We start from the raw sequence: 288358 nt of genomic DNA, 5'->3' as shown, positions 1-288358 counted from the left end.
TAGTTCCCAGTACTTTATTTCAAAAGGGGAAATAATCCAGATACTGGAGTGTTATTTGATCATCATTAAAACTTAACCATTGAATTTTAGTCTCAGGACCTCTGAAATTTGCCAGGTCCACCCACCCTGTTTGAGCAGGGTCATGTAGAGTAGGTTGCCTAGGACCGTATCCAGAAAGCTTTTGAGTATTTCTAAGGATGGAGACTACCACTTCTCTGGGCAAACAACATAACAAATAAATGCCTGCTAGGTATTCCTTTGCAGAACAAGTGCTGGAAGGCACACAGTTGTGGAGATTATATCTGTAAGTTGCATAGAAAAGCATTTTATTAAAGATTCTAGCTGCTCAGCAACACCCCCTGGCTTGTATCAATTCAAAGAGGATCTTTTGTGTATTCCTATATTGTTTCCTTAACCTGGCTCTGCTTTACAGTATATTGTAGAATTATTCCCTGGGATAAGCCCCTCTCTAAAGGATATATAAGCAATGAAACAAAATGAAGGAAGCTGTCTCTCTCAAGATATAAAGTGCCTCAGTTTACCTTAGGACACAAAAGACCGAGTTCAACTTATAAGATCTACTAAATTTACTTTTTTAATCACTATTTGATTTCTTCATGTGAATAGATCATCAAGTAACTGCTGAAAATATCAAGTTCTTCTCCAGCTTTATTTCTTCCCCTCCTCCAGCAGATATTGAAAAATACACTGTGAAAACAGATACATCAAGGAAGCAGGAATATACTGAACATCAAACAGTACTAAGGACTGAAATAATTACTTAGAACTCTGTCCAAAGAAGAGAATTGTCTCCAAGAGATAATCGAAATATGATTTTTTTCCTTTGAAGTTAACAAGTGAATACATCCTTTAAATTAATTAAATTTTCTGTTACAATGAGCAGCTTTCTAAACAAACTTATTTTAAGGTTGCCAAGTAACTTTTTGCTAAACTTGATTCTGTGCCCTCAAACTTTTTTTTTTTTTTTCCCCCCAGTTTCTGGATATAGAGTATCTAAGATGCACATAAAAATACCTTTTAGAGAGTTTTATTTTTTTAAGTTGCATTTTGTGTTTTGTTGTATTTATATTTTGATCTTGCACATTCAAGAAAGCAACAGGCTTGTATACAGTGGCATGAATCTTGTCATACTGACACTATTGATGCTCATCTTTGAGGGGGAAAAAAAAATCTTTAACAAAATATCATTGAAAATATCATAGAGCATGCTATTGCACCACTGTGGAGTTGTTAATTTTAAAATCACCTGGCATAGCTGCTAGTTAAACAATCATCAAACACTGAATTCTTGAAAGGTGAAGGTCTATAATCACAAATATTATCTGAGTTCTGGAAGAAAGTCTTTTTAATTGAATAGCTACTCTACCTTTTTCCTTTCCATGAGTGCAAAATGGAATGGCTGCTTCTGTGTTCATGGACTCTCAAGAAAATGTTAAATACTTGAATATCCCTATACTCCTTTTTTTTTTTAATATATACTTTGTTCTTGCCCGTTTTTCTTTAGTCTCTTCTTTAGTGTGTTGGTGTTTTCCCTACAACCTTCTGTCTACCCTACAGCACTTCTAGTAGCAGATCTCTTTTCATAAATCACTTTGAGAGAAGCCAACACTCATAAAGAAAATATATGTTGATTTCTGCACTGTCCTGACATCTAACGGAAAGTTAAAATAAAGGCCACAATAAAACTCCACTGCAGCTCATAGGAGGCTTGCTTTGTGTTCTGTGGATGTGCGGTTTTTCCTTTAGACCAGAATATCATTCTGATTTTAATGGGTTTTTCGTTTGTGAAGTAAGATGGTAATGAAATGAAACACAACTAGGTTTCAGTCCTGGAATCCATTCTCACTTTTTCATAAAGGCAAAGCTTTCACTGACGTCAATGACAGTTTTGCCCGAGTCAGAATTGTAGAATTGGGCTGATAGTGTCTGACTTAATGAATTTCAAAGAGATTTCATTTCATGACCAGACAGTTCATTTTGGAGTGTCTTTCACAGCCAGTGGAAATGCTTCTTGCGATCATGTTTTTGTTTTCTATTTGTTTTCATGCTTCTTTAAAGCCTCTTCTTTTTTTTTTCCCCTTGGAGATTAACAAATGAACAGAGTGTTTTAATTGAAAGGGTAGTAATGAGATTAATGTAAGAGCATTTTAAAATCCTACTGAAAGATACATACTGTTTTGTTTTTTTCTTGTTTGCTTGTTGATTATTATTGTAGCAGGTCTGAAAAAGGTTTTGCTGCAACTTTCTTTTGGTTGGTAACTAAGAGGCAAGGCTTATTTAATTAAAAAGAAGAAAAAAACCTACACATTTGAAACTTCTTAAGCTTCATTCAGAGAGACCAAACAAGGTGAAGGCACTGAAGAAAGAAGAGGGAATTTCAGAGTCCATACTAAAAAGAATATAAAATGGAAGAAAAGGAAAGTGTGTAGGGAGAGTTTGCTTGCATTTTGGTATGGTGTTGGGGTTGTGGTGGTATTGTTTGGGGTTTTTTTGGTTGGCTTGTTTGAAGGTTTGGTTTTGGTGATGGTGTTTGGTGTTGGTGGTGTTGTTTGTTTTATTTGTTTTGTTTCATTGTGAGGTTTTGTTTGGTTTTCGTATTGTTGTTGGTTTGGATGATTTTTTTGGTTGCTTTTTTGTGCGTGTGTGAGTGGGTGGTTTTCTTCGCTATTCAGCCTGATCTGCACTACCCTGCAACTGTGGTCATTTTAGGAAACAATAAATGCAACCAGTTCTAACCTGAAATCAGGCCTTACCCTGTGGGAGTTGATGAAGGGAAAGTACTTATTTTCAGTAGATCTGCTACATAGAACTTGTTACGACACTTCTGTGTGTAGTCTGGGGACTTGACAAGCAGTCTTTGTGTATGAATCTCTGTACCAAGCTTTGCAAATGACCTTAACCTAAGGTTGACTTTTGCTGAAATGAGGCAACTGAATGTAATATTTCAGCTGCAGGCGCTTTTCGTAGATCATACTGTCTACTAGTATGCAATCTATATCTCATCATGGTACTAAGGCTTGAATTGTAATGACCAGTATTACCTCTTGGCCACACACAGAACTATGTGAACACCACAATGCAAAACAGACTATAGTTCTTATTCACATTGGTATCTTTCTTAATTGCCATGGAAGCTGTGCTCCGTATTGGAAAATTACACTGTTTCTGTGATGGCACCAGTGAAATATACCAGGTCGATAGTGGTTTCCCTTTGCAGCAGTTATTCCTAGCTAGCTGAAACCCTTTCTATTGCTGCTGTTATACTGTTCCAGACTCCTGAGTCATTTAAGTGCACAATAGCAAATAAATTACCCAATTTGGGTATATTAAGAACTTAACTCATTAACTTTTTTATGCAACTGTCCTTCTGTATTATATTTTCATTACTCCATAAGGAATCCCCAGGAAGTCAACTGTGCATATCAGCTGTGGTCTTCAGTTAATATTCCTCAGTGAATGTTCACTTTATTCTGAGTACTCTGCCCTGGAGTAATTCTTGAATTGCATCTTAATTTGCAAATGCATAGGTCGTCTTTGATAGCCTTATTTGTCAATGTTGTTGGCATCTCTACTGCCAGGTAAATGTGACTCAGCTACTCTATCCAGAATTGAGTTAACAGGTACACTTGAACATTTGATGTTGGTAGTAGGTAAGGCTCAAAACCTGAAAAAACCAAAAGTTATTCCAACTGAGGATTTTAATACCTGTCTTGGCTACAGGAGTTTACACACACATAAAAAGTAAACTGTGTTAATTTTCAAATAAAAACTTGGTTTATGTGCTCTGGAAGCAGGTAGAGACTGAGATAAGGGTTTAGATGATCTAAAAATCTTTCAAACTTGTTATTCTGGGATACTGCTATATCATGTTGGTATCTGAGAGATTTAGATTTAGACCAGCAAGTATATCTGCAAGTTGACATGACATGGAACACTCTTACAATGGTGATATTTAGGATCTTCCAAATGGTTCCTCCTACAAACAATAATTTATAACAGCCTGGGTTTTCATTACACATTAAGTGTCTTTGGATTTGTGAAAAGCAAAATGTTTGTATAATAATTAATACATTTCTACAGTTACTTCTCATGCTGGTGGAAATTCTTGCATTGAACAGAAGTGATAGGAATAATAGGATTGTGCACAATGATAGGGGGAAAAATTTTCTTTCATTTCTTCCCCTTTAAGCTGATGGAGGAAAAGCAACTTAATTTTCACTATCTTTTTATGGCCCTCTGTTGTCTCACTAGAATACAAGTATTTTGCTTAAAGGAAGCTTTGAAATGGGAGAAAGTTGTGCACACTGCTTTTTTTGAAATTATTCCTCATTCCAGGCTTTCGTACAGATTCTACTTTATTTGCACTTTCATATAAATGCTGTGATTGATATTTAAACTTACTCTCCTGAGTACTTCTGTACATTATCTTTTTTCCCAAGATACTTCTGGTCATAGATAGGTCTGCAAGGTAGTGCTTTACCAAGCAAAATCTAGAATACCTTTAACCACCTATTGTATGTTCTTCTGTGTAGTAGAACAGACAATATTTGTTAATGAATGGGTTTTTTTCCCCAACAGAGCCCTCAGGCATGCTCTTTAGGAACTGGAAATACTATAAAAACTTTTGGCAAAAAAACTTTTTTCCACTGTTACATGGTTTTGGGGTTGCCAGTAATTCCTTGTAGTAAATGGTGATTGCTGGCCCCAGAATTATTTATGAAATGAGCAATCTATGCCTTGTAGTAAAGGAGGGGATCTATGAGTTTATTCGTATTTACTTTTATCCAGATTTACCAAAGTAATCTGAAGTGCTTAACAACAGCTCAGTGAACTTCACAGTGCTATAGGTTATTAAATGCACTTGTGTGTCAATCTGACACCCTCATGTTCTTTCTGTGTTCTCTCTGACCTGATTTTGCTAGGTCAAATCCCTTACTAGGGGAAAATAAAGAGTTTCATAGCTTGCTCCAGAGCAGATTAAAATGGAAATGTTTGCTGCTAGGACTTCCTCCAACTTGTTGCCGTAGCTCTATAGTTACCAAAACAAGTGATATACAACTAGCTGTTGAAAAATATCCCTTACTATTAATCAAAATCCAGAAAGTTTTTCAAGGCTGCTAGAAAGTCAGTGTATAACCATATTGAAACCCTTCTATGCTATATAGTCCAGCAGAATAAATGAAGATGTATATAAAACATCACATAGCTGACTCTTGGCCACATGCAGAATCTACTAAATCATGTTTTGCATCAGAAAACCAGACTTCCTCCCCCTTTACTTTGTGAAACCTCATGTAATCTCTAAGATATATTTTGTGGCAAGTCCTTGTTGAGCTTGGTCTTGCTTCTGACAAGTTTCAGTATGGCACAACTATAAGATAAAGATGTATTCCAGCAAGCTATTTCTGGATTTGACCCCTGAATCTTAACATCATGTATACAATCTTATAGCAATACAAAGCTCTGTACTGAGCAGCTGTGCCAGGTTGGAAGGCTGATCCTCTCTTGCCTCCTACCAGGGAATTAAAAATGAGACTCATACAAATGGATTACAGAAGTGATGGAAAATTTAAATGGAAAAGCAGTGAATGTTTTACAGAGAGCTGTAAGCACAGTGACAAAAGAGATCCCAAAGCATACAGAGTCCCTTACAGCACACCCAGAAACATCCCAGTATTTCCCTTCTCCTTATCTGAGGGTACACCCAAAACCCCTGGGGCTCTTTCTTCCTCCCCTCCACTGTTAGGCTAGTCTCATCTGGCCAGATCTGATATTGCCCTTCCCCCTCCTTTTCCTGGCTTTAGGCCTAGCCAGGCCCAAGAGTCCTTGAGATAACTCCCCTTCCATTACCAGGTAGGGAGCATCTCCCATGGGAACAGCGAGGGAAGAAAGAGGAAATGTAAGACCTTGCTGATAGATTTATAGGGAGCAGGACATTATGGGAATGAAATACGCAGCTTCCTGTGTCCACCCACTGGGCTGGACACCCAGGGCACCAGAGGTGCACCCCGTGTGGCAGCAGCAGGAAGCACCCAGCCCAAACTGCCACAGTAGCAAAATTTTGAAAGTAAATAAATTCTTAAACTTTTTTTTCTTTTTTATATATGAAGAATGAAACCTTGTCCAGTTGTTTGGCTTAGATTTGCTTCTAGTGCATTTCAAATATCATGTAATATATTTTTTTTTAATAAATGTTGGAATAGATGAATGATTAATGAGCCAGATTTTGCACTCCATTGCAAGGGCCAGGATCACAAACAGGCAAGATACAAAAAGAAAATTATTACTGCTCAGTAGGCAAAAGGCAGGCACAACAAGAAATGAGGGTAGGTCAGACTTGTTTATTGTTGCAATGATTCATGGCTTAATCACATCTTATTAGCTGATGCTAAATCAGTTGTCATTTATTTCAGTGAAATTTTAAAACTTTGTTATGAAAAATTGAGGCTTAATATTTTTGTGCAGTCAGTTCTGTGTTGGCCTTCTGAGTGCTCAGGGACTAGTGAACCATTTGAGAAGCTTCAGTTTAGTTGGAAGTATAAGAATTTTAAGAGAGATTGTTCATGAGTGGTCTTAATATTAGCCATGGAAAAAATTCTATGTATAGACTTTGAGCAGGAAGGAAATTTTCTCCAGGCTAACATTTCTACCAATGGTATTATTTGGGTGTTATTAGCTCAAAGTAAAGCTGGAAACAAGCAAAGAAACTCTCCCCCTGACACACCAAGGATTTGAAGAAGAAATACTGAAGTTGCTGCTTAGTGATAATTACAACCATAGGAATTTGTATTCGAGGTGATGAATATTTGGCTTTCTAAAGGGCACTCAGAGCTGAAGACTGGAACATCTAGGACATCAGAAATCAAATTTCCTTTTCAAAAAAATGCAGAACATAAGAAGGTTAACTACAGTGGCCTAAATCTGGTTTTCCAGGCTAATAGTACATAGAAGTATCTAATAAGGCATACCCACATAAACCCTTTGTAAAACAACTGTCAGGGGAAAAAACAATGAAGTGATAAGACCATAACTTTCTTTTGTGAAGCTGTTTCATAGCTTAGTAGGATGAATATCATCTTATTTCTTACTTACATTTTCACACATCTATTTATGAATATATTTCTTATCCACCTTCCCAAGTTGTTACAGTCTTTTTCTTCTCCTCTTCCTTAGATAGAGGCATCTGCATTTTGTACAAACACAGATGTTTTTGCTGACATAACTACTGCTTTCTATTATGAAGCATAGTCTTTTGCTTGGCTATTAGCAGCCTGCTACTTTCTGCTACTGAAATGTGGGTTTGAATATATTCCCAGTGCTAGGGATTACTAGCATTAAAAAGAGGCTGGTATTATGTACACTGAGAATAGGCTGGAAAAACTTTTTGAAAAAACAACCAGTGTCAGTTTGGTAGTGTGAAGGTTTAATCCTCCCACCACATAAAAGGCACAACCTTAAACTGTCACAGTCTGGCTCCTGCACCTCTTGGAAGAGCAGAGAGCAGCCTCCCTGATGACACACATGCAAACTCATATTTTCTCATGGCTTGCCATTCATGTTTAGCCTTTTTCCCCTTAATCTCTTCTCACCTCCACACCAAGTGTGTTCATCCTCTGTGTAAGAGATATCTGTTACTAAAGTCTCTAACCTGAAATCTTTTATTTGATTTCTATCCATAATTTAACAGTCATGGGGAAAAATGTCTGCTAGCTGGCCCCTGTGGCATATTACTGACTTTTAAGGAGGCTGTAAGGGACTAAATCTTGTCTCTCTTGATGTGAATCAACAAAGATAAAAGCACCTTTGCTCCTCACCCAGACAATAGTTGATGTGTAGTGGGCTGATGCCACTGGATAGAGACTCTCTGGAATGTGCATAGACAAAATAATCTCTACCCATCAGCTACCCCAGAAAGGGAGGATGGTGAAAGGGACAATGGACCTGGCATGATAAGCCCTTGATGTGTATTGTGTGTATGGGCAGGTAAAAGGTGGAGGACTAAACAAGTGTATAAAAGACCTGAGCAATGCCTGGTCTGGAGAAGAAAAATGGAGAAGATACCTTGCAGCCTGGAAACAGTTCAGGAACCCACTCTTCACCACCACCAGCAAAGCCATGCTCTAAGTTCTGTCTGCTGTAACTCATGGAGAAGGGAAAAGACATCTTCACTGAAGAGACTATATGTTGGAGGCTGCTCTGAGAAGGACTTGGACTTTGGGATCTCTCCCTCCCCTCCTCCAGGGGAGACAGCACAAAGCCAACAAGGATGACATCTCCTCCAAGTCAAAGCAGCAGCACCCTTCCTCCAGAAACCCAAATCATCTTGGGTCTGTGCGGGAGGTGGTGGGGTGGTGGTATAATTCCTTTCCTATACTCTGTCTCTGTTTCCCCCTTTCTCCCTTCTTCTGTTCCACCCACTTTACTCTGTTAATAAACAGCCTCACTGTTGATATTTTGGGCTCGTTTGTGCCTCTAATTTCATAACACGGGAATGTTCAAAAAGAACTGAGTCTCTTTCCCTCTTTGGACTGAGACAGAGGCCCAACATATATCAGTGGGATTTGATTTGAGATTCCTCATAATATTAAATGTAATTTGAAGAACTCATATGTTACATAAATTGAAAAGATTTCTGGGGTTTGTTATGCTGGACAAGTGTTGAGTGTGTTATGTAAGAGAAAACAAAGTTGGATTCCAATATCTGTACTTCAGTGTATGGGAAGGGTAACACCTGTTGTACTAGTAAAGCTGTGTTTGTGAGTCTCTGTTTTGTGTGATTTATATCTTGTTTTGTTATTGTGTGTTTGTTTGTTTTTTTCTTTTATTGAGCTTGCTCAAATAAAACAATTTGCCATTTTAGGGCAATGCAATGCATGTGTCCTCCTAATGAAAAATATTTTCAGCTGGCTGTAGATATTATACAATTATACTGCAATGTATTGATGCAACTTAATTGCACAGATCTGAGGATCTTAAATATTTGTCTCTGTTAGCTCCCAAATCACAAAAATATATGTCAAAGCTTAGGTTTGGGCCAGCCACTAGAGAAATGACAGATGCTCTCTATTAACCCCTCTCCCTTTGAAAAGGGAAATAGGGAGAAAAATTTATGGACTGGAAAAAGAAAGCTAAATGAGCTTTAATGAAAAGAACAGCAATGAAATACATACCAAATTAATATCAACCCAAATCACTCAATGGAGATTACATCACTGTCACTACTTATCCAGGTAGAGTTTCACCAGAGCAGAGCATCAGAATTGCCTCTGTTAGCCAGCTGGCCTCAGTTCTTTTGGTGCAGCACATGATATGGATGGCCTTTTGGGCTGTAAGCACACATTGCCAGCTCATGTCCACCTGCTCATCCCCCAGTACTCCCACATCCTCTACAGTCTGAAACCTACTCTACAAGTCAGGAGTGGGCCCAGAGGAGGGCCACAGAAATTACTGAAGGGATGACACAGCTCTCCTACAGAGAAAGGATGGGAAAGTTAGGATTGTTCATCCTGGGGAAGGCTCTGAGAAGACCTTAATGAGGCCTTCAGCACTTCAAGATGGAGACAATCTTTTTGCAGGGCCTGTAATATTTTTAAATTAAAGAAGTGTAGACTTAAACTAGATACAAGGAAGACATTTTTTTACAGTGAGGTTGGCAAAACACTGAAACATGTTGCTCACAGAGGTGGTAGAAACTTCAAATACCTGGAAACATTCAAGGTCAAGCTGGATGGGGCTCTGATCAACCTGATCTAGTTAAAGATGTCCCTGCTCACTGTGAGGGTGTTGGACCACATTACCTTTTGAAGGAAGCTGATGGGAGATCTCATTGCTCTCTAAAACTACCAGAAAGGAGGTTGTAGTGAGGTGGGGCCAACCGCTTCTCCCAGGTAACAAGTGATAGAATGAGAGGCAATTAATGCAAATTGCATCCAGGGAGGTTTAGTCTGAATAGTAGGAAAAATTTCTTCACCAAAAGGGGCATTAGATCCTGGAACAAGCTGCCCAGGATAGTGGTGGACTCATCCCTGGAGGTGTATTAAAAGACATTTGGATGAGGAGCTTTTGGACATAGTCTTACAGTCATGTACAGGGAGATGTTTGGTTATGGCTGCATTGGATGATCTTTAGGTCTTTTCCAACCAGGCAATTCCATGATTCTGTATGATTTTATGAACAATTTGAGATTTTAAAACTGATTTTTTATTAGTCTTATAAACTTGATTTTGGGGGATGGTGTTTGAAGTAAATTATGTCTGATTTCCTAGCATAAAATGTTATCACAATGAAAAATATTGCACTCACAGTGCAGAACAAAAGTGTATTTAATATCTGATGTATGCTATGTGTGTGCCTATTATATATTAAAACATAAGCAATAGTAGAAGGAAAAGAACCTGTATAGGAGGTGTGGTCTTGCTGTTGCTAATCCTTCCACCTGGCAGTAATTTAGCGTAAGCTTTTCCAAAATTTCTCTTCCACTGACACTTTGGGACTTTCATGGCAGGCTGATGTGTATCATCTTAGGTGCAGGTTTTGTTTTTCTTTTTCCCATGAGATTTCCTAAGACTTCTGCGCTGATTTTGCTACAGGTTTCCCTCCCCCCCCCCCCCTTTTTTTTTTTTTCCATGTATAGAATGTTTTAGGAATGGGATGACTGCATGTGACTGATGCCGAATTTTGCCCCAAAAGGCAAGAATAACTGCCTAAGAGACTCAGTTTAAGTCAGATAGACAGGAGGTATTTTATTAGCAACGCGTTGGAGAAATCACTAAATGGATTTCTCCCTTTCCCGTAACAAAAGCATGTCTTTTATACAGTTTTGGATGTAGTATTGCATCAGATCACATACATAATCGTATCTTTGCATACATATTCATAAGAGGCATGGTGTAGGCGGAGCGTGGGCGGGGACATCTCTTTTGAGGATCCTCTTGGTGGTCATTCCGGTGGCCTTCATCATGGACAAGGCTGTTAGGGTCAGTTTGACCTTTCTGGTTCTGAATCATGCTTACTTCGTCATTCCTTATCACTTATCTGTCACAGTGTCCCAGGCCTCAGCTGATTTATTACTCTATGTGGTTTGTGCTCCCTTCCATTGCTTCACATTCTCGAAAGCTATCTGTTTTGGGGCTTCATGACAACAATATTAATAACCTGAAATAAAGTTCATGAGAGGCCTTGTATCCTGGCAGCATATTAATACAAAATTATTAACATTTTTATTGATATGGGAATAGAAGGAATTTGGGAAAATATCAGTAATAATGGTGAATAATTTGGCAGTCTTGGTGGTACCCTTTTTTTCTACGTGCAAACGCTATGAAACAGTGAGTCCTAAGATGAGTGTAGCATGGAGAAAATGCTTCTCTTTGGGTAAGCTGAAACTGTAGGCAAATGCATTTTTGGTATCTTTCTGTAGATCTTGAGGAACAAATTGGATATTGTGAGGAGAAATCTCACTCCACTCTGTACTCTCAAAGGAGCTGCTGGTACAATTAGCAGCATACTTGTTTTTAGTGTGTCCTGAAAATTGTGAAGATGATGATGGTATGAAATGGAAAGAAAAAAAGTATGAAGATGTGAGAAGTGTTAACAAGGAGCAGCTGTAGGACTAAGAAACCATCAGCAAAAAACAGCTGCAAGACCCAGAGGTTATGAGAAGGAGAATAACCTTGAAGAAACTTGTGGGCTTGCAAAATGTTACAGTTATTGCAAACAGACATGGGTGCTGGCAGTTAAGGTAAGGAGGAACACCCAAAGGGTGTTGCCAGAGGATACTGCAAGGATGACAGCGGCAGGAGGCAAAAGGAATTCTGCACACAGGCATTTGTTTTGTGCCCAGTTCCTGTCACACAACCATTAAAATGTGTTTTATTTTGCTAACCTGCTCCAATCAATGCCTAGGTTTTTGTCAGGAAAACACAGTAAGTGGTTCTCAAATGTTTTGCTTCAGCTCTGTAGCTTTCTGGCTGTAGTGTCAGCAACACAGCCCCAGTTAGGGACAGATGTAAATTTTAGTAAGTCTTTGACTGTATCTATATTGGTTTAATTGGTGCCTTAGATGTAATATTAATAAACAATGTTAATACACAAGAATCAAATTTTGTAAGTTCCTTGGTTGCAGAATAGTATCATGTGAACTAATACAATCTTCTCAGGATCTCAGGTAGTGCTAGGACTAGGGGGAATGGAATGAAGCTGGAGGTGGGGAGATTCAGGCTAGATGTGAGGAGGAGGTTCTTCACCATGAGAGTGGTGAGACCCTGGAATGCGTTGTCTAGGGAGGTGGTCGAGGCCCCGTCCCTGGGGGTGTTTAAGAGCAGGCTGGATGAGGCTCTGTCCAGCCTGATCTAGTGTGGGGTGTCCCTGCCCATGGCAGGGGGGTTGGAACTAGATGATCCTTGTGGTCCCTTCCAACCCTGAATGAAACTATGAAACTATGAAACAATATATCTGACAATTTCACTAAATGATTTTCATCAGTGTCCCTAGAAATTGTTAGAAAACAGAATGAATTATTGACTTTTTTTTTTTTTTTCAAGCCTTCTGCAACATGAGGCTAGTGAATAAAAGTGGTATGACAGCAATGTTATTGAATTAGGTGGCTACTTTTTTCACTTGAGTCCACATGAATAGAATCTAATTTTATTTAATAGGACAAACTGAATGTAAAAATCATTAGCAATGATCTGAACTGGCATAGATGCATAGCGTGACGAATGCAGATCCTGAGAAGTTGGTGGGGTAACGTGACCTGGAGAGATAGCACAGACCTGTAGTATTTGCATGAGTGCTCAGGGCCTCAGTGGAGCAGAGGAAGCACTCTTGCTCTGTTGTCTGGGAAATTCATGCACATTATGAAGCTTTAAGAGAGAAATCTGGGCTCTTTGGACCATTTCAGACCTCGAGTCATTCATCATTAGTGGCATCACGAATGCCTCCATGCCTGTGTTTACAGTATTCAGGGGCTGCTATTTTTGCTTTCCCAAAGCAAGCAGCAATTTTTTTCCTAAAGTCAAGATACCTGTGAGAAATGTGAAGTCCTCTGTATTACAGTATCTGGTAGAAATGGTCTCTGCTTATGCTTCTCCATTTGGTAACACACATGAAAGATTTTCTATAAAATTTTTTTTCATGAAGACTTCTGGGTTTATTCAGGATTTAATGAGTTTTACTGTCTCTAAAGAACTTATTACTTGTATACCTTTCTTTCCTCTGCCCTTTTTTTTCCTTCCCCCCTCAAACCCAACCTATTTAGCTCTTTTCTTTGACTTTCCATGTAATTCCTTCTAGACTGCTGCAGGTCCTGAACTTGTCAAAGCAAATGGCTTGCAGCTCTTGTTTATACAGTCTCATTGCAAAGAGTATTGCTCAAAAAGGTGTCATACGTTTATCGTAATGCTACCACAAGATAATATTACCTTAGGCAAGTATAGTCTTGCTCTATGTCATTTCAAGTGGAAATAATGTTTTAAAATAGGTTGATGTGATAAAAGGAGAGTGTCCTAACATATTACAGCAGCTATTAAAGGAACATAGTGTTACCTAATGTATATGTCACTGAGTCTTTTGATGAAGCAGATCAGCCAGCCAAGCACCACCAGAATACTGCTCAGACAATCCCACATAGGTTGTGTTTGAGGCAAGGTGACACTGATATTCATAGTCCTAACCTGAGGTCTGATAATGAAAACCCTCACATTTGGAAGAGGTCAGATTAAAATAGCTCTGTCTCATCTAGGATAGCCTTTACAAGTAAGGAACTACCTATTTTTACTGCCCATCACAAAGTCTGAGATTTTAGCCATAAAGAAAGGGAGCTCTACTATAATATCAGCTAGAGGTAAATCAGTATGATTGGGACCACAGGCATGTAGTTAAATGGCAGTGCAGACGCATTATATAATCAGGACAGTCTAACACATATCCAAGGCAAGCTCTGGTGCATTTTGAACCATATATCTGCAATTTCTAGTGTAGCTGAATGAAAGCTACCTTACAGGGACAAATGTCCAATAAATATTCCAGTATCTGAAGAATAGAATTGCTTTTTCCTCCTGCAGCTTCTGATGCATAAAGCACTATTCACAAAAAGCTAAATGACTCAAATGTGGGTAGTGAATAAAAATGGCACTTTCATGCAGTATGGTTTTGTGTGGTGCAAAATTGATAAAGCTGCCTTTTACAAAGGAAAGGAGAGATTTTAACCTGGTGGTGCTGGTGTCTCTGATGAGTTTTCAGCTAGTTGCCAACTCTGGTGTGTGTAGATTCAGTTTTGTCCTTTTTGTGATGTTACAAAAGCAGTCACAATATCTGGATAAAAGCTAAAGATACAGTTTTAGTCATATTAGTGTCTGAAATGTATCAGATTTGTGGTAGTGTAAAGGTTCATTTTTGCAGATACTGGCAGCAGGGGAGAAGAATGGCTACAAGATGGAAAAATTGGGAGGTTTAGTTTTGTGGGATTTTATTTGAGTCGTTTCTTTCAATAGAAGTGCATCTCCTATGAATATAGGTGTCATCACATTGATTGATCTTCTAACCAAACTAAGTATATGGTTATATTGAACAACAGTAATCAGTTTACCCTTACCTCAAGGCACACAAAAGAGTTGTTTTTTCACCTTTTTTTTTTCTTGTGGTTGTTATCAGTTTTATTTTTTGTTTTGTTTTTATCCTTTTATGCAGCCCAGCTAAATAAAAACTTCAATCTTATGAATCATTGTTGGTAGAAGCTCTACCACTGCTAGAAAGGCTTTTCTTTTAAGACCTGCACTTAGGAAATCTAAAGGGAGCCAACTGCTGTTAAACTAAAAGAAATCTAATGTTATTTTTCCTTGGTAATCACTGCTTTTGAAGGTTGCTAAAGGACCTTTAGTCTCTTTTTCCCATTGTAGCATTCTACTATTTTGGTTTGTTCTACTGATAAAGCTTTATAAGAAATATTCTTGAAGCTAAGAAGATAAAAAGCCCAATTTATTGGTTCAATTGTTAATTTCACACCTCAGTGATTATGTCAAAAAATACACTGACTGAGCTACATCTGTAGACAAATAGTGATTTGTATCAGTTTTGTAGTGTTTTGGGTGTTGGGTTTTTTTAATGCAAAGAATTAATTCATCTAATTCTCTGATTTTCTTGTATGTGTGCATATATATGTGTGGGTTTGTATATTTGTAATTAAAAACCCAACAAAATTATCTGCTTTAATTAATTAGATGGGCTATGTGAAACTTAGTATTACTAAGGAGACAGTGAAGGCAGTTTTAGTTTTATAAAATAGTCTGTTTGCAAAACTTCTTCCTGGAACTGGGGAATCAAAAGCTCTTTCTGTTTAAACCAGAGGAGGCCTCTAGGTTTAAAAAGATGCTGTTGGTATCTGCCAATAGCTGTTGCTAGTTCCTTGAGCCTCTGTTTAATGTCTCCATTCAACAAAGCCATAATTTTCAAACACAACACAATGTTTTTGACTTCAGTGGGAATAGCCTACAATATAGACATAATGATGACTGTCCATTATGCTTCACTAGTGAAAACAATTTATGGAGTTAAAAGTCACACAAACTCCAAACACCACAGTTCAGAAAAGTTAAAAGCACCACAAAATCTGTGGTGAAAAAAACCTTTTTAGCCGATAATGTGAGAAGAACATTCTTTGTTGTCCTAAAACCAGATGTGCTCTGTAAGCCTTTAGGGAATATTTGTATTGTTTAATTTACAGACTTTTTGTGCTTAGCATTGATTCTACATACAAATTTGTGGTGTAGATGAATAAATGGAATCTTACAGAGAGCTAAAATGACAGCATAAAAATGATCTGACTTACCTATACAATAATCCTATGTTTGAATAACTTCAATAGTCCACTTTGTAGATGTTTGTAAGGTCTCTTTTGGTATTGCTTTCAGATACTATGTGTCTGAAAAGTCAGTTTCTTAAAATTTTCTTTTATTTCTACTTCGTCAGAAAAGCTTATTCTAAGCACTTATCAGTACAGAGTGTAAGCAGTAAAATAGCACATCAATGCGTCTGCAGTGGCTTTTTCATATTGTATGGCTTAAGCTAAAGTTATGCCAACTTTGGGAGATGCTTTTTAACCCACTACTGAACTTGCAATTGGTTTTCAAAGACAGTCTCTGTTCCTGGAGTAACTTCTGCTGATGAAGTTGAACCAATTAAGTTTTCTGGAATTTAGCTGGTTCAGTGAGGACCACAGACCCCTTTATGTATCCTGCTTAAGTGAGGTTGATGCAAAAAAAAAAAAGTATTTGTAAAATATGTCCCTTGCCTGCAGACCGTAGGTGAATGTATGCAGTAAAGAAAAACCCACTGATAATTGTAGAGGTTCTTAGACACACCGGTCATCTGTTTTTCCAGCTGAAACAAATTCAGTAAAATTACATACTGCATAAAGTACAGAAAACAGATATACTATGTCTGTAAAGATGTCTGTTTCAGCTAATTATGTAGGTTGTAGGTCTAAGATATAATGATGTGAAGAGAGAAAAAAGGGTAAAGGAGTGAAAATATATCTCTAAAGGCCAGTAATACTTGTAATGGTACTTAGCTCTGCTTGAGGAAAATTGAGTGCCTTCCGTATTGCCATCACATTAAAAATACCCCTCCAGGTACTCATGGATCCTGATGTCGTGGTATTTAATAATCTAAAATTAGTATTGAAATCCATGGTTCTCTTTTCTGAGTATATTGAAATAATAAGTGTAAAATTTAATATTATTTAAATAGTTTGAATATGAACTTGTTAACACAACACAAACATAAAGCGAGATTTTTACTGCAGCATTAACGTGAATGTAAACTAGAAGCTTTCTCTTTCAAAGGTTCCATTGTGAAAATAAAGCCATCATTGATCTTTCAAGACAATTTTTGGGTTAACAGAATGTTTCTCTCAATTCACAAATGCTCTCAATTTTAATTAACTCACTCTTGTTCTATCTCAAACTCCTAGTGTTGAAGTCTTTTAAACAAAGTGCTTGGTAAATGCAACCTGTTAGTTCCTGCTAAACTTAGTGACCCCAACACATAAATGAGGCTCTGGGTACTGCTGTTAGAAAAGCATTTTCTTTACAGGCTTTAAAAGTGGGAACTTCATAGCCTAATGTTTGAAAGTCTGACTACCATGAAAAATCTGATTCTTCTGAAAAGCTTCTGGAGTTATAAATTGAAGAAGAAAGTAATCTTGTTTCTCCAAGCTCATATTTTAACAAAGCAACATGTGTGAGTATATATGTGTGTGTATATATATATATATATTTTTTTTTTTAAAGCATTGCTCTCAGAAAGTAACTTTTAATATGGTTTTGGGGGAAAAAAATTCAGATTTCTGATATCAGAAAGTAAAGCTTGCTAACAGATGTATTTTCTGCATCACTTTTCCCCATTTACTATATATCAGAATATCAGAGGTTAGAAGCAACATCAAACATCCTGTCAGGAAGAAAGTCACTATTCAGAAAAATCCTGAATGGTGTAGAGCTGTTGTCTTTTAATTTCTTCCTTCACAGCTGGTGATGATACCAAACAGTGCTAAGATTCGCAACTGACAAATAATGAAAGCTGAACAAAAATCCACTTGTGTTCTGTTTACAAAAGAATTATCCACAACAGCGTGAGCTATCTAGTCTCATGTTCTCAAAGCTTCTAAGCATTTTCAGTAGTAAATAGCCTGTATCAGGCTAGATACTTGAAAGCTATTTCAGGTAGAATAACTTGGAGCAACTGAGTAATATTTGGACTCAATTCTATATCAGAAGGTAGGGCATTATTTTGCCTTTGATTAAACAACCCATAAAATAATGCTATTTAGAATCTATCCTTACAAGTGACTATGCTATTTTAAAACAGACAATGAACTCCTGTCCATTCTTTGCTCTTGCTTTTGGCAAAGTCAGCTTGCTTCACCAAATAGGCCTCCTTTTATTTGACAGTTGAATCAACAGTGACAACTGAACCTTATTTGGTTAAACCCTCTATAGTTCAGTTGTAGATAAAATGTCTTAGGGGTTTTTCCTCAATTTGACTTTGCTTATCTGGTATCACAGAAGAGTAGCAATGAGGAACTGCAAGCGTGTCAGTGAGGAACTGCCAATGTGTATGTACAAAAGCGCATGCTGGGAGAGAGTCAGTCTGTGTGTGTCACACACAGCATACAGGCTTCTCTTGAGGAAAACTGTTTTCAGAGATTCAAAATACATCCTCTGTATTTTCCCCACCTTACTTGACAAGTGAGAGTCAATCTCTGTGTCATCTGCTCTACCTACTTTATTTCATTAAGATGACAAAATCTTTTTATTTACACAACCAGTTCTGGTTGTGCTGCTATTCCATAACACTTAGGCTGGAGAGTTGGTGGGGAGAGATTTAATCAAATTCAACAAGGGCAAGTGTAGAGTCTTGCACCTGGGAAAGAACAATCCCATGGAGCAGTATAGGTTGGGGATTGACCTGTTGGAGAGCAGTGAACCAAAAAGGACATGGGGGTCCTAGTGGATGGAAGGTTGACCATGATCCAGCAACGTGCTCTTGTGGCCATGAAGGGCAATGCCATTCTGGGGCGTATTAGAAGGGCTGTGGTTAGTAGGTCAAGAGAGGTTCTCGTCCCCCTCTGCTTTGCCCTGATGAGGCTGCATCTGGAATATTGTGTCCAGTTCTGGGCCACTCAGCTCAAGAAGGACAGGAAACTGCTTGAAAGAGTCCAGAGCAGAGCCATAAAAATGCTTAAGGGAGTGGAACCAAACCTGAAAAACAAACAAACAAAAGTAATGTTCTCTAAATTAATACAAAACTAGTGTCCAGAATATAAATAGTACAATGAAGAATAAACTACAGGAAATATAATGAATTATTTCTTCTAGCATCACAGAGGCTAGTGTTCTGTTTGTTTGTGTTTGGTGTGTAGTTTTTTTTTTCTTATCATCGTAAGATAACACAACTCTGGAATCAAAATAACTTTTTATAGGAAAAAATAATTTCCTTTGTGAAGACTGGTTTTAAGTCTGCAGGCTTAGCATTGTATGATTTATTTGCCAATTTTTATCTTTTCCAATATATTTTCAGCATGATAATAGACTGCAAGTGGTTGAGGTGATACAGAGCACCTAATGACTCTTCTTCAGGAAGAAGATATTTATAAATGAGATTTATAATTAACTGATAGGAAATCATGAACTGTGCAGTGTATTCCTTAGTGGCCCACTTGTGACAGTTGTTTTCTAATGCAAACAAGTGAAGATAACAGTTCTTGTGCTTTCTGATGTCTCTGGTTCCCTTCAGTGGCTACCAGGAACTGTAAAAAAGTAAAATAAAGGCTTTTGGTCTGTTTCTTTGTGTGGAGAGACTTATCTTTGGGAGGAAATGTTACCAAAGCTCACAAATAGATTCAGGGCAGTGAAAGAAATAAAGTTCTGTTAGCTTGGTTTTTTTTTCTTTTAATTTCTCATCCTTTGGGCCAAAGTGCCATAGTAGTGTAAAGATGTAATTTAAAAAAAAAATGATACATCAACAAATTGGGCATTATAGATAGATCTTCAGAGACTCTATGACCTTGGAACTGTTCTCTTTAGTGTTGCCATCTAACCCTAGCACGGTGTGAGAGACTAAAAGCTTGTCTCTCCTGGTGTGATTCAACAAAGATATAATCACTTGCTGCTTGCCCAGACAATAGCTGATGTGTGTTGGGCAGAGCCACTGGAAGGACTCTTGGAAGGTGCAAAGATAACATTTCTCACTGAACCACAGCTGGCCTCACAACAATGGATGGATGCCACCTTCAGGAATATGCATAAAACAAGAAAATCTCCACCCATCAAGTACCCTGGAAAGGGAGGATGGTGAGACAATGGATTCACCACCTGTTTCCTGATGTGTAATGAGTGTGTGGGCAGGTAGATGGAGAAGGAGGAGGCGGAGGCCCACTCCCACCCCACCCCCCCCCTCCATCCAGACCCCTGCCCAAACACACAGGATTATACAGAAAGATTTCCTGGGGAATGATACCTGGATACTTAACTAAGGATGATTTCCTGGCGCCTGAATTCCTGAGGGACAATACTTGGACACATACCTAAGGACTAAAAAACTGTATAAAAGACTTGAGCAACTACTGGCTCAGAAGAAGAAAAATTGGAGATGAAAGAAAACACAGAAGAAGGAACCATGCCGCAGAGAAGGAAAGCAGGAGAGAAGGAAAAGCCCAGGACAATGCTGCTCTGAAGAAAAGAGGCCATGGAGCCGGGAAGAAGCAGACCAAACCCTCTCTCCGTGTCATAAGATCTGTCTGCTGCAACTCATGGAGCTGAAGAGGCTGCCCAGAGGACAACATCCCTTCTACAGCCAAAGCCTCAGCACCACTTCTCTACAGACCCAATATCCCCTGCAGCACCTTTCCTCCACAGACTCAAACTGTCTTGGGGGGCTGAGGGGTGTGGTAATGTAATTCCTCTTCTCTCTCTCTCTTCTCTCTCTCTCTTCTCTCTCTCTCTTCTCTCTCTCTCTTCTCTCTCTCTCTTCTCTCTCTCTCTTCTCTCTCTCTCTTCTCTCTCTCTCTTCTCTCTCTCTCTTCTCTCTCTCTCTCTCTCTCTCTCTCTTCTCTCTCTCTCTCTTCTCTCTCTCTCTTCTCTCTCTCTCTTCTCTCTCTCTCTTCTCTCTCTCTCCCCTTCTGATCCACCCAGTTTATTTATGTAATAAATAGTCTAGCTGTGGATATTTTGACCTTGTTTGTGCCTCTAATTTCACAACACGGGAATATTCAAATGAACTTGATTCTCTTTCCCTCTCCGGACCGAGACACATGGCAATAACAACTTGCAGAATAAAGCATTTATGTTTTCTGTCCTCACATACTTGTCCCAAATTATCTCATTCAACAAAATGAATACTTATGTATTTTATTTTTTAAAATGAAGGTTTTTAAGCAGGTTATAGAGAACACTTTATTTTGGTATTTAAAATTTTGATACTGGGACTGAAAGTGAAGCTTTCTTGCAATAGAATAATTAATAGTGCTTTAGGCAATTGTCAGATTTCTGTGGTACTATATTTAAATTGTCAAATTCATGCTCATAAGTATGGACTACAATCTTGGAGAAACAAGCATCTTAAACCTAACATTACTGATCAATGTGAATAACTTGATCCACCTGGGCTTGGGTAGGCTATTCAAATATCTCAAATTATTTCATTTCTCTCTGCAGTTTTCAGGAAAAGGGTGGTAGCCAGTGGTAGCCATTGCTAGCTATAATTACTATAGATAGCAATTGTGTTTCTCTATATAGGAAGATTGGTTGGTACTAAAACCGTAGCAGCTGCCAAACTCTAAATATCACTTTGTAAAGAAATAGTTTTCATGAGATAGGCATATTAAAGATTGGTGTTGGTAGTGCCAGCTGTGAACACTTCCCTGTATGGGACTCTCATCAGAGAGTCCAAGTTGTCTTGGTTTCATATAAAAGTACTTGTAAGATGGTACCTATGTGCGTAATTTCTGCATTTGTGCCAAGTGACCAGGCAGTGTACAGTTTACTTTGCAGTACCCAAAACCATTGTTGCATCAGAGCAAGTAAAGGGCTTTACATTTTTTGTTTTTGTGTTTGCTGTTAGTTTTTCTCAAGTTTTGTTAGTATGTAGCCTTCATCCTCACACTAAAACAGAGTTGAGAACCTATTCTGACTCATTGGTTTTCCTCTTGCACCCAAATTTGCCTAACTGTCTTTGCATAGTTTTCTTCTGCCAGGGCCCATTTATCATGCTAAAAGTCCTTCCTGGTTTGTTCTGAGTCATGAGGATTTCAGCTGTTGTCTTTGCTCTCTGTTAGGGCCCATGAATAATCCAGATAGGAACAGTACAAAATTGTGGACACAACTGAAGACTGGCTTGCTTCAAGGATGTAGGGAACTACATTTGGCAGCTAGAATCTGGGAAGCATCCTGCCTATAGATGGTTGATGAGGTAATAAGACTTTTTATACTTTATGCAAGATAAGATTTTTTTGTATAACTTTTGTCACTTAGTGGCTTGTTTGACCTTGTACTTGTTGTGTCCTGAAAAATGCACTCATTTGCAATCAATGTGGATAATAGGAAATTTTACCTTTGTGGATAAGTGTGATTGTGTGCTTAACGTAGGACCTAAAAATACCTAATGACTGAGATAGTGAAGACTCTTAAAAAAATAATTCTAAAATTATTCATGCTACCCATTAAAAAAAATTAAAATGTGATTTACCTATGATAACTGCTCAAGGGGTAGTAACTAATTAACCTAATTGCAGTACTTTAGATTACATTAAAAGGAAACAGAAGTGTGTAGGTCTGCATAGCAAATCAGTTGTTGAAATCACTGGGAAAGCATGCTGTAGCATTTGAAATAAGCTGCAGCTACTGAGAGCTGCTGAGCTGTAAACCTTGTGAAGTGGGAGTTTGTTGCCCATTTTGACCACATGAGCACATACTGCCGTTGATAGATTGTTGCAGGATGAGGATAGATATTGTGTCTGCACAAGGGGACAAAATGTTTTCATAGTGTGTCAGACATGTGAAGACCACGACACCAACACACAGAGATTTATTAGCAGTGATGAGCATGAGTTGGGACTGTCCACCCAACAAGCAACTGCTCTGAGGCCCAGAATTAATGACAAAGTCGTACACATATCCTGTAGAAAGGCAGCTACGTCTTTTAGTGGGTAATAGGATACCAAGACAAATTATGATGTAAACCTTAAACATGTTTCTAGGGAGGACTTAATTTTTCCCAAACATTTGTTTTGTACCATGCCAGAAATGTGTGTTCTCTGTTCATGGTACAGGCAACAGCATTTACTTCTTTAGAAAGTGTCCCTTCACTTAGGTGCAAGAGATAAATATAACTAAAAGAGGCAGATGGTTAAAAATCAGAGTGATATACCTTAAACCTGTAAGCATAGTCATCAGAGCTGTTGTCACTGCAGCATTTCTTCAGTTCTATGCCCTTACAAGTGATAGAATGAAAGCAAACAGCCTCAGATTGTGCCAAGGCTTGTTTAGATTGGATATTGGGAAAAGTTACTGAAATAGTGGTCAGCCATTGGAATAGGTTGCTCAGGGAGATGATAGAGTTGCCATCCCTGGAGGTGTTAAAAAAAATGTGTAGACATGGTACTTAAGGACATGGTTTAATGGCCATGGTGGTCCTAGAGGTCTTTTGCAATTGAAGCAGTTCCATGCTTCTATAACCTATCACAGAACTATATAGAAGGGTATTGCTCTGAGGCAGCAAGTTCAGTGTGATATTGAGAACAGTGGCTGTTCAGGAATGCCTGTGGTGTTCTCACCAATGTAAATGGCACTTTTGGGCTAGTTTCCTTTAATTAACCATTTAAAACAAGGTTGCTGGAAATGATGTATATACTGTACATCCAATATTCAACACTGGAAATTTAAAAATGATGTTTCCCTAAGAAGCTGATGTGTTCTAGTGGGAAACACCAAATCTAAACAACTAAATAAGAGTTGGAGTTTTTAAATATATTATATGTTTACTTAGATTTTCTTTGATGGCCAAAAATCCTTGTGTTTGGGTATTTACTATAGGAAAAAGCAATTACTATATTAATTACACTTGTTTGCTTAGATTTGTTTCCACACATCTGTTATTGCTCCAAACATCTATGTCATCTTGAAAATGTCACTTTTTCCACTCAATAAAATATTGATGTGAATAGTTGCTGTAAGTACTGTACATAAGAATTATCTTCACTGACATAAAATGCTTAACATTTTTGCTAGTTTACCAAATCTCGTGATTTAGGCTGTAATTGTGGAAGGAGGGAAAAGCACCTTCATAAAGTTAACTTACCATAGAGAATATATGCCTGTGAAAAATCAATGAACTGAGAAATTCCAGTCTTTTTCCACTATTTGACTAACTTACAGGGGGCACTCTATTTTTAAATCATTAAATTTTGATGAGATGTATCCAGTACATAAAGTTCAGTAACAGCAGACACTTAACATGATTTTCTGCTCAGTTAAGGGGATTCAATTGAAATAGATGTATTCCAGCACAGAAGAGAATAATTCAGAGATTCAAAAGGGGGAGTTTTAGAAAAAACATAGGTTCCTAGTCTTCAGAATAAAAAACTTTAAGCTGTGCTTAAGCTATGCTGTTATTAGCTGTTGATTCTGATGTAAACTCTTAAGGCTGATGTTGAGTACAAGACATATAAAGCAGCTAGTTGTGTGCCTCTTGTAGAAAGTGTATTATGAGCAATTAAGCAAGTCTGTAGACAACTACTTGAAAAGTCTTCTGCAATATCAGTCACAAAGTAATATGGGACACAGAACCTTGCAATGGAGACATCTTGTTACTTGATTTGACTTACATTTCCTGGATCTTGACTAAGATTTGGATACTACATGGGACATGTTTTTATTCAACATGATCTTTCATGTTCCTTTTTCCATTTATGGGCATCCACCTCATTTTGACTCCAAGTGTGTCCAAAGCCTCTATACTATTCAGTGTAGCAAAAACTATGGGTATTCATGATGAAGTCTACTGGCTGATACTCATGACTTTAGCAACTTAGTGTTAACAATTGGTTTTTTTTGTGACAGTGTCATTTCATTCCTCCAACAACATTATTTGGGAACAGAATGAAAAAGACTGAATAAATTATTCTATGTTAGTTATAGTCATGGTGCTAAGCCCTGGTGCTTATGGGTTCAGATTTTTGGTCACTGAAAGCAGTTTGAACAGCAACAGCAATGAAATAAAGCAGCCAACCAACCAAACCAAACCAAAAAACTTGTTTCCAGAATAGTTAGATAAGATACCTGCTTCCTTCTATAGAAGTAATGTTATGGAGCAGGAAGTGATGTATTGGTTGGGGTAAACGGGATTCTAATTTTCAGGTACTGCTAAACCTTAAGTGTGTTCATCTGTACAGAATTACAGAATACAGGATTAACCAGGTTGGAAAAGACCGTTGAGGTCATCAAATCCAACCTATCATCCAACACTACCTATTCAACTAAACCATGGCACCAAACACCCCAACCAATCTCTTCCTAAACACTTCCAGTGATGGTGACTCCACCACCTCCCCAGGCAGCCCATTCCAATGGCAAATCACTCTTTCTGTGAAGAATTTCTTCCTAACATTCAGCCTAAGCCTCCCCTGGCACAGCTTGAGACTATGTCTTCTTGTTCTGGTGCTGGTTGCCTGGGATAAGACACTAACCTCCACCTGGCTACAACCTCTCTTCAGGTAGTTTAGACAGCAATAAGGTCTCCCCTGAGCCTCCTCTTCTCCAGACTATGTATTGTCATGCATTGTCAGTTGAAAGCTTTGTTTTTGTTTAATTTGATGTTTTGGTTCTTTTTGGTTGTTTGATTTGGTTTGTTTGTTTATTTTGGTTGCTTTGAGTTTATTTTTAAAAATGTTCTGTTTTGTTTTATTTGTAGGCTTTGTTTGGTGGGTTTTTGTGGTTGTGTTTTTGCGTGTGTGGTTTTTCATTGTTTAAAATCATTCCTCCAGGACTGTACAGCAACAGGTTGTACCTGTTGTGTTTGTATTGAGGTTTGGTGGTGTTGATTTGTTGTGGGGTTCTGCTGGTTTTTAAATTTAGTTGTCAGAACTGATGGTCTGGCATATGATTTTTAAATAGCTCAGCAAGACATGATTACATTTCTTCAGTCAATCTTTTATATTGATTTCTCTTTGTGTACTTGCTCTTAGTGAATGCTGGTAAGAAACTGAATTCATAATTGTTTTTCCTACTCCTTTCTGTCTATGTACTGAATAATATTTATTATGATTTAAGTTGCTTGCCCTGAGTCAATATTTTATCCCTATGAAACATATTCAGAACTCTATTAAAGCTCAATAAATTCCATCTAACCCTACTGCTCTCCTTTGTCGATTACTTTAGTGGTTGCTAAGGTGTTTTTACTTTTGCTGTATAGCTTCACAATGAAGCTTCATAATCAAAGAATGCGTTTGACTAATAGTAAGTGCAAATTTATAACAAAGGGTGAAATCCATTCTGTTGGTATCTCGCTTCTGTAAGGGAATATTAACTGTCTGTAGACCACCCATCTCACATTTTTTGTTGTTGTTATTTTTTCCCCCCCAAGAGCTTTCTCTTGCACCAAACTGTCAATTTAGATTATATAACTTGAAATTTATTTTATTATTCATAAGCAATAGAAATTTAATGTTAATTTCTGACACATGAACAAGTAGAGAATTAAAAGGCTGAAATGTAGGTATTCAACCTCAGCAAGCTAGGCAAGAGGTATTAATGGGTGTTGATGGACATTGACATAGAAAATAATGACGATGAGGGGTGGAAGGATAGCTTTTTTTCCCTAAAAGAATAAGTTTAAGGAGAGATGTTGAGGAGGGCATGGAAGTTCTTGATTTTCAAGTTATTCTTGGGGGAAAAAAAAAGTAGAAATCATGGTCTTACGTATGACACAAACAACTAATTATACCACTGTACGGCCCCACTCAAAAGTAAATTTTGCTTTTTGGATTAACAGAAGCTTAATATCCCACTCTAAAACTCCAGTTTGCTTCATTTCTATTACATGAATTTGCTGAATTTATATGTGTATGTATGGACTCTGCCTTTTCTGTCTATTGCTACATTGCACGTATAAGTAGTACATTCAAAAGCTCTTCCCACAAAATATCTGTAGCAATTAATTAGTGCAGCAAGTTTATTGCTTTTTCTATTCTATTTATAAATATCTCTTTTTCTTAGATATTGAGCTACTCTCTGTCCCAGAATCTGCCACTTTCATTTTTCTGGGCATCCCACTTGCTCAGTGATTTTTATCAGTTAAGCACAGATTCAATTCATATTTACAAATGGCAAATAATGATTCTGTGTGCTTCACCAGTCTTGGACAATTTCTTTTTCATTTGTTTGTTTGTTAGCTCTTTACTTCATGAATTTTTATTGACAGTTCATTTACTTCTCAGTTATATTCCTTCTTCCTGTGTTTATTCTACTTTCTGACCCATGTTATTTACATCTAGTATGCTTTTAAGCTTTAGCTGGTTTTATAAAGACTGATAAGTTGGTTATTGTTCAGGTTGTCACAGGTTTTCCTACCTTGTCTTAGCTGTTTGCAGCACTGTTGAAATAGGTGTGATTCACACCTTGCTCAGTGCCTGTATCTATGAAAAAAACTCAATAGCTGTCTGGAGACACCAGAGAGCTGAAGCATACATGCCTGGTCATTTTTGTTTATTTGTACAGATATTGAAGATTTTGCTTAGAATGTTGTTTTCCATTGAGATGTGTGGTAATGATCATTGCAGACAGGGTCATGCTAGAAGTAAAATATTTGCTTTTTTTTTCAATCTTGTTTTATATGGCTATCACTGAATAAGGCGTGAAAAAGCAGGCAAATTCTGACTGGCTAGTTCTCACAATTGCTTCCAGCTGTGGCTGCTTGCAACTTCCAATAAATCAGCTTTAAGTTGTGATATTGTGCTGCAGGTGATTACAGTGGCTTCCACATGCACTGTTGTTTTAAAAGAAGCATGCATTTATGAATATATCCTGATGGGAATTTGTAATGTCATTAGTCAGCTTCTCAGCATTTCACTGTATAAATGAGTAGCCTGTTGAGATTAAAGCCGAGTATGTAGCTAGGTTTTTAAGACAAATTCATTGGTGATTTATTTGTTTGTTTGGTTTTTTTGTACCAGGACCTAACCATTTTAGGCCATTGGTCCTATTTCTCAGTAAGATATGTCTTCATGAACACTTAGCAGGCAATTTGCTCTACGAAAAACAGCAGGAAATGTGGACCAAGAAGTGTTGTTCCCCTTTATGTTGTGTATAATAATAGCTTCCTTTGTTGATTAGTTTAGGTCAAGCAAGACTACATACTTGCAAGAGTTTGTGTGTTGAGGCAGCCATAGGAAGGAAAAGTCACTTTGCAAACTGTTTGTTATAATCTGTTTGTGAAAGATGTTTATATTCTGGAAAATGTGTACAACTAAACAGAATTTGTATTTGTACCTGAGCATATGTGGTATATGGTGTCTGCCATTACTTTTCAACTTGCATGTGTATGCATAACTATGTATCTGAGTGCATCTTATTTGTAGTAATCAAATGCAAGTAAAATACTTTTGGTTTGGGGTTGGGTTTTTTTGGTTGGTTTGGGTTTTTTGCTTGTTTGTTTGTTTTTTGTTGCATTTGTTTGTTTGATTGTTTTAAATAGAGATATCTGGTCAGAGGAAGTTCAGGCCAGATATTAGGTAAAGGCTCATCACTGAGATGATCATTCACTAGAACAGGCTCCCCAGGGACATGATTACAGCACTATCAACTTCTGCAAAGCCTCTGACATGGTCCCCCACAACATCCTACTCACCAAGTTGGAGAGATATGGATTTATGAGAGAGATGGAGATATCTATGATTCTATAATCTTGTCAGAGTTCAACCAGTGTCTGGATGATGCTTAGTCATGTGAGAGAAACCTCTTTACTTTGATGACAGAGTGCTGGACCAGGCTGCCCTGGGAGGCTGTGGAGTCTTCTACAGAGACTTTCAAAACCTGCCTGGATACATTCCTGTGCAGCCTGATCTAGTCCAGAGGTCACTTCCAACCCCTACCATTCTTTGATTCTGTGACTTAAATGCCTTTTGAGAAGCAGAAAGGGATTGATTTACAATAGAGTAACATGTTCAATTTTTAATACTTGTAATTTTTTAATCTCAGTTCTCAGCTTCTCAAAGACCCCAAATTTGGCTTCTACTCTAGAATAAATGACAATTATTTATACTGAATCTTTTCAGCTATCTTTTCATCTCTGCCTGATTGTTGTCTAAAGAACAGAAGCATGAGTAGGTAGAAGAAAGAAACACTGGCTTCATGCATTAGAAGGCAGTTCTAATGCTGATTGTGAGACAAACCACTGAACGTTGACACAACAGCTTCAATACCTGCTTCTGGGCTTGACTCTCGAAGATCTTACTGCATTTCTGGTGAGAATCCAATTTATTGGACTTCTGTGTATGGAATAGTGAATTTCAGTCTTTATGATGAAATACATATGTTTTAATTTATCCTATGGACCAAAATACTGGCCTTGGAATGATTATTTAACTCAAATCCTGTTAGATAACAGCATCTTTTCAATATTTTTTTCACTTGCTGGAGATAAATGTTTTAGAGATAGCTTCCTATGAAAGGACTATTCAGAAGCTTATAAATTATATTTAAATTTAGTAACTTAAACTATATATACCATTAAATTTCAATGAAAAACATAAAATTAACTGAGGTCATATCTTGGATTTTTTATTTTTTTTTCCTTCAGATAGCTGAAGGTTTCTTTGAAATGTATGATTCAGCATGGAGTTCTGCTGACACAAAGATAAAAATGGAAATATATTTATGCAAAATCATGTAGGCATAACTTTTAAAATGTTTCGCACAAAATATCTCCTTAGAGTTTTTACCATCGTGGTAGACTAAACAGTCTGAAACCTTGAGGCTCTGAAGAAGCAGCTTTTGCTCTTCTGTGACAGTTATTCAAAACATAGCTTGAGGAGGCCAGCTTTTGCAATTGGACATGTAGACCATGACAGTTCTTCCCTGAGGTTTAAATATGCCGTACTGACAGGAATACAAAATCCATTGTTATTGCTGACCTACTCTTATCTCTTAGATTAATAAACATCATCACAGCACTTATTTTATACCTGAAGTAATGATCTCTGGGGGCCAAGTGCTGTACATGTAAAACTACTATTGACCTGAATGGGAAGGAACGATGTGTACTTTTTACAAGGCAGAAGAGGTAATTAAAAAACAAGAGCAGTTAACTGAGACAAGGGCACCTAAATTTAATCTTGATCAGTACACCATCCTTTTCCATGTTGTTCTTTCCTTGATTGCCTTTCCAGCAAAGATTGTTAGAGGAAAAACTTAATGACAGTTGGAGTTCATTGTGCTTTCCTAAGCTAGCTAACAAGGTTAGCCTTAATTACTACTGCTGGTGGTAGAGAGAGTAGTCAAGTCTTGTTCAGATCCAATGCTTTTGAGGGTTGATGCTTCCTGTGTAATATTTACAGCACAATGGTTCTCAAAAAATACAGAAGGATTTGAGTCACTAGGGGAATTTTTAAATAGTGTCTAGTCTTTGCAATGGTTTGGGACATTTAATACTGTGGTGTTTAAATATTGCAATAGCATGCAGTTTATGCAATTTCCCCCCAATATTTTATCATGATTTTCATCGATTGGTTATATTTGAAGTCATATCAAGGATATATGGCTTCACTAACATGGAAATGCAATTGTTTAAAGTATTTTTTAAAAAGAGGTAAAATTACACTCCCTATTTCTGAAAATGTGTATAGACTCTGAAGGATTCTTTACAGGCTTGTCAACCAGTTTCTGGCTGGACACTGACAGAACTGAGATGCATTCTGCAAAAAATATCTAGAAAAATTTTCCAAAGGTAGACAACAAGATTTGAACTATTCTACTGGCCATACTGGCTCAATTCTTTTGATGGGATGGATTTTTTGACCACTCAGTCAGACTCACTCACACTTGAAGTTCCCCTTAGCACATGAAATGCTACAGTCTCACTTGAAATATGTTCCTTGTTCATCAGATTTGCTGATGTGTATTCATATCTCTCCCACTTAGTCACAGAGGCACTTGTATATTGCAGCCTGTGGGACCATAGTTGGCAAAGGAATTATGTTTTGTGCACTAAAATACAAATACCTCTCCTTAGCATGGGATTTCATGTTTTTATTGCTGCTTCTGGCTGCCATCATGAGCTCCTAGCTTGCTTTCCTAAGTGGGTGATGCGTATTTAGTTTGGTACTACGCTATCTGCACAAACCCAGTCAATTCATCCCAAAAAACTTAGTACTTTTACAAACTGTATTGAAAAATCAGGAAAACCCTGCAACTGTTTGATGTATGATGATTTTAAATATTTCAGTATTTCATAAACATTACTTTTCTATATTTAGTTGTGAAGGTTTAGGCTTACTGTGCCAATTCATTAGTGGCAACCTACTTGAAACTGATTGCCATCTTCTCAGTGTTCCAGAATTGGTCCTCAGGCTGGCTTGATTCTAAGATTTGGGTAAGCAAAAGGAAATGTGGCAGAGTTTTAATGGACAATGAAAAATTCTGAACTCATTGACAATAATAATAATAATTTTAAAAAATATTCAAAACTGTTCTAATTACTTGACATGATATTTTTACTAATAGGATTTTTCATGAAAAAGTGCATAACTTTTATGGTCTTATGTTAATCTCTTAAATTGTCTGTGAAGATCCTTAATATGTTGGTTTATCCTAGTGGGGGAAAAATGTAGCTGTCTTTATTATACAGGAATAGAGTAGAGTAGAGTAGAATAGAATAGACCAGACCAGACCAGACCAGACCAGACCAGGCTGGAAGAGGGTTTTTATGAGTTACAGTCCCCTTCACAAAATCAAATACTCTGATAACAAACATTGATATACTATGCTATGAAAAGAAATAACATTTCTAAGGTATATTAAAATTCCTATTTTGACACAGCAGCTTGATCATAGAATCATAAAGTTGTTGAGGTTGGAAGAGACCTTGCAATCCCACCACTACTGCTAAGACACTTAGCCATGTCATGAAGTACCATATCCATATGTCTTTTAAATACCTCCAGAGATAGTGACTCCACTACTTCCCTGGGCAGCCTGTTCCAATGCTTGATAACCCTTCCTGTGAAGAATTTTTTTCCTAATATCCAACCTGAACATTGCCTGGTGCAATTTGAGGCCATACTAGAACCCCTTGTTTGAATTTTGCCTTAATCTAGAAATTTTATATTTCTCTGAACAGATTTCGTAAAAAAATGTTTATCTATTTGAGAAAAAGCATTTTACTTTATGCAAAAAGTTCAGCTACAGATGTCTAAATTGTTTATGTCAAATATTCACAAAAGGATGCAAGTGAATATGCCTTGATATTAAGCAGTGCCTTGATTTATTTGTTTATTTAGATAAATGCCAAGATTCTTTCAATCTTCATTGATGAGCTTCATTGTTCTGTCTGTGGGTGGTTAGGGTTTTTGTTTGCTTTTTACACTTTATTCTAAATTTAGCTCCAGATTGCCTGTGCTATGAATTGACTTTTCTCAACAGAGCTTAATGGCTTCACAGGGAACTCAGTCATGTGGGAGCATCCCTCTTGTGACTGATTAATGCAAGCTGATGTTATTTTCATGTTACTATATCTGATTTTTGTCATGGTGATATATGTAATGTATTTAACTGTTCCATCTGTACAGAGACTAGAATAAATGAATATGCCTGTTTAGGGCTGACAAATATTTAGACAGTCTTTCTTACTTACTTAGCTTGCCAAACTAAGCTTAGAAAATAATTTGATGTTGCCCTTTAAAAGTAATACAAACATTGAACAAATCAGAACTAATTATATACATATATAATTTATACACTTTATTAATAATTGGTAATAATGGCATATTTAATAGCAGTTTTGTGATGTTGAAAAGCAAGGACAGTAACAGCATGTCCCTTTATTTTTATAAATGTTTAGGCCTGGGATGCCTGAACGCATTGTTTAAAGAGCACTGATATATCTTGCTGTTTGACACCTACTCAAAATGAGTATAGATGATGCAGTACAGCATGGAAATAGGTGACTTTTAAATAGGTGATACTTATCCAGGTCTCAGATTGTTTTCAATAGTAGTATTCAAGTTTTAATTCTCTGGCGCTCTGTCTGACCGTATTACAGAATTTCAAAATAGGTGAGGTAGGAAGGGGTGTCTGAAAATAGTAGTCCTGTTCCACCACTGTGCCCAAAGGCACCAGGAGAGGTTTGTTCAGGACCATGCCCATCTGGCTTTTGAATATTTCCAAAGATTCTATAATCTCTATGGACAACCTGTATCTGTTTCATCACCCTCACAGTAAGAAAGGTGTGGGAGGTTTTCCTGGTGTTTAGGTAGAATTTGCTGAATTCCATTTTATACCAGTTGTCTATTTTCATTCTTGGGAACCACTAAGAAGAGTCTGACATTTTTGCCTTTATACATACCAATGCAATTCCACCTGAGCTTTCTCTTCTCCATGCTGAACAGTCTCAGCTCTCTCAGCCTCTCATATCAAAGTTACATGAGCTGCTTAATCAACTTCTTGGCTCTTCATAGCACATATTCTAGTATATTTTTTTCTGTTGCACTGAGGAGCCCAGAACTGGAACTAGTGTAGTGAATGCATCTCATCACAACTGAGCAGTGGGGAAGGATCATGTCCTGAAGATGCTCTGCCTAATGCATCCCAGGATTATGCTGGCTTTTTTCACCACAAGATCACATTGCTGGCTCATGTTAATTTTGCTGTCTGTGAGGACACTCAGGTATTCTGCTGCAGCAATGCTGACTCATTGTCAGTCCCTAGATAGACATAGCTTTTTTGCTGCTCTTCCGTGCTCAGGGAAATTCCCCTTCTTAGCTCTCCCAGTCTGTCCTCCCCAAAGAACTGGTATCCATCCTTGACAGCACCCTATGTTGGTGAGCCCACCATGTCTCTGCAATCCATATGAGATTGGTAGCCCAGCAGCTCAAGAATCTGGAATAGTCTAAATTTGGCAGAATAACGAAAGTCAAAATTCATAGGAATGTCCAGATATGAATAAATGTGTGTGGTAAGGGTCAGGTAGTGGTAGTAATTTCAAGAAGGAAAACCAAAAAAAGTAATTGAAGAAACATATCATTAAGGAAACTAATAAATGCCTTTTTGCAGTGCTATTGGCTTAGCAGATCTTTCTCATGTGTAGGTAGAGTTTTCACTTTGGGACTTCAGAGCCTAAACACAGCAATGAAGTCAACAGTATCTCATTGTGCTGATTACAATGTTTGTTTAAATATTTTTTTTTAAGATATGGGGAAAATTTATTATGTATTGCCTACATGTTTCCATGTACAATGAAAGAAAGGGGCAGAGAGGGGAAGGAGGGGAGTATTCCATACCCTCTGTGTACTGTAGATTTGTGCAAAACAGTCTTATTTGATGGTAAAATTGTGTCAGTCACACCCACATATTTCAGATATATTTTAAAACAATTGTTTGTGTTCAGATTTTTAGTGGTTGTATGATACCATCTTTACCTTCTATTTGTGTGAATATTTAGGGTGGGAATTTGATATAGGGAAACAAAATGGATTTTGTTTTTATTTTTAGCTTCTTAAATTGAAAACTTCTATACTGGTACTGGCTATTTTGGACAATTTCTGCCTACCTAAGCATGTTAAATTGCAATCTGTTTGATACAGTTGGCAATGTGAATTAAAAACTATGAGTTAATTGTTATTCATGAATTATATGACTTTAGAATTTTGGAATTAGTGAAAAGCAAGAGCCCATTCATGTTGTCATTCTATCCAGAAAGACACTATTTTACTAAAAGTAATTTTTTTCAGAACTTAACTCTTAAATTTTTAAGTTCAATCTGGTATTTGACTGAAGAATTGTTTGGCTATAACTTTTCTGGCATAATAGTCATAATAGTTTTCTTTAGACTTTTTTTGGCATTTAGTGATGACCAAAAAATGCTAGAAATAACACAGTTTGCCCAATAATGTGGTTTGCTTCTTTAAATGGAAATAATTAACGTTAATATTTCAGACTGTTTGCCATTATTTAGTTGGAAACTTGTGTTAAGAAGTTACTAGTCATATTTGCAATAAGGTAATAGAATGAAAAATTGTAGAGGTTGCTTTTGCTATTACTTCCCCCATAATAATAGATGACTCTGTGTGAGTTCTCTAAAAGTAGAAGATGGAAGATGGGAAGTAACTGGAAATACTTAATACTTTTGGAGTACAATATGACAGTAAAATTTTATGTCCTTGTACGCAAAATTTAATTTGAAGATGTGGCCTTGAAAGGTCTCAAAGTGCATCCAATGTGACATGTTTTCTGAAGATTTTGTGTGGATTTACAGCCAGTCCTCCCAATCAATATGGCCTTTAGATGTGAGAAAGGAGATTAGTCTAACACTGGCAGCAGATTTTGCCTCCAGACATCTTAGAAATCACTTGAAAGAGAGTAACAATGGTAGTGAATTTTATACTCTATGAAGCTGGTAACAAACTCTGGAAGTTAAAAAAAATCCCCAAAAACCCAAACACCAAAACCAACCAGAAAACCAGACTGGAAACAGGCTGGTCCCCTACTATACATAAGGATATCACTAACACTTCAAGATTGAAGAGGCAAGCCAGCAGTGTCCAGCCTCCCAAACCTTTCTGTTGTTTTAGAGTAGGCAAAGGAGCTAGAACTGAATTCCAACCTAGATGCTTATTTCTGAAAAAATAGTTGGCATCAGGCAAAAATAGTTCTGCCTCTCAAAGTTAATCTGACACTTGTTACTCGAAGTCAAGAATCAAGTCCAAAAGTCATTAATTACTTTGATGACTTTGCAGAATGATTAATCTGTTACTTGAATTTTTAATAGCTCTCTATTACTCAAGATCATTGTATTCACTTTTGTTCTATATTCCTAAGTGCTAAATTAGAATATGAATTTCACAGTCATACATTATTGTGGTATGTAATGAAACAACCTGAGCCTAATCTAAATGTTATTTGGCAACATCTAAGCTGAAACAAATTCCTTGGAGGAAAAATTGTGTGTTGAGTTTGTTCAGGACTTTTTCCCCTCTCTGCCACCTGATTTCTTTGGGCTTCTCTTAATTTTTCTTTCCTGGGTTTGGCTTTGGTTTTTTTGGTGGGTTTTATTTTCTTTGGATGGTTTGGTTTCTTTGTTTGTTTTTTTGGGGGGTGGTTGCTGTGTTTAACTTTCATGTTCTTTGTGGATTTTACATATTGCATGGTATTCTGTAATTATTATTTTAGGAATAGTTCAGCATTTGTGTGAGTACAATTTAATAACAAAATTTAAGAGTACTCCATAATTTATCCTCATCATATATTATTCATATGATAAACTTTTTTAATAGAGCTACCATAAATCACACCATATTAGCCGACTACATTTTTCACTGAAGACATTATTGATCATAGTGTCTGAGCAACAAGTTCTAGGATTAAGAATCTCATCCCATGTTTCAGCTTCTTTTCTATGGGACTTGCCCTTTCATGCTGTTTCAACTAGCACAAATTGTTCTGGGGACTTTTCTTTGATTTTTGAGCACTTGAGATACTTTTAAACCAGTAGAATTGTCTTTCTACATCTTTATATCTTCTAGCTCTTGAGGGGAGATAAGTACAGATATTTTAGCTTTTAGTTATGAATGTAGGTTCATTTTTCAGACTGCATCCAAATCCATGTTAAAGCATGTTTGAATAAAACCCTAAGCAGCACAGTTTTAGAAGATGATGGCTCTGCTGTCATGGCCTTGGTCTCTGCTTCAACAGCAGTGAGGCAGAATATGCCAGCTGAACAGTTATCTGCAAAGAAGCTTGAAAATCCCTCCTAGCATAAACATCTCATTTGTGTATCCAGCTGGACAGAGCCTGGATTGACCAGGTTGTGCACCACCTGGAATGGTTCTGCAGACTGGGGTATGGCAGATGGCTTGGCAGCAGCAAGGGAAACTTTATCTCTGCTTTCAGCACAGCCCTGGCTCTTTGATTTCAAAGTTGTTCTGTGGGAGTCAAGAAACCAAGAATACCTGTGTTTTACCAAGCTCTCCTCCTGCTTCATCTTCAGATTATTGGATAGCAAGGTCCAACCTAAGGATAGAGTGGATAAAATTTTTTTAAAAGAACCAAATAAGGCCAACAAAACAACAACACAAACAACAAAAAATAAAAGGAAGATGCAATGTTTACTGTACAGAAAATTGTCACATGTATTCCTTCTGTTGTGAACTTCCTGGTGAACCTATAAGGCTTTCCACTCTTTGCTTTTCTTTGGTGTTCGGTATTATTTTTTTCTTTCCATTTGTGACTTGTAAGATTTATTTATAACTTTAATTCTTTTACTTTTTTTTTTCTTTTTAGGATCTGTATTTCTCTAGAGACTATCTTATGAAGTTTTTCTTCTCCCTCACACTAGGAATCTTCTTTCAAGTTTTGACTTCACTTACTTCTTATAGTTTTACTTTCTGCTATAAGAATTCTATTCTGTTCATCTCAATCTTCCTCATCTTTTTCTTTTTCTTTTTCCTATCTTACTTCCCCTCATTAAATTCAAAATATCATAAAGCATGTCGATGCCTTATGAGAATCACAATAAACCGTTGTGTCTCTGAAATCAAGAGGCATGTCCTTATAATTGAAGTCAATTTAATGTAAAAACATTGAATGACAGAACAGATACCATTTATGTCCTTTTACTGTGATGCTCCTGAAATCTGGAGTGATTGATTAATGAGCTGTACATAGACAGTAAAGTTGTTTGATGTTAGCATGATGGATGTTCCTTGATTTTTAGAGCAGTTGAAGCTGTGGAAGAATGGGAGTGTGGCTGAATGTTATTAGCAAGGCAATACTTCCTGTAAAAATTAGCATCATCATAATTCCTATCTGTGCTGTCCACAACATGACACCAGCACAACATGACACCAGCACAGAAGGCAATGAGGTAACACAATAAATCCAATAGGAAGGTTGTTCCCTTTGGAGTAGGTGATCATTGATGAGTACAGAAGGGTTGTCCTTATGTGCAAATGCCTCAGTCCACAACAGAAAGTGAAATCTCTGAAACTTATCCATTCATCTTGAGTAATTTCTAATGCTGGCTGACCACAACTCTTGCTCAACCTTCAGGGAAACAAACCATGCATATTAAATCTCTCCTGATTATTCTGATGTTCAAGCACCATAGGCGCAGGTTACAAATAATACTTTTAGATGCTTAATTCATATTGATTTAAGTAGGGCTATGTATCTAAGTGACTTTGACATTAAAAACATTCCCTTCTGCTGCTTATTGTAAACAAAATGACTAATGTCTTGTATTCTAAGTGAGGTTGTATGAAGTAAGACATGAATCTCTGCTATTTTATTTCCTGCCTCTTACAGAAGAATCATGTGCTATTCTATATATTTTTCCCCTTGTCCTTTTTGAGGAATTACTTTGGGTTCAATCACATTTATATACCGTAATAATACTTCTGTTTCCAAAGGATGTGTGATGAGACTCTGGTTTCCTATAAATGGCTAAATGTCTGTCTGCTGATGGGAAGTAGTGAATTATTTTCTGACTTTGATGGAGGGTACAGCTTCTGTTTTACTTATTGAACCCTCTTTTTCATAACCCACAAGCTTTCTCACTTTTACGCTTTTCATTTTCTCCCCTATCCTTCCAAAGGGGTGGGGTTGAGCTGCCTGTGGGGATTAAATCACAAATGACTGTGTATGACTGTGTGTAGTGTAAAGACTTTAGGAACAGAAGAATATGGTAGCAATTTTGAAAGAGTGAGGAAACCATTACTTATTTTTTCTCTTTGATTTTTAAAAGAAAAGTTTATGAAAAATGTTATTGAAGAGTACTCAGCACTTTCAGTCATGATTATACCTGCTTTTATTTTTTTCATGTTCTTGTCCAATGCACTTCAAACTTTTTTGTTTTGCATAGATTTCTCATTACGGTCCAAAACACGTTGACTGATTCATCCTGCCGTAATACCTTCTGATTTAAAGCATCAACTTAATCTTGGAAAGAAAATAAAATTCAAAATATGGAGGCATGAAATCAGGAAAGATCCATCAGATACTTATGTGAAATATCGCTAATAGTCAGGAGAACAAGAAGCAAAGCTAATTGCAAATGGGGAAAACACACAACAGGCCAGTGAAAATGGAAACTATCTGGTCTTAACCCTTAGAAAAAGCCAAAGTGAATTCCAAGTTTGAAGTGGATCCTGAAACCATATTATGGAGTTTTATACTGAATGTTCAACAGAACTTGTTTTTCACTTTTTGCCAGTCTGCTCTGTGCCAAAGAGGACTATACACCTTTTCTCCTGAGCTTTCACAACATAGATTCAAAGAATGGTTTGAGTTTGAAGTGATCTTAAAGATCATCTAGTTCCAATCCCCCTGCCATCCTCAGAGACACCTTCCACTAGACCAGGTTGCTCAAGACCTCAACCATCCACAGCCTCCCTGTGCAATCTGTTCCAGTGTCTCACCACCCTCACTGGTACGTCATAGGTAATACTGTAGTGTATAAAATCCTGGGCATGCAATTGATTCCCACTTCTTGTTTTAATGACAAAAGTACTTTGTTTCAATTCTGAATTTTGTTTTTTAATCAAGAAAAAGAAAGACAAAAACATATTTGCTGTTAGAATTATGGGAATGAACAGGTCTTAAATAAGGTCAGAAAAGCTACAATCAGATCAAAGTTCCAAAAAGCTATGTGAACTGAATTTTTATCTTCCTGTGATTTGTTGGTTTGCTTTTTCCAGTGCACACACGTTTCTATATGTGGCAACAGTAGTAACCCAGGGAAAGAACAGAGGAAGGAAAAGGGAAAAATGGCAGTGGGGAGATAAGGCTAAAAGTGCAAGCTGCCTATGAAAAATAGACACACTCCTAATATCTTAAAGAAAAGATCATCTTCATAACATTGCTGTTGTTCCAAGATCTATAAGCATGGGATGGGTTTGACATGGAAAAGAATTATGTTTTCTTTTAGAGCTGTAGTTCCTGTAGTGCTGGTGGATTTTTCTTTTCTCAAAAGGCTTGTTCAGTCTCAGCTAATTCCTTGTTTTACCTTCCAGATGGGTTGGAAGGCACACTCAGGCTAGGGGGCATGGGACAGGGGTGGTCTTGTTCCTGTGTTTCACAGAAACAGGTTTATGGATGTCACTGGAAAGTATTTGCCTGTTTGTGGTAGTGTTCGTATTGCATAGAAGGAAAAACTGAACACTTCAGTTTGTACTTTGAAACAGAATAGATGCTTTTTTATGTTTAAGGTATTTGCATTTCAAATGCCACAGTGGTTGGAAAGAGGATAAACATTCATGATCTGTAAAAAAAAAATGTGCTAAGTTTTGATGCACAAAGTTACGACATGCTTCGTGCAGAGAGAGAAAATTGGACACACTTGGTTTTGATGAGGCTCAGCAAGACTTTCAGGCACACAGTACCAACTGCCAGATGTGCTTTATCTGTGCAAGATGGAAGAAGAATATAAATGAGGTCAAACACTTGTGTATATAACCCGGCATTTCAGACAGTTTTTTCACACTCTCTGTGTTTGTAGCATTTAGAAGTGCCACACATCATTAAAGAATGAGTTTGGGCCTAGGGAGTTTTGATTAATTATGCCACTTGTAAAATATCCTAAATTGTACATCCTAGAACAAAGTATAGGATTTGTAGGACTTGACAGCTGAAAGATTACTTCTGTTTCATGAATGTTGACGACAGCCGTAACAATGAATTTTGGTAGAACACACTCAGGCCTGCTTGTCCTCATTAAAAGCTATATCATTTCCAGCCCCCAAGCAAATGATCCATTATTTCTGCTTCATAGGAAGAGGTACTATGGATTCCTTTGTGATTGATTAAAGAAAATATGGCATATGTTGGAAAAGTGAAAAGAATCCCAGTAATTACTCTTTAAAACCTTGTCTCCTATTACAGAGAGTATTTCTATATTTTTCTTTAGATAATGATTTTATTTAATTTATGAAGTATCAACCTTTATAGACATAAGAATTTTTAAATTCCCATAAGTTACAATGAAATAAAAGTAAAGGCAGAAGAAAAGAAACTAAAACCTGCCACTGAGAAGTAGCTTTTCCTGTTTTCACTGATATCAGTAACATTTGGCAAGACTCGTGACAGAGAGCAAATACTTACAGATTTTTGGACAATATTTTGCATATGTATGGGTATAGAAATATGCTCCTGGGAAATATATGTGTGTGTATATATATATATATAATCACAGAATACATCTGGTTGGAAGAGACCTCAAAGATCATCCAGTCCGACCCTTGACCCAGCACCGAAGGGTCAACACTAAACCATGTACTTAAGCATCAGATCCACTTGCTGCTTAAACACCTCCAGGGATGATGACACCACCAGTGCCCTGGTCAGACCATTCCAATGTTTGGTAACTCTCTCTGTAAAGAAATATTTCCTGTATTCAGTGGTTGCAAAGCATAAGGTAAAATGGCTATTGAGTTGATAAAGCTTTTCACTCATTTAGGAATTTACCATACAGGAATAATGGAATTTTTCTTTTTTTTTTTTTAAAAGACATGTTGGTTTAGTTTTGAGTTTTTCAGCTAAGTGATAAAAACAACATTTGAAAATGGTGATCAATAAACTGTACACCAGGCAGAGCCGAATCAGTAACTTCTACAAGGAGGAATGTTGATCTGCATATGTGACCTCATGAAGCCCGGCAATATTGTGCTTCTAGTAATAAAGCCAACTACTGTCATTTTAACTTTAACATATCTTACAAGACAATACCTTCTTGCAGGAAATACTGTAAAATTGCATTCTATGGGTGTAGGCAGAATACCACTACAAAATACCAGAAACCAGTAGAGTGTTCTTGGTGGCTGCTTTAGGTCAGAATCCATGTGGTACTGCCCCTTAAAGCCTCTTGCGCTGCACAAGGGGATACAGGTCACCTCAAGGTTGAACTTTGAGGAAGTGTATTTCTATTAAGTCTATACTAGTGTAAATCAATTCTTCTATTGAAAAAGGAAGCATCTTCTGCCTCCTAAATGCAGCTTCTCTTTCTTAAAATAATATTTTTTGTTCATTTAGTGTACTATGGATCTTTTTCTACCTGTCTCATTTGTGCAGGTGCAGGGTTTTCCTTTTCTCCCAGCTATTCCTCCTTTTGATGAAACTTGATTTACTGAGATAAAGTGGGGGCAGGTGCAGAGAATTTGATAAAGGTTTCCATGGGTACATAGATTTGTCCTTATTCTTAGAAAAAAATAATCTTAAAGGATGTGCCTTTACTGATAACATTCTTACATTTCTTACATTCTCTTTAAAAGTGGGCTATCAAAGTACAGAGTTTAGAAATAATCCACATTTTGTTTTCTTGCATGAGTAAGGGATTCCTCAGAATAGACAGATTGTTGCATACAGTTTGTATGGCTTATTAAAGTTCTCTTCTATCATCATTGCAGGGATAGGCCCAGACTTGCCATATTTAAACTCTTCAGGGCCTGATTTTCGTGTGGAGATCACTTGCATTTACAGACATTTGATCAAGTAGCAAACTCCTTGGTTCTGTGAATGAGCTGGGGTTGGAGTGTGAATTCATGGTGTTTGCTATGATGTCACTGAAAAGACAGTATTCTCAAAAGAGATCTATTTGTACATTGTTAAAGCTGCACAAAGGTCAATTTGCTACTTTTGGCCCTAGAAACTGCCTCTAAAGCTCATTCAAGATTTTTTCCTTTTTTCTCTTTATTTTTTTCCTCCTATAAACCCTTTGAATTGTGTAGGTACATTGATAGATATTAAATAGTTATTAAAGATAGATATTAAAGATATTAAAGATTTCTATAGATATTAAAAATAGATAGATATTAAAGACCTTATTCTCATGAGCAACTTCAACTTGCCTGATATCTGCTGGGATCTTAACATAGCAGAGAAGAGGCAATCTAGGAGGTTCTTAGAATGCATGGAGGACAGCTTCTTATCCCAGGTGCTGCGTGAGCCTACCAGGGGTAAGGTTATGCTTGACCTCCTTCTCACCAATAGGGAAGGGCTGGTGGGTGATGTGGTGGTTGGAGGGTGCTTAGGGGCCAGTGACCACGAGATAATTGAATTCTCATTATTTGGTCAAGCTAAGAGGGGTAGCAAGAAGACCTCCACTCTGGATTTCTGGAGGGCAGACTTCAGGCTACTCAAGGAACTAATTCAGAGGGTTCCTTGGGATAAAGCCCTTAAAAACAAAGGGGTCCAGGAGAGCTGGACCTACTTCAAGGAAGAATTATTGAAGGTGCAGGGACAGGCTGTGCCAATGTGCCGGAAGATGAGCTGCTGGGGCAGACAGTTAATGAACTTTTAATAGAGCTAAGGGAAAAAAAGAGGGTGTATCACCTTTGGAAGAAAGGTGAGGCAACCCATGAAAAATTTAAGGATGTTGCTAGGTCTTGTAGGAAGAAAATTAGGGAGGCAAAAGCACATTTGGAGCTTAGCCTGGCCTCTGCTGTGAAGGACAACAAAAAGTCCTTCTATAAATACATTAATAGCAAGAGGAAGGGCAGAGACAACCTCCACTCCTTGGTGGACATGGAGGGGAACGTTGTGATAAGGGATGAGGAAAAGGCAGAGATACTTAACACCTTCTTTGCCTCAATTTTTACTATCAGGACAGAATGTCTTCCAGACAGCTGGCCTGCAGAGCTGGCAGAAGGAACCAGGGAGCAGCATAGTTTTCCACTGTTCCAGAATGGGGTAGTTGGTGATCTGCTCAGCTGCTTGGATCCCCACAAGTCCATGGGACCAGATGGGATCCATCCTAGGGTGCTGAGAGAGCTGGCAGAGGAGCTGGCCAAGCCGCTCTCCATCATTTTCCAGCAGTCCTGGCTCACTGGAGATGTCCCAGAGGACTGGAAGCTGGCCAACGTGGTGCCCATCCACAAGAAGGGCCGGTTGGATGAGCCAGGGAATTATAGGCCTGTCAGCCTGACCTCAGTGCCAGGCAAGATCATGGAACAGGTCATCCTGAGTGCAATCACACAGCACCTAGAGGATGGCCAAGGGATCAGGCTCAGCCAGCATGGATTTAAGAAGGGCAGGTCCTGCCTGACCAACCTGATCTCCTTCTATGAGCAGGTGACCCACCTGGTGGATGTGGGGAGGCCTGTGGATGTAGTCTACCTGGACCTCAGCAAGGTCTTTGACACCATCCCCCATAGCAAACTCCTGGCCAAGCTGTCAGCCCATGGCTTGGACAGCAGCACTCTGAGCTGGGTTAGGAACTGGCTGGATGGCCGAGCCCAGAGAGTGGTGGTGAATGGTGCCACATCCAGCTGGCGGCCAGTCACTAGTGGAGTGCCCCAGGGATCAGTGCTGGGCCCTATCCTCCTTAACATCTTTATTGATGATCTGGATGAGGGCACTGAGTCTATCATCAGTAAATTTGCTGATGACACCAAGCTGTGCAGTGCTACAGGCTGGGGTCAGAGTGGCTGAAGGGCGGCCAGGCAGAGAGGGATTTGGGGGTGCTGGTTGATGGTAGGATGAACATGAGCCTGCAGTGTGCCCAGGCGGCCAGGAGGGCCAATGGCATCCTGGCCTGCATTAAGAACAGTGTGGCCAGCAGGAGCAGGGAGGTCATTCTGCTCCTGTACACAGCACTGGTTAGGCCACACCTCGAGTACTGTGTCCAGTTCTGGGCCCCTCAGTTTAGGAAGGATGTTGACTTGCTGGAACGAGTCCAGAGAAGGGCAACGAAGTTGGTGAGGGGCTTGGAACACAAGCCCTATGAGGAGAGGCTGAGGGAGCTGGGGCTGCTTAGCCTGGAGAAGAGGAGACTCAGGGGTGACCTTATCGCTCTCTACAATTATCTGAACGGGGATTGTAGACAGGCAGAGGTTGGTCTCTTCTCCCAGGCAGCCAGCACCAGAACAAGAAGACACAGTCTCAGGCTGTGCCAGGGGAGGTTCAGGCTGGAGGTCAGGAGGAAGTTTTACACAGAGAGAGTGATTGCCCATTGGAATGGGCTGCCCGGGGAGGTGGTGGAGTCGCCATCACTGGAGGTGTTCAGGAGGAGACTTGACAGGGTGCTTGGTTGCATGGTTTAGTTGATTAGGTGGTGCTGGATGATAGGTTGGACGCGATGATCTTGAAGGTCTCTTCCAACCTGGTTTATTCTATTCTATAAATTAATTGTGATAACATAGAAAGGCATTTCCAACACTGATAATTTAATGGGGTCTTTTAAATACTTCCAGGGATGGTGATGTCACCACTTCCCTGTATACCCTGTTCCACTGCTTTACATTCTTTTCAGTGAAGAAAATAACCTGTCAGAGATGAGCTAGTTACTAAGCAAAAAGAATATGAAAATATGATTTAATATTGACCAGTGTTATAAAATGTACTCACGAAGGTTGAAGGCTTTTCCTGACCTATCACAGTGGTGCCTTTCCATGTGCACCTTCTTGGGTCTTCGTTGCTATCAGCCTTAATGGTCAGACGTATTTAGCATTGGTTTCATGGCATTTTTGGTATGCAGGTTTAAGAATTTCCTAGTTGGAGGTTCTGCCTCACTCAAAACAGTTCTTGCTGAGAGAGGAAAAATGTGGGTCGGAGGTTATAAACAGTTATCTGAACCTTTGGTAAAGAGTAACCTTCCAATTGAGTAGTATCACATGTGTCTTGAATGTACTCTTTAAACACAAGTGTATTCTGAATGAAACAATTATGCTAGTCTAATTTTGTAGTTTCAGTTAGAGAAAATAGTTTCCTTATGAAACTACAGACCATCATTCTCATGTGCTCCATCATAGAGGAAATGATACATGACTGTGTGAAATTTCAGGAGCAAACATTAATTTATATCAAAATATGGGTTTCAGATATTGTCCGAGTGCATCCAGCTCATGCTGTCTTATTCAGCAAATGAAAGACTTAAAGGTTGCCCTTTAAGTGTCTCTGCTACTTACTGTAGCTGCTAATGTTCTTCTACTGTTATTTTTAGACATGTTGTCATTATTCCAAACCTTGAAAAATCACAACCAATAAGACAAAAGGCTCCCCTGTAGCAATAAAAACAGAACACGTCAATGAAAATCTACTTCTTGACAAGACCCAATTACTACTGAATAGATAAACACCAGTAAAACTAGACAAAAATATAATGTTCATTATACTCTAGGTTGTGACTGCTCAAAGTAGCCTAAAATTACAATATAAATTATTTTATTAATACATAACTGTTATTTAAGAAATTTATTGATGTAGACATTTAAATAATTTTTTTTTTAACATAGTAAAACATTTCACAATATTGGTATCATAGAAAAGTAATCTTCAAAGCTGCACAATCAATGCCTACAGACTTGTGAATCAATGTGCTTTTATATTTTTGTTCTGAAGGAGCACTTGAATTATGTCTTAAACAGCCTGAAGCTTTTGACTGGTATAATATCATGCTATACTTCCAGAGCTGAAAAAAAACATGACTCTTAAAGCAGTAGTGATGGAGACTGGGTTTTATTTCTCACACTATGTCAATATCAAGGGAATTTTTTCTAATCTGTGACATGAAAAGGTATTTCAAAAGCTGATAAAATCACTGTGAGGTATTTCAAGTGTGACATTTGCTGCCAATTATTCCACTACTTCTGACACCTGAGAGGGATCACTGCTGACTCTTTCTACAAATATTCCGTCTAGTTAGATCATTGGCAAAAATGATCACCAAATTTGGTTTTATAACTAATGCTGTTGTTCAATCTAGACAGGTATGCTATTGAAAATATTTTGATTGTAATTACTTGCCTAGCCAAAAAGACATACACTGTGAACAGCTGAGTATGTCTTTTCAGTGTTGGTGAGATGATGAATTATCTATACCATTTGGGAAGAAAACCTAACAAAACAACAAAATCAAAAGTACTCACTGTATCCAAAAGGTCGTTAACTTCAAAACAAATTGATATAAAGAATGTTGGCAAAGAGACAAACACAATGAAATTGTACCCTGGTTACAGCAGTCATTGGAAATCAAGCTTGAAAAATCCATATCATATAATTTCTTTATTATTCAAAATAAAGACATAGCAGGATGATCTTGGATTAGGGCAATAGACCAGAAAATAGACAATTCTAAGTTTAATCATTGACTCTGCCTTGCCCTCCATGTGGGATATAGACAAAATGAGTTCTCTTTTTTTTCTCAGCTACATAAAATCACAATTTATAATAAGCTCTAAGTCTTTCATGAACATAAGGTGCAACCAACTGATTTCAAATGTAAGTTTTGACTAAGTAATAATAATAAGTTGAATTTTGATTGCCAGTTAAGGTACCATTAAGGTACCAAATAAGGTATCATGTAATTTTTTAGTATCATGGCCATCCCTATAGATGGCCTTCTCTGTTTTGGTAACCAAAGGATTTTTTTAAAAAGAAAATATTTACTGATAAAAAAAATGTACATTTTAAAGATATTATCTTTGTACTGAATAGATTACTAGGTGGAGTATATATACAGGAAGTCAAATAATATTGCTAACTCTAATTAAAAATCTGAAAAGTTAATCAAAACAAAACAATATTATTATTATTTTTTAAAATCTGCTTACAATGGTGGTAATAGTCACTCTCCAAATTACATAATTAACACAAAGCAAAACTTAGTACAATTATATATCATTATTGAGAAGCTCTGTCTGGTGTCATGTTCTTCCTCCTTCTGATTCTCCAGATTAGCCATTGGAACAGGCTGCCCAGGGAGGTGGTGGAGTCACCATCCCTGGAGGTGTTGAAGAGGGGATTGGATGTGGCACTTTGTGCCATGGTTTAATCATGAGGTCTGTGCTGACAGGTTGGACTTGATGAACTTTGCGGTCTCTTCCAACCTTGGTGATTCTGTGTGATTCTGTGATCATGCCTGGTCATGTTGTCAGCATGTGTCTCCTCAAGAAGGCATCATAGAATTGGTAGTGAGTAGTCTGCATCTCTAATTCTTTGCTAAATGCTTTGTAATCTTGATGGAAAGAGGATATGATTGTGTTTCATGCTCTTTACCAAGAGTGACCAGCCTTATTTGTATCTGACTTGACAAGTCTGACAGGTATAATCCGAATGCATGAAACATAAAACTTTTGTGCTATGTGCTCAGAGTAAACCAGAATTGATCTAATGTATTTTCAATTTATAGATCCTTAGCATTTTACAAGGTTATTTCCAATTTAAGAGTTTCATGGGTAGAATTTTATACTAGCACCTGAATCAAAATCTTACCTGTGTTCAGTCTTCTTGAATGTAAATTTTACCTGTATTTGGAATAGAGAGTTTCGTGTTTGTAATGAGAGTTTCCAGTGTCCTTCTCAGAGGTTAGGAGAGGTAGGGTCCAAACATACAGCTGTCTCTATGAATAAGATGATGTAGGTACAGATTTTTCTAACATGTCTAATTCCAATCCTCTGAGCTCACATTCCTCTGCCACACCCAGAAATCACTTTAAAAGCATATGTACCTATTAGCGCTTACACATTATTGTTCAGTTTCTGCAGTCATTGTGCAAAAGGCTGAACGACTCATCAATAATGCGGAAAGCAGGCTAGAATGTTTGAGATACTTCACTAAAGAATTGTATGTATGGTATTTGAAAGAGATGCTCCAAAGCTGGACAATATTGTTCCCTCACTTCAGTAGGTCATTTCATATTTAAAAGAAAAATCTAAGAAGCTCCAACTTTTGTTCATTAACTCAGAGACTTGGAGTTAAGAGGATATTGAAACTGATTGTCACCTTGCATGCATAAAACGCATGATGATTATTAACCTTTGGATATGTATTAGTTTTGCAGGACTGCAAACCAGCATGTTTTTGAAATAAAATTTGTTTCTTTTGAAAGTTTATTTTCTATGCATCTGCAGAGACAGAGCTGGCATCTGGGTTCCTAATAATATGGTCATGTTATAAATAATGTTTTTGAGCTAAACATGACACAAATCTAAATCCTCTAAAGCAGTGTGGGAGCACGAAATCAATAAAACTCATCCACAGAACATAAATATTTTAAATTTATAATGCACTTTGATGTTATTGGAAATGGTGGCTGCTAAAGGTAGCAACCTGCCCACAACAATAATAGCACCATGTCAGGTGCCCATTTACCAGATGCTTTAACCCAGAAAGCTGTGCTCTCTGCTTCAGTTGTGTGGGAAATGATATAGCCTAATGACAGAAAATGGTACTAGTAAATAAGTTTTCATAGAAGACTCAGGAGGTAGGACAGAGTTAGCTAGTCACTAGAAAGTATCTTGACAAGACTTGATACACTTTAGGCAGTTCATAAGTGCTATGAAACTTCTTCTTTTAATTTATTATCCCATAATGTACAGTAGTGTGAATTCTTAGCAAATTCAGCTATTGCTTTTGTAATTACTGTGGCTGTTGGTGGTTCTGTTTGTCAGTTGTTATTTATAGCAGCTTCAGCTTTTGTTCTGTTTTATATTCTATATGCATACACAGTTGCTTTGTGACTGAAGGACTGGCTGGAAGATGAATAAAAGTTTTGATGTAGATAAAGCACCTCAAAGTTCAGTAACTGGGATGACAAGCTTTCTTCTGTCTTAATGTTTTTTTTAATATTAAAATAAATGTTGAAGGTATGTTGGCATTTAGGTTTACAATGAAGCATACTTGCTGGTTTTTATTCTTACGCTTTGAAAGTTGAGTGGGAAGAATGCTTGGATTTTCTTCTTAAATTCATAGGTTAGGTGGCTAGGTGAAAGATAACAATGTTTTCTCACTATTTGTGGTAATAGATCTACCATATACATCCCATTTAATGAGTTCCTAGTTCTTTACAATAGATATACTTTTAAATAGATTTAGGAAATTGTTATGCAGCTTTCTACTTTGCCAGGTGATTTCCAGTATGACTGAAAAAAAAAAAAAAAAGAAAAAAGAAAAATGTGACAAACAAGAAAATCTTGAGATAATCCTCCACAGAAATGTCTAAAAGAAAATGAAATTGTCTAATGAAGAATACATTTTAAAAAACAGGGTCAAGATTTCAAACACACTGAGGATAGATTTGTCCAAGGCAGGAAAAGGATCACAGGCTACATGTGTGGACAAAGTTTCTGATACATGTGCTAGTGCTTAAATGCAGATGAAAATTTGGCTGTTGTGATCAGTCTGGATTTTGTTCTGTTAATCACAAGAACTTCTATATTTAACCACTACACCTCGCTGTCACTGCCTAACATGTTGAAACTCCTTCTAAACTCTCTTACAAGACTTTTGTGAAACATTGCTCTGTGAAAAATGGCTGGAAATAAAACTAAGATTTATTGCAGACATAGATTTAAAACTTGAAAATACTACATGCTGATACCTCTGTCTAGACCATGCTTCCTTCTGTGCAAACAAACTGTCTGTAACTCCCAAGCCTCATGTGGTTCATGCTTATTCTTTTGTGAAGTAGACAGAGAAGTTTTAAAGGAAGAGAATAGGCCTTTCACTGAGGAATAATTTTTATGGGAGGAATCATGTATCGAGATACAAAAAACGTAGTAACCACGAGAGTTTGCAGTAAACTGTTTTGTAAATGGTTGTTTTGTTGTGAGAGGTTGCAGAAGTTTAGTGAGGTTAATGCATTTCTAACAAATTAGTTTGTTTGGAGGGAATGGGATTTTTTGATAGAAAATACATATACTCCTAAATTAATATTAAGAGAAATATCTAAAGTAGGAAAATGTCATATGCATGACATAATTATTGTGGGTTTTTCTAAATCACATTTTCTTAATTACGAATTTCACATTTTCATAAGCTAAGAAGCAGCAATATTTTTAGAATAGAATAGAATTAACCAGGTCGGAAAAGACCTTTGAGATCATCAAGTCCAACCTATCATCCAACACTATCTAACCAACTAAACCATGGCACCAAGTGCCTCATCCTGTCTCTTTCTAAACATCTCCAGTGATGGTGACTCCACCACCTCCCTGGGCAGCTCATTCCAGTGTGGGGCACTGTATCAAAGGCCTTGCTGAAGGCCAGGTAGACTACATCCACAGCCTTCCCCACATCCAACAGGTGGGTCACCTGATCATATAAGGAGATCAGGTTGGAGAGGCAGGATCTGCCCTTCCTAAATCCTTTTAGACTTGAGGGATTTTGTTTGTTTGTTTGCTAAGTGTCCTAGACAACAAATTCATTTGTGTTACAATTACACAGATTTAAACTATCTTAAATGATCACAGTTGGAGATATTTGTCACATTCTGTACAATCGGTAATTAAGTTATAAATATTACAAAATAGAGTGTGATAAAATTATTTGCACAGTGTGGGACACTATGAATTTATTTTTTCATTCATAATAAAATTTCATATGAAAAATTATTATTTAGGTGCACAACCAATAGGTGCTAAGGAGGGATGAGGATGCAGGAGAAGCTGTCTTGTGTGAAAAGCTTTCATGTGTGTTACTAGAAAAGACAGGAGGTTTTGAGCATGCCAGTGCTACAGTGGCACCTTCCTGGAACACGGGGGTTCAAAGTTTACCTAGAGGCACAGATTTCATTGTTTCTGAAAGCATGCCACAAAGCAATTTCTGTTCTGGAATAAGAAATAACAGGTCTGATATTACTATGCATCTACTCATCCCTGTACCTCCACACTGTATTTTTCATCTGAATCAAGAAAACTGTTTATTGAAGTCCATCTGTGGAAACATGTTGTAAGAGTTATCATATAATCATCTCCTGATAATCAACCTATTGCTTTCTCTTTCTAGAAAGTAAGGACCCATGTAAATCTAGTTATATCATGCTACAGAAAGCTGACAAAGTAGAAGCACTGCTGTTTAAAAATGAAACACATTTCATTACAGTGAGTGCCTGGCAACCACTCTACAGATGACACAATGCATGATAAGCCACAATTGTGGTGTGAAGCAAGAAAATAACATATGCTAGTGGATAAAGCATAAGGTAGTCATCACATTACAAGTAGGCCTGGTGTCACTGATGGCTGTATTAAACTTGGCTGTGTCTAATGGAAAGTGAAATAACACATAATCATAAAAAAATAATCATGTTTGACCAAATGACTGCATTTGCAGATGTATCCTTTGCTTTCTTCCTCAGAATTCTATTCCTATGTATTGCAGACCTATACATTTTTTCTGTACTCATCATAATTATGATATGAAAAAAAAACCAAACCCAATAAGTTGTTTCCCTCTGAAGTCCTCTTTTCTGATATAAGGCAAATTTATTTATTTGTCTAATCTATTTCTGTTCTAATTTGTTTATTTTATTTCAATGACTCAGTAGGAACTGTTAGATAACAAATAATATATTTGGCAGTTGCTGCTGAATACAACAACTATTTTAATCTCATTTGTCAGAGAACCCACCAAACCTGTGATCACAACTCTTGCTGTCTTTTGAAGGAAAAGGATGATGCAGAGAAACAGCAACATGGATAAATATACTGAAATAGATTTTCTTCCTTTGTTCCCCCCCCCCCCCCCCATTGAATATAAATAGGCACAGAATATCTGCTTATCAACTTTGCAAAGCACTAAAAACTTCTGAGAGAATCTTATAAATTTAGATTAATTGTAGTTGGCTGATGTAATTTGTTTAAACATGCTTTCATCTATTTTGGTACAGCAACAAATGATCTTTCAATATATTTTGTTTCTTTTTAAAAATGATACTATGCATAAGACTCCAGTTGAACACCTTCTTATTAAAAGTATGTTCTGGTTTGATGAATTTCTCATTAATTTTATTTAATGGTGTATTGGTTTAGGACTGCTGAGGTTTGCAGGATTTTGAAGTGCACCCATTGTTTAATGAATAGATAGCACCCTCATTGTTTGTGTGTGAAAATCATATACAGAAAATATGTGGAAAGTTCCATTTTCCTTAAGCACAGAGGCTAGTCTGGAATAATTCCACAAATTATGATAATTTAATTACTAATATTTAAAGAAATTGTTGTCAGAAAAGGCTGGTTTTATTCAGCAAAACACAGTTTTGTCCTCCTTTGAATTACAGGGTCTGTAAATAACATAAAACAGACAAACTCTAATGGCTTCATAAGAATTTACAGAACAGCATTGCTGATTTCTCTGTGTGCCTTATGCACTTAGAGAATTACATATGGCACTTACTTCTTTTAGAAATAAGTTTGGTATCACTTAAAGTCCATTTATGAGAAAGATGAGGACAGTCTTAGCAGGGCCTGTTGCAACAGGACAAGGGGTAATGGTTTTAAACTAAAGGAGGGGAGATTTAGACTAGATATATGTATCGGTCCGGAGACACAGTTCTTTTAAATATTCCTGTGTTGTGAAATTAGAGGCACAAACGAGGCCAAAATATCAACAGCTCGACTATTTATTACATAAATTACATAAATAAAGTGGACATAAGAAGGGGAGAGGGAGAAAATAGAGAGGGAGAGAGAAAAGAGAGAGAGAAGAGGAAAGGAATTATATTACCACACCCCTCACCCCCCCCAAGACAGTTTGAGTCTGTGGAGGAAAGGTTCTGCAGGAGATGTTGGGTTGGTACGGGAATGGTGCTGAGGCTCTGGTTGGAGAAGAGCTGTGGTCCTCTGGGGACATGTTGGGTTGGTACAGGAACAGTGCTGAGGCTCTGGCTGGAGAAGAGCTGTGGTCCTCTGGGCAGCCTGGGTCTGTAGAGCAGCATTGTCCCGGGTTTTCCCTTCTCAGCGGCATGGTTCATCTCCTGTGTTTTCCTTCATCTCCGTTTTCCGTCTCCCTAACAAGCCAGTAGTTGCTCAAGTCTTTCATACAGTTTTTAGTCCTTAGGTATGTATCCAAGTATTGTCCCTCAGGAATTCCAGGGGCCAGGAAATCATCCTTAGGTAAAATGTCCAGGCATCGTTCCCCCGGAAATCTTTCTGTGTATTTCTGTGTGTTAGGGCAAGGTTCTGGATGGGGGGTGGAGGGGGGCCCTCCGCCTCCTCCATCTCCCTCCAGACAAACCCCCACACTCATTACACATCAGGAAACAGGTGGTGAACTCATTGTCTACCCTTTCCAGGGTACTTGATGGGTGGAGATTATCTTGTCCTGAAGGCGTGAATGGCTGGGTCATTGTTGCAGGCCAGCTGTGGCCCAGTGAGCAATGTTATCTTTGCACCTTCCAAGAGTCCTTCTAGTGGCTCTGCCCAACACATATTGTCTGGGCAAACAGCAAGTGATTTTATCTTTGTTGAGTCACACCAAGACAGACAAACTTTTATATAAAAAAGACATTTTTTTACAATGAGGGTGGTCAAACACTGGAACAGGCTGCCCAGAGATGTGGCAGGTGCTCAGTCCCTGGAAATGTTCATGGTCAGATTGGATGGGGCTCTGAACAACCTGATCTAGTTTAAGATGTCTCTGTTCACTGCATGGAGGGTTGGACTGGATGACCTTCAAATGTTCCTTCTAACCCAAATCATTCTATGATTCTAAATGCCCAGCTTTTCATGTTCAGCTTTGGACAGACACAAAATTTAAACATGAAACTTTTTTGTATCTCTTACTGCCTCTGATTTTCCCACATGGTATTAAAGGAAACATCTTTATTTTGCATATTTTAAAACTTTAGAGCTATTACTGTATACAGTTATTCAGAAAATAGCTACTATATTCTGATATTTCCATCTTCATGAATCTTATTCTTTTCCTATTATTTTGTGAGGGACACATATGGTAAAAGAAATGCATTTAAGGTATTGGGATTGCAAACATTTCCTCTTTTGCTTTTTAATGTCTACATTACTTTTGTCAGTTACTTTTTTTTTTTTTTTTTTTACAAAGGATCATTATCTGTTTTCCCTTGAAATTATTTTTCCCATTGACTTGATGTCTTGGTTGGCTGGAGACAGCAAAATGAACTTTTCAAAAATGTGCATGAACTTGGTTTCTGAACTGACTCCACTAGAGTCAACAGAAAAACTATTCCTTAATTTGATAGATCAGGTATTAAGGGATAAATTTATAGAACTGTTATTCTCAGACCCCATGACACTAGCTGTTTTGATGCCCACAGCAGGGTAGTAGCTGGGGGCACCACAGCTGTTTCCAGAGGCAGGTGCTGCAGTAGGTGCTGACCTCATCCTCTTATCTGTCTTTCCCTCCATTGATGCTGTTGTCTTTGCCCTGGTGAATCAGGCAGGTTTCTTGTCCAGCCTCTCATGAAGAATCAGGTACCTATAAAGGAAGTAAATTTCTTAACAGTACGCTGGGGAAAAAATGCAACCATGGAATTGAAGACTAGAAGTGGAAAGAATGAAGTGGGATTTTTTTTCTTTTTTTTATGAAGAAGGTGCAGAATCATCTACTTTAGGCTGGAAGATGATTTCCATCTACATTCCAAGTTTTCACCTGGCATCCTTATACACTTCTTCAGTATTTTACTAGCTTAAGGACAGAAATACACAATCCCATTCCACTAAATAAGACTGTGAATGAAAGTGTCACTTCAACACAAAATTTTGATAGAATGTGAATCCTTGAAGAGTCACATGTGAGATCTAAGTGTCTGCTGGAGTTCAAGTTGTTATGCTGAATAACCTGTAAAGTGCCCTTAATTTTTATATTGTATTTTAAAGAATCTACCTCTACAGATATTCTGGGCTCCATTTTATTTTCTGGACATATAATGAGGGAGTTTTACCCAGTTTGACATAAACATGAAAATTTGTATAGCTCAGCTTTATTTTTAAGAGAGTTCTCACAGAATAGAACATTTCAGTTGGAAGAGGCCTAAAATGATTATCTAGTCCAGCTGCTAATACAGTCTGAGATCATACTCTCAGTGTACAAACTGTGACTTCCTTTGGAGAACACCAAAGTGGTAGGTAATTTACAGGTGTCAGATTATAATTTTCCAGGCAGTGGTTCTATTAGCTTTCAGTTTTTTCATGGGTGAAATTAAAATCCTCAAAGGCTCACTAGTCATATATATTTTGGACTTAAACCAAGAAGTTGTCTAAGGCAACTCATGCTGTCTTTAGTAGCCATATTGCCCTTGGGGAAGGCAGATGCTTCCTAGACATTAAAAACCTGTTGGGATGAGAAACAATCTGAGCATCTTTGAATTGTTCAATATTCATTTCTGTGTCTGTGTGCAAAGGAAAGGTGCTGAAATGCTGTAATGTTCTAGCATTTTGCACTCTTCTTTCAGCCTTTCCAGGGACAAGTGCTTATACAGGGCTCAAAACAGTATTTCCTGATGGGATGAGCGCACCAGCATCTGAGAGACATCATGAGAGCTCTTGCCTGCATTTTCAAACACTAGGAGTTCATACACTTCTGCTAAGTTACATATAAGCATACTTAGTTTATGAGGCACTTCTGAGTCCAACACAAGTTCTGAACTATTTAGAGATGTTGTTCACTTTCATTTCTTGTTTCCTCTTTTTGGTCAGAGATAGAATAGAGTATTTGATGAAAAGAAGCATCGACATTTGCATAGAGGCAACAGTTGTTTTGCACTGCTGAGAAAAAATAGCATCTAAGAAAATGAAAGCAAGGAATCAATTTTACAAAGTTAAATGGTTTTGCTTTATTTCAGCTTTCCATCTTTATTTATAATAATATTATTTGCATTGTATGAGCATGTCTAGATAGAGAAAGTATTCTGATATTCAGCTAATTAGAAATCATCAGAGTATGTAGGAAGTTTCTGTTTAACAAATTGGTATTTCTTCATCACTTTATGTTCTTTCTCTGATTCACAGAGCAACTTCTCATGCTATTTATTAACTAAATAAGCATCCACTTTCCTAGAACTACAACAATGGATAATTCTATTTATGAAATTTTGTACCTTTTTGTATCCTTTCCTTCTTGTTTTTTTTAAGCATTCCTACCTGCTGCATGCTAACTCAAAGTTTTGGTTTTTCCTCCTCCCCCCATATGTTCCCCATTTTTACCATGTTTAGATGTTTTTAAGCCCTTAGGCCTTTAATTTGAAATACAGAAACTGTAATCTCTGGACTGCCTCTCTTATTTTTACAGGCTCTTCTGTCTTCTTCTATATTGACATATTTTTCATACTACATAAGAGTTTTCACTGAGATCATAATGCATTTGATCACATCCATGAGGTCAGTGCTATCATAAAAAAACAATGACAAAATAATGAAAATCTACAATTCTACTTTTCTCAATTTTGGTTGAAGCTAATTAGATGTAGGTAATAATCTGTCCTACTGGGTAGAACAAGTACACTTGGTGTTTACCCTGCCAGGTAATCCCTAACAGCCAATCTGTATGTTCTGTAACAGACATTTAGCTGTTACCTGTATTAAAAATATAAAGGTTAGTCATGTAATGATCTTAATAATTTTCTTTCTGTTACTGTCACTTGTTTTACCACCAGTGTGGCACATTATACCTGACCCAGGGCACTAATTTTTTCAACCACCAGTTATTCAAGTGCATGCTCTGCTAGCAGTCTTGGTCTGCTGTTACATGGGTTGCCCATTTTTCTACTTACCTCGTGTTTTGTAATGGATATTGCTTGCTTTAAAAATGTTCTGTAATTGTGTTGTTTATGCTGGCAGGAGTCATATCTTCTAGCTGCATCAATTCGTGTTAAAAACAAAAGCAACTAATTTTAAGAGCCTGTGTGAAACTGTTACACATCACACAGAGAAATGTGTACTGTCTGGTTTTATTTTCTATGCCATTTGCACATAAAGATCCTAAGGAAATGAATGTGAGGTTTTTTTCTCTCTCTTCAGTTTATGCCTAGCAGACTTTTTATATTTATTCCAATGAGATTCTATAGCTCAACCTATTGCTAAAACATACATATAATATTATTAGGAACTGGTAGGACAACACCTGTAATTGATACAAGTCTATTTCTTTCTTCACTTATATAGTTGAACATGTGAGAAGGACATACTGAAAATACCTTCAGATAAGTCTATAAACTGATTTCTGATTACCAGAAAAGGTCTAATTTTCTTGACAGGAAAGGCTGCTAAGAGACTGAAGACGGTCTGCTCATCTTAATGCCTGACTTAATGAATTATTTTAGCTATGTTCTCTTTAACCAAATTGTGTTGTCTAAAATATGTTCAGCTTATAAATGATTATATTCAGTATTTGCACATGGCCTGGAACAAAAGAAGTTAATTTTTATGGAAATGGCAACAGTAAGGCTTACTTCTACAATATATTGAGCCAATACTTTTCATGTTTAATTCAAGTTTAATTAAAAAATTCCAGGGAAATCATTTAGTTGGGAACATCAGAATAAAAGATTCATATAATCCCTGAAAGGTCTCCTGCTGTGCCATCTTTTGAGTTTATGGGGGACAAAATGAGGGGAAGACCAAATCAACTAGTACATGTTATACTTCATATGAGGTAATAAGGTTTTGGATTAGATTATTTAATTTTAAAAATAGAAAAAAAAAATATAGTTCATAAATCTGTTTTCTGATGTAAATTCTGAATACTGCATCCTCTGACTTTCCTAACTCATACATTATTTTCTAATGACACTGAAAATCCTATGTTGTTTGTTTGTTTGTTTCCAAAATTACAAAATTCAGTGCTGTAATTATGGAGAAAGTGTTTGCCATTGAGCAAGTAACTGAAAGGAGGTGAAGCAATACCATACCCAATTTGGGAATGTAGAGGTATGGGCAGAGAAATTAGTTTTAAAAACCTGTAAAAACTGTTGAAGTTCATAGTAAAATGTCTAGCATGTGTCAGATTAAAATTAAATATGAGGCAGATAATTGGACAGCATAAATATTAATGGTTTGAGAAAGGAATCAGCAACAAAGAATTGACATGCAACTGAACAAATTTAATGAATGTATGTGAGGACATCTGAGAAAGCCGTTATGTCTCCAAGGTGTGTACATGTGTTCTGGCATGAGATACTAATGATGCTGAACTAGAATTTCATTTTCAGAAGCATTTCTCTCCATCACAGCAAGTAACTGAAAATGACTTTTCCAGGTTATACTTTCCACATTTCTCTGTCCTGAGATGAGGATTGGCTATTATTGGCATTGCTTGTAAGCCTACACCAAAAGTACTACAGTTGCTTGTCATTACAGAGTTTCGTCATTGCAGAGTTTCATCCTTGCCCTTTAAAAATCTGCTCAGTCATTCTTACTCTAAGACACAAAACTTCCTGCAGGTAGTGTTTATGCTAAACACAGATAGAATAGGCTGTAGTAAAGTAATGTTTTAATAATGTTTACATTTTACACTGATGCCAGTAGAAAGGAAGGGAATATCCTGCCTGTGTCCATGCAGCAGCAGCCCTCTTATACTTATTCTACATTATGCTGTACAACTCTTAGGTTTTTTGAGCCATGCTATGGTAATACAAATGAGAAAGATCTTACAGTACAATACATTTTTTAAAATGTTTAATTTACATGTATTTTCAAGACCCTACTTACATCTCTCCATTATGTAATTTATTATGGGAAAAATTGCCTCACTTTCTGGAAAATTACTGTCAGACTTCTCCAGGACATATTTTCAAAAGACATCAGGGTATGCTTGCATAAAAATCATGCTGTTCTCAATGACCACCCAGTATCCCTTATGATTACAGTAACTGACATGTTGATTGAAAAAAACTTTCTTAATGAACTATTGGTGGAAAAACTATAGCGAGTAAGGTAAGCAATAAGCAAAAGATCTGATATGGATAAATAAGGGAAGAATAAAAATGCAGTCAAAAAATAAATGAGACACAAATTATTGCAAATAAAATATCAGAACAAGAATATAGTAATATTTTCTGGTAATTCAACAACTGTTAGTTGGGTTACTGCTGCCCTGGGGTAAGCTGACATTTTCATATGCACTAATTAGCAAAGAGGTCAAATAAAGTTTCAAATAAATAGTTCACTTGTGATGGTTTGCCTTTATGGAGGAGCTAATCTTAAATAAACTCTGGAATAACTGGCAAAGTAAACACTAGGTGTTCCTGTTCTGTCTGCCAGGGCTGAGTATTATCTGCATCTAATAAACTGCAAATGAAATTGACAAAAATGCTATGTAGATTTTTTAAAATATTATTTTTATTTTCTAGTGAAGGCTGAAAAGTAGCTGTATGCTAAAGCATGCAATGCTGTTGCCATGCATACATGCACACACTTGCTTTTGGGTGTAATCAAATGTGAAGCATGTAACAGCAAAGCCAAGGCTGCCCTGGTGAACTAATAAATAGAATAGCATCTCTTCCACTCGTTAGATGTCTCTGCAACACTCTGTACTGGGGCTGATAACAGCAGTGAGCTCTTCTGCTAATTGGTGCATGTAGAAATACCCAATTATACAAGGAGCACTAGTAACTTGACAAGAGACAGCTGAAGTACCAGAAGAAATTATAGTATTTCCAAGACAGCCACAAACTCAAATCTTGTTTTAATCACATAATTCCTCAGTTGAAATTCCCAGCTGCTGCAATCATAGTTTTATCTTTGTGAAAAAATATAGAATAAATGACTAAACATTTAGCAAAAGCATTGTTCATGCTCAGTGTCTACAGCATGAGTACTTACAGGATTATTTGATACTGCTATCTAAACCAGAAAAACTGTTCTGTTTTACTTTCACAAAAAGCCAAATGGCTGGCTGAATTCCAATGCTGTATCTCAGTTTGCTGGTTTATGTCGCTCACCTCTCTTATCGATGAGTTGCCATGCACCCCTCATACTGTGGGCACACTGCAGATTTTTGTTCCTTGCTCCTCTTACATATCTACTTTACCTGAACAGGAATGTGACAAGAAGGGGTTTTTAAGCCTCTCTATGAATATCTTTATCACAGAAGTGTGGTCGCGGATCACTGTAGTACAGCAAGCACAAATGCAAGCCGTCCCACTCAGCTGAAAAGAACAGATGCAAGAGTCTGAGTGAGAATGCTTATTATCTGCTCTAGCATTCAAACATATCTATCTAAATACAGTCCCACACCTTCCAAATATGACAATAAATCTGAATAAAAAGCATTTAATATATTCATATAACAGTTTGGGTTGGAAGGCACCTTTAAAGGTCACCTAGTCCAATTCTCCTGCAGTGAGCAGGGACATCTTTAACTAGATCAGATTACTCAGTGCTTCTACGACAAATTCTTTCAAGATCATCAGCTTTTATACATGTAAGTAGTGCTACATTATTGCAACAGATCTAAATCCCAAAGATGCTGTTAATATTAGCAAAGCTACTATTCAGTAAATGACAAATGTCAGTGGAATTAGTTTTGAAAAATAACATCTGCATCTCCTCAAAATACTTTAAAAAGGTACATTTCAAGTGCTCTGTTAACAATTAGCTTTGGTTTTTAGTGAAATAAAATCATATACCCATATTGGCTCTATGATTTTCAATTTGGCTATATTGTTTGCAAATTCACCTATGTGTAGAGTTAGGATTTACAAATTAAGTGCCTTTTTTCCTCATTACTTCTTAGTACTTAATTAATTCCCTTTATTTTTAGCAGAAGGATTTGTTTGCTACCGCATAATGATGCATTGTTATATATTTATGCATCATGTATTATTACAGTGCACTGTTCCAAAGTATTAAGGTTTCATGAGGATGAACTTGGCAGGATCATTTTCCACATAAAACTTAAAAGAGTTAGTTTTAAGTCTAAAGTCAGAAAGATATTTGTCAGTAAGAACTATTAAAATGTTTTATATAGAGAGGTAGAGAAAATATTTTTTTTAATGCATAAATTTAAAATTATTGTATTGTTATTTTTCATTTTATTCTCAATGAAGAATTAATCTCCAGTAAAAATCAGTAATAAACATTAAAGTGTCACTTGATACTTTTTGGAATACCCTGAAAATAAAGGCAAATCTTAGCTCCCTATTCGAAGCTCCATGAAAATGAAACAACATTCATCTTCTCCCCTTATGAATTTAGATGGTACTTCCTTAATAGGTTGATGCAAATATGAGTTATTGAGCAGCATGAAGATGAATGAAACCTGATAATTACAATTTCTCCATCATTGGTGCCATGTGTTTATGGGCATGTGCTTATGACCTCTTTGTTTCAAAGCATATATAAGTATCTAATTTTTCAGTAGGCAAAATATCAGAGATCTGTAACAATCTGTATAGTATGTATGGTGCTGACAATGCACCCGTTTTTCGTTGATTTCTTTGGAGTGTTTTATCTCTTTCTGAAATCACAGAAAATATTTTCTCAGTGTTAAAAGTTGAAGTATAAATGTACTTTGAAAATTCTGAGGTATTAGACAAATTGTTTAAGCCAAGTCTATTTTAACTCTATTCGAATTTATTAGAAGCAAGAATGAATCCTTAAATGCCATGCTGTACAATGTGCATGGGAAAAGAGTGACTTACTGTCCCTCAAATTTGTTCTTGCTTTCAACTCCTGTTGCTTTCTTTTAAGTTCATTAATGCTTTATTAAGGATACACAAGACACTCTATATATAATTCATGCCCTTGTTTTTGGTTTGTGCCTTCCAGAAGTTGGGAATTTTTTTTTTAATGAAAAAAAAAGGAAAGAAATAGCATTTAGTTTGTGTGTTACATAGAGGGCAAAGTTCACTGAAGTCTATAGAGAAATATCTGCTGGAACCAAGATTTCCTCAGAGAATCTTAAAAAGGACTGCTCTGAACACTTTCACAGTCATTTTTTTCTACAATGACCTACATATATTTGCCAGGGAAAACACAAACAAATCAGTCCTCTTTACATATTTTCAATTACACCTTCAAGTCTGTTTTTTTTGGGGGGTGAGGGGAGTTGGCTCTGTTTGTGTTTTGGGCTTTTGTTGTTGTTATTTGGATTAGTAGTTCCAAATGAATTTTTGACAGCTGAGTTTTTTTGTATTTGCCATTTCCCACTATTACACTCACAGGTCTGCATTCAGGTTTCAAAATATAAAATTGCAATATGGATGGTAAACAGCTAATTCTTATCATTTGTTTGTTAATGGCTGTGCTGACATTCATAGGTAAAAAGTTTGTGATGATGATACTTACATTGACATACCTCACGTTTTTAGCAAGTCAATTAAAAAGAAAAAAGCAAAAATTTACCTCAGGAACTCCTAATGTACAGTCAAATATTTATTGTAAGACATGTTGAAACAATGAACTATGGATAAGTTTATTTTGCAGACCTGTAATATCTCCTGGGTACATTGAAAGCAAGATCATAGAGGCAGTATTTGTTAACTGCAGTGTTACCAGCCCTTGTAATTTGTTTAACAACGCTTTCAACTTGCCTGATATTGCCAGTCTTACACTAACTGGCAGACAACTGGCAGGTGGGACAGCAATAGAAAATCATCATTTAAGAAAAATGAAATCTAGGCTGTGCAATGAGCAGGACTGTAACGTGGCAAAAGGCAGTGTCTTGCAAACAAGTATTTAGGCAAAATTGATCTTGGGGAGGCACATCAACTTACAATCTTGCTCCTCTGGGATGTTACTTGTGTCACCACTGTTTTTCAAGTGTCTTCTATTTGCTGTAGTCTCTGAAAATCAACAGTACAAAAAGAAAACCTCAAATCCCAGGAACAAAACAAAAACTTGTTTACTGATTCTTTCAATTGAAAGTGATAGAACAGTTGTGACAGTAAGTGGGTGGGGAATAGGTTTCAGGAGGAATAAGTTGGTAATATTGAAATCATTGACATAACATGTCTTTCCTAGGGTTGTCTGAAATATTTGATAAATCATATTGCAAAGTTACACATATATGTAAAGAAATTGCACATGTAAGCTTTTCAGATTTTTGTCAATCATTGGTAGACTACTACACTATAGGACTCATAATAAATATCTAAACGCCATGAATATATGTAATCTAATTGGCAGTTAAGTAAATTGAATCAAAATGTAAATATTATGTTGGAGAGCTGATTAAAAAAATATAAGCATTGGTTTCACACTGCAAGTTATGAAAAATCAAGTGCAATTATGAGAAAAAACTATGATACTGTTCAATAGTTGCCACCGAAGCTGGAAATTGTTGTAAATATTGGTTTGATATCTGCAAATGGAAAAGTTGCTGTATGGAAGGAAGAATACCTGACAATCCAGTCAAAGTTAATAGAAAACTGTGTTGTTTTCATGTAATATTGAAAATCAGCTCTCATGCACCCATACAGGAGGGCAGAAGATGTGTTATTTCCATAGTTTAGCCTTTGTGTTTCTGTAAGCTCACCATAAAAAAATGTTTTGTTGGTTGGTTTTGTTTGGGATTTTTTTTCCTGCATGCTTTACACAGATTACTCAGTCCTCTGATCCTTAGAGGCAAGCATGTATATTTATTAATGTGAAATGTAATAGTGTAAGACAAATTGCATGTGTCATCTCAGCTGAACTTGTTGAATGCAGTGGAAGATGTAGAAATTGCATACAAAGTTGGTTTTGCTAATCACAGGGGGAGTTAAATCTTCTGGGGGGTAGCCTGATTTGAGGATGGTACACACTTCACAACTCAAATACTGTTACTTTGCCTTTACAGAGTGGGGACCTAAACAACTTTGTGAGCTGTGTGCATGTTTTCATACAGGGAATTCAGAACAAGAAAAGAGGAAAGAATAATTTCTTCCTCATCCAGTCTAAGTATGAACAATGCTGTACTGTCTCTCACACCGAAAGAGGAGTTGTTCTGAGAAAATGGGGTAAGAATGCACAATTACAGTATCACAGTATAACTTAGGTTGGAAAGGACCTCGAGGATCATTGAGTCCAACCTATCAACACAGACCCCATGACTAGACCATGGCACCAAGTGCCACATCCAATCCCCTCCTGAACGCCTCCAGGGATGGTGACTCAACCACCTCCCTGGGCAGCACATTCCAACGATGAATGACTCGCTCAGTGAAGAACTTCCTCCTCACCTCGAGTCTAAACCTCCCCTGGTGCAGCTTGAGACTGTGTCCCCTCGTTCTGGTGCTGGTTGCCTGGGAGAAGAGACCAACCCCTTCCTGGCTACAACCACCTTTCAGGTAGTTGTAGAGGGCAATGAGGTCACCCCTGAGCCTCCTCTTCTCCAGGCTAAACAATCCCAGCTCCCTCAGCCTCTCCTCATAGGGCTTGTGTTCAAGGCCTCTCACCAGCCTTGTTGCACTTCTCTGGACATGTTCAAGAGTCTCAATGTCCTTCTTAAACTGAGGGGCCCAGAACTGGACACAGTACTCAAGGTGCGGCCTAACCAAAGCAGAGTACAGGGGCACTATGACCTCCCTGCTCCTGCTGGCCACACTATTCCTAATGCAGGCCAGGATGCCATTGGCCCTCTTGGCCACCTGGGCACACTGCTGGCTCATATTCAGGTGGCTGTCGATCAGCACCCCCAGGTCCCTCTCTGTTTGGCAGCTCTCCAGCCACTCCGACCCCAGCCTGTAGCTCTGCATGGGATTGCTGTAGCCAAAGTGCAGCACTCAGCACTTCAACTTGTTAAATGCCATCCCATTGGATTCTGCCCATCTTTCCAGTCAGTCGAGGTCCCTCTGCAGAGCCTTTCCACCCTCTAACTGACTAACATCTGCTCCTAACTTGGTGTCATCTGCAAACTTGCTGATGACTGACTCGAGCCCCTCATCCAGATCATCAATGAAGATGTTGAAGAGGACGGGGCCCAGCACTGATCCCTGGGGGATGCCACTGGTACCCAATTACCCAATCTTGAAAGCATTCCTGGAGCATAATGCTGTGTGAGTGAAAACTGGTGGCACTCTAAGTACAAGGACAACTTAAATGTGCATATATGACACAGAGTAGGCATGTTCAGGATGTTCCTTAGTAGTGAGCTGTGAAAGCAACTTTGCTTTTGCTCATCTGAGCAGATGGGACTGGACTGTTCAGCTGACTGCAGGTGACAGCAGCATTCAATGGGCCCTACACAGAACTGAACGCTCTTTACAGACCAAAATTAATAGAAAGTGATTTAGTTAGTCATGAGGTGTTGTGTGATAGGTTGGACTTGATTCTATTGATTCTATGATAATAAGGTTGCCATTCAATACAAATATGCAGTCAATAACTTGAACAGAAAAGGGAAATAAGCCAGATCTCTGTATGACTCTATGCTTAAATTGTGCTACTGAACACCATGTTCTATAAAATGGTGTTTAGTCTTTAATTATGACAAAAAATGTCTTTAAAATTCACAACTAGTTTTCTTTTTAAATGAAGTAATTGACACTTTAAAAAAAAAGAAATCCCTTACCTAGTTGTCTAGTATTTTTATGAAGAAACTTGAAACAACTTTTCATTGCTCATGTCACAGATTACCACTGAATGTTTCAATAGGTAACCCAATTTCAAATCAGAGAATCTCACACTAAAAGAAAATACAACTTACCTTTATTTAAAAAAGAAAAAAAAAATAAAAATACTTTGTTTTCTTGTGTCAACCATTAAAAATGAGAATATTGCATATGAACTTGGCCATCTATATAATAGTTTCTAGATAAAATACTGAAGTTTTATTACTTAGACAACAATTACTCCTCATCTGAAATCACATAACTATGAAAGGGTTAAAAGAAATCCTCCACTGTAGAGAAAAGATGTAAAAAATGTACTAAAAATAAACCCTGTTTCAGCTTGTTGAGAGGGCAAGAAGAGCAGAAGACAGAGTTAGTCAATCCAAAAATAGTCTCCTTATATCTACAAATTTGCAGAAAAAGCATACTTCTTTTTAAGTGAAAATAAAATGTTCAAAGCAAAATGAAGACAGAATTATCTATAACAACAGCAAATTTTCTCCAAAAATATTTGGCTGTCAGAGGATCGTATGAACAGTAAAAAGCTGCTTTTCAATGCGTAGATATTTCTAAAATAGCCACAGGAGATTCTTCCTTTTTGCTATAATTTTACTGATAGTCTGTTTTCTGACAGAATTTGTATTGCAGATAACCTCCTGCTGTCCTAGAAAATTGCATTTAAGTGGTGTTACCTTCCAGAGTTTGGGGCACGTGTATGCCAGCAGAATGTGTGGGTACAAAAACTATTTCATGATATTTTCATCTGCAAGATATTGGTGCTCGCAGTTATGTAGAATGTTTCCACTGTTACTGTGCAGTGACACATTAGGCTAGGCATGTAAACTAATGCAGTGTGACTGATACAAGCTGATGTTACACTTCACAGCACAATGCTTCATAATGTGTCATGTCAATGAGAGCATTAAAAAAGAAAAAAAAAGAAACAATTCTCCAGAAAAAAACTATTAAAAGAATCCAAGAATAACTTTCTGCCTCTCTTCCTGCCATGTCTCTCAAAACACAAAATATACTGAGTGCAGAAGGCAATTTGTATTTGACACGCAAAAATAACTTTTGGAGGATCCATAGCAGTAGGTTGTTGTATAACAGAGAGAATTAAGATGGACAAATAATCATTATTTTCAAAATCTGGTTGTATTTCTACACAGTGAAAATCATTTCACAGTTGTGATCTTCAAGGTCTTAAAAATCATACATTTTTATAGGAATAAGAGTAGGATATTTCAAAGTACTTTGTCTACATAATGTTATAAACATTTTCAGCTTGTAAGGCAATATGCTGTTTCAGTTACAAGCAAAAATAATGTTTTTACTGAATTTTCTTACATTTCAATCAATTGTATACTCCTTTTATGCATTTTGATTTAGAACTTTTATGTCTGAAGGTGCAAATTTAATTTGGTTTTAAACTTCATGCTTTTTTTGAAGATGACATGACGGTGCAGAAATCAGTGTGGTGTTCTCCTCATGTTATTGTAGGGCTTCTTGCAATTACTATTTTTCTTGTTCTGTGAGCTCTCCTACAATTCAGAAATCTTTCTGTCTTGTTCTCAAAACTGGTCCTAATACCATTTGGTCTGACTCCTCATATTATTGAGACTAGCTTAGAATTTAGGCGCCATTTGCTGCTGGTAGTTGTTGTTTGTGGTTTTTTTCCTGACAGTTGTTAAAGAGTTTTGCAATCCATCATCAAAGAAAAAGTACTGTCCTGTAGCTGCTGGAGTACACAGAGAAGTTGATGGATACTTTGGACTTCTCTGTACTGGTGCACTCTGCATTTCAATGTGTCTTCTCAGCACTTACAAACTGCATGTATATTTAGTTATATTGTATTCAGGCCAGGAAAACTCCAGCTTTGATGGTGCATTACAGTAAACAGCAAGTTCTTTTTTAAAGATACCCACATCAGCTTCTTGTAGGCAACTTGGTGCTAAGGACAGACTGAAGCTGTTCAGACTTGTGAAGTTAGGGCCGGACCTGACTAAAGTTGAGGCTGGGCAGCATTGTGAGGAAGGCTAGAGCCAGTAATGGCTCCAGTCTGACACACTATGGTGTGCCTAGGGAAATACAACAGGGTTTGGGCTACCCTCTCTACAAATGAAAAGCAAAGGAACATAATTGACTTTTGTGTGAGGGAGGTGGAGAGTTATAAGGGTGGAGAGAGTTCGTGCCTTCGGTTACCTGGCAGACCCAGGAGGAGTTTCTTAAGGTCTCTCAGTACAGAAACTAATAATTCTTGCTGATACTAGCTGATTGAGAGGCTGAAATATTAGTCATACAGTGAGAAAAATTCTACAGGTGAATCCTATATTAATCATGTCAATGCTGATGTACCTCTACTCTATCATATAGTCTCTCTTTCTGTGCTATTTACATATACTCGCTTTACTTCCTGCTTGGAGACTCTACCCAGAGATTATACTGACTGCTCAGAGAAGGCATCATGAACAAATTTCTATATGTCTAAAATTTAACGTTAGCTCCTTATTTTAGCACCTGCTCTCTTAGTCTCTGCTACGCCTTTTTGCAGCACCCCAGAGGAACTCCAATTCCTGTCACTTCTTTTATAATGCAAAGAAACTGTTTTCTTGCCTTAACTTGCTTTGTTTGGAGGGAAGAGAGCAACAGTCTGTGCTGCTATGCTGCAGGTGATGGAATGTTCTCTAGCATCCTGTAGGATTCTGCTGACTAAAGTTCTAAGTTTGACCTCAGAGAGATCCAGACCAGGGAGAACTATGAATACATAGATGCCAAAAATGGCTGTCAGCATGCAGCCTCCATTCACTATGGAAGGGGTTTGTAGGGGGAGATTTGCCTTTGCTTAAATTAGAGAAGGTCATGTCTGGTCTCTGACTTAGAAAAGAATGTAAACCTCTTGTAACTGAAGGGAGAAATTTGGCAGAATTTGGTAGGATGTATTGGAATATTGTTTTGTTATTTTAACCTATTGAATGCCTTAATTACAAGCATGCCGGTAGAAAATTACCAATTAAGATGTGACACATATGCTTTCTAAAAGAGTATATAAACTTGCTGTAAAACATAATAAACGTCTTTGCCTGCTAACATTGTGGCCTGGTAGCTGTGTTTGTAGTACCTTCAAGGTGATCAAACACCTATACCCATATTACAACAGGGGTTAGTTTTTGCAATTAGATATCTGAACTGAACTGTTCACTGAAAAAATTATTTTTTCTTTTTTTTTTTTCTTTATGCACAATTTAAAAAGTTAAGAGGAAAAGGTGCTGTCCCTTTGACTATGTGCACTAAAATGGGATTAAAATATTTCCTGCTTACTACTCTACTGAATATGCTTCAGAAAAGGCAAGGGAAAGTTAAACATAGTTTAATTAAATGTGGCAAAACAACTACTAGCTTTAATTAACTTGTTTGAATTTAAGTATAGTTTTCTTTGTTGCTGTAGGCCATCAAATCCACTGTTGCTGTGGGCCAGCCGCTATGACAGGGCCTCACACTGTCTAATTGCAGCTGGAGAGCTGCTGGGAATGGGAACATGCTGTGTTGCATGTGCCAGCTCAAACAGTTACATGCTGTAGTACAGAATGGTTCTTAGGCAAGTGATTTTGTGCAGAACATTTCACAGGAAATGTAGTTATTACTAGATGGTTACATTGAAACCAACATGAAAACTGACTAAAGGTTACATACAGCGTTTGAATTTACAAATCTTTTACAGTTAGCGTGTATTCCTCTTGGGGTGAGGGTGATGGAAGTAGGAGCAAGTGTTGTAACACGAAATTTGACATCACTTGATTTATTCATGTGCTTGAACAGTAGGTTATGTTATCTACTTGATTCATCATTTAAAAAAGAAATTATTATAACTGAATTTTAGCCACAGCTATGAAAAAGAAGGATTCAGCTATGACTGGACTAGAGAAACAGCTCACTGGTATTTGAGTTTGTGTTGTGAAATCAGTTCTTTGGTTTTTGCATGTGGATGAATGTAATAAACTATAATTATGTGAAAATAACTGAAGATCTCAGCTTTCTTTTCATGGAAGCAGAAGAGAAGGCAAAATTTATCTTGAGAAGATATGGAGTATATGGAAGGAAGTTTAAGACTTCATTGTAATCCTTTCAGAGCTGGAAGGGGCATGTCCCACCAAGAAGCTGCTTCATCATCATAGCTTATTTTTATATCAAAACCCCCAAATATTTAAGATTATTTAAACCTCCAGTGATTTAAGACTGTGTCATTGGGAGACTACAGAGAGACTGTAGAAAACTGGGCTTTGAAAAATGAGGGTACTGTCCTATTCTGAAGTCACTGAAGAGATAATATCTATATTTCCAAGCATTGAAGAATAGCAGTGTCATCCACTGTTCTTCATTTTAAAATTATAAGGCGTTCACAATTTACCCTTAGAGACAGGTGGTATTAAATGCTCCTAGGTATGGTCCTGAAGAATGACTCAAGCACCATGTCTAGGTCAAATAGCAAGCTTATATATGTGTGTATGTGTGTGTATATGTATAATATATATAAATATATTAACTGTGTAAAAATAATTTTATGTCATTTTAATCCTTGTTTACCTAAATTAATTTATCTGAGTATCTTTTCAGTAAACTAACTGACATAGGCTGGAATATCTGTGTAATCCATCCTTTCCAGATGATATTTCTCTGGTAGGGAAACCAATCACTTATCCATACAATCCTATTGGTGACCTTATTTTGAGAAATTTTTGAAAGCCAGAATAATGCAGTTGGAGATTTTTCTCTGCTTGTCTGCTTGTAGTAAAAAAATGCTTTTGGGGTGGGAGGAGAGGTACCTATTATTGTATTTTCCATTTTAGAAAATGGGATTGCATTCAGAGTTTATTCATAGCCAGTCTGTAATAAACAAAATAGTAACAGTTTTAATTAGAACAATATCCTTGCTGGTTAGAAAATTGAACAATAATTCATAAAAAGTTCATAATCTATTTCTCTACTTACATATATCTAGTCTATAATTTTGCTATTACTCTTTCTGTTGTTTTCTTTTGGTTTTCTTCCCACCCAACTTCGCCCCCCCCTTCCCCCCCCCCCCCCCCCCCCCCCCCCGATCCTTCTTCCCTCCCCCTGTAAGATTTAATTAAAAAACTTGTGCTGGCAGTAGGACAAACTGAAATGTATTGGAATTTATATGAAATCAAGAGTCTTTGTTTCTTAGGAAAATTATTCTGAGTTGTTTTTTGTTTTGTTTTTATAGGATATTTCAATATTTTGGAAAAGTATATGAAAATGGATAGAGAGAGAGCAAAAACTTGAGAAATAGGAACAGAGACTAATAATGCTAATTTTCTGGCACTAACGTAGCCTCAAATACTTTGCTTAAGGTAGTCTTCTAATTAGATTTTGGGGTTTATGGAAAACTAATGTCATGATTTTGGCTGAAGGACTTCAAAAAAGTATCTTCTAAGGACATGAGGGATGTCAGCAATGAAGTGAAAGATTAAAGGAAAAGGTTATCTGTGCAACTGCAACTATGTATGATGTGCAAAACTAATTAGTAATGACCACAGAAAAAGACTTGGTAATTCACCACCACCATCATCACACCCCTAGCATATTCCCTTCTCAGAACTCTTCTCTTGTCTGTGTTGTAAGCTGCAATGTGTAAGTTCAGTGAGGTCTTCTGGCAAGTTTTAGCATATGAAGGAAGGCTGATGAAAAACCAAGTTCAGTGGTACCAAGGCTCAGGAAGTTGCCTGAGGCTATGCAACAGCAACAGCAGTGGGCCAGAATGCTTCAAGTGTGTTGTTACAGGAAGGTCAAGGAGCTACCTTGATCTTGAAAGAAAAGGAATGAAAAATACCTGTGATGGGAGGAACGGAAAAATGTTTTCTAACAGTGAATGTGGAGAGTGTTGTCAGTCTGTCTGTTTTCAAGCTAACCATAAAAATATGCTGGAGGAACTTTGTAATTTGTATTTTTATCTATATTATGATTTGAATTTGTACCTATAGACCCTCATAGAGAGCTAGAACTAGGTGCTTGCTAAGCCAGGAGCTTCAACTTTTATTTGCAGCACACACAGCAAGGCTTCAGAAAGGATTCTTGTACTCAGGAAGAATAAGGAGAGGGCTCATGATATAGGAGGAGGGACACAGATATCTGTTGCACTTTACAGACACTTTGTTCCTGCTTTGCCAGTTCCAGAATTATCTGTGGCAGGAAAGTAAGGACAGAGTAAAATCTCCCTTAAACCTCTTTATGCAGTGACACTGGGAGCAACCCTGCCCTCTCACAGCAGCCCATAGATACTCCAGACCTCATGTTAGTCTTTCAGTATCTTTACATGCACTTTTGGGGAAGAAGGAAGCACAAAATGCAGCTTCGTCCACTGGCTTTCTTGCTGAAAGAAAGCACTTTTTCTGAGTTTTGAACGTGCTTTCAAAAATTAACGACAGTAGATATTTAAGTATGTGTTTGTAAGTGAACAAAAGTCCTCCTTGATCTGTTATCCTTCCAAGCAACTATTCTGGAGCTGCAGATTACAACTGCACATGAAAATCAGTACAGTTTCCAGCCCCTACATCATGGGAGTGAAAAAAGTCTCAGCAGTAGCTCCTAATTACACAGATGTGTGGAATAGTAACTACTTTGTTCTACATTATCATTGTGTAGCAGAGTACAAATCATTAATGAGTATGGTGAAGGAAGGAGTGTGTACTCTACTGGTGAAATAAAGTCTGAGAAGTACTCTAAAATAAAGTCATCCTAGTGTAGATAATGCTCTCAAATATAACAGAAAATAGAAGTAAGGAAGTGAATATTTTTTGTATATCCAACAACACCAGCATTCTGTTGCACAATAACTGTTTTAGTCTTTGTTATGCTATGACTTGGCTATATATAGAACCAGCAAGAAGATATAGAACAGAACAACCTCCGAGTCTTTTGAAGATGTGGTACTAGAGTTGTATGCATCCAGAAGAATCCATTGTTCCAGAACTCTATCAAGACCACCTTATGTAGATGAACCTCCCTTGACCTGCTGTCCACACTCTTCTTAACACACCCCAGAACTTCATAGGCCTTTTTGGCCATGAGAGCGCATTGCTAGCTCATGGTGAACTTACTGCCCACCAGAACTCCCAGTCTTTCTCCACAGAGCTGCTTTCCATTGGGTCTCCCCAACTGCAGCACTCTACACTTGTTCCTGTTGAACTTTGTGTCTCTGCCCAACTCTCCAGCCTGTCCAGGTTGCTCTGGCTGGCAGCACAGCCTTTTGGTGTGTCAGCCACTCCTCCCAGTTTTGTATCATCAGCAACCTTGATACAGTACACTCTGTTCTCTTATCCAGGTCGCTGATGAATATGCTGAACAAGACTGGACCGAGTACTGACCCCTGGGGCCAAACTCTTTTGCTGGAGTAAGAGATTCAGTTTACTCATCAGCTGCAGCCCTTAAAATATTGGAGGAAGACATGGAACAATGTCACAAGTAAATAAAACCAAACAGGGCAACCAAAACTTAGAACATGGCAAAGGCATTAGAGTGAGCAGATGTTAGTCAAAAATGTGGTTGCAGAGAAGTAAAACGCAGACAAAATATAACCCTCCAATTAATAGTGCCAACTTTTGTGTTGAGCTGATAAAATAACTGGCATCTTCAGGCTAGCCTGTTAACATCCAGTATGCATAATCACAGAGGTAAGTAGATACATGTAATCAAGAGTTGCAGCTACAGTAATTATTTTAGGAACTCTTTCACAGAAAATATGTATTTATGCTTAAGAATTAGGTTTTGAAAGATGTTCTACATGTTTTTAATCATCTTTTGCAAACAGGAAGGTCTAAAATCCTATAAAAAATTATTAAATGTCAAAGGTCTAGTCCAAATATTGTTTGTCTAATATGTTTTGTCACAGTACAACACCAGAGGGCTAGTTCATATCAGAGCCATTGAATTAAAAACAACCAACCAACCAAACAAACAACAAAACAAAACAAAATCCCAAAACCACATGCACAAAAAACCCCACCAACAATAAAGACTCTCAATTTCTGTAAGAAAAGTTTTAAATGAGCAGGAAATATTCTCCCATAACAAGGACCCATATTAAAATATTTCATTAGTTAGATGCTGCACTTTTACAGATTTTCATTTGAAGACTTTTAACCTTGCAATAGGTTATAAATCTATTTCCTGGTGAACTGGTAAGCAAGAAATACTAAGGCACAAAAATGAATTACTAGTGTATACACCATTGTATTTCCTGTATAGGCTGTAGATTGTTAGGATAACTGTTTCATTTTGTTTCATAAATCCAAAGAATTCAAATAAATATTTCAACATATCGTACACATCAGAACATATTAAGTCTATTTAACAGTCCATCAATGTCTTTTATGATTCAGTTTAAAATTGCTCTGTATCACATTATTCAACATGGAACAGTGTCAGCTGTGTTTTAAAAATAGGTTCATCATTTTACACTATGAACTTAAAAAAGCTGGGAAATAACTAAAATTATTTGAGGAAATGTCTTGGTTTGAATTAGAACAGAACCAATTGTGTTCAGTGAATCTGCTTTTCAGCTCAGTCTCCTTTGAGTAACTGCACTTTCTGAAGTTCACTACATATTTTCACAGTGTCTGCTTCTAGTAGTGATAACACTCAATGTTTGTAGTTAGTACCAAGGATTGCTATGCTATCACAAGTCAGTATTCCCCTCCATAATCCACCATATACAAGTAAGCTGAAGGATCACAAGGGTCAAGCTTTCTTCCTCAATGGCTGGTGTCCAAGGAGGGCTCTGTCCATTTTGCCTTTAATCCCAGCTTGTGTGTTCCTGAATATAGTTCCCACCCACCATTGAATCCAGTCTGCAATTTATCTGGTGCATGCCCACAGCACAAGTGGTGAAGGTGATGTAACTGCCATGAAGGGCATTTCGTTTGGTATTGGTATTGTATATATTTGTAACTATTTCATTTTATTGTTATTATTTTTATTGAAGTTGTTTAAGTTTTATTTTCCAATCCATAAGTCTCTCTATTCTCTTTCCCTTTTCATTTGGGAAAGGAGAGGGGTTAATAGGAAGCATCTGCCACGCTAGTGGCTGACACAGCCTTAACCCTCAACAGGGAAAGAAAAAGGTAGAGTTGTTTTTAATTGTCTTTTTATGCTTGTTATGTTAAAATACTTCCTGGAAAATGTGTTTTGTATGTATTTCTGTGAGGAAGAAATGGAAATGTGTATTCTGAGTGAAGTCAAACAGAGGAGTGACATTTAATGATGGGTTTTAAAAGAAGGTGGACAAGTGTTGAGCCAGAGTTTCCAAATACATAAGTAGTTCTAGCAGTTGAAAGCAGAGCATTTAAATCCTTTTGACATTCTTAATTGGATGTTCCCTCACTCTCTCGCCTGTCTTGCTGTTTGAATTTATTTCTCTCTAAATTTTTCAGAATATTCAGAATGTTCACAACCTTGCAAAAATAATGCACTCAAGTATTTCTGATGTATATGAGGCCAAATTGTGTGCACAGCCCAGAACCATTAAAGTCAGTGGAGTTATACCTTGTGATATTTTACCCCCAACACACCACATTTAGCAGTCAAGAAAGATAAACTGATGTGTTCCCTTCTTTAAAATCTTATTTTTGCCACAGGTTAGATATGTGAGGAATCAAACTGATAGAAATGGAAGTTTGGTACAGAACGGGAATAATATGAGCTCTGCAATCATACCTATGTGTATGTGTTGGAAAGCATGCACGGACTCCTGAGTTGTTGAAGCAGGAATCATTGAAGGGTATTGAACAAGCAGTTTATATAGGAACAATTGAGCAGGCTAAACAATTAACTCTATTCCAGCCAAAACCACCACAGGCATTTGTAAAAGTTCACTGTGTATCATGTAGTTCTATGCTTTGTTTTCAAATCATTAATTTTAGCAGGGCAAAAATGAATACAACAGGAGCATTCTTAAGGCCAGAATCTGAGAGGTATGCAATGCAATTTGACTGACTTAGTACAAAGTTCAAGCTATCACAAAGTAGCTATTTCCAGCATAAAGAAAACAGCAGGTGGGGTTTTTGAAATTTGTATCTTTTTTCAACTGCCTCTACTTTTCATATTCTTCTGAACAATTAAGTAGATCTTTTTTTCAGCTTCTCTTGGGCTCATACTTTTTAAACTTCTGAAGACACAGTCACTGACCTTTCAAGTAAAGTGCGCATGTCTTCACCCTTATTTCTTTATTACATGATGATTCAAACATTTCTGTTGTGTTGATAGCTCAGCATTAAAAGAGATCAATATAACTGAACGCTATGTTTTCAGGATTTTGTATTTTATTTTCTTTCCCCACCCCCTCAGTTATGTAACTGTATTGTGGGCTTGAGTTTTTTTCCAAACTGCTTGATTCAAAACCTTTTTATCTATTTAGTGTAGTACATATCAGCAAAGACAAAATGTGGCAGCCATAGCCTCAGGTAACTCACAAATGGGTTGTGTTCGCAACTGAGAGAGTGTAGGGAAAAGCACAGCTTGCTTTGTTCAGTGGTAACTGAGTTAATTTTTTGCTGACATTGATATTCCATGATAATTGCTATATTTTATGGGATCCCACAGAAATTCATGTTACCAGGTTTCAAATGTGACAACCACCACATCCTGGGCTGCATCAAAAGAAGTATAGCCAGCAGGTTGAGTGAGGTGATTCTTCCCCTCTACTCCACTCTGGTGAGACCCCACCTGGAGTATTGTGTCCAGTTCTGGAGGCCCTATTACAGGAAGGATCTGGACATGCTGGAACATGTCCAGAGAAGGGCCACGAGGATGATTAGAGGGATGGAGCACCTCTCCTATGAGAACAGACTGAGCGAGTTGGAGCTATTCAGTCTGGAGAAGAGAAGGCTCTGAGGAGACCTAATTGTGGCCTTCCAGTGTCTGAAGGGGGCCTACAAGAAAGCTGGTGAGGGACCTTTTAAGGTGTCAGTTAATGATAGGACTAGGGGGAATGGAAAAAATCCTAGAAATGGTTAGATTCAGATTGGATGTTAGGAAGAAGTTCTTTACCATGAGGGTGGTGAGACACTGGAACAGGTTGCCCAAGGAGGTGGTGGGAAGCCCCAGCCCTGGAGGTTTTTAAGGCCAGGCTGGATGTGGCTCTGAGGAAGCTGATCTTATGGAAGGTGTCCCTGCCCATGGCAGGGGGGTTGGAACTGGATGATCCTGGAGGTCCCTTCCAACCCTAACAATTCTCTGATTCTATAATTAAACTAAAAGAAGAACATCATGAAATGCTGATTGCTGGAAACAGTATGGCAGGAAGTACATCACTGCAAGATCGTGCTCCTCTTACAGGTACCTGAGGTACCTGATACTGACCTCAGATAGAGATGAGCAGTAGGCTTGGTATGACTTTTTGGCCATCCACAGTGAATCTCAAACATAACTGTAACACTTTCACAATCTACTGTGAAAGCAATGCATAGATGACTGTTGAGAACACAGTTAACTCACAGAGTGGGACTTTTTTATGGTTGTTAGTCTGGCTGAGATTCTGACCACCTGGAAATACTGGACTGATAAATAGCAAAAATCCCTTTTATTTCCAGGAAAGAAGAGAGAAAGAGAAGTTCATCTGCCAAAGACTGGATGTGTTAGGAACTGAGCATCTTTGGTCAGCCACAGGTAGAGGACAACAGTCACTAAGGGCTGTGAGAAGCCAGGTTTTCAGAGTTAAATGAGCAGATGGCTTATATACAGAAGGAATGGCAGCTGCTGGAAAACAGGTAATGTAATAAGTTATTGACTCTGTGGAGGGCGAGACAACTACAGCTGTGATACATGAAGTCAAGATGCCTTTGCAAGGCACAGAACAGAAATTAAATTATCTATGAGAGTGCTGAAATAGATCTGAGAAGCAAGGAAGTGCACTACTAGTAAAAGAAAGATGGTGAACATCTGCCTGGAACTGTGCACAGTCTGATCCAAAATCCTTATTTAGGAAAGTATAAGGATATTACCACAGAGACAGAAGCCAAAGTAGGTGAAAGAAGTCTCTTACACTCCTATTAATACACATTCATAATCAGTATTGTGACATCAGAGTTTTCATTAGAAATACAGATTTTTTTTTTTCATGTTTACTATCCACAGTTAAATATTTCAAAGCTTCCATGAGTGGGCTATATTATAGCTGTAGCCCTGCAAGCCATTACCCCACTGACTATTTTGTCTGACTTTCTCTTTGGCAGAAGAGTAGACAAGCAACAGGCATCCACTGCTTTGTGGCATAATGGGATATTATAGCACAATCTTGGTGTTGCTCCTTTTGATACAGCAAATATACACTTCTCTGTTTCTACAGCAGAGCTGTGGGGAGGGGGGAAAAAAGTAGCATTACAATTATGCACATAAATGCTTCTAAGATCTGAAAATTTTGTGATGGCTGCTTTTAGCCATAAGAAAGCTAGGGCTATTTTGAGGATTCTTGTATTCTCCATAGCATAGATGCAGGAGAATAAATGGACTGGCTAATAGCTGCAAAATACCTTTATCTATGCCACAGAATTCTGATGATCTCAGGCAATTGTTGGAAATGAGGAGAAACAGAGTCTTTTAAGGCACAGCTGACTATGAGTGAAGCAGGTTAAAAACCATGATATGTGCAAAGCATGTTTTGTGCTTGAGGGCCTTTGTGTCTTGTCTTTTACCCTTTGGGTAAAACCGCTTTTTTTTTGTTTGTTTGGTATTTTTTGTTCATTTCCTTTTTGAAACAAGCAAATTGGAGGAAGTGTGTTAAACATCATTTTAGTGTCTAAGCTGAAAACCTCCATCTCTCTGCACTGACTCAAAACAGGGTCAAGCATAATGACCTTTATTATTATTATTATTACTTCAGGATAGAAGTGAATTGTTTTCCAGAGCTCCTGAATGCTGAACAGATTAATGAAGAAGAGATAATTATTCAAAGGGCAGAATCTGGGGAGAGATAATGGACAAGGAGATGAGGGTGGACATGGACAGGACTTCTACACTGTTAGTCGCAATCTTTGTTGGTAGAGGGTAAGAGTATTAAGTAAGAAAGATTTTTGCTCAGCATGGTTTATAACCCGCAAGGTGAAAACAGCTTTCTGAATTTGAGTGTATGGATGCCCAGGCTGCTTTCATGCCCACAGAAAAAAAGAAAGAAGCCTTTAATTTTGACTGTGCTGTTGAGAGAACACTTGACAGCCCTCTCCTTGTAAGTGTCTGTGAGTAATTTCATTATTAATGCTTGCTGTGCAATACTTCAGGGATTGGGGAAAGAAGGGGCTCAAGCACTGTTTTTCAGTTTCTCACAGCTTTCTCCTCTGCCTTTAGTTACATCTCATTAGTGCCAATATTCTTCAGTACTGTATTTTAAGCCTTTCCTTGCACAAAAATACAATAATAAAAAACCAAAGAAACAAACACACACCCCCAAATTCCCACCTGAATAAAACCTCCAATCTGGTGTTGAGCACTTACTGTTAAATTGTGACATCCCCCTGGAAATTAACTTGTTGCAGCTTTTCTTTTCATTAAATATTAAATAATCTTATAATAAAAATAATATAACATCATTTGCATAGATGAGTACAGAAAGACTATGTGCTCCCCTTAGGATCCATAATCAAATATTTTTCTACATATTCAAGAGTGGTTAAACAGATTAAAATCCTAAAGAAACAGGAGGAATTTTAAGATGCAAAGAAATATAATTTGCACCAGTTTCTAAAAACAAGTATGTATGATTTTCTTTAATGTTAATAGATAGTCATACAGGGAAAGTAAGAATGAAATGTGATTCTGGACATGAGAAAATTCAGAAGCTGTATATGTTATGTGTGAGGTGCATGCTTTTCAGCTATGAACACAAATCTCATAAGATAATTGTGTTCTTCCTTTGTATTAATCACAGTGAAAGCAAAGATTGCCCAGTGCTGAGAGGATTTCACTCTCTGAAGAAACTACGTTATAAAGGAGGCTGGCATGAAGATGAATGTAAAGAGAATTAGGAGAAATATCATGTGATGGGTAAGTTTTATGTATTGGAAACACCCTGGTTATTCAGTAATTAGCACACAGTTTGATTCCAATCTGGTGTAATGCTGCAGAGTGCCATTAGAAACAGCAGATGTTCACTCTAGGGATGGTTGATCTTCATTTGTGAGTAAAGTGATTCCCATGTATATTATGAGAATAGAATAGAATAAACCAGGTTCGAAGAGATGTTTGAGATCATCATGTCCAACCTATCGTCCAACATCACCTAATCAACTAAACCGTGCAACCAAGCACCCTATCAAGTCTCCTCCTAAACACCTGGAATGATGGTGACTCCACCACCTCCCCAGGCAGCCCACTCCAATGGGCAATCACTCTCTCTGTGTAGAATTTCCCCCTAACCTCCAGCATAAACTTCCCCTGGCGCAGCTTGTACGTTCTCTGTCATATCCTGAAACTCAAGCAAGTACAACCAATGTAATACTGACTTGAGCTAATGAAACAGAGTTTGACCTATATGTTCTCACTATTAAGCTTTATAAAGCATTTATGATCCATACGGATGAAGACAACTGGTGTACATTAATGCAATGTTATTATTCTAATTATCTTTGCATATGGCAGAGTAAATATTGATACTACTAATAAAGTCAAAGCAAGATGGAATTGAATATTCATATTTTAATTCACAGTACATTACAGATGTTTTATGCTGAGAATTAATGCTGTGTGAAGTTATATATAGCTTGTTAGGCTTTAATTTCACTGGTTGCATTATCTGCCATATGTCTGTTCTGTCCTTAATTATAACCCTCTGGTACAAAAAATAATTGTCATCTATTATGTTTTCAGTTACAAAGAAAAGCAACAAGGAATAATAAATAAATAAGGAAAATTTAAATTAGTCTGATTCTGAAGAGCTACCACATCAATCTCAAAGGCTTTTTGACTGTCTCATCACTAGAATTAGAGAAAAAAAAGGGGGGTGTACATGTGGGTTTCTCCATCCCTATTACAGTTGATTTTTCTTCCTCCATTAATGTAGTATTAATTGAACATTGCAACTTGCTTGTGATACTTCATATTCTTCTCCTCTCTATCTTGAGACTTCCTGATTTCTAGAATTTCAACTGAAAATTCCTGTTTAGAATGCCAAAGATTTGTTTCTACTCTAGTCCTTGTCAATTCAACATATATCTCTCAAATCCTGCTGGCATATGAGATTTAGTCTCTTAAATTAGAACGTTGAACTGCCTTCTTTCAAATTTCTCTTTACTGTCTTGATTCTTGAATTCTTGTAATTCCCAGGCTTGCATGTAAACTTCTGATCTATTTTGCCTCTCATCTTCACTCTGACAATTTAGATCTTGTCATCTTCATTTCAGCACGTTGTCATTACTCTCCCTAATGCTTCTCTTTCCTGAGCTAGTGAAAGATAAATCTATGATTTGAAAATACTTCCAGAAAGAGAATTCACTTGTCTTAAAACTAAGTGTTCCAGAGAACACAAGCAAGAAAGTCTGAGAAGGGTCCATGGGCCCCATTTTTTCCTTGAGTGGCCACATGCATTTATCACCAGGTTAGCAGTCATTTTGTGTTCCCTTGAAGAAGTAGTTTTATATAGAAAAAACAATATCTTAGCATAATCTGTTCTCTAGCTATAAATGGCCTGTTGTAGGGTTGTTGTTTTTTTCCTTCTTGGTATTTATTTGTTTTCTTCCTGCACTAGACCAGACATCCTTGGAGACTTGCATATGGACTTTCAGTTCTTTTAAGTGCCTATCTAATTAATTGTGCTTTCAAGAGCAACTACTAGCTGGTTTATATATTGCAAATATTGAAATATGTGCATTAAAATTATATGCATTTAAAATTGTATATATATGTATAAATGTAAACTAAGTCAACGAAAAAATTGCTATTTGATTGTAAACGCTTTTCATTCCTCAGGCAGAGCTACCCTTCCACCAAATGAAGAATGGCAAGAGATTAAAATAGAAATTAAGAATTAAAAAGAATCTTTATGGAAATTCTAAAGTATCCCTTAAATGACATTGATTTAGACATATTTCATCAGATGCTTGAGATAAATAAATTAAAAATAAGTCTTAATTTAGCAGGGTATAAAGCTCATAGATATATGCTAAGAGTACATTTAACTAAAGCTGATCTCTAAGTGCTCTTCAGCATTGCACATCAGGCCCCTAGGATCATATTTTCTGGATGCCTGGTTGCATTATTTGTGCCTAGCACAAAAGTACTGACCTGAAAGTCTTGTTTAAGTGACCATCTAAGAATTCCTTCTTAAAAATGAGTCACAAGCATAGATAGGATCCTTTTCTCTAGAGCAACAGAAATTATGCTGCCTTAATTACAAAACCTTAATTTTGAAACAGTTTCCTGCCACATATAGAACATATATTTAATGAAATAATATAAAAATTCAACCAATTAATGCATAGATGTCCTTGAATCATCTGATGCAAAGGTACTCTGAACTGAATAAGACAATGGTAAGGAGGACATAGAGGGAAGAGGGCTAACCCTAGCAACTATTTTCTTAAAGGCAATAATTTCTAATGTTTGTTTTTCTAATTCATCCAGTATAACCATAAAATCTTTTATTTAGTGAATTGAGGCCTAACACTTTCTTAAAAAATATTCACTAATGTTCTCCCACTGCATCTGGCACTAACTAAAATATTTTTAAAACAACAACAAAATTAAAATAAAACAAACCAACCAAAGAACCCCACACAAACAAACCAACCAAACCCAGGACTCCAACAATAAATTTTCAAAATCAACATTAACAGCTGGATAGCATTGAGTTTAGAAAATATTGTAATCAGACTATCAAACACATGATGTGGATAGTACATTAATATTGACAGCTCTCTCAGAAATGTTATTTGAACTATCAGCCGTGATAGTGTTACGAGATAGTAAATCCATTTTTCTGGTAAGCATTTGTTCTCGAACTCCACAGTGCTGTAGCTGAACTAGGAGAACCTTATCTGCTCACTCCAGGGGGTTTGGACAAGATAGCCATTGGAGGACCCAAGTCATTCTGCTATTCTATGATTCTTGAGGCATTTCCACTACCCAGGATGCTGATGATAGGCAATCCATGTATAATGTACAGTTTCTCTAAACATCTCAGATCACTAGATGTGATCTAAGATGGCTTATGGTACTCAAATATTCTTGAAAGCAAAATGTGTGGAATTCTCAAGCTTCATTGGAATTATTTGCTTGCCTCTAATTAGAATCTGATTCCAGTTCCAGCCACGGTCTCATCTCTTCAAGGACTGCGACTGCCCACTGACTTGGATTTGAAATGAAACATTTTGGATAATTTTTCATTTGTGTTCTGAATTTTAATTATTATTAATTTTTTTTATTTATTTCTAAACAACAAGTTTATTCTCTGCTAAATATTTTTGCTGCAAACTGAATCAACTATAAGGATCATTTAATATGAAGTCCTTCAAAAGAAACTATCTTTCAGTGAGAAAAATGTTTTCTTTGGCAACAAATGCCTACATTTATGACAGGGTTCTAGGCTGTGAATCTCTAGTGGAGAGAAAATTTTTTTCTCTATGGTTAATTTTGGCTAGATTAACCAGGCCTTAATCTTTCCTGTGATAGCTCCTGACTACAAACACATATTCTATTCTACTTCCTTTTTCTTTCCTTTCAAACATATGAGGGACTGTGCGCACATTATTCACGCTACTCACACTACCTCACTCCCTGCCAGCTGCTAATATAAAATCCTACTGCTCTCTAGGGAGACTTGTTTTACATGTGTTTTTCTAAAGATCAGTATGAAATCTTCCTCTCTCTAGTCTCACACTTGTTCTGTATGCTAAACCACATTTTAGATTTACTTAGTTTATTCTGCCCTTCATGCATTCACTTCTTTCAAAGTGGGCAACATAGAGACCTCCCAGCACCACCTTAATTGTTTGAATTTGAATGAACTATTTCTCATAAGGCTGCAGAACAGTTCTCCCTCAATACCCTTAATTTACATACAAAAGTTGATCAGCCCTGCTGCAGAATACCCAAATGGTAGGAGCAGCCTTCTTTGCTGTTTAGTCACAGTTCCCTTGTAAAACCCCTTTACAGTGTAATTATTCTCCTTCCCCCTACTAAAACAGGGCATGTACTGGTGAGATTATAAAATGATACAATAATGCAACACTAAACTGGATTCCACAATGAAAATATCTGGAAAATTCTTTTCATTCTAGTACTTTTTACTTCCTTTCTTTTAAGTAAAGTGATTTTTCTCCAGCCTCCTCTCTGTATATATGTATATATGTGAGTGCCATATACACACAGTAATGTAAGGAAGCTTTGCAAACAGGCAGATCCAAATCTGGCTCTTAAATTTATTGTATTTTGTACAACTATTTTGTACAAAGAAGGTTACTCACAACAGAGTAACACAGGAGAATGAAGATAAATTTCCTGTTTCAAACTGGGAAACCAGACTTGAGATCCTGTTTTTAATGCTTCCCACTCAAAGATTTGGGGCTACAGGTTATTCTGTGATGTTTTATGTAAAGGCCTTTCTATTTTGTTTGGTTTTCTTTACTACTGTGCATGCAATAAAATCTGAGGGAGAAAGCAGAAGCATAATATTGCAGAAAAAAAAATAAAAGAAAACTAAAAATCTAAATACATATACACATACATACACACATATATATGTGTGTGTGTGTGCAATCTGTTGGGATTTACTCATGAATGCAATTATAGCCTGGAAGTGGCAGAAAAGAAATAATGTAGCTAGCATTTGAAAAACTATATGCACTTCCAAAAAGATCTATGTGGAGAAAGAAAAAAATTAAATTGAAACAGTTAAATTTTTGTTTGAAATTAATTGGATTACCTGATTGAAAAATTATAATCGGGTTATCAAGTATTTCAATCTCACTGAATCACATTTCCTTCTTTGGGGTGATAGGGAAAGTTCACCTTGAAAACCAGAGAATTTTACAGCTCTTCCTTGCTGATAAGACAGCAGAGAGAACTGATGTGACAGGTCAGTCTAAAAGAAGCAAAATAGTTTATTCTCCTCTGTAACAGCTAGTAGGATGTCACGCAGTGTTGACTGATGAACTGAATCATTTTATCATGGTTCTTACATACTCTGCTTAATAAGCAGCATGCACTGGATATCAACTCTTCTCTGTGTTATAATATACAAAAAAGGGAAGTAAAATGAAACTTACTGTTGCATTCTTGCCTTACAAATATTTGCTAGCCAGCAAAATGATCCACAAGTGCTTTTCTGGGTTTCATCCATCATATATCAAGTCAGCACATTCAGCCCTTCATCATAATATGCATAACTAACACAATTACTTCTTCACCAAAATTTAAATCTGCAGTTCTTACTCATAGTTTCATAGTTTCATAGTTTCATTCAGGGTTGGAAGGGACCACAAGGATCATCTAGTTCCAACACCCCTGCCACGGGCAGGGACACCCCACACTAGATCACACTGGCCAGAGCCTCATCCAGCCTGCTCTTAAACACCCCCAGGGACGGGGCTTCGACCACCTCCCTGGACAACCCATTCCAGGGTTTCACCACTCTCATGGTGAAGAACCTCCTCCTCACATCTAGCCTGAATCTCCCCACCTCCAGCTTCATTCCATTCCCCCTAGTCCTATCACTACCTGAGGTCTTGAGAAGTCCTTCCCCAGCCTTCCTGTAGGCCCCCTTCAGATACTGGAAGGCCACAATTAGGTCACCTCGGAGCCTTCTCTTCTGCCGACTGAACAGTCCCAACTCCTTCAGTCTGTCCTCATAGGAGAGGTGCTCCAGCCCTCTGATCATCCTCGTGGCCCTTCTCTGGACACGTTCCAGCACCTCCACATCCCTCTTGTAATAGGGGCTCCAGAACTGGACACAGTACTCCAGGTGGGGTCTCACCAGGGCTGAGTAGAGGGGGAGGATCACCTCCCTCGACCTGCTAGCCACACTTCTCCTGATGCAGCCCAGGATCTGATTGGCTTTGCGGGCTGCAAGTACTCCCATTTTTATTGAAAGGATAATCTTGAAAATAAACATCACCCACAACAATGCAATACTTGTCATAAATGATTCTTTACTATGCTTCAATGGCAGTGACCCTAGCTAAGTTGTGGAAAGAAAAGAGGGGCATTTAGATAGATTTTTTAATACCATAGGTACTATTGCAACATAGAATTAAAATTGTGAATAACAGCATCGTATTAAATAACAGTAACCAACAGAGGCTGGTGAATTCATGGAGCTACAATTAGAGTGCTTTTCAAAATACACAATATAAAGGTGCACTTTCTCCCAGTAAAAATGACTCATTATTATCCAAGTTGTGAATGTTACTTGATTTTAATTTCAGAAGATGCCAGTGACTATCTCTTCTGACCTCCCAGCTTTTTGATGTTGATTCTACAAAGCTTTTCCAGTTATAAATTTGATACTGATGCTGCATAAAACACAAGTGCATTTGTTTCACTTCTCCTATCCTTGAGAACACTTTAGAAGTAGTTTTCCTTTATTTAGTTATGTATTAAAATACTTGATTTGCTCAAATGTATTCTCTTCTATACAAGCTGCCTTGTACACTGATGAAATTTATTTTATCCAGTCCCATGGGCACTTTCAGAATAATTCAATTAGAGAATGTAAATGAGGTCACTGTCTCTGAAGGGTTTCTATATAGGGAAGGGAGAAAAAATTGTGGTATTACTGGAACAATATAAGTTGACTAATTGAGCTTAGGAATGGATACTTCTACAAGGCCTTAAAACAAACAAGTTTTCTAGTAATAGCTTCATTATGTCTCAATCCTAAAAGTGAAGATGTTTTATGCTATTGTTAATTTTAAATGCAGTTCACATATTTGTTATGGCACTGTCCAAATGATGAGACCAACCTGATTAGATAAAACTATAGCAAGAATTGTTGGGAATTTTGAAGCTACTGTATAGTTATATGGAGTACTTATATCCTGGACCTCAAACTCATTCTCAGTTTACTAGCAGTTTCCTTCACATTTTACACCAAATTGAAAAAATGTATTCGCCTACAATTTCCAAATTCTCTATAGTCCAGCACAGAGAAGTGCTGCTTATCTCATTAAGATCTGAGAGAGCCCAGTGTGGCTCTCATTCTGCAGATTATTTTGCTTTTGACACACAGGGTACATTTTTGTGTTTGAGTTTCGTCAACGTCAGGTGGTATTACTACAAATTGGCAGGCTGCTGTGGGAGAGTGGTTACTGATGGGGATCCAAAATATATTACACAATGCAACAATGTTGCTCTTGAAGTAACATTTAGAAGACTAATTTAATTCTTGCTACAATTAACAATATGTTATCCCTCTCCTCCCCCTGGCGGGAGGCAGCATCCATGAAAATGTCTATGGATCTATCACACAAGTCATCCGTGACTGTGACATTTGTGCTGCTATTAAGCAGGCAAAATGACTTAAGCCCTTGTGGTATGGTGACAGATGGTCCAAGTACAAGTATGGTGAAGCTTGGCAGATTGACTACATCACTCTACCACGTTCTCGTTCTGGTAAGCAATACGTGCTTTCTATGGTAGAGGCAAACACTGGGTGGTTGGAAACTTATCCAGTTCCACATGCAACTGCACGCAACACCATTCTCAGTCTGGAGAGACAGATCCTGTGGAGACACAGAACTCCAGAGAGGATTGAGTCAGACAACAGAACTCATTTCAAGAACACCCTTGTAAAGAACTGGGCAAAAGAGCACGGTATCAAGTGGATATTCCATATTCCCTACTATGCACCAGCTTCAGGGAAGATTGAATGCTACAATGGTTTGTTAAAGACCATGGGAGGTGGATCTTTGAAAAACTGGGAAAAACATTTAGCACAAGCAACCTGGCTGGTAAATAGTAGAGGTTCAGTGAACTGAGCTGGACCTGCACATTCAGACCTGCTACAGAAAGTAGAAGGTGATAGAGTTCCTGTTAGAGGAAAAAATCTGTTAGGTAAAACTGTTTGGGTATTTTCTCCCTCAGGAGAGGCTAAACCTGTCTGAGGGGTGGTTTCAGCTGAAGGTCCGGGTCACACTTATTGGGTAATGCAAGAGAATGGTGAAAATCTGTCTGGAAAAATTGAGAGTTGCATGAAGGATCTGAAAGATTCCCGAGCCCATTGGTATGTTGCATCTCTTCATTGATGTCCTGACGAATCATGAGCCCACTGAGCTAAGAATATCTCACCTCTATGTTTCCAGTCGAGATCAAAATTAGAGTCCATGTCTACTTGAGAAACTCTTGCAGCTAGATCTGCCTGATGGTTGTGTTGCTGTTGCTCAGTAGCTTTGCTCTTAGGAATGTGAGCATCAATGTACCTCACTTTCACTGGAATTCTCTCGATGCAATCAGCAATGTCCCACCCCACATTGGGCACCAAGAAAAAAAAAATGTCAAGGGTTGAAGGGGAAGGCCACAAAGTCTCCCCCCCCCCCCCCCCCCCCCCCCGTAAGTAAAGGGAAGAAAATTGAAAGGGAAAAAAAACAAAAAAAAAAAAAAAAAAAAAACCAAAACAAAACCCAACCACAGCCAGATTAGCAAAGGAATGTGGTATATTTACAAAGCAGTTTAGGGAATGCAGGTTTATATACAGAATTTACAATATTTACAATATATACAGACATATACAACAAATGGACACAGAAATGAGATTCCCTTCCCCCCGTCTGGAGGAAGGGTTTCCCCCCGTACCCCCTTCTCTCCCCTTTTTCCCCAAAGAGGGTTAGAAAGAGAGAAAAAGGAGCAACTGTTAATTAAAAGCAGCTATATGGTTAGAGCAAGTGTGTTAGCAGAGGCCTTATCTTTTTCCAAGGTCAGTCTGGCTGAAAGCCCAGAAAGCTGTGAGCTGCGCAAGGAAGGGGAGAAAATGCAAGACTGCCCACAAGTCTCTGCTGAACTCCAAGTTCAAAGGTGCTTTCTACCAATCTACCAATGAAATTAGTTTAGATCTGTCTTTCGTTTATAAACATTCAGCCACAATGTCCCCTTTCTTAGAGGGACAGCCTCAAACAGTCACACAGTATAAGAGAAATTATTCCTTTGAATAGTTATGTTCTATGCTCCTTGTGGTTTGTAGGGTACTGAGTTTCAAATCAGCATATTTGGTGTATATTTTATACCCCAAAAATTCAGAAATTCAACAACCTATTCAGTTCACAAATCACAGGAATTAGGTCTTTCAAAGTATGCATTTGCTACCAAGGTCACTCAGATGTTTTTCATAAACTGTTATTGCTTGCTCTGTACCTCTGAATTTTTTAGGTTGGCCTTTGCCAACCTAAAACTGACAATCAAGGAAAAGGAAAGGATCCCCTAAGTGCAGAAAGGAAAAAATAAATTTTCTGATAAAAAGGAGTCTGGTTTTAAAAATGAGTATATTGGATGGGGAAACAAATTTAGGATTAACACTATTACCATATCCCACCAAGATTGTTTCTCAAAAGCTGCACAAACAGAGAAACGATTGGTTAATATGAATGTCTGCAGAACTACCAGCCTGCATGGCATTAGTCAAGTGGCAACTGGTCTAGAATCATGTTCCTTTAAAAAGAAAAAAAAAAATGGAAGAGATGGGAAGAGTCCAAAAAAGAGCTAGATGAGATAAATGACAGAAAATATGGCATATTCACAAATTTGGATAATCCCTATTGGGGAAAATGGAAAGAGGTGGTAGACACACTTTCATTGTAAGTGCTAAAGAAAGGTAAACTTCTGTTCCTGCACCAATTGTCTGTGGTGACATCATTCAACTTCACAACTAGGGAAGACTTTATTCTCCCTTCTAGTTCTGTTTTGTACTATTCTTCTCTTATGAAACTATGTGTACATCCCAGCTGGGATCTCTGGATTCTATTCCCATGTAATTTAACATAAAACTCTTTTTCTTAATTCAGTACAATGTATGATAAATTAATTTAACATCCTGTGCTGCTGGAACAAAAAAAGTGAGAGCATAAGAGATAATAATTATGCAAGAACCTAAAAGGAAATGTGTAGCATCATGTACCAATAAAGCTTAGAAAGTCAAAGCAACTGTTCTGGGAAATTGCATTTCTAGTCTTTTCACAACCATGCATATATTTCTCAAAGTTTCAACATCAGCATATGCAATAAGTTTCACAACAATTTGCATTTATTTAAATGGAAATTAACAAATAAAGCTATTTGACATCTGATAGAATAAAACCTCATCCATCTGCTAAGTAAACAATAACAAGGGTTTTGGGTTTATTTTAAATCTAAGCTTTACAAAAGGTGAAAAACTGTTTTCTGGAGGTCAAAATTTTCTTGATACTGCAAGATACAGTCATGTTCAGAATTCTAGACACTGGAGGAATACATATGAAATAAGTAAATCTACTGCTTGGGATAAATTGGATCTGATTTTGGGTTTTTTTTGAAGGTCAGTAGCTTTTGAACCTATGGGCAACATCAAATTCACAAACTCCTTTCCAGACAAATTTAGAATGGCTTAACACAGCTGAAATGGCTTAATAGGGATGAATATGTACTTTGTTCCAGAAGAAAGTGCCTTTGAATGATGAAAGCTGCTCATAAAATAGATGGGTCGTGGGATGTCAAAAGGAATACTTGCAATCTATCCAGCCTTATAACTTCTTATCCTGTTGAGTGCTAGTCCATGAGACAGACCCACAGGAGTTGAACACTTTTAAAATACTTATATAAAGGCTTCGAACATGAGCTGGGAGGAAACTAGGAAGGCAGTGAATGAAAAATCAGCTTTTATGTAGCCAGCATTAAAGTCAGAAAACCATAACACCTGTGTCCTAAAGACCAAATACAGACAAATATCAAGCTTTTCTTTACTCACCATGCCATCTGTAACTGTTGTAGAAGAAAGGCTACCAATATGACACACGAACAAATGAGTTTCTGTTATGTTACCTACTACATACTATCTGACAGACATAAGACACTGATGTCAAAAGGACTACAAAGGGATCTCAGAAGATCACATGAAATTAAATTCAGAACACAGTTAATGCCACATAATACATCAATATCTCAATATATTACAAAGATAAAATGTTTGTATTTTTTTTCCCCAGTTCTAAACAAGCTTTATTTATTTTTTGCAGTGGAATTATTTCTCTTCAACTTTTCATGTGGGCATGTTTGATTTCATACACGTTGCATCCTTTATGATCATTTTATCTGTCATCTCTCCAAAGTTTTTGTGAGTTTTGTGAGAGACATTTGTGAGCCTACAATGTATCAATTCCTTTGCTATTGACATCAGTTAGGCTGGAACTTTAAAAATGTGCAATAAGGGAAGGAAAGGGAAAGGATGAGACTATTTCATTTGGAAGGGACCTATAACAATCATGTAGTCCAGCTGGCTGACCACTTCAAGATTGACCATAAGTTAAAGCATGCTATTATGGGCATTGTCCAAACGTCTCTTAAATACTGACAGACTTAGGGCATCTACCACCTCTCTAGGAAGTCTATTTTGGTGTTTGATCACCTTCTCGGTAAAGAAATGCTTCCCAATATGCAGCCTCCATCTCTCCTGATATAGCTTTGAACCATTCCCACTTGTCCTATCACCAGATCCCAAAGAGTAGAGATCAGTATCTCCTTCTCCACTTCACCTCCTCAGAAAGATGTAGAGAGCAATGATATCACCTTTCAGCCTCCCTTTCTCCAAATTACAAGTAGAAACAGCAGCAGGGGTGGGCAGGAGAAACAACAAGAAAAAATATGTAAGGTCTGAATTTGCTTTTAATAGTGCTTCCTTTCCCTTCCTCCTTCCCCCCTCCCCTTCTCCCCTCCCTCAGTCACAACTTTTTCACATCAAAATTCATCAACAAATGTTTTCAGTACATAGACAAAAAGCTGTTATCTTTGCAGACATTTTTGTTGTCATTCCATTTTTTGGTTTGGGTTTTGTTTTTTGGTGTTTTGTTTGTTTGTTTGTTTAACCAGAATATATACACTTACACATTCCTCTACCTTTGCTTTCTTTTGATTCCAAAGATACATCTTTACCTCCATTTTCAATTAAAATAATTTAAATGGTCTGATACACCACATAGGTTAAATTGTCCAGCTACATACAAGTCATTAGTAATGCCTACTGTCTTGTAGAACTTGAAACATATTTGCTGCTATTAGACATTTCCTTTTTCAAAGTAAGATGTTGAGGTAAATGGCAATCCTCCGTACTGTTTTGGCTTCAGGGAAGCATTTATGAAACTTTCAAATTTGTAAGGAAAATAACAAATCTACCTCTTTACTCATGTGACTAACAGCTTTTAAAATACAGATTGTTTAAATTTATCACTATGGAATACTTTGAAATTGTACCTAGAAAGAACAATATAAACAAATTCATCATTTTATAAGCATTTTTATAGCATATATTCTTTTGTAATGTTCAGTTTTGAAAAGTGAAACTTTGAATCCAGTTTGTTCTAGTTATTAGAACCCTTAAAGAGCACCAAGAACACAATCGTAACACTTTGCTATTTTTCTGAACAATTTTTTAATTAACATGATGGTCAAAGTAAATAAATTGAACTATTCAGAGGCAATACTCCAAGTCAAAAATCTGAAAACCTGAAATTATCTGATTCCTTAGGGCAAATATAGATATTTTTCTATCACAGTACAGTTGAGTCTGGAAGAAACATCTGGACACAATCTTGTCTACCTTTTCCCACCAAGGCATCAGACTTTATTAATTACTGGAAATACCTCAGCTCTACATAGACAATGATGCAAATTTCAAATAAGCTCTGCTTACATAAGCATTAAGTAGGTTGGTGGGGGGAAAAAAAAAACCAGCCAACACAACACCAACACCACTAAACAAATTAAAAGAAAACCAACAAACCAAACAAAACACAACCAACAAAGCAAAACCAGAATTTAAAAGGCCATGCAGTCACATCTGCTATTCAATCAAGCTGACAATTGAACCACTGGCTATTTCTCCACAGCACATGTCTTTGGAAAACATTTCTGCTCCTTCCTCCAGGCTAACTGGGGCCTCTCATGTCTAAGATATTCCTGAAAGTTTCTCCTGTGAGTCATCTTTCCTGTTCAAACTTTCTGTTGTGCACCTGTCTCTGTACTGCGTGGCTGAGATCTGGATATGATATTTCCCACTGTAATACTTCTATCCTCTGTAACAAAGCTATTCATGTGGTAAAGAAATGCACATACTTCTTTTACTTGCTGTTAGGAAGATTACAGAGAGCCATGTAATGAAGGCATACTTCAGCTTAACCATGCAAGGATTCAGGCTACTTTTGAAGTACTCATGTATACAGGTCACTAGAAACTAAATGGAATCACCAGGTCTCAAGTAATCAATAGTCTCCAAGGATGTAATGTTAAAATATAACTTAGTATACAGAACAAGGAAAGGGTGAGAAGGAAACTTTCCAAGTAAATGTCATAAAAAAATTCAAAACCATAGGCACTTAGAAGTTTTAAGAAATTGAAAGCCAAGAAGATAATCTTCCTATTACTGTTCATGAGAAACCCACTGTACAGTTCTATTCAGTGTACAGTTACTACTAACATTATGAATTAATCTGGAATTTGAAGGAGTTAAAAGGCAGAACTTTAGAGTGAACCCACTCTAAACAACAAGGTTTCTATCTGTCAAAATATTCAAAACAGAAAAGTCAGTTCCTTTGTAACTGGTTGTCTAAAATTTTCCACTTATCCTTGTTTAGATTCTGTACTTGAGAAAAATATTCTGAATTTTCAGGGGTACTATCTTGTAAGAAATAAAATAAGCAATGTTTTTTATTTGCACAATATGAATAATGAAATACATCTTTTAAGAGTTGGACACTGAAGTTTTCCTTGTTATTAAAAGATAAATAAAATATGACATCTGGCATGGCTTGACTGTGTCTTTAAGAAATAGTTTATTGTAATTTAATTTTCTATATGGTTTTTTGCATGCATCAATTTTACCAATTTCCCATCAATATAAAAAGAGACTAAATGAAGTATCAAGTAAAAGCCAAGTGCAAAAGTACAAGAATACAATGTGGTTTTTCTCTCAAAAAGCATAGCTTTACATTCTTTCATCTCCCATGTTACAAATAAGACTTCCCTTCTTTTGCTATCTCTGTTTAGGGATATTTGGTCATTGGGGAATGAAAACACATCATTATTTTACCTATTCTATTCACCTAATCACATAATTATTTTACCAATTACAAATCTCACTTTTAAAATAGAAGTAGTATTGTTAATTTTCATAAACAGACTCTTTGGAGTGGATGCCAACATACATCCCATGTCTTTGAAAACCAAGTAGCAATTGAAACAATTTACAGTTGCTGTAAAATGCTGCTCTTAGTTATTTGATGAACTATCTATATAACAGAACAACCACTGACACATTAATTAGCTCAAAAGTCCACATCAATATATTTGCTGTTTTGTTAAGTTTCAGCTGTACAAAAATGCATACAAAAAAGGACTACAAGTGGGATTTCCTATCCACTTTTTGATAATAATTATGTCTTGCTCCATACATTTATGCTTCTGATTCATTTAGAGTCAGTCTATATCAGTTCAATTCAGTTTTGATTTCATTAGGGATGAACATACGTCAAACATTGTTGCCTGAGTTGAGACTCAGATTTTCAAAGATCCAAAAAATCTAAACTACAGTGACCTGAAGTAACACTGATGCTTGTCACCTCAAATGAAGATCAGCAAAGGCATTGGTATGGCAGAGTTTATAAGGAAAGCAAAAAGTCTGTTGTTATGACTAGAGAAACCCAGAGGCATCCTGTTCTGGATTGGATACAGGCTTTCTTTAGACTGCTAATATTTAGCGAGGTGACTTCTGAATTTCCGCTTGGATCATGAATGGCTCAGTCTTGACTACATTTTGACTTACTGATGTTTCATGCTACATATTCACTGTCTGTCTCAGTGATTCCACGGTCAGTGTAACGCTGTGTGAAAATTCAGAGTGCACAGCATGTGCTTTATAAAGCCACAGCCATCTTTCACTATATATTGTTAAATAAAGGCAATTCAACTTGATGATCAGTGTTTAATTTTTTTGTTGATGCTCAGGATATTCTTTCTCAGACCTAGTTTCACATACCTCTCTAACTATCCTCCCCCTCACTCTCCAGAGACCATTCTGGTTTTCCTGACCTGAGGTAGCTCTCCCATTCAAAACTGTTCATCATCATTGACTTCTCTCCTAAAGACCTTCTCTCTCCACCATCTTTCTCTCCTCAATACATCTTTCTATACCTATATTACTTTGTTCATAAAGTCTCTTTTGGAAAACAGTTAACTACCCTGTGAAACTGATGATTTATTTTTTTTTTTAATTAAACCTAGCCAAGACAGTAATCAAAAGGCCACAGAAGCCATCCTACAGATGAGATTAAAAACATATTACTTTGATTAATTTAGATTACACTAGCATTACTTCGCAGAAATCTCTTTTCATGACTTCTAGTTATACAGGCTGGGGTATGTATGTCTGTATCTGTGTAATTCCATTCTCTAGCCAGCAGCACTGGCTCAGCAGAATAGTGTTAGAATTCCAGCCACAGGTGTTAGAATTTAAATACTGTATGGAAATCTTAAATAAAGAAATGTATGCTTGTACTTTGTTCCTGAGAAGACAGAAAAGCCAATCATTACGTACCTTAATAACTTCTCAGTCCATTAATAACAATATTCAGCCACAAATCCTGTATTAAGAAGGAGCAAATTTCAAGGTAACCTGAAAAAAAAAATTTAAGAAACAAAGTGTTTAAACTAGAAACAGTGAGAGCTCAACCAATGAAGGAATTTTGTCCATAAAACATGCTGTTTCCTGATAGTATCACTATATTGCAGAATGATTTTTTTCAGTAAATTTTTCATTTATTATGCTGTGTAAACATTCCTGTTCCAACATAAAGAGGAGTTGCTGGGAGTTTTGCCAACTCATGTCTGAACACAGTGTAAAGACTCTCCTCCTCTGGATGTAAGCTGTGGCAGCAGTTAGAGATATGATAGCTCCTTCACAGATGACTTCATCCAAATTTTTTAACAGAAGACCCAGAACACATTGCTTTTTTTTTGCTTTGGTTTTAAACTGAGGGATTAGGGCAAACAAGACGTTCTAGTTTCTTCACTAGGACATCAGGCCTGTGCATATTTCAGTAAGTTTAGTGAGAAGAAATGCTGTCAGGCTATGAGATGTACAGTAAATTTTTCTTTGTTTCCTGACAAACACAACAACAAGATGTACCACTGTATAAGTAAATGAATGTGCTTATGAAACTTTAACAACTAACTTGTGGACACCAGAGTAAAAGCAGGAGACATATGCCTGTGTCAGCTAAGATTTAGTTGACATCCTGTATAAAACATATTTATAGACCAGGCATTTTTTCCTCATGTTATCACTGAAAGCTAGGATAGATCTTTAAGACAGACTTTGAAACCAAAGGACACCACTGGAGTGACTTTAATGGAATAAAATAATCCAAGATGAAGGGCAAACTGACTAAACTTCTTGACAGTGTCTTGGTTACCAGCTGTAAGGCTGCAGTAACTTCACCTTGATCTATCACAGAATCACCAAGGTCGGAAGAGACCTCAAAGATCATCAAGGAGACTGAGAACAGTCAGGCTTCCAAACAATGCAAATTTTTCTGCACCAAGTACTGAAATGAACCTCTAAACCTAATCCTAACACTAACAATAATCCTAACTCAAACTGTAACACAAAACCAAAAGGTTTCACCCTTACTCTAACACCAACCCCAATGGCCTAAACCTAATCTTACAGGCCTGAATCTAGTCCTAAACCTGATGGTGTAATGCTAACCCAGTGTCCTGACCCTAAAACTAATGGCCTAACTCTAACAATAACCCTAAACTTAATGGTGTAACCCTACCCCTAACAGTCTAAAACTAACCCTCACCCAAGTGGCCTAACCCTAACCATCACACTAATGGCAAGGCAAACCCTGAAAAAAATAGAATTTAACATAAAAGTAGACATCAAAACTATACTCAGTCACTACAAGTTTAGAGTTTTCCAAAGGTGGGTTTCACTGAGATCAACCAAGAAATACAAACTACCTAAGGTAATAAATACTTATTTGTATTAAAAATAATATTGAACATAATTGAAGATTCATAGCAAAATAGAGGACTTTTTCACAGTACTTTTGAAATAAATGCACAGTTAGGCTATCATTTCTCTTACAGGTAAAGCTAGCGGTATGATTTTATTTCAACCATCATTTCTGAAATATGAATATGTGTTACAGACACCTCTGCAATCAGACAGGTTAAAAGATTTGGGGTACAGTCCTGGTAACTTCATATATTGTGGCATTGTTCCCCTTTCTGAGACTGAAGGAGGGACACTGAAACTGAGAAAATTTAGGACATGAAGAATATATGAAATTATGAGCTGCTACTTCTTTTGCTGATTACTTGTCTCTTTTCTAAAGCAAGCAAGCGCTAAATCCAGCAACTCATTGTCACCTGATGAGGATGCCCCAGCAGGCAGTCAAGATCCACAAACATGCTTTCTCACTCTCATCTATGGGATAGGGAGAGAATTGGAAGAACAAAAGTGTGAAAAATCATAAGGTGAATAAAGACAGTTTAATAGGTAAAGCAAAAGCTGTGCTCAAACAAAGCAAAATGAGGAACTCATTCACCACTTTCCATCAGCAGGCAGGTGTTTAGTCATCCACAGAAAAGCAGGGCTCCATCACACACAATGGTTGCTTGGGAAAACAGATGCCATAACCCCAAATGCCCCTCATTCTTCCCCACAGATTTTATTGCTGAGCACAGTGTCATATGGTGTGGCACATCTCTTTGGTCAGTCAAGGTCAGCTGTTCCAACTGTGTCCCCTCCTAACTTCTCCTGCACCCCCAGACTGCTCACTCTGTAAGCACTGCTTGGCAACAGCTAAAACATTGGTGTGTTATCATCACTCTTTTGGTTACAAATCCAAAATATAGAACCAGACCAGTTACAATGAAGAAAATTAACTCCACCCATTCCAAACCAATACATTGGAACAGCTACATTTTTATTAGGAGAGGAAATGTTTTTGTGGTTTGCTTTGGTTTGGTTTAAAATCATGGAAAGAATCTTTATGTAACTTTCAACTCAAAATATTTCAATAGCTGTTTCAGTAAAGATCTATCTGTGATATGAAAGCTTCAGAGAGGCAGTGGAGAGAGACACAGAAAACACCTGCTCCCTATCCTAGTAATGTATCACATGAAAATGCTATAAAAATACATTTCTTAACATATTCAGATTCTTAGACTTTCTTAAATAAAACTGCAATATGTGGGACAAAAATCCCAAAGTGAGAATATTCACAACACCAAGAAGTAAATTGTCAGAAAAGAGGAAAGATAATCTAATTGCTCAAGAGATTCCCTTCCCTAATACAAGGAGTCTTTCCCACAAGGACTGAGTTTCTTTCCAGATTGGAGAGAGCCTTGAAAAGTGGTGCCTAGCACATTCATGTATAAATGCAGGTAGCATGGCAGATATTAAATATAGTAATGAAAAACTGTGGAAAAGGCCCTCTTGGTGAGGCATTTTAGAAAGTGCCACCATTAACCTGTGGCCCTTCCATAAGACGCAACCCTGAAGACACTGACCAACTACTAATGGCAAGTGTTTTAGATCCTCAGCGAAAATACTTCCCTTTTGATCTGTTTCCTGGGAAAGACTGCTGCCTGTTAGGAGGCAAACAGTGGACAACGTAAGAAATCCCAAAGTATTTGAAGAAACACAATGTATTATAGGCAACTGTTCAATTTCAACAATGAAGGATTTAATTAACCATGAAAATAAGAAATAGAAATACGAAGTATTATTTTAATATAGCCTTTCTAATAATTTGTGTTTAGCAGTCCCAAACAATGCAGGCATTTCATAGGAATTGGATTGATTGAAAAGTGTAAGAGTAGAAAAAAAAGCTGTCATTGGTACTGGTACAACAAAGTGAGACCACTTGTATTTTAAATATGTGGGTGTCAGTAGTTCCACTGGTAGATTTAATTTCCTCTGCTTCAAAATAACAACAAAACAGCTCTTGTCACTGTGAGAAGAGGAGATTGCTTTAGAGACACCATTGACAATAGATACCAAAATCAGCAATTTAATAATAAAGTGCAATGATTCTGTGGCTAGATGGAAAATTTAGATGTTAATTCGATGCTATGGATTTGCAAAGGGAGCAATAATGTATGTGTACGTACAATTTGCATCTTTGCAGATAAATTCTTATCTTGTTAATTTTGCTTAATTTTACCATAAAAAATATCCTGAGATATGTAATCAAAACTAAAAAACATAACCTGTATATATATATATATTACACAAAAAAGATAATGTATAAGGATGACCCTTCTGTGCTTCCAGTAAAGTCTGCACTGAAGATAGGAGAATGGAGATTTGAGTGTCAAAAAGGAATTCCTTTCCCTCCTCAATAAAGGATTAATCTGATGCTAAGGTTCATTTAAAAGTCTGTAACTGGGAGCAATGTATGACATCAGATAATATAAAACCAAGTGCCTATTTAAAGATTAAGAAAAGAATAAAAAACATGAGGCAGTAGACTGGGAATGAGACTGTGTCATGTTTTTTTCACAAGCAGCTACCTAGCAGTTACACTGTGTGAAAATTCATTCACAGATTCTAACCAGACTCAAATACTATTTGCTCTAGCTAAGCACACTTTTCGAAGAAGTATTACTGAGCAATCATTGCAAACAAGATGCCTTTGGAGATGCTGAAAAGGTGCTAAAGCAAATTTTCTGCTACATCAGATACAGCGGAGGAATAGACCATGAATAGAATGGTATCAAAGTATGAATTTATGGCCCTTATATAGAATGACTGTGGAAAAATTCACCATTCTTAATTTCACTGTTTAGCAAGTACCAAGATTAAGAAAGTATATACCTTACACTTGCCTTCCAAGATCTTTTTTTTTTTTTTTTTTTCCTTTCCCCTTCCTTGCCTTCTGCTTCAGGTTGATTTTTGTCTCTGCTTTGTCTTTCCAGCTACATAAAACCCATCCCACATTATTTTGACTAATTATCATATTGCATGAATTTTCCCTATCTTGTGACATGTTTAGCCAGTCTGTTGTACTCTTAGGGCTACCCACCTTCTAATTTCAGAAATATTCATGTCAGAGTTATGAGTGTACATTCATATAACTTAATTGTAGACAGTACTTTAAATATCCCAGAAATTCAGTATTTATCATCTAGTCCCCTAAGAAAGTACATTTGTTTTTTTTCTGTTTCATGGTCTATTTCACAGATATGCCCATGTGTTATACTTATGGGTATATCTGTCAGTAATTAATTTCTGACTGAACACTGAAATAGTGATGCTGTTCAAAAATATGTGAACAGATTTTGTCTGGCTCATTTGGGCTTTGCTGTAATTGAATGTGATCCAAGTAAACTATTTGGATGGGATCCAGCAGATTCTAATGGCATACTTCCATGCTGCTTTTAAGCTTGGACTTTTTGAAATGTGGAGAGGAACCAGAGTTTCATAGAGATTCCCTAAGCTTAATCATATTGGTTATTCTTTTAGCACAAGTAGCAAAAGTTACAGTATACTCTAATAATTCCTCAGTCATCAGTAGCCAGCCTCTACCACCCATTCCTTTAGTGCTGACTTCAAGAGAGAAGACACTACAGTAGATCTAAACAACTCCCATTTAAGACCTTGCACACAAGATATGTTTGTTTCTACAACATCAGATTTTTTCCCCAATTAATTTATCACTGATACATTCCAAAACTTAACTGTCATGATTTTCAACATGGTACATGAATAATAATGCATCTTTTATTTTACATATATACTACTACAGGCTTTACAAATAGCATTACACTCCAAGAGTGACTGACCATTCACTGCATCTGCTTATAAGTAGTTATATGTTTTGAATATAATAAAATAATTATAGTAATAAAATATACACCAAACCATTGTAAAAATAAAATCAAGGATTGCCTTGATTACATCTAGTTTATTATGTAAAGAAATTAAATAGACAACACTGAAAGTTACAAACAATTACTCCATACCTTAATTAGGCAAATTCCCAAACTTAAAGAAAAACCTTCCTTGAATACTTGTATTTTCATCACTTCAGGGGCTGCAGTGAATCTTATTTCTGTAGATAAAGATCAAATATTTTTGCACACTGCAGATGGTGTTTTGCTGCTTTCATTGGCAGGTCACTAAATAAATTCTGTTTGTGTTTGCACAGGCACAATAGTTGCCAGATGTTATATTGATTTCTACAACTTTAAAAATATTTCTTTGTTAAAAAAAAAAAGGAAACTAGAAAGATCTAATCACATCAACTTTGGTATCACAGAAAACACAACACTGCTTTAACTAGGTTAAGAAATACACACAAACCATGAGAATGCTTAAACCCAACATAAACTTAGACATAATATACTTAAACACAAAGTTTAAGTACTTAAGTACATAAACATAAAGTACTTGAAAAATATTTTCTATGCTAGAGTAGGGCAATAATTCTTGGAAACAACTTAACGTGTGAATTTTATTTCATTTCCAACTGTCAAATTTGGGGTTGATAAATTTAGTGTATTTGTACATCAAATACAAAAACGGAACCACAAACTTCCTGTACAAAATATGATAACTCTATTGCAAAAGATACCTACTGATCCATCATTCACCTGCAAATATATCTACAAGTTCAAGTAAGTTGCTGACAGATAGGATTATAACTCAGTGTTGAGGTTGGTTTGTTTTCTTAACAAACCCATGATCACTTCCTTTTTATAGCAATTTAGAAATATAATAGCAACTTGAACAACACTTTGATACCCTCATGGAAAATATGAACGAAAAATCAAAATTTCACCTGCTCCTGACAAAAGAAAAGAGTGTAATGAGGAAATTCACAGACTTTTCTTGGTGCAATCAAGCACTGGCACATTTTATGAAGCTGTTAATCAACATATATCCCACTGGACGCTCAGAAAATATGAACTTAGGAACTTTAAATTATGAGCTGGGAATGTACGGAGGATAGCTTATAATGGTCAGAAAATGAAAGCACTTGTGAGCAATATTTACAATATCAATTTAGTAAAATAGTATATATTAAGAAAAATTGATGTCTGTTTCTCATTCTCTACTGCTTTAGTTAATAGGGCTGTACAAATCTTTCATACTTATCTTGATCTTGTAAAATATACTGAGTTCACCACAATTCAGTACTGTTTCAGCAGATGAGTTGGAGACCTGAATAGGCAGGTGCCCATCACCAAAACTGCATTCCTGGGTCATCTAAAAATAGCACCCTCTTACTGAAATGCTCTTATCTTTGTCAATATGGTGAGTCATGGATGGTTACCTAAAAGAACACTTCTAAATGTTTTAGTACTTTTCAAAGTATCAAAACATGAACAAATGGTTGAAAGGTCCCTAAATGCTTTTTGATCTTAAGCACTGCAGCAGATTTTCAATTTTGAGCCTAATTTGAGAGCCTGTTATACTCAGTGGTTGAAAGTAAAAGTAAGGCTGAAACCAGCATTGAGCAGCATATATCTTCCTCAAAAGAGATGTAAGAGAAAAAGAGATGTTCAATACAGAATTGTATCTTGTTTCCAATTTATGCATAAAATTTCATAATATTGATACTACACTATTCCATTACACATTATGAAAGCAGAACAGCAAATAACTGACAAGATTCTAACCTTCTGTCAGAAAAACTAATACTTTCTTTCTTGTACACTAAGACTTAACAGTCTTAACTGTTAAGCTGACAAATAAGGAAAGAAAAATTACTTCTTTACTTGTTTTTTTTCCTGTCCTAACTTCAGAGTTGCCAATGAGTAGTAACAAATACCAAAATTTACAGATTTGTCTCCCTCAGCAAGAGCATAAATTATTTTTATACTCTACTACTTGTATTCAAGCGGTAGTTTCCAAAGCTTTCTTATTATAAATCAAATTGTAGTAATGGAATTTGGTGTGAGATCTGCCACACTACTTGGAGCACATCTAAAATATCAGGATTCATGACTAACTGCAGTTTGCAACATTATGCTAGACCTCAGAGAATTCTAAAACCAGTTCCAGCTTTGATGCACATAGGACCATAAAAAAACCCAACCAAACAAAAAATCGTAGACATCTTCAGTGAGTTTGTAAGCTACTATTCTAAAGTACATTTTAAGACTGAATGTCCTGCCAAGATCCTTTTAATCTCCTTGGAATGAGTTATCTACAGAAATGCAAAAATATTTAATCCCAGTTTGTCTTTTGAAGTAGGCCTCAAAACAATTAGTAATATTTGTGATTATTTTTCTTTTTTCCAGAATGGACATACTACATTTGCAAACACCTGAAAAGTTAGTCATGCAAGATAAAACCAAACCAAAAACAAAACAAGAAAAAATAAAAACACACCCCCCACACAAAAACACCCCAAGAAAACTCCAAACATTTAACTTTGGTTTTCAGGAATGAAAACTTTAAAAAATATTCTTCATTCTAGGAGTTTAATATTGTTCTGCTAAAGTTAGGAAGAATTTAGTCTTCCTTTCTTACTTCACAGGTAATAGACTTCTGAGATTTTTGTCACCATAATCAATCTGAAATATAACGTCTGTATGTCATTGGGAATAGATTTATTATAAAAGGTTCTTAAATAAAGAAATGATTGCCATTGGTCTATGTTAGTCCAGAATTTATTCCTAATAGTTTCCAGGATGAATACTGAAAGTTAGAAATAAATAAAACTCTTCCATATTTTTTTGGAGGGTATGAGCCAGCCAGTTCAGCTTGCCATTCACTGAAAAATTGAATTCTATTATACCTGGTCAGTGAAAACCTTGGTGTGTTTTGTCTTATCTACAAATATACCTACGTATGTTTTGTGACTAATCAGCAGCATTTTCTAAAACATGACTCTAATTTAAAGTAGTCCTAACAAACCCAGGATGATTTCCACTCCTAAGCTGCTTTATGCACTTTCCTACTTCAAGCATTTAGAAAAATTATGTAAACTGGGTATTCTTCTAAAAAAAAAAAAAAAATCTATTTCATTTGTCTTAAATAAAATTTCTTTAATCATACAATGGGTTTCAGTGCTTTAACTAATTTTCTCCAAAGGTAAAACATCTTTCATTTTAAATTATTGGAGTGGAAAATTGAACATGTTTAAAAATTTATGGAAAAAAAAATATGTAAGGGCTTGCGGTCTCATAAAATATGTATCGTATAGCACCATATTTATTCTCTCTACTTGTTAAATTTGCTTAAAGTGCCCACTGTGATTTGTTTGGCAGAACACACATCTTTTTTCTTTTTTTTTTTCCATAAAAGTCTTTTCAGTCTCTTATGCAGTGTTATCTATTGTTTGAACTGTGCCAGGGAAAGAGAAAGTATAATATTTCTGGTTATTTTTCCCTGTCCTTGTTGATAGAGTTTATGTGCTAGTGTGAATTTAAGACAGCACTTTTATGAAATCATTGAGGACAATGTAAAACTGAAGACGATCTGTTAAAGAATATAGCAATAAACAATATCATTTTTGCTTTCAAATGAAATTTTGCTTCTGTGATCCTGCAAGGAAAATATTAATTCTTTTTAGTAATGATGTTATTTTCAACAGCCTTCATTCAATAGCAAGGTTAAATATCAGATGCCTGACTTGTAGAAGAAAGTATCTAACTTGTGAATGAAATATCAATATCAAAGTTATGGAAGGGAAAAATGTTACTTTTCACCCTTGAACAAATCAGGGATTTTCTTCTCATGTTGCTTTAATAATTTCTAATCATTTCCTAATTAATTTGTTCAGTACTTGTCAGACTAAAACCAATATTAATATCCATTGCTAAGAGCCTAAGAACAGTTAAACAAAGGTAAAGAAATTTAAAAAATAAAACTAACAAACTAACTCATTAGATGAAATTGCATCTACTTTCTAAATATTGCAGTAATCATTGGTTTTAGCTTACCATGTGTCCACTCCCATGTATAGCACAATACAATGGAATAAATACAGTGAATGAGCTGCTGAAATACACATTTTTCTGTAAGGTGATATAATTAATTTCCTGAACATTGCAGGTAAACTACAGGAGGAGAGTAAACATTTGATATCCTATTAAAAGGATCCTTGTTTCTGAAAGCAGAAGAGATTAACATTTGTGCATTCAAGAAGCCATAAATAATAAACACATTGTATTTCAAACATTTACATCCCTCTAGGATAATGCTACAATAATTCTTTGCTTGTTTAGAACTTCATGTATTTGGCCTTTCCTCTATAGTTTAGAGATTTATTCACAACTCATCTTGTCTGCACTGCTGCAATTAGTGCTGCAACACTAACAGTTCAAACTCAAACTGAAAAAAGGGTGTGGCTGCTCAACTGGAGAGATTTATGGATGGAGAAGAAGATTTTATATCACAAATCCACTTGGGACAATCTAAGCCCTTGAAAAATCCTAAGGAAGAACTTTTGCTCTCTACTCAGGATTTTCTAAAATTAAAACCAGTTAAAAGTAGCGGAGAGTTTTTTTCTACAGCTTTGTTTTGCTTTTACCTGGGTCTTGGAGAAATTACATGTAAAATGTCACAGGGAAGAAAGAGAGGATTATTCCTTCAAATTTGAAGCCACCAGTGTCTTGGGGACAAAATATCTCATTTTCCTAATATCCTTCTAATATACTAAACCATGATACAGGACATAGATATGAAATCCTATTATAAACTCTGCTATCAGAGATTACATTCAATCATATTTCAGAATCTGTGGAGGATATTTTAAAAGATCTCCAGACAAGCTGTTTGTTAATAACATGCGTGTCTAGCACAGTAAAAAATCTGTATTGAATACCAACAGCTTAGCTTCAAGACAAGATTTCTTTGGCAACATTTTCTTCAGAAAAAAATGAATTTATTTATTCTAATAAATTGTAGTTCATAATTCTAGTTTATAAGTGTACCTGTAATTTTTCCTGCATTTAAAACTCCACTGAATTTGCAAAGTTCAAGTTTCTCTCTGATTTTGAAATGTCACCACATCACCTGATCTTGTAATTTTCTCTTTCTCATCCTGTGACAAAAACAAAAATAATTTTATAGCAAGTCTTCAGGAGAGTTTCTTTTCATATAAGTTTTTATTATTTATTTTATATATATTTATCAGGAGACAATACAGTGTACATGTGCATAGGAACTTGTCAGCCTGGACCTCAAAGCCTTTGATTTAACATTCAGTACTACTGTCAAGCATATAGTTAACTTACAAAAAACCCTAGTAGTTACAGAATAGAATAGAATAGAATAGAATAGAATAGAATAGAATAGAATAGAATAGAATAGAATAGAATAGAATAGAATAGACCAGACCAGGTTGGAAGAGACCTTCAAGATCATTGCATCCAACCCATCATCCAACAGCATCTAATCAACTAAACCATGGCACCAAGCACCCCATCAAGTCTCCTCCTAAACACCTCCAATGGTGGCGACTCCACCACCTCCCCAGGCAGCCCATCCAATGAGCAACCACTCTCTCTATGAAGAATTTCTTCCTAACATCCAGTTTAAACCTCCCCTGGCGCAGCTTGAGACTGTGTCCTCTTGTAAAGCAGAGATATTAATTGATATGAATAAGAATGCCTACCTTAGAAAAATATGTATCCTTAAGTGTGTTCACATTACACCCTTTGAATAAATCCATAAGTAGCTCAGAAATTGTATAGGTAACTTTTTGTGGCCTTCACAGAAATAAATTATTTCAGAATTAATAAAATATTTATGTAGCTATACCACCATGCACATAACAGATGCTATTTGCTCCCTTTTCTTGTCAAATAAATACAGAAATCCAGTGCCCACATCTCCCAGAACACACGGATCTACCTGGCTGTACAACTCCATTCATGGACTGGGCTTCTTTCCACAGACTATTTATACAGCTTTAAACTGTCTCATTCCACATCTTTTGCCTAGCATGAACAACTTTCCTGGTTTCTGCCCATTAACATGATTGCTAGAGGCTAAGGTTGGTTTCCTGCAGTGTTTTTCCCCAGGCAATCCCCCAAAGCTTCCCCAAAGCTTTTTCAAATCTCTTTAGGTCCAAAGGGTAGTTTACAGTCCCTGATGCTACAGAGTTCTTAAAAGGGTCTTTAAAAAATAATGCTTCCAAAATGTCTGTTTTCTTCCCACACCACGAAGGACTGCAGGACAGTATGCATATAGGCCTGTACTCCAAAAGAAAGATCTCTCTCTATGCATCCAGTCTGTTTTTCAGTAAAAAGCACTTTCATACAAATCCAAAACTGTAGCAGATTAAGCTCTGATTAACTAACAGTTTGGTGTGTTTTTTTAAACACTAACAATGTAATTTCCTGTCTTTTGATGATTTAATTGTTCCACTGATTAGGCAGATTGATTATGTTGACTTTAACTATAGAGATACTAAAATATTAGAAAACTAAAGGTAACATTAGTCTTTTAGAATTTGCTGATTATTTCACCTGTAGTTTTGAAGTCTAGCCAGGCTTCAGTAGATTTGCAGAAAAAAATAGTAACTAATGAATCTTAATGAAGAGTATTCCACTTAGAGTACAATTTTATACTAAAAATTCACATCCTATATGTCCAAGAAAGTCAAAATGTTCTTAATTACTACCAAGCACCTCAGTAACAAATTCAAAGGGTAAGGTTAGCGAAACTCCGTAGAGTTCTAAAGAAAGGATATTCTCTTTTGACATGTTGCTCTGGAAACAGAAAAAAAACCCCAACACTATTTCATCCCTGTATTTTTTTTTATTTGGAAGTATATAGGCGGTATCTATCTATCTCCTTAGGCTGCTATTCTTTCCTGACATTAGAGATAAACAAGAAAAAAAGGGTAGATTACATAAAACTGAGTCCTTCCAGAAAAACAGACAGGCCAGCTAACTGTGACACAGAAGACATATCCTTTTCTCCTCAGAGACATACTTCCCTATTTTTTTTTCCTTTTCCAACAAAAAATAAATAAAATTTAAAATCTTGTTACCTTGAAAATTTCTTCACATCTTCTAGCCTAAGTACAGAACCTGCTTGCATCTCCTTAAACATGGTGGTTGAACTCAAACATATGCACATCAGAGGAACAACAGGAGAAAAAACTAATGGACAGACAAGCAGGTTTTAAAATGTTTTTCCATGTGCACATGTTCCCCTGGTTCTCTCTCACTGATTTCTATATCAATGCTTTTATCATCCCACTGCAGAAACCATCAACTCACAGCTGAATGGCATTTAAATCACTGACTTTAATAACTAACTCTCAAGGTACATTAGGTTCACTATGGTTGATCATTTCAACTAGAAGCAATTTTCCTCTGGTGAAGAGCCAGGAAGTCACATATGTCAGAATCAGCAAACTGCAATACCTAAAATGTAATACTTTTTTTTTGTTTCCCCTCCTGTGGAAAACAATGAAATCATACATCCTAATCACATTTTCTTCCCTGGCACAAGATTTCACACTGCAATAAAGGAGGAACAATAAAGATGTAAAGATTTAAAACAATATATCTTCAGAAAATGTTAGCAGCATTCTTGTTTACTCCTGTTTATAGGTGAGAACCTACTTTAACAATGTGGACTGTAGTAGAAATATTTTTAGTTCTATCTGAATATAGATGTAGTAACAATTCCTGCAGTTATTTCACCTGGTCTCTTTCGTATATATTCGACTGTTTATCATTGAACAATGACTTTTTTTTTTTTTTTTTTTTAAATATATGCTTCTATACCATTATGTTCTTGTAGAACAACTAAAAATTTCACAGATTACTGTAAAGCACCATTAGTTAAGGTCTGAATAGACAGGGGGGTGGTTTTGATGGCCCTAATAGCCCTGGAGATGCTGCTAGTTGGGCAGAGGGCTTAACAATGCAAAGGGATAATTCCTTTGGAGGTGGGAATTCCTTCTTTAAAACCACTTCAAAAGCGCCAATGAAAGGCAAATGGCACTCCTCTGTGCACACCTCACTCATGAACATCTCCCTTTATGACTTGGAGAGACCACTTCCTCCTGCCAAAAGGTTATAAAAGGATTATTAACTTCCCGAGTCTGCATGTTGCTTTTACCACAGAAGACCCTGTTGGAATGTACACCCACCACCAAGAAACTGGACTATTTCTGTGAAATCGTCACTAGAACCAAGCAGGGAGTTGGTTGAGGCCCCATCCCTGGAAATGTTTAAGAGCAGGCTGGATGAGGCTCTGGCCAGCCTGATGTAGTGTGAGGTGTCCCTGCCCATAGCAGGGGGATTGGAACTAAATGATCCTTGTGGTCCCTTCCAACCCTGACTGATTCTATGATTCTACAACTCTCTCTTTCTCCCTCCTTTTTCTTCCCATTGTCCTTCTGCTCCAGTCCATTACTGAGAGTTTTCACTGGTTTGCAGTAAAAACTGCCTTTAGCATATTCAAGAAATCAACATTTTAGAGAGGTGTAAAAGTCCTACCTTGTAAGATGCTTATAGCATAGATTAGTCTGCAGATGCTACACCATATACTTTGTCACACAAATAAATTACCTTTAAAATTGATACATAATCTACACAGTAAGGGTTATGTGCATGAAAATGTAGCAGGGTGATGATCAGTATGTCTAAGAAAGTAGGATATAGCTTTTATTTCCCTTATTTTGGAAAGAATTGCAGACAGAATTTCAAAATTAAAATCACACACCCCTGTACAAGAATTCCTCAGGACTTGGTCAGTAACAAATTTTTTTGGTTAATTAAAATTAAATTAGCTAGACTGCTGCTGGTCTGGATGCCTCATGTTTACAATGAAGAGTTGGCTGTAAAATGGATGCAGTGAGATTCCTTTTTCTTTCACAGTATCACAGTATCAGTATCACAGTATCACTTAGGTTGGAAAGGACCTCGAGGATCATCGAGTCCAACCTGACACCGCAGACCCCATGACTAGACCATGGCACCAAGTGCCACGTCCAATCTCCCCTTGAACACCTCCAGGGTCGATGACCCAACCACCTCCCTGGGCAACCCATTCCAATGCCGAATGACTCGCTCGGTGAAGAACTTCCTCCTCACCTCGAGTCTGAACCTCCCCTGGCGCAGCTTGAGACTGTGTCCCCTCGTTCTGGTGCTGGTTGCCTGGGAGAAGAGGCCAACTCCCTCCTGGCTACAACCACCCTTCAGGTAGTTGTAGAGGGCAATAAGGTCACCCCTGAGCCTCCTCTTCTCCAGGCTAAACAATCCCAGCTCCCTCAGCCTCTCCTCATAGGGCTTGTGTTCAAGGCCTCTCACCAGCCTTGTTGCCCTTCTCTGGACACGCTCAAGTGTCTCAATGTCCTTCTTAAACTGAGGAGCCCAGAACTGGACACAGTACTCAAGGTGCGGCCTAACCAGAGCAGAGTACAGGGGCACTATGACCTCCCTGCTCCTGCTGGCCACACTATTCCTAATGCAGGCCAGAATGCTATTGGCCCTCCTGGCCACCTGGGCACACTGCTGGCTCATATTCAGGTGGCTGTCGATCAGCACCCCCAGGTCCCTCTCTGTCTGGGAGCTCTCCAGCCACTCCGACCCCAGCCTATAGCTCTGCATGGGATTGCCATAGCCAAAGTGCAGCACTCGGCACTTGGACTTGTTGAAAGCCATCCCATTGGACTCTGCCCATCTGTCCAGTCGGTCGAGGTCCCTCTGCAGAGCCTTTCTACCCTCTAACTGACTAACATCTGCCCCTAACTTTGTGTCATCTGCAAACTTGCTGATGACTGACTCGACCCCCTCATCCAGATCATCAACGAATATGTTGAAGAGGACAGGGCCCAGCACTGATCCCTGGGGGACACCACTGGTGACTGGCCTCCAGCTGGATGCGGCACCGTTCACGACCACTCTCTGGGCCCGGCCCTCCAGCCAGTTCCTAACCCAGCACAGAGTGTAGTGGTCCAATCCACAGGCTGACAGCTTAGTCAGCAGTTTGCTGTGGGGGACGGTGTCAAAGGCCTTGCTGAAGTCTAGGTAGACCACATCCACAGGCCTCCCCACATCCACCAGGCGGGTCACCTGATCATAGAAAGAGATCAGGTTGGAGAGGCAGGATCTGCCCTTCCTGAATCCATGTTGGCTGGACCTGAGCCCTTGGCCATCCTTCAGGTGCGCAGTTATTGCTGCCAGGATAATCTGCTCCATCACTTTCCCTGGCACTGAGGTCAGGCTGACCGGCCTGTAGTTTCCAGGTTCCTCCATCCGACCCTTCTTGTGGATGGGGACCACGTTGGCCAGTTTCCAGTCATCTGGGACCTCACCAGTGAGCCAGGACTGGAGGAAAATGATGGAGAGTGGCCTAGCTAGCACATCCGCCAGCTCTCTCAGCACCCTAGGATGGATCCCATCTGGTCCCATGGACTTGTGGATATCCAAGTGGCTCAGCAGGTCCCGAACTAACTCCTCATGGATTTCCAGGGTATTACTCTGCTCCCCGACCCCAACGCCCAGCTCCGGAGACCACTCGTCCTGAACTCCTGCCTTGCTGTTAAACACTGAGGCAAAGAAGGTGTTCAGGACCTCAGCTTTATCCTCATCCTCAGTAACTGTGTTCCCCTCCAGGTCCACTAGGGAGTTCAGGTTCTTCCTGCCCTTCTTCTTATTGTTAATATATTTATAAAAATGCTTTTTATTATCTTTGACTGAGGTGGCCAGCTTCAGTTCCAGCTGGGCCTTAGCCTCCCTAATTTTATTCCTACATAATCTAACAGCTTCCTTGAACATACCTCGAGAAGCCTTCCCCTCCTTCCAAAGGTGATACAGCCTCCTCTTCCCCCTTAAATCCTCCAGGAGCTGCTTGCTCATCCAGGCTGGTCGCCTTCCCCGCCGGCTTGCCTTCCAGCACATGGGAACCGCCAATTCCTGTGCCTTCAAGAGCTCCTGTTTGAAGTAGGTCCAATCCTCCTGAACCCCTTGGTTCATGAGGGCTGGTACCCAGGGGACTTTGCAGACAAGTTTTTTAAATAGGCTGAAGTTCGCCCTTCGGAAGTCCAAGGTGGAGGTTCTGTTGGTGCTCCTCCCAATCTCCCTGCATATTGAAAACTTCACTATCTCGTGGTCACTGCACCCTAGGCAGCCTCCCACGATCACATCTCCCACCAGCCCTTCCCTATTGCAGAACAGCAGGTCAAGCAGAGCCTGTCCCCTGGTAGGCTCGCTTAACAGCTGTGTCAGGAAGCAGTCCTCCATTCGCTCCAGGAATCTTCTGGACTGCCTCCTCCCTGCTGAATTAAGTTCCCAGCAGATATCTGGGAGGTTGAAGTCACCAACAAGGACAAGATCAGATGATCTTGAGACAGCCTCCAGTTGCTTGTAGAACAACTCATCAGCCGCCTCATCCTGGTTGGGTGGTCTGTAACAGATTCCAATCAGGATGTCAGACTTGTTAGGTTGTCCTCTGATTTTGACCCACAGGCTCTCAACTCCCTCATCTTCCACCACAAGTTGTGTGGCAGAGATTGACTCTCTAATATACAGAGCCACCCCTCCTCCTCTTCTCCCTTGCCTGTCCCTCCTAAAGAGCCTGTAACCCCCCATTGTAGCACTCCAATCGTGGGTGCTGTCCCACCAAGTTTCTGAGATGGCGACTACATCATAGTCGCCCTGATGGATTAGGACCTCCAACTCCTCTTGCTTGTTGCCCAGGCTGCGTGCATTGGTGTACATGCATCGCAGCTGGGTTCCTGACTTCTCAACTGACCCTACCTTGCGCCCTACTCTTACCTCTGCAGAGGGACCGATTGCCTCACCCACCCCCTTCAGACCTAGTTTAAAGCCCTCCTAATGAGCCCTGCCAACTCCAGTGCCAGGACTCTTTTACCCCTTCTAGATAGATGCACCCCATCAGGACCCAGCAGGTCAGGTGCAGTGAAAGTTGCCCCGTGGTCATAGAACCCAAAGTTCTGCCGCTGGCACCATCCCCTGAGCCAATTGTTGATGGTGTGGGTTCTCCCATTCCTCTCAGTGTACACCCCTGACACTGAAGGAATTGAGCAGAACACCACTTGAGCTCCTGCCCCATCAATCAATTGTCCAAGGGCCCTGAATTCCTTCTTAATTGTCCTAGTGCCCTTCCTGCCTTCCTGTTCTTATCACAGCATAGGAACAGGAATACAGAAAAACTTAGAGGAGTATATAGGATATATAAGAAAGTAAAAGAAGGGGAAAATATTTCAGTAAGGAGGAAACCTAAGCAATTCAGACAAGACATTCAGTGCTAATAACATTGAATGACTGAAGAATTGCTATGAAACAAATGAAATAAGAGCACAGCTACTGCTCCACAACCACCAGGACCTGAGGACAAAGCAAAACAAAACAAAACCAAACCAAACCCAAACCAATAAAAACTATACTAGGAGCTGGAAGCACTATGAAATTACGCATTCCCAGAAGTTCTTTGCAATATCACAGACACAGACTACCTCTGCCTCCTAGGGAAAGCATGTCCTAAATTTTATTGTGTTGTTTTGTATTTTGCAGCTGAGAGAAGTTCACTGGCTTTTCCAACAGCAAGAGGGGTGATATTAGTGCATCTAAATGGTATGCTTGTAGAAAGATTAAATCGTGACTAATGACCATGGGAGATTGGCATATATAAAAGCATGAAATACTTAGTTCTTAGTAGTTTGAAATAAGTTTAAAAGTGCTTTTCATGTGTCTAATCATTCTAATTACATCCCTGAAACGTAAATAATTAAACAAATATAATATTATGTTCAGATAGAAACAAAAGTGTCCCTTTGGTATGATTTATTGTAAAACTTTCTCATGAGCTTCTCAAAAGAAAGGGACAATGACATAGAGAGTAGGCAATTTTTACCTTTTTTTTTTTTCTTAAATTAAGCCAAAGTTTTCTTTGTCATAAAATAATCTGTTTCACTAGTTTAAAAAAAAAATGGGAAAAAAAACCACAGCAAATTAAGACCTATAAATATATCTTTTTAATGAATTCCCTTTTTTTAGTGTTGAAAATTCTCATCAAGATCTCATCATTCTGGAGCCACCTTTTTGCATTAAATAGCAGTTTCTGAAATACCATTTGAAAGCAATCTCCTCATACTTGTTGCAAAGTGGTAATTGAGATATTTAGTTAAAACAGCCGCTCTGCACTAGAATATCTGAGGCAACTAATGATTTCAATTTTGAATCTTTCTGCTCATGATAAATTGATTAATTTTTGAACATGGATTTCTGTCAGTTATTGAAAGGAAAATTCTTCTCCATGAAAAATACCTGTACAATTCTGGAGATACATTACATTTACCTACAGGTAATGTTAGTTTTATATTCTTTTGGTGAAAAGGAAGAGCAAATCTGGTTCAGCAACTCTCAGTTGACATAAGGTAACAAATGAAATATAAATTTTAACAATCCTGTTAATGGTCATTCATTCCCATACTCAATTAGATGCACATTTCTAAAAAATCACCTCTGCTGTAGATAAAACTGGTTCAATAACAGAATTCACCCACTGGCTCAGCTGCACACCCTCAAGCTCAACTTCTTATCTCCTGTCTGTTAACATGAATAGATAGAAATGGGTGATTAAATGATCATGCATAAAATTATCCCAGAAGGAAGATTTTGCAACAATATAAAAAAACCCCAAGTTGCACATACATCCTTAGGGAAGGAGTTTCTTCAGTCTAAATTCAGCTTAATCTGGACTAGATGCTGGAAGGTCAAAGAAGATCATCCAAAGTCCTCTCAATTGGTTTCACTGAATCATATTTGAAAAACAGTTCGTTAGACAAAAAGTTCCTGATTTCCAATCTCTCTATCAAACCTAAGAGTAAGAAGTCCAGAAACCGCAGAGTTATTACTCCTCAGACGTCATCATTGGGTTTCACAGGAATATTCTCTCATTCAAGTCATAAGAATCTTCATTTCATGGTGTTATTTTCTTGACAGTCTCACAATGACATGATTATTATAATATGAAATGAAAGCAAAACAATGGAGCCTACGCACCTTGCTTTGCTACTCTTTTAGATATAACTTGCTAACTAGGATAGTTTTAAGAGAAGAGGTATGGTTTTACCTCCATCACAGTGAGAAACATGTATCTCACTTTGTGTATCAATGTTCTAACCAATGTTCTGGATGTTCACAGAAAAGAACCATGTATGTTCAGTTCAAAGAAGATTGCTTCTTAGTAACTGTATTCAGAGTACTTCTTCCAAATAGATGGAAATACTACTCTTTGGTCTCAAGTCAAAACTGTGATACTGTGAATTTCTATTCTTGATAAGATTTAATTTATTATTTGCTTAGCCAGCCTATTCCTTTATTTGAATTTTCTTCATCCCAAATTATTCTTTTTTCTGCAGTACACCACAGACAAAAATTTCTCTAAGTTGAAACATATAGCTTTATTTACAGAAACCACACTTGGCTACCAAAGCAAAACAAAACAAAACAAACAAAACCTCCACAACCCAAAACAAACAAACAAAAAAATAAAATCATTCACCAGATGCTCTTTATTTCTGGTCCACATTTCAAAAGATAAATTCTAACATATTTTAACATCTGTCTTAACCATTCAAACTGAATACCATTAGCAGATAGCAGCAGCCCTTAATATCATGATATGTTTTTGCTGGACTTTGGCCAACAAGCTGAGCAAATTCAGTCAGAAATCCCAGTTTTGCTACTTTGTCATATAATACTACACCAGCAATTTTATGTCATCTTCTAACTCCTCAGTCTTTTATACCCTCACATCATCACTACTCCAAAAAACTAATCAGAAGCAGATTTTGAAGTCTGTAGCATCAGACTTACGTACAGGAACCAGGTATGTACTTCAAAGGCTTCAAATTCAGGAGCTATAATCATTAAAAGTAGAGGTGGCAAATAATTTCAATGAATGGTGAAAATGAACATTTTTCTTCCTATTTACTGCTCAGTTCTGGGTTAGGATTTCATTGCAAGATATAATCGGATTACAAGATTCATTTGTGCCTAAGTAATAACAAAACATGTATATTCTAAGAATGCAGCCGATATGATAATGTGCAGCATTCAGATTTAAGCACAACATAAAATTGCAGTAGAATTTAAAATTATTTCTAACAGTTAAAAATAAGGAAAAGAACAATCAAAACAAATCAGGTTTATTTCACTGAAAGTACCAACATCCAAAAGCTTTGCTTACTGAAATGTTAATATTTTTTTTAACCTGAAAATATTCCTAAATTATGAAACAGCGTCTTTCCAATGAAAAATAATTTTGACTGAAAAGCAGAGAGAAGTTCTACCACTTTTGATAGCAAGAGAAATACTAATCAATATAACAAAAGTAGTTCAGCTGTAACACAATGAAAGATGATTATGAAAGAGGAAATGTATGCAAGCTATAAGGAAAAACTTCCTGATACTAATATACATTATTCATAGCACTGATAAGAGCATTCAATCTAGCTTCACTTTTTGTATGATTCAGAATATTGATTTTCCACTAGTTATCTCATTATTGATCCCCATAACTTTTGTTTGCTTGAAACACATCTTTGAAAACCCAGAATCATCTACCCTTGTTAACAACAGAAAATCTTAATTTTCTTTTGTTGTTTTCCCAATAACTCACTGTTAAAATATATGCTTAATATATTGTAATATAGATGTTCTATTCACCCTGAGCACAGCTTGCAGGATAAGATGTAAGCAGGTGAAGACCTTTATTATGTTATACAGTAAAGATATATAGTATATTAGAAGGCACATGTGTCACATCTCAATTGGTCATTTTCTACTGACATTCATGTAATTAATACAGTAGGTCAAAATAACAGAGCAATATTTTAACGCATCCAACCAAATTCTGCCTAGTTTCTCTCCTTCAGTTCCAAAGTGTTTACATTACTCTCAGAGTCAAAGACAAAACATAGCTTTCTCTAATTCGAGCAAAGGCAAACCTTCCCTATAGCCTACCAAAGCTCTCCGTAAAAAACCTCTTCCTACACTAATTTATACCTAAGGTTTAGGAGACTGCCTCTGTAGCACATAACATTTTTCCCCTAATAAAAAGTATTCATTTAAGTTATCTTTTAGTTTTATTCTAACTAAACAACACCATGAATGTCTTTAAGAGCAAAATTTTATCACTTGTTAAGACACAGTAACAAACGTACTGGAAAGCCAAAACTCCTCCACCTTCACCCAGCTCTCCAGCCTGTGCAGATCTCATTGGATGGCAGCAGAGCTTAACAGGGTGTCGGCCACCTCCCCCAGTCTTGTATCATCAGCAAACTTGTTGAGGGTACTCTCAATCCCTTCAACCAGGGCATTAATAAAGATATTGAACAAAACTGGACCCAGTACTGATCCCTGGGGAGCACCACTGGCCACAGGCCTCCAAATTGACTCTGTGCCACTGATTGCAACCCTGTGAACCATGTTGTTGAGCCAGTTTTCAATCCACCCCATGGACCAATCATTTATGCCACATTTCCTGAGCTTATCTATGAGGATGTTATGGGAGACAGTATCAAAAGCCTAACTGAAGTCAAGGTATATGACATCCACTGCTCTTTCGTCTATCCATTTGGTCAGTTTCATAGAAGGCTATCAGATTAGTCAAGCAAGATCTCCCCTTGGTAAATCCATGTTGGCTACTACTGATAACCTTCTTGTCTTCCATGTGGTTAGAGAATGACCTCCAGGATGAGCTGCTCCATCATCTTTCCAGGGATGGAGGTGAGGCTGACTGGCCTGTGTCTTCCTCCTTGCCTGTTTTGAAGACTGGAGTAACATTTGCTTTCTTCCAGTTGTCAGGCACCTCTCCTTTCTCCATGACTTTTCAAAAATGATGGAGAGGTTCAGCAACAGTATCAGTCAGCTCCGTCAAAACACATGGATGCACCCCACAGGGGCCCATGGATTTATCTCTCTTCAATTGGTACAAGACATCTCTAACCTAGTCCTGACTGACCAGTGGTGTGTCCTCCTCCCTCCAGTTCTGCTCCCTTGCTTCCAGAGACAGGGGTTCCTAAGGGCTGGTCTTAAGAGTAAAGACTGAGGCAAAGAAGGCATTCAGCACCTCTGCCATCTCTGCATCCTCTGTTACCATATCTCCCATATCAATCAATAGTGGATCCACCTTTTCCCTACTCTTCCTTTTGTCATTGATATGTTTGAAAGGACTCTTCTTGTTTTCTTTCACCTCCCCGGCAAGACTTAGCTCCAAGAGGGCCTTGGCCTTTCTTGTCACATCTCTACCTTCTCTGGCAATATGTCTATAATCCTCCCAAGTTACCAGACCTTTTATCCACATATTGTAAACCTTTTTATTTTCTATTTTTTATTTTTTTTCCGAGACTTTCCTGCTTATCCATTTAGGTCTCCTGCCTCCTTGACTTGATTTTTTTTTGTGTTTTAAAGAAATGCATTTTCTCTGAGCCTGAAGATGGTAATGTTTGCATTGGGCGGCCCTTCCTTCTAGAGCCCTAACCCACTGGATACCTCTAAGTAGAGTTTTGAAGAGGGCAAAGTTATCCCTCTTCAAGACCAGGGTTGAGATTTTACTTATCAGCCTGCTTCTTTGTCTAGTGATATTAAATTCTAATGTGTTGTGGTCATTACAGCCAAGATTGCATCTACAACCAGTCCTTTGTTTGTTAATACCAGGTCCAGCATTACACTCCTCCTTGTTGGATCTTCAACCACCTGCAGCAGAAAGTTGTCATTAATACACTGCAGGAACCTTTTGGAGTGTTTATGCTTGACTGTGTGATCTTTCCAACTATCAGAGAGATTGAAGTCAGCCATGAACACCAGGGCACTTGATCTTGAGGCTACTTCCAGCTGCCTGTAGAAGGCCTCATTGGCAGCTTCTTTCTGGTTTGGTGGCCTCTAGTAAACACCCACAACCGTATCACCCATGTTTGCATGTTCCTTGACTCTCACCCATAATCTTTTATCTTCTCCACCAGGTTAGGCTTAATGCATTCTAGTTGCTTACTCACATAGAGAGCAACTCCACCATCTCGCCTTGTCAGACTGTCCTTCCTGAAAACTACATAGCTGTCCATTACCACATTACAGTCATGGGAGCTGTCCCACCATGCCTCTGTAATTGTGGCAAGATCATAGCCCTGTGACTGCACCCAGATCACTGCTTATTTCCCATGCTTCTCGTGTTGATATACAGACACTTCAGAGACTTAGCAAAGGAGCTTCTGTTGCCATTGTGGGTGACACATAATCCACCAAGCCCTACAGCCCTTGGGATAGGAGTGGAGTCGCTACCCTACCTCACAATTCTCCCAGGTTTGTCTCTAAGTGAGCCTGTTTATCTCTTTCCCCTTTGAAATTAATTTAAAGACCTATCAACCAGCCCTGCTAGTTGTTGCCCCAGGATTCCTTTTCTGCTTTGAGACAAGCATTTCCTATCTATAGTCAGCAGGCCTGGGGTCTTATAGAGTGGCCTGTGATCAAAGAATGCAAAGTCCTGCCATTGGCACCAGTCCCCTAGCCAGAAATTAATCTGCTGACTTTTCATGTTCATGCCCTCATCAGACATAGCTAATGGTGAGACAGAATCAAATACCAGTCACCAGTTTTACTGCTGAGGCTGAAAAAAATATCGAAAGTACTTATTCATGTGAACTGAAAAATCTGTGAAGAAGGAAACAGATTTAGGCATCAGAGAAGATAGGATTTTCTTAAGATTGTCTTAAATTCTTAACCCAGAAATGCACTTGTCCAGGATGTTCTGAGCTAAAGAATACCTGGGTAAAGAAAAAACAGGCAAATACCGTCATGCTGTGATGATGGGCAGTCACCAAACCGTATTAGGTAGAGCCTATACTTTTGATAGATGAGTCTGAACAACACACTTTAAATCATAATTGAAGCCATTGAAGAGTTTAAAGTCTGAGTACATGCTCCAAATAGGACCTGCACATTTCATTATGGTAGGTAAAACTACCTTTAGGTTATGATATTTGTGCATTGTTTGGGTTGTCAGTCATTTGTGAGTAACACTCACTTCCATACATTCTTAGACAATGCATGGTCTCTTACATTCAGAGGAAAAGTGGAGTTAATTCATCTAAATATAGATGCATCAAATTTAATATCCATCAAAGAAGAATGAGTCAGTTTTGAAAAGGACATGAACCACTGTCATTTGGTGGGTCACCATCAGAATGCACATAAAACTGAGAAATATGCTGAGAAATTTGTGGTTGTCAAGTATGAACCAGTCTTGGTTTGTATTTTGAATATACTAAAGTCCCTCTTGAAGACTGGCTTTTTTATTTCTGTTCTACTCTCTGTACTACAAGTGCTGTTGTCCTGGAGATATTTCAAAATAGAAATTTATAACTATTAACTGTGTTCTTTGGGTGACAGAGCAGTTACATGAAGTCATGATTGTATTGAATAACTATAAAACTTGTAAGAGAACTGCCAACAATTCATGGAGTCATGGAGATGACTGCTTTTAGCAAAGTATCAGTAGGTTTCATTTGTTTCTGGCCCACAGAGACATTCACCTTAAGGCACTGTCTCAGGCTTTTGGATTTCTTGAGTCTACCTCCCTGAGATTATTTACACTGCCTTTTACTTCCCACTAAGTAAATCTATTTTAACAATACTTCAAGACTGAAGTGCAGTTCTGTGTTTTAAGTTCAGTAAATATGTTTCTAGAAATAAAATTTATAGGAAAAAGCAGTAGTAGTTTCCCATTTTTGAACCATACTGAGAGAAAATAATAAAAGAAAAGGTTAGCGATCAGTTATGTTTCTACACATCTCTTTACGAACAAAAATAAAGTCTATTCTAGTTAGAACAAAGGCATTAGTTACTTTACAAAGCTCTGCTCACAGGAATACCTTTGCACCTTTCTGGTGTAACAATCGTCAGTATTGTGGTTTTAACAGTCCTATGGGCAAAGTAGTTTCTTGCTGACTAATTTTATGCTATCAAAGCAGAAAGAATTCCATCAGCAAATACAGTGTTTTTACAAAGGGGCCTTGCCACTACAAAGAGAGTAGCAGTAGTCTGAAGTGTCATAGACAGGAATCTTCAGGTAAAGAGCAATTTATTTTAAAGCTACAGGCCTCTTACACTGATTTATCTCCGGTCTTACTTCTACTACTTTGACACATGCTAGTTCTACATGCAAGAATTCAGATTTAAAAATACTCTAACACCTACAAAAAATACATAATTTTGGCTGACAAATGTTAATCTGAACTAACATCAATGATGGATTGAGAAATGTAGGGAGAAAAAAGTAGAGATGATTAAAAACAACAACAACAACCACCAGACCAACCAACCTACAAACCCACAAAATAAAAACCCCCAAGGGCCAAAAGGTAAATGGAGTTGCAGTCAAAGTTCCAGAAAGCTAGTCCTTATACAATGCTTCTCAGTGTGGTCCTTTTTTCTTTTTTTTTTTTTAATCTTTTATTTTAGATTAATGAAGTCCCTGAATGTTACCTGTCTCACTTAAGTTCTTAGAGTTCTCTCCCACTGTAGAACCTTTCCAATGTGATGGTTCTTAATTCTTATTTTTACTCCCCATTTGCACAGAAATCTCCATCATAAACAGTGAAAGCCACTGAAAAAAAAATAATTGTTTAAACATATTACTAACACAATGCAAAGAGTCTTCACCTACAAGTTGAATTCCTGGTTACTCCTACCACTCCAAACCTCTACTCCTTCCAGTCCTTAAGCTAAATTCTAAATAATATTTAAAATCGGAACATAGAATTTTTCTTTAAGCAAGTAAATGCCACCAAATATAAATCTTAGTGCTGTAATTTCAGGAATATATTTGCCTCAAGAGCTTTAAAGATCCACTGAACCCATAGGGTTGTTTTTTTTAAATTGTTCTGGTAGCACAACACTTTATTGTTAGTGTAATGAACCAGGATATTAAATGAACAGAATGACAATACAATTCGCACTTGGGAATCTAATGAGGAGCACTAACTCACAGCTGCTATGACACTGCAGAAGAGAAAGCTCTAGTTCACTATACACATTTGATGTGCTACTCACAAAACACAGTAAAAAATATAAGAGCTCTATGACTGTCCAAAAAATAGTATTTGACTACCAAACTTTTAATCCCAGAGCACATTTTGAGGCATCCTGTCTGTGACCCAGGTAGGCAAACTTGTGACAAGAAACCCTTAAATCCATCTGAGTGTTTCAAAGCCTTTCATTCTTGTGCTCTTGTCAGCAGACCTCACTCCTCCAACATGAACCTATGACCAGCATGATAAAAGCCAACACTAAAATACCTTGAGGACAAGCACCTCTATTGTTAGGAATGTCAGGACAAACAGAGCCAGTCCTCCATTTATACATCCTTTTCACAGAAGTTCTAGATTATACTATCACTTGATAAAAGACTAGCCTGTCTCCCCAGCCAAAACCAGAACACATGTTTTCCTTTCAAAGATAAACAGAAGTACCAGTTGAAATTGAATATCTAGCGCAGCTGTTTTTGTCACCTCGATGACACTGAAAGACACAATGCTCCCTCTTGTGGACTGTATTCCAACATGACCTTCGAGACAGCCGAGATTTATGTTCTTTTCACAGAATCACAATATTGTCAGGGTTGGAAAGGACCTCAAGAACCATCTAGTTCCCACCCCCCCTGACATGGGCAGGGACACTTTCCACTAGATCAGATCACTGTTGTATGTCAGGAGTCAAACAAGCCAGAAATGAGCTCCAGTTTTCTTGGCAACCATTCAAATGGCATTGCAAATATTCCAGTCCATGGTTTGTAAGAACAATTGACAAAGTATTTACATACCAGTTTTCCACCCTATCCCTAATAATACACAGTAAAAAGTATGGCAGAGGGAGGCAGCCTAGAAGATACAGTTCTTCCTGGGTGAGAACCAGCAGCTAGAAAATACTTTCATCTAGATCTTTCACTACATACATTGAACAAGGCAAGACAGGAATCCCTTTTCATGAAGAAATAATAGAACAATATACCCTTTCACTGGCTGCAGGGACTATAAAAAGACATGTTCATATTCAATATCTAGATATATTTTCCACTGTAAAGCCTGTGTTCACCATTCCTATCCTTACTTCTGCTATATGAAAACTTTTTCATACCAAGTGGATTTACAGACTAAGCACATCACAGATAATTTTTTTTATCTTCTTCTTGGGAAAAAAACAGAGGCAGTTTCAATTGTTAAGAAATTTTTCTGAATTAAAAAAAAAAAAAAAAAAAAAGAGAGAAAGAGAGAACTTACTTTACTACCAATTCTATTACAATTAATCATGCAAGACATTCTGCTGGCAACTTGATACATTTTAATAGCTAATGCACCTGAGAATATAACACTGTTAAGATTTTTAAAGCTCATTTGGTGCCTGGTTTTCTAGTTATTGTAATTCCGTACCATACTCAGTGAAATTTTTAACATAACCTAAGTGAAGCCAGTCTGTATTCTCCTGATACCTCTAGCTTGACTCAATTAGTTTGCAAAGCTTGGCCAAAACACATCCCTTGACATTCTAGAATCAAAATCTGCCTCTGACATCACTGTGTACATACTCAAGAAAGGCTGTTTTAAAAGACTCCAAACTGCTATGATTAGAAGTTGTCTGCCCAATTTTCCCTCCATTAAGGAAAACAAAGACAACAAAGAGTTCAGTCAATGCAATTAATTTGTGATTACCTTGCTAGATTATGGGTCTAGGGCTTGTATAGATAAAACACAGCTCTATAAATCCTTAATATTTTCATTTAACAGCCATTGAAAATTTTTGCATATTTAAAGGAAAAATACAGCTGTCCATCCAGTCTCAAATAGTAGAGAAATGGGATGACAGTTGTAAGAAAACAAACAAAAATTACAGCAGACCAGAATAAGAATTTGTGCAGAACAAGATCTCATTTTCTGGAAGTATTAATGAAACAGAGCAAGACTGCAAGCAAACATACCATGTAAACACTATTCTCTTTTTACCACTACTTCATAAAGAAATTAATTCCCACTTATGTCTTTCCTGCTATGTTCCATCTTTCTCCTAAAGCTTCCTATGATTTATATTATAGGAATTGTATTTTGTCAGAAGGTAGAAATACTGACATTACAGGTGTTAGAGTTTTCTTCTTCAATGTCACAGAACACTGACAGAAAATATTTATAGTAGACAGAAAAACTCTCCCCACATGTTCTGTTGTAGTTATTTTCAGCTACAGAATTTACCGTTTAGGAAAGGGTCTTGAAGGAAATGACAGATAGTCTGGATAGACCTTGTCTCTAATATTTGATGGTTTTCACAGAATCACACTAAGTTAGGGGTTGGAAGGGACCTCAGAAGATCTAGTCCAACCTCCCACCAGAGCAGGATCACATAGAGTAGATCAGACAGGAACGTGTCCAGGCAGGTTTTGAACATCTCCAGGGAAGGAGACTCCACAACCCGCCCAACCCGCATTCATGGGCTCTCCCTTCTCCCTCTCCCCCCACTTTTTGAAGGTACATAGACATCTTATCAATAAGCAACAGCAGTTAAGAAATTGCTCAATGCATCCACCAATAAGAATTATATTTCTCACATTTCACAGAACTTTGTATTATCAGCTGCTATTAAATTTTCAGTAAGCAATTTTAGAACTGTGCCAGGTTCTAAATACTACAGTAAATTGAACATTTTACCTTTCCAGTGCATGAAGAGAGCAGAAATTTCCTCAGTTCTGCTTGGCACAGACAGAAGAGAATCTATTAAGTCAACCTAAACAAAGTCTGTTTAAAACAATCAAGAGGTACCTCATATCAGTTAACTCTTATACAGAATCACAGAATGGTAGGGTTCAGAAGGGACCACTGGAGATCATCTAGTTCAACTCCCCTGCTAGCACAGATATACCTACATCAGGTTGCATAGGAATGCATCCAGGAAGGTTTTGAGTATCTCCAGAGAAGGAGACTCCATAATCTCTCTTGCCAGCCTGTCCCGGTATTCTGTCACCCTCAAAGTAAAGATGGTTTTTTTTTTTTGCTTACATTTAAGTGAAATCTCCTGTATTCATAAAATGAGGACAAAGATTGTTAAACACACTGGAAACCAACAAGACATTTCCACATAATTTGAAAGAGGTCAGAATCAGTCCTCCCAAAGAAAATCCTAAACACATCAGGGAGGAATCTGCTGAGATGCCAGACAAATAAATCATCTCTCTCTTCTCAGTAAATACAAGGGAAAATCCACAGCAATAAAGATTGCAGAGGAACATTTTTATAAACTATGTCAAACAGTACAACTGCAAGTAACAGAATTAAACTCTGATTCTCCCCTGGGGTACCCACTTAAGTCATGCTCACATTACTAAGAATGATATATGATTAGTCAGAAAAAGAACCCTGGGGTACACAACTCCTGAAAAGCATTAACTTGGGAGATAAAACACATATTATTAATAGGAGAAGAGCCTTTTACTAAATGGTTTATGCCTGAGAATAACTGATTAGCAGGATTTCTTTTCTAAATATTACCCTGAGTTACAGGAGAAGCACTGCCTCTGCTTATCTGATATAGAATTATGCAAGATCATATCCTGAAAACAGGCAACAAGAACTCGTTAGTTCTGAATGAACCACCAGTCTTCAGTGATGCTCAAAACAAAACACATCCTTTCCTCACTCTTTAAGACTGAGAGTTTGTTTGAGCTCGACTGGGATGGTGCTTTGCTTTTGTACATTCCATAACATGGGAATGCAGTTTTTACCAGCATCTAAGTCCTAAAACCACATCTCTCTGCTAATACTTAGACAGGACCGGTTGGGATTTGCATAGCTTTCAGGGTCAAAGGGAGAATATAATTTAAAGACACTAGAGGTCACCCTGCAATAATCTCCCTCTCCATGTTATTTAAAGGCTTGTCACAATTTTCATAGAAGCATTTCTAATTTCCAAGCAACCAGGGCTGTGGAAGCAAAATAGTAGAGATATTTGCTCTTGTGTTATTTTAGATAACATCAATGATTGTAAATAAATGATGACACCTCCCACTAAAATTGTGAATCTCCTTAAATCCAGTTTAAGGTTAAAATCCCAGCAATCCACTTCATTGAGCTCAATGACTACAACAAAATTATCATTACAAATTTGCTCTCCTCCAGGTCTCTCTTTCTCTGAGTGCAGACTTGCTAAAAGGGTTTTAAAAAATGAAGCTGATGTTTTGATGCAGATGTTGTAAATGTACCTAAGTATAGATGCTGCCCAAGTCTGAGAGCTTAGTATTCCTGATCTGAGTTAGAACAAAACTAACTCTGTTCAGTGATTTTACTTTTCAGTGAAGTCTCATCTAAGTAACTGCACTTCCCATAGTTAACCACATGTATTTGCAGACAGTGTCTGCTTCTAGCAGTGATAACACTCAATGCTTACAGTCAATACCAAGGATTGCTATGCAAACCAATGCCACTGTTAAGTCTTGTGCACTGCATAGGGGTGCAGAAAGCAAGAGGTTGCTCTTGTGTGGAGAAGTAGACAGGACAGGTGATCATAAACCGACGAGTTCCATTCAGTATAAAGCTTCAGGCTTTATACAAACAGACGCTATTGCTCTTAGATCATTCATTCATATATTCCTTCAAATCCCATAGAATCATATTAAATCACTGCTCTCCTTTTACTGGAAAAAGAGGAGAAGAGTTAAAACTCCTAAAAGGCATTTCCTTCCACTCACATCTTCCCAGCCATCTCTGAAGTCAGGTATAAAAGTGTCTAGCAGTTTTGAAAGAAAATAAATACAAATGGTTTCCTTGCAACAAAATTAGTGACATTGGTCTCTGAGTAATCTCTCTTTGGTGTTTTCAAGGCTTTGCCCATTTACTAATATTAAAATAAAAGTACTCACATCATATTAGTGTGATTTGTCTAAACAAGCCTAAGCCTATATTGCTTATATTGCCACTGCAGATGTGGCAGTACATGGTGTTAAAAAACTTCACATTCCTGAAAAAAACCCCGACATTTCAAGACCGTAAAGCAAACACCCACCATACCTTCAGCATGTGCAAATAGCTTTATTTCATTCAATCATACTCCATCTGCAAACCTACCAGGCTCTATTTCAAAACACAAACCTAGCAGTATCTTGAGACTACATTGCAGAAGTATCAAAGCAGGCATAACATTTGAGTTATTTGGCAAAAAAGGGGCTGTCAGACTTTAAATGTCTGATGGCTGATAATATCTAAAGTGAGAGAAGGGAAATGAATTAAATACTAGTATCTGACTTGTCTGAGATGCTTTACAATGATCTTCTAAATACAACAAATCTAAACAGATTAGGGGGATATGTAATTCTTATTTTTGGAGAATAGTACTTTGTTAAGGAATTAACTAGAAGGAGATACAACCAAAATTTAGTGCTTACTAATAGTAAAATAATAAGATGAGAACATGTACAGTTTTATTAACAAAAGTAATAAAAAGTGATATAGCCCTCGGTCACTTTTCATAATAGGCTGCAAAGGACATTTCAGAAATGGCCACTGCAAGACTTGGCTGCACATCCTACTGAAAAGCCTGTCAATTGTAGGAGCAGGTTAACAAACAATAGTGACCATTAATTTGCTCCACTGTAGAAATAGCTGTGGATTTATTTACAAGAACTAACTTACAGACTGAGAATAGCTGTATTATTTTGGGAAAGTAATTTGTTTGATTCTGGTTTTACTCTGAGAATGGCTTTTAATGTTTTCAAAAGAGTCACAAGGAAATGTAGTATGTAAACAAATAAAATATGCATCTACATTTTGAAGCTGTCTTTTTTCCTCTGGGTTTGGATTATTTAATATCAAGACAAAGCAAACAAGTGCATAGCCTTCATATATGGGAGGCAACTGCTTTTATGATAATAACATTTCTGTTGGCTCTATGTGCAAAAAAAGACAAGCACAAACCCTTTAAAAGTGACCTGTAAGAAAATGCATTACCAAAGTAAAACAATTGTGCAAGCAAGTATGGCAGAGAAGAAGGAAAAGGAGATGCATGCTTCCTGATAGTGCAAATTAGTCTTAAGATAGTTGAAAATTAAATTGTGCAGGGATTAAATAACAAAATGCAAATGGGGCAGATGGAGAAACCATAACAGCCTGTCTGCTCCACCCCCGTTCCGGAAGCTGCTGTTCTGGCTCATGTTAGAACAAAGGTTGGCCTGGCTATGTTAGCAGAGCAGGTGAAACTTTGAAGAGAGGGAAGAGTTTGCTTTTCCCTGTCCCCTCAGTGTGGAGGGTGGGGGATCTAGTGAACTCAAAGGCACACTTACAAAAGGTGTGAGAACAAGGAACAGATACTGCTTGCTGCCAAATATATTTTTACTGTGATATTTTGTATAAGATACTAACCTATTTAGGAGAGATGGCCAAAAAAATCTGAATTCCATTTTTCTTCAAACAAGCACATCTACCAACCATCTTGAGCACCTTTGCACATGGCAATAAAAGTATTCCAAGGAGACACAAACTCCTGAGTTTTGCCCAAACCAAAATGATACAAATCTGCCCCTGTTACACACACAAAAGGGCAACAAAGCACTATATGGTACATCTATTTTGAGGAAAAGAGTTTAAAATTTCCTTTCAAAACCTGCCTAGATTTATATAAAGCCATTACTCTTAGTAGTAAAAGTGAAATGATGTATCAAAAAAGGATAGAGATACTACTTAGAAGGGTGATTGAATCTTTCTTGATTCTACTTTTTCAAAGAGAAAGGAAAAAAAAAAAATTGAAAAAGTATTCTGCTTTACCCAGATATAGTGCAAGCTGGAGACCTTGAGCACCCAAACTCTTCTCCTTAGACCCATAGCTAAATGTGAAGCTGAATAAACTGTTAGAGGCATTTCCTTCTGAAATTACAGGAGCTGATGGATGCAGGTGGATAATGCAGTGCATGTGCTGGATATTGGTGTCTTGAGTTAAAGGCATAATAGAAAAACTAAAAAGAAAAAAGATCAAGAAACAATAGGGGGAAAAATGTTTTGCTATAGAAAGATAGTAGTTGCCCAGTTTGATCACTTATTGTTGCCAAGAGCTCTAAGTAGAAGAAAATATGTGATATATGAAGAGCGTAATGAGACCAAAAACCAACTACAGTTCCAAAATGGACAATATGCAGTTGTGACTTATATGAAAGAAGTAATTCTGCACTAATGTAGATGCAGTGCTGCTGATGGGATTCTAGTTAAAGCATCATTGACATAGTAAAAAGAAGAGGGAAAAAGAATATATACTTACACAACTAGGAGACGCTGATGGAAAACCACGCACATGTTTAGCATTCTAATAGGAAATACTAGATCATATTTAATCATTTAACAGTCTGTAACTTTCTGAGGGCATGCATCAGTCCTGAGCTCCTATAAAACCACTTACACCATATGCAGTCCTGACACAGTTACAACTGCAGTTGTAGCTAAAAGAAAAGCCCTTTGAAATCCAGAGCCAGGCAAATATGCTGCATAAGTGTTATATGTACTTCTATCAGTGATGAGAGAGAGAGACATTCAGTAGTACCACTGATATTTTTTTTTTCCACCCACAGAAGCTGTTATATTACAGCTTTTTTTTTTTTTTTTTAAGAGTCTGCTTGCCTTTTGCAGTATCTGACTCTGAGCCCAATATCGTGGATTCAACACTACTGTGATACTCTGCACATGTAGAAATTTTTTGTGATGCAGAAGTGTGTTACATTACCCACAACACTGCTTAATTTAACAAAAAAGTCCAAATCCTAAAATTCTTTTAAGGATTAGAAAATACTGCAAAAAGTCTTAATATTTTGCTTGAAAACCTCCTGTAGTAACAAACTATGCAACAAACCATTTCTATTCTACAGCACCAGGAAATCTTGTGGGAATAAGATAATGTGACATAATAGCTTCTTCTTATATAAACAAATAAACTGAAAAGGAATGCTTTCTGGTCTATGTGCACCATTGAAAAGGTCCAATGATTTTGGATTTTATAAGTAATACAAATAATTCAACTAAAAACAGTAGTTGTTAGTAACAAACTCCTATTATATTACTTGTTATTAGTAAAAATGTCAACAGGAGCATAGAATTTGATTTAAAATAGCCAATAACCATGATGCTAACTATAAAATATGTTACTACTAACAGCAAGTAAGGTTTACCTTCCAACACAAACCACTTTAAGAAGACTATAGGGAAATGACAGGCTGTGTATTCTACATGACAAGTTGGAAAGACTAGGTTATCCCTCACATTAAAACTGAGGGCTGCAAAAGTGTTTTTCATAGCTCTTATCATTCACACCGGCTGGAAGGCTGTCCTGGGTACTCAGATGAAACCAAGCTACCAAGAGGCTCTGCTCACCTTATAAAATATGATCATCTGAGACCCTTCTTCTCTGGACCAGTCTCTGAGTCATCCGTTAATCTTTCTTGACTTGCTCTACAACTGCCCTGCATATCAGACAGCAGAATGTTGCGGAGTTTTACAATCTCAGTTAAAGTAGTTATGACCGTGCTGAGATATCCCAAGCTAGTTTCAATTAGGTGTTGTCAATTAGGAAGTCATTTAACCCAAATAAGCAGTGCCAGAAGTACTTATCAACCAGCTGTAGCTGAATGTAATAACAAATCTGGAAAGGAAGAAATCTGAAAGTACGATGCTTAGCCATTCTCACAATCAACTGATCTAGAGAAATATAGAATAGAATAGAATAGAATAGAATAGAATAGAACAGAACAGAACAGAATTAACCAGGTTGGAAGAGACCTTTGAGATCATCGAGTTCAACCTATCACCCAACACTATCTAATCAATTAAACCATGGCACCAAGCACCCCATCAAGTCTCTTCCTAAACTATTGATATAGTTTTGCATATAACTTTGCTACAGCTTTAATTACCCTTATCCAGCACACAAAATGCTTTGCAACTAATATGCAGATCACAACTGCTTGGTAACTTATCAATTAATTAGTAAACTATAAGTGGGAGGGAGGTCCCAGAGTTTCTGTCTTTGTTTTATGACTAAGGAACATGCCTGGCAAAGTCTAGTGTTTTGTAAGACTGAGCCTGATCCAACAACTAAAAGCTTATTAGATAAAATTAAAAGGGGTTGTCACTGTTAGCTACACCAGTCTGGCTGCTTTTCTTGAAAATCACAGTACCATAAGCTGCCTTTAATTAGGTATTCACACTTCTTACCATTTCTTATACAGGGAAGAGCAGTTTCTTGTTGACCACAGCTGAAATGGCCATACATTTTTACTCATGAGTCATAGAAATAAACAAAATTTTATCTAAAATGTTGCACATTAAGAATTCATGATGCAAATATGGCACATTTGTACAGTTAGCTATGTCCCTGTTCAGTCATTCTGCCGTATTTTTTCAGTCAACAGCCAATTTCAGTTCCCATCATTACAACTCACTGGCTCAGCTGTCAGCAATGAAACAAAACCAGCTTTGTTTAAACAGTATTTAGTACCACACTGGCAAATTGACACCTGGCACGAAGGGTGCTATGCAAAAAGCTGAGTGTTCATTTCACTGATCAAGTAGAAAATTGGCTCAAAATTAAGATAATTGCTTTTTGACGTAAACAACAACAAAAAAAGTCTTTATATTACACATAGATTGATTTCATATTTTTAAATTCATAACAGAAAACAGATATATTTCATTTTTTAAATGTAAAATTGTTTCCTGAAGGGAGGGAGGAAAAGCTCACCCAAAAAACCCTCAGCAATTTCAAATCAAATTTGCCAATATTTGACTGACATGAAAACAGAGGGTTTGGCTAATGTTTTGAACAAAATCATTTTACATCGTGTTGGTCATCACTGTGGCAAATTCTTAGACCATGTCTGTTGGTTGTGTGACTGATGTTTTCTGAATTTGCAGCGAAGAGCACCATTTGAGCACCATCATTCATAATTTCTGAACTTTAAAATAGTCTGATGTCATTTTCATGAAATAAGGAAATAGACTTATTTCTGAAAAAGTCAAGACTATTTTCTTTTCTTACTGTAACACATAGATACCCATGTGAAAATGGAGCCTGGTTAAGTCAGATGCAAGAGAGATAAACAAGAGCAAATCTAAACAGGAAATACAGAAAATGGTTAAATAAGAAAGGCCATACATCATCATTTTACAGAGAGTAAGCTGCACCCCATAAGTTGAAAGACTTGAGACTCTGTGTCTGAGCTCTTGGATGAATAAAATGCATGCAATAAAGGTCCAGACAGGTAAAATATCTTATGGCATTCTGAAAGCACGACTAGTGATCTAGAATTATAAACCTTATGTTGTGTTGTTATGCATATTTTATACTTGCAATTTGATTGTTTAAAGCGCTGCAGTGCACTGTTTTTCAATATCTTTTCCAAGAGCAGCAATCATTAATATTTCTTCAGAACACTATACATCAACAATATTGCTGTCTCTGGAGTCCTGAGTATTTGGTTTGCTTTCTAAATGGAATTTTTTAACTCAGAGGAGCATGATGTGAATGCTGATAGTAGTTCAGCTAATCAGTAGAAAAGAGTTGCTTCCACTCATACAAACTCCTGTAAATCTCTGCTGTATTTGACTTGAAAAAATATTTGCTACAGGTCCAAATGGTTGCATTACAACTACTTTTATAATTACTGCTGTGAGAACAGCAGTCTGACACTATGGTTAGAGCTGCTCTATTCAAGACCAGGCTTAAACTGGTAGACATTTTCAGATTTCTTATTGTACATTAATCAACATGTCATGAAAAGGCCATAGAAAGCTAGGAAAAATCCACAGTTGTTCTTAAACAAGAAACACCACAAATTGTTGTAAATCATGATGTTAAAACAGCAAGAACATCAAATTACTCACTATAAATTTTGAAATTACCATTTTGAGTGGTTTAAGAAGTAGACAAAAATGCATTCATTCCAGTATAAAAATTTCTGTAATGTATATTTTCTGATAATACATTGTGTTTAGATTTTTAGGAATAGATAAAAGCTGAAAGAAGTAAACAGTAAAAAAATATATTTTTAAACTATAGCACTTGGCATGGAACCTACTTCCCACTATACCTTATTCTTTGGCACTGAAAGATAAAACATTTCAATGGACTTCAAAACAAAACAGTTTGAAAGAAACTCTGGAGAAGTATTTACACTGCTGAAAAAGCTGGCAACTGTTAAAGATGTGGGGGGTTATTATAATGGTTTTTATTATTTATCTTTACAAATTAATAATTATTTATATATCATAGAATCAATAAGGTTGGAAAAAACCTCAGAGATCATCAAGTCCAACCTGTCACCCAAGACCTCATGACTACTAAACCATGGCTCCAAGTGCCACGTCCAATGCCCTTTTGAACTCCTCCAGGGATGGTGACTCCACCACCTCCCTGGGCAGTGCATTCCAATGGCCAATCTCTCTTGCTGGGAAGAACTTTCTCCTCACCTCCAGTCTAAACCTCCCCTGGCGCAGTTTGAAACTGTGTCCTCTTGTTCTGGTGCTGGTTGCCTGCCTGGGAGAAGAGACCAACCCCCACCTGGCTACAACCTCCCTTCAGGTAGTTGTAGACAGCAATAAGGATTGTTGAGAGCAATAGGGATTGTTAAGGACAGGATAAAAAGTCTGGCAAATAGAATACAGAATTAAGCAGGTTGGAAAAGACCTCAGAGACCATCGAGTCCAACCTATCACCCAACACCATCTAATCAACTCAACCATGGCACCAAGTGCTTCATTCAGGCCACTTTTTAAACACCTCCAGTCGTGGCGACTCCACCACCTCCCTGGGCAGCACATTCAAATGGCCAATCTCTCTTTCTAGGAAGAACTTCCTCCTCACATCCAGCCCAAACCTCCCCTGGCACAGCTAGAGACTGTGTCCTCTTGTTCTGGTGCTGCTTGCCTGGGAGAAGAGACCACCCCCCACCCGGCTACAACCTCCCCTCAGGGAGCTATAGACAGCACGAAGGTCTCCCCTGAGCCTCCTCCTCTCCAGGCCAAGCAACCCCAACTCCCTCAGCCTCCCCCCACAGGGCTGTGCTCCAGACCCTTCCCCAGCCTCTCTGCCCTTCTCTGGACATCTTCCAGCATCTCAACATACCTCATGAGGTACTGCGATACCATTCGGGCTGCAGGCATTGATAAGACTAAAACCTATTGTATGCCTTATAAGGAACCATAATACACACTATATGCCCATTAATAAACTGCATATTTATCTAAGAATATTAATTTGTTTACATCAGTTATAGCTTATTGTCACTGATCACCTAAAATGATTCAACATTTATAAACGGGTTGCCTTGCTGTAAGTCCCAGCAGTAATGTTCCCACTCACAGTATTTGGAACAAAGTAACTGCATAACAGCAGCCTACACATTGTATGAGCAAATCTCCAGATCAATACTGCAGACAAATAGCTCTTTAATATCTTTATATACATTAAAGATGGCTGCAAAACAGCTTCACAATTATTTATTTTGTTTCTGTACCTCATGGCTTTCCAGGATAATGAGTGCATAGTCCTTGCTAAAAAGGCTGAAAGAAAAGAGTAAGAGATCTTTCTATGACACTGATTACTGTATGTAGCCTCATAATAAATATTAGTTAAAGTATTTATCAAAGCAGTTCCCATAGGAGTAAGGATTTATAAACCAATTTTTTGTAGAAGATGGACTAAGAGTAAAAAGGATGATACAGGATGGATAGCCCTGCAGCAGTAAGAAGGAGAAGACTGTTGGCTGTAAGGTAGCCCAGCCTAATGTGGCAACTATAAAATGTGAACATCAAATCGGGGATGTAAGTATGATTTACTATATCATTATTTTTCATTCCCATTTAAAAGGTGAGACAGAAACCATAAAAAGTACCCCCATGGACATGATTTTGTGCTAGCACCTTGCTAGAGACACCCACTTATAGCTTATCAAAAGAAGTACCTTATCAAGTCTTCGTCATGAACAAAGACTGTGATTATGCTTCATAAGGTGCAATTACTGCCAAAGCCTGGCAAGCTCCAAGTTATCTGACATTACATCATTAATAACACTAATGGGTTTACTCTAATTTTAGAGAGAATTAAAATCTATCATCAGTTTCAGTGACCATTGAGAACAAGATTGAGCACCTCTGGGAAGCCTACCAACTCTTGGGGCAGATAATTTCAAAACACCACCTTTCCTGCCCTTTTATTTAGCATGGCTTAAGAGTAAATACATAGTTGTTAGCCTGTATTGTACATCACATTGCCACAGTGTGGTGGGTTGAAAATTTCCCCCAAAATTAAGTTTGCAAGACCAGCCCAGGTGGAAGCAAATGAAGCTGTATTTACAAGCAAAACTACAATCTACAATGGAATGCAATGAATATGTACAAAATGTACTGTATTTACAATATTTACAGGTATTTATGATTAATAAACAGCACAAGAACCTCCTTGGCTAAAACCCAGGGGAGTTGCTACAGGTTCTCCCCCACCTTACCCACCTTGGACACAAAAGGGTCAAGAGAAAGAAGTTGTTAATACCAATCACTACAAAAGCAATGCAGTCAAGGTCAGTAAAGCCAGGAGAAGCATCATCCAGAGCCAAAGTGAAAAAAGACATTGTTTTGTACAACTAGTTTATGTCCATTATCTCTCCAATGTTTAGAGTTAGACATTCAGAGTTATTTTCCTTTTTACACCCAATAGTGATTTGTTTTCATTTTACCACTTTCTGTTCAAGATTTGTGAAAAATTTTTAAGGGCATAGCCTAAAACTACCACACACAGTCAGTAATTCAACTTGAAATTACACCTCTGGGTGTACCCATTTTAGAGATGACTAAGCTATACTTACAAGAAAAGGGTTATGTGAACTAAGTAACACATAATGATATAAGAGCAGGCCTGCTGAAATACCCCTACTACAGACACAATACCATGACAGTGAACAGTTCTGACTTTTGTATAGTAGCCTGTCTGAAGAAAACAAATAAAATCAAACAAAAAAGTGCAAGTTGAGGGCAAATATTAATACATCTGGTAAAAATTAGTTACTCTTTATAAGCTACATTTTTCTAAATCATTCTTATTGTATAGCTTTGATCTTGTGAATATTTAACTGCCCCCTAAGAAGGACGTTCACAGACTTAAGAGCTGTTACCAGTTCATTTCAGAATTGCTGTATGCAACTTAAAACTGCTTTTGCCTATATAAATCTTTAGAATTGGTATTTGTTTACATGAGCATTTAAAATGTATTCCTTTAGTGACTATTTGCAGTCTTTCAGAGAACAAGATTTCAGAGAATAACAATTTACCTCCAATGTTGTATATCTTTTTGCAATAAATATATTTGAGTTATATTGTGATGCTTTTCTTTATGTTGTTGAGAATAATCACTTAATGAAGAGTTAATACATTCATGCACAGGAATGTGTACAGATATATATGTAGATATACATCTGTAATAAAAGTGTTTATTTTTATATATTTTATAATTAATATTTCCTGGCAGTGGTATCTTCAAACACCACTGTGACTCATGTACAAAATGTATTCACAGGTTCAATTATTTGGTTGTGGGTTTTACACTGCCGATACAAAGACAGTTAAATGATTTAAGCACAGGTCTAACATTTCCAAAACAGCAATTCAAATTGGAAATACAGGTACTGTGATCTGTGGTTTTCCCACAAATGGGATTCTGTGGCAGATTGGTTGGGTACCCATGACTTGCTCCTCTGTCCGGTGTCTTCCCAGATGCTGTGGCTATGATTCAAGCAGTCCTTGGATCAGAGAGGGCTATGGGGCATCTCTCTCGTCGAGTCCAGTACATGGTCTGGAGCTTGCCCTTGGCTCAGAGAGGGCTACAGGGTCTCTCTCTTGTGTGCTCTGTTGCTGGGCTGCAGCCTTTTCTGGGATTCAATTCCCTTGGAGCTCTTCCCCTTTCTGCCTTGGTCCAGGTGCAAGGCCTGGGTGAAGTCGTTGGTCTGCTAGAGCAGGTTCTCCAGCTGCTACTCAGGAAGCATTTGGCTCTTGTCTCTTCATGGTAAGTGGGTCCTCAGCTGCTACTCTGGCAGCCCTAGTTGCTTGCTGGGTCAGAAAAAGGCAAGTTGCCTGACTTCTTGACTCGTTTAAATACTGTCCCAAGACAATTAACACCCTTTGGTAACACAGAACCCTGATAACTGGATGTATGGGATGAGGCATATCCAAACACGGCCAGGGGCACACACACTTCACAGCTGTGTTACAAGGACTTCTGGACCCCAGGAAGTGTCCAGTTTTGCACACTCACAGGCGCTTACAATGCTAATCACATTTACCTTGACCATCTGGACTCCAGGAGCTGTTCAGGTTAGCACATTTGCAGGTGCTTAGCCCATTGCCTGGCCTAGGACATGTTTGGGGGTTTAACCCTTCAGAACAACCTCTAAGTCATTATTTCATACATAGTCCATACAAATCACTTACGTAATCATAATAGTTTTGATGTTGTTATAATAGTTTTGATGTTGTTATAGAAAGTTTATTATACGATTTATAGTAATATAATAGCAAAATTACATATGTTCAACTAACTTTAAGCTACTCATGAAATTTTCCTATGTCTTCTGTTGATTAATTAATCACTTACTAGACAACCACTTAGTTTTTTATGGCACATAATTTTCTTTAAGGAACTGTAGTTTAAATGTTATTCATGAAAAGAACACTTAATCAATTTCATCATGCAAGGAGAAAATATAGGAAGCCAATGTATTACAAAGTGCTGTGACTTAACTTCAGACATATTCCTGCTCTATAAGCAGATAAAATTAACAGGTTATTCAGCTATAAAGAAGACTATGTATGTCTCCAAATGCTAGTTGAAATGTTCTTCCTTTGGCTATTTTCCAGTAAGTACAGGAAAATAAATATTTCATTTTAATCCCTATATATACACAAATGGAGTAAATATGGTATCTCTATACTGCACACACAAAGAAATGTAAATGCCAAATGACTGTTTTAGCATTTTCTAAATGATAACTACAGCTTCAAGAGCTCCTACTGAAGAGAAATTAATTTGCTCTTTCTTGATAAAAGACAGGTAAAACTGAATTAAGGTAACCATTTCTGAAAGCCCTGAATATTTCTGGAGCAATGTGAACCACTTCCAACCACTTCCAGCATACATAGAAACTGGTGCTTGAGTATTTCATTTTACTTTGTCTCCTGTCCCTTCCTCCACCGCATTGAAGTGTAGAGATGAAGACAAATGATTATAACTTCTAAGTCCTGCTTTTCCTTTGATCATCATTTTCAGTACTCAGTACTTTGTGCAACAGATTAAGAAACTATACTTCATATACTAGGTTAAGAAAATCAGTTACAGAATAGTTGTTTGGTTTTTTTTTTTTTTAATAAGGAGCAAAAGGGTAGTTTTCAAATTAAAAACTAGCAAACTTATTTGAATACCTCTGCAATTGGAAGAGCAGATTCTGCCTGAAGCTGTTACTGAAGACTATAGATACATGCTGGAAGAGTCCTTTAATGTCATGGCAATAGAATCCTACAATTAATAAAATATGTCTTTGCTATCTGTTAATACACGTGGCTACTGTTTGCTGGTTTTTGTCCTTTTTTTTTCATATTGAACTGAATAATTATGTTGAATTAAAAATCGTGGGTTTTTTAAATGATCATTTGAAAAATGCATTCCAACATTTGCTATTGTTTTTCTGTACTTAAATTGTACTTAATTAAATGCAATTAAGGAAAGATGGTAAGGCTGACTTTTGCACAATTAAACTACATTTCACATAGAAATGATGATCAAGGAAATGCATCTTTGTAAAGTAAGCAACAGATCTACTTGCCTGAATCCAAGATTCTGCAATAATATCATAACCCCATATATTATACAGCTTCAAGGCTGACAAGCACTTGAAGTTGTGTAAGAACTGGACTTCATAGGCATTTTAGCACAGCCATTACTGTGGGCAGAATATTCTGTGTGTTGACAAATCAAGCAATTACCAAATAGCATCAAATTAATACCTTTATAAAATGTGCAGACCTGGAGTGCAGGGACTGAGTTACAAAGCAATGATTACTTTTTAAACCTTTGGAGATGAAAGAGTGCTTCACAATGAAATAATCAGCATTTTTTTTTTCCTGTCTCTTCATTCAAGTATTACAGATCTGACTCTAAGCTCATCCCCAACAATATCAGTGGATTTATTTGTGCTGGACCTTTATCCAACTGCTAAGAGAATCTGATCACTCACAACAAGAAAAAGGACATAAAATATGGCTTTTGTTTATACAATGGTTTTGGTTTATCACTTATTTTGCTTAGATTTCTGATATCATTCCAAGGCACTGCATGTTTGCTTCTTCTCACATAAGCAACAAAATCAAAACAAGACATAAAGTTCTGCTAATTCACTCAGCATCAGTATTTGTGCTGATCCCACACCAGGAGTCTCTTTTCTAGACCATTCAGTAATTATGCTATTTTCAGAAATCTTTACAGAATGATTGTTATTATTGATTGCCTTCCCTTCTGTACTGCTATATGGCACAAATATGCCACGAAGTCACTGAAGAGCCTTCAGCTCTTTACAAATGACTAAAACTCACATTAAACTCAAACATATTGAAACAAAACATATTGATTCTTCTTAATTCTATTTTCCTGGCACTGTTGGTTTGCCAGGAACATATGCTATTCATGAATTGTAGACAAAATTGCAGGTGTCAAATGCAACAGTAGATAGACTCAAGAAGTCTCCCCTGACTTGAAAGTTAATGAAGAAAAAGAATACACAGAAATAAAATGCACAAAATAAATATACTGTCCTCTTGTATTAATGGTGGGTGACATACTGAAAATAACTTTTAGTAGCCTATTATGACATCTTGTCATTCATCTTTTTACTTTAATATAGAAAGAAAAAAGACATTGACCTAGTGAGGTGCAAACTGCTTTAATTTTGTCATAGGAAGTGTCGTATTTTTAATGCAGCATCTTCAGAAAGGAAATGTGTTAAAATAAGTGGAAACTAATAATCTGCTTTTTACTTTTGCTAGGGTTGATACTGTTTTGTTCCACAATAACATATCAAACATTTTTTTTCTCTTCTTCGTTCAGACAGGTAAATTGTAACTCCCTTAAAAGTTTTCATTAGCCTATTACTCCCTTGAAAGAAATCATACTCTATCCATTATTCATTAGGGAGAGCAAATCTTCACAGCAGCCACATAGGCTGTAGTATCACAAAACTACTTAAAATTCTATGACTTCTTTCTCCATTTCTGCTGAATTCAGTTCTGGTCTAATCTCCATGTATAATGTAATATCTCTGGCTAATTCAAATATTGCAATACTGGAGGAAATATTCTTTACTATCTTAGTGCTGACTAAAACACCCTCACTTTTATTTATCAAATGCTTGTAGTTCATTCTCTGCATGATAGCTTTGTTTCTTTGTTTGTTTATACATATACATAATCATATGCAGTGGAACACTGTATAGAATATTTTATTGATACTCTTCACCTGTTTGCCTTCTCATTTTTTCCCCCACACGTCTGCTTTATATGCACCTTAATAGCTCTCTCTCTCTCATGAAAACTATTACTTTGCTATTTACTACTGCTTTCTTCAGTATTCCACCAGCTGATGTATTATATTTTATCAGGGAAAATGACCAATCCTTCTTTCATATGCATCAGGTGATGCCCCTTTGACAAGTTGTATTGAAAAAGAGTATAGGTAGTGAGCCAATAATTCAACTAGTTTCTTGAGTCTCTGATTTTCTCTCTCTATCCTTTACATGTTTCTTCTAAACAAGCTAATATAAGACAATACAAACTGTGCCACTCAACAGAATGGCCTCCTCATAGAAACACAGAACTTCATCTCAGTCATGACTGGGCTACTGACCTTCTATGCTTTCTGCTTTATTTTCCCCCCCTTCACTCAGTGCTTTTGCTTGTCATTTCTGCTTAGTACATAACTAAGAACACTCAGGACGTCATTTGCTATGTACATATTGATACACTAGCAAAATTGTCATCACACTAGGGAAATCCAGAGACTATGGATTTTGTTTTTAAGAAAACAAGATAGGCTTTTTGAGTTAGTGATTTTTACCTCCTGTCAGTTACCTCCTATCAGCTTAGTTACTGGTTTTGTTTGTGCTGGTACAACACAGCCTGCTTACCCCCAACAAAGAAGCGAGAGAAAGTAACAAACAAAAGAAACCCCTCTGCATTGAGATAAAGAGTTGGATAAAAAGGGTTTACTATAAATGACTTAAGATAATGCACAATTACATTGGCCTATTTGCAGAGAAGGGCAGCAAAATGCAGAAGCAGCAGCAGAGGACAGCAGTCTCCCCTCCGGGTCCCACAGCCAAGCCCAGCAGAATGCAACCACACCCCAAAAGGCAGAAACTGGAAGCAGCAACGGGACCAGGAAGCCTCTCAGGTTACAATCTGAGCTCCAAGCCACATGATGCTTTGCTCCAGCCGGCGCTTTCATTTTGAAGCTGGCGTGACAGAGGCATAGTATTCAATATCAGCACCAGAGTCAACTCAACCCGTGACAATTTCTTCTCATGTTTTCTGTGACTGTGTTTTTTTCTGACTATTTTTACTTCAGATCTTTTTAAGTGTAGAGCATTAGGAAAGAATTAGGCAGGGATTCTTGGTGCTACAGTCCTAACTTTGCTAATTTGCACTATTTCCACCTTTCAAATTATCTTTTCCACCTTCATTGCCGCTGGAGTACTGTGCATTCTTCCTGCCACTTATATTAAAACCTCTCTTAAATTCTACAATATTAATTCCATACACATATTTTCCACAGTTCTTATAAATATGATGTTTCTACTTCACACAATGAGATTTAACACAAGGTGTCTATGCTTTTTATGTAAATATGAATGCTATATGAACAGTGCAGGTTAAGTTTACAAAAATGACTCATAGAGGAGACAATCCCTGAAGTTCTCTCCCAGAGGAGAGTGTTCAGGAAGATGCTTTGACTTTGATAGAAACTACAAAGAACAGTGACAAGGTTTCTTTTGTAAGAAATGGGGTTTCTTTTGGAAAGATTTTTCCACAGAGCACACCTGGCATTGCTTGCATATTTTTTAAAAAGTCTACCAGGCTGAAAATTTTGGGTTGAGCCAGTTATCATTCTTATTACAAAAGGACATTTATATGAGAAAAGCTGACTGATCAGTTTAATACAGGAGGGAAAACAAAAGTAACAAAGCAAGCTAAGGAACTAGTACAGAAACTGACTGATCTTTATTAAGTGGCTTCAAGGTGAAAAATCCTGGTTGAGCTTGAACTCAATTATGTGACTCAAATTTTATCATACAGAAAAAAAATTGTCTTTATACTGCTCTGACCTCGTAGCTGAAAACAGTTGAAGGAGAAGGGAGAACAAGTACCACACAAGCTAAAACACAGACAATAACAATTTCATTATTTTGCTATGTAACACATATGCATATATATAAAAAATTATATCACTATAGATATTTTTCTTGGATAAAGTTATTAGCTCATACAGGAAGGAAGGAAGGGAAGAAGGGAGGCAGGAAGGAAGGGAAGGAGAGGGAGGGAGGGATGGAGGGAGGAAGGGAAGAAGAGAGGAAGGAAGGATTGAAGCAAGGAAGGAAGCAAGGAAGGAAGCAAGGAAGGAAGGAAGGGAGAAAGGAAGGGAGAAAGGAAGGGAGAAAGGAAGGGAGAAAGGAAGGGAGAAAGGAAGAGAGAAAGAGAGAGAGAAAGAAAGAAAGAAAGAAAGAAGAAGAAATAAACAAAGAGAGAAAAAAAGAAAGGCAGGCAGGCACTCTTTCTGTATAAAAGAAAGAAGAGGAAACGTACTAGGTTGAAATTAATTTCAGATGCATGTAATTAACTTAAATAATTACAAAGAAAACCAAAACATGATGATTTCACTATCAGCAGTACCCATGATAGTACAATACTTAATACTTTGATTCCACATGTAGGTCCCATATACTCCCAACCCTATACAGGCTTTTGTGTCAGATCATATCGAATCAAATCAGAAAAAGGATGAACAGAAACATTTTTAAAAAATCATTCCCTCAAATTCTGTGAGCAATTCATTGACAGAGATTTAAATTGTTTTGCAAGTTCACTGCACTATAACATACCCAAACTGGCCTTCCTTGCTCATGCAGCAGTTTGTGATTAGAGCTGGCAGAATACCAGAATTTCCATTTTGTAGGAACTTGGTGGGAAGGGGAGAGGGAAAAGTGTCCAATTTTGTAGCAGAAAAACTGGACTACTCCTTACCATCAGGAATATAATTTTATATAACTGAGACCCATTTAAAATTTTTTCAAGTAAAATTGACCTTGAGTATCCCTGGCCTCCTAGTTCCTTATATATCCATCAGACATGAGAAGCCAGAAGTCTAGCAGACAGAGCTTCCAAACTCCCTGGTCTGCAACAAGAAGTGTAAGGAGGATAACTGATCCAGGCAGTCAGTGCAAATATGTGTTATGGAAATGTCTATCAAGGAACAGAAAATATCTTATTACCACGAGAAGGTTATTAAACACTTGCAATGAATCAATGTTTTGTGTATAATCACAAGCTTGGTCATGCCATGTCAGGTAATGATTTTTCTACCCTCTAGCTTTCTGTTTGCTGGTTATATTTATCATTTCATGAAGACCTTGCCTGGCAATTCCCTTTCCCCATTCCTTTATATGAATTATTAGTAAACAATCACTAGTTTTATACATATTGTCTTCGCATTGAAATATAGTTCAAAAAACACTAGCTGCCTTTTTCATTCACAGCATGTTTTTGCTAGTGGAGAGGATTATAGTGAGACAGTTTTTCATCACAACAATTTTCTCAACACTGTTGCTTTAAACTTCACAACTGGCACAAACAACATCAGTGTCTGCCACTATCCCATGTCTCATCATCTTAGCCACAGGAGTTCCTGCCACAGCACCAGACCCTTTGAAGCTGTTATTTGAACATTCCTCCCCCTACAGTTTCCTCAGATATCTTTACTGAACAGTTTCTGATACTGACTTCATTATTCTTATATCTATTACATTCTGAGCCTTCATAGGTTTACAAATTCTTATCATCTAGCCCAAAACTTAACAAGGATTTGGCTAGAGACCCCAGCTGTGCTCCACTGAAGTACAAACTTGCTGACAAATTTAGAAATAGACATAATAATAAAATAAAAGAACAAAAGAACTAAATTATTGGTTTCCTCTGGAGACAAAAAGATGTCTAGGTAAGAATTAATAAAAATATCCAATAGCTACTTTCTGTTCCACATATCACAATAAAAATATAAATGCATTTTCCAGTCTAACTCTATGGCTATACCTTTCATCTACATCCTTCCTTTTTTCTTCTCGCAAGAAAAGTCAGAAGTGCCATAATTCAGAATCTTTAGCTGTTACAAAATATTTGTCCAAAATGTATAAACCAACTTTTATATTGAAAGCAGAGATAGGTATTGCTTATAATAATAATAAAATCCATTGTTACTCTCTGTGTATCATTTCTACGTCCAGGAAGGAACAATAACCATATCTTAATCCTATCAATGCCAAGAGAATAATGTTAGTGCAAATAAGAAAAACATCATTTGTGTTTTTCCTTTCACAGATCCTGGGCTGCATCAGGAGAAGTGTGGCTAGCAGGTCGAGGGAGCTGATCCTCCCCCTCTACTCAGCCCTGGTGAGACCCCACCTGGAGTACTGTGTCCAGTTCTGGAGCCCCTATTACAAGAGGGATGTGGAGGTGCTGGAACGTGTCCAGAGAAGGGCCACAAGGATGATCAGAGGGCTGGAGCACCTCTCCTATGAGGACAGACTGAAGGAGTTGGGGCTGTTCAGTCTGCAGAGGAGAAGGCTCTGAGGTGACCTAATTGTCGCCTTCCAGTATCTGAAGGGGGCCTACAGGAAGGCTGGGGAAGGACTTCTCAGGATCTCAGGTAGTGATAGGACTAGCGGGAATGGAATGAAGCTGGAGGTGGGGAGATTCAGGCTAGATGTGAGGAGGAGGTTCTTCACCATGAGAGTGGTGAAACCCTGGAATGTGTTGTCCAGGGAGGTGGTCAAGGCCCTGTCCCTGGAGGTGTTTAAGAGCAGGCTGGATGAGGCTCTGTCCAGCCTGATCTAGTGTGGGGTGTCCCTGCCCATGGCAGGGGGGTTGGAATTAGATGATCCTTGTGGTCCCTTCCAACCCTGAATGATACTATGATGATACTATGATAATATTTCTTTTTTCACATGGCCACATAATTCTGTTTAAAGTTCATAAAATATTTGAGGCAAGCTGAATAAAAGTGTAATTGCTTAATGGGGAAAAAAATAAAGGCTTATGTTTAATAATATAATAAGGATCCTCTGATTTTTTTCTTAATTATTGTACTGGGAATCGGATCACAGAATCTAAGGATTATTCAATTATTGCAAATATCTGTAAGACATAATGGAAGCCCCAGTCATTAATTAACAGAGCTTAGGCTAAATTAGGAAAAACACCCAGGTCATGAAGAGTAATTAGATCAAAAATGTCTGTGATACCAGAACAAAAAGACAATCTAACACTGCATTTATTTTTTTCAGTGGAAAAGGTTGTATTTTAATTTTTGAGTGGAAAATTCTGATAGGTAATTTCTTAAAGAATCAAAATTCTCAGAAGAGCAATGCTGCAACCTTGTCAAAGAGCTGCTGTTTCCTCTCTTGACCCCAGCTGTGAATTTTGGGCACCGATCATTGCTGGTTCCTTTTCTAAATAAATATACCGACTCAGATGTATTTCTGCCCCACCCCCCCAGCATTAACTACTTTGTACTTTTTAATAGCAAACATCTTTATAATACCTTGGAGAATACTAACCCACACTGTGGGTTTGTGTGAGTTTAATGAGAATGAAGATACTTTTATGAGTCATGGGATTGGGCACTTCATTCTCTGCAACATACAGGATTAAGTCAGACTTTCTTATTGACATTTCATGCATTTCAGTGATTCATAATTTTGTGAGAATCCCTGCATCCCTTCAGTGATTCATCATTTAGTGAGAATCCCTGAATCCCTTCGTGAGAAACTGGTTATAATATTTGGCTTTCGCAAGGGGAATTACTGGGGACCGTGGGGCTCGATCTTTGGCCTGGATCGTTGGGCTGATGGTCTGTATTGTGTGGGGTATTGGGAGAGAAAGGGGAGGTGCCAACAGGTCAAAAGACTGGCCAGGTCAAAAGTGCAGGTTTTGTCTGTCCTGATGGAGAGGGGTGGGAGCGAGTTGGGGAATATACGAATATGTACATTTTAATATATTAATATGTATGTTTGCCATCTATATAAGTTCACCTCATGTTGTTGGGGTGCGCCTCTAGCAAACTCGCTATGAGCCCAGCACTGTGTTGCCTTTATTTTATAATAAACTGGTTATAAATTTTCAGCAGTGAGTTCGTTTCTCACACCTTCATACCTCATATTCCCAAACACTGTATGAGGTCCTTGGGAATTTTCTAACTGACAAGACATCTAAATGTTAAATTCATATATTGTAACATCTAAATCATATAATGAGCTATTCAGTATCCATCAAAGAATCTAAGCTTCACTGCCAGTCTTTTGACTCATGATTAATGATCTTAGGAACTACACTAAAAGCAATGAGGTCTGAAAATTTTATTGTGGCAAAAGTAATTTTCATTATAGTTTGTTTTCTGGGAGAATATCATAAACCAGTCATAAAAAAAACATGTTTTTATTATATTCTGAGCTTCATGAGGAACTCACAAGGAATGTAAATCTCTGCTTTCAAGAACTGTGTACAATATAAAACATATCCTAATTTTCTACTTGTGACAGTCATTCCAGAAGAAGTAAATTCAAGACTGCATGAAAACAGTATTTAAAAACTCCTAGGCATTCATAACATTTATTCCATTTTCTTATTCTTTTTTTTTTTCAAGTAAAACACGTATGTTTCTTCTCATCTAAAATAACTAGCAGTGAATGTCTTCCAAAAGACTGGCAGTGTTGAAGTGCTGATATAAAGAACCTGTGTATTTAAATTTTCTGTATTCCAAAGTGACCAGGTAAAAACTAGGGAAAGTGTTAAAAATATTTAAATATAATATAAAATAGTTCTTCGTATTTTTATCTCAGATTAACTGATGAAATAGAAAATAAGCTGTGGTTTCTAATTTAAGTTATTTATTTATATTTTTACTGCCTGAACAGTGGTGATCTTGGTAGGCCCACAATGACATCTTGTGGCTACTCTGGGCGGAAAATCACTGATAGTTCAATGATTAACATGACGAAAATTTCTACTGAGTTTCTTGGAAATCATTCTTGCATGAACAGAAAAGCTAGCTTTGATGAAGAGTTTGTATAAGACAACTGCCTGTGACTGTGGTGCCTGGTCTTTTTAACTCACAAACAATCCTTCTAGCAGTTCCACATTTCTGTCAATGGAAGATTAACTGATTAAATTTTCATACAAGCCATCTCCTGTCAAAGTGGCTACACTACATTGTAAGAGTGACAGCTGAAAGACTTGAAGCTTTCAAAACATGATAGATGAGTTTAAATTTTCCATATTAGGGAGACAGAAACTAAACCTAAGAGAGTAATTTACAAAGGTCCAGATTAAAACCTTTTGCACAATCTCCAGAAAGTTCTTATTCTGTTTTGTTCTTCTGTTGTTTGGGATTGATGGTTGTTATTTTCTCTGGTACCTGCACTTTTTTGTTTTCCATTTCAAATCCTCAAAAATTCTGAGCAAGTATCCATTCTAATTCACTTCCCTTTCTGCAAATATAAATTGCAACAAAATTTTGGGGGTCCATGTTTGAGCTAGAACAGAAACAATTCTGTTCAGTGATTTGACCTTTTTTTTTTTTTTTGGCCAGGTCTCTTCTAAGTAACTCCACCTTCTGAAGTTGATAGAATAATTAGCTTCTAGAAGTGTTAAAGATGCTTACAGTTACCACCAAGGATAGGTATGCAGAAAGGTTCATGTTTATATTTGTTCCTATGGAGACCAAGGCAAAACTGCTAAATCCTATTGAATACTTTGGGGTCCAGTAAGCAAGAGGCTGTTCTTGCTGGGAGAAGCAGACAGGACAGGTCACCCTAAACTGACCAATGTCAGTAGCTGAGTTTCCCCCAAAAAATATTGTGAGAGATTCATGCTTTAGTTCTAAGATGGAATTTAACATCATTCATGGTAGGAAGTTACAATTTTTCTGCTATTACTAGCATGCAGTTGATTGACTAGAAATTGACAGTGTCAAGAATGTCTACTGCCATCATTGCGGTATACCAGTAGGCAGTGCAAGGTATAAAGTACAGGCTTGAGAACCCTTGGAAATAAAACAACTTTCTGGGTTTGTTATGAATAATCTAATTTCTATTAGCTGCTTACTTGAGCTGATCAAGTAGCACACACATTGTGGTAGTTTTCAACCCACCACACACATGTACTAGCAACTTACCACGAATCATAGAAACAGAATCAAACATGTTGGAATGGATCTCTGGAGGTCTTCTAGTTCAAGCTTCTGCTCAAAGAAGGTAAAGTTGAAGCAGGTTGCTCAGAATATCTCCAATGATGAAGATTCTACAGCCTCTCTGGACCATCTGTTTTGGGTTGTCTTTACACTGTTTTCTCAGTACAAAAGAAACAGAAAAAAAATCTTACTGTGGAATTTAGCTTAAGTTTCTCCATTTATTCTATTTCTGCTAAAATTTAGAAGTTCACAAGTTCATGAATGAAAAGTCGTATATGCTTTTCACCAACTTATGGCTACACTAGTTTTTGTTAATTTCCTTTAAACAGCATCCAAATGCAAATGAATATAGAGCAAATTTTGTCTAACTACATTTGGAGATGCCTCAGAAATCTGCTGGCAATATTCACAAAGGTATATGCCAGAAGGTGCCTCTCCTGGCAGAGGTATGAAACCAATCACCTCAGGCACTTCAAAATTCAGAAAATTAACACTGTTGCATCTTGGTTCCCTAGGGACACCAATCTGATATGCAGCAGCAGATAAAAGGAATTAATTTGGAACTGCCTGATAAGGCAGAAAAAGGCCACCTTTAGCAGAACAGCCTTATGCAGGGATTTTTCAAACCGCCCGCATGTAGCCATCCTCTTGACATACACAAACAGGCACAAGCACAGCAAAGTCTTGTTTGATGGTAATTGTGCATATGTTGTTTTGGTTTTCCAGACAATAGATTGCTACTGCCAGCTGACTGCCAGATGACATCAATCAATTTTTCACAGGCTCCTGGCTTTCCCAAGTAAGCTACTCACAAGGTCTGGTCAAATAACACAGGCAGTCCTGGACCTGCATTCCCCTCACAATACCAGAATGAGACCAAAGGAGTACCTTGTTGGTAAAGTGTTAGAAGTAAGATTTAGATGAAAGTATGGTATCAGGTCCCATTGCAGTCATGAATAACAGGAGTAAGGAGGCAGGAAAGAGTAAGGAACTAGACTACTCTTCCTCTGAAAGAAGAGAAATAGCAGCATGCACAGAAACTTCAAGGTAAACCGCATTTGAGTAAACCTCATCCAGTCTTCTCCTCACTAATGAGTGAGTGACAGGGTTAAATTCACTGACAACACATAGTAAGAAAAAAGAATAAGGGAGAAAAAAAGGAGGAAAAATAAAGGAAGAATTAAAATCAAAAGGGAGTGGGGAAAAGGGAAGCATGGGATTTTCCCTAACACTAGGTAATTTCATAGCTTTCTACAGAGTAATACATTCTCCCTGTGCTTCCTGTTGAATCTAGCCAAGAGTGTAGCCAAGATTATGAGCATTGTAGGCTTAGACACGATGCTATAAACTGCTACAGCACGAAGCTGAAAAGATAGAACCCATTTCTCACATTTGTTGGTTGTGGATGGATTTTTAGTTTTGTTTACTAGTTAGTTAAATTAAAAAGGTATAATCTCAAGATTACAGAGTACAACTTCAAACCACCTCAATTTCTTCCCCAACCCTTGAGGAGGTGTTTTACAAAACACAAAACTTTTAAGAGATTAAAAAAATTACTACACCCTCCCCAGGAGGCCTTTCTATATTCTAGAATTTAAAGCTTCTCTTGAACCTTAAAACTGACAAGTCCTTGGAAAACAGTCCTGTATAGATTCACTGTAATGAAGGCCTTTACAATGACCTGCACTCTAATATTTTCTGAGATCTTATTCATCACACGAATTTCCATAAGGACTGCAATGGCTGGGTGCAAAGCTGATGGGAACAGTGGGATTTTACAACCTCACTAGACTTTCTTGTGATAAGGGAATCTGTGCCAAGCCTAATACTAATGCACACTGAGGGAAGGCAAAGCTGACTGCCCATCTCAGATAAATCCACAATTTCTTTTTTCTGGCCCTTCTTCAGATAAAAACCTAGCAGTGGGATCTCATGCTATAACAACAGTCGAAGTAAAACCTAGCTGAGGTTATTTTGGCTGATTCACAATCATGCTGAAGAATAGGTGTCATGGGCTGAGTTTAAATCTCCTGCTATTCATACCATGCTGCTGTCATGCTAGCTTCAAAATGAAAGTGCTAGCTGGAGCTAAGTATTGTAGAGCTTGAAGTTCAGACTGTAACATGAGAGACTGCCTGTATTGGTTGGGGCTTTGGGGTTCCAGGTTTTGCGTATTAGCTCTTTTCTGCAGGGATGGTGGTGTGAGGGGGAGGGATCTAAGGATTTAGCTTACTGGCTTCTGCTTGTTGCTGCTTTCTGCTATGCTCTTTTGCAAATAGGCTAAGGTAATTTTGCATTATGCTATCTCTTTTATATTGATCTCTGTTTATTTCAACTCTTTTTCTCAACACAGAGGGGTTTTCTTGTGTGTGTTACTTTTCCCTCACTTATGTATTGGGGAGGGGAGAGTTAGGGGGGAGGAAACAAGCAATGTGCTACAATGTGTTAACCTGCTACAATAGGTTACCTCTGAGACTCAAAACACTATCATCACAGAATCACATCTACATTACTCATGGGAATCTGCTTATTTTCTACACCTTCATTCTAATCTCTTAAGTGCAAACTGTAAATACTATATTAGGACAGAATGCCCCTTTCCTTATCTGCTTACTTCCCAGATGTTTGATATCATAATCTAAACTCAACCTTTGAAAGAAAAGATTGAACAATAGAATTCACTAGACTTTATTGCTATTGTAAATTTTCCTGTGGTGCACAAACTATCCTTTTATTACTTTCTTGATTACAACAAAATTGCACTTGTCTGTTGTAGCAAAGTTAATGACCCAATACTGTTAATGGAATTGCTAACAGCTAATAAAAGTGTTAAGTAATGTTTGCAATTAAATAGCTTCAGTTAATGTATTTATGTCTCACTGATAATAAAAGTATTCTACCATCTAGAATGAAGTAAGAATTGCAGAAATTGTATACTAATGCAATTTTTTAGTAATAGAATTTTCCAGTATAGATCATGACTCAGACGTTCAAGAGCAATGCTTTAAAAATCAAACATGTAAGATAAAGTAATGATCTCCAGGCCTGAAAAATGTGAACAATAGCTACTAGAGACACATTATGGATTCAGTATTGGACAAACAATTTAAAAGCAGCTTCAGAACAGAACACTGAAAAAGACATTTATGGGCTTGAAAATCCAATTAAAAGCATGCAGCAGGCATGTGTAGTGTTGCAAGGAAAAGAATATGAAAACAAATTGATGTATAATTCTATATGGCCTGAATTAAACATGTGGTGCTGCTTATGGATGGAACTTGAGCATGTCCCTAGTAGCTAGGTAAAAGAATAAAGTCAAGAGAAATGGAATGATAAGGATGTAATATGTAATTAATATATGGAGGACAGATGAGAAATCACTGATTCAGGATCCACAGCTCATATCCAGACTGCTGTAACTCATTGTCACTTAATTGGTCACATGTACATATGGCCTACTCTATTATTCTAGTGCAAAATAGTGGCTGGTAATTCTGGTGTCAAGTAGAGTTTTGTTGAGGAACCACTGTAGAGATGTGAATGTCTTCCTGAGCTAGCCATACCCTCAGGAGCAACTGTATGGTGGCTCATCCTAACATAGAGTATAAAATCTGAGCAATTCTGTGTGGAGCCAAACATCTTCCAATAAATAAATTTTACATTAAAACATTACATTCTTCCTGTGTAGAATATCTAAAAGAATCTGTTTAGAGAGTATTGGACCCTGGTCTAACATGTCACAGCTATGTACAGTCAACCTAATCTTGAAATTTGTGTGCACAGTTTGCAAACAGGCAAATGTGTGCAAGCCTCTTCTTCATTTGATTGTGGCATAGGTTTCTTCCTGATTTCAGACATTGTCTGCAGTATTTCTTCCATTTCTAGACAGGGTGTTACAGAACACACATGATTGATCAGTGCACTGGTACCAATGTCATGAGTTCTCTGCTTCCTGTAGCTCTTGATTATGCCAATACTTAACTTTCTCAAAATGACTAAAAGCATTTAAAATCTTTCAAACAAGTGAGCAAGCTCTGAAATAATGAATGTCTCTTCTGCAGTAGGAGTACTAGCCAAATTAGGAAAAAATTCCAATATAAAAAATCGTTAATGCCATGAAGGTATAAATCCTTTTATTTCTATTATACTTAGTTCATTATTTTCTGATCTGGTCTGTGTACTATAATTTTTTTTGCATAATATTTTCTCATATTCTGCTGTGGCAGCCCTTCTTGTTTGGATTTAGTGTTACAAGGTAAACTTCTACTTTCATAAACCATCATATGTTTCAATAATTATAAAGCTACTTGAAATTTAAATATAGGATAATACAACAGTGGGTAAATGAAGCATAAGTTTAATTTTAAATCAAAGAAAATGAAAAATATTAAATTAAACTTTCTCAGGACCAGTGCTTAATATCCCCTAGGGTTATACTGCCTATGTTATTAAAACAAGCATCTATGCTATTGTACATTATTCTGTGAAAAGCTTTTGTGGTTTTGTGAATATTTTATTTGAAACCTTGCTTGTAAGATGAAATTTTGCTTCCATAAGCTTTGTAAAGGACTACAAACTATAAACCAAGTCGGTACTTAGCAAACCTCTTGATATGAAGCATGACTTCATCCCCACCTTGTGGAAATTATCTGCATACACAGTTACTTATTTACAAAAAGTGAATTTGTTTGTATGATCTGAACAATTCCCATAATATAGCTGTAGTATATAATGTACCTGAAGAGAGCCTTTTAAATTTACTTTGTCATAGAGTTTATAGCCCAAAATTCAGGTTTTCATTTAGATGAGCCTGAGATGAATTTATCAGAAAAAAACAGAAGAAAGAATGAGAGGGGAAAAGAGGAAATCACAGTAGCAGAGCAGGTAAAAATCCAGATTCAGGGGGTGTTTGAAAGGCTGTGAAATCCAAATTTGAATCTGATACAAAAATTAATCTGACGAAGGCCTGAGCTGAACAGTTATTGCATGATATTGTAGAATACTACTATATTTCTGAGCTGTATTTCCTGCCAATCCTCAAAACAACTCACTGATGCATTGTATATTTCATTTATATAAAAAGAAATCAGACATGGGAAAAAATTATAAAAAAAGAAATTATTACCTTGATCTGGTGGTAAGAATTCTACAACCCAAAACTTGTTTAACTGACAGCTCCCCTTCTTCCAGTTTTCTTCGGGCACTAAAACCCCATTTTCCTCTGGCATGTAATGGTTTTGAAATTCAGGCAGAAATGCAGACCTGGGATCATTGCCTTTGGTTCTTTGCCATTACTAAATAAACAAACAAAAAACAAACAAAAAAACCTTACCCCACCCTGTAGTATTATTTCATTATCACTACTAGGGGCTGTTTAAAAAAATATGTTAATATTTTGCTTCTATTTGTCCATTAAAAGGTTGTTAAAGAAAATATTTACGTTCAAAGTTTGGAATATGCATATATATATATATATATATATATATATATATATTTTAATATAATTTCCAGCCTAAACCCATGACAGTTAGCCAACACTGGTAAAAGAATAAATAGGTAAAAGTTAATAGATTGGATAACTATTTTCTCCTTCCCTAGTGTTCACTATTATACAAGTCTTTTGTTATAGACAAACTGTGTCCAGTTCTGGAGCCCCTATTACAAGAGGGATGTGGAGGTGCTGGAGCGTGTCCAGAGAAGGGCCACAAGGATGATCGGAGGGCTGGAGCACCTCTCCTATGAGGACAGACTGAAGGAGTTGGGGCTGTTCAGTCTGCAGAAGAGAAGGCTCCGAGGTGACCTAATTGTGGCCTTCCAGTATCTGAAGGGGGCCTACAGGAAGGCTGTGGAAGGACTTCTCAGGATCTCAGGTAGTGACAGGACTAGGGAGAATGGAATGAAGCTGGAGGTGGGGAGATTCAGGCTAGATGTGAGGAGGAGGTTCTTCACCATGAGAGTGGTGAAACCCTGGAATGTGTTGTCCAGGGAGGTGGTCGAGGCCCCGTCCCTGGAGGTGTTTAAGTTCAGGCTGGATGAGGCTCTGTCCAGCCTGATCTAGTGTGGGGTGTCCCTGCCCATGGCAGGGGGGTTGGAACTAGATGATCCATGTGGTCCCTTCCAACCCTGAATGAAACTATGAAACTATGAAACTATAAGAACCATATCCGTACAGTTTTTCCTTTGCTTGGCTGAATATGTCAGCCTCTTCATGCCCTCTTTTCCATTTATCTGGTCATCTTTGAAACATTTCCATGCATTTGTATTATGGTCAGTTTCTTTGAACTACATGCTGAGACCTTGCACAAGGTGCTTTTGACATCATATTAAAGATTTAATCTCAGCTAGCATAACAGTACCACGTTTCATCAGAAACTCTGTCCGCTCTGCTGCCTGCATTTGATGTGTTCAGAAAAGATGTTTTTTTCTTGAATTCTTTTGTATTCCTTCACTCTGTTGGCAAACTGGTGTTTTGGTTTTTGTTTTGTTTTGGTTGGTTTGGTTGTGTTTTTTAAGGGGACAGAAGAGAAACCAGCAGTAGAATAAAAGAAGGGGATTTCCTATTAATTTTCAGCTAATAAAATACCATAATTTTTTTTCCTAATCTCTGTTTAGCATTGTTTCAAAATACAATATATGTAGTAAATATGGTGTTTGTCAGTCTACAAAAGTGGAGCAATTTTGTTAAAAACTGAAAAAAAAAACCAACAACCTAGACTGAAATATTAGTCTTAATACTTTTGTAACCACTATATTTCTTTCTGCTATTCTTTACATGCTATTTTTCATTTCAGCTTAGGAACAAATTAAAACCCAACCACTCACACAAACAAGCAAACAAAAAGGTGTTTATTTTCCTGACTTTAGTGGGAGACATCATTTTAGTTCTTACATAAATCTTTTCAGAAGATTTTAAAGCACCTGCTCCGAGCTGTATCTTTATGGAATAATGTCAAACCTTTCCAAAGCACTGTTTGGACTACTGAAACTGGTATTGACACCATAAATGGTAACAAATAGAAGATTATGCGAACAAATAAACAAATAGAACAAGGCAAGGAGCCATTATCTCAGTGTGAACCTAAGTGGCATGGGCTGGCATGTCCATACTGCATAGCTCTTCACTGTGTCTCTCATCCACCCTGCACAGGATATCTTTAAAGCTCTGTAACATAATTCTCTATAAATAACTGAGGGGCGGGTATCAAGATGAAGGTGACAATCTCTTTTTGGTAGTGCTCAGTAACAGGGCAAGGCGCAAAGGGTATAAGCTGGAACACAGGAAGTCCTTACCTCAACATGAGGAGAAACTTCTTTATTCTTCAGGGTGATGGACCACTGGAACAGGCTGACCAGAGAGATTGTGGAGTCTCCTCTGGAGAACTTCAGAATCCACCTGGATATGTTCCTCTGTATCCCATGCTAGGTGATCCTGCTTTATCAGGGAGGTTGGACTAGATGATCTCTGGAGCTATGATCCTATGGTAATTGTGTTCTTTAATTATTCAGAGTGAAAGAAGAATATATTTTAATCCATCATAACATGTTTATATAGGAAATGAGGATAGGTGCTATAGACTTTTTATGTAAGCAAGGGAAAATAATGCCAACAACTTACTAGGTTATAGGTAGGGGACTTTCTAAGGTGACAGTCAAAACCTGGCACAATCCTATCCATCTTTCAAAAATATATGATGACAAAATGAATTAGCAATTAAGAAAATTAATAACAAGACATTCAGTGTTTAAGTTCAGCTTTCACCTTAGTCAGAATGTAACCTTAAGGGCAAAACACATAAACTGGTTTCCTGTGGGGTATTTTAATTCTATTTTTGTTGAAGCACTGCTATGAGCTTGACAAAACACCTGGTTGCAGTGAAGAGCCGATGGCAGACAATATTAGAGGCTTGGGGCTCAGACTCTGATGCAACGGAGTATCAGAGTATCAGTTTTTCTTCTCTCTTTTCTGTGATAAACTTCTAAATACATATCTGCCTAAATCTGCAGAAAATCTGAAAAGAGCTCTGAAAAGCCTTTCTCACACTACATATAACCACCAGGACAAGCAATCTGGAGGAATTAATATTTCAGTCACCAAGTAGTTGTTGCTTGGCAGACAAGAAAATGCTGTTGCTGGTCTTCTCTCTCTTGCAAAATTAAACAGAAGCCTCTTGTTTTTATTCCTCAGTTACTAATTTTCCATTTATCTTGTGAGGAATTTGCAGCCTTCTGGAATCCTGCTAAGGAGAGGAAGAGATCTCAACTTTCATCTCTTCTTGTCTGAGGAAGCATGCCACCTTCAGTCTGGTTAAAGAAGCATTTTGTCAGATGTCTTCTTTAATAGCACAGCTGTGTGCATGCTTTTATATGGGTACGTAAGCAAGAGATTTGGACACTGGCAGATATGCAAGTATTATGTAGAACAGAGACCTAAACAGAGCTCCAGCTGACATTCTGTCATAGCATCTAAGCCTCTATTTTGATTTTTTTTTTTCTCATATGTGTATTTGCACAAGTAAAAGGACAATGCAATTAGCATATCATTTCCATTTTCCATATCACTATTAAATGAGTCATAAAGCTAGGGTTTGGCACCCTCGTTTAATCTCACAAACAAAATTTCCTGTACTTGGAAACTGTGTCAGATACTAAGGACATTCTCCTTGTTTAAAAACTGTATAAAATACAGTCTTACAAAACTAACACAATACTGTTACTAACTATTCCTCTCACTCTGTGTGACAACAGGAGGTGGCAGCAAGAGATATGATTTTAGAAATAGACGGTAGTTGCAAGCATGAAAATAACTTCTTCCTATCCAAACTATTATTCAGGAAAATGTTCCCAAAATGTTGATTGAAATTGAAATAAAATAGCTTGGTTTGGTGTAGTGCTACCTACCTGACATTTTTCATTTCATACTGATTTTATAAATCCTGTGATGTGAAGCTGTTTCATGAAGCTGTTTCCTTAGGGTAGCACTTTGGGGAGGTGGTAAAATGTGACTTCATAGTCTCAGCTCTGAAAGCCGTGTGAATATCCATGTTATGGGCCTAACCATCTTCGACGTCTCAGTCAGCATTGCACCATCCCAATCCTTCAAGCTGATCCTGGAAGGTTGGATTACAATTCATATGAGGAAAAGCAAAATAAATTGATGGCCAAATAAAATATTTCCATTTCAGAAATTCTGAAATAGACTGCAATAAAGGTACAGGAGGCCATGTTCACACAATACAGAGGTCTATGCATTTTTAGAGTTTTCTCTTTTTGTAATTATTACTAGATAAACATAGGGCAAAAAAAGATATTCCTGAGAGCTGGAAAACCATATAGAAATGAAGATGCAGCAGGTAATAAAAGTAGGAGCTAACCTAGCAAATATGAAAGGCTCTGTGCACATCATCATCTATCAGGAGCCAGACACCCCTCCTTTGAAAGAAACAGTCTACAGACAAGTAACACAGCAGACCATTCTAATTGTTCAAAGCAGAAGGGCAAAACAGAGAGGCTGATAAGGACAGCTGGGATGATTGCATAATGAAATGAATAGATATTAGAAGCAGCCTATTGTTGGTGCTTTGTCCTTCATGTCATATCAGAAAGACTGCAAAGATGGATCTAGGAGGCCTCAGCATGAGCGTCTACATCAGTTCCAGCTGAAAGCTGGAGAAGCTATGTACCTCCTTGGAGAACAATACTTTCCTCCTGCCTGGGCAGCAGTGTAGATAGATTTCCTTAGAGATTATGTCATGCCACAAATATGAAGGTGTAGCACCTTCTGAATCTATAAGTAAATCTTTGCACGATATTTAATTGCCTTTGTTTTGTTAGGTTTATCTGTTTCATTACTATTGTTATCTTCATAATCTTTAAAAAAATCCCATGAGTTACTTGCAAGTGGTACCAGCCTAAATACAGGCTAGAAAAACCTTTGTGGCTTTCAGTGGTACATTAACAGGTTTTGGAAATGTGAATACTTGGTCTCAATATAGTTAGACTTCTCCATTTCCAAAACCATGAAGTAGAAAATAGAAAAACAAACTACCTAAGACAGGCTAAACAGCAGAATACAATACATCTACATTTTTATCACCAAAGTTTGCCATCTGTCAGATGTTTAAAATTATTTTGCTGATTGCATTAATTTTGATGGTACAAATAGATTCAAAAGGAAGTACTCCTATTTCATTCTGCTCTTTGCTCTCATGTGATCTTCTTCCTTGGTCTCAATGACTCACAAAATTACAGAGGAAGATTTTCCATCTATCTTTTTCCTTTGTATTTCATTGTTATTACGGGTGTTCCCAGATGTCTCACTATCAAGAGCATCTTACTATATGAGTGTCTCTTGACAGCTCTTCTTAATTATTATTATTATTTCAAGGCCCCACTGAATTTGTAAATTGTACACAATTACTTTCTCTTTGTGATCATGTCCAGCATCTCTATAAATACTGCTAAGGAGTTGTACTCTTTTGTCCTAACACCTATTTGCCCTTTCCCACCCCCCCACGCCCCCCCCAGTTTTTTTTCTGCTCATCCAAATCTGAACCCTAGTCTCGTGTCATATTGATGGCTATCTGCCCCATTCAGTGGGTTTCCCATACTGTGGGCATGACTGTTCCCTGTTCTGTTCCAAGTCTGAAGGTTCCCTGCTCCATCACATCAAGTGCTGATTCACTCCCATCTCCTTCAGACTCTCAGCAGTTGTTACTCACTTGTCTCTCATTCTGTCTTGTCTCTTCTTTTTCTATCACATCCTCCTTACCTTTATAGTAAGACCTATTTGGCCATTTCCCGATCAATTACTTTACATGTCCATTCATTTCACTGCTCTCACCAGTTCCTCAGGATAGTTTGGTCTCCTCTCTCAGTACCAGCTCTGAGGCAAGCACACACAAATTCGCAAAATTTTCAACAGTGGATGTGTATTGCAGGTGGTTATGAGGTGGTTCACGAGAGATGCTCTCATCATAAGTGTTAGTACTAATGTGTGGAAAATGTCATTCATCAAATAAAATAAGCAGATAAGCATATTTTAAAACTATGTCCTGCCAGTGTTTAGCGCCAGAAGCCAAGTTCTAAGACTCTGTCCAGGCTGCAGAGACTGCAGAAGGACAAAAGGAATGCAGGAAGATATTTCACACATTTGGGAGATGACATGGGGGAGTGACAGTGAAGTCAGGCTTTGGCAGCTAACATGTTTTTAAACTAAAACTCATAGAGAAGAAAGCTAAAGAGTATTATAGGACACTTCCTTAAAGACAAAAGTAGAGTATTCTAGATTCAAATAAAATTAGTCTGGATATCTATAAAGTCGTAATGCAGTGGGCTCCAGAAATGATAAATACATATTTATAACCAACAAGAAAGGTCTTAATATTTAGTGTTTTGGGGAGAAAACAAGTTTTTCTGAAGAATTTCTCCAATTTGTCTTAACAATTGGTTCAATCAAACAAGAACTCAACATGATAATGTGCCAGCTATTGTCACCTAGACAATATCTATATACAAATAAACTAAAGTGTCTCCTAAAATTATGCAGTGGCAAAAGCATGTTTAAACATATCACAATACTTTTTGACAGTCTTATTTAGAACATTGTTTTTGTGCTAGCCTGGAAATTTCTTCCTGGGAAAGGACTATTCATTGCTAAACTAAAGAAAGGAAGAACTAAAAAGATTACATTTGGCAAAGCATTTAGATTTTTTTTTCCCAAATAAAATCTTGTTTTGATAATGACTTAATTCCTGATAAGCTTCCTCTCATTTGAAAAAAAATTGCAGCTGAGTTGAATTAATGAATTAAAAAAAAAAAAAAAAAAAAGAGTTCTTAACATTAAATAAAATTATTATTTTCCATTTCAGTCACCAACTAAGTCTGCTCTATGAAGGCACCAGAACATGGAAGATTAAGGTTCTCATCTGCCCTAAGTTGCAATCCTTCCTATTTTTCTTATGAAATCAGATCTATATTTTAATTATCTGGTTTGGGGAAATGCTACATCAAGAGCAGACTATATGTGATGTTATGTACACGTCGTTCCTCCTGTGAGAGCCAGAAAAGCCACAGATGGATTTGCCTGTGTTATCTTCTTGCCAAGGAGCTCAGACTGGAGGGCTGAGAGAGAGACAGCAGCTCCAGGATTGTCTCTTGTGACATCCCTGTGCTGAAAAGCCCCTGACACACCACTGGGTAGGGTTGTAAGACATCAAGGGGTATGAGACTCATTTACCCCAGTCTGGTACCTTAGTGTCATTTTGCATGTTTTAGCTTGTTCGATGCCCTTCACAAGGATAGCAGATGCAAGATATGTTGTGTTTGACATCCCTTCCAGACTACTAGGTGAAGACCAGGAGAACCTAAGGTGTCTAAAATGGTCATAAGTGTCATCCAGCCTATCCCTCTTTAAGTTTTAGGCTATAGTGATAACACAAGTTGTTTGTGTTTGTGACCAGCTGCTTGGCTAGCTTAATATCAAGGCAGCTTAACAAGCAACTTCTATGTCTACATAGGTAATACCACTTACCGCAATCCTTCCCAAGTTGTCTCACGGTTGTCTCATGATCCCATGGCATTTAGACTAAGCACAGACCTGCTGCACATGAATTTAGAACCATTATCATTGATTTAATGTCAAATAAAGTTTACATAGGGCTGGAACTATATCTATTGATATTACCACTCATAGTTTAATTAAATGTATGTTTATTATAGAAAGCAATAAAGTATAAGTAAAATGTTAGCAGCCCTGTTTTCCCACTAGGTGAAGTAAGTAAGCATCATAAATAGCATTTTTATAAATTGCATCTGTAATATTAAAAAAACAAACAAACTATGCAAATAAGTAGCATTTTGGGGAATTGATTGAGAGTGTTATCTTGCAACAATAATTATATAAAAATACCATCTCTAAAGTAGGTGGCAAAGGCAGCTAAAGAAAACAATACAAAATCCTTTTAGAATAATGAGTAATGCCAAGAAATGAGATTCACCATTGCAATCCTTTAATTATTCACTGCTTGTCAAGTTATCAATTATGACTCTACCCATATATTTATATAAAGACAGAGTGTTCAGATGTCCTTAGGCTATGTTATAGAATAATTTCTAAATATAAAGAACAAGAAAAGAAACCGATTGGAATAATCCACTGAAAGTGATTATTTAAAATTACAGCCTCACGAAGCAACTGAGTAGATGCATCTTTTGTTTTAAGTAGTTCTACCTCCAGATGTCAGTATTCTGCAAATTTCAATATGAGATTTACCATGGTTTTCCCCTTCAACCATTTTATTTACGTGGATAATCTCCTTTTCTGTGGTTTGGAGGGGGTTTTGATATGTAAAAATACCTAAATGTAATGAGAAATAAGCATGAAAACCAATATGCTTTCAATTTACCCGCAATAGTGCCTTACACTGCTATGATTAGAACACTGAGATCTGTCACGGGGAGGAGGGAAGACAAAGTGTATATCAAACATGTCTGATGGGTCTGGTCGTGAAGAAAGTACCTGGATTCCCTAGGAAGATTGACCACCACAACATTCTGCAGGCTATTTGCACGTAATTCAGGAGAGAAATCCAATTTTAGTGTCACCTCAGCACAGTTCCTTGATTACATCATCATCTTTTTTTTTTTTTGGGGTGTGTGTGTGTGTGAATCATATCAAAGGTTCACTTTGAAATTCAGAGGCATTTTGAACTTTATAACGCTTTTTTTGAAAAAGAAAAAAGGATATGTGCATTTAGTTAGTTTAGTTAGATTTTGTGGTCCGAACAAATTCCTGAGAAGAAATAGAGTTGAGTTTATTGCATTTTCAAATAGTAATACAAACCCCAATGTATTTAAAATGATCAAAAAATGTTTTAAAATTGCTAAAACCTTCAAAATCAAACAAATATAATGCTATTGACAAAGTTTCTCTACTTAAAACATAAGAAATTAAATGAGGTAAGTATAAAAATTCAGAATTGTAGCTGCCAAACTAAAAGTATAAAACAATTAAGGGTACCTTTCTGTAGACAAATGAGCATTTTGACACCAGATTTTCAGGTCAATGCAGTCTGGTTGACTGTTCTTCATAATGGAGAGGAAACAATCCCCACAAAGCTTGTCAAATTGAAGTGTAACACTGGATTTTTGTATTGGTTGTCCCTGTCTAGAGTCAAACTGAAAGCTTGCAGTAACCAAAACAGCTGGGTTAAATACAGATTTGTTTTCATTCAGAAGACTTGCTATGATATTTGTTTAATTTTTTTCCCCAGTCAGATAAAGAGGCATAGATGTGGTACTAAGGGAGATGGTTTATTACCAGACTTAGTGGTTAGAAAATGGTTGGACTTAATGACCTTAAAAGTAGTTTTCAACCAAAATGATTCTATGATTCCATGAAAAGAGACCAATGGCACTATTGAAAGGATTACAACTTTAAAAGGAGTCTCACATTATGTGGTCTTCCCAGTTAGCCTCCTGGAAAAACCTGTGACATGGAGTTTAACTGTAATCTTCTGGAACATAGTCAAACTGTCTGCATGTCTATTCATAAATACATGTTCCGCAGATCTGGCCTGTATACTGGTCCAGAAACTGAGTGGATTTTGTTCTAAAGAACTTAATCCAGTTACAGAGATTAATGCAGATAAACTCTTACTGCTTCCCATGACACACAGGGAAACCTTTGCTACAAAATAACTTTCACAGTTTGATGGCCACTTCAATCCATGTGGCTCTCTATTATATTATAATGTAACTAAATGCAAATAAATATATGAATCTGTGTATTTATTGTCAAAATGGAAAAATATAATCTCATACACAAATTACCAAAACATTAAAATACATGTCGTTCCTGAATACTGTTAGCCAGCCTTGTATTTTAAATAAGGAGATATTTTTGTCTCTTTAAAAGGAAAAATTATTACCACCTCCTATCTTAAGTATACTGTATAAGTGGTGGTATAAACTTATGTTATTACTTTGAATGTTTTTTTCAAGGTCTTAGTGGATTTGGATTTTTTTGTCGTCTGCAGCTTTATCCCAGATGAACACCCTTTCACAGATTTATAAAACTATGCTTTTGCCTAATATCACTATTGATGATTTTCTTTTATTTTAATGAAGAACAATAACAAATTTTGAATATCAGTTGAGAAGTGTTGCATAGCACAAAGTTGTATAGTGCTTACAGTAACATCATATTATATGTATAAAGATTCACCTACTTCCTGGTTTTCCCTTATTTTTACATTAGGAATATTGAAGGAGGATAGAAATTTTTTTAAGGATCTCAGATTTTTTTCCTTAGTTAACACCTTCCCCAGAGTCTTCACTTATTCTTCAAATTTGGATAATCAGGCTGAGAACATGCTACGAGAAGCATGATGAGTAACTGTGGCAGGGATTTTACTGGGTACAGCTTCACATTTGCTCAGTCAGGTAAAATTAATCCCAGTGCCATTCTCAGCCACTTGCAGCTAGAGCAGACCTGATTTGCAAAGATAAAGGCAGATGCTGGGCCCACCACTGGCTTACTCAGTGGTAGTGACGGGAGAACCTTCCCATGTTGGTGAAGGGGGTGTGAGGAAAAGTGTTAGAGGAAAGCAAGCATAAATTTATAGCACCTGAGGCTACATTTCAGAGATTGTACAGTGACAGTAAAGCAGTAAACCAGTATTTAACTTGTGAAAAAAAAAAAAAAAAAGGTGAAAAAAATCTGCTCACACATGGACTTCCACATGGTAAATTCTGACAGAAAACCCAAGAGCTTCTGTCAGGATGCTTGGAAGATCCAAAGAGGGGGAAAAAAAATAGCACCATGAAGCCAGAGGCCTTCAGTTTCTATTTTTCAGTTTGCTTAATTTCTAACTGTTCAGTTCTATTAGCAGAAATAAAAGCAAGTTGAATAGGCTCATAAAGAAGACTCAAAGCTTCTATTATTTTAATAGATTATCTTATTATCTGCACAGGTATTTGTTTAGTATGTAGAATAAAATAAATGCCATTTCCTGTCAGAAAAAAATTCACCTAATAACTAATTTCCTATTTTCTTTTAAGGGTAGCATTAATATTAGTGTACAGTGGAGGTTTATGCTCTTACTATACAGCTGTTAGAATCCTCTATGGTGCATTGGAGGGGTGTTCCTGACAAAAGATTCCAACTAGCTAAAGGGAAGTATTGGGGCATCTCTTGTGAGGAAACTGATTGTTGCTTGCCACCTACAGCAGAAATAATTTCCTCTGGGTCAGGAGTAACTAAAATGAGATTAACTCAAACTAGGAACAAGGGAAAGAGCACTTTGTGCCTTAGAAGACAGAGGAGTTCAAAACAACCATAAAACACGGAAATGACCAGATGATCTGCCTGAGAGTGGTGGAGGTGTCTGTACAGAATTAGGAGCAACCATCCTTAAAGATAAGCTAGTCTAGACACCAGAGCTCAAAAATTACCTTTCTTCAGGGTAAGAACTGTCTTGCTTTTTGGCTGGTAACCAATTATTTATCCACACAAGGACTTGCCTATAGCTTATTAATCTTAAAATACTTTGGCAAAAAACTGCCAAAAGACTTTTGGATGTCTAAATAAATTGGAAACAAAAGTGACTGCTGATAAATACATGGCTGCTGATACCCTTAAAAGACTCCAGTAGGTTTGTTAATAGACTTCCATTCATAAAAGTCATGCTGTGTCTTCTCAAGTGTGTTTGATTTATTCAGGTACCCACTAATTGTATTTTTCACTGTAAGTGAAAAAACACCTGTTGAATAAAGGTAATGAGCTTACAGGACTACAGGACATCAGAATACTATAAAAGTCTGCAGGATCCCAGCTGCCTCTTCCATAGCCGGAATACTGTAATTTAGACAATAGAGCACTGGTTAACTGTGTATTTTTAAAAAGACATATTTTTTTCTGTTTTATCAGAGTATATATTGCCTGCATGTGTGTGTATATTGACAATATATAAAAAATGCAATCACTCAATGGAAAAAAATCCTAACATATCTCACTAGGCTTTAAGCAGATGATACAAAGCCAGATTTTCCAGACTGCTCAGTCTTAAATCCTGACTTTATTCCTTTCTGTTACTGAAAAACATTCTTTCTTCAGTGCTCCAGTATTATGTCTGCAGCCATAGTCCTCTTCAGCATCATCCCCTGAGCTGCCTGAAATGACACAAACTCTACCTGATTGTTCCATGCAGCCACATATGTGATACATCTGCTTTGCCATCATGTTACTCATGCTGGGAAAGGAAACTGAGAACACATGGCCAGACCACCAGAGACTTGGTCATGCTGTGACAATTAAAGGTAACTTGCAGCTATAGGTTTCTCTCAACCATCTGCTTCTTTGAGGAGAAATATAGCTTCAGACTGCCCCAAATCAGTATGTTCCAGACAGTATTTGCCTTTCGGACCTTGTCAGAAACTCTCACTACTGAAGTCCATGAGTCCTATGAGGCACACCTGTATGCAATTCTTCAGTTGAGGTACAGGTCCTGATCCCATTTCATTAGCTTACAGATAGGGCTTACTAAGAAGGGAAAAATCTTACATTTCCTTATTCCTGCCTTGCTTTTTTTCACTATCCTCATCCCTGTCTCCAGCAATGTTGTACACCCCTGTTGGTGAGACAACCCCTTCTCAGTAGCAGCAAGTTACACAATACATTATGGCACAAGGAACAGCATGTCAAGAAGAAAAGGCAAATTATGAAAGGAGAACACAGAAATTAATTAAATACTTTGTGAGGCATTCCTGCTTAACCATATTTCATGTTTTTTAAAGATGGCATCAATAATGAAGGGTTGAACACTGCCTTCTTGAGAAAGATTTCAGTCTGCTTGATCAGCTCAAACCAGCCAGCTAGAACCTGACAGTATGCCTCTGTGTCTAACAATTTAGGTTATTATTCTAAAAGACTGAACTTGCAAGGGTGTGATTGCACATGCAAACCAGTCTGGCTGAGTTATAAAATTCCAAGAACTGATTTGCATGTTTTAACTGGACCATGAACTTGTTGAGCATAAATTTGTTCCCCAGTGGGATTCATTCTTAAATTAATGTTTATCTTTACAAAGAAATACAGGTGATTAATCCTCTTCTGAAAATGCAGGACTTACAGACTCAGAGACAAAAATATTCTCTATTAATTGTAGGAAAGTGACTCATGGGTAAGTTTAATTTTTCCTGGACAGCTGAGAAGAATAAATACACTGTGGAAAATCCAGCTCTTCAGGCCTACACACATTTCTGGCTTGAATAACTCAACATGCAGAACCAAAAGATATTCATGCAAGCCTCTTGTTATTGCTTTCAAATCTGTGGGTGTTGGTTTGGGTTGTTTGTTTGTTTGTTTGTTTGTTTTTATTTTTTTATTTTTTTATTTTTTTTTGTTTGGTTGGTTTTTATGAGGATTGGGATCTAGTGTCAAAATTTCAGTTGTTGCTCTGTTAATGCTATAGATGTGGCAGCTGCTGTGAAAAGACCTTCTGTTTGACATTATCTTACTACTTCTAGAGAAGATATACCTGTCCCTAAGTCATCCTTTCAGCTAAGGGAAGTTCAGCAATGCCAATTCAAGGACCAACTGAAATGATCATTCCTGCAGCTAGCATTTAGCAGGGTGTGCTCCACCTGACATAGGAAAGAGTCCACAGCAGCTTGTACAACATGGGCAGAACAACTTTCTCAGGACAAATTTCTCCCTGCGGAATAATGACTGATGCTTACAGTGCTGTAAGCCATAGATCCACTTCTCTACTGGAAACCAGATCTGTCCCTGTATCAGCTGAATCACTTACCTGTCACTATCATTGATAATAACTGTTAAAAATAGAAACAGTTCCAAAAGAAGTGTTGGAATCCTCCACAGATATCTGAAAGAAAAGAAACTGCAGTTGAAATCCTCAAAATTCAGAAAGTGCTGGAATTCCTTTCTAGCAGAAAATGCAAGTCAGACAATTCATGTGAGATAGAAATTGCTACTAAATATATAAAGTGGTTTGGACTTGTTCTCTTCAATTTCCATCTATCCAAAATGGAGGCAGTGCTGAAACATGATATCATCTGGAGGCATAAATTAGTTTGCTAACTAACAGTATCTCTTTGCAGGTTTTCTGTACAACCCAATAGAAATAAACAGTTGCTTGTTTTAAAGAGAGTTTGTATAACCAACTTCCCCTTCCTGGGATGAAATAGATTATAGTCTGCTATTTCATAGCTTAGCTGATTTGAGTTGTGTTCTTCAGAAAGATTAATACTTGTATTAACCCAGAGCTGAATAATTGGAAAATGCATTGGTTCTTAATGATGGAAAACAACTCTAAAATATTTTGGCATTGATTATTGTAGTAAGAACAGTACAAAAATGTTCAGTCTTAAAATCTACTATGGCAGCTGAAGGTGAATTACAACCATGATGATGTTCAATAAATAATTCTGATCAATGCATAGACATTACAATTTAAATAACTCCATTAACTTGAGATTAGTAATTACATAGATTATTAACACAATTAATTTTAAGATGTGTTGCCAGTTATAATAGAAATCCTCTTGTTTTATTTTAGCACCTGTGACAAATAAAGTAGTATCATTAACTACCTGGAAACAGAAAATGAGGAAGTAATTTCGGTGCCTTATGCTTTTAACTACATCACTCATGGTATCAACACTCATCCCCACATCTGTGGTGCACAGGACTGTTGCCTAAATCATGCTGATTGAATGGTTGTGTGGTTGTGCTGAAAACAGGAATGCTGATAGGATGCTGCTGAGGGACAAACTAACCTTGTGGGGGAAAAAAAAAAAAAAAGGTGATGAGGGTAGGGTCTTTTTAGTAATATGCTATTAACACTATTGATAAGGCACAGTAAACTGGGAAGAAAATGCAAAACTGAGGATCTGGGGCTGGAAAAATCTTAAACTTTCCATTTAACTAGACTTTGAGGTAGCAAAAAACTGTACAAAAGACTGATTTACAATTAGTTTTCTTGTTTCTGAAAAGCACAATAGTTACAGGTTTAGATTAAGCACAGAAGAGACTGTAGAAATCAAGATCCATGCAACTTACCTCTGGAGAAATCAGCTTGGGCTGTCAACAAAGAAAGAGGCTCAAATAAACCAAATATGTGCAGACTTTGAAGTGAATCAATTATGACTGATGTGCTGTGCTGTGGGAAGCTCCTCTGCTCCCTTGGCTTGTGCTGGTGCTGAAAAACTGTTTGCCATTATGGCATGCAATCTGATCAAGAGCACACAAAGAGCTGTACAATAGCTAGTTAACTGAGAAACAAACACATTGTGGAACTGCATTTAATTAATTTTCCTTAGTGATATCATATTAAATGGCACAGCCACAGATTTCTTGTAACCATTTAAATTCCCATACATGCATATAATTAACGTATCATTGTTAACAAGAAGTAACATCATCTTGCTTTAAAAGATTAGATTCTGCAACATCCTGATATCAGGTATCCTCAGCAACATTCAAACTGATGTCAGACCAGCTTCTGTTGAGCTGTTCCAAATATCACTGCAGTAATGAGAACCTTGCCCAGTTGCTATGTTAAAAAAGTAACAAGTATGGCTTGTGCTACCTGACTCTTCCTAGACTATGAAATTATACTCTTAGAAACTATTTCACTCTCTTATTCCTGGCATACAGAATTTCTGATACCAAATGCTGACTAAGAGACATATTTGAAGAAATCTGTGCATGGGCAATGAACAAGTTGTAATGCAGTGGAATAAATTATCCAACACTGAGGCACAATTTCCAAAAATGGAAAGCCTGCACACTACAGTTTTACCTCTGATTTCTAAAGGTCAGAGGGAGCTATGTCATGAGAGATGAGTATGGATTTTATTTTTTAATGGTTCGTCACAATAAGATTATTTTTTTTGGTCATAGATTTGACAAAAGCATGTTCTCCAATTGATGTAACATCTCCAGAATATTTTCTTTTTCTGTTATTACTCTTTGTTCTCATAATTTCTGTTATGGGAGCTATCTTCTTGAACATCTAAAAGTAGGTTGTATGAAAAATACATAATATTGAGAACAGTGCTCCAATAGCAATGGCAGTAGAAGAAACAAAGTTTTTCCGTTTCAGATTACAATGATTTGTCTAGTGTAGGCAAAGAAAAAGAACTACGCTACACAAACACTTATTAATAAGTACACAAAGTACACAAGTGTGTTTATTACATTTTTGCAAGCACTTTGTTCTACATTTCAAAAACGCCACCATCAAGCTGTTGGCACATTTATGTACAAAACAGATTAATTGTAATGCCTGCTACAAAGCATTCTTTGTGAAAATACAAACTCTAATACCAGAGAAGAGCCAAAAGCATTAACATCATTACAGGAGTTTAAAAGACATAGTTTTAAAAATCAGCACAAACGTTTTAAGACACAAAACTGAAACACTACAATATAGAATCCAAAAGAGGTTCCTAATACTTTTTGCAGAACTGTAATACCGGTACTGCACATGATCAGAAAACTGTTGACCCTATAGGACAGCCTAAGTGTAAAAAAAAAAAAAGAAAACCAGTTCAAAACCTCAAATCAAAAACACAACCAAAAACCCCCAAAACAGGCAAAAGAAAAGAAAAAGAAATAAAAGTCAATCAACTAATACTACTCAATGCATTATCATGCCACAAGTAACTATAGTTATTACCCTCTACTTACTACAAGAATTGTTAAAAATTACTGATGATGCATGACTAGTAATAGTACAAAGAAGAGTTTTACTCAAGAAGTTTTATTAGAAATGCACTTACACTGAGAGAATTCACAATGGTCCAATAAGTGCACAAAACTACCTAAGATTTTTAACACTGACAAAAATGTCTTGTCAGGCTACATCACTTTAAAAGACATTTTACAGCATTCTTGTAGCATTAGAAATAGGCAAAAGAAAAAAAAAAAAAGCAAAATAAAACAAACAAACAAACAAAAACCTCCACCAAATTTGGTCCAATAATACTGACTTTTCTTAAATAGGGTTTTTTGTTTTGTTTTTGATACAGGTAAGTATTTCAAATTAAGATGATCTATCTTTCTGATAACATTTTCCTATCAAAATAAATGTTCAAATATATTACTACACTTTCAAATAATAAACTCTGTAGTGGTTTCTCACCTTACTTTAACGTAATACAGGTAAACCAGTATGTGTAGGAAAGCTATAAGCCAAGCCATAACATTTATGGAAGTCTCCTTTAATGTGTCTCATACAGTTCAGACAGGTGCAATCCATTTAAATTTTTTTAAGCAGGTAAAAAGACATCTGATCCTACGGTCACTGTGGTTTTGACATATAACTTTCATAAATGTAGCTAAGCAGTAATTTCTTACATTATCACATGAACAGCTCCAATTTAGCATAGTCATCATTGAATTAAAGAGAGATCATTCTGTAAAAAACTATGGATAACTATATCACTTAATTAACAATTGTCTATATACCATAACTCTTTAACAGGTAGCCGTGGTATTAAATTCCTTCAAAAGGCAAGTGGCCATGCATTGTTAGCACCACGGTCTGCATGCTCACAATACAAACAGGAATTATCACCCATTGAACTTGGAACAAGAGAATAGTCTTTAAAAACATCAATAATAATACAATGTTAACAAAGATAAGAAGCACTTTTTTTCTTTTTTTTTCTGGTTTTTTTCTCTTTTTTCTTTTTTTTTCCTTTTTTCTTTTTTTTTTTTTTACCCACTATTACAAATTTAGAAATTGCACCTTTGATTGTTTAAAACTTTCTTAGGACCTTCACTCACATTGATCAGGGTCCATCTGGCAAGTTTTCCAAATATAAAGGAAAGTCATCTGAATGTTTTCTCTATGTATTGTACATCATGTACAATGGTCCCTTTGAAGTATACCTGTAGTTAAAGTAGTTATTGAACTCAAAACTAAAAAGTATAAAAAGCTACTTTTTTTTTTTTTCTCCAAAAACATATAAGAAACAATGCAAAAAGTGTTATGCATAACACATACAAAGTGATTAAAAAAATCAAACACATATTTGTATTTGACAATAGTTTAGTATCTTTGATCTAGCAGAACTAATTAGATTAAAAGAATTCAGGAAAGGCTATTTAGAAGCTTTGTGGTAGAGAATGGTCACACAGAGTAAGAACTAATTAAGAAACCAAGTGCTAGACAACCAAGAATTGTACAGGGGTGATATGTAAGTCACCCAAACTATCTTTTGTGAGAAGCACTTCCAATTGTTTTTTAAATGGTTGGATAGCCTTTAGTTAAACAACAAAGCATTCACATGTTAGAAAGTAAGACAGGGTTTCTTTTATGTGTAAGCATTGAGCCGTTCTTTAGAGCGAGTAGAATGAATATCATGAAGCTCTTGTTCCTCCTTTGATTTGATATCTTCATATTTCTGCATTCTGCATGCATCTTTCACATAGGCCCAGTTGGCAGACAAGACCATGAGATAGTGGACCTGTAAGAGAGGTAACACAGAGGTAAGAAACAAGAGACCTAATCAAATAGAGTATGTTCAGCCATGAAAGCCCTAGGGTTGAGATTGGATTTTCATCTAAACCTAACTAACATTGTTAAACTAAGAAGCTACATGATGTGAATTTCATTCATCTTGAGATTACTCAATTAACAGCTGTTACTGTTACTGTGACTAGGAGTTGGTAGCAATGGTTATAAAAGAATTAAAATCTAAAAATTAAGTAAATCATCCCTGCTTTACTATTTCAGCTAGTCTGAAAACCTATGTGGAAAAATGTCTTCTGGTTATTTCTTGCAGTCTTCTTCCCACTGAAACACTATTTGTTAAAGTAGTTCCTTAAGACAGAAATATGCTGTAGACACATCTGTTGTCTTATGATTACAATAGAGAAGAGCTGATTTTTTTCTTTCTTGTTAAAGTTAGCATTAGCAATCCTTTTAGCCATGACTTCTTTCTTCCAAATGTAGCTTCTAGATGTCTTTTCAAACCCAGCTAATGTAGGAAAAAATTGCCAAAAACCAAAGAATATTTTCAGCTATGCAAAATGTGACAAAATATAGTTAAAAGTAAACTTGAGTTCTTAAAAGGCACACAGTTCTCACAATTTACTTGAGCAGTTTTATTTCACTGCTGTATTGGTTATCCCACAATTCATTTATGTAATTCTTCATATCGTATAGAAAAATAACGTGATCTGTATGATTTTTAAAAGGCTTCTGTTCATCCCAAATGATGCAGAAATTATATTAATGTTCTAGGTAAATTTTTTAACATCTAAAAATAACTTTATTTGTTTTAAGAAAACAAAATTGGGAGCTTTGCAAAAACAAAATAAAAAATTATCTACATAGAAGGGATCACTTGCAGCCAGTGCAAGTTACCAGGTGAATTATGATGACATATTCCCAAAAGCTTGGTTTATTTGTGTTAGTAAATGAGGACAGAATGTCTATGAATACATCTGAGGATTAAACACCAGTTAAAGGATATTTGCAATATTGTCACATGAACAATTTTTTTTCATGAGGCTTTGAGTAAATTTAATCTGAAAGTTAGTGAAAGGTAACTTACCTGTACAAAAAATTAGGTTCTGCCAATGTTTTACAATATACAGGATGTAAAGCACCCTACTTGACTTTGATATGGAGCTTAGTGGGTTATAAGAATGACATGGTATGGCTGCCAGTAACTGAGCTTAACAACCAGTTGGTCAAACAAAGTGATAAATTTTAATACAATGCCAATACAAGGAGTGAAGCTGAGGCCTCCTACTGCCAAAGCTACTTTATTCAAAACGCCTGAGTTTAATCTTCACACTTGTGGCCATATACTTTGACTACCTGTTAGAGCAACAAGCTGCTATCCTGTCCACTCCAACTTCCCAGGTCTGGGCCTTTCAGAATATCTGTAGACTTTGAAAACTTTCCTTTTGAAAATGGACCTCAGATTTCCCACTTTCAGTCTGCTGGATCTGCTTACAAGAAGCCTCTGACCGTCTCAAACTTTTCTCCCTCTCACCTAAGGACATGTTCTATTGGCTCTGTATTCAGCCAGAAAGTAAAAATGTTTAGTAGTAACATTCAACTAGTATATTCTAAGACTCTCTGGACATTTATTCTTCCCTTAGCAGGTTTTCAGACACTTTCTGATGAAAGCATCTCTTAAATCTCTTAATCATCTGTCTCAGTAGCCACAAAAAATTTATTGAAATCAAAAAAATTCCACTCCTCCCTAAGAAACTGAAAAACTAAACTAGGATTCAGTTACTGAAAATTTGGATAGAGTAATCATAAAAACACTGAGATTGTGCAGATTATTGTGGCAGTTTTAGGCACAGTTCTCCTGTTATTATTGGACTGGTTTAGATATATGAGTATTTTAGATTCCTAGTAAGTGGACAGAACCCATTTAGTAAGTTTTTTTCTTTTATATATTTAGCAGTCCCATCATCTTTGGTTTTGGCTGGGTTTATTTATTTATTTTTATTTAATACCAGGTTCCTAGATAACATTGCACACTAAGGACATCATCTTTAAGTGGCTGTCTAATTGCATTTCGCAGTTCCATGACCTGAACACCCTGAAGCCAGTGGGGTCCTGCTAAGGCTTATTCAAATTGATGCAGAGCAGCTTCCACAGTCTGCCTCAGGATGTTTCACCTACAGATACATGCAAGACCATACAGGGTCTTTCTTTATCTGTGAAACATTCCTGTTTAATATTCTTCATAGGGTAAAAGTATACTTCAACACTTTAAAGCTGCAGAATTGCAGCTAAGCTAGGAAGGGGCTTTTTTGTTTGTTTGTTTTTCCTTTCTTTTAGGACATGTCATCAGCCCAGCAGGGCAGAAGCCCAAATAACTCTTCTCCTCTCCTTACATGAATCTAACATTCTGCAGAGGATCACAATAATACTGGGGAAGAGGGACTAGACATATATTTCCCTTGTTCTTAGTCTTAGGAGCATTGATTGCATCTCAGTCTTATAGGTCAGATCTTCTGTAGAAGTTCAGGCAGAGAGTACTGTTCACATGGTAACTGGGAAACTGTGTATCTTATAATTCAGTTTTGATCATTCAGCGGTGGTTGGGGAAAAACACCACAGGCAGAGTGCTTCCTAGTTTTACAATCAAACTTTTGGGACATTATAATTTAAATTTAAACAACTTCATATCTTTTATCTCAGACAACATTGACAACAGTAAAAGTGTTATTATGCATTACTTTAATGATCAATTCTGTATCCATTTATTATCCATTCAGACATAATAAAGAACAGTAATATGCAGAATCAGTAAAAATGAAGAACATTTCTTAACCTATAAATGTGGTCTGATATACCACTTTTCGAAATTATCACCATCAGAGTGGAATTTGCTAGTCTTCAGCAGATCACAATGGAAGGTTAAAATCAATAATTTAATCACAAAATAGAATGTAAACCCTTACCAGCACTTGGAAATATACAATTTGCTAGAACTTAGTCTCTTAACATATATTTCTACTGAAGCAGTGAGTGTTATCATGCCTGCTCTGTGCAGCCATAGAACATAATAAAGCGTAATATATTAAAAAATATGTTAATAAATGTGAACCATCAAAGTGAATTTCTAGTGGATTACTGATTGGTGTAAAACATCTATGGCATCTGTGATATGGTATTGTGAGCTTCGGGGGTTTAAAGCTTAGTTTTACATATTTAAACTACATTGATCACTGTAGCTACTGAATTTGCTTTCAACGAAGATGTTTTTGTTTGCACTGAAAAACACTTGGTGGCTGTTATGATTCAAACCTCTTCTTTGAAATTTAGAATTGTTATCTGAACAAATTACCATTTGATAATTACTCTGCAGAATGCCCAGGGAGGTGGTGGAGGCCAGACCCCTGGAGACATTCTGGGTTAGGCTTTATGGAGCTCTGAGCAATCTGATCTAGTTGGGAATATCCCTGTTTACTGGGGGGGTGGGGGTGGGAGGGTGGGGAGGTGGTGTGTTGGACTAGATGACCTGTAGAGGTCCCCTCCAACACAGTGCATTCTGTGATTCTGTAAATATATTTCAAAACAATAATGTGCTGGATAACTAATAGTTCCATGGATATACTTTCCTAACACAAATATGCATTGTTATTATTATTACTATTATCATCATCATTATTATTGGTTTTGCAATTAGTAGTAGAAAAAACTAAAATTGGAAAATCAAATTAATTATTACTAGTACTTATAATCTATTAATATACTTCTTATTTGTGGTCTTGTGTGTAGAAAGTATATGTTTTTCATTTAGCTGTCTCCATTGTGTTGGCAGGTGCCATGTAATACTGAGAAAATGGCAGAGAATGAAAAAAAAAACCCACTAATGCAGCAGGAATACTAGCTTCATTGAATAATATCTGACTGTTCCTTTTAATAAATGCAATTCTAAAGAGAATTTAAAATGTATGGCCCCAGGATTCAATGAAAAATTACTGGTAACAGTAGCAATAGTAATCACCATCACTAACGCTTTTCTTATAAAATGTGTCAGGACTGAGTAACAGTCACTTTTCCTTTCGCATTTCACTTGTACAGAATCTCCATTCTAAAAATATCTTTAAGCAGACACAGCAGACAAGATGGAAGAGCAGGGCAGTAGCTCATGCAATTTTCCTCTCAGTGGAACGTTCTCACTGGTAAAATGTCATCAAGGTAATATTTTTTACAAAACAGAAGGGAAAATTAGTCCTGACAGGAGATCTGACCATTCACACATATGCATAGAATTGAGAGAGAGTCTGTTCCTAAAATAGCAACATGGCAGGCCTGTGAGTTTACAGAAGGTATAGCTCATAAAAGTATATCACCATGGTCATGGGACATGTAAGCTCAGACAGAACTGAACGGAGCAAGAGAATGCTAAAAATTCTTAGAATGTGGATTTTTATTAAACAAAAAAATAATTAACTTCTACTTCAAAGGGAATCCATCAATATATTAAAAACTGAAAAAGGATAAGATAGAGTTTTGAATTACCTGATTATATTTTAGTAATAGCATTGAGCGACAGTATGAAAATTGAACTACTGATACTAAGTAGTAAAGAGAATATATTTGAGACAAGGGTGGAACTACAAAGCACTGGGTGGCTTACCATAGCGATGACTGCTGCTCCAGCTCCAGCGAGTGCCACAATGAATAAGTGGAATGTCATGTTAAGCTGCAAAGTGGGACAAAGAAAAGGACTTTCATGGTGGTACACTAAACACAAACTGAACAAAAAGTCAGGATGACAGAGCAAATAATTACCTTCCTAGTGCCGCCCTGCTACTTTTTCCAAAAGATTGACATTACTACATGACATTGTGCTTGTGGTTGGTTTTTTTTATGATACTCATATAATGGAGAAAGCCTATTTTAAGATAGTGAATTTAAATCATAAATGTTATTAAAAACAATCATTTAAAAACAAACAGTCCAGCACTGTGTGCTGACTGCACAGCAAGGGCCACATTTTCTTAAATGGTTTTGGTATAGAAACAGACTATGTACCTTAACTCTAAGAAGATTTATTCAGACACAGTGAGACCCAGAGGAACATTTAGCAAAGTAGCCTCTGCCTTCAGAAGGATGAAGATTTAGCCCCATTTTCTGTTTTAGATAGGTGTAATTTTATTTGTCCTGTCTTCATTCCTGATTATTTGAAACACAGAAACCTCACCTGCACTGAAATACAGGGCCTTTGCCAAAGGGAAAAATTACATAGGAAAATATAGGACTTTCTATCCTAGCAGACTGCAAGATTTGGTCAAATTCATTTGAAATTTTTACTCTCCTGTCACAACAGCAATCATAAGATCTTTAAACAGTGATTCATTATATAGAGCTATTCACTGTGCAGCAAGTACATTAGCTTTCAGAAAGATCTCAGTAAAAAAAAATACATGACAATGGAAGTCTTAAAAACAACAAATGTATTTAGAAAACAAATGTCTGGAGAACCTGCATAGACTAAATTTTGTAGGTGGTGAAAGACTAGGAAAAGTACTTGCTGGCTATATTTTCCACTGGGAGTTTGTTCCATCACTATACTTAGAAGTAGAACATTAAGAGTAAGAAGAAAACACCACATCAGTTACTTCCCATAGTAACATATATTATAGATTTGCCAAAAGTATTATCACTTTTATTCACCTCATTAGAGTCACACATCTTGATGAAGCTTTCTGATGAAGTGCAAACCTTCTTTTCCTCTCCAATAGTTACAATACCTGGAGTGGGATAAATATCACAGTATTTAGTATTGCTAGTACATGGCAGGTTACTTCATGTGAGCCAGAAAGCTAAGAAGAAGAAAATCTTGGCTGCTTTGCAGAACTTTTTTTAAGAACTGGAGCATCTTCCCTATGAGGGCAGGCTGAAAGCTGGGGCTGTCCAGCCTGGAGAAGCCAAGGCACTGGGGAAACCTTATAGCAGCTCTCCAGTGCCTACAGGAAAGCTGGAAATGGACTTTTTACAGGGGCATGTATTGATAGGATGAGGTTGCATACTGAAAGAGGGTAGATTAGATTAGACATTAGGAAGAAATTCTTCACTGTGAGGGCAGTGAATCACTGGAATAGGTTGCCCACAGAAGTTGTGGATGTTCCATCCCTGGAGGTGTTCAAGGCTGAGTTGGGTGGGGCTTTGAGCAACCTAACTAGGTGAAGTTGTCCCTGCCTATGGTTGGGGGCTTGGAACTAGATCAATGTTTAAGGTCCCTTCCAACCCAAACCATTCTATGACAGTTTCGGCCATCACAAAATTAACACATCATCTATTTAATAAAAGCCCCAGTAGGAAATATGTAGGTAATATTTTTACTTTTTTATTTTGTCATTCTGGTAAGTACTTTCATTCCAGATTTCGATCAGCACAATAATCAAAACACCAGAAAATTATTTGAGGTCAATATATACATTTACCATGCTGTTCACAAACATTCTCTATGCTCATGTTGATCTAGTACAAAGCTGCTTTTGCAAGTTATTAGAAAGCATTATGCAAACATATACTTTATTGTAATAATAGTTTCTCTACCATGAAAAAGGACACTGCTCCTTCCTATTAGTGATCAGTGGGTTTTACACTGTATTTACAAGAAGCATGTACCTTCACAGAACATACATTTTATATGTTATTGTTCAATGTATACTTTAAATAGAATTATTAATACAAGTAGGCATTATTATTAGAAACATAAAAGGTCACAGAAAGAAGAATTAATACTCTTGATGAGATCTGTACAGAAAAAATGCTTTCTCAACTCACCTGTTATGCTGTGGAGAACAAAACCCATCATAACATTTTAATTTCACCCCCCATAAAAACAATAATGTGGAATATTTTGTTTCACCTTAAGTGAAATGTTTAATATGAACCAAACTCTTTCATTCCTAAGCAATACAGCATTTGTTATATCTCAGCAGTTAAAAATACACTGTGAAATATATATTCAGACTATGGGAATTGCTTTGAGAAGCCTGAACTCCTGGGGGCTGATTGGGTTTAACTCTCTGAGAAGGGCAAGAGCTTTTTTGACAAAAGCCTTGCCAAATTAGTGAAAAGAACTTTAGACTAAAGCTCTGGGGGAGGGATTCCTCAGTCCATCCTACCACTAGTACTTTGAGGTCCGTGCCAGCAGCTCATGCCTAGAGCCTGGAGAAGAACTGGAGGCCATTAGGAGAGCACTTGAAGTGCAGGACAAAGGAATCCCAGACATTAAATCAGTTTCTACAGGGGCCCAGCATAACTTCCTCTGTGCTAATGCAGGTGGAATGATGAACAAACAAGAGGAGATAGAGATAAGCATGTCTACAAGGGTACCATATTATTGGCATCACTGAGACATGGTGGGATGGCTCCTATGACTACAATGTTGAGACAGAGGATCACAAGCTCTTTAGAAAAGATATGCAGGGGAGGTGAGCAAATGTCACCCTTTAACTCTGCAACCAGCTCATGGAGCTCAACCTGGTGATGGATGAGAAGATGACTGAAAGCTTGTGGGTCAGAATTAAAGGCAGGGCAGGGACAAGTGACATTATAATGGGGGTCTGCCACAGGCCACCCGGCTAAGAAGAGTAAGAGGATAAGGTCTTCTACAGACCGATAGGAGCAGCATTTGTATTCACATGCCCTGGTCCTCATGGGGAACTTTGACCATTCTGATACTTGTTAGAGGGACAAGACAGCAGAACACAACAATTCTGGTAAATTCCTAAAAGGTATTAATGACAATTTCATTCTCCAAGTGGTTGAGAAGACAATGAGGGAAAGTACTATTCTGGACTTTGTTCTCACCAACAAGGAGGGCCTGGTGGAGAATGAGAAACTTAAGGGCAACCTTGGGTGCACTGACCACAAGATGGTGGAGTTCAGGATCTTTAGGGTGACAATTCTGGGAAGACGGACAATATTGATTCAAATTTGTCAGGCCTGGAAATGCAGTGCATCTCTAATATACTGCCTTGACTAGGGGGTAAAAGGATAGAAAGAGATGCTTAGTTACTTCAGAAACACTGAAACAATTTGTTTCAGATACAGGGAAGCAAAGCAATGTGAAGCTTTCTTTTGTGAAATCTTGCTCTATTAAATGTTCTTCATTCACGTACCATACTGGCGAAGATCCAAGCAGAGATTAGCTCCATCCACTATGGTGGCATTTCGGCAAATGGTCCACAGATTGAAGTACATGTAAACAGGCAGAGAAGTGAAAGCTGTAACACCAAGCCAGGCCAACATAAAGATGTATGTCAGCATAATAAACTGCAGTAAAAGAGGGAAAAATAAAACCAGTGGTAAGTCATAACTTGACTGATACTCCATTGCAAAAAAGAAACCCCAGAGAAGTAACAGACACATTTCAGACCAGTTTTGTCTGTTTCTGTGCTTATTTAAATTACATACTGATAATTAATTCAAGATCTAATCAAAGTGAGTGATGGAGCAAGCTTACTCCATGTTACTGTCAGTCTTGGGCCTACGCACCACATCTGAAGTACAGACAGCTGCCTGCATTGTGAAGCATGTCTCTCCCTCTCTCCCATCACTGCTACTCCATAGTTAAGGCAAGAAGTGGCACTGCTTTTTTCCACTATGAATCATGATGCAAAGAAAATTAGAATGAAATGATACAGGCTTTTCCTGCTTTTGCTTTCAAAATCTGTCTCAATAAAGTTGAGTCATTACCCACTGCTGCCACAAAATATCACTGGCAAATCCATTCTGCACCGAACCAATGAGACAATATATTTCTCATTTTATCACTGTATTTAGACATATTTGGAGTCTGCATACAAGGGAATTCATAATTCAGAACAAACAAGAGTGCTTACCTCTGTTAATAAGAAACACATTAACTTACATGCTTTGCAACATGTTCCCCAAAGCCTACACATTTTAATTTTTTTTAGCCATGAGCATCCAGAGTATAGCAATCTGCTTGTAGGAGGCACTGAACTCTACTTCAGGGATGGTAGCTACACCAGCACACTCAGCTTGTGTAAATTTGTATGAATTCTACATTACTACTCTGCTGTTTGAAATGACTAGCAGACACACTCATTGATAAAAAAAATTACTTTTTAATTTTATGCTGCAGGAAGGATGCTACAAGATGAAATGTGGAACATAAGTCAGTCTCTAAAGGTTGAATCTAAAGCCCCAAGATTTGATGGTTCCATAAATGCTGCTGAATTTAAACAAATTACTGAACCAAAAAACCTTTCATGACAGTAATATTTTCCTAGCTGTTTATCACAGAAAAATATTGACTCTGAGAATAAGAAATAAGAGCTGTTTTGGAAAGCTGAATAATTTGCTCCACAATCTGCTAACATTAAGTCTTAAACAGAGAATAAGGGCAAACCAGAAGACATTTAACATTTAATTTTAAATATGAGATCTATTACATAAGGTGATGAAGGAAAAAGCCTAATAGAAATTCAGACATTAGTTATGGAAAGTTCAGATTCAGAAGGGTTGTAAATGGTAGTAATAATAACAGAGGGATGACTTGCCCATGTGGACCTGATCAGGAAAAGTGACTCTATTATTTTGAAGTTATGGGCTGGACATTCTCAAGCCATATTAAAGAGACCTGAATTTTATTTACTTTAACTCACTTTCAAAGAGTATTAAAGAAAAGCCATTTTAATTCTGAGGAAGTGTGTTTACATAGAGATTTAATGTACTTTAATTAATTCACTTTAAAATTAAATTCAGATTAATTTTCCAAACTGTCCCTAGGCTTGAATAGCTGGTGAATTTATAGCACTAAAATGAATTATGAGAAGGATGCAGGAAAGTGGTATAAAGAGTAGAAGTATTCTGTTTAATAGTTCAGATATCTACTTTCTATTAGTTTCTTCAGTTAGTACTCAACACTTCAGTTTTACCTGCAACTTTGTAAATTATGTATCATTGTAACTTTTCCCTTAACACCAAACTAGTTTAAAAGGAAAATGGATGTATCTGATTGTGTTTAAAGACTTCTGAAAATGCATTCATGCAGATAACGGTTGTGTTCCTCTCCCAAAAAAAACAACTGATAACACAGAGGAAAGGGTAGCAAGGTCTATAATAAATATGCACCCTTGAATGTTACAGTAGAATTTTCTGTGTATTATTTGCCTTATATAATGGAAATTCTATTGCATCTATAATGGAAAAAATAGTCAATACAACTAAATAGTGTTCTTTACACATTCCTATTTATTTTTCATTATTGTTCCTTTATTGTTTTCTTTTTTTATCTCTTATCTTTTTTTTTTTTTCCTCTCTCCATTTTACAGTGTTAAAGCTAATAAGGCAACATCTGGTACAACCCCGGGCACCCATTTACAAATAATTACTTGGAAAATTACTTGGAAATGTAGTTTCACTTCAGGGCTATGAATTCTCAAATAAATTGCTATGTCTGGTCTTAATTTATTATCATGCTGAAGAGTTGTACTCAATTTTTCTAAAGCAGGAAGAAAGCAGGATGTTAGGAAGTATGTTGAGTTGCTGGAACGAGTCCAGAGAAGGGCCACGAAGTTGGTGAGGGGCTTGGAGCACAAGCCCTATGAGGAGAGACTGAGGGAGCTGGGGTTGCTTAGCCTGGAGAGGAGGAGACTCAGGGGTGACCCTGAGTAGTGCTCTCTACAACTACCTGAGGGGAAGTTGTAGAGAGGTGGATGTTGGTCTCTTCTCCCAGGCAGCCAGTACCAGAACAAGAAGACACAGTCTTAGGCTGCGCCAGGGGAGGTTTAGGTTGGATGTTAGGAAGAAGTTCTATACAGAGAGAGTAATTGCCCATTGGGATGGGTTGCCCGGGGAAGTGGTGGAGTCACCATCCTTGGAGGTGTTCAGGAGGAGACTTGATGGGTTGTTTGGTGCCATGGTTTAGTTGTTTAGGTGGGTTGGATTGGTTGAAGTGTTGGACACGATGATCTTGATGGTCTCTTCCAACCTGATTTATTGTTCTATTAGTCTATTCTATTTAGGTTTTCTCTGTGTTCCCAGAACAGATTTTCTTAGTTTATTATATTTTAGAAGTATTTGAAAAGTAAGACCTCCTAGCTTATGAGTTTGCAAAAAAGACCTCATTTTTCAGCTGCCTTCTAGAATGTCTGAACTTTATAAAAAAATCAGTGTATCTCTCAGTGTTGTACATGCATGATAATGTAACGGATAAGTAAATCTTGGATACTTGTTATATTATTGAACTATGCTAGCTGTTTTTAAGACTGGGCTCCACACAGATTCAGCAATCTTCCTGTTCTATCATTAGAACCAAATGGAGGAAAAATATCAGCCTTACTATGAGAATTACAATTCCTATTTAGTATATTTTTATTTTCTGATCTGTAGTAGAAATGACACACTCTGTTTGCTTAAGAAGCTTGCTTAAAAATCTGTACTGTGAAAATACAAAGTACTGTTATAGCAAATAGGCAAAACCCCCAGATCTTATTAGGCTCTAAAAAAATTTGCCTTGGGCATAGAATAAGAGGAGAAATCTGTCAGATGCTAGTGGCTGTGAGTCTCAAGAGCCGTCTGCTTAGAGAGAATTGCCTGCTTGTTTATGGAAAGATTCTCTTTTAAAAACATGAATCTATTGTGGAGCAAATCAAATGAGGATTTAACAACAACAACAACAACAAAAAGAAAAGGAAGAGCTTTATTTTTCCTCTTTCAGTCACTTCTGACTGAAGAGCCAGTGATCAATGATGTGCCCAAATTCCTGTCATAAGACGACAGTGGGAAGAGATTGAGAAATTGCTTTTGTTTAATGTAAGAATACCTAAAATACAAACCTTCACATTAAATCACTTAGCTATGAATTATTCTTGGAAGCTGCTATCACTGATACCAGTGAAACACACCACAAAACCGTGATCTGAGCAATAATACACTTTCTGCTGTAGGAGCAGTAAGAGGCAAAATGTTAACCTTGCACAAGTCATTAATTTCTACCAACAGGAGGTAATAGCTTGTAAATTCTTGTTATAATGGCAAGAATTTTTGAATTTATTTTTTTTAAACTACCATTGAAAGACTGAAGTATTTTTTAGATAATTTTCTCTGCTATTCTTTGCTCTAGAGACCTTAAAATAAATGCTTAAAGAGCCTGTTTACTCCAAGAATTAAATTCAAATCTCAGTCTCCTGAGATTCAAAGGGATCTTGTTCCTTTGAAGTAGCACTCTCCTATGTGACAAGCCAAATATCTGTGGAATAGTAGTACAGCATCTTAAAGAGGTATCACAGTTTGTTCTTTAGTACACTCTGTATTGTGTTGGTAGTGAAAATTACTTTCTCTGATCAGTTCAATTTTCACTGTTAAAAGCCAAACATAAACCCAAATCAAACTAGAAGTGATAGTTAAATTCATTTACCAAATCATAAAGATAAAATTTGACTGATCAATAAGCAGTTCACATCAGGAAAGAACAGCTGAAGTAAATAGTTATTTCAACAAAACAAATCTTTATACCTTTGTAGTGGTTAATTTATTGTACCAAAGGGATGGCTGGTAAAACGTTCTCACCAGATTTTATAAGCTTTTGATTGTCAGTAATAGCTTTCCTGAAACATAAATTATCAAATTATTTGGATCATCAACTCTTCCAAAAATATTTTTTTCATAAAATCTATTTTCACAGAACAGTATCAGGAAGCAGTGATTTCAGAGCGTGTTCTGAAATCATATGTATACAGCACAACAGCTTTCATGGTGGTCATAGCTGCTTGAAATCCTGTTTCCACTGTAAACACTGCCTAAATCCTATCCATTTTAGTAGGAACAAAATTTCAAATAAAAATGCATGGATACTTGCCCCATGAAAGCACATTCACCGAATTTCAAACACTGTTATGATTGCTTCAGTGACCCTAGGGATAGAGATCATGAAATCCTACCTAAAAGTTACTGTTACTGTAGAGAGACAGATTGAAATGGAAATAAACACAGAACACTGCTGCTTACTACAAAACAAAATATTGACACACAGCAACAAATTAGAAGTGCCTCAATACAACTTAACACCAGGAAATTCATGTTGCCATGTAGTTTTATTGGTTCCAAACCACTCACATTAACAATGCCTCTCAATTTATTCATGTATTTATTTTATATGAACTCCCTACATGAGCTCTCAAACCAGAGTTTTCTAAGAGTTATACCTTGCTGTGTTTTTCTCTCATTTACATTTATTGTTCTATCACACACACACAAACAGTTTACTTGATGGCTCAAGAGGTTCCTTTGAAACCTCTTGACAGGCTCAGAAATTCTCTTTGACAGCTTTCACCAGAGATCATAACTGCACTTACAGAGATCATATACCTCCATCCTGCCAAAAGTCTGTTAGCTTCACTGTGAAACCCTGTCAGTGCAGGTCATCACTTGAAGATAAGCTTAGGGTTAGCTTGGCTGTTACTAACTGGGCACCTGACCTGTGCAGTATGTTCTGTAGTCCCGGTTCTGGGTGCAGTTTCCCAACTGCACATCAGAAAAAGGCCCTGCTTGCCATTTGATGTCAACTCAGAAGCATGAACAGGAAGATCTTTTCAATTTTGTCTTGATTTGCCCTGTCTTACTAATATCATGTTCACTGTCAATAATCTATAGATTTTATTTCAATACTAATAAAAACATATTTAGCTTTAGCACTTTGCACATCTTCAAATTCATAAATGATGTTTGACTTTCAGACTTTCTGCTTCAATCTTCACTTTTCATAGGACAAATTCCTCTGAGTTACTACTGCTGTCTCTTTAACCTGTACATATTCTGCATAAACACATTTACCTAGTCTGTTTAAATTATTCATTGAAACTGCCACATATTTTCTCAAATGCTGAACTTTGTCTTGATGAAGTTGTGCTGATAATTCTTGCATTTAGGAAGAAGTCAGACTTCAAAGTACTATGTGTTCCTACCTCAGACCTTTTTATTTGCATTCAATTTTCTATAATGCAGGGTTCTGCCTATTACCACAGATCTACAATCCAGACTCAGTAATTTCCTTTGACAGCCTTTAACATAGATTAGTGTAAATTTACATATGTTGTTCCTGTTCATAATCTGTGTTCTTAAAATGCAGATGTGTGTTCTTTTTTTTACTTTGGGGAGGTTCAGAATTCATCCCAAAACAATTTTGCAATTTTGTACTTTTAAAGAATCTACATAAATACTTCAACCTCTTCCCTACATTTTTTGCAATAGCATCTTAAATGTCTAGTTCCCTACATGCAAATATGAGGAAGGGCAAGTGGAAAACGTACTGGGTAATGTACTGGGTTGCTGTAGAAAAGATTGGGTTGCAGAAGCTAAACCAGCCTTTGTTGCTTAGTTAAAAATGTTTGGTTGTCTAGAACAAAAACATATTATTCATATTTATTTGTTTACATTTAAATACATTTCAATTTTATTAAATTTTATTTAAATCTAAATAAATCAGAAATGTAAAAAAATTATACAGGTGTATAATTATGTTAAACTCATTGATATATCAATTCTTGATATGTCACAGATCATCCTCTGTGACCTTAGCTAACCTCTTTTGGTATTCACACTCCCTCTTCTTACACATAGTATGAAATCCAAATACCTTTAAGGAGGACTATTAAATAGCTCACAGTCAAAAGGCCTCCTCTAATGTTCTTGTTTCTGTGCTAACCAGCATTTCCTACACTCATGCCTCATTCCTAATCAGAAGCAAAAAATGAAGTGAAAGTATTTCAACATATTTAATTTTACATATAATGCTGCTGGAAGAAAGAGACTGAGGTCCTGATATTATCAATGAATGCACTAGAAGTCATGTAAAACACACACTTACAAAGTCTTTTCTGCTCAAAGTATCACTGTAATTTCTGTCAGTCACTTGTTGGATATTCATTATTGTCTCTACAAAACATGTTAAGCCTATCTCTGACATGCTACATTCCTAGGCACAGCTCCAGAAGGCTTGAAACATGGATGTATTTCATGTTATGCTACTACTGTCATGAGGCTGATTCTCCTTGGCTTGTGTTCAACTGCTTCAAGATTAAAAAAAAAAAAAAAAAGGCAAAAAAGAAAAAAGCCAATACTGGTCGAAATATCTCTTCATAGAGGGACAGATGACAGACTTCTCAGGTTTGCCCAATTGCAGTTCTTCCACATAATAGTTAATGCGGCATTCCTTAGGTTGTTAAAATCTAGTACCAGAAAACTATTACATTTCTGAATTTTTTAATTTTGAAGTATCCATTTTATGTAACTGTTTTGTTTGGGTTTGTTCAAACAGTTTTCTACTACAGGTATTTTAAATGGTGGAAAAATCTGATTTTGGCAAAACTAAAAGCACTTCTTACTGCTAATTTCTGCTTTTCACCTGCACACAGAGTTTATCTATAATTTCCTTTAAATGTGTATTTCAAGGTTGAAACACTACACATAATGTCTATTGTTTTGTAACTATTTAGATGCCTTTCTGATTTATTCTGAATTGATTTCCTGGAAGCATTGAAGGTGGTTTCATAGCGGCATCAGAAATACAAAAAGAAGGTTCTCTAACAAAGTGAAAATTTGCTTTGTTAACAAACCCACTAACTGTCAGAACATACTCAATCCAAAGGAGATAGCTTTGCATTGATGGAAGGCTAGGTTTTCCCAGAAAATGTCATAATTTCTCTTTTTGATACTTCCTTATAAACCACTTATACTATTATTTTTTAATTTCTAAATCTTTAGAATGTTGCTGGGTTTGTAGCATTGTGCTGCTTGAAGTTCTTAGCAATGTCCTTCAGGCAAGACTATAATTCTTGTAGTTCAACAGGCTTCTGCAGTCCTACAGAGAATTGGATCTGATCTGTATTTAACAGCAGCAGAATTTCCTATTTATTTTTACAATCTTTCAGATAGGAATTGCTTTTCTTCAAAATATATATGTTTATGGTTTTACTTTCCTAGTTTTCCACCTTCTTTTCTTTTTGGGGGTGTTTCTAACACTTCAAGGTATTCTCTGTTGGGTTTTTATTTACATGTGACTACAGATAATAACCTGTTCTTTAAAACTGCCTTTTTAAAGCAGTGGAGTAGATCTTCATTAAATACTTCTGCTTCAAGGGTTCTTCAGATTATATTCATGCTACATAACTATACAATTCAAAAACCCAAAGTATGAAAAGCCATCAGTTTCATCATGACCCACTCCTTGTCACTGTAGGCAGGTCCTAGTAGTATATTTTCCAGTTATTTTGCTTCCAAATTCCAGATAGCTGATTTGTAAAATCCTGATCCACACTCTAATGGTTTTCAGCAATGACAAATTTTCTACACAGAACAAAACATAACACCCAGCTGAGAAAAGACTCTTCACATTTTTCAAGTTGCCAAGACTGTGTTTTTTGTTCAGGAAGTTTGCATGGTCTGTATTTAGAAACTAGATAGTGAAGCTTAAACTAGAAAGCAGAAATAATACTCTTATAACCTTTCTAAACAGTTGTCTCAGCGTAAATGTGTGGCTGTCAAAAACAAGATCACAAAATCTTTCTTGATTTGCAGCTTCAAAAGACTATGAGAGATTCAAGGGGTATAGGCCTTCCTTTCTCATTTGCTGTCTTTCCAAGCAGCAAAAGTGAGTAACATAGCTTTTAATCTGCCAGAAGATTCTAAACATGTGACTTTAAAGGTTAAAGCTCCTCAGATGTAAGAACTATTGGTAAAAGTACTCCAGTTTGAGTTTTCTATGTATTTTGGTGATAGTAACTTTGAGTGGCAGAACTGAAAAACAAGCAGGCTAGAAACCAGTGTGAGTGGATATGGAACACATCTTTGACCATAAAATTGTGAGCTTAAGATGTATAGATGCATTGAAAAAGATGAAAGCAGAGAGGTGAGAACAAGACTCAGGGACAACTGATCATCTGGTAAAGTATTTAAGTTAAAACTGAGAAGAATTATCTGAACCAAAGGGAAATAAAGCTATAATCTGAAAAAAAAATTATGGTTCCAAATAGAAAGATAAAGCCAAAGGAGAAAGTATAACATCTCCCAGAGTCAAGCACACTTTGTAGAAAAGAAAACAACTACATTAAAAAAAAAACCTACTTATTGACTGAGTTTATATGCCAAGAAAAAAATCTGTCCTCATGTGAAAGACACAGCACAATCTGAAGCAAAGACATTTTGTCCAGTTTATCACAAGCAATATAAATTATGTCAGTGAGCAGCAAGGCCAAGAGAAGCTGAGAAGCTGCTGGCAAAGCATATTACAAAGTCTGGCACACTCCTCTATTAAAGAAAGCAATGAACACTGCAGTCAATAGAAGGGCTTTGTATAAAGCACATGGTAAGTTATGTGAGAAGAGGAATGATCGGATGATTTTGTAAGTGTGATATCCCTTAGTGAGAAAATGCAGAAGAATAAAGTAAGGATCACAGAAATGACAGGCTAAAAGTATAGTAAACATCTACAAATATGTATCAAAATAATTTCTAAGCTCACTGCAAAAGATTTCTGAAGTATAAGAAAATTTCTGAAGTATAAGAAACAGATAAAGAAAAAAAAAAAGGCATAAATTGCATTCTTTCTTTTTAAGAAAAAGAGAGACACATTCAAGATTCTCAATGTCCTTCTTAAATTGAGGGGTCCAGAACTGGACACAGTACTCAAGGTGTGGCCTAACCAGCGCTGAGTACAGGGGCACAATGACTTCCCTGCTACTGCTGGCCGCACTATTCTTGATGCAGGCCAGTTAGTTAGTTAGTTGCAGAACAGTCAATTACCAAAAACATTAGTTATGTACTTGATATTGAACAGGGATCTCAAAAGTAATCTCAATTTAAATAGTCAGCAATTTTAATGTGAGTAACCTTCATTTAAGTCCCAGTGTAAATCAGAATTTTTTGAAACTAGGTTTTCTGGGGTCATACGTGAATGGGGTCTGCAAACCAGAGAAAACAAAGGAGGCAATAATGGGTTGTTTGCCATTTAAAAACAAAACAAAACTTGAGGACAGATATCTTCTTATCCCAAAGAGGAACAGGCACATTTTCTAAAATAAAAGTGAACATATTAATGAGAAAAATAGTTCTTGCTGAGTATAGCTGAAGGTGTTACACACTTTCAGTCCTGTCTCAAACAGCTTATGTTGCTGAGAAACTTTTTCATTAAACTCTTAAAAGTAATTGTTCCTAAGTAACAAGAGTTATTTAGTGACTAACCACTATGGAGCACATTTCTAACAATCTAAAATGAAGTATCAGAAAATATTAAAGAAATCAATTAAAAGAAATAAACTTCACAAGGCACTACAAATATGAAAAACATGTTGAAATTGTCATCAGTACCAAAGCTCTCTTTACTACTTACCCAGGCACTGACACATCTGCCGCAAGTGGTGATTTTGAAGTCCCCATAGAGATCCTTGATGGCACCAGTTGTAAAGAATCCCTCCACCATCAGCAAAATGCCATATACAAAGAATGCAGCTGCTACACCATATATCACATATTTGAAGATGTCAATCCTGTATAGAAAGAGTAAAAATTATTTATCTGCAAAAATATCTAAAGCTGACTGAAATTTCAGGGTGAGATAATTAGACTCACTAAGCCTCAAAGCCTCCACACTTGAGTCAGTTTAAGTGCTGATGTGATATAATGATAGCTGGATCTGAGGACAGGAATGTACTTTAGAATAAAAGTGCATTGATAGAAGAAACACTGGACCTTTTGATTTAATAAGATGCAAAAAATGGATCCGTGTAGGTAAGACAGCACAATTTGTCAGAATATTTTAAAAGTCGGTTAATTTTAATTTTCTTTTTCTTCCAAATAAAGTGGGAAAGGTAAAAGAAAAGGAAATGTGAGTCTGACACATCTCCTGGCAACACATTGCATATGGCACTTAGGTTATAGAAAAGATAATTTTGTCACAATCTTCAATAAACCTTTCTACATGTACAAGTAGCTCTCAAATCACAATGCCAATATGTGCTACCTTCTCATTATTCTTCTACTTGCTCTCCAAAGGACAAAGTATCTGACACAAAATAATGAAGTCATCAACACAAATCCCTAATTTAAAACCAGAAACATTATTCTGAACGTAATAAGGTCGGGTCATCTGTCATTCTTCTACAACAGGGCTTTAATAACATCATTTCACAGGCCCTAAGCTCATGAAATGGACAGTTTACAGTGTAACATGTAGAGCCACAAAAGGCTCAATTTATTACAAGGAAGATTATCTGGGTTGTTATGTGGTTGTCCTGCCTATCAGTATCTTGAAGCTCAATAGTAGTTCAAGGAGACTGCCTTCTAAATATTTTTCATGATCAGAGCATGTGAAAAGATGATGGAAAGCACCTCTCTATTCTAAGTGTTTTGTCTAAAACTTCCAGTTGTCATTGCCTTGGATCAGCAAGCTTCAATGTTTCCTACTTGGACTTCTCTAAAAACCTAGGCACAATAAGCTTGCACTTTATCAATGTGCCATGGCAGGAATTGTGCAGCTCTTCAGAAAATGGTTACTTGCAGCATCTCATAACAAAGTAGCACAAAACCCAAGCCAAACTCAACAGGATCTGCAAGTTGAATTCTGACAGGCACCAAACAATTGCCCAAAATGGACATTTCTCAACACATAAAGGTTGATACTTCTATTGTTACAGAAAGAAATAATTAATGAACATTTCTTTAGGATCATCCAAAGATAACTTTCAACATATTATACATGTTTAACGTGTAATATAATAATGAAGCTCAAAATCTCATTAAAGTGTTTTTGCATTTGGATGGTTTTAAGAGATTCAAAGTCAAATTTAAGCTTACAGTTGATATTTCAGGTGTATGATTGTGTTTGCAACTTCAGTGAGCATATATTGAGCTTGCCTTAGTCTCATAAAAATACAGTGAATGTATGACCTAACTGGGAGTAGGAGAGCTATTATAAATTAACAGTTCTGCAATTTGTTGTAGTATTAAATATATATAACTACAGATTATATTGGAATGGGATGCCTGGGGAGGTGGTGGAGTCACCATCCCTCCAGGTATTCAAGAGGAGATTGGACGTGGTACTTGGTGCCATGGTCTAGTCATGAGGTCTGTGGTGACAGGTTGGACTCGATGATCCCCAAGGTCTCTTCCAACCTTAGCGATACTGTGATACTTTAAAAATCCCATTTCCCTAGTTTTGTAGTTATTCAGCCAGTGCAACTGTGTTATAACAAGCAAACTGTATTTTGAGCCTATCTTGTCTTTATTGGTGACAATACATTTACAAGAAACAGGCAGCAACTTCCTGACTATTCCATAAGCCATCTTCCAATCTCCATACCTTATAAAACTGTGATCAGCATATTAAATGTGGGGGTTCTGCCAGCAGCAGCTCCTCACAGACCTTTGTATGTTTAGTGCTGTACAAATTACAAGCTATATTTGCCCTAAAGAGGTTGAGACCTTTGGGAAGTCCAGAGACTATTTGAGCCATTGCAACACCCCTTTAAATCATTTGTGTTGGGTCTCCCACTGAGTTGCTTGTATTAAAATGCATACTAAAAGATCTCTGCTTTTCCTTCAGTCTTATGTTTAAGTAAAGGAATGCCTTTCACTTAAGTCTTCCTTTCACAAAGAAATAAAATATATATAACTATAGCAAAATATAGAAATTTCTTCCTCATAAACTCTCCACACAGAGAAGTAGTAAAATCTCTACTGATCAGACTATGAGATGAAACAGACAGACTTAGTCAAACAAACAAAGGATATTGTATAATGCGAAGAGTAAAACTATGAACAAAGATTATGAAACAATCATACAACTACCTCTTTTAAGGCAAGATAGAATTTATTAATATTAATATAAATAAAACACACACTAAGTTTAGTTATACTGCAATATAATTCTGTATTGCAATATAACTAAACTGTGTGTGTGTTATATTTAAAGAAAATTTATTGCAACAGTAACATTTTATATATGAAGTTTTGAGGATAATGTTGACGTTAAATTATTCTTCAGCATCTAATAAATTTCACATAAACTTTGATTTTCCAACTAAATTATAGCATATAATAAAATAAAGGCCCTGTAAAACGCCTTTCTTTAATATAACATTTGATTCTTTGTGGATGAACTCAAGGATATTAATTGCCATCTGTGTTTCAGTCAAGTCTCAAATGCTGCAGACAGAATATGAGGGCAAACAGGGAGGTAGAAGGGAATGGCAGAAGGGATGATGAACATGAGCCAATGGGAGAGATGGGTAAGATAAAAAAAAGGACCAGCAGGGATTACACTTGTGTAGGATGGAATAGAAGGAATGAGGTGGGTAATCAGTAAAGGGAAAATAAAATATACATATATATATATATATATGATAAATTCTGTACTGCTGAAAGGCTTGCAAAGATATACATTAGGGGAAGGCTGCAGCCACATGAAAAAGAAATCTTGAATAACTCTCTAAATGCAGGAGTTCTATGAATAGTATATAATAATATAATTGAAGTAATGAAAAGGCAGTCAGTAAAGAATGTTAATAATTTTATGTTGATTATGCAATCTTCACATATTAACCTAGGCTCCTGGGTAGAATAAGATCAATGATTACCTAAGTTAATTGTGACAAAATCTTGAAATTATTAAAAACTTTTATTGTTATAGAAAAATCTAAGCCATATTTCACATAGCATTTTAACCTTGTAGACACTCCATAGACTCCTGATCTGCTTTCCCTCACAACAGTATGTTTGGAAATGTTAGAAACACAAACACCACTGTTTTCAAATTTGTGATTTAAATCAAGCTGATCTTCCAGTTTTTAGCTCTTTTTTAGGGTCATTACTCCATACTAAGTGGAATTCCTACTTCATTATTCTGAATGTGGATTCTATCTAATAGAATGTATATTAATATTGATCCAGAGAAAACACTTTCTACCACTGACAGAATTTATTGATGGAAGTCATCAACATCAACATCTCAAAGAGCACATAGTAACTGAATATGGAGCAGACAATCTGGAAGTGAGTGAAAAACACTCTCAGTCAGATCAGTGTTGCAGAATTCCTACTGTGTATATTAATTGTTCTTTTGCAAATTCAAGGATTAAAAAATAAATCAGCAAGCAATAAGACTAATTGTTGAATGATCATGACTATGTGCAGCAGGCTCTTGTTAAAAGTGTGCATAACAAATTACTTTGTTGTTATTGAGACTCCTTCAATCAACTGAGTTAATAATCGTTCCAAAGTATTTCAATATTCATAGCTGGCTTCCATTAAATATGTCTAGAAGTAATAATGTTTTGAGCTTGTGGAACAATTTGCTTCAGTGGAGTAGATCAGTACTGCACATAACAAATGGATTTACTACCTCAACAGAGAAGCCAGGAAAAACTGTTAACATTGGCCTTTTATATTTTACTCTGTCCTAACAGGAATTGCAAACTGTAGGAATCCTGAAAGATTTACACTATTCAGTTTAATCATGGTACACTTTCTACCCTTGCTGTTGAGGTTTGGTACTCAATTAATGCACACCAATATGCATTTTTCTATCAAAGTTACTTTATAATGTTTGCAAACAATCTACACACTAGTTAGAGGTTTTTTGTTTTTTTTTTTTAATTCAGGAATGCATTGGAGACATTTATTTCACTTGGAATAGTTGATATTCACATTTGGAATGGCAAATAATTTCTGTTACTCTCTGAAACAGCAGTACTGGCCTTGATGCTGACCTCTTTGACCCCTGACATACTGATCCTCAGAGGCTGTTAAGAAACAGAGATAGCAGCCTGTTCCGTCAAGCTATCTCAAGGTGTAGGAACAGTTTTGCAAATGTGTTATTTGAAGACAAGATATAAGGAGATGTCTGCAAGCAAGAAGTTTTGTTTAGGGTACGAAGAAGATATGCCTCATGGAAGTTTTTAAAAGAGGTGCACAAGTTCTCCTGCAAACCAGCTGGGAAAAAATTCTTGGAAATAATTTCCTGGTGTAAGTTCGTGACATTACTAACTTGTATGGTTGGTACCACAAAGCAAGGAGGAATTGTTAGCAAAAGGAAGAGACAAGCAAAGGCAGACTTCAGAAAGAAAACATACAGCCAGCAGAGTAAGGAAGATTTATTATTAATCATGTACTATCTGCAAATTAAGGCAAAAAAGCCCTCCAGGTGACAACAACATGAGATGAAAGAAACTGACAGTCTCAGTGTGGATAAGGGAAAATAAACACAGTACAAAAAGGCCCATAAGGGATTTTTTTTCTGAGATTAGGTTAGTATAGAGTCTAAACTTTTAAATTTCAGATACAAAGGAAACAGAATCAGAGTACAAAATGCTCAATTAAAGTCCATAAGAAAATGATAAAAGGAGTTCTGGAGTCCTCTTTCCCTGAAGAAGGCCAAAAAATTTGAAATTGCTGTGCAGTAACATGAAGACTTCTGGCAGAATTACATGATGGTATTGTACACTACAGATACTGCATTTCCAGGCATTCATTCCCAAACAATAAGGTGAAAAAAAGACGTGGATAAGCATATTACAAGATTTGGGAGTATTTAAAAGTGTAAATTTTTAAAGTATTACAGTTGTAAACTTCCAGTCACCTGCAGTAAATACTGATAGTGCTGAATCCTCCACTTTAACTCTGGACTACATCCTCAGAGCTTCCATCTCAAACATACCAAAAGAGCAGATCCTCTGTGGATTTCAAAACAGGGTTTGAATAAGGCAGCCCACTTCTATCCATTTTTTCATAATGCATGATTGTCAGCCTGCCAATGTACACATATCAAGTTAAGATTTCTGCAATACTCGGGAGAAATAAGATTAGTTGAAAATTATTTGCTGTCACAGATCAAATATACATTACATGTATCAGTGTAATAATACTCAGGGATTTTTAAGGATAAGTTGCAAATATTGGATTTGCAAAACATTTTGTAGTAACTTATTTTTGCTTTGTTTTGTTTTTTTAATAGATATGGAGCTAAAAGCGTGGTATCAGTATACAACTCCAAAAAGGCAGTATATGCCTCAAACGAATCTCTGAACAAATCTGGACTTCAGCCACAGGAGGTCATCCTACTAGTTTGGTATAGGCAAACTGTGTACATTTCCACCTCCTTCCTGTCTCTTCTTCCTATTCATAGACTCAGATACCTGAACTGGTGCTCCAGTGAATCTTCTCCTTACAGAACCAGGGGGCTCATCTGCCAAGACTCTTTAGGATGGTTGCTGTTTTCAGAAATAGTAAGACTCAGCCCTGAGTAAGTTAGCAATTGCTTGCCCTAATGCAGGGCCTTACATCTTTTGCTTCCCATGACATAAATAATGCTTACAACATGATTTAAGTTCAGACTTAAAGAATCCATAGCTTTTTTAACAGACCAAACATGTATAAGGAGAAGTAGATTAATAACACTGCATATTAAGTAGATGACTGAAGCAGATTTATTATGTGGTATAATGCCAATATTTATAAATACCATAATTCATATCAGCTAACCTTTACTACAGGTCTCAGTGTAATACCTTTTACAGTATTCCATTAATATTAGTGTAATAATATTAATTAATAACATTTTTAGTGGTAGCAATATTTAACTTGTGATAGATACAAAGCCAACAGAAACTGAACAGCAGAAGATCAGAATGATATCCATTTACCTACCTCTAAAACCTAGTTTCACACTAAGCAAGAGGATATAAAAGTTTCTATACATGCCCTTTTGTTTTTCCTCAAAACATACATATATATGTTACTAAATAATATCTTTTTAATTAATAATGGCAATACTCTGATTAACAGAAAGGCTGTCAGTGAGCAGCAAATTTGAACATAACAGAATCTGAAATACAGACATTCACATTTTGAAAGGAAGGAAACTGCTGGCTGCAAAAACATAGGTAGCTCCAGTAGAGTGTACGTGACACTTCCAACAGATAGTGACAGCAGATTTACAGATTGCAACTTCATTTAGTTTACTATTTGGTTTCACACCTTTAAAAGGAAGTGAATTACAACAACCTGAATTAGCTCTGACTGTAGCTGGAAAATGTCAATGTTTCTATGAGGAAGATTACCTCCTTTTTCACTCTAAGAGCACAATTCCCTTGTTTCATGGCCTATATATCACAAAAGTGACAGATGGCACTGACTGGCCTTGCATACTGAAGAGAAAGAACTGTGGAGAGATGCTGTTGGGAAATATACCAAACCTACCTTGTGCTGTTGGTTTCCTAAAATATATCATCTGCTCATCCAGCTCACAAAATACACATTTGATAATCATACATCTATTTCTGTTGATTTCAGAATCTTGTCAATATCAATGATTAAGTGAATCTAGTTACACCAGTACATCGCAGAAATAGTGTTTACTGCAGTTTATTAAGTTATTATAAGAAAGACCACAACTGCCTCTAAGCAGATTACTCAGTTTCAGTGGAGCAGCCTACAGAGCTGTTAAACTGCCAAAGTATGCAACATAACCCAGTCTAGTTAAAATATTGGAATAATTTAGACCACCATAGTTATTTTCTTAGGATCTCTTTGAATCACAAGGAACTAAAATAACTACTCTACATCCACTGCAGGAATCCACATCCACTTCTATACATTAAGACACACTAAAATTTTATTTCTTCACTTGGGGAAGCAGCTACCATTGGAAGAGTAATAATGTTGCTAGTGAAGTCTAGGACTATGGGGAATGAAGTTTCACAAAAGTGATTCAGAAGGCAACATAATGAGCAGTTAGTCACACTGGAAAGGTCACACATTGATAATTCCAAGTTGGTTTGGGGTTTTTTGTTTGTTGTTGTTGTTTATAACCATCTGTCCTGGTTTGAGTTAGAACAGAACTAATTCTGTTCAGTGATTTTAATTTTCAGCTCAGCCTCTTCTAAATTAGCACACTTTCTGAAATGAACAAGATTTCTCAGAGTGTCTTCTTCTAGTAGTGATAATGCTCTTGACATTTATACTTAGCACCAAGGATTGGTACACAGCCCAAGTTTGCTGCTACGTTTTGTGTACTCCATTCAGGGTGCAGAAGATAAAAGGCTGCACCTCTGAAGAGTGGAAAGGACAGGTGATCCTAAAATTGTCAACTAGCTAATGCATTCCATATGTGTCATATTCAGTATCAAGAAGGTCAAGTTTCTTCTTCAAATGGCTGGCGTCTGAGGGGGAGTCTGTACATTCTGCTTGTGATCCTAATTAGTATGTTCCAGAATCCAAGTACAGAATTCAGTTCCTGGATCCAGTCTGGACTTGCCCAGTGCCTGCCCACAGCATCAGTGGTGACAGTGATGTAATTGCCATCAGTGGAGGAGTGTGTGTGTATGTGGGGGGGTGATATTGGTTTTGTATATATTTGCATATATTTTGTTTTATAATTATTATTTTCATTAAAGCTCTCTTATTTTCCAGTCCACAATTCTCACTCCCTTACTCCCTTTCTCTTGCCTTTGCAAAGGGAGAGGGGCTGGCAGAGAGCATCCATCACTCATTTAGTGGCTGGTCCACCCCTAACTCTTGACACAATCCAATGTTTTCAAGGTTGATGGCTTGAGAAATGACTGTAAATGGAGAAGAGACTACTGCATTCAGCTTGGAGATTTTTGAGGATATGCCCCCCTGTACCTGTCTGTGCAGTAGGTGTTCTCATGAATTTGAATGCATTTCATTTAGTTCAGTTTTCAAGAATTTAAATTACCTCTTCTACCTGGGCCACCCTGAAGAAATCCAAGTTAGGCTATAACCCTTTTAAAAAAATCCTGCGATTCCTTTTTAGAAAATACTGGCTTTAGCATCCTAGTACAGGCTAAATTTAGTTCTGGATTTCCCCCTTCAAAACAATCTGGAAAAAAACTCATTATTTTCTCTAACTCTTTGCTATAAGCCCACTATTTCTACCCTACCCAGGATCTCTCCAGGATGTATGCCATACCTCACAATTATTAAAATGATCATTCCATATTTTAACTTGGCATTTAGTGAAAGTTAAGATTAGCTACAAAACTATAAATATTTACTACTTATTATATTTTCCAAAGGGGATAGAACTGTAGCTAATATATGTTATTGGACCTCAGATAAGAATCCAAGGAGATGGAATCAGGGACTATACCCATAGTGCACTTAAAATCCACTCTGCTAATAAAATTATAGACAGAGACCATAGGCATGATTAAACAGAATCTAACACTCTTCACTCCACTGCAGCATCTGCCTAGCACATTCATGACAGAAGGACAGACTCCGCATCATTCTGAGATACTTCACAGCACTAGCAGCGTTAAGAGCCAAAATATCATAAATTATCCAAAATGTCATTAATTATCCTCAAGTATAATTTAGTAGGGCACACTAGTAGGGAACACTACTTGTTATTTTTAATCAGTACAATAAACGTCTAGATTTTGTTTCCATTTCAAAATAGATAGTTTTATGGATGTAGACACTGCAGTGTCTGTTTCTACTTAGATATTTTATCTTCCTATTTTTTGGCCTCTTAAGGCAATCCAATTGCCATAGGGCTTTTGTGCTGCCAACTGTTAATCAATAGTTCTAGCAAAATATCAAACATTTCTTCTCCCTAAAAAATTACTTTACAAAGCAGAGTAATATATATTCAAGCAAGTAGAAAACTAATGTGTGCAAATTCCTTTGAGATTCATACAGTTTATTCAGTTAAGTGCAATGGCTCATCTGCTGTTAGTCAAAATATTTGTTCTCCCTCCCTTTAAGACGTAACTTCAGAGACATCTTTCACAACTAAATAAACTGAAATTTCAATTTCAGTAGATCTGCCAAGGGAAAAATTTTCTTTAGTGTATCTTTAAGGAAATATCCCCCAAAACAAATAATAAAAGCTTCTGGCAAACCCAAACAATCAAATTCCAAGGAAGAAAAAAAATAAAATCACCTTTACAGTTCCTTACTAATTTCATGTGAATTGTATGCATTTAAAATATGTCTTCTGCCTGATATTTATACTTAAGTATTTGACAGTGGGAAGCTGAAAAACTTGCTCCAAAGGGAAAGCATCGATTTGTGGCTGTTCTGCACTAATAGCTTCCTAGGGACTAATAAAATAAGTTAGAGCTTAATAAAATGAGTGATCGTTCATTCAGGGTAACAATGAACCTTAGCCACTGAGCCAAGTCAGACCCATTATTCTAAATGACAAGCCAAAAAAGCAAAGCAGAAGCCACATACTTCCCATCAGCCCAATATATATAGAAGCAGATCACTTTGTCATAGGAGGAGATCAGGTTAGTCAAGCAGAACATGCTATTCATGAACCCATATTGGCTGGACTTGATCACCTTATTGTCCAGTAGGTGTCACGTGATTGCACCTAAGATGATTTGCTCCATAACCTTCCCTGGCACCAATGTCAGACTGAGAGTCCTGTAGTTCCCTAGACCTTCCTTCCAGCCCTTCTAGTAGAGGAACCTCACATTTGCTAGTAGTCAGTCAACTAGGACCTCCATGGTTAGGCAGGGTTCCTGGTAAATGATAGAAACGGCTTGGTGACCACAAGCTCATGGAACTATCCATCATAAGAGGTCAGTGTTTTCACAGATGGTCAAATAATTTCTCTGAAATGGCTTACACGAAAGAAAAGGCAACTACCACTGGAGGTGTTTAAGAAATGACTGGATGAGGTGCTTAGTGCCATGTTTTAGTTGATTAGATAGGGTTGGGTGATCAGATGGATTGATGATCTTGGAGGTCTCTTCCAACCTGGTTGATTCTGTGATTCTGATTCTAAAAATTTGAGTGTAGGATTCTTCAGTTTTAGGCACAAACATTAGAAGCTAGATAAGAATCTGGATTTCAAATATCTAAGAAAATAATGTTTTAAAGAGGAAATTTTAAAGTCCTTAGAAAACACATAGTTTAATTTGAGGTTACAATAAACTACCTTGTTAGATGTAATTAATTTACCAAAAGGAAGGAGATGTTCAACAATGCAAAGGTCTTCCAGAAATAGTTTGGGCTTTTTTTCAGGAGTAGCAAAGTATGAAATCTTCAAAACTGATCAATTTAGAAAAAATCAGGGGCAACAGAGTTTTGTCATTTGAAGTCTCAGGGTTCTGCATAAATCTTCAATTACTTATTTTGTTTGCTCACAGATATAATCTGTTAATTGTTACACAATCCTGTTTTATCTAGAGTTTACAGAAATATTATTTGCACTTTTCAGAAAATAACATCAGAGGATAAAAACAAGCATGATTCATCAATATTATGTACAGTAATGTTTATTAATAAATTATTACTATGGGATATTAAATAGTAATACAAATTGCTTGTAAATAGGAAAAAAAAAAATCAGCTCTGTCAAAAGTTCATCTTCTGATTTCATGAGGTTTAACAAGAGCAAGTGCAGGGTTCTGCACCTGGGCAGGAACAATCCTCACTATCAATACAGACTAGGGGATGAGGTGTTAGAAAGTAGCCCTGCGGAAAAGGACTTGGTGGTGTTGACGGATGAGAAGTTGGACATGAGCAGGCAGAAGGCAAATCACATCCTGGGCTGCATCAAAAGATATGTTGCCAGCAGATTCAGAGAGGTGATTCTGCCACTTTACTCTTCTCTGGTGAGACCTCACCTGGAGTACTGCATCCAGGTCTGGAGTCCTCAATATAGGAAAGACATGAACCTGATGGAACAGGTCCAGAGGGCCATGAAAATGATGAGGGGGTTGGAGCACCTCTGCTACAAGGACATGCTGAGAGAGCTGTGGTTGTTCAGCTGGGAGAAGAGGAGGCTCCAGGGAGACCTAATAGTGGCCTTCCAGTACCTCAGGAAGGCCTGATGGAGAGAAGCTGTTTACAAAGGCCTGTGGTGATAGGACAAGGGGCAATGGCTTCAAACTAGAGAAGAGCAGATTTAGATGGGATGTTAAAACCAGGTTCTTTACAATGAGGCTGGTGGAACACTGGAACAGGTTGCCCAGGGAGGTAATATTGGCCCCATCTCTGGAGATATTCAAAGTGAGGCTTGACAGGGCTCTGGGCAGCCTGGTCTAGTTGAGGATGCCACTGCTTACTGCAGAGGGGGTTGCACCAGATGACTTTTGGAGGTTCCCTTCCAGTCCAGATCATTCTATGATTCTACAATCTCACCCAAACATTTTCTTCTATGCTTGTCCTTACAACACATTTTCTTCAGGCAAATCTATATTACCTGTGGAATTTTCCAGTAGTTTTAAAAGGACATACTTAAAAGAAACATCCAACTTACATGGTAAAGACATCAATAACATCTCCTGCAGCTCTTGTCATCTCAAAGTAGGTTTGCAGAATGTTGACAGTTCCTGAAAGTGCTTCATGTCCACAACCACAGAACAGCGCAACTCCAGCATACAGCAGGATGGTGGCAATCAAAGATGCATAGGGAATACCTCCCAGGCATTTGATGCAACACTCAAAGCACCCTACAAGAAAATTGAAGTGTGTTAGCATATTGTATTAAGAAAGCTAAAAGAAAGCTTTTGCTTTTAAGGAATACTTCTGAAAATTGAATGCTGTGGGCCAGAGATTAGGTCAAATACAACAGCCCATAATACCAGAAAATTCTGTGAGAGGGCACAGCAGGTTAATTCAACTCCTGAGTTTTCTCTGTTGCTACCTATTATATGTATACATGACATTCTATATTCACAGTTTCTGTTGCTCACTGATCAGGTTATTGAGAAGAATCTTCAATAATAGGAAAACAACAGACAACAGATATTCACTTCCATTATTTACATCAACCTAGGTTCATTCCATTTTTTCGTCTGTATAGTACTGACAACAGAATTGCTCCTGCTCAATTCTTTGTGCATCATTGAAATATCTCACAAGAACAAATGAAAATTTTCACTAAAAAGGCACAGAATTAGAAACAATTGTAGAAGCAGAATATATTTTTCCCTGTGCCAGGTTTCTTAAGTGAAGGCATTGGTTTTGAATCATGTAAGGCCAAGCATCTGTCTAGTTATCAGATTGCCTAATCTAAAGCCCAGTTCCACAATAAACCCTTCCCCCAGCAAAGGTGCTCATGTTTCTGCAACTACTGTTCCTTGTGTTTTGAGCAGTTTCATGAACGCAGCATCTCTGACTCCCAAATCTTACCACTCCCAAAGGACTTTTATACCATGTAAAGCCCTTCTTACTGCCTTCTGGAAGGCTGAGGGAAGACAGCATGCATTGAGTCAGTAACCAGAAGTTTTACTCTGTCTATGTTTACCAGTTGTTTATACACAAGATTCTCTGAAGATAACAGTTTAAGCAATTTTTAAATATACACAAATTTTCACAGAATGTTAAGGGCTGGAAGGGACCTTATCTAGTCCGACCCCCCTGCCAGAACATGATTACCTATACCACATCACACAGGAGTGCATCCAGTCATTTATTTTAGTTAAATAGAAACTTCTATTGATATTTTGTAGACATGGGTGCTTCAAAACTGCTAGATAATTCCCCTAAGAAAAATATAAATAAATATACTAAATAAGAACTTCAAAAACAAGGGTAATTCTCCAGTGTATATGCTAGTTGTATAAAAGAAATAACAATAGAGCTTGAAACTGTTTTTCTTTAACAAAGTCAATCACAGCCAGCTTTAAAATACACAATGTAAAATGTTCAAATTCATTGACTTAAACTGCTGCCAAAGTCTTATAAAGTAACCTGTTGAGCAAGTCACCCACTTCCAGCAGCCATCACAGACCTGCATAACACTTTCCACCCTTCCAATACTGTGCTAAAAATATTTTCTTTTTTACCCCCTCTCTAAGCCCATATGAATCTGTTTGAAATATATACCTTTCTTGCAACTCATATCCTTTCCAGTGTACTGACAGTAGGTAGATTTTCCATTCAGCAGCGTAGGGCTTTTAATGTTCAGTGATGACTTTGTATTTTTCTCCAGTGATTGTTAGACTGAGAATTTACATGTCATGCTTTTGGAGTAACTAATTCTGCATGCAGATAAGTACAGAAAATCTATTAAAATTCCTTCAATCCTGCTTTCCTTTAACAATATTGTAATTAATGTCTCAGTATTTAGAAGCCTACACAATACTAGAAAAGGATCCTCCACTGGATAATCTACAGTCTAAAAGGCATAAAAATAAGAAATATGTATTGAAAATACATACCTTGATCAAGGACTACAGTGAAGAACATGCCTGATATCAGAGTTTATCACAAAATGCCCATTGCCACTTTGCCATTTTCATCATGGAATAGCACCAGAAAAAACTAGTAATGCTGTATACCTGTCAGCATTATATGAAAAAGTAAAAAGAGGAGCAAAGATGATAGTACAGTAATAATGGAAGTGATGTTTGAGGCTGTTAGAAGCACTGAAACAGGCTACTCAATGAGGTGGTGGAGTCTGCACCTCTGGAGTCAATCAAAACCTGCTTGAATGCCATCCTGTGCAAACTGTTCTTGGTGAACCTGTTCTAGCAGTGGCAATTGGACTAGATGACCTCCAGAGTTCCCTTCCAACCCCATCTTTCTGTGATTCTATATGAGGGCCTGTAAAGTCAAAGATGAAGAAATAATGCAGACCTAAATGCATACAGGGACTGTAAGATAGCCTTTGTAATAGCTTCAGGCAGAGAGGTGGAAAAAAGATTATGTATAGATTTCTTTTTCACCTTCTGAGGCAGGCAAAGTGGAAGAGAGAAAGGTAAATGACAACAGAGAAAAAGCCAAACAGCTAAAAGTCTGAACTAGAATAAATTTCAATAAGTTCACACTCCCATCTGCGCCAGGGGAGGTTCAGACTCGAGGTGAGGAGGAAGTTCTTCACCGAGCGAGTCATTCGGCATTGGAACGGGTTGCCCAGGGAGGTGGTTGAGTCATCGACCCTGGAGGCGTTCAAGGGGAGATTGGACGTGGCACTTGGTGCCATGGTCTAGTCATGGGGTCTGTGTTGATAGGTTGGACTCGATGATCCCCGAGGTCCTTTCCAACCTAAGTGATACTGTGATACTGTTATATTTAATAGTGTGAGTGCTGTTACCTGGAAACAACTGGCTGTGTACTACCCCCTAAAGAAGCAGCACCACACCCACAAAGCCCAGTGAGAGCTGACGACACACTCAGATATCACAAACTACTTTTCTAGTAACATTATCTTAGCTGCAATACAGAGAAACAGTGTAATACAGTAAAACAGCCTAACGGAGTAAAAAAAATAAGCACAATATAATAAAGTGATTAGAGACATAAGGTGAAATCCAAACAAACATTTCATCAGAAACAAACATCTTTTTTTTTCTAATTGTTTTAAAATTTGAAAAAATAACTGAAACAGATTTATGGTTTATAAAGGGAAAGCGCTTCTTTTTCTCTCTCATATCAAAACTGTGCATGTTTATAAGCCTTTGAGAGAAGCTTCTAATAGTAGCATATTTTTCCAATTCAAGACATTTTTACTCATAGAAACTTTGTTGAAAAAAATCTCCAATCATATGAAGTTTTCAGAAATCAAGGCCTCATTAATTTATTCAGCTTTTCCCTAGGTCTACAACTTTTCTCACTGCAACTTCTTTAGTAACTCTAGAGTTTTCGGTGTTGTCAAATCAACTGAAAACTAAAGAAAACCAGTGAAGCAGGACTAAGGTTTTAAAATGGGTGCACACCTCATTCATACACCACACAAGGTAAAGTGCTGTAGGTATCATTTGCTCCAATACTTTTCTATCAGCTGCTCAGAATGTGAAAATAGATGTTTAATAACAGAACAATAGAAATGCTATTTTGACTTGCACGATGATATTGAACCAACAGTTCAGAATGTGACTCATAGGTGCCATGAGTGTCTACATCTGTGGGAGACAGGCAGTCATTCACAACTCAATGCCATCTTCACAAAGCATTTTAAATATACATCACAGAAATAATTACTAGGAAAAATTTTTCAAATTGCATGCTCCTTTGAAGTTTGTTTCTGTCTGCAAATACAGGTTTCAGTACTTTTCCAACAGTTCACTCTGAAAATAAGCCTGCACAAAAATCTTATTCAATATAATTCAGAATTTACTGCTTTTGTTTTGCTTATGTTTACAAGGTTTTCCCTCATGTACAAATCTAGACCTGCTGGGACCAGGTATTTTGCATATACCTTTGGAAGTAATCTAAACCACTGTTCTCTGTAGCTTTTAACATAAAGAACTGCACTGTGGTGTTTTAAATGTTATTATATTTTTTAAATGTTATTATTTATCAATCCACAGAGAAAATATAATAATGAAGCATATACAGGATGACAACACAAGGAATTCTATTTTACAGTGATTAAACACCTGAATATATGCATATTTTGCAAGGCTACATTCAGCTGTCAAAATAGTGCACATTAACATTGCCACATATATATACCTCGACTTTCCAGTCAGAAAAGACCTCATTGACAACTACCTCCACTTCACTTAGTACAGTTACTGCTGTCTCTATTAGAAATATTCTTGGTATAGATATATAAACTTTCACTTGGAAAGGCTTGCAAAGCATTCTTTATACAGGCAGATCTATGCATACCCCTTCCAGCTTGTGCTGGTCCTTTGGGTACACATCTTCTAATATATCTCCAAATGCCCCAGCCAAGCATAAATAGATCTTGTCTATTTAGATCTTGAGCAAAATGAGAAATTGTCTACGATTGCCTGACTTGCTAATTATTCAAACAAATCACACTACAATTATAACTTCTTTGTTTGTGTGTTAGTGATATCTGGACTCTTTCTCCGCAGTGCAGATCATGACACATAACTGACAAATAAAACACCCAATCTATTTCTAGCCAGTTCATAAAAAGCAAAAGATTCAAGTATTCTTGCAGCATAAATCTGTCAAAGTGAAATGCAAACCAATGATATGAGAACCAGTTTCAGAATGCTCTTGTGCTACTGTTTTATACATAAACTCTTGAGAAAACCCATTCACTTCAGATTTCTATGGAAGAATTAACATGGAAAAAACAAATATTTAAAATAAGAAACCAAAATCAAACAGAGAACACTGGAGGATTTTCTGATTTTGTTTTTTTCCTCCTTCATCATGCATCTTTGAGTAGAACATCTAGGATGATTAATCACAGTAGAAACAAGTACCTCTGAAGTTCACAAAACATTTTAACGGTATCTTTTCTTACCTTTCTGACAGATTTTTCTTTCTAATAGTAGGAGACAGGACACCAAAGCCCAAGTAATATGTAAAAGAACTACATAAATTTGAAATGGAAAATAAAAAAATCTTATTTGCCTTCCATGCTTGGCTAGGCATGAATTTTTTCATATCTAAATTTGTACCCCTTGTCACACAGCTTTCATGGCCAATCAACTCAAATACATTCTCACAGACCATCACGATTTAGTTTTGAATTTTAGTAAGCTAGCATTAACTTCGAGAATTCAAGCTACTGTTCACATGGTGTGACTTCCTGATCTGAAACTGTTCTTCAAAACATAACAGCAAGGGAACAGAAATAACCTAGATCCTTTGATATTGTCCCAAGTACAGAACACGCAAGACATTTGCTATGTAGTTTAATAAAGCTGCAAATAAAGGTAAGCAACATTTGGGAATTAGTCATTAAAGGTCATCTCTGTACTATGATCTGCAAAAACCTATTCAAGAAGTGCTGCACACCTATCTGAATTAATCAGCACATACAATAATTTCATTTTATCTGGCATTAGTCATGCTTCATCAATACTCAATGATGGATCTATAAAGAAAATCATATTCTGTCACACTGGACTGTACTATTTTATTAATGATCAAGTAGCTTTCTGATTTTCTCTGTTGCACCAAAGTAGCCTGCCAAAGTATTTGTTGAACTTGGATAACTCTGTAATAAATGAGAAGAATTGCTAGACATCGTAAGTTCATTAGTACCTTTTGGCAGAATGAAGATCTATGATACTGTGATAGCAGAAAATCAGTGACTTGGTAGTAAAGTCTCATCGTGAATCATGATCAAAAGTCTAGATTTCACATTGTGAAGGTCCACTTAAGCTTTGGCAGAGGCTGTAAAACATCCCAAAGAGCTACTACTCTGCAACTCTTTCCTACTCCATAACTCACCAACACAGAGAAGGTACCTTGAATTGACTGGAACTACTTTTTCAAAGAAAAATGCCTCATCATCTTTGTCAGTCAGGCAAAGAGCTTTCTTCTTTTTCTTCTTTAACGGGCAAGTAAATGAACATCCTGCATTATGTGTACTTCCTTTGAGGTACTGGTGTCACCTTTCACAGTCATGTCAATTGTAATTCTAACAAAGAACTAATTTAAGCGAAAACTCCTGACTGAACATCTCACAGCTTGTCAAATAAATTGACTCAGTTACTATTTAGGTACCAACACAAGGCTCCATTTAGGAAGGTATTGAGCATGTGCTTGACTGCAAATACGTATCTTGTCTCATCAACTTATAATCAAATTAATACTGTAACTTCAGTAAGAACACAAAACAAATAGCTAGAAGTAGATGACACCATACCACAATTATTTCCAAGTAGTCTAGCCCCATCCTATACCTGAATTAATTGTTTTCTAGGGTAAACATCTATGAAAACTTGCAGTAATTTACTGAGAGGAAGCAGTGTCTTTCTAGTTTTACTTTGTTGTTGTTGTTTAATTACTACTTAGTGTGCCCAGACCCTAACACAAACACTTCATAAATCCTTATACTTTCACTCCTGGCAGCCACCATCTTTTCTGTCATTCCTTATTCCTGTATCGTAAAAGTACCTCCAAAACCTCCTAAAAGTCAGACCCTAGCTGTCTGTGCTGTAAAAGGAACAATATAAAAATGGACATTACCTGGCTTGGTCTTTTCTTAACAAATTTTAGACACCAGTACACATGACACATTTCATATTTGCATAAATTTTACATGTGCAACATTTATAAATGCCCACAATGTTATTGTTTATCCACGTGAAAATGGGTAATGTTTTCTGCTGAGAGAGGAACTGATTAAGAGAAAACATTGGAAGGAGCTTTTGCGTATGCTTGAGAAGACCCTCTCTACAGGCACTGTTATAGGGTTATAGCTTGAAAAGTCAATTAATGTAATTTTCCCAAAGTGCTAATTAAAATATTTTATGTATATACACCTTTGAAATAAATTACAAACACAAATGAACCCTTATATTTATGGGACACTGATGATTATGACAATGTACAGAAAACTGTGTTGTGATTAGCCATTATAGACTCTTCAGTACATTAGGTTTATTGCAGTTTAATGAGACAAATCTTAATCTTGCAGTTAATAAGTATTAAAGTTACTGACACAAAGCAGTCACTGCCTGAGATACAAATCAGTCAGGCATAACACAGTCAATCTTTGTAATCTGGCTGATTTAACACAGACAACATTTGTTCGCTTAAAAATCACTCTAAAGCTAAAAGGTCAAGAGTGAAACACAGGAGCTGAACAAATGCAATACAATTAATTCAAACATTTTGTCCAGTATATGTATTTATCATGTATTGAAGATCTGTTAACAAACAGATTAAAACCATATCATTGTATCAATAATGCATAGATGATGACTGAAACTCTTACAGATGTTTATGGTTTTGATCTGCTGGAAACAGTAACAGTTTGTAAGAAAACTAATTCTATGCAATATTTAGTACTCTCATTAGAAACTCCAGTTTTGTGCACTTAACAAAAATAATAAAAATACAATTGGAAGAAAATAGTGAATACTTTGATCTCAGGCAATTTTCCAGCAGAAGTGCAGGACTTAGTGGCAAGTAGTATATGAATAAATTACCAAATATTCAGCTTAAATGATCTCTTTTGTATTACAAATATTTCCATTAGTGAAGTAGATAGGGTGTGTAGGTTGTCCAGCTGTTAGCTGAAAGCAGTAGAATTCAAGAACTCGAAAATACTGGGCTCTTCAATATGATAACAACTTAAAAATTCTTTTACTGGACATTACATAGATCTTGCTCTTCATTCAACAACAAATACATCTGATCCTATGTCCTCCTGTTCTACTGCACTTTTATTTCATAAGCCTCTCTCTGACTTCATCTGCTCTCTTTATCCTCAGACTGTCTTTATGATGGCTACTCTTATTTCATTGAACATCTCTTTTCCTGAGATACAATCAAAGCAGATAATGTTGCGTGTTCTCTTCAAAGCTGGGAGAAAGGTAGCTCATGTGCTTTGAGAGTTGACTAGTGAGAGCACAGTATTGCTTCCCTCCTCTCTCCCCATCCCTGTTCTAACTATCCATTTCCAACACCCCTCTCCAAGTCACTGGATATATTCCCTCCACGAAACAAGCAAGTTGTCATATGCATTTATTACTCAAAAGGGTAGAATAACTTCAACTAAGGTAGCAAAAACCAAACAAACAAAACCTCCAAACAAACAAAAACAAAATCCAAGCCAACAAAACAGTTATAGCAATCTTCAGTCTGAAATTTTGGCTATTCTGAATATTTCCACCTGAAAAAAAAAATTGAAAAAAGAATACCCCATAAAGAACACAAATACACAAATGCACCATAAACTTTTAATGGAAACATTAGATTACTTAGTATGACTTGAACACCTCAGAAAGAAAAATAGATCAAGAAATAGATTATGATAAGGCAGAGAGCTGTCATTCTTCATGAGGACCTGAACAATCCAGCCATGACTTAACTAGGTATGAGGAAGATTGTTCCATGGAACTACAGAATACTAGATTGTATATATTTCAAAATATGTATGTGAATATGTATAACACTTTAAAATGTACTATTTAGACTTCACTATACAATAATTAATCCCTTAATCCCATTAACAAACAAACAAATAAACAAACCCCACCAAACCCATGAATCTATCAATAAGCAGTTTTGCAGACACAAATAAAAGAAGCAGAAGTGCTTGCTAATGGACTTAGAAATCTCTGTGAACCTACAATTGATAATGATATAAAACTGAGTCATTACCTTTCATTCCACCAAGGGGGTGTTTAAGAGCAGGTTGGGGGTGTTTAAGAGCAGGCTGGATGAGGCTCTGTCCAGCCTGATCTAGTGTGGGGTGTCCCTGCCCATGGCAGGGGGGTTGGAACTAGATGATCCTTGTGGTCCCTTCCAACCCTGAATGAAACTATGAAACTATGAAAATAAATGTAGTAGCAAACTTCTATAAGCTTCAGAAAGACTAAATATTTAAAACTCCCATCAGAGTTAAACAGCTTTTATTACTGACTCCATCAGGAATAAAAATGTCTGCAACCATTCAGCAAAGAGACAATTTTTGGAGTACAGGAATGAACAACTCCATCAAGGAAAACCAGTCTCAACCAGACAGATTAGAATGTAGTGAAAGACCAATCTGCATTAGAATCATAGACTCATGGAATCAACCAGGTTGGAAAAGACCTCCAAGACCACCCAGTCCAACCTATCACCCAGCCCTATCCAATCAACTAGACCATAGCACTAAGTGCCTCACCCAGTCTTTTCTCAAAGATCTCCAAGGACGGTGACTTCACCATCTCCCTGGGCAGCACATTCCAATGGCAGATCACTCTCTCTGTGAAGAACTTCTTCCTAATATCCAGCCTGAACCTCCCGTGGCACAACTTGAGACTGTGTCCCCTCATTCTGGTGCTGGTTGCCTAGGAGAACAGACCGACCCCCACCTGACTACAACCTCCCTTCAGGTAGTTGTAGACAGCAATGAGGTCTCCCCTGAGCCTCCTCTTGTCCGGGCTAAACAACCCCAGCCTCTCCTCATAGAGCTTGTGTTCCAGGCCCCTCACCAGTTTTGTCACCCTGTGACTGGCTGCCAACTGGATGTGGCACCATTCACCACCACCCTCTGGGCCTGACCCTCCAACCAGTTCTTGACCCATTTCAGAGTGAATCTGTCCAAGCCACGAGCTGCCAGCTTTGCCAGGAGTTTGTTGTGGCAGACGGTGTCAAAAGCATGCTTTTCATTTTCACTGCCTAGATAAAATAGGAAAACTATTTATTTTTATATATTCAAATACTAAAAGACATTTACAAGGCAGACGGGAAAATCACATTTCAATAACATAGACTCTGAAATCATATTTTCTATTACTCTTGTTCAACTATTGCTTTGCTATGACATAATGTTTCCGTTCTAGTTTCACAAAGATTCATCTATAAGATATTTAGATATAATATTTTCCTTGAAGTTTATAGTTTAGACAAAACTTCATCTATATAGGATGCTTTCTGTTTCTTACTATCTTTTCCAATCCTTCACCTATTGGGTTTTTTCCTCACCACTAAGTGTTTCTTCAATTTATTTCTTCTTAATGCTGCTGCTTCACATTAGCAGAATGTTCTACTAATTCTGTGCTTTCTTCAACTCTTTGAGCTAGAAGCAAAACTTATTTCCTTAGCTAGGATAAACTGAAAGATGACAAGGTAATAGGTAACATTGCAAAGAGTTTTTTAGAGCACAGAATGTGAAATACAATAACTATGCATCTCAGGCCCTTTTCCCTCCCAGAAATCTGTTAGGGAACTATGTTTAAAACAGGTAGTGAAAAGGCAAGAGCTCCGTGAAAAGGCAAATGCAATAAAAAGTGGGAAACATGCTAAACAATAAAAGTAAATCTGCTATTTAGCATTTTTATCTTAATTCTTATAGACAGCTACAATTTTATTTTTGTCCAAGGCCTCACCCAATCTGCCTTAAACACCTCCAGAGTCTCACCACCCAGTACTGAAGAACCTCTTCCTAAGATCTAGTCTAAACCTACTCTCCCTCATTTTAAAACCATTTCATTTAGTCCTGTTGCTAAACACCCTCATAAAAAGTCCCTCTCCAGCTTCCATGTAGGCTCCCTTCAGGTATTGGAAGGCAGCTACAAGGTTCCCCTAGAGTCTTCTCTTCTCCAGGCTGTACAACCCCATCTCCTTCAGCCTATCATCATAGCAGAGGTGCTCCAGCCCTAAGTCACCGGTTTGCCCTGCTCTGGACTTGCACTAACATTTGTATATTCTTATAATGGGGACACCAGAACTGGATGCAGTATTTGAGGTGGGGTCTCACAAGAGAGCAAAGGGGAAGAATCACCTCTCATGACCTGCTGGCCACACTCCTCTTGGTGCAACCTAGGGCACAGTTTGCCTTTTGGGCTGCATGAGCAGACTGCTGGCTCATCTTGAGCTTCTCATCAGTCAACACCCCCAAGCCTGTCAATCCACTCTGCACACAGTCTATGTTGGTGCCTGGGGTTGGCCTGACCCAGACACAGGACATTGCACCTTGATTGCGGAACCTCATGCAATTTGTACTGATCCACTTCTCAAGCCTGTCAAGGTCCTTCTGGATGACATCACTTCCTTCAAGTGAATCCACCACATCACATGGCTTGGTGTCATCAGCAGACTTGCTGAGGGTGTGCTCAGTGCCACTGTTCACATTGCTGACAAAAAATGTTAAACATCACAGGACCCAGGACAGACCCCTGATGAACTCCACTTGTCACTGGTCTCCATCTGCACATCAAGCCATTCATAAAAGCTCTTTAAGTGTCACTGTGTAAACCAGTTCCTTATCCACTGAGTGATCCATCCATCAAGTCCATGCTGCTGGTCTGCTCTACAGTAGGAGGGCTCTGTAGTTCTTCACAGTTATGCCACCGTGATGGCATGCTGCTTAATCTCACAATTCACAGCCAGAAATATTCACTTTCCTATAAATTGTTTCACTGAAGTCATTCCAGAAAAATAAATCAAAGAAAGCAAAAAGCAAGAGGCCAAAACATTATATTTAGAAAGAAACCATAGACATAATTTTAAAAGTTCAAAAGAAAATTTTACTAAAGTATTAGGACTTTCACAGTGACAACAAAGCCTTCTAAACTCTATTTATAATATGTAAGATTTACATTGCATATTCCCTACTTAAAAGATTTGTAATTATTTTATTATGATTAAACAAAGAAAAATTTCAGGTAGTGTGCTAGTTGGTCTTCAAGATACAGAGTGTTTCTCTTACACTCCCAAAAGGTCTGAGTTTAAAAGCTCTTTAGTGTTATACATTATTGTGGTGGGTTGGAAGGGTAAGGCCAAGAAGCCTCTTCCCTCCCCCCCCCGTAAGTAAGGGGAAAGAAAAATTGAAGGGAAAGGGAAAAAAAAACTCACAAGCTGAATTAGCAAAGCAGTGAAGCTGTATATTTACAAAGCAATGTAGGATATGCAGGGGAATATATACAAATTTACAATATTTACAATATATACAAAGATATACAACAGAGTAACACAGAAATGAGAGTAACCCCCCTCGGCAGAGGGGATTCCCCACCTCCGCTCTCCCCTCTCTCCCCCCCTTTCCCCAGAGTAGGTCAGAAAAGAGAGAAAGAGAAGGAAAGAAGTTAAAAGCAGTTTTGTGTTAATTGGAAAGCAGTTAATACAGGCCTTCTATCTTATCGGTTTCAAGGCCGAAGTCTTGGCAGAAAGCCCAGCACAGAAAGCTGCTGCCCAAAGAAGAGGCGGAAGCAAGACTGAAGATAAAGTGCTGGAAAACCCAGTATATCCTCCTGCTGTCCCAGTTCAGAAGGTGCTTCCTCCCAATTCACCAATGAAATAGTTTAGATTATTCTTTCCGTTTACCAACTTCCGTCCACCATATTCCCTTTCTTAAGGGGACAACGTCAACCGGTCACAATTATCTTATCAAATATACTGGTGATTTAAAATAAAGTCACTGCAGAAAGTGAACAACTGTTTTAGGAACACATGGTTGTGATTACCATACAAATAACAGACATTTGTTTTCTGTACAGCAATGACTTTTACCTAACATTGCTGCTATAGGAACAGAAGAGCTAACAGAGAACATGTAAATTTTTACACTTAAAGTCATAGTAGTTGCAAACCAATATAATGTTTTAAAAACTTGAAGCTGTCAAAATTAATCCATTGCAGCCTTTGTACACTAATTTAATTAGGCTAGCACAGTTACCTCCAAAAGTAAGCCTTGTAGTATTTAAAAAAGTTTACAGTCTCAGGAAGCCTTATTGAGCTCCTGTACAGCCTCTTCACTGCAACACTGTGCTAAGAGCAATACAGTTTACTCCTAGGACAGAATAAAGGCAAATAGACAGAAGAAAAGTAATAATAATCAAAACTAAGACAAGAACAATTGAAAAAAAAAAAAACAACCCAACACCTAAAACCTCAATGTAAAAGATATGTATCTATTAGTACCTTTATCATGCTTACAGATAACTATTTATGTAACTTCAGTTAGACTAAATTCTGGTTTGTTTTTTAAAAGTAACTGAATAATTTGTCTTTTCATGTGTATCAGGTTTTATGTCTATGGCAATTATGTCTCAGTTTGAGAATACAAAATGAGTCCTCTCATCTGAGTTCTCATGTACACCTTTGCAACTGTGACCTTGAGCTACTTGGTCTAGTAGGAGATGTATTTGCTCATGCCAGGGTTGTTCAAGGGTCTTTAAGATCCCTTCCAATCCAAAACATCTGATTTCTCCAGGCACACACATTTACCATGTTTATATGGGAAATACCTTGCTTACATGTGAAAATAAAGCTAAGTTGCAGCTGTGTAAGCAGCTGCTGCAGTGAGGTAAGAAGCCACAGCCAGGATTCTCACAACTGAAACACAGTTTCCATTTTGAAAATGGAAGAATCACTCTTGTGACCTAACAACATTCCTACATCCCTACATTCTTAACCTGCATCTCTGCAGGTAAGGAATCCATTTATATTGCCTGCCACCAGACTACTTTCTGAGATAGTGGAGGAGCTGCTCAGGCTGGCAAGAAGGAATGTTGACTACCTTTAGAGATATTTTGAATAATGCTTTCAGGCCCTCATCTCAATCACCCCAGAAAACACTGTTCATTAAAAATATTCTGTTGGAAAGGAAATGACGACTTTCATAGATTTTTTTTTTCCCTAATATTTTTATTTTTTTAATGTTTCATCATTTTCAAATGTATGTCTGAATGTATGCTTTTTTCCTTCTACAGCCATTCTTTATATTATAGAAGCTTTAAATAATGCCAAAATTAGAACAAAATAAGTTGTTTAGAAAGGCAAATAATATCTCTGAGTTAACAATTCATAAAAAAGACTGAAATATCAAAACTTCATCTGTTTCAGGACAGTTTTAAGACACTGAGAAAACAAGATGGGAACAGACTTTGGTTCATTGTATAATTGGTCATTGTTGGTTTTCTTCTGAAAAAAGTATAAAGATTTAGATAACCTTACCACCTTGCCTCTTGCATCACCTTTTCTGCCTGGAGGTGCCTGAAGAGTACTGAATATTTCATTTTAATTACCTGCATTATTAGCTAGATAACAGACAAGCTTATTCTGATTCACTTGTTAAATGTGTGGACTACCTCTTTGAATGTGAAACAAAGGAGAGTCCTAAATATTGTATAGGAAGGTACTCAAGGATTTGGAAGACAGCTGTTCTCAATGTATGTGAAATGAAACAGACTAAACACTAAATTTTAAGTAAACCCTAGCTATTCTGATCAGATTTCAACAATCCTGAAACCATACTAACAGGCTGAAGGTTGACCGATTGACTATGCCTAAGAGAAAAATGCATGTTAATGACATTCATATTTTGATGAGAGCTTCCACCAGATGTCACAGAAGAGAACAGAAACCAGGATATAAGTTTTCTACTTGAGTTTTTTATTTGAGAATTTCCATTTTATGAACATGATCTTACCCAACATGGAAACTTACAATTTTCTCTTAGGTAGGACATGTGAAATGAAAACTGCAAACAACTCAAGCATAAAATGCTATGGTAAAAAGCTTTGAATTACAGATACTTTGCTGATAACACTATAACACTGTTGGTATGGATTTCCTTAGTTTGCAAGACAAATCCTTTACTATTTCTTTATTACACATAACCAAATCTAATAGTGCCTGTGTGCAGAAGAATGCATGAAAGTTCTCTCCAAAGCCTTTGAACTTTTCCCTACATTAAGATTTCAGAGCTGTGCATACTGCAGGAAAACATCATCAGAAAGCACTATGCAAACTGCTCTGCTACTGTAATAAACTATAATTGAGTTAATTCCACATGCTGCTGATAAATCTGGGAAATTTCCAAAATTCTGTTCAGATCACTGTTAGTCACCCCACTGCATTCTTATTAAAAATAGAATCTGATATTTTATTCCATTTTAATTCATGGAGCATATCAGACTGTTAACAAGAAATCTCAGATAGTTTTTTGCCAATTGGTTTTCAATCAACTAACAAAGGCAATGAGAATTCAGCTACCTCCAGAATTCTGCTTCATAGAATAGAATAGAATAGAATAGAATAGAATAGAATAGAATAGAATAGAATAGACCAGACCAGACCAGACCAGACCAGACCAGGTTGGAAGAGACCTTCAGGATCATCACATCCAACCCATCATCCAACACCATCTAATCAACTAAACCATAGCACGAAGCATCCCATCAAGTCTTCTAAACTCCTAAATCTCTCAGAATTCATTAAAAGAGATGATAGGGAAAAAACAAACAAGCAATCAAAACAAAACAATTTGCAGTAAATTATTCCCTTGTACAGTTCACAAACTCTCTGCACTGTGAGTAGAGTTGCTTTTAAAACAGCTAAACAATTCCTGGTGGGCAAATCAGTGTTGCTGCGTGATGCAAGGTCAAGGAGGTAGCTGTGCACTTATTGAGTTTATCAAAGGGTAAATACTTAGAGTACCAGTAAGATTACTTTAAATATAATACCCAAAAGAAAGATTCTAGACATTACTGACTACCTTCCATATTGAGAGGGCTGACACGTCTAGAAACCAGAGACATCTTTCTTTTACAGTTACATAGTTTCTTACATGATTTTGCTTATTCTTACTTCAACATTACACACCAAGATAAGGTTTACATAGCCAAAGCTAGACATTCAGGAGAAAAAAAACAAAAAAACAAGGTTTTCTGTATGGGAAACACTACCAAAATGTACTCATCGGACTGGAAATCTGAAAATTCAGGCCACTGCTATTGGACTCAGCTTTACAGCCTGGAAGAGTCTGAATGAAGTCAAAATTTCACAATATTGACTCAGAATTTTGACTAGGATTTCAGTGCCCGAAGCATAAACTGAAAGAGTCCTCAAATAAACCAGGTAATGCAGATGAAGTAGACACTGATTTTGTTCTATTTCTTTCCTATTTTTTAAATGCATAATCCGCTATTAATTTTTGAGAGAACTGCCATGCAGTAGACTAATTTTATAAATATTTTAAAGGCTGAGAATTCAAAATATAAAATTAATGTTGCTGATTACTCTTTGTATAGAGAGACTCAGAGGAAGAATGATGTGTGCAAAAGGAGAAAGAACTCCATTCCTGAAATCAGAGAATTACATTCATGTAGTTTGGTGTCAAAAAGAGAGGGTCAGCAAAACGGGGGCCAAATCAGGATGATTTTTGTCAGACCCTCACACCAAATAAAACTGTTCTGCAGATTAGGAAAGCAAAAGCTATGGGGAATAGTAATGCATTTTCCCAACAAGTTCCAGTAGGTTAGATAAAAAATATCCTAATAAATCTGCAAGTAAACCTTCTCAAAAGGCAAAAATCAGATCACTTCCACAAAGCACAAATGGCAAAAAATATTCATATGACCTGAATGACTTCAAAAGACTTTCTTCTGTTTTCACAAATGGTACATTCCAAGGTAGAAGACATGAAAAGGTCAATATAATATTATAGACAATGATGATAAGGAACCTAGGAATCTTTCTAAAACTTAGAGATGCCTTCAGACAGCAAGTATATATTTCACATCCACTTGATTAATATTCAATAAATCAGTTAAAGACTTCAGAGGGTACCTAATGTGTTAGGGCAAATAGAACAAAGGAAAACTGCAAAACACACATCAGGGTGCATGTTTAGTCAAACATACTGCATTCTAGTAAACATCCATCCTTTTGGAGAGCAGATGGTATTTCAGCATGGACCAATTTGCAGGTCTGCTGATGGAAGGGTTTTTGTTGGAGATTTTGGGGGAGATTTGTTTGTTTTGTTTTTTTTTAATTTTATTTTAAACTACACCTCAGCTTCAAAGATTCTTACCAAAAGGCTTCTGAAGAAATGTGATGGTTTAATGGGCTTCATAACTACACTAAAAAAAAAAAGACAGCTCATTTTCTAGATGATGCCCATTCCCACATATCTAAAGTTAGGATACCAATGTATCACCAAAATATTTGTTCATATTCCGCTCACACGTTTGTCAGAGTAAACAGCTAGTTCATTGCCTAGGAGCTGAGTACAATATGTATTTGTGGCACAGCATTAAGGAATGCTCTTACACTTACGAATGCAGAAGTTATGCTAAAATAAGACCATTAAAAAAATGAGATCATCTGGAGCAAACACAAAGCTAACTTGTCTAAAGTCATAGTCTGCGGTACAACAAGGCTCAAACTGCAGAATCTTTATTAATATTCATATTTAAAATAGTGTTTTGAGATCATGTCTGTCTTTAAGAGGTTCCAAACATTAAGAAAAACAAATAGGAGCAGCTAATGTGTTGTGAGATTCTTTGTGTGATAAAAAAAAATAAAGAAAACAATTAAAAAGAAATTTTAAGAATCTTCTAGCAAAAACCACACATCATTGTCTCAGTAAATTCAAAATAAATTTACAGTGACATTGGCTGCAAAATATGAACTTACCACTTGTCAAAGTCAGTTAAATGTTAGAACCTAATTCTATTCTGCAGTTTGCATTTCCAGATCTAGGCTATTGTCTTTCACTGTGCTGTGTTTTAGCTGCAGGCATTTGTGTGACAATTGTAGGTAAGAAAGAAAAGTATGGTACTGAAACTCTCTATAAACTGAATAATCTAGAATTTTCATTTCTAAGTCTCCAGTAATGCTCAGTTTTATTCTGAAACTCCATTGCTTTCTACCACAGTAGGAAAATACTTGCAGGTATAATCCTAAAAATTATTTAAAAAGAGAAACAAAATAGGCAGGATATCACAATTTTGTGTATTAAAATGCAAGTACATACATGCCTTCATGGTTTATTCTAAGAAAAAAAAAAATATCACCAAAGTAGGGTTAACTTCTCAATTCTTCTCTTATGCACAGTAAAATAAGAATGTAATTCTGGTCTTTCATTGATTATAGCCAGCTGTCAGAGCATAGTTAGTCTGTTCTTTGCCTCCTCCTAAGGGATCAGATAGGATCCCTTCTTTACTCTCTAGAGCCCTCATAACTGGATTTGCTGTGCCTATCTTCTCCAATATTCCCAGTTTTCTTCCCTAGCTAGACAAGTGTTTTCCATAGATTAGATATATCCTGAACCAATGTACTACACAAAGAAAGTAAAAGGGCTATGATGAAATTAAGAGGCTCTTACTTTGACTATAAAAAATTCTGGAGTCCTAAATCCTGGAAAGTAGAAAGACTGTTCCCTGCTCAGGTCTTCTAAAAAAAGTGACAATTCAACATGTTCCACAGACTAAGACAAACTATATGCTGCTCAAGTTCACAGTTGGAAATTTCTGTATCACAGTAACTCCCAGATTTTTAAAGCATACAGATTTACACTGCAGTAACTTCAGGTATGGTCAGGAAAGCAGTTGTGTTATCACATAGCAACACAAGCTCTGTGATCCACCTGGGGAACCCATTTAGTTCTTGGCGTACACTAATGCAAATAACTAAGGACTTTATTTTTACACATGGAGCAAGATCAGAGATGTCTCCAAAAGCTGCAGACATACTTTAACTTACCTCTTCCTCCCTTTAAAAGAACCATCAATTTACAATAAGTCTCCTGGGCAAATCTACTTCATATATCATTGTAACAAGAAAATTCTGAATCATCACAGAAAGTCTTCAGTTCACAGAGCAGGTGGGTTAGTTGGGTGGCTCAGATTGAATTTAATTTTGCACACATACACCGTAGCTTTTATAGTCAGATTATTTTGTCTCTCAGAAGGCTTAATACACTACAACTGTTTGCTTTTCTGACGAAAAGCTGATAAACAGTTTTAAAACATTTACACTGGCTAAGGGATAAATAAAGATAAAAATCTTTACTGCAGTTGGTTTAATTAGAGATGGTCTATGCAAAGGTGAAAGAATACTTGTAAGATAAAATGCACCTATAATTTTGTAACCAATGGAAGAGAGGTGGCAGCAATAAAACTAAATGGAAAATAGAGTTTACTACAATATGAAGCTCATCAAATATTTACCTCCCTCACGTGTGCAATATGCATAGAACTGCACAGGCTGAGAATATTTTCCCTCTTGGTATAGGGGGGTTTAGTACATATTCAGTTCTCAAGCACAGTTTTCTATCAGAGCTCATGCATGTAAACTATGTTTTGCAGTAATGACAAATTTTTATGATTTGTGCTACAAGTAATTAATGCTCATAAAGTCAAGATACTCAAAGTGAAAGAACAGAGACAGTAAGATTAATTTTAATTAAAAAAATAGAACTTCTGCAACCAAATGGCAATTCCTTATTCCATGTTGCTAAGAATAGAACAATGGCTGCAAGGTGAATTTTATTAATACTTTAAGATTTCTGTCTAGACAAACCCAATCAGTATATAATGAAGCAATAAATATTTGTGTAGGCAAAGTGTTATCATGTTCCTTTGAAATGTGCAGGATCCAGCCAAGTCAATGAGAGAGTATGTTCAGATATAATTCAACCTTATTCCTGATTCCCACCCAGCTACACTGCAACTTTACACTCTTCTGCTCTATGGATTTTCTGTTTCAATCTCCAAGCATTAGGATTTTTTGCTATGGAGCTGGAGCAAGATCTTCTTTTCACTAGTTCTGGATTTTATCTCATCTGCCAATGCTGCAGAATGATGTGGAATAAATGAACACCTGCTCTTGAAAAGGAAGCTGTCTGAAACGCCAGGCTTTGACAAGATCAGTATAGAATATTCATGTCACCCAGAAAATCTGTTACAGTGGCCGGTTGCCAAGTCATTTGTTCCCAGTGAAGCACAGGTTAAAACTGCTGGCCGTAATCTGTCCTTAAAAGACAAAGAATCAAGTGGATCATAGCCAAAGTAGAAAATAACCCCAACATTCATAAACCATATATTTAAACACACCAAAAAAAAAGAGAGAGAAAGAGAAAGAAAAATAAGGCAAATAAAAAGATTTGAGGTCCTTTTTCCCCCTACTACTTCTAAACAACTAGAAATAGCTCATTTTCACTAATACACTGAGTAATGATTCAGCCAGAACTGAGTCATGAGTTCATTATTCTCCATGGGGAGAAAAAATTGGACAACACACTTTGAAACAAACCACCTTTGATGGAAAAAATCTAGTACAAAACCTTGCTTAAAAACTTATATTTTGTAATGAAGTGGGGAAAGATAAACTAGAATAAACTTTATTAGAATAAAAACTTTATTAGAATAAACCAAACCAGGTTGGAAGAGACCTTCAAGATCATCGTGTCCAACCCATCAACCAATCCAACCCACCCAAACAGCTAACCCATGGCACCAAGCACCCCATCAAGTCTCCTTCTGAACACCTTCAATGACGGCGACTCCACCACCTCCCCGGGCAACCCGTTCCATAGCGCAATCACTCTTTCTGTATAGAACTTCTTCCTAACATCCAACCTGAACCTCCCCTGGCGCAGCTTGAGACTGTGTCCTCTTGTTCTGGTACTGGGTGCCTGGGAGAAGAGACCATCATCAGCCTGTCTACAACCTCCCTTCAGGTAGTTGTAGAGAGTGACAAGGTCACCCCTAAGTCTCCTCTTCTCCAGGCTAAGCAGCCCCAGCTCCCTCAGCCTCTCCTCATAGGGCTTGTGTTCCAAACCCCTCACCAACTTTGTTGCTCTTCTCTGGACTCGTTCCAGCAAGTCAACATCCTTCCTAAACTGAGGGGCCCAGAACTGGACACAGTACTCGAGGTGTGGCCTAACCAGTGCAGTGTACAGGGGCAGAATGACCTCCCTGCTCCTGCTGGCCACACTGTTCTTGATGCAGGCCAGGATGCCATTGGCCCTCTTGGCTGCCTGGGCACACTGCAGGCTCATGTTAAGCCTACCATCAACCAGCACCCCCAGATCCCTCTCTGCCTGGCTGCTCTCTAGCCACTCTGACCCCAGCCTGTAGCACTGCATGGGGTTGTTGTGGCCAATGTGCAGAACCCGGCATTTGGATGTGTTAAATCTCATGCCGTTGGATTCTGCCCATCTGTCCAGCCTGTCCAGGTCTCTCTGCAGAGCCTCTCTATCCTCCAGCAGATCAACTCTTGCCCCCAGCTTGGTGTCGTCAGCAAATTTACTGATGATGGACTCAATGCCCTCATCCAGATCATCAATAAAGATGTTAAAGAGCACAGGGCCCAGCACTGATCCTTGGGGCACACCACTAGTGACTGGTTGCCAGCTGGATGTGGCACCATTCACCACCACTCTCTGGGCTCGGCCCTCCAGCCAGTTCCTAACCCATCGCAGTGTGCTCCCGTCCAAGCCATGGGCTGACAGCTTGGCCAGCAGTTTGCTATGGGGGACGGTGTCAAAGGCCTTGCTGAGGTCCATGTAGACTACATCAACAGGCCTCCCCACATCCACCAGGCGGGTCACCTGATCATAGAAGGAGATCAGGTTGGTCAGGCAGGACCTGCCCTTCCTAAATCCATGCTGGCTAGGCCTGATCCCTTGGCCATCCTGTAAGTGTTGTGTTATTGAACTCAGGATGACCTGTTCCATGATCTTGCCTGGCACTGAGGTCAGGCTGACAGGCCTGTAATTCCCTGGCTCATCCAACCGGCCCTTCTTATGGATGGGCACCACGTTGGCCAGCTTCCAGTCCTCTGGGACCTCGCCAGTGAGCCAGGACTGCTGGAAAATTATGGAGAGTGGCTTGGCCAGCTCATCTGCCAGCTCTCTCAGCACCCTAGGATGAATCCCATCTGGTCCCATGGACTTGTGGGGATCCAAGCTGCTAAGGAGAGTTCCAACTACCGCCTCATGGAACATAGGGAAACTGTGCAGCTCCCTGGCTCCTTCTGCTAGCTCTGCAGACCAGCTGTCAGGAAGACGTTCTGCCCTTCTAGTAAAAATTGAGGCAAAGAAGGTGTTAAGTATCTCTGCCTTTTCCTTATCCTTGGTTACAATGTTCCCCTCCGTATCCACCAAGGAGTGGAGGTTTTCCTTCCCCTTCCTCTTACTATTAATGTATTTATAGAAGGACTTTTTGTTGTCCTTCACAGTAGAGGCCAGTTTAAGTTCCAAGTGTGCTTTTGCCTCCCTAATTCTCTTCCTACAAGACCTAGCAACATCCTTAAACATTCTGTGGGTTGCCTCCCCTCGCTTCCAAAGGTGATACACCCTCTTTTTTTCCCTCAGTTCCATTAAAAGTTCATGAACCATCCAGGCTGGCCGTCTGCCCCGGCGGCTCATCTTCTGGCACATTGGCACAGCCTGTCCCTGAGCCTTCAACAATTCTTCATTGAAGTAGGTCCAGCTCTCCTGGACCCCTTTGTTTTTAAGGACTTTATCCCAAGGAACCCTCTGAATTAGTTCCTTGAGTAACCCAAAGTCTGCCCTCCGGAAGTCCAGAGTGGAGGTCTTCTTGCCGCCCCTCTTGGCTTGACCAAAAACCGAGAATTCAATTATCTCGTGGTCACTGGACCCCAAACACCCTCCAACCACCACATCACCCACCAGTCCTTCCCTGTTGGTGAAGAGGAGGTCAAGCATAGCCTTGCCCCTGGTAGGCTCTTGCAGCACCTGGGATAAGAAGCTGTCCTCCATGCATTCTAAAAACCTTCTAGACTGTCTCCTCTCTGCCGTGTTGAGTTCCCAGCAGATGTCAGGCAGGTTGAAGTCACCCATGAGAACAAGGTCCGGAGATCTTGAGACAGCCCTAAGCTGCCTATAGAATGCTTCGTCAACATCTTCCTCCTGGTTGGGTGGTCTATAACAGACTCCAACCAGGGTGTCTGCCCTGCTGGTCTTCCCTCTAATTCTTATCCACAAGCATTCAACCCGATCATCCCTAATCTCCATCTCAATGGCATCTAGTGTCTTTCTGATGTACAGGGCCACCCCTCCACCCCTTCTTCCTCGCCTGTCTCTCCTGAAGAGCTTGTAACCGTCAATTGCAGCGCTCCAGTCGTGTGAGTCGTCCCACCACGTCTCTGTGATGGCAACTATATCATAATTTTCCTGCTGCATCAAGGCTTCCAGCTCCTCCTGTTTGTTACCCATGCTTCGTGCATTAGTGTACATGCACTTCAGCTGGGCTGCTGGTTTCACCTCCAACTCTAGCTTGTCGCCCCCAGACTCTTGTCTGAGAGGACTCTCTTCAGCCCCTTCCCCCTTCGAAACTAGTTTAAAGCCCTGTCTATGAGACCCGCCAATTCCCTACCCAGGATTTTTTTATCTTTGGGGGACAGTCCGTTCTCATATACAGTGATCTTTCCCCTTCTCTGGGACAGATGTACTCTATCTGTTGTCAGCTGGCCTGGTGCAGTGGAAAGTTTCCCAATATCAAAAAACCCAAAATTCTTTTGACTGCACCAGCCTCTAAGCCACTTGTTAACTATAGCTGCTGACCTGTTCCTTACTGTATTCCCTCCTGCAGTTAAAGGTATTGATGAAAAAATTATTTGTGCCCCTGACCCCTCAACCAGATATATGTATGTATGCAAGGAATTTTTGTCTACTTAATTTTTTTGCTGTGTTTGGTAATGAGACATACACATTTCTTGTATATTCTGATATATTTGCCTTATATGAGTAGCACATTAGTGGAGAAGTTTGAAAATCTTCATCCAGAAAAGTTGACTAAGTAATCATATATTTTAAGTTGTGAAATTCTCAGAACCAGTCTTTAGGAGAATCAACCACAGAAAAGTATTAATACCACTTCCAATGCTTTTTAACCATTCAAAACATCTTGCTGGCCATAAATAACATCTTAAAATAGAATAAAAATGTCCAGAGAACTCAGGAGAATTTACTAGTCATTCTTAGGTACACACTCTCCTTTCGTTATGCCCCTTCATAAATTCACTGTTCCCCCTTTTAATAAGGAGATCACAATCTGACCCAACAGATCAAAAAACCCTAGAGAAGAACAAGAAAAAGACAAGTTAAATTCAGTATCAGAAATAAATATAGAGATGGAATTCAGAGGTGGTAATCTACAACTATATTTCAGTTATCCTAATTTACAAAACACCCCAAAACCAAACCAAACCAAACCAAACCAAACCCCCAACAAAATAAAACAAAAACCCCACAACATTTCAGGATTAATTTCTTTATGACAAAATATACAACACACATATATCCAACACAAAATCATTGTAAAAAAATTAATGTAGTTGAATTTCATCTTCTCAATGAGCTGTAAATTACAAATAATATAAGGAAAGTTAAACATTTTTGTTTAATCTGAATGACTAACTCCTAAATTATCGCCTTTAAATAAAGCATCCAGTGAAAACAAGTTCTTATGCATGGTCATTTCCTGATAGAGCAACTGATAAACATCTTTGAAAGTCAATAATTATATCTGCAATGAAAAATAGTGGCCTAACAACTCCATTAGAAAAATATTTCTAAGTTATACTTTTGACTGTCAGCAGCAACTTAAGTTGTTTAATGGGAAAATATAAAGTAATTAATTCATAGTTCTCAAAATCTATGTTTATGAGTACACTGACTTCCAAAAGACTGTGCAGTGTGTGTCTGGGCATTTTATTTTTTAAGGTTTGGATACTTCAAGCAGATTCCATTAGTCAAGTAAACTGAAAATTTTACATAAGAACATCATTCCTTTTACTCAAACAATAAACATGTATCTCAGAATAACACTGGGTAAAATTATTTTTCTTTATCTCACAAAAAGAAAAATCAAATAACAACACATCTAAAAGAAAATCTAATGACTGCAGCAAAAATAGGTATCTCTAAGGAACAATTTACTGAGGTACTTTTAAGGAGTGAAAATATGAATTCATAAGGTGAGTATAACAAAGCTGTGCTAACAGGACCCTCTACTTCTATGGAAATGATGTCTTTGCATGTCCAGTGCTGGGCCCCTCAGTTTAAGAAGGACATTGAGACACTTGAATGTGTCCAGAGAAGGGCAACAAGGCTGGTGAGAGGCCTTGAACACAAGCCCTATGAGGAGAGGCTGAGGGAGCTGGGATTGTTTAGCCTGGAGAAGAGGAGGCTCAGGGGAGACCTTATTGCTGTCTACAACTACCTGAAGAGTGCTTGTAGCCATGAGGCGGTTGGTCTCTTCTCTGAGGCAACCAGCACCAGAACAAGGGGACACAGTTTCAGACTGCACCAGGAGAAGTTTAGGCTCAAAGTGAGAAGAAAGTTCTTCACTAAGAGAGTCGTTAGCCATTGGAATGTGCTGCCCACGGAGGTGGTGGAGTCACCATCCCTCGAGGTGTTCAAGAGGGGACTGGACGTGGCACTTGGGTCCATGGTCTAGTAGTCATGAGGTCTTGGGTGACAGGTTGGACTTGATGATCTTTGAGGTCTTTTCCAACCTTGGTGATTCTGTGATTTGTGAAATTTCGTCTACCTTGGTACTTGTTTAAAGACAGAGTCTTGTCTGTCAGCATCTTTCAGAAATCCAGCTGTCTTGGAAGTCTGCATTCTGGGACCTACATGGTGTCCATAAATGTGATACTTTCACATTTTATTTTCAATGCATCAAAAAGATAGGCATTATTCTTTTATGTTTAAAAAGGACAGCATTAAATAAAACAGTAGCTTTCTTCTAAATATAGTAGCATTTTTTGCTCTTCTGTAGCTGAACATGGAAGATGGTTAAGGGTTGAGATTTTTCTTGACAAATATCATGTGGCATATCCAAGCTGAAGTGATGACTTTGCTTAGCTGAATATTATTTTGTCTTCAGCCAAAGGTCTGATACTAAAGCTTTAACAAAATTCCACCAATTTTTCTCTTTTCTTAGTATTATGTCTTTGTATTGTTTTGAGTTTCAGACACCTTCTTAGAAGCTTTTTACTGATTTCTTCCATAAAATATCCATGTTGCAGAGTTCAGTTGAGTGTAAGATTCATTGTTACCACATAAATGTGGAATAGCCTGCACAAGATTTTAAAAAGCACAAGGTCCTGCATAACTTAGTAAGAAAGGAATCTGAATGAGAATCTATCTCCATTAAGTGAGGGTTGTTGTTTCTTTGTGCCTTCTTTCTACAAGTGAGTGAATGATTACCCCCACCAAGGATAAAGTTTTCAGGAGCAAGTAGGCAGCTTTACAAAATATTTTATTCTGACCTCAAAAAGACATGGCCCTCTTAAATAACAATGTAGAGGCTGAGAGAGATTGAATGATATTCTTGATACCTTTGCAAGGAAATGCCAGAGGGTTTATTGATCAGAAGGCTTCCCCTAGTCTGGTTAACATACCATTTGCCTTTGGGCAGTTAATTACATACGTCCTCCATTTACAGAAGGAGAACACTGAATTTCTCAGCAACTATGAGAGATCAGTAAGGCAGAGGTCGATTTTAAAGATAATGGCCTAAAGATATTTTAAGGCTTACAACTGAACAATTGGCTCAGATTTCAACTTGTATGGATTTTTAGATATATCAACCTTGCCATTGGCTCATAAAGTTGTTTTTGTTTTAGTCTTTACAAATTGATTTATCAAACTGTAGATGTGAAGGCTTTCTTTCTTGATTTTTCTTCTTTTCCAAAGGATTTAACATTGTACTGTTCAAAACAGTTCTACTGGTCATAACATGGCTTACATAGCTGCAGTCGTCTTGGGGTTGTTTTTATTGCTTTCCCAGTCATATAGCAGTTATAACAGTGAAGAGGCTCCTGGCACTTTCCAAACTGTGAAGAGCAGATTGTGTGCTAACTTCTTCCTTCTTTTCATGCCATTAGAAGAAACATAAAAAAACCTACCAAGGTAGTACAGCTGATGACACTGAGTTGAAACAGTCTACTTGATGTCTTAAGTCAAGCATAGAAGTACGCTGAATTTCCTCTCCTCTTTCGGATTGTTAGATTTAACCCAGAAAAGGCAGCAGAGTTTTCTGAAACATCTATACTGAGTATAGCATATTTGAGTTGTAGTGATCTTAATTTCTATCAGATAATATAAAATGAGAAAGAAAACACCTTTAAGAGCCATTTAGGGCACTTCCTACAATGACAGAGAAAGTTACCATACCCAACTTTTATCCTCTATCCACAATTCCTTCTTTTTAAAAGTAATTTCTTTGAATTAGCTTTTCAATACACTCTCATCTAACAGCTATCATTTTTATCTACTCATTAAACAGCCAATAAAGGTATGTCATGTCTTCTTATTTCAAATTCAAGAAGATGAAAGAAAAGAAGGAAAAGTCTCCAAAAGGCAGAGGAGCTTTGTGGATTACTTGTGAAAACAACATCTTCAAGAAAAAAAAATAAAACAAACAGTCAAGGGAAATAAAGAACCAAGAATTAGATTTGTCCCCAGGAACTTAATTGGTTCAGTGGTTGGATCTGCATATTAGTCTATCACTATAATATGAACAATGTCATATATTACTTATAATAATTCCTTATTTCTTTAGTATGAAAATTACTTTACAAGCCCTGGTTACAATATCTGTCCTACCTCTTTCTGCTGAAAAACAAACTCAAAATCATAGAGTCAACAAGGTTGGAAAAGACCTCAAAGATCATCAAGTCCAACCTGTCACCCAAGACCTCATGACTACTAGACCATGGCACCAAGTGCCATGTCCAGTCCCCTCTTGAACACCTAAGTTATATAATTTCACAATTTATATGTAATTTAAGACACATCTGACATACTTTGTAGCAAAAAAAAAAAAAAAAAAAACCAACAACAAAAAAAAAACTTATGAAATTTGTGTATCATCAAAAACATCACAAAGAAAGAAACAAAGCTGCCAAGGAGACAATATAGTATATAGCTTTTTCTCCCATTTCACATGACATAATTTTATCAATAGCTATTTACCATGAGTAAATGAGTTGCTAAACAAGTTGCCAAGTTTAAAACATTCCTTTAAACATGCACATAGTTGCCAGCATTTCTACATCCATTAACTGAGGACATTACCGGTATGAAAAATTTGGTATCTAAGATCACAGTATCACAGTATCACTTAGGTTGGAAAAGACCTCGGGGATCATCGAGTCCAACCTATCAACACAGACCCCATGACTAGACCATGGCACCAAGTGCCACGTCCAATCTCCCCTTGAACGCCTCCAGGGTCGATGACTCAACCACCTCCCTGGGCAACCCGTTCCAATGCCGAATGACTCGCTCGGTGAAGAACTTCCTCCTCACCTCGAGTCTGAACCTCCCCTGGTGCAGCTTGAGACTGTGTCCCCTCGTTCTGGTGCTGGTTGCCTGGGAGAAGAGGCCAATCCCTTCCTGGCTACAACCACCCTTCAGGTAGTTGTAGAGGGCAATGAGGTCACCCCTGAGCCTCCTCTTCTCCAGGCTAAACAATCCCAGCTCCCTCAGCCTCTCCTCATAGGGCTTGTGTTCAAGGCCTCTCACCAGCCTTGTTGCCCTTCTCTGGACACGTTCAAGTGTTTCAATGTCCTTCTTAAACTGAGGGGCCCAGAACTGGACACAGTACTCAAGGTGCAGCCTAACCCGAGCAGAGTACAGGGGCACTATGACCTCCCTGCTCCTGCTGGCCACACTATTCCTAATGCAGGCCAGGATGCTATTGGCCCTCCTGGCCACCTGGGCACACTGCTGGCTCATATTCAGGTGGCTGTTGATCAGCACACCCAGGCCCCTCTCTGTTTGGGAGCTCTCCAGCCACTCCAACCCCAGCCTATAGCTCTGCATGGGATTGCCGTAGCCAAAGTGCAGCACTCGGCACTTGGACTTGTTGAATGCAACAAGATCTTACAAAGCAACAATGAAAGATAACATCGAGACACTTGAACACGTCCAGAGAAGGGCAACAAGGCTGGTGAGAGGCCTTGTGCACAAGCACTATGAGGAGAGGCTGAGGGAGCTGGGATTGTTTAGCCTGGAGAAGAGGAGGCTCAGGGGTGACCTCATTGCCCTCTACAACTACCTGAAAGGTGGTTGTAGCCAGGAAGGGGTTGGTCTCTTCTCCCAGGCAACCAGCACCAGAACAAGGGGACACAGTCTCAATCTGCGCCAGGGGAAGTTCAGGCTCAAGGTGAGGAGAAAGTTCTTCACCGAGAGAGTCATTAGTCATTGGAATGGGCTGCCTGGGGAGCTGGTGGAGTCACCATCCCTCGAGGTGTTCAAGAGGAGATTGGATGTGGCACTTGGTGCCATGGTCTAGTCACGAGGTCTGTGGTTACAGGTTGGACTCGATGATCCTCGAGGTCTCTTCCAACCTTGGCCATACTGTGATACTGTGATAATATTTGGATTAACTACCCTAATCCATATGCCCAGGAATTCAGGAAAATATTTTCAATAGTAATATGTTCATGTTTTCATGGATGCTTATAGACACACAGTCATTTAAATAACCCATTTCACAACACAGTTGAACATAACAGCAATACACTCTCCTTGGTTTTAAAATACTAAAAAATGTTTTGCAGGATAAAGGTTCTTCTAAATTAAGCATGTATTAAACTAATGCTTTTGGTCATTGCTCTTCTGTTATTCCTCATTTGTAAATCATTGCTACATTAAACAAATTGATTCTTTTCCTCAAAGGTTTCCTTACTATTAGTGGAGAATGGTGTTTGATATGCTAAAACATTCCTCTGCATGGTTGGTGCAAAATATCTGAAGGCCATGCAAGTACTTTGAAGGATAATTGAAAGCTGTTGTGTTTTTTTAGCTGAAGTATGATAGGTTCCCAGTACCTGATTCTTGATATGTCAAAATTCTTTCCACTTCAGCTGCCCAATAAAATAAGATTAGAGGTATAAACTAAGAGAGAAAACACCCATCTTCACTTCCAAAGTTTCCTGCTAATTTCTGCAGTCAATAATACCAGCATTAAACTATTTAACTCAGTGTGGTAACACAGATAAAAGCCAGGGTGTTTTCTGATCTTATCAGTAAATTTATTCTAATGTACAAATCTTATCAATAATTTGCCTTATCATCCTAACTCTATTATTCAAAGGTAAGCATAATCCAATACTGGCTATCAAAGGTGGAATAGCCTCTAACATCTGAAAGACCTTTGATGCAACAACTGAAATTTTAGCAATAGTGTTGTTTCAAAAAAACAAAATCAAACCCACCACATTAAATGCAAACAGAACTTCCAACAATTTCCAGAGGAATTTTGAGGTCACAAAATCCTGAAAATTTCACTTGCATAGTCCAAGGAAATGGTCCAATGGAAGAGCAGTTTTATTAAGCTACAGCTGCAACCTAGAAAAAGGCTTCAAAACAAAGAATTCTTTTCCAGCTGTACTCTCATTTTCACTGGGAAATCTGATGACAGAATAATGGGAAAATGTGTTTACAAATGCTGAATTAGAAGAAAAACAAAGTATCAATTGTTTTAATAAAAGAGAAAGAAACAGAACCCTTCAAGAGAAAGGAAAAGCATGGGTTGGATTTTGCAAGTTGGTAATATATCCAACGCAGGAATCTCCTGACCTTTCTAGAAGGTTTAGACCTCTAGCCAAACCACAACAGTACCTATGCAGTATGGATTAGTATAGGCTGATTTGTACTTTGGGGTATTAAAAAAAAATATTTATTTATCAGGAGGTATACAAACTAGAAGACAGTTATTACATGTATGTTTCTTGAGGCTGAAGACATCAGGCTTCACTCTGTAAAATATAATAAACACAATACTACTTGCTCTGTAACAAAAACATAGCAGGACTTAAGAAAATAGCTTCTGAACAGTCATAAAATCCTTTATATATTTCCTCAGTTGTAGGAACACTTTAATATGTCAGACTCTCTTATTTTGAGGAATTTGAAACAATTTTTTTTGCTCCTAAAGCCTCTCGGTGTCAAATTCCTCCAGTTACTACCCCATTAAATTTTACCTAAACTCACATGATACAGACTGGTGTTACAACAGCCAATTTTGACTGAAACTTTTTTATGAGTAGAAAGGCTGATGAATGTTAAAATGCCCCTTACATTAACAAAAAGTTGTAGTTGTGGCAAAGAACACCATACTGCCACTTGACTCAGCATTATTTTCTTCTAGAAATTGTTCAGGTTAAACAGAAACCTCAGGGCAATAATGGGATTAAGCTTTATCTAAATACTAAGAAACCAAAAATAAGAGTGTAACAAAACCAGAATGTTTTGCTGCTTGATGTCAGTTGCTTGAGTTTCATTCACAGCATCAATTCTTCATATATATGCATTATTATACTTCTGCAACAAGTTGGTTTTTTCTTGAAAATAGTTTTAAAGATGCTTCAGAGAATATCAATTAATAATCCTAGGTAACAACACCACTACCAGTTACCCTGAATATGCTTGTTCTTTACCTAAGCCTGTATGATGTATCATGCAGTGAAAACTGTAGCAAAGCAAACCAAAATCCCTTACACCAAAATAAACCTTCCACAGAATTCATAACTATTTGTGTTCACTACGACCACTGCAAATAGTAACAATGAGGAAGAAGAAAATGGTAATCAACAACCTTGGGGATTATATCGGATTCTATTTTGCATTTGGAGACTTGCCTAGCAATGGTAGTGGTTTTGTTTTCCATAAAACCAGGTATGAACAGAAATTAGAAATTATAGAAATTACTCATGATCATATTCCTTAAACCACAACTGCTTTTGCAAATGGCAAACTATGACAGAAACTCTGAAAATATAGAAACTGTTTTATACCTAGCATTGATGAAGAGAAAGAATATTAGAAACATTCCTGTGATATGCTACTTTAGAAATTAATTTATGAAATGGAAATTCCATGGGAAAAAAATAATAAATAATTCAAATCAGCAAAGGTTGAACACAATATAAGCTAAGTATCAGTCTTTCAGTTAGTAAATGACAACCTAAGCATAATTTGAACAGATTCTGGATCATTATTTAAGTTTTTGAAAAATTTACTGATTTTTCATGCTCATCTATTCAAATACACCATCCTCCACTGCTCTACATAAAAATTGCAAAGCAAGAGTTACTACTCTTTATATACAATTTCTTAACGACTAAATTCATAGACGAGCTGCAACTAGCACAGCTTTATGTTTGAGATCATTTGACTGGGTTCATTTCAGCTGTCACTTGAGACATGAGCAGAATATTAATTCTCTGAAACACATCCTATTTGTACAATCTCTTCCTGTAAGAGTATCTCTTCTTGAAATTCAGAATTCAGGAGTGTGTGGTAGTACAGTGGTTAAAAAACCAAACCCAACAAACAAAAAACTGAAAACCAACCAACTCATGAAGAGAGAACTGCCAAAAATCCTGGCAAAGACCTTATACAGTCACTTGATATCAGTGGGCTTTTCTGCATATTCTTCAGATATTAGCTGTCTTTGTAATGTGTCAATGCACCTATGAATGCACACTGTCAGACACATGAGCATGTGCAGTTATAAAAGTCACAAAGGATGTTCTGTACTGTATAAAGACTGCATGTGAGGTTAATGAACATAGCTTACTCCAAGCCAATGAAAAATATTAACATATTACCACTGTTTCATTAAATACTCCTATTTCTCACATAATGTGAAAAAAAGAAGCACCAACTTTTTATTTACAAGTACATTTTTGTATTTATAAGAAACTAGGAAAAAAGAAGATGTTTGGTTGTTTTGAGTATTCTTACAAAACCCATAAAAGTTCTCTTGCCTCATCAGCTATAGCTTAATACAATGAAAGAAGGAAAACAACATAAATATTGACATTATAGTTGGTAATGCTGTGAACTCAGTTGTATTTTCCAGGCCAGGGGTGTGTAAATGCTTGTATTTCTTCACTGAAGTGCTTCAGAGCTTCAGGATAAGAGACAGTCACGCAACATGTTACCTTTGAGGTGGGAATCAATTTCTGCATAGTTTATTAATAAGGGTGAAAAAAATCTTAATCCTATGCAGTTATTAAAATCTGGTATTACCTACTTTTAAAACATCATTGCACCTCAAGGTCAAAGCTCAAAGAAACTTTAGTTCTCTTCCCCTTTACTGATTCTTCCCCTTTATTGACTCCACACATCCTCCAGCTCTAGGGAAGGGCAGAAAAGCCACAAAAAACCACATGGGACAGGGTCAGCCTACAAGAGGTACAACTGCAGATATCTTAGGAGTATCAGCACCTGTCATCGGCAAAAAATACCTTCCAGCTTAAACTGAGAACGCTAACAGGTGGCAGATAATTGGGTGTATGTGTGTAGGAGGGCTGAATGCCAGAAACTGAATTTTTGAACTGTCAAGCTGAAGTTTGCTATTTGCCAGCTGCAACAAGTACAGTCTGATTGCAAATTTTTATAACAGCTGGTACAAAAGTGCATGCCCCGAACATTTTAAAGTTTTAGAGACAGAAAACAGAAGCATAAATGAGGATGCTGATCACATATTGCACTTCTTCATGCTAGCTTCCCAGATTAGGAAGTCTGGGGACTTGGGGTTGTGGAAGGAGAACAAAAAGAAGGCAGACTTGGGAGAAGGAAGTGGTGAAGATAGTGGCAGAAGGAATGATTCTAAAAGTGGGAGAAGATCCAAGAGAGCTGGATGGAGACAAATATGGTCACCCAGGGTTATTGGCTAACAATGCCCAAGATGGGTAAGTACAAGCAACACAGGAACCAGTTCAATTTTCTGCCCAACAATGCTGGCCTAGCAGTAATCTGTGATTTACTGAACATTGCATTGGGTAGACAGAGACAAACAGGACAATGTGAGCTGAGAGTGTGTAATACTCAAGTAGGGGAAATACTCTAGTCTAGTTGGTTCTTAAATCCTGGCATATGAATCAACTATGGGCTGTTTTCAGTGCCTCACTTGTGAGAGGACCTGAAAACTTAGGCATTATGTATTTTTTACAATGATGGTACCAGCACTATCTCTGCATATCACTTTCAAGTAAAATGAATGTGGGTTTTTTTTTATCTTTGAAGCAAATAATTTCAATCACACAAAGCATATACTTTGATGTGAATTACAATGGGACATAGAGTTTTTAAATAATGAAAAAGAAAAGCCCTGAGATTTTTCTGCCTTACAAACCAGAGAATTCTACTAAAGTAAATATTTAGCTGTATTGTACTGCCATACTGCAGCAATCATTTTCTCCTTACCAATTTTCCCTTCACATGCGCGTTTCAATATGAAACAAGACAGTAACAACACAACTTTGGAGAAAAACTCAAATCTAAGTCTTACCAAGACACTGCTCAAGTGCAATTTTTGCTCTGCCCTCCTGCTCCTGATCTGCAGATTTTCATAGCTGCAAGAGCTTGCAAGAGCATAAGAATCTGCAGTGCACTGCTAGAATATATTGAGAGCCTTAAGGAAAGAATAGGCACAGGCTTCCTGAGATCACAGTTAGGAAAAACATTTTTATTTCCAATTACTGTAGCTACTGGGAGGACAGGACTGTCTACTTTCTGGCACAACAATCAATCATCATCACTTCCAAGGCTGTCGGTTATGGGCACTCAAAAAAATCTCTTCCTAAATGACTTCTGCTTCTGCATAATCTTCAGACATCTACATCTCAGATATCATTCTCACTTGCGACTGCATCCCTGAAGGCATTAAAAAAAAAAATCCCAAAGTAACATGATACCTCATGGTAGTTTATATTACTGCTGGATAAGTCTGGGGGCAAAATGTATGCCACATAAGATCTAGTAGGTACAAGTCTGTTCATGTCACCTTTTATTCCAGTTAGTTACCACCCCTTCACTCAGAAAAAACAGCAGCAAATTTAGTAGGTAGACATGACCACAAATTGCAGGTGTCTGACAGGGTTTTGATCAGATTCACATGTAAATGACTATCTGTCCACCTGTGGATGCTTGCATAATTGACCCTCTGAAGTGTTCCTGGCAAAGCATAATGAACAACACATCCAAAACTATAGAGAGAACCAGGTATTGCTCAAATACAGAACATAAAGAGCAAAAATGCAAGACTTAAATAAAGTTATAAAGTTGCTTTGTGGAAATACTATTTATGACTATTGAAGTCACATAAATCTCATTTCAACCCTAAAAAAAGCATTCACTTTCAATACAGATCACAATTTGTGAAGTCTAGGGTATACTGGATTTGAAATATAATTTGAGTGGCAGTCATGCTGCAATTAAAAATGAATTTCTCATAGGTTATAGAGATAGATTAACTTTTAAATTTAGATACAGATGGGACAAACATCTCATTTAAGGCTATGAAAGATTGTGATCTCTAAACATACAGATAGATGTTTATAAAGTCTGATCTTAAATCCAGGACCAACATTAACATTACTTAGATTTGCCTGCATATACAAAATCCAAAGCCTTTGATAAACTCTTACATGCTGTGAACCTCTACCAAAATGTGCAGATGTTCCTTTGCTCATTTTGGAAATCCTTTAGCCTCAGGCAATAGAGTGGCAAAATTTCAGAGGCAAAGGTTTCATATCTGGGACTCACATTGAGGTTTATTCCAATTAATAAGGTGATGTAGGGAATCATATCTGCCAGATCTTTCAAGAAACCAGTTGTGTTCTCTGTGTACCCCTGGGGCTAGCACTTGCTTTCAATCACATTCTGAGTAAGCTCAGATTGTCTACAAATCTGTTGGTTGATAGGCCAGACCTTTTGGGAAAGATCCAGGGCATCCCTTTTTCAATGTCATCCCCATGAGGCCGATGGCATAGATTTCCTATATGTATCTGCATGATGAAGAATGCACTCAATTCAATAAAACTGGACCTTTTTAGAGAGAAATTTCAATCAAGTTACTAGAGAGCAAATTTGCATGTATTTTCAAAGACAGATATTACAGAAAGGCAGCTATTTTGTTCTTGAGGCTTCCCTGATGGCCTCCCTGCATGAAAACTGTAAGTCAGCTGAGGAAGAATGTTGCATCCAGGAGAAATCACACTGTGTTGCAACTCCATGTTCTTGACAGATGACAGCCTTGTAATTAAGAGAGCCAACAGTGATGCATCATGGGCTGGAATAAACTGGAAATACATTCTGCCTTACATAAAGAATATATAAGTGTAAGTTAAAAGATTTTTTTTTTCAGAAGGCCCCTTGAAAACAGTAGCAGTCAGCAGTAGCATTTCAGTACTCCTGAGTTTTAAGCTACACGTGACAAAATCCACATCATCCATATACAGCCAATTAAAACATGGTTTTGTTCCTACCAAATGAATTCATGATAAATAATTGCAATTCAGCTCATCTTTAAGGCCAGCAGCGTATAACATGCAAAACATTACTGGAGCATCAGGAATACCTAGGCATCCTTGACTCCCCCATTCCGTAATTAAATATCTTTCAGAGATTGTTTTCTATAAATTGCCAAGTGAAATTACAATGGGGGGGGAGACAAATATCTCATGATCTTTGTAGAGTTACATGGTAAGCAAGAAAGTAAGGTACACAGACCCATTCTAGAGATGTCTTTTAATACTTCTAAAACAAATTAAAGAAGGAAATATTTTCCTGAATCATCAATTATAAATATTTTTGGGAACCAGATCTCTCTGCCTACTGAGCAACCTAGAAAGTAATAGTATGGGTCTGTGACATTTTTATTTTTACTACCTAAAGTTCTTCTGCTGAAACTTTTTATCAGTACCCCTAGCAAACTACCATGCACACAAAAATAATACCTCTTTGCATACCTGGGGGGCAATAATTAGTCTTGTCAAAGTCATGTAATTATTGTAATTATTTTTATTAACTAAGCAGCAATACCTAAGGGTGTGTATGCTTACAAAGACTTGTGCCAAAAATACTTCTAGAATCTAAGATAGCAGAGATGAAGCTACCAAAACCAGAGATTTTATACTACTAGTCAATGGGGAGGACAAGGTTGTGCTGTCACTGGAAAACCTGGTCCATTAAGGGGAAAAAAGAGATAATATACAGATGAGATAGTGGTGCAAAATGTCAGCAAGATGTCTTACTGAGTACTAATGACCTTTCAAAATTGATATTAATGTTTAACCCATGTCATCTTGTATTTTATGTCCCACGTTAAAAAGAACAAAACATTGTATTGATGTAATAATATAACATTTATGCATTCATACTATCCTACAATATACAATTTCAAGATCTTATCTACCACATAATGCAATGTACAGCCATGTGCCCAGGCACCATGAATTTCTCCCATCCAGCAAGACCACTTACTAATGGCTTTGGGCACCCCGCCAGCTATGCACAGCACTCTTACATGACTTACATGCTCACAAGAATCTAAAGGCTGCTGGTGTTTTGTGGGGACATACTAAAAGAGGGAGGGTATAGAGCAGAGGGAATTGAGTATGAAGAACTTTGAAAAATCCCAGCTATGACAATGCTACTGGCAGTAAGGTTTTCACTAAAGATGGATGGGTTTCAGAAAAGAAATAATTTAGGAAAAGCCACTCAAACTTATTGTTATGCCAAATGACAACTAGCCCTGAGAACACTTGAAAGAGCAGACTGACAAGACAATCAAAATACAAAACTAAAAGGCATGTCAAAAATACCGAAATAATTGTTACCATTTGGTCACAAGGAAACAAAGTAAGATGACAAGAAGATGATCTTTATCATACTACAGCTACATTAAAATAATAAGAGCAGTTTTAATATATAATTCTTTACCTAAGCATGTTATGATAATTTTTAACCACACTCTCTGGTTTAAGTGCTACAAATAAACTTGCATTATTCTGCAATTTGGTTCTGGTACTTCAGGGAATATATAACAGCAAGGAACTCTTCACAAAAGAGTATGGAGAATTTATAAATTTTAGGCCTTGGAAAACCTTAGCAATATCCCCAGCACATCCTCCACTGGATCAAACATGTAACAAAACAGGTTCTCACCAGAGCTCCATAGGCCAGGTAAAAGTTGATACAGCAGAGGTAAGGAGAATCAAAAGTGACTTGTGTAAGGCTTGAGACATTCTGGTATTCAGTAAAAGATTGGAGTATCTCATTTTCTCCAATTTCCATAGAGGCAGAATGCAGGTTAATGGAATACTACGAAGTACAAACTACTGCAGTGAGTTTAACCACACAAACTATGACAGGTTCTTCAGCAATAAATCAAAGACTATATGCTTTGTCCTTTGGAAGTCTGCATGGCATTATAAAACCAACAATAAATAGACTAACTGTGCAATTGTATTTCAGTAACACCTTGCCCTTTTCTGTTTTTACTGGTTTCCAGTGGTTTGGAAATGGAATATGAATACTAGCATAATAAAGCAGAAACCATGACAATTTCTCACATTCATCCTTCTTTAAAAGAAAGTCTAGTACACAAAGCTGAAGTAAGGTATCACACTTAAGAAAAGATGATCTTGAACTCATGCATGACAACAAACTTTTAGGGCCACTTTCCCAAACCAAATCTCAGGGAAAGCTGTGGAAAATGAAACCTGTTCTTTAAATCTTTTATGAGCTATCATCCTTGGAGAAAAGAGAGAAATGGGGGGGGGGGGGGGGAGGGGAGGGGCAGGGGGGGATTCAAGACTTACTTTTGTTTCAACTTTCAAAAGGAGAATGACAATAAAAAAAATTAAGTGATTAAAACCTTAATTTTTTGCACTCAACCCTTTTTATTAAAAAAAAACCACAAATAATTAATTTTATCTACCTTTCTTAATATTAGTTCTACTTTCTCTTTATTCCCTCATACCTTCACAAAAGCTTTTCATATGTTCCCGTACCCTTTTACTAAAATGAATTAATTTTCCTTTTATGCTCTCATATTTTTTTCCTTTCAGTGCAGCTAATGCTGACATTACTTTTATTATTACTTAGTTGCTTCCCTTTTCTTCCAGGAGCTATTTTTTTCTCAGCCTTCCATCTTTAATTATATTATGAAGGCACTTGGCTTTTTTCCTATTTCTTTCATTCTGCTCACTTGGAGATGTGATCACTCATGCCTTAACCAGTGTGCTTTTTAAGACTGCTCAACTGTGTTCCATTTTGGCAGAATTTTCTTTCTCTTTTTTACCTCACTAACTGAATTTCTCAATGCCTTTCAAATATGCTTTCCCAGATTCTAAAAGCCTTGTGTAGCTATATGCTATTACAGATATTGCTTCTAGGTTTAAACTAAGAAGGCTGCTAACACAGATACTAAAGGTCTTAATATTGTGCAGTTTTAAGTAACTCTACAGTTTATTTTCTATTAATTTTCAATAACTTTTCTGTTATTTGTGAGGGGGCTTGTGATCAGCTTTTCCTATAGCATTTAAACTCACCAAAGTATTGTAACAGGAAAAACAATGCTCAGTCATACTACAGTTTCTCAACCATACTACATATGTTGACAACACGATATAAACTTATCATTCAGTGCAAAAGCATTTTGACAAAGACAAAAACTAAGAAAACATGCAAATAAAGGAAATTATTATAATTATATATATATATATATATACATATACACACCCACACAACTTTTTAGTAAACAATGCAGGAATTAGATTTCTATTTCACAAACTATTTTTTCAGGGTTTGGTTTTTTTTCTTTTCATTATTTAGATAGTACCATTATGATGCTTGGCACCTCTCTGATGTCTTTGAAAATGAGGTCACTGCCTTGAAGAGCTTGTAATTAAAACCCCTGTGAATTATATACTGAGTAAGTGAGGATAGTACATCTATCTGCCTGAGAGCTACACAGCCAATCCTATTCAGTGCCACAAGTTACATATTTATGTTACTTTGGGTCCCAGGTTGTATGTTATCTGGCATGAAAACAAAACCAAGCAAATGGTGGAGGGCTTAAGAAACGATTCTAGCCACATTACTGTTTTCTCATTTGCTTTTTCATAGAAAAAAAGAAAAATGAACGGGTTACCAAGGCAACCATTTCATGAAATCAGATTGTCAAAACCTGTTAGGAAACAGTCTAAAAAATGAGCCTTTGGCTAAATGAAGTCATCTGATATGATATAACTCTGAAATTACACCAGAATTTCAATTAAAGCAAGTTGCACCCATTTGGTCTGTGAATGCTGACCATTATCACAATTGTCATTCTCTAATTATTATCATTGAAAATAAATAGTCTAACATGCAGACAACTCATAAGGGTCACAGCAGTTCTACTATACCTTTTCCTGTTCCCTGTTCTTCAGTACCCATTTTCATTGTGCTGACCAACACAACTGAAAGTATACTTTTGCAGAGCTAGCAGAAAAAAGGTTAACATTTTCCCAGGCAGAAAGCTGAACTGAGAGGACTGTTTAGTATTCATAATATCACATCTCCTTCCTTGACCTGTCTAGGCAGCTAGAGAGTTAGATCCTGTGTATATAAACCAAAACAGAAGCAAGACGAATAAAGGCTTTGCAATTTCCATTTATTTTTATCACTTTGCTTCTCTTTTTTAAGTTCTTAAATCTATAATCAGCAGCTAATATTGTGAACTTGCAATGAGCCTTAGTATCAAAAGCATGATGTGCTGAGATCATCAACAGTCTCCCAGGGAGTGTATACCATTTGTTCATTTTTATATGCAATATATGCCTTTTACATGCATGTAAAGAGCATTATGCATATAAAACCATAGAAATACAGACAGATCTTTAAAATTATATGCTCCTTATTTCACAATCTTCAAAGGAATGTTTCCTTTAAAAAATATTTAAGATAAACTATAGCTTCTGAAGCATTCTGAAATTTCTTTCAGTGAATTTCTGGAATCTCTGGAAAACACTAAGAGCTCCAGATGGAAGAATTTTTTTTTTTTGAAAGCTTGATTCAAAAGACTTCTGAATTTTGGCAGAAAAATGCTGCATATGTTGTGTGGAGGTGATCTCCTGTGGGGGACAGGAAGATGATCTCTCAATGCACATTCACCAACTGTCATAAGGCTGAAACGAATATGCACGTATTGTGCAAAGATACATATCAAAATTTCAAAACCCTGCATTTCAGTGTAAAAGCTGAAAGAAATCCTGAAAGTGAACTGTCATGTTCTTCAGGGGATGAATTAAACATGCTGTTAAGTGTACACACCACTGGGGGGGAAGGGGGAGGGAATAAAAAAGTGGTCCTTTTTAACCCATATTCGTATAACTCTCTTCAAAAAATAAATTTTCAACAGCATATCATATTGGGGAAGAAAATCCTACCCTAAGCATGCCATGCAACAATCAACAAGTTTCAGCCTAAGTGAAGGCAAAATGCTAAACTAAATGAAAAATAACCAGACTAAACTAATTAACTAGACAGTATGATAGCCCATCTACCTAAAATGTTTACTGATTTAGATACCTGTACTGCTTAAAAGAAAACTTACAGGTCTATGAGCTAAATATGTAAAAATCAGAGAAAGAAAATGAATTCTTTATCTCCTATGGGACTCTTCCTCTACAAAGGAACACAGTTCACACTGAGTCAAAACCAGGTTTCAATCACATTCAGTTGTGCTGCTTGCTGTTGATGACATACATAAAGTTCCCTCTTTACTCAGTGGGTCAAACCTCTATACCAGGATGCAGTAGCATTGCACATATACTGTTTTGGAGAATATTCCTAAACGTGGTTTTCCTTAGAAGCCAATGAATGCTCTTGCAGGATGGGGGAGAAGTAGGATGCCTATGGCAAATGGGAATCTCAGTGCCCACAGGGAGATACTGTTGGTCCCCAAATGGCTCCCTAACTCGTTATGGTTCTGGAAACTGTTTCAGTACAGTAATCAAGTTATTTCCTGTTCTGCAGAGCTACACAAAAAAGACTGGCAAATAGCTTCTGAAACACTAAAATCATTAACATTTAACAGGGACAACCCTACCATGCAAATGGCCTCAAAGAAATGGCTTATATGCCACAGAGACACTAAACACTGACACCTCCCTTTGACCATTGTGAAGCTTATATCACACCATTCATTTTTAGACAAATGAATTATACTCACAACACAGAATCAATACATAAAAAGCTGGAGAGTTCTTATAGAGCAACCAAGGTCCCATAAACTGATTCCCAGAGAAATACAGAATCTTATTAAGGCAAACAGCCCCAGTGTTTTCTTTGCATATCACTATTTTATGGACTGGAAAGCAGTCAGCAAAGGCAGCTTTTGTCATCAATTGCATCTGTAAAAAAGACTGTATTCTAATCTTCCAGATTACAAATAATCTAAGTGATTAATGAAAAAAACAGACATGATTTGTGCATATAGTGTATTTCCTATGAAAGTGAAGAGCACAGAAAATGGAAAAATAGGTATCTGTCAGAAAAACTGCCTCTATGTTTCTGTGAAGCTAATGTAGGGAAAAGAAGTGTTATAGATGAAGATCCTTACTGAACATTTTGAAAATTAATTATTGAAGTTTTAAATGATGTCTTAGACTATTTTTCACAGTTCACAAAGAAAATATTGTTGCAATAGGAAATTATTTAACAAAATATTCCCCAAATGAAAATAAGCATCTTTTTCAGAAATTAATTTTCTGTTTATATACAACAGATAGCATCTTGATGAAAGTGATTGAGATGTCACACCTTTGGTCTATTATTATGGAAGATGTATGGTCTTGAGGAAACATGAAACAAACCAGATTTTGAAAAAAGAATATGCCCATAACTGACAATTGCACTAGAAATGTGAGGTTATGGGGAAGATCCAGTGGAACATATGAGCCATTTACTCTGTAACAAAGCTAAAAGCTACATATTTAAAAGATTCCAGGAAATTAAAAAAAGCGACGTCTTCTAAAACAGGCCTATGTTGTCTTGGCTCGCAAGAGGGCCAGGACAGCTCAGGGAGATCCATCATGGATCAAAATTTGTTACTGTTTGTAGTCTGTTCTCCCAAGTAACAAGTAATAGGAAAAGAAGAAATGGTCTCAGATTCCACCAGGGAACTGTTAGGTTGGATATTAAGAAAAATTTCTTCACAGAGTAGGTTCTAAAGCACTTGACAGGCTGCTAGCGAAGTGGTGGAGTTGCCATACCTTGAGGCACATGGGTTTAGTGGTGATTTATCAGTGCTGGCTTAATGGTTGGACTTGATCTTAAAGGTCTCTTCCAATCAAAAAGATTCTATGATTCTGTAATTGAGGAAATAAACATTTTTGCAAAGACAAAGCTTGGAAAACACTTTAATGGCTACATCGCAGTATAGAACCGCACAATAAGGAGCTGTGTTGAACTAACAGGTTTACTACAAATCTCAATGTCATATTCTCCTGTCACCCAGTATAGGATAAGGACCTGCTATAAGGAAGGTAAAAAAATAATCAAAGCAAGTTAATAATATATTTACTCAAGATGATTTTTTATGAATGTTCATACTTAGTTCAGACCAAAGACCATGGCATGGGATGTACAACATACTGTTTGGCACCTCAGAACACACAAACATATGAGAAACAAGGTGAAAAAACTTTCCCTCTGTTTTCCATGCTATATACAAAGCCAATTAAGAAAATAATATCTAGATCCACTATATTCTTTCTCTCTCTATTCTCTTTCTACTCTTCCCAGGCAAAATGCCTTTGCAAAAGCGGTTCAGAAAAACTTACCTTTAATGAACTATAAGATGTTTAAAGAATGAATAAAAAATAAATTGCATTAATTTAAGAGCATTAAATTAATTTGATGAGTAATCCTGCCTACACAATTTAGAATACTGCTAAATATAGGAGTAAAAGGCAACAGTATCAACATAGCTATGGATTGAGTATGTGTTGCAAATACCATTCATTTGATGACAAAGTAGAGCAGCATTCTCTGCTTAAGTACAATATAAGAAACAGCATCCAAAAGCCTTTGAAACAGTATTGATTTTACCTATTGAAATTATAAATAAGGGGTTTGGAGTCTTACCTTTTGAGCTAGTGATTGTAATTTGCACTTATCACAAATTAAATCAAAGTATTTGAAAACCATTAATCCCTGAGAGTTGGCTGTATTTCAGCACTGACCAAAGTGTCTATGCTTCAAATTGCAATCAAATTAATGGCCACAGACTTTTAAAAATGCTTATGAGGAAGAATATGATGGAGAAACGGAGAGGAGAAAGGGAGAGGAGAAACGGAGGGGAGAAACGGAGGGGAGAAAAGGAGAGGAGAAAAAAAAAAGAGAAGAAAAAAAGAAAAGCAAAAAGGAAAAAAAAAAAGGAAAAAAAGGAAAAAAGTCCAAAAATAAATCACAATCAAAGTATGTATTAATAAGTATCAGATGGTTCTGAAGCATCTTCTATTAAGTTGTGTTTATTTGCCACGGTTGTAGTTTTCATCCAAAATTTGCATTTATGGTAATGAATTGGCGTTGCCGATATGAAGTATCAAGACAAGCAAAACATGTATCTGTACATGAATACTTAGATATTAATAGCTTAGGTTTGTATATCTAAGTTACTTAATCATTCAGAAGTAATTTCCTTCAAAATTCAATTAAGTAGAAACATGAAAAAATAAGTTTTCCATTAAAAAGCATTTCACTTGTTGCTATCTCAAAGCTTGTTTTCTCTGGCCTCTCTGAAGATGGACACAATATGAGCAAGATTTGCAATTTGCATTCTTCAAACAGAATCCAGAGGGAGGCACAGAGGAAGTTGCCTCTGGTACTTCACCAAGTACTAAGATACCATACCATCAACTATTGCGTAACTTACACATTTATCAGATATAAAACCAAATAAAGTTTCTCATTCAAGACCTGATAGTTAAGCTTCAGTAAAGCACTGACTAGAGTCACTTAAAAAACAGCAAAAAAAAAAACAAAGCCTCAACTTTAAATTATATAAAGCTAACTTTGAAAGCAACATAAAGTGTATTTAAGTCTCTGTTTCAAGACTAAAATTTTTTTTTAAATGTCATATGTCAGTCTTGTAACAGAAACATAAATCTGGGAATCCTTGTATGTACCTTGGTTCATTCATGTATTTTTATCTAAGGCATTAACATACTCCTTTTATTCCCTAAAGATTTTTTTTTAGTTTTTGTGGACAAATATATATTTGTCTTAGGCAGTGCAAAACCAGATTTATTTATTTTTTTAGTTAGCTATACCATACTGTGTAAGTTAATATGCAAAAGAAGTGAGAAAATCATGTCATGTGTCTTTTTCATAGAACTCATACAAAGTAGGTATTTATCATGGCACTTGGCATATAAAGAGTATCTCAAGTTAGGAACACAAAGGAGGTGAATGCAGATGGGGCTGAAAAAAGATTAGATAGTTGTGACATGGACTAATTAGCAGACTTCAAGAAACAAAAATTTGGATTAATTTAAAAAAAAAAAAAAAAAGTCAAATGTGAAAAATATGTCTGCAATGCTTCCATTTGGTTTGTATGGAACTTATACAGATACCTGTGCTGGAAACATCACAAGGATAGGATCCCCCTGATTAAATCCTCTGTATTATACTACAGACTATCCTTGAATGGTGAAGTACAAATAAGTTAACTATTCCTATTGTTTTTCATCTTGGAAACCTATAAAATGGACATCAGAGCACTACTACTAGAAGAGTAAACTAATATTTACTTTCACATAGTGTTCCCACATGAAAATAAGAGCTCTATATATGCTGTGACATCTAGAGTCCTACTATGGCATGGAAATCACAGTTGAATGGTTACTGAAATGTACAGCTCTCATCTAGGAAGTTAGATGTAGGCTTTTATCCCTCTCACAGTATATTTAGACTTATATTTTCCACATACAGATAATTAGTGCCAGAGATGTGAACTTCATCATACAGTTTATTCTGATCATTCAGTTATCATTGCCACATCATCCAGTCAAGACGCTACTGTGCTTTGCTGATATAATAGTTATAAATCATAGAACCATACCCCAGCTGAACAAAAAGGTGAATTAATTTTTTTTTATAGCAGCAAATGGTAGTATTTGCAGTTAATATTATAATAATATTTACAAGTCTTTGTAGTATCACTGAAAGGATTCTTGACATGACGAAAATATGAAGAGGTAGCTCTTAGAGAATAAGCCTTAAATGCAAATTGGTTTTGTCTTGAATGAGCTGCTGTCCATACAAAGCTGAAATATATGCAAAACAGTAGATTTAACCATATGCTAATGTAGATAGAATACCAGACATGCTAATACAGAAGACGACACCATACTTGAATTTACTGTTCAAATTAAACAGACAGGATTTAAGTGGATTATATCACAAGTACTTTGTGCATACAGAATGCCTTCAAAGCCTTCCTTGTGTGAAACCATTTTCGTGTAAGTAGCAGCCTATTTTAATAATAAACCCAGAAAAGTGAATCCAGATAAATATATTCAATAATTTATCCTGTCAGGCATTTCAGCAAATTCAGCACACACATACTGAGCAGCTTTGTATTACTTACAAAGTTTTTACCAAGAGCATAGGTGCATATCTACAAATTCAATACAAAGTATTTTGAAAGTGATTATACCATCCCTGTCTACTGTAAATAACTACTATATATATGCTAAACCACAATTCATGTAAACACAAGCTTCAATAATGAAATCAGCCAGTGTTCACAAAACACCAGTACTTGATCAATAGACGTAATGATTGGCTATCTCCCAATCAGAAGCTGAAATATGTATCTAACAATATGCATACATTGAATGTCTAACTGATCAAAAGGACATGCTGATAGTCTCATCAAATGTCTCACACCACTGTCTTACTAAAAGATTGCTTGGTGGAAGACCATGGATAACAGAGAAGTTAATTATGAAAGTGTTAGGCACCTGTAACATTAACATTTACATAGATGTTATTTTGTACCTATGAATCTCTTCTGACTCACATCCAGCATATGTGAATTCTTTGCCTTTATCAAATTATTTCCTCTAACTGATTTGTAAGACAAACACTTATCTTCTGTGATTGTAATGCTTGACTGGGTACACACAGTGGAGCATGGTACAACCGAAACAAATGACTCTGTGCCTGGTTACACAGCTTGCTGACACCTCAAGGTTCAGGTCTATATTCTTCAGTATGTGCAAATCAATAAATGCAAATAAGGCTAAGAGATCTTTCACATCTCACTTTCCTAGAGTGATTAGTTTAGCTTTCACATTTAAAGCTATGGCAGAATGAAACTCTGCAGGTAGGAAGGACGCCTAGAAGGGTGCGTAGGAGTCTCAGATAATTGCATTCAGTGCCTGAGTGCACTGGAGACTTCAGAGAGGTTCCCTAAGCCATCATGAGGGAACAGTGAGAAGACTCACTAACCACATCGTGCCATTACGGCTGATAGGCACCTCAAAAACCACTAGACAAACTTTTTTACATATTTATTGATGCACTTCAAACTGTCTTTTTCAGAATTAAAAGTATATGTGAAATGATGTTGAGTTCAGCAGATGATACTGATGAAATTTACAACTGCAAAGTTTTCTGGGCCTAACTTCACTTAGGAATTTAAGGATGTCTTATAAGGTATGAATGCCTTAATTGTTAAACTATTAAGATTTTTTTTTTTTTCTTTTCTCTTCCTGATGAAAACCAAGGCACCTCCTTTTGTTGGCCAATTTGATTCTTTGTTACTAAGATTAACAAACCCAACTGTTGTAGCTATAGGATTAAACATGCTAAAGAAACTGTTGCCCAGAAACTGAACTGTGATGAAATGCAATGTGTTTCATATTCTATGCCATTATTAGATTATTCATGTACTTCCATGATTTACTTATGTTATCTATATTTAATGTGTCCTCAATAAGTATATGGAGTGAATTTAGAGATATTTCAGTACAGAACTACCTGAGCAACAACAATACAAATGAAAGTGAGACAAAACCCTCTGCAAATATGTTATATTACAGAACAAAGAAGTATGCTCCACTTTTTCTATTTGTCCCTTTGCACCACTGACTTGCCACTACATGTGGCTTATGAAAACAGTAAAATTTAACTAGACAGGTTTTTACTGACAAATGAATTGATGTCCAGAGTAATTTTAACCTAGAAGGAATCATCAACAGCATAAATAATTGTGCAGGCCCAGCAAAAAAAGTAGGTTACAGAATATTCTTGATGGAGAAAGCTTTATCAATAGAAATAGTAGCTTGAAAGAATTATGTGATTCTTTCTCTGTAAGTACAATTAAGCAGTGTCACCATAGAGATTTTGGTACTGGTAATGATAAGAAAGGCATCAGTTATAAACTGGAGTACCTCAGGGATCAGTACTGGAACCAGTCTTGCTTAACATCTTTGTTGGCAACGTGGACAGTGGCAATGAGTGCACCTTCAGCAAGTTTGCTAATGACACCAAGCTGTGTGGTGCAGCAAACACGCTGTCAGGAAGGGATTCATCCAGAGGGACCTTGACAGGGTGGAGAGGTGGGCCCAAGACAAACTCATGAGGTTCAATAAGACCAAGTGCAAGGTCCTGTATCTGGGTCAGGACAATCCCAGGCACCACTATAGGTTGGGCAGGGACTGGCTTGAGAGCAGCCCTGAGAAAAGGACCTGGGGTTGCTGGTGGATGAGAAGCTCAACATGAGCCAGCAGTGTGCACTTGCAGCCCAGAGAGCCAATCACATCCTGAGCTGCATCAAGAGAAGCACAGCCAGCAGTTCAAGGGAGGTGTTCTCCCACTTTACTCCACTCTGGTGAGACCCCACCTGGAGTACTGCATACAGTTCTGGAGCCCCTGTTACAGGAGTGCTGGAGCATGTCCAGACAAAGGCCACAAGGATGATCAGAGGGCTGGAGCACCTCTCCTACGAGGACAGACTGAGGGAGTTGGGGCTATTCAGTCTGGGGAAGAGAAGGCTCCAAAGAGACCTTATTGTGGCCTTTCAATATCTTAAGGGGGGCTACAAGAAAGCTGGCGAGGGACTTTTTAGGGTCTTGAGCTTTTCAGGGATAGGACTAGGGAGGATAGAAAAAAAAAAAAATTAGAAAATGGGTAGATTCAGATTGGATGTTAGGAAGAAGTTTTTCACCACGAGGGTGGTGAGACGTTAGAACAGGTTGCCCAGGGAGGTGGTCTAAGCCCCATTCCTGGAGGTTTTTAAGGCCAGGCTGGATGTGGCTCTGGGCAACCTGATATAGTGTGAGAGGTCTCTGCCCATGGCAGGGGGGTTGAAACTAGATGATCCTTAAGGTCCTTTCCGAAAACCCTAACACTTCTTAGAAAAAAACCAAACATTCAAACCTAGAAGTCAGTATGACATCCCTCTACCAATCAGCATGCAATACCATCAGTTCAGATATAAAGTGCATCTAGTACTGCAAGCATATTTACAGAAAATTAAATTGGATCATATATAAGAATGAAAAGAACTGAACAACATGCTAAAAATAAAATAAAATTTTAAAATAAATATTCACAAAGAATAAAGTAGTATGAGAAAGAACTCCATGTCCAGGTTTCAGAAAGACAAAAAGTTTGAGCTAAAGTATTTTTTAGTAGAAAACCAGTTTTACTGTTTCCAGCTACACAGGCCAACTTAAAAGTTAATGGATTTAGCATTGTCCTTGCATATCCAGAAATAAAAGGAAACAAAATGGGTTTTTACCACATTTTTGTTGTAAAATTTTGAAAAACAATTAAATGCAGAATACTTCATTAAGCCACATGATGTTATCTAAACTCTTCAAACAAATCAGTTACTACAACCTCTATTAGCCTGCTTCAGAGTCATTTAAGTCTGTCCACAGCTTCATAATGTGGCAAAGATTAAGGTTATTTGCCTGGTGACTTTTTTAATTCAGTAGAAAGACAGACAGCAAGGCTTCCTCATGGCATCCTTCTGACCAGACTAATAGACTGAGTGAAGTAACAAGTATGAGGCTTTGATTCTCTAATCCAGCAGAGATTAATTCAATTAAGAGTGTGCAAAGATGGGCTCTACGTGAAGTGAAAAGCAATTATACGTTTCTGCATTAGCTTCTCCTATCAGTTAACACAGGTAAGTAAGCACTCTGAACCGAGTACAAATGCAGTGGTATGCTTCAATAACTGAAAGCAAGAAAGCAAAACTCAGAAATTCATTTCCAATGAGCAAACCCCCCTAATCACTGTGATAAGGAACTGAGAGATTTCTTTGGTTTTGCAGTTCTGCACAATAAATAAAACAGGATGGTAAATAAAACAGCACAGCAATACTAAAGCTGCAATACAAATCTAACTGTAAAGGGCTTAAAATTGCAAATTGCCTAGCAGATTCTGAAAAGTAGCCCTATATTAGCATAATCTGAGTGCATCTAACTAAGCACATAGTATTCTGAATGATCTAATAAGTATCTCATATTCTTGTAAATTTTGGTGTAATAAGACATAAATATGAAATATATAACAATATAACCTCAGCCAGTTTTGATAGCTGGTAGTATAGGGTTTTTTTGCTTAAAAGGCCAACTTTTCAGTAGACTTTATTGAACTCTATTCTATTTACACAGAGAATCTTCTGATAACAGCATCATACACAAACTAGAAACAAAACAAGTAGATACATAGTTAATGCTAGAACCAAGAGAGAAGCATAGACTAGTGAAGGATTGAATAAAATAGAGATGTAGCAGAAGTTAAGTAAGACATAAGGGCCAGTCACAACTACTGTTAATTATGCAACTTCATATGAGACACTACTTTTGCACAGCCTGTTTAAAAATTCAGAGTTTCTGGCCACTCACCCTGGCAGCCACACAAGATACACAATCCCATTCAAGCATATTCTATGTATTTATGATTCATGTTAGACAATTACATGTTAGGCAGACTGAGAATTGATTGCTATTACAATTTTATATTGTTTCTGCTGGGTTAGGCTATTTGCCTTCAACACATTAAGTAAGTCTTTCTACACTTGGAAAAACTGGGTTTGTGCCATCTTAATCATGTAATTCTTTTACTGGTAACTAAGTATCTTCAGTTTAATTAACTTAAAGCTAATTAAATGGACACTGTCAGGAAAATGAGGGTGTGATTTAAAAATTATTGTGTCAAATGATAATTTGGATCATCGTAGCTGAAGTACTCAAGTCAGGCAAGAAATTCATAAGCAGTGGTATGAAGCCGGATGATAAGGACCATACTAGACTGAAATGGGTAAAGATCTATTCCATCAGAAAATTAGTAAGTGTAGATGCAATAAAAAACAAACAAACAAACCCAACCAAAACCAAACTAAACAAAAACAACATTTAAACATTTAAAACAACATTTTAAATGACATTTCAAATATTCTGTCTCTTTCATGTTGGTTTCTTTCTTCTGTAAACTCAGTATGAGTTATGATGTTTAACTAAGTGATTTCCTTCTAGTCTCCTCATCCTACTTTAAGACCAGTCACTGGAAAAGTATCACAAAGAGATTTGGAATGTACTTACATAAAGAAGTAGCTAGACAACAACAGAACAGACAAGAATAAAAGTTTATGGAACTTGTTACTGTATCACATTTTATAGACTAATTCAAGCCTTGTTTATAAATCCTCCATTTACTAATGAGATGTAAATAAATCAGTTTCAAACACAGAAGATACCAGAACAAAGGTTTCCACTGTTTCATTTTTTATGTCTTCCTCACTATAAAAGCTTCATTTTCCCCAGCAGCACATTCATTCTAAAATATCTTCCATTAACTGCTCTCACCCACTACTTTTATTTTTCTTTCAAATACCTCAGAGGAGAACACATAAAATTTTTAAATTAATAATATTTGCATGGGAAAGTGTCAGATATGTACTTTATCTTTCAGATTTCATTTACAACAACAGTTAAGATTTAAGCTGGTTAGGTAAGAGGCTCCTTTTTTTCCCTCCACATATTTGGCTACCACCTAAGTGCTAGGCAAGTGCTTTAATAATATGCACAAAGTGCACAGATGAAGATCTCGAATACTGTGTTCCATGTGTCCTAATGCTATAGAAAAGATTGAAAACATGCATATATGCTAAATTGAAACACTCTGAAGATTGTAAAGGGCAAATAACCACAGAAGCTGGACATCTGGGAGTATCAGCTATATTTTTAGAGGATTTTGCATTTGTTATATGTTATTAAAAAAAAAAAAAATAAAATCAGGACATCTTTATTATGGTACACAGCGATTACTCTTCCTCTGTTAGGACTGAATATGTTTTTCATTTGGAAATCTTGACCTGCACACACTAAGGTGTACGTCAAAAATTACCTTGATGGCGTATTCTTTTGCACCATACAAAAATTCTTTGTAAGATGCAGTTTCCCTACACAGAAAAGGGTAAAAATTACACATATCAGAAAGGAAATTGTAATAGCCCAGTGCAATACACATACATTCAAATTCTTATATCAATAATTTTAGTAACAGCATAATTAAAATATGCATACAAACATTAGGCTTCCTCACCATGCTCCCTTTACAGTTCCTGCTCAAGCGTATGCTGTAAACATTAACTTAGCCCTCTCCATCTCTGATGCATTTTCAAATCATACTTTGCAAGATGAAACCTGTCAGTGAGCACAGGCAAAGCAATACTCTGCATGTAGATGTGCTGCACAAGTATGTGAAGCCTGCTAAGCCACTTACTGACATCTCTACTTCCATAATGTCTCTAGCACAACTTCGATATTTTGGCACATCAATATTTTAGAAGACACCAGGATTAAGCAAAACCTCATGAGGTTTTAGTGTCAGATTAAAGTGCACATACCTAACTCTTAGCTCCCTTTTGAATGGATCGTAAGTCTTCAGCTTATGTTGACAGCTGCAAAGGTTCAGGCTGGGAACCTGAACTACTATCCTTTCCAGCCTACAAAGAACCACAGTCACAGACTTCAGGAAGCCGCCCTGCCAGTTCAAATCCAAAACTGAGTTGTGGAAGGATCTCTGTGGACAAGCACCTAGGAACTTCTGGGAGCAGGGGGAAGAAAAAGAAACCAAACCAAAGAAAAAGCCACAAAAATACCCCCCACAAAACTAAACATCATGATGAGACATTTTAGATCTTGATGGATTAGATACTTTGTATTCTCGCGCTTGCTTTTGCCGCCAGTATCTTAAAGCATAGACATGCTTTAAAATAAGGCTCTTTGGAAGTTCATGCTGCAAACATTTGATGCAACTCCTGAGCAGGATTGTTGAATAGCTTGTGGCAGAAAATGTCAAAAATATACAGCTAATATATCTGTGGCTTAAGGTTGCATACTTGTTTAAACAGAAAAAATACATTAATATTTTCTTCATTTGAACTCAGGTCCCAACATTCCTACTGAAGACAGATATCACAAGAACTGCTTTTCCTCCCATTCCCTTCATTTTTTTTTCAGCTTCAGCTTTTATTCTGTCCCACTACAGAAGATAAAAAGATATCTTTGAGAAACTTTAAATAAGAGACAACAGTGGGATATGTTACAATAACAATCTGTCTACTATGCAAATAGGAAATGTGAAGAGAGAGATATCTTTGTGACATTCCATTAGCTCTGCAAGATCTTAAAATGCAGAAAAAAAGTAAATAGTCTCTGTGATGTTTCAATCCATTAGGCTATGCACTATTTCCCCAAGAATGTGGTAGAAGTCAAAATATAATTGGAACAGACTCTGTAAGAAGCCTCTCCTTGCCAGATCTCAGGCAAAAGAAATATCTTCCTCACATTTATTTACAGGACTTTAAATATCTCAGGTTTACCCTTCACTTCTAGTAGGCTATTTAAAGATATGACACTCAGACCAAGAAAAAAAAGCATGCATTTCATCTTGACTTAAGGTAAAATATTTAATCAAAGAAATTTCAACATGAAAATTTGTTTCTGCTCTTTCTGAAAAGCTAATGTAATTTTATTTAATTGTGTAATAAATCACTTGTCAAAAATCAAAGAAGTAGAATTTTTAGACATTTAGTTCAGAGAACATGGGCATTTTTCGTGTGGACGAAAGTTATTTTACGTTAACCTCTTAAATGTATCTTTATCCCTGACACACTTTGCTGATTGGTATTTGGCACCAGCTTCATGTATGCTCACTGCTGTCCATCTGTTAAAACAGATATCCAGTGAGTATTTGAGAAATGGCTTTCTACAGGTAGTCCAAATACACTCTCTAAAGACAGATAGGACATCTCTGTGGGTGAACAAAATCAAATTCTCAAATCTTCTGACAGCCAAAAGTTAATTTAGGAAAATATGTAAACACATTAGAAATTGCAGTGCTACAAAGGAAATAAAAGGGGAAGCTGTGAGATTTAAGACTGTAACCTATGTTCTACACTGTCTTACAAAGCTACTTGAAAATACATGCCCTAAGAACAGTCTCTAGAAATCTGAGTCCCTTTTGCAAATTACTGGAATTGTGGCAGATTTTATTTACTATCCCTGGCTGTTTTGCAGTTCTGTCCCTCACATTCATTATCATGTCTACTTGGGGATGTTCCTGCTGACTGTGGGGAGGTCAGACAAGATGACCTTTGAAGGTCTTTTCTTGCCTGGACTATTCTATGTTCCAATGAAGTACCACTTTTTTTTTTTTTTTTTTTTTTTTTCCTGGACTTGAAGAAGAGCCTGTGAGGAGAGGCTGAGGGAGCTGGGATTGTTTAGCCTGGGGAAGGAAGAGGAGGCTCAGGGGAGACCTCATTGCCCTCTACAACTACCTGAAAAGTGATTGTAGCCAGGAAGGGGTTGGTCTCTTCTCCCAGGCAACCAGTACCAGAACAAGGGGACACAGTCTCAAGCTGTGCCAGGGGCAGTTTAGGCTCAAGGTGAGGAGAAAGTTCTTCACCAAGAGAGTTGTTAACCATTGGAATAGGCTGCCCAGGGAGGTGGTGGAGTCCCCAACCCTCGAGGTGTTCAAGAGGAGATTGGACGTGGCACTAGGTGCCATGGTCTAGTCATGAGGTCTGTGGTGACAGGTTGGACTCTATGATCCTCAAGGTCTCTTCCAACCTTAGTGATACTGTGAAATTTAAAGCACTGCAGAGGTAGATAACATAAGATCTCACTATACAGCAGTGAACTTTGTGCAGTTTTTTCATTAATTTTTCTAAAAGCAGCACTGAGCCATAGCCACAAGGGCAAAAGAAGTAGAATCAGAGGGTTAGTTAGGTCAATCTGAACAGCAGTATGCCTAGCTATTTTGCTGGAGAAACATACAACAATCATATATTAAACAAAAAACAAACAAAAAGCAAAACAAACAAAACCCAAGAAACTGAAAAGTTCATTTTAGAAAGAGACAATCCTTTTATGCAAGTGAAAAGCTGAAAAATAATTTATACAGGATTACTTACCATTTATTCAAGGAACAAGTAATAGCAGTGGGCTTCTCTCCAAACTCAAACACAAAATGAATGAAATGGAGAATTTTATCTGCTCATTTGACCACAAAAAATAGACTACCTAATGGAGGTATGCTGGCCTTTAAGAATGCTTCTGTGTTTGGTTTTAATTTCTTTCTTTTTAAAAACATAAATTTAATCACCTAGGTAAGTGCACACACTTAGAAGTATTTTTAAACCCTCTGAGATTCCCAAGTAGCTTGCATTTTTGTTTATACATAACAAGGTTTCCAAATTCTGCTTCCTCTGCTACTTCTGGAACATCTGCAGGCCCAGAACATGAACCATGCAAATTTACCCTTCATCAGAAATAACTGCCATTGAACAGTTGAGGATGGGAAGGGTATAAGTTATGAAGGTGACAAGAGTTTTATGCTTGATAAGGGCCAGATAGATGTGCAGCACAATGACCTTGGCATTCTTAGGTTTTTTTGGAATAGTTCAGACCTCCATGAAAATGTGTAGGGGGAGAATTGAACTTTTCTCACTATCACACGCATGAATGACGGAACAGAGTTGGCTGCTACTCCTGTAACTAGCTCTATGACAGCTGCTATTGGGAAAATAATTGTGGGGATTATACCTGAAAACATTTGTTTTTCAAAAAACATCACAGCTACTGAATATGATGTGCAAGGATTTTCTTTTACTAAGATAGATGTTTTTACCAGTGCTAACCAAGATAAAAGTCCAATTGTTTCTTTTTCCAGTCATCAGCTACTTGAAGCAAAGGAATGTGTAGTCTGTGGAGCAGTGTCACTAGCAAAGATCAGTTTCCTCTGGATGCAAGACTTTCATTGATGCCTTGACTTGGTCAGGGGAAAGATTTTATAATTGCAGAGACTGATTTTTTTCCTTTTTCCTTCACAGCTCTTCTCTTGTAAAGTATGTTAGTGGTAATATTCAGGCTTTAACATCAACTGTAGAAATCAGTTAATTCTACCAACTGCTATTACTATGAACTTAAGGATGTTCCAATTCAAGTTTCCTTTTCAGAAACTGGTATGAATTTATCTATGAATTTATCACTGATGTCTCTTGACTCTTGGATGCTTATTATAAAGTAAACTATTAGTAAAGATCAAGATAAAATGGCAGTTCCTTCTACTCTGGATAAATAGAAAGTGCTAGCAATTTATATTACCTTGTCAAGGTTTAGAAACTTTTATCCATTTGAGCAGCTACTACAAGAGCCATGACACTGCTAGTTATCTTCTTTACTTGCAAGGTAAGTTTCCTGATGTATTTTGTCATAAGCATCTGCACTGTGAAGTATAAAAGCATTTGCCTTAAATTTTTACCTCTTCACATTTGAACAAACCCAGTTGAAGGGATTCTGATAATTATGATAAATCTGTAGTTTTAAAGAATGAAAACAGAAGTGGTTTGTCAATTATATGTTTGAAACTTCCAACTAATTTCACATTATTTTTTCCTCTGCTCTTAAATATGTCAATGAGATGGAGCAGATTCTTTTTTCAATAAGAACCAAACAATTTCCACTCGTTTAAAAATTCTGTGGAAGGAAAAATTCCAAGTTTACTTCACTTCAGCACAAATATTACACAGCATCACTTGCATAGCACAACCCAAGGAAACAGAAAAAAATTAAGAATACATTATGGACAATGAAACGTACAGTCTGTGGATTTTATCCCCCTTTTTGTGCCCCTAGAAATACCCCAGACAGAAAAGCAGTCAATGAAGAGTGTTAACTAGTACCACACATAAAAATTCCAACACTCAGAATTCTGTATATTTTTAGTTTAATGGAATACAGCACTTTATCAGATGCTTCTATACAGGGAATTGTGGAAGGAGGGGGAAAGGAATGGCAAACCAGAACAAGGTCTAAAGCAGTTATGAAATATTTATCTTCTTCCACGTATTAGAATAACTAGATCCAACTGACACATAATGTATTCAGTCTACCCAAACTAACATAATAACCAAGATTTAAGAACAATACATAGTGCAAATTGCTGTGCAATGCTTCATTTTATTTGTAAGTTTAGATTTCTGTCTCCACTACCAGCATCACTGAAAAAAAATACACAAACCAGAGAAGAATCTGCTGCCTATTTCATCATCCAAGTGATTTTTCCTTCCTGCCCTCCAGTGACACCATTTGAAAGCAGCAGGCTGGAGCCCGCTCTGCGCATGTTTCCTGGACCACTGTGGTTGCCTTGCCAACGAGCAGGGAGAACTCAGGGCTTACATCGGGCATTTCAATGCAATGACCCAATTACTGTCTGTCAACAAATTCACTGGGACAATAGCGAGTGTAACACATTACAGAGATTAAATCCCAAAGACTGAACTACAAAGATGTCTGCAGCAAAATCTTAGTCAGTTTGAAAGGCCAGAACACTGTAAACAGAGTTAGCTGTAGTATGTTCTAATCCTTTAATGTGTTTGTTGCTTTAAAGAAGACATTTCTTCCATAATAATCTGCATTCATTATTTGTGTATTTATTAATTGAACTTCATTCACAAACCTGAGTTAATATTGCTGTCAGAGTAATGGGAAGTAAATACATTTAATGTGTTGCATTCCTGGCTAGAACTGGGCACAATTAAAACATAAAAATGTTGTTCTTCCAAGCTATCGTAGGAGCAAATCATTAAAAATCCCCAGTGATTTCTGCAAACCATTGCACCATGGATTTGTATTTGGTAATGAACAATATGCAGGTTAGTTATAGGGCTCCCATGCTGTTCTGCCCTTTCACAATATTATCACAGACATGCTCAAAAAGCTTCCCCCTCTTCAGTTCCCAGTTCCCTTCTGTTCTTTTCATCCTCTGCAAATACACTATTCCAATATAAATAATTTACTTGGAGAGACTAGCAACATTCAAGAGGACAAAATATACATAATGGCATATTATCATATGAAAAAAAAATCTGCTTAATATATAGTTACCTATATTTTTTAATTTCTTAGTCATATCACCCTGTCACTTTAAATAAAATACAATATTTGCGGTTTTTTTAAATGCATGTGTCACCAGTTACCAAATGGAATTATCTGGGGAACCATGCAGGGAGCAAAAAATAGCTGCAGCCTTATGCAGCATCTGTAGAACAGGCTATTTTTTAAACCACTGATGGTTTATTTATATGTTTACTCCTAATAATTTGTATATGTATATTAGTTGTCTGGCTATAGGATGCCATACTGCAGCAATTTGATATACCAGAATTATAAGACTGTTTCTCTACTACCTGCCTCCATCAGAAATACCTTTCTGATTAACATATAAGAGTGGGTATCACTTCACATCTTGAAACTGGTGTTTCCAAATCCAGTGAGGCTTGTGGGCACCCACAGCATCCATATAATACACTTTTTTTTACAACTTATTATTGGGTCAGGCAGAATGTGTTTGTTATGCTTGCCTGAGATCACTGATACCACACAAACTTGAAGAAGAATTTACCTTTTTTTCCCCAGAAAATTCTGCATCAGTAAGTGGTAAAAAACTGTAATTCTAGATTATACATAATACCTCTGCAATATTGTCTAATAGTGAAGCTATCTTACAGAGATGATGAACCACCCACAACCCTTTCACTTACAGCCACCTTTCCCATCACACTCTTTATATCCCACATGACTGAACTTTTGATCCCTCCTCTGGGCTCTTGTAGCATTGTTTTTTTCCTAAAATTATACCCCAAATCTGTCATCATGTTCAAAGTGCTCCCTAGGCCTGTGCTACTATGCCATCCAAAAGTAAGACAGGGCCACTCCTTTCTATCTCCCAGAAGGTTTATCTTTATTTATAGTCTTGCCTGTCCTCTACACAGCAAATTCATCTCCATAATTGCTGTTCAAAATATCAGAATGTTATAAAACAATAAACATTATTGATGCTTCAGACAATATCTAATTTATCAAACCCATAACCTCTCAGTCTATCACAGACATGACACATCAGTAATACAGACACACACCTATGTTGATTTGCTGTTTCCACTAATTCCCCCTCTTCCTTACACTCAGCTTCTCTCAGATGTAGGGACTTCCATGGTTATGCCAATATTTTACAATGTAAAAGACTGGGTATATTTACTAATTTTTCAAAATCATTTATTAGGGATGAAATTGGCTGTGCATGATGTGCATGGTCCCTCTAGGCTGCAGTCTTTAAAGTTACAGCCAAAAAAACTCCCACTATTCCAAAGAGTAAAGTTAATGAAAATACATTAACCAATTAAATTACGATGGGAAGTCTGGCTTACAAAATGCTCACCATGACTTCCAGCATTCAGCAATTCTGTAGGAATTTGCAGAATCAGGTCTGCTTTCTTGATTGCAGGATATATGAAGCTTCCACTTCCTCCCCGCCCCCCCCCCCCCAAGATCATCTGTTTCTCATCTGCCAGTGACTAAGAGGTGCTTAAATTTCTCATAAGTTAAAATCATTGCAAGAGTATTATTTAATAATATTTGCCTCCATGGAAGTGAAGCTTTCCAAATACCATTTGGCATCAATGTCCACAGGAGCACTTCAAAAGGAAAGAAAGGATTCACTCAGCTTTCTCTCCACTTTTCAAACCACATCTGGTCTGGAAGGGAAAAGTCAGACTCTGTCTGCCTTCACCATTAGGTAGCCCTCTCCTCTCCTGCACAAATGTGACCTCTCTTCCTAATTAACAGTTTGGGGAAAACTCCCAGCAGATTCCAGTTGAATGCCACCTATGCCCATGAAAAATATCAGCAAGATACTTTGAACAGTTACAAATACTTTCTCATACTGTGCTGCATTTCCCAAAGACAAAGATGAGTTTAGTAAAAATGAGATACATCGCTCTATTTTTCCCTAGAAGAATGTTTTACGACTTACTGTACACACTGCACTCAGCTTTTGGCAACTAGCACCAAAGAATAGCTCTGTCACTGGACCATACTTAGGAGTTATTGCTCAAAGCAATGCTTTATAAAAATTAACATGCATTTCTTATACAGCACTGCAAGGTAGCTAGTGACACAGGGCTAAGTTCATGGGAACTTCAGCTAGAAGCAGATGTAGCATTTTCTGTTTTGTTTCTTTTTTTTTTGTTCCTGTTGCCTGAGGGGAATACTGAGGTCTTCAAGGCTTTCTCTCTGGCTAAAGTCCCAGTACCGATGCCACCCCTGACACAGCTCTGCACAGTCAGTGTAACTGCTACAGAAGCATCTAGCTAAAAAGTGGTTTTGGTTTTCATCTCTCAGCCTCTTGCTTCAACAGCATGATTAAACAGCAGGAGCAAAATATCATGTAGCTATCATATCACATCCCCTAAAAACTAAAAAACCCCAACTCCTAACAACTCTCTTTCAAAGCTAAACACTCCCAGTAGATCCAGTAACCTCATGTGACAGCCACTGGTGATTCCAGCAGTTACTTAGCCTCCAGCTCCATGTAACACCATTAAGAGCCTCACATTTTTTGCCTCTTCAGATGCTTCTTCATTATCCAGCTGCTGCAAGCAGAGGTCTTTACTGAACAGACATATCAATCTAACATTATACACTCAGCCTCTATACACTTTTTACATTTTACAACATCCCTAGATACAGAACTTGCAACTACATCCTCTCAATAGCTCTGTCATAAACTGCTTTAGGAGGCAAAGATCCATAATTCAAGTGAAAGGAATAGTTAAAGGACAGATCTCACTCAAGCAGCAGCTGCAGTGGAGTCAGAAGCCTTCAACTATTTAAAGTTATGTTAATTGCCATAAACTGCAAAGACAGGAAAATCAGGGCCCCATATGGCCCTTAAAACAAGTCTGAGGGGATTTTTGGTGGTTTTTGGTTGGCTGGTCAGTTTTGCCAGGGTTTTCATGTTTGTTTGTTTTTAAGATGCTATTCTTTCAGAGGTTTTCTAGTTCCTGCACTTTCAAAATGCATCCACTTCACATCTTACTGGTCTGTTTCATGACTCTGAAATATGATGGCCTAATAATTTATTAAAAAAGACAGATTTTTTTATAAAATGCATTTTGTTTCCTCAAAATATTTTCTTGAAGCACTGTTCATCAGCATTTACAGAAATTTCTTTGTTCCATAGAACTAAGAAAACCAAACTGTTCTGCAAAACGTTATACATACCGTTTCTATGACAGCTACAGTGTAGTCATATTCAGAAAGTACAATAGTTAACTGCACAACTAATGCAACCTATCACGTACACATTAAAGTCATTTTCTGAGTACCTTTTATTACTATTTCACTTGCTTCAACTCAAGATTAAGAATAGTATTTTTCATTACTAAACCAATCTGCCATATATTTACTGCCTCTTCCAGCAATATGTCTTCTAGAAACAGCAGTATTTGCTTATGGACAAATAGTTTTCTTCACATGCCACAATATAAAGAAAGCATTGCACTTATGTAGTGGGATGGGGGGGAGAGAAGGGGGCAAAACCCAATGCAACTATCAGCCTGACCAAAACCCTCCCATAAAATCAGACAGAATTTTGAAAGGAATAATCTTTATCCAAAATGTTATTAACAAATAATTGCAATGTCAAAGGTTTGTATCAAATCTGTAAAAAAAAAAAATTAATGCAAGCTTTCCTTTGAATATTATTAGCTTAAATAAATTAAAATAAATCAATAATTGGGAATATGCAATATCCCATGTACTCCTTTTCCCACTCCCCTCACAGACACACTTTCACACTTTCTGTTTCTAGCAGAATCAAGTACTCAGTTGTACATATAAGGACAGTCATATTGAAAAGCCATTGGCCACTCTAAGAAAATGTTTATATTATGTCTATACTTTAAGATATGGAATATGTGGCCAAAAAAATAAAAAAGTCAATTGCTAAAAAAAAAAAAAAGACAAACCAGAAGAGTTCACTTTCTAGACCTAGAGCTTGCTTTACAGGAAAACATTCCCAATAGAATTATAAAAAAAAAAAAACCAGTAAAATATTCCTCCCTGAATAGTGTATGTGACACAGGTAATATACCTGCTAGATCAACATTACTTCTTTACTGAAAGTCATCTAGCATGACCTGCAAGCAATGAACCATTCCAAGCTGACAGCAACACCACCTTTTTGTTTTATTTAGAATAGAATTAATCAGGTTGGAAAAGACCTTCAAGATCGAGTCCAACCTATCACCCAGCACTATCAAATCAACTAAACCATGGCACCAAGCATGCCATTCAGTCTCTTCCTAAACACCTCCAGTGATGGTGACTCCACCACCTCCCTGGGCAGCCCATTCTAATGGCCAATCACTCTTTCTATGAAGAATTTCTTCCTAACATCTAGCCTAAACCTCCCCTGGTGCAGTTTGAGACTATATCCTCTTGTCCTGGTGCTAGTTGCCTGGGAGAAGAGATCAACCCCCACCTGGCTGCAGCCTCCCTTCAGGTAGTTGTAGACAGCAATAAGGTCTCCCCTGAGCCTCCTCTTCTCCAGGCTAAGCAACCCCAGCTCCCTCAGCCTCTCCTCATAGGGCTTGTGCTCCAAACCCCTCACCAGCTTTGTTGCCCTTCTCTGGACACATTCCAGCAACTCAACATCTTTCCTAAACTGAGGGGCCCAGAACTGTATACACAATAATCAAGGTGTGGCCTATCCAGTGCTGAGTACAGGGGCACAATGACTTCCCTGCTCCTACTGGCCACACTATTCCTGATATAGGCCAGGATGCCATTGGCCTTCTTGGCCACCTGGGCACACTGCTGGCTCATGTTCAGCCTACTATCAACCAGTACCCCCAGGTCCCTTTCTGCCTGGCTGCTCTCCAGCCACTCTGACCCCAGCCTGTAGCACTGCATGGGGTTGTTGTGGCCGATGTGTAGAACCTGGCACTTAGATGTGTAAAATCTCATGTGTTTGGAATCTGCCCATCTGTCCAGCCTGTCAAGGTCCCTCTGCAGAGGTCTCCTACCCTCTAAGAGATCAACACCTGCCCCCAGCTAGGTGTATCATTTGCAAATTTACTGCTGATGGACTCAATCCCCTCATCCAGATCATCCATATTGTCTTTGGCAATCTACCTTTGAGTCACAGCAATATTTTAGCACTATTTAGCTATGTACAAGACTTAAATAGGACTGGTCCACCTACAGTCACCTAGTGCTAATTCAAATATCTCATCCAAAAGTGATTGGATCACATTTTAGATAATTACAAGGAGTGCCAACAGCACTGATATGACTACTCTACATTTAAAAGCACTGCTATGACTATTCTACAATTAGACATTAGACTAATAAAAACTGGGCCATTCAGGGCATTGAGGGTGAAATTCGGGTTTTTTGTTTCTACCCATCATGCAAGTAAACCAATGCTTATGGTTCATTTAAAAAAAAAATAAAATAGACAAAGAAAATTTGCTGTCCTCAACACAGTGGTAGGACAGAAATTCTAATTCCTTCGTTGCAGCACTGGGGAAATCACTTCCCACAGACACTCTTTAAGACAAAGGATTTAGCCTCAAAGAAACCCTGATACATCTTCTCAAGATGCATCTTTAAAAAGCAGTTTTTTGTTCTCCAGAGATGTGACAGGACTCACATACACAATATGAATAAGATGTTTCCTCAGGGATGTAGTACATGGGTCGGTGCTTCAGCGGACTGGCTTCTTAGCATTATAATTAATCTTCTCAAGTGAGTTTACCCTGCAATTACAGTTCTTGACTGAATGTTGAAGATAAAGTTCCATCCACTTTTCCTCAACCCATAAACTAGACAACCTAACTTCAGATACCCTTATGTCATATACTTCATCTGTTTAACTTGTAATAAACCCTTCTTTCTTTTATATCTAGGGAAGTTTATAATAGTTTACAATTGCTTTCCTTCATTCTAATCTTGACATTTGTTGTCTGCAGTCATATCCCAAGGAGGGCAGAACTGCTCTTCATTGTTATTTAACATTAGCGGCAAACGATAGGTCCATCATGTATTTTAATTCTAAAACTAAAATACCAAAGCCTGAGGGTTACTCTTATTTACCACAGAAAAAGAAAAACATCCCTGAGCTTTTCAAGTTATTTGAAAGCATGCAAACTGACAATAAAGCATATGCATGCTCAAAGTGTCACCGTCAGAACTTCCATATAACTTTATGGATAGAATATATTAGACATGTAATGTTAAGAATACCTTTGATGCCAGGAAGACCAGAAATTTGCTTTTGTAATGCTGCGATTTTGTTCATATTACATCATTTCAGGAGCTGCTATTTAAGAGGACTTCAAACTTGCCAGAAAGTGAGGGGCATGCAGAAGGCTGCCTCTTTCAACAATTAATCTAAGTGTACATTTTGTTAGCAGATGGCAGTGCTGAAGACCTGTAAACAACATTTAAACAAGAGAGTTTAAGTAGCAGAAATAAATTTTGCTTAACAGTGCAGAGCTCACCACAGTACACTCTTTCCACTAAAATAAATCAAATGGTGGTAGTGCTTGTTCCAGGTAGAGACTGGATATACTGTGGCATGATGGGACCACATTCCATGCACTACTGGGGAAAATATTCAGTCTCTCTTTGTAGGGGCAGTACAGAAAACATGTTCAGAGAAAGCAGATATGCTTAAGAAAGTCTTTTCATGTATTTCTATTAAGAGCTGGGACTGTTAATCTCCTTCCATATTCAGCCTGAGATTTAATTTGTATTTGCAGTCATATTCCATCATGCACTGTTAATACAGAATTCATGTTTTCTGCTGTCAAAGAGAACAATGTTTTTCATTATTTCATTAGCTGAAAATATTGCAGCCAACTTGCTAAAGAAAACTAGCCATTCATCTCAAGGAAATTACCTTTTGGTTGGTTGGTTTTGGTTGGTTTTTTGTTTGGGTTGTTGGAGTTTTTTTGTCAGTAGACAAGCAAGCAAGTACAGGCCAATTTGTCACTGTTGGGTGTCATTTCTGTAAACTGAGTAAAATGAGACACTGACCCCTTGTAGAATCATATTTGACCTGAAGTTTTCATATCACAAATCTTCACTAAGAAATCCAGTTCTTTTTAAGTGGCTGAAGTTAACAATTTTCTGAACTGTTCCTTCTTTTGGCATACTGCACAGACATCTACCATATGTGTATCACAGCATTCTGTCTTAGATTATGTCACTGTTAGAAATCAAAGGTCTGTTACTCTTCATTTTAACAACACATATGCCATATGCATAATGATTGCAACTCTTTTCATTTTGCTTATTTAAATAAAATATTTGGTTAGAAACTAAAGTGGGACAGACAGCATACTTCAGTTACCATGTATTCCACCTTTAATAGCCAAGAGCATTTCATGTCTGCCATTTATTTATTTTGAAGTCAGTTAATATTCCCTGGCATACTTCACCTTCCTTTAGTATCTCAAGGCCTCAGCTAAGATGATGTTCCCATTGTAGAAATGTAAAAACTATTATCTATTAAAGCACTAAAGTCATGGAATGGGTGGAAGAAATTAAAGTTATGCATGTCTCATATGGCATTTTCTTGATAGGAAATCAAGACAAAGAGGTACAGCAAGATTTTTCAAGAGCACAAAGAGTTTTATAGTAACCTCTGTAGGTCAGAGATTGAAAAATGTAAGCAATCTAGATAAACTGTTTCAAATCTTTCCTATCTCTGTCCAGAATCTTAAATTGTATCCTAATAATTTCCACACAAGGTTATCTCTCTATCAGTTATTTATAAATTACTAGCTGAAAGAAAAGCCTTTTTAATAATCCAGTAAGATGACTTTTGATACCTTCACCAGGTATATACAATTCCATTCCTCAGAGTTACCAACCATGAGAGAAATTATTACTGTAAGATTTAATTTTTTTCAACCATGGAGTCTTATTGAGAATTAATGCATTTGCCAAGGGTCCAACACTTGTACTTATGGGACCTGTGCACTCTTGGAACTACTTTGGGAAGATCTTTGATAGGATGGTTTTGTTGGTTTTACCCTATTTGTTATTACAATAAATCAGTTGTTTTTATAATCAGCTTATCCAAGTAAGTGTTCTGCCTCAAAGAGCCAACGGTATTATCTCTGTTCATTAAGAAATTTATTTCATATTCCCTACAGGCTAACTTTCATCCACATTGACATTTGTATACTTCTGTTGCAGAAGTTTCATAACTCAGTTTCACAAACATAAAACTATCATTTCAGTACTGTTTTGTTTAAGTGGTAAAACAGATTCAGATGAGATGGGATGGGATGGACCAGGTTGGAAAAGACCTTCAAGATCAAGTCCAACCTATCATCCAACACGATCTAATCAACTAAACCATGGCACCAAGCACCCCATCCAGTCTCTTCCTAAACACTTCCAGTGATGGTGACTCCACCATCTCCCTGGGCAGCACATTCTAATGGCCAATCACTCTTTCTGTGAAGAATTTCTTCCTAACATCTAGCCTAAACCTTCCCTGGTGCAGCTTGAGACTTTGTCCTCTTGTCCTGGTGCTAGTTGCCTGGGAGAAGAGACCAACCCCCACCTGGCTGCAACCTCCCTTCAGGTAGTTGTAGACAGCAATAACGTCTCCTCTGAGCCTCCTCTTCTCCAGGCTAAGCAACTCCAGCTCCCTCAGCCTCTCCTCATAGGGCTTGTGCTCAAGGCCTCTCACCAGCTTTGTTGCCCTTCTCTGGACATGTTCCAGCAACTCAACATCTTTCCTAAACTGAGGGGCCCAGAACTGGACACAATAATCAAGGTGTGGCCTATCCAGTGCTGAGTACAGGGGCACAATGACTTCCCTGCTCCTACTGGCCACTCTATTCCTGTATAGGCCAGGATGCCATTGGCCTTCTTGGCCACCTGGGCACACTGCTGGCTCATGTTCAGCCTACTATTAACCAGTACCCCTAGGTCCCTTTCTGCCTGGCCTCTCTCCAGCCACTCTGACCCCAGCCTGTAGTACTGCATGGGTAAGAGCTCACTACTTGATTATAATCTTTTGAATTTTGGTGGCACATTCAACTTCTCACAAAAATTGAGGTGTCCCAAGTATGTAGTGAATACAAATTATCCAGTTTCTTACTTTCATTGTTTATTATCATTACTGCTGCAAACATTCTGGCTATCTATGCAACTCATTAGCTCATATATAAGAAAAAACTGAACAAAAGCATTTCATTCTGTGAGGAACACAGCTGTATGTTCCTCTTTTTCTGATATCCCTTTGAAACCATCTTTAAAATACTTTGTGTGACCTTAGAAGTGTGCTTTCTCTCAAATCCAATTAAAAAGCTCCAAAGTAGCACAGTATTGTGGCTTACCTAACACCAACATTAGCTGTAATTAAAGCTGTATGACAGCAATTGGGAGACTTTGCCAGAGGCTAGTTGTATTAATAGTTCTGAGAGATGGTGTACTTAACGCAAAACCATTGAAATATATAGCATTCCCAGTCTTCTCAGTCCTGATAACAAATGTCTTGCAACTGGGCCAAATAGACTTATCATTTAGCTTTTTCATGGCAAAAAAATTCTCCAGATAAACCAAATCAACTGTAGTCTTCAGTTTACGAATTGTATCAAAAAGGAGGTGGCCACTATCAGGAAGACAAGTTTACTGTAAACTACAAAGAAGGAAAATAAAGAGCAATTAAGCATGCAGAATAATGCTCTGGGCTAAAGAAACTGAGTTGATCAACCTCAAACCAGTGTCAGGAGAAGAGCCTACTAAAATGTGTCACAGAATCACCAAATTATTAAGGCTGGAAAAGACCTCTGAGATCACCAAGTACAGCCTATGACCTAACACCATGACATCAGCTAAACCATGCCACCAAGTGCCACATCCAAACTTAAGGACCTCAAATGATGGCAAATCTGCCACCTCCCTGGGCAGTCCATTCCAGGGCCTTGTCACCCTTTCTATGAGGAAGTGCTTCCTAATATCTAACCTAAACCTCCCCTGGTGCAGCTTCATACCATGATCTCTTGTCCTGTCACTAGTTGCCTAGGAGAAGAGCCCAACCTCCACCTGACTGTAACTTCCTTTTTGGTAGAGAGCAATAAGTTCTCCTTTAAGTCTCCTCCATGATGAACCCCAGTTCCCTCAGCCTTTCCTCATATGCATTCAATGGCATTCTAGCCTGAAGGATGCTTTTCTCCTTCTACAGAGAAGCACAGTGGATTCCATTCTATTCCAAGCTGTGCCGTCCACCAGCATGGAAACATAGGACTGGAATGGAGATAAGCCAAATACTTCATTAGCTAGTAGCTTGGCATAAATGAAAGCATAGTTGATAGTGATGAAATAAACAAGGCTGATGCTTCTGCACTACCCTGATACTGAGGGCTCCATGAAGTTTTTCATTTAAAAGCTGTTTGGTGCTTTTGGTTTCTTTTTTTTTGCATTTGTCCTTACATAAGAATAGTATTGAAATAGCAGAAAGCAATATTTTAAAGTTCAAAGAAACTGTCCCAAGGCATTGTATTTTTCCAGTATAAAAACCAGCTCTGAAACTATAGACTCCTAAGAGGTTTTCTTTAATAATGTGGTTATTACTATTTGGAATATTCATATCTATTTTAAACTTCCCTGCACTGACAATAAGCACGACCTGCTGAATACATTTGAAAGCTGAGTAACTAAGATATGTAGTACTTACTGCACACTTGCCACAGAGGATGCAAAAAGACTTAAATGATAACAGCTCCAAACACATACTGCATAACCATCTCCATAAACTCTCTTTTATAATGTCTAAAATGTCAGATAATAAAGCAGATATTTATCATCTACATATACACAAAAGTCCAATGCTGCCTCCATTAGACACCTTACACTTAAAATGGCTTTGCTGGAGCATATAAAAAATGCAGGACTGGATAACAAAAATGTGAATTATTTTATTAGCTACAGTCATAAAATTGTAGACTGACATAAGTTTTTGTCAAGCATTATGTCATAGAGAAATCTAGTTTCAGTTTTAAAAGCAAACAATTTCATATTCTGAAATGAGAGCACCCTGAATTAGTCATTTCCATTAAAACTATGAAGTAGAATTGCCTAGCAACCAAGAAAATTAATTCAGAGATTAAAATAGACACTGTGACACTGACAGAGCAAGTGCTATTCTATCCCAACAACCATAAAGACACATACAAGAGAGGATAGTATTTCCTTAATTTTTCTTAACAAAGGAAAAACAAACAGTTTCATAAAATGGCCCATGATGGTCAAGGAATAAAAATAAACAGTAAAAGCAATTGCACGAAGCAAATGCAAATACTTGCCCTCTTTTTACATAACATTATTCAAGTGAAAAATATGAGAAGTTTTTCCACAAATTGCTGTAGAGGTTTCTAACATGCTTTCCACTTACAATGAGCAAATTTATTTCATTATATTTATTCCATGCAAGCATTCTATATTTTAGTACTTCCTAGCTTGCTTTATTACAGAATGTGTGGCCACACCTATCTGAAAACACTCTGCAATGTTATTACCCACTACTACCCCAGTCAAATTATTCCTCATCACATTTTTGTAAAAGCTTTAAAATTATATGGTTTATGATATTGAGGATACGGGGGAGTTGGGGGTGGGAACCACCACCAAAACTGTAACAGATTATGGACAGCAAGGATGACTGCAATAATTTGGTTTAACGACTGCTGCACTACACTGCTTGTTACATCTGAGCCACTGTGTAATTCATTGTCCCTGAAGGACTACAAAAAGCCCAGTAAAATTATCCCTTTAGAAATCAAACCATATTCTGTAGCAACATTGAAGTCTATCACCTTGTCAGGATATTAGATCACAGGAATGATTACAGATTGGCAGTTCCTGACTGGCAGTACTTTCAGCCCTCTAGTAGTAGACAGTCCATCTTTCCAGTTTGAGCTAAGGAGTTTGTACTCATTCAAAAAAGTATTAGTGATTACAAGGGCAATAACAGCCAAAGAAGAAAAATGAGATCCCAGAGGATCACAAGATTTAGCAACTGCAGCAGCTACATAAATCTAATTGGATCTACATTAAATGATAATAATAAAACAGTAAACCTAGACAGACAAGCAGGAATAAATGCCCATTAGAAGGCAATATTCCAGGGGAGGACATACCTATACTGTAGTACCGGAAAGAAAAGTATATTTCAGCTCCTCATTTGTGTATAATGTGCACAAAACACATCCACAGCTAGCTACAGGTACTTTAAAGTCTTGAAATCTGCATAATGCAATCACATTAAAGAAAGACTGAGGTGCCTGAACTGTATTTTAAAAGTTAAGGATGTAAATAGGTATTTAATAAAGTACAAGTTTTCATCTTCTAGACGGGGATATGACAGGTAATAACAGAAAGAGATCTACTGGAAGTACAGAGTACAGGCAATAGATATGGTGTAGGCAACAGATCTAAATGAAGAAATTAATGGCAGAAGTCCCCCATATGCAAACACATTCATAAAGCTAATAAAAGTCCCCAAATGTCCCTAATAGGTTCCCCTGTGTCTTAAATATTTGATGACTGTAACAGATGGGGAGGGGAGAGAAAAATTTCTTGTCTAAACCATTAGCATAAACACAGCTGACCTAAAGGATCTACTCAACTCTAGGTTATAATTACTCCAGTGTTTTTAGTAGAAAACAATGTTCATACATCTAGGATAATTTTGAAAGATGACATCTTGGAGAAATGGTAGCCTCCATATGCTGTTGAACAGATGAAATTAATTCACATTTTATTTTCTGGTCGGTGTGCCACATGTCTTGGGTGTGGTTGCAGTATACACATTATACACCTTTTATTAAACTCTTAGAATGCCACAGTGATAAACACTATAAAAGTAGAAGATACTCCTGCAAACTACACAGAGCTGACACAAGTATCTCTTTTCCCTTTAAGATTTTAACAGCAAAAACATCTTGGAAAAAAACATCCATTTTCTATGTTCATTTCAGACATCGTTCAGAGTCCAGAATATGGCAATGAGGCAAATCCTTGTAACATACCCTGAGTCTGAAAAGTATCAAAGTATCTGCTCCACTCTATGCCACAAAATCTAGGCAACTAACCAAAAGGTTGCTTCAGACCTGCATTAAAAGACAAAATGTCTCATCTATAGTTTGTTACAAGAGGACAGTAAGAGCAGCACTAGTGCTAGCTCTTGCACTAGCAGCTGGAATTTAATGAATTAAACTCCAGATAATCTTAGAAAGCAGAACATGACCATGTTGTATAGAAAAGGCAAAAAGAAGGTCACTAGTAACCTGCCTTGAGGAAAATTCCATTTGCACAGCAACTGATCAGCTTCATAGTGTGAACAAGATACCTTAACTAAATACTTCAATACCACTAGAAGGTCCAGTATACATTGCCCAAGAGTGAATTCCAATTGTATTAAGAAGAAACAGACAAAAATTCTTAAAAATTAAAATAAGCAAGAAAAGAATAATAATTTCTTGAAACCTAAAGTCAGCCAGTGGAGACCTCAAAGTATATCAATCTGCTTGTAAAACAAACAAAAAAGCTGCAGTTGATAAACAAAGTCCATTTAATCTTCCTGCCAGTCTCCTTTCAGATCCTATTCAATTGCATCATTCTTTTGTCTTCTCACAGGTTGCCTCACAGAAACCTGTCAGCTACATGAAAATTACTCCATGCTATTGAGACATCAAATATGTGCCTATAAGTTACTGCAGGATCAGATCCTTGGTCATTGATTTTGATGTTACTTAGGTCTGTAACTTTGCACGTATTATATTACCCAAAAATAAAGGGCAATCCTACTCATGTCTACCATACTGGTGGGTAGTGTCAATGAAGGTGGTCCTTAATACCTACTGGGACTATGAATTTTCCAGCAACAGAGAAGTATTTTGTAGGAAATATAGTCAAGGCTAAATAGGAAAAAAAAAAAAGTTTTATGGCCCAGAGGAGTAGATACTAAACTAATTATGAACACCTGAAGAACAAAAAATATTGTTTCTTTTCAGTCTAGTTAACATGGCAATAAGATGTTTTTGAAGAGCATGAGAACCAGAAAAAGAATCTGCAGGTGTTTACAATGAACTGCAACCTAATACTGAGGGGAAATGCAGAGGCAAAAACATGGTTACACTTTTAACATTATAAATAAGCATATGTTGATCAGAATTAGCAGTCAATGTCTCAGTAAGAAATTACAAGGCTGAGAAAGTCTCAGAAGACAATTGTACTGCTACTTTGAAGCATCATAACAAACAGGAAAAACATTTTATACATCTAACATACTCCTCAGACCACATGATGAGAAAGTAAATTCTGGATTTGTGGCATTCATCCTGAACTGTAATTATTTATCTACGCAGGAGTGGTTTATCAACAAGTCACACAGACAAACCATGTTAAGTGGGAAGCATTTCATGCTAAAGCTACTCAGTTCAAAAATCAATAATAAAAAAGTCAATAATACAATTGAATACCTTTATGAAAACACAGTGGCTAGTAGTCAATGTTCTCTATCTCAAGGCAATTTAAGACATATACTTTCATCCTCAGTTATTTATGTTATATGCAATGACTTAGCAACCTACTACTCCTATAAATTCAAGTACTTGGTCTTTATTGCTATACAACTTTTATAAACCTTTAAATGATGGGATTTTTAAGTTCTTTTGTGCCATATGCATAATTCAAGATGTTACTGATGTTACCTTTATCATTATCAGTTAAACCAGAAATCTGTTCACGGATATCTGCTCAATTAATTTTTTTTCACAATGGAGTAATCCACCAGCCAGAAAGGTTGCATTTTTCTCACTGCACCCAGTAGCAGCTACTGCATTCCCTTTTTTCTACTGCAGCCACCTGACCTGTTCAAGATTGTATTTGGGTAGGGCACAGAAGCATTTATCTGCTCTAAATGACAGCAGTACCTTCTGCTCAGTTTTTCCTCTGATTCTTACATTGGAAAAGTAAGAATCTCCAACACCAAGTCCAGTCTCCAAGGTGCACCATGAACATGTTAAATTATGAAGAAAAGTGTAACTGGAAATACAGTCTTCACCACAATGGTCACAAAACAAGCAGGCCAGTAATGATCAAGATGTTGCTAAATATAAATCACTGTACATATGACATGAGGACACAAAATGGTATTTAACTGGTAAAATGCAAAGATTAACTTGCTAGAAAAGTTAAGGCAACTTTCACTTGTCTCTTGCCATTCACTACTGTGGAATGACAATCCTCCATTGAAAGTCTTCACAGTTATGTAACCCACAAACTCTCAAGTAAGATCAAGTAAGTTCTTCTCTCTTACCTATCTAATAAGTAAATATTAATTCTCCTGTACTTTGTAAGGAAGGTAGATGCTCTGTTTTCTATTATTCAAAATCTGTATTTAATTCTCTTTATCCAATAGAAACATTAGAATTTGTAGTTTCTGGTAGTATTACAAAAGACTTCTCACAAACAACAACATCATATGAAATTATTCAGAGAGGGCTCTACCATTATTAGGTTATACACAGGTGTCTTTTGCAGCACGCCTAGAATGCCATGAAATTCAAGGTGCTCCATAAATTCCCATATCATATTCTCAGGCCATTTGGGCTTCATGGGCTAAAATGTAGGACTTCAATTTTCTGAAACAAGCACAGAGATGATCAGGTAAAACCTGAAATATGGCAGGTTCACTAATCTCTGCAGAGTGTTTCTATAAGCTAACAAAGAGACTGTCTGCAAGATTGTTTGGGACTTTTCATACCACCATAACATCTAAAGTCTGGGATTTTAATTTTTTTTTCCCCAGAAAGTGTCAAAAAAAAAAAACACCCCAACCTGAACAGCAAATGTTTGCTAATATGAAGTGTTAAAAAACAGTGTTATGATCTAGTACCTACTAACTGGTAGAACAGGAACAACAGAAGTAGCAACAGTGTTAATTTTTCCGTGGCCTTCCACCGCTAGTGCAAACTTGAGAATTCACCCTTGGCAGCCTGCACAACATCTTGCCCATCACAGTCCAGATTCTCCTTGTCATACTGAGAAACTTACCACAGCATCATCCAGCATGTAAGTACTAAAAAGGCACAAAACTTGCAAGGTACTGTTAGTATCTTGTACTATATTAAAACACAAGGAAGGACAAGGGCTGTTTAAGTGAGATGTAATAGAAGAGTGAAGGAGATGGGGAGCAAAGAAGTTGACAGCTGGTAGTAGAACACAAAAGGATGACATATGGGATATACTCCTGGCAAGCATAAGTTTTTTGCTATGGTCAAACATTTCTTCACTTGAGACTTGCAAAGAGATATCCCAAGCTCTTCTCATGGCTGTTTTCTAAAGGCCTTTCAGTTAATTCAAAATTATGCTATCTGCTTAATATTACATATAGCTTAACAGAGTAGGAGAAGATTTGTTGGGAAATCAGGAGGTAGCAGACTTTGGTAAATTACATAAAGCAAGCTAAGCTGATTCATCAGTAGTAGAGGGTGTCACTATGCTATTGAGCCTCCCACGCTGGCTACATCACCTTACTAGGCAAGGGTAAGAAGTACCAGATTCCTTCACTAGAAAAACTAGGCCAATGGGTCAACTGTGAGAACTTTTCCATGAATCTGAAGTAGATACACATGTCCAACTATGAGAATCTCTCCTATCTCTCATTAGGTTAATAAAATGACATTTGATCGCTTTCCCTCAGCCAAGTTTCTAACTTCACCCTCAAGTTTCTAACTTCAAAATAGTTAGAAATAGCCCACAGTTACAATATTACCATAGTAGCCTTGCACTAACAGGCTGCTCTTTTATTGGGGGGGGGAAGGGTTTAAAATACAAATTCACTAGTTTAAAAAGATAATCTGAACTTATGCTCCTACTGACTTCTAATGTAAAACTTCTCAGATGTTTTATTTACTGACATTAACCTACAAATGTCAATCTAGTACTACTCTGTTCAGATTACACAGATTCACAGATTGTGTTGGGTTGTGTTTTGGTTGTGTTTTTTTAAGTTCAAAGTTTTGAACTTTATATCATTATATTACTACTATCAGAGATTTTGATTTTTTTTCTTGAAAGACTAAAATGTAAATATTTGGAAGCCATTTAAAACCACTCTACCTTCAAACACACATTTTACTTCTGAGTGAAGGAATGCTTACGGGAACTACAAATATTATATTTCACTTGAGTTTTATTTGCACTGTGGCAGTAGCACTTTCCTGCAAAGCAGAAAATCCACCTTTAGCTGAAGTCTAGTTTCTGTATCAGAACTGCACCAAATGAACTGTTTCTCTCACATCACTATGACAAAGAGATTTTTGCTAAAGTTAATACTGAGTTTACTGCAATGTTAATTTGCTGTACAGTTGTGTTGTTATCACTCTTGGGGAAAAAAATAAATACCACTGTGAACCAAATTAAAGATTCTTCAGAAGTAGTCCAAATGCTATTATACATGCAGAAAGAAGACTAATCCTTGCAAGTAGTTGGTGATATTTTAGCCACATATTTGGAACAATGCTGTCTGAGATGGCTGCAGTGTAAATTTGGGAGGACTACATGATAACTAGTAAGAAGGGAATGAAAATACTAGAGGAGGGAAAAAATAATAGAAAATGTAGTCTTCTTGAGTCTAGTTTATCATGGTATGAGAACTGGGAATGGACAAACTAACTGAATATTTAAGCCATGTTTTGTGTCAGTGGTCTTCCTTCATATGGGCCTAGCACATGTGCGCAAAAATTCCCAGTTCCAATAGTTAATCTCTATTTGGTGCTTGTCTTTGACCCTCAGTTTTGATGCTCTGAGTTTGATCTCTGAAGCTGAGAAAATGACAAGACTTATTTCTCATTCTGTACTTGATGGAACTGAGGTCTCTGCAAATCCTTCCTCTCCCTGAAAGGGGAAAAAAAAAAAAAAAAAGGACTTGGTGGTATGTCTCAAAGACCAGCAGGAATTATGCATTTAACTTGCATGAACTGCCGGAACATTCTTCTAAAACAGAATTGTCAAATGAAATATTAACTGATTAAATATTTGATAGAAGATCAGTATTCACCTTTGCCACTTTTATATTCTGATTTTCAATGATTATCAGGGGCTTGTGTTTTATGGTTTTTGTAGAATCATACACAGTGTCCTCAATTTGAAGCACAAGAGACCAAAAAAATGTTTTTTTCTTCATTATCATCTATTTATTCCTCCATATAAAGCTATTAGGAGAAAAGAGAATATTGTCACCTGTTTATACAAGGAGAATTCACAACTCAAAACTATTGTATCAAGAAAGCAAATGTTGTGTTTGCCATTCTTGCCATTCCATCCATTTTTCAATCTTAAATTTTAGGGCAGTGGAATGCAATTCAAACTGCTTAAAATTCACATTGCCAAAATTGTCTGAGCTGCTTATCAGAAACAAAATTAATAATTTTTAGATATCAAGTATATTGATCCCTAAATCCTTCTCCCTAAGGAGCCTAAGCACTAAGATGAATCAAATTTATTTTTGCTGTATTGCTTTCTTTTTCTTTTCAGAGTAACTAGAAATCCAAAATACAGCTTTTTGCCCAAAATGAACCTTTCACAAACTGTAGAAAAAGTTTTTGCAAATCTATATAGCTGTTTTGATGCAACATTTTAAAAAGAATTACTATACATTAATTGATTAAAATATATTCAATATTAGTTTCTAAGCAATTACATAACTTTCTTATAAAATATCTTATTTCTAAAATAGCTTATTTATGAAATTGACACACAAGTGTCAACATTACCATGAAGACTTAAATTCTTACACATTGAATTGAGGATTCCACCAGCCTTAGGGCAGTTTTATATATATATATATAAAAAACTATAATTAGATGCTGTTCTGGATTTTCATGCCTATGACTAGTATGATGTTAAGCCTGTAACAAACACAAAGTTTTCTTTTCTTAACACATACATTTCCATTTTAAAGATTAAACAAGCAAGAAAGGCTGCATTATCTGTGAAAAAAAGTTCAATATTTTGAATAATAACTTATATTCAAATTACAGCTCTAGAACTGACTGCTCCTAATGTAAGAATGTTGAGTAAAGTAGTCTGTAGTTACTAAATAAAGGAGAATAAGTCTTACAACATCAGAACAATTAACTTTAAATGCATATTGAATGTTATTGCATTTTGCTTTAATAAACAAGCAGGAAATATAGTGAGATAATCTGCCAGATGCTAAAATTTATTTCCATTAATAATATTGGTTTAGAATGAAAATTATTTACTCTGTTAGTGACTCTGTGATTGGTGAGTATTTTAACTGACATGGTACAGACACAAACTCTTTTAAGAACAAGAAGCAAGAAACATGATGAAAGAGCATTCTGTCCTGACAGATCTTGAAAAAAAAATCCAACCTGAACACACACCTGGGAACTATGAATATAATTGAAAATACATTCCTAAAGAAAATTGTGATTGGCCTCTGCTCATGACATTAAGAATCAAGAAATGCAAGCCTAGGCTTTGTATGAAGACTATCAGGCAGCAATTGTCTGCTACCTCATACTTAAAAGGATGAATTTAAAAAATGTTTCCAAATTACTCACAAAATTGATAGCAATTCAGGTGTCCTACAAGGCTAGGCAGAGTACTAACAACATAAAAAGGATCTAACTGAAGATACAAGATAGCATCCAAGACTACTCATGACTTTCTAAAACTCTGCTTAAGGCTCTCCATTAGAGGCATGCTGTGGAAAAAAAAAACAAAAACAACTACTTTGTTAACAGGCTGTAGATCCACTAAAATCAGTAGTGCAGACCAAATACTAATTAATTATTTTTTATTATTCAAATATTTCTTGCCACAATAATATTATCAATTTTTTTCTATCTCCCAGTGGAACCTTATCTATGTTTATTAGGTATACTACAGCCAAGAGAGCTTAAGTAAAATTAGCTCTTCCTCATGTTCACTGCTGTACACAGATGCTTCATCTATTCCCAAGAGTTTATTTAATAAAAGAAATTCAAACTACAAAACAAACTTATGGATGAATCACCAAAAAAAGGCACTCTTATCTTCAATTTAGTGGAAGTGGTATTAAGTGTGTTTTTTTCTTCTATAGAATGTTTTATTTTCTGAAATAATAGCAGCCTTCCAGCACCTGAAGGGGGCCTATGAGAAGGATGGAGAGACTGTTTATGAAAGCAGGTAGTGATAGTATGAGGGACAATGGCTTCAAACTAGAAAAGAGCAGATTTAAATTGGATGTTAGGAACAGGTTCTTCACTATGAGGGTGGTGGAACACTGAAACAGGTTGCCATGGGAGGTGACTGGGGCCCCATGCCTCAAGTTATTCAAAGTGAGGCTTGACATGACTCTGGATGGCCCAGTCTAGTTGAGAAGGTTAGACTAGATGACCTTTGGAGGTCTCTTCTAACCCAGACCATTTGACGATTCTAGATTCTATGAAATACATATACAGTGAGGATAATCCTAAACTCCACTACACCAAGTCCCACCCAATACAAAAAATTACAGTGCCTGCCCTCTGAAAAGTGTTTTGTTGCGATGAATAATTGAGGTTGGGGATATCATTTACAGTCTCAGGGCTTTCATGGAGGGAAGATCTGTTCTGCAGGAACTGGACCAATATCTGGCCTGCATCAAGAATAGTGTGACTAGCAGGAGCAGGGAAGTCATTGTGCCCCTGTACTCAGCACTGATTAGGCCACACCTTGAGTACAGTGTCCAGTTCTAGGCCCCTCAGTTTAAGAAGGGCATTGAGACACTTGAACGTGTCCACAGAAGGGCAACGAGGCTGGTGAGATATCTTGAGCACAAGCCCTATGAGGAGAGGCTGAGTGAGCTGGGATCATTTAGCCTGGAGAAGAGGAGGTTCAGAGGAGACCTTATTGCTGCCTACAACTACCTGAAGGGTGCTCATAGCCAGGAAGGGGTTGCTTTCTTCTCCCAGACAACCAGCACCAGAATGAGAGGACACAGTCCTAAGTTGCACCAGGGGAAGTTTAGACTCGAGGTGAGGAGAAAGTTGTTCACAGAGAGAGTTGTTAGGCATTGGAATGGGCTGCCCAGGGAGGTGGTGGAGTCACTATCCCTGAAGGTGTTCAAGAGGGGACTGGACATGGCACTTGGTGCCATGGTCTAGTAGTCATGAGGTCTTGGGTGACAGGCTGGACTTGATGATCTTTGAGGTCGTTTCCAACCTTATTGATTCTATGATATTTTTTCCACATAGCAAAACTAGCAGTTTTTCATCACCATCTTTCAGATACTGGCAGCTGGATCTACCGCTGACACATGCAAACTTATGCATGATGTTTTGGAAACTGGTGTACATCAGCGAAACTTCTAAGTGCAGCTGATCATTCTCGAAAAATAAACCAGTCAAACAAATTACAGGTTTTAGTTATCCTGGGTTTTACAGACAGCACATTTATAATCAAAGATCTTAGTATGTTACAGTTCAGTATTATAGAAATTGTGAATAAGTCGATATTTCTGAGATGTTATGATGTTTTACTTTGTTAGAATATATTTTAGTGTTGACATACAGCTTTTTTTTTGAGCCAGATTTTCGACACTTTCGGTTCTTGGACAGCTACAGATAGCTGTGTAGCAAATACCTTAAAACATCCTCCCCAACCTCTTCTGGCTTGCAAGAAAAGGAAATGTGGTATCAAGATAAAAAGGCAGGGAGAGACAGGAAACCACAAGTCCTCTAGTAATTTAAAACAAAAATGAATTAATACAAGCTTTTCTTGGTTTCAATTTTCACAACTTTAGATTCAAAATAATAGCATTATCTCAAGTTACCACATTAAGGGTTCTGATACCACGGATAAACTACATTTTGTGAGGCAAATAAAAAAAAAGGAAAGGGGTGGGGGAGGTGGGAAAGAGGAGAGTGAAATGCACATTTCTGCTTTCCAATCATGACTTGAAACTATACTGTTTCTAGTAATTAATTATTTTTCTAGTAATTCATTCTATTTCCCAGTTAACAGTTTTCCATGATTCAGCCATAAACAAATCATGAGTGTTAAACACAGATTAAGGCAGAAGGGTCAGTATTTGGAACCACTATGATGGTAAGATTTGTGTTTGTACTGACAATATCTTAATGCATACAATTCTCTAAAATAACAGGAATTACAAATCTGCAAGTCCCTCACTGGAGCTGTCGTTATCCTATTTATGAAACGCATCTACATGAAACTATTCACTTCCATCATGGCTGCTAGGAAGACGTAATGCTTTTCAGTGGGAGGTTCAAAGCATCTGCTGCGAAGAGCACAGGAGTTGAAAAGCAGTGACAATTCATACTCCCATTGATTTTGTCGAATAAAAGAAAGAAACAGTTCCACTCAAGATGGAAGGAGGATAAAAATCAGAATATATGAATCATAATTAAATTTGCTGGGACACTATGGTTAAGAAAACTAGTTCAAATGACCTAGAACTATACTATGGATATCAGTTAAAGACATAATATATAGAGCATGCTAAATAAAAGGGGGGGAAAAAAAACACAACAAAACAAGAAACAAAAAATCTATGAAAGAGAGGTATCAAGTCATATGTATTACAGCCAGTATTTTTCAAATGCAAAGTGCAAGCCTTGAAGATATTCATGATTTCATAACCATCCCTATACTTCACAATAGTTCTAACATCTATATGTAAACACCCCAAAAAATTGTCAAAACCCAAAGTAGGAACCTGACAGGTTCACAGGTATGGTCACAGCCACCAAGTAGCATCCTCTTCCACATCAATAAGAAAAAACAGATATAATTTGTGATCTCTCAACATTCTCCTGTCACTGTCTGTGATGACAGCTGGGTACCACTAAGGGGAAAAAAGGTTGAACACATGGCATTGTAAATGGGGGGTGGGAGGTAAGTAGTGTTAGCTGTTGTAATCACACTATTAATCACACCATTTTGAGTGGCTATTGGTCATTCAACTGCTTATCATATGAACAATGAGGATGCAGTTTATCAACAACATGCTCTTTTAATATATAAAATTATTCACTTATTTCTAAGCTTTTTTTCTTTTTCCTCTCTAATAAGAATTCAGTGATTCTGAATTTCACACTGTTTCTTCAGGCAGCATGATTCATTAACAATGAAGTATTTGATTCAGTGGCCAAGCAGTTTGATTCACTTGTTTTAAAAAGGAAAAAAACAAAACAAAATAACAAAAAACCCCAAAGCACTTCAGACTGCATTTCAGAAGCATGTCTTCAATTTCTGAACATAAAGCACACTAAGTATTTTGAACCACGTAATATAAGTATTGATTATACATTCATTTAAAAAAAATAAAGTCTCAAACCCCACAAATTTGAACTGTCTTGTACTTTCTGCCATTTGCAAATCATGAAACTCAGCTGAAGAAACTGCTGAAATCACCAACCAGATACTGATCTATTTATGCATAAACATAAGTATGTATATACACAGAGGGGCACATACATCCTTCTTTAGTCTTCTAATAAATACCTACTGTGCATTTAGAACAAGTTAAGACCATAAACAATTCCAATTGCATTCTGTCAAAATGGGTCACTTATAATGAGAAAGCATGACATTTACATGTAGAAAGCAGATTGATCAGGGAGTGGAAAACCAGAATATGACATCAGCACAGAAAAATATGCTATTACAGGTTGGTGAGTTCTTAAATCCTTCTCAATAAATGAATTCAATTAAAAATAGATGCAAAATTAAAAGTATACATGATTGAAAGTGGTAATTATTTACTAGGATTACCCTTTGTGCTTGCAGTAAAGTAAAATGAAAAAAACCTTAGCTCCTTTCACTAACGTAATGTTGCTCCTACTGAATAACAGCTAAGTGAAAGCCCTACATTTCTCAGTGATTCACAAACTAATAAACAGTCTGCAATAATTTTAAATTGCACCTTTAAGTGCTAACACATTCCATAACATTCAGTTTTCAACTTGACCAGAAACAGTGGAACAGAAATGCTCTGGGTATGCTGTGTATATCTTGCTAATGCAATTGCAGCTGCACCACGCAAGATGAATTTCAGTAAAATGCAAATCGGTACAATGCAAATATTAGACTTCTAGCAAGGCTGCTTCAACATATCACAAAACGAAGGAGAAAAAAAATGCAGAGGGAAATTTCAATAATGTTTAAATATAGACAATATCTGCTCCACATCTTTGTTCAGTCTGGACTCTCATTCAGTGTATAAATACTGGTTACATTGTTAGATATCCGACTGCAACCAGCTCCAAATATTGTGTGAGTAGCTTTCTCATAGTTCACACAAGACTCCCTTGACCCAGCTAGACAAGCGTGAAAACATGAAATAAATGAAGGTTAACAAAGACTAGTCTGGGAAGCAGGCTGCATTAAATGCCAGCAAAAATGTTAGCATAGATGTAAAATTTGCTATTTAGATTCTTTTAATACTAGATATCAAATGACAGTCTCTATATTAATGCTAGGTGCTACTGCAGAGACACAAATGAAGCAAATGGTATGACAAAAATATCTTTCCTCATCTGCCACATTCACTAACCTTACAACATGCTGCTAAAGCAGATAAAGAACTGCAATATAATTATCACCCAGCAAAGAGAAAGCAATTTTGTCACAATACCTTTCTGTGTTTGTCCTTCTTCCATATTCTCTTCCATGGCTATCTTTCTTCACTAGAAACAGCTACAGAGAATTAATCAAAAGCTTCAGTCAGATGTAGGAAAAACTGTGGATTTTTTTTTCCCTGGGAAGCTCCAACGGCAGAGGCTTAGGCAAGTCCTCAGAGCTTAGCTAAGGCGCTCTCACTCTCCTTGTTTGCTTGGAGACAGGCTGTCAAGTGTAATTTCATTCAAATTACTCTTCCGTGAAGATTATCAATTTTTCTTCTCAAAGCTGCCCATTGTATACCACTGTAAGCAGGTATTCAAATAAAAAGCCTGTGAATTTTGGGGAGAAATTTGGTCTGTGCCCTTATGGCAATGACACTGATTCATAAGCCTCACTTTGCATATAAAATGGAGAAAAGAAATTGAGATTTGTATTGAAATCTATGTTTTAAATTGCAAACAGGCTGTACTGAAAACAGATGGAGGGGTGTCCTCCTAATGGGAAGCAGACCACCAACCCATAATTCCCCCTATTTGCTACTGAAGTGGGAAAGCCCAGATGCCTGTGGGTTCTTTATGCCGTATTACTTGCCTTTCTTTCTCTCTCCTCCCACTCTCCCCCTCTCTCCCCCCCATCACCACATTTAAGAATAATATGACTCTCCATTTCCCTCCTTCTCATGTATCTGTATCATCTGGAATTAACAACAAATATACACTATTACTCACATAATATTCTAGGAGATGTCTCTATAACAGTACTATTTTGCATGCAACTGTGTGTTTATACACATATAGAAGCACAATTTAATACACAACATTAATCAGTGAAAATTATATGCACCCTACATATTATCTGCCAGTAGCACAGTAAACAGGAATATAAGGGCACTTCAGAGATTTAAAACAGTACTGTATCAATTCCTTTTCTGATTGCTAAAATCCAAAATTAGCTGTACACTTCAAATCCCTATTAAGAAAACTGGACCTTCTTAAAATGGTGAAGCACCACGTGTGGGTCTGTATGTGAGGAAGCACATACAGATACACATACTGTTATGAATTTACTCAGAAAAAGCACCAGTTAAACACACTGTGAGGGCACCTACTCATTTGGGGAGCTCTGCAGTCTGATTTGGAATGCAAATTGGATGCTGCAGTCTAGCAATAAATTAGCATTTTTCTACCTTAGTCTACAGAGTAATGTAATGTCATTTTAAGACTTTCATTATTTCACCAGAAGTGCAATTAGAACACAAGTACAATTTTTCTTTACAGTTTTTGGTTCTAATCCTTCTAGGAAGAGAGTGGTTACAACTTACACAAAATAAAGACATTACTATAGCTGAAAAATCAGATTTACATATAAATGATAAATAGTTTATCTATTTACTTTATGCTATCTAATTAGATTGACCTAGTATTGCCTTCTAAGTCAAAGATAGCTGGGTTTTTTTATGTATATACAGTAGTTGTATATACATCTGTTCAAATATGATCCACATGAGAATAATTATTATATATGAAGTTAAATTTCTATATATAATTAAATAACTGAATGAATATTTATTTAGTTACTCAATGCATTTCCTAACCCTTTTTTAAGTTTTAATTCACCATTCCATGGTTTTGGTTTTTTTCAGGAATACTTGAATTAACAACGATCAGTTGTTTCATTTGTAACTGATCATTTCAAAATCATTACACTGGAACTAACTATACACATGGAAGTGCTGCAATAGCATTTAAGTTTCTCTGAAACAGATCTCCTGTGTACATCTCCCCTGCTATACTTCCCTTTCAAACTATTTTCTTACTTTTTAAAATATGACAATTTATTAATGCTCATCTATCTAGTGAATGTTTGACTTAGGGTGGCAATTTCTTCTTAGTTTTGTTCCTTGAGAGCACCAAACATTTGAAATAACTTTCTTTAACAGTGATGTTTGCAACAAAGGAATCTATAGGTTGCTTATGTAACCAAATTACTTTGTTCTTCAAAACAAACATACAAACTTAATCGCAAGTACAAAAAGCATAAAAAAAAAAAAAGCTGAATAGATGTAACTGGGAGAAGATACAATAAAGATTGTACAATCATGAATGACATAGAAAAAGTGAATAAGAAACTTGTTCTATGAAGGGAGAAGGCTACAAAGGAAGCATGCTCTGAAGAAAACAAAGGCATATTGCAGAACATGCAGTTAAGACAAGGAACTTGTTGCAGCAGGGAATAGCAGAGCAGGAAAAAATCCAAAAGATCAAGGAGAATGTGAATCACAATGATTCATGGATATGAAGATGCACTTCTGGATCAGGAGGTTCCAGAGCTGCATATTATTGTAGTATAGAGGAATATTTTGTGGAAAAATTGTATCTTTCTCTCATACAAATTCCAAGATAGTCTGCTTTTGGGCATAAATATTCAAGAAGCTGGGCTGATTGAATCCTTTATCTAGCGTCCATTATGGTCACTTTCACATCAAGTTAACACATATGACAGAAATTTAACTTCCTATGAAGCTTACACTCATATATCAGAGGTTAAGATGAAATCACAGTAACTGGTGAAGCAAAGAATGGTATTGCCAAGCAATGGCTTTCACTGTTCCCCCAGCCCCTCACAGTAATCTGCTTTTCTTTGCAGATACTACCATATATACAATTGTCACAAAGGTACTACAGCAGCTCCTTCTGTTAAATATCACCACCTCCAAACTATGCAGCTGCCAAAGCTCCTTCTCAAGAGGACTCCAACGAGTTTCAGGTGCTATTGAACTGGCCATTCATTCACATCTTTTGTGTGAATGGCTGTGAAGAGATTTTAGGGCAGTCTATTTCATATTTACCTGCATTTTATTAACATATTACTGTTGAAACAGAAATCTGCCTCCTGGGTATTTCCTTAAAACCTGTTCCAAAGATTTTAATGATGAAATTATAAATAAGTTAATCCTGAAATCAAACAACAGAAAAGGTCTGCAAGTGTAACAAAGTGTAGCAAACAAAAATAGAAATGTGATTTTCTAAGCAGAAAGCACAGAGGCATTCTATCTTCAGTGATCAATGAAATATGTTTACCACCACTGATATATAAGCCAC

The 288358-nt window shown here is 37.1% G+C and overlaps 1 protein-coding gene and 1 long non-coding RNA gene across 3 annotated transcripts; both read right to left on the bottom strand.

Annotated features, from left to right (window-relative positions):
* Positions 1-63192: 63192 nt before the first annotated feature.
* On the bottom strand, positions 63193-148790 carry LOC137461317 (uncharacterized). Its single transcript, XR_010993326.1, has 3 exons — positions 148732-148790; positions 95762-95839; positions 63193-63249 (listed from the first exon to the last, which is right to left on the bottom strand). It is a non-coding gene; the product is annotated as an uncharacterized lncRNA (long non-coding RNA).
* Positions 148791-169926: 21136 nt separating this feature from the next.
* GPM6A (glycoprotein M6A) lies at positions 169927-285825 on the bottom strand. 2 transcript variants are annotated; one of them, XM_068137052.1, is made up of 7 exons: positions 285271-285825; positions 202537-202729; positions 190630-190786; positions 180395-180548; positions 177936-178012; positions 176896-176961; positions 169927-172242 (listed from the first exon to the last, which is right to left on the bottom strand). In XM_068137052.1, exons 1-7 carry the CDS (start codon positions 285305-285307, stop codon positions 172090-172092), a joined length of 837 nt encoding a protein of 278 aa, XP_067993153.1. In that variant the 5' UTR covers positions 285308-285825; the 3' UTR covers positions 169927-172089. The 2 variants fall into 2 exon arrangements, with proteins under 2 accessions (XP_067993153.1, XP_067993154.1); XM_068137053.1 differs by lacking the exon at positions 285271-285825 and adding an exon at positions 242574-242628.
* Between the last annotated feature and the right edge of the window lie 2533 nt (positions 285826-288358).

Source organism: Melanerpes formicivorus, unplaced genomic scaffold (assembly GCF_026170545.1).
Source record: "Melanerpes formicivorus ecotype bairdi unplaced genomic scaffold, bMelFor1.0.p_v2 SCAF_4, whole genome shotgun sequence".
NCBI classification, from domain to species: Eukaryota; Metazoa; Chordata; class Aves; order Piciformes; family Picidae; genus Melanerpes; species Melanerpes formicivorus.
The sequence above is the reverse complement of the archived record's forward strand: the minus strand, read 5'-3'. Positions and strand labels throughout refer to the sequence as shown.

Bases quoted from the DNA above. Each gene is read 5' to 3' on its own strand.
- GPM6A (XM_068137052.1), bottom strand. From the start codon at position 285,307: ATGGAAGAGAATATGGAAGAAGGACAAACACAGAAAG. The intron at 180,549-190,629 runs GTAAGTAGTAAA...CTTTTACTGCAG, and splicing joins GCAGATGTGTCAGTGCCTGG to TTTATTATGCTGACATACAT. The intron at 176,962-177,935 runs GTGAATAAAAGT...CCCACTTTGCAG, and splicing joins AGATGTGTGACTCTAATGAG to CTTAACATGACATTCCACTT.